The 229,215-nt window shown below is 47.8% G+C and overlaps 3 protein-coding genes across 14 annotated transcripts; all 3 read right to left on the reverse strand.

Annotated features, from left to right (window-relative positions):
* Nucleotides 1-7,549: 7,549 nt before the first annotated feature.
* On the reverse strand, nt 7,550-114,801 carry MAPK1 (mitogen-activated protein kinase 1). 2 transcript variants are annotated; one of them, XM_034948791.4, is made up of 9 exons: nt 114,462-114,801; nt 54,757-54,939; nt 52,942-53,131; nt 46,064-46,180; nt 36,274-36,388; nt 35,837-35,968; nt 20,108-20,217; nt 16,425-16,550; nt 7,550-11,474 (listed from the first exon to the last, which is right to left on the reverse strand). In XM_034948791.4, the coding sequence occupies exons 1-8, from the start codon at nt 114,578-114,580 to the stop codon at nt 16,434-16,436; spliced, it is 1,083 nt and encodes a 360-aa protein (XP_034804682.1). In that variant the 5' UTR covers nt 114,581-114,801; the 3' UTR covers nt 7,550-11,474; nt 16,425-16,433. The 2 variants fall into 2 exon arrangements, 1 of the variants encoding a protein (XP_034804682.1); XR_010111784.1 differs by lacking the exon at nt 7,550-11,474 and having other exon boundaries at nt 16,492-16,708; nt 18,886-20,217; nt 114,462-114,795.
* A 48,531-nt stretch (nt 114,802-163,332) lies between these two features.
* PPM1F (protein phosphatase, Mg2+/Mn2+ dependent 1F) lies at nt 163,333-196,464 on the reverse strand. The gene is made up of 8 exons (XM_003807739.5): nt 196,361-196,464; nt 189,442-189,707; nt 183,123-183,271; nt 177,624-177,826; nt 176,991-177,179; nt 174,742-174,885; nt 169,182-169,275; nt 163,333-167,390 (listed from the first exon to the last, which is right to left on the reverse strand). Exons 2-8 carry the CDS (start codon nt 189,645-189,647, stop codon nt 167,011-167,013), a joined length of 1,365 nt encoding a protein of 454 aa, XP_003807787.1. The 5' UTR covers nt 189,648-189,707; nt 196,361-196,464; the 3' UTR covers nt 163,333-167,010.
* A 4,124-nt stretch (nt 196,465-200,588) lies between these two features.
* TOP3B (DNA topoisomerase III beta) lies at nt 200,589-226,395 on the reverse strand. 11 transcript variants are annotated; one of them, XM_008959874.3, is made up of 18 exons: nt 226,295-226,391; nt 219,194-219,361; nt 217,909-218,040; nt 216,153-216,259; nt 215,415-215,489; nt 213,750-213,946; nt 212,166-212,322; nt 211,163-211,276; nt 208,847-208,937; nt 207,723-207,877; nt 207,485-207,590; nt 206,306-206,452; nt 205,988-206,161; nt 203,880-204,008; nt 203,146-203,295; nt 202,690-202,790; nt 202,050-202,251; nt 200,589-201,153 (listed from the first exon to the last, which is right to left on the reverse strand). In XM_008959874.3, exons 2-18 carry the CDS (start codon nt 219,261-219,263, stop codon nt 200,672-200,674), a joined length of 2,589 nt encoding a protein of 862 aa, XP_008958122.1. In that variant the 5' UTR covers nt 219,264-219,361; nt 226,295-226,391; the 3' UTR covers nt 200,589-200,671. The 11 variants fall into 11 exon arrangements, with proteins under 11 accessions (XP_008958122.1, XP_003807785.1, XP_063459312.1 ...); XM_003807737.4 differs by having other exon boundaries at nt 226,283-226,384; XM_063603242.1 differs by lacking the exon at nt 203,146-203,295 and having other exon boundaries at nt 226,283-226,384.
* Nucleotides 226,396-229,215: the final 2,820 nt, after the last annotated feature.

Raw genomic sequence — 229,215 nt, forward strand, 5'->3', positions numbered from 1 at the left:
AATGCAGTGCAAGGTCTACTTGTGCAGAGTGAACAGATGAAAGCATCAATGGCAGGAGGTAAAATGAAAGATTTCTGTGGACAGAAACGTCCTGCAGTTCTTGGCACCTGCATGTAGCCTCCCCACTCTGGCTGACATGGCATTTTTTCTTTTAAAGAGAGTGGGTCTTGCTCTGTTGCCCAGGAGGAGTGCAGTGGTGCGATCATAGCTCACTGCAGCCTTGAACCACTGGGTTCAAGTGATCCTCCTGCCTCAGCCTCTCCAGTAGCTGGGACCACAGGCATGCGCCACTATGCCTGGCTAATTTTTTTTTTAAATTATTTTTTGTAGAGGTAAATACAACCTGTGTTGTCCAGGCTGGCTTTGAACACCTAGTTTCAAGAGATCCTCTTACCTTGGCCTGTCAAAGCACAGGGATTACAGGTGTGAGCTACTGCACAGCACACAGCACTATTTTCGAGTTTTAATGATTCCTCTTCTCTGGTTGCCAAGGTAATACAAAGTATTAAACCTCCTGGTGTACCTGTCAAGAGGTGCTGCACCTTGGAAATTCTCCTGCACACCAGGAGTGTCCTGCTCTCTGCTGTGGCCCAGGGCTGTGTGGTCTTGGGCCTTTCCTCCATCCTCTGGAGTCAGATCTGGCAGGCACATGCTGTGCATTAAGCCTTGGGGCTGGCAGTGGAGGCCTGGCCAGGGCCCTTGGCTGGGGTCGAAGGGCTGATCCTGAAAGGGCACAGGACCAGCAGGCTGCAGCAGCAGCAGAGTGGTCTTCCATGGAAGGGGCTTCCCGGGGGAACTGTGTTACCTGATTCCCACCACGTGTGCCTGCTGCTTGTGGTGGGGTGCCGTGCAGGGGATCAGGACAGTGGGGGCTCCTTCGGGGGTCTGACATGGGCTCAGAGCCAGAAATGTACACCTGCCACCTCCTAGGAAAAGAAAGCACAAAGCAAAGACAAAGAGGGGAGGGGCGTGGCATGCAGCAGACCATGCTGTCACCCAGGTGGCCTTGCTATCTCTGACCTCAACCTTGGGCTGCACAGCTCATGGGAGCATCTAGTGGATGCTCCAACTAGATTGTGCCAAGGCGGGGCCGGGCCAACGTCTCAGCCACGAGGAATCCTCACAGAGCAGTCACCAGAGCCCTTGCTGCCGGGACACCTCCTCCAGTGCCCAGATGCGGCCAGCCTGGGTGGCTGGGTGTGTCTGTCTTCCCTTTGGAGCTCCTTTTGCCAGGGGAAACTCTGTGTTCTCTGATCTCAGGTGGTGCCTATTTTGATGACAGCACGTTCTTTTTTTTTTTTTTTTTTGAGACGGAGTCTCGCTCTGTCACCCAGGCTGGAGTGCAGTGGCGCAACCTCGGCTCACGCAACCTCCACCTCCTGGGTTCAAGCAATTCTCCTGCCTCAGCCTCCCGAGCAGCTGGGACCACAGGCACAAGCCACCATGCCTGGCTAATTTTTGTATTTTTAGTAGAAGTGGGGTTTCACCATATTGGCCAGGCTGGTCTCAAACTCCTGACCTTGTGATCCACCTGCCTCGGCCTCCCAAAGTGATGGGATTACAGGTGTGAGCCACCCCGCCCTGCCAATGATAGCACCTTCTTAAAACAGGGGAGCTTGTGTATACACTTAACCCTGAGTCGGTTTCGTGTCAATGTCAGATATGTCAGTGTTAGGCTGTTCTTGTGTTGGTATAAAAGAATACCTGAGACTGCATAATTTATAGAGAAAAGAGGTTTAATTGGCTCACGGTTCTGCAGGCTGCAGAGGAAGCATGGCACTAGCATCTGCTTGGCTTCTGGGAGGCCTCGGGGGCTTTTACTCCTGGCAGAGGGGGAAGTGGGAGCAGGCGCGGCACATGGCCAGAGCAGGGGTGAGAGCGTCAGTGTGGGGAGGTGCCACAGGCTTTTACACAACCTTATCTCACAAGGGTAGCACCTCCCATCAGGCCCCACCTCCAACACTGGGGACTACATCTTAGCAAGCTTTTTGGCGGGATCATCCAAACTTGTCATCAGCGAGCAACAAAGGGCTGCCAGAGGGGTGTGCATGCTGCCCCACCCAGGTTAGCACAGTCACGCTCACCCTGGGGGAGCACAGGCAGCCACTGTGACCCCACTATCACCCACCAACCAAACAGTGACTCTGGTGTCTACTTGGGAGTCTAATTCTCCTTATCTGAAAAAAAACCAATGCCTTCAGTCTGCCTTGTCCTTGCAGAACCGTCTTCGCTTCAGTCTATCCAAGGCTCTCTTCCCTTCAGAGAGGAGCCGGACACACTGTGGCTGGCTCCCTCCCCGGGGCCTGGCTGATGGTCCCCGGAGGGGCCGCAGCACTGGAGGCACATGTGCGGGCCACCTGCTCACCCTCTTTTCCACTTTCATCGCTTGTGAGAAAACAGAAATAAGAAACGGGCTGCGTCGTTAGCTGCCTCTCCTGCCTGCTGATTCCACTTGTGTTCTGTGCAGCCTGCATATCGTAGGCAGCAATAGCTCTCTCCTCAGAATTCACTTTGGCAGCCAAGCCCCCCTGCAGCTCCTCCTTGCCCTGTGCTCCCTTCTTTGGTAGATGCCCTTTAAACACTGTGCTCCCAGCCTTGGGGCCCTGTTTCCCAGCAACACTGAGTCCAGGGTGCTAATCCCCTGGCGCCTTCCGGCCACAGGCGGCCTTCACTGACAGTATGACTTTCTCCCGTTTGAAATCTGCATTGGCCCAGTCTTTCTCTCTTAACTGAGACATTGCAGACTTATGGAATTTTTTTTATTTTTATTTTTTGATACAGAGTTCTCACTCTGACGCCCAGGCTGGAGTGCAGTGGCGCCATCTCGGCTCACTGCAACCTCCGCCTCCTGGGTTCAAGCGATTCTCACGCCTCAGCCTCCAAGTAGCTGGGACTACAGGAGTCCGCCACCACACCGGGCCAAATTTATGGATTTTTGTTTCCAATCTAGCAGTGACAGTGCTTATTCTAAAACTGTGGCAGTCCATGCTGCTCTCATTCCTGCACTTATTCTTCATTAGGCACTTAGTGCATTTGTAATTTTAACTTCTTTATATTAAATGGTTAAACTAATGCCTGGCCTCCCTGCTGAGTTATGTGTTGGGAGAGCAGTCTCGTTTGTTTTGCTGACTGCAATACTCATCGCCTTACAAATTCATGTCTTATCAGCCATTGCCTGCCCCTCCCCTATTTGTATGACCTCTCCAATAGCCTTAATCATCCTTCCTGTACTTTTAAACTAGTCAGATGACTGTACTCAATTCCCTAGCGAGGCCTTCCTGCTGCCGACCAGACAGTGATGCCCATGCTGCTAGCTCTCTGTCCTTTCTTGGTCCACTGTGGAGGCGTTAACAGTCATCTGTGGTCTTGTTTTGTTTTCTCAATTGCTCGGTCTTTTGTGACATTTGCTCTCCTCTCAGTTCCCATCACCATTTTTTGGCTCCTCTATGGCAGGTACATTATGCTATCTGTGGGAGGTAGACAGGTTCCCACCCTTGCTTATTCAGAGCAGAGAAAGTTCTACTGATTTCATTTCATAAAAGGATACCGGTGATAAAAGTATTTGAAAACCACTGCTTTTTGGAATGTGTAATGCAGTAGACTTTCAAAAGCAATTTAGAAACCAAATTGTCACCCAGGCTGCAGTGCAGTGGCACAATCATGGTTCACTGGAGCCTTGACCTCCCAGGTTCAAGCGATCCTCCAGCCTCAGCCTCCTGAGTAGTTGAGACCACAGGCTCATGACACCACGCCTGGCTAATTTTTAATTTTTTTGCAGAGCCGGGGGTGGGGGGGTGGGGTGGGGTGTCCCATATGTTGCCCAGGCTGGTCTCGAACTCCTGGGTTCAAGCAATCCACCTGCCTCAGCCTCCCAAAGTGCTGCAATTACAGGTGTGAACCACTGCACCCAGCCACAAAGCAATTCTTGAAAAGCAACCAGGGTTGGCTTCCAAATGCTCAGCCCTGTCATGGGTCTCATCTGTAGTCTTAGTGCCTTCCTCCTCCTTGTGTAGATGGTTCCATCTCAGAAAACCTACATTTCCTAGCCTGTAAAGCCTAGCCAGCTCCCCATGGAATGGGAACAATTTAGTATTTTAAAGGAAGTATGAAGAAAGAGCACTCTCTGGGATTAAAGAGGAGGCAGGCTGAAGGAATTATGACATGGCCAATGGGTCACTGCCTGACTCTCCAAACTGGTCTCAGAACTGGCCCCTCTGCGCACGGACTGCTAACTCGAGGGCCCGCACTGCTGACTGGCAGCAGATCTTCCTCCAGTGCCTTGTTCCAGGTTTGAAACCTTTGCCCTAGTGTCCTAGTGTCCTAGGGCACCGCACACCCCCGCACCCCTTCTTCACACATTTGGCTTCCCTTGTCCAGGGTCCCACCATAGAGGAGCCTCCCCTGCTTCACCCACCACTTTCATAGCTGACAACTGGCTTCTGTTACTGTCTAGTCTTACTAAACAAAAGGGGCAGTGGCTCCTTCTGGCCACAAAATTCAAGGATTCCTCTCCAACTTCTACCCAATCAGGTGCTTCTCTTACCTAGTATTTTAATTTTGACGTGTCTTTCCCAAGCCTGTGTCTGGAGCATGGTGGTTCTGCATCGAGCTGAAACTGCTGGGATTCCTGTGCTTGGGACACAGCCCAGCACATCACAGGTGACAGTTCCAGAGCATGGAACCGGTGTCATGTTTCCAGTCGATTCAAGGGAGAGCATCTGTAGGCCCAATGTGTGGATGTGGGACATTATTATACGAAAAATTCAGACTCTAAACTTTGGTAAGAAGTTAGGAAACAAGATGGAAGGAAGAGGGAAACAAAATAATTTTTCCAGGCATTGGTGATTAAAGATGCCTTTCCTTTGAAAGTAGGCAGGCTGCTGTTTTCTGTGTGTGCCCGTAGTACTAGGGTGGCTCTGAGCACAGGAAGCGAGAATGGCCCAGAGGGTCCTTCTGATACCCAGATAAAGACAAAACTTGCCTTCAAATGGAAAACTGCTACTGTTCACATTCTTGCTGTAATCATCAGCTTTTACACACAAACATTTGTGGAACCCCACAGAAACATCACAGGCCGGGTACAGTGGCTCACACCTGTAATCCCAGCACTTTGGGAGGCTGAATCATCTGAGGTCAGGAGTTTGAGACCAGCCTGGCCGACATGGTGAAACCGTCTCTACTAAAAACACAAAAATTAGCTGGGTGTGGTGGCGTGTGCCTGTAATCCCAGCTACTCGGGAGGCTGAGGCAGAAGTGCTTGACCCCAGGAGGCGGAGGTTGCAGTGAGTGGAGATCACGCCACTGCACTCCAGCCTGAGCGACAGAGCAAGACTTTATCTCAAAAATAAATAAATAAAAATATATTTAAAAAATCACAAAGCTACTGGACATTGGCCTTCTTGGCCTGCGTACGGCTGAAAGATGTTTTCCTTTCTCTCAGGGACCAGCAGCTCCAGGCATTTCCTGAAAATGGGGACTGTCCTGCTGCAGACCCTGCTCCTGGCTTCTGGCGCTACAAAGTATTTGGCAGGAACTCAGTGACTACTGAATGGATCTGGAGCAGATAAGAAAGCCAGTGTGAAGTCCCAAGGAAACTCACAGGATTGGCACTGGCATCTTCCATTGGGTATTTTGTGACTAAAGCTGGACGGGGTCCTTCTTCCCTCTCTCCTTGCTCCTGCCACCACCGTAATGTCACCATCAGCGAGGGTGATATAGCTGGCCTCACAGTTCCCCAGGCAGCCCTAGAAAACTTTCTGCTCTCCATAGACAGTCTAGACTGGCGATGCTGAGACGCTCTATATCATTGTCCGGACATGGCGGGGTCTAGGACCACTGCCCACACCACATGCTCAGCCACAACACATGCCCAGCCACTCAGTCTCCGCCCGCGTGCCACAGCCCCTCCACTGGTCCTGTGGTTGCATCCCACATGGTCTCCCCACTGCACCTCTTCCCCTTGGTCTTCTACTTCGCCCAGCCCAGCTAACGTGACATGCAGGCAGAGGGTGTCCTAGCGTCACTGCAGGCCCTTCCAGCGGCGGGCAGTTCTCCTATTACAACTTTCACGGTGGCTCTGCCTCATCGTCAGCAGAGACCTTGTCTCCCACCTTCACCTGCAAAAGACACATCACAGGGCATGATCTCCCTCCACTCTCTGCTCTCCACCTGAAAATGATGTCGTCTTCAGCTGTCCTTGGCACCAGACTCAAGAGAACGAGCCCTGTGTCCATCTCGGCCCCATGGGGCCCAATGCCACCATCCCCTCCACTGTTTCTCCGCCTCACTGCTCCTTCTTCCTAGAGTCAGGAATGCTAAGCCTGTCCCTAGGAAAACCCATCCCTGCACTGCTTCTCTTTGGCCACTCCCAAACCCTGCCCCCTTGGCTTCAGGGCCGGGGGTGGGGGTCTGCACTTGCTTCCACAGCCTAGGGGTGTTTCCTGTTCCCCTCAGATGGTCCAGGCCAGCTCTGAACGTGTTGGTTCTAAGTACATACAGCGAACTGGCCAGCCTAGATGCTGGTCCAAACTGCCATCTGGAACTGCTGAGCTACCGCTGAGAGAAGCCCATCACAAAGTGGGGAAAATGGGACCAGGCTCCTCTGCTGAACAAGGAAGATGATTATTCTGATTGCCTTATACAGAATCTGGACAACAGGGAAGACTGTTAAGTCTCTCAGGGAGAGGGCCAGTGGAATACTCCCACGGTGCTTCAAATACCCCATTGCAAACTCCCAGTTTAGGTGTGATCAGCTCACTTCCCTGAAGGTTTCTGACAGGAGGGTTTCTTCTCTGATTAGTAAGAGGGTTTCCTCTCAGATTAGCAGTTACGTCTGTTTGCAGGCATTTTAGTGACACCTCACAACAAAATTTAGTGAAATAAAGCAGCATTTAAAAAGACTTGCTATTTACTGAGTACTTGCTTTGAAGTACTATGCTAAACAGTTGAAATGTATTTTTATAATCTTTACCATATACAAGGCAAGTAATATTGCTTCCACTTTACAGCTGACAGTCTGAAGCAGAGGAAGAAAGCAGAGACGCAGAATGACTGGCCCACAGCCAGCCGCAGTTATAAGCAGGGGGTAGTTCTGAACCCAGCTGGATGGGTCCAAGGCCTGTGCTCTTTCCATAACACCACATCCAAAACACTTTCCAGTATCTTTGTTTTGTAAATAAGTCATTACATAATGCCCAATATTGATAAGAACCAAATGTCCAAGAAATCCTATCTTTATGACTTCTTGCTCTGAAAAAAGGGGTTGCCCAGGATGTCTGCCCAGCAGTGGGGTTGCAGAAGTTCAGGAGGATGAGGAGATGGGCGTGGGCACCGCCTACCTCCCCCCACAGGTGAAGGTCTGAAGAACCACCTGTAGAACCCTAGGAGCACTGACATCCCCATTCAACTCGAGGAACAGCTCACAGCCCTAACACAAGTTACCACATGCAGAGCAAATCTGGAAGACATCTGGGGAACATAACAAAGGACTAGACAATTTCACGTTTTCACAGATGAAACTGCAATTAAACTATACATGCACGGTGCTGTGTTATTTTGGTAATACAGGGACACAATTTAATGATTCTAAGGATTTTTTTGAAGTTTTTTTTTTTTTACAAGTCAGGTGCCATAAACATTCAAATAATCCATCTTTTAAAAAGTACGTTTACAACATCAAAAGAATTAAGATGAAATATAAACCTTTCTACTTACAATTTTTATACAGATTAACCAAATCACAAATACCACAAATAAATGTTAATGTTAAATTGTAACAATATAATGAATAAACATTCAGATTCTTAATAAAATCTTCCTTTAACATTTTTTAACTTACCATTATACTAAATAATCTATGCAGAATTTTGGGGTACAATACCAAGAAGGCACCAACAGTACAAAGCAGATACAAAGCAGTTTCAGAACTTTCTTGAGTGCTCTACACGGATAAACAGCACAAGAAAAGGCAACAAGCTTTAGGTAAACCTGGTGCAACCCTGGAGGACTTGCTCTGGATTTCCATTTGTTTCTGACCCATCATGTCAAGGTGGATGACGTAAGAGAAACCACATATTCACTGTTATAGCTTCTCATCTGCACTACAGGAGTATCATGTTTCAAACAACCAGCATAACAATTTTAAAGCACAAATGCTTTAAAAATGTATAAGCAAAAGGATTGCTCAGATTTTCAAAACCATTACATTTACAAAAATATTTCCCTTAAACTTGGGATTGCTCCAAAACATTGATTTACAAATATAAAAGTATTATGGAAGGACCCAAAGCATGTGTGCATATGTATGTGTGTATTAACATACTGTTACCATACTATATAAAAGTTACCAATTTAAAAACCATATTAACATATAAGCAAATAAAGAGAAAACAGTTTCCTCTGAATGGCTGAAATATTACGTGGCATGCGGTGTGGGTAGTTTACCTTTGTGATTCCTTAGAGAAAACCACTGGTGAGCCACATGTAGCTTCTCAAAGCTACTGGTTACCTCTACACCCACTGCCTGTGCCCAAGAGCAGAAGGAATGAGTGTGCACACACCACACACTGTGCACTGCACACAGAATACAGTATTCTTCTACCCAGATGCCACAATGTCTGAGTATCTCTGCTAGCTTTGAGGACCTGTGTCAGGACAGAGTCCTCATGATTAGTTCTTTCAATTCCATCCCACTGGCTTGTTCAGTATTTCTTTTATACTAAATGAAAGGACTGGAATGTTTCAACAGGAATTTTTTGCTTACATTTTAGACACCAAAAAAGCTATTAGTCTGAAAGCTTATTTGAACATACAAATAGTGGAGGTGCTGTTCCGTGTCACTAATATGAATTAAGATGACCTAATCTGTACATTTTTACAAATGTAAGAAGAGCCAAAATGATGCATCTACTACACATGATAGCTAGCGCTTTTCATAGGTACCTTGGTTAGGACCATTCTCTGCCCAGTTACATTATGTTTGGCATGATTAATAAAAAGTACACAACTTATGGCTACAATGATTCTAGAATGAAGTTAGTGGTTTCATGCCAATCTGACTCCACAGTACCAGGAAGGGGAATGGGAAGGAGCTCACAGTCTCCAGATGTTAGTAGCCAAGGCTATGGTTTTCTATTTAGAAGAGGACTGCAAATTAACCTTATAATAGTAACTTTCCATTTAAAAAGAAACAAGAGTAATAAAACTGTCAATGCTTTTTTATAAATGAAAACTGACTTATCAGTGTTATCCGGTAACAGTCACATTTCTGTGTCCCGTCAATGCTGTGTGGACCTTCAGACGGCAGCTCTGAGCACGCAAGTGAAAAGCGCGTATTTCAGGGCAAGAATAGAGATGTGGGTCTGTTTTCCGAGGATGAGCCAGCTATCCTTCTTCAGCCACAGGAGTGGTGAGCGTGAGCACCCTGGGCTGGGTGGTGAGGACTGCGTACTGTGGGGCGGCCCTTCCCAACTCTTGGCTGTGCCCAGCAGCACCTCTGGGGCACAAGGGCAGGCCCTCTTTAGAGAGAACCAGGGAATCCAACCTGAGATGTCGGGGCTTCTTTGTTAGGGTTTGACAGATTATTTGAGACCTAAGATTGTGAATAAAGGAACATGACAGCATCGATTCTCTGCCGAGCAGAGGTAAAAAGGACCCTACAGAAGTACCTTTCTAACTCATCTTATGTAAATCCAAGTGCTGGGCCAGTGCCTGGGTGGCAAAGTGAGGCCTGTGAGCATTTCTGTGTTCAGCACAACCTGAACCTGACTGTCCATTCAGACACGCTGATCCAGAGGAAAGCAACACTGAATCTTAACATGAATGTGAAGATAGAAGATGTACATTTATTTTCATGAATTACAAATGCATTTCTGTTCATATTAGCAGGCAGTCTTTATATAACCCATTCTCCATTGCTGTCAAAAATCAAACAAGAAAAAAGGACAGCTGAGAAATGAAAAGCTAAAAATAGAATTATTTTTCCTAAATGATCTGCTGGATAGCATTTTCCGTGGAACACAACTCAGAGGTAACAATAGAGTTTTCATTTCAATCGTAGGCATGTGGCACTTGGACAGTCATCTCTGCACAGAAAGCTGTAACAGTCATGCGAGGGTACAGTAATTATTGAACAAGGCAAATTTCTCACCACAGAGAGCAGTGGGGAAGTCAAGAGGAGGCACCGCACTGGGACAGAACACCGAGTCAACTCCACAGTACACAGTGGCAGGAACAAATACTTAAAGAGATCAGTAAAATATGGATAGAGCTCCAAACACGAGTTAGTGCTAGCTTTTTCTGACAGTCTGACTCAGCAGTATCAGAAATATTTGAGTACTTGAGGACAGAACAGTGCTTCATGTCATGAGCTCCTGGAGGCTTTATTACAAATTGTTATACTGTAGGTTGAAAAATGAACTTGAGATGCTGACATGCTGTAGAAGGAAAAAGAATTGTATACTTTCTCATTTAAAGACGCAGTGTTCCTCTCTGCTAAATCCTCAGGCATGGAACGTGGTTACTGAAACACGCACATTTGAAGTAGCTCAAGGGCGTATATGCACCAGCATGTGGAGTTCCACCCTGGGACATCCCCAGAAACCGCCCACAGCTCAGCACTGCAACCTTTGTACTTCTCTCACCAAATGTCGAGTGAAGCTGCCACTTTAAATCTTTTTTTCTAAGTCTTACAAACATTAAGTACTGCACATAACGCTTCTTGACAAGTGTTACAACTCTATATGGTACAAGTGACCACAGTAACTACAGAGTGACACTGCTGGATGCAGTACTTCCTTTTTATTTAGAAAAATGACTGCATTTTCTAAAAGCTGGGCCAATAGCACATACCTTATATATGTTAGTGACTACCATGATATGAGAAAAGATGTGGACAAGTGCTCCCCAAGGATTCCGGAGACGGAAGCACTTGCTGCAGGCTGCAACATCAGCCAAGGTATTTCCACAAGCTCCTGCTCTGGGGAAACAGTTATGGTCAAAAGGTGAAGTGCAAATAAGGGGCTGTCACTGACTTAAAGTGCCCTAGGTAGTAGCCTTCCCTATCATAAAGTGAGATGCCAGTGACTAGAGCCAATTGGGGAAGAATCTCTCTCTGGTGCGGCTGCATGGTCAGCAGGGCATCATGTAGAAAAGGATTCAGGAGAGGGAGGAACCACTGCATCTTTCAAACCAGAAAGCAATTAGTGACTAAAGCAACAGTAAGCAGTAGGTGCACTGAAGTACATACTGCCGCAGGTCACCAATGGGTGACACACACAGGGCTGCCAGGAGGAATTCTCTGGACTGAAGAAATTCTTTGAAAGCATAAAAGCCACAACTACCAGAAACCGCCCCTCCAAACGGCTCAAAGGAGTCAAAGTGGATAAGCCAAGACGGGCTGGAGACAGGACCAGGGGTCAAGAACTGGGAAGAAGAACACCGATGTCTGAGCACGTCCAGTCCTCTGAGCCCTTGTCCTATAGAAACACAAACAGACCACTGAGTTAAGAGTGAGCCATGTGAAAACAGCATCATCATCAGCATCACAAAACACAAAAGTGACAACAGTGAACCACATTAAAACAGCAGCAGCAGCAATAGCATTATGAAAATAGAAAAGGGAAAAAAGACTCCTGCAAAATGGCCATTTCTTTGGACACACTTGGGCAAGGATAACACATGGCAGTTCTGAAGGGGCCAGGGTCAGCCCTCACTCCACAGGCACCTCCTCTCAGACAGTTCTGAGGTGGTTTCCACAACACTCATAGGAAAGACGCCACTCCCCCAGCCTACGCTGACAGCAGTGTTCCTAAGATGTCCTTTATTTACCGTAAGATATCCAACACTAGTGCATGAAAATCTAGCAGAGTATCACTTACTATTACACAGAGCACTTTCAGAGCTGTGGTTTCCATCTGCCACTCAGGAGTTGGGGCAAGAAGAATGGGCTAACTATAGCCAAACTGTGGACTTGGAGATGGGCTAAGAGGGAGAAGTGGTCTCTTTTATGTAGAGGTGAACTGCAGCCAAACCTATGGGTTGGCAGGAAGTTAAAGCTGCCCTAAAATGCTTTCATCTTCAATAAACCAAAGGGAAATGCAGTTCATGCCCCTAGTGATCAATCCACCTGAGAAAATTCACAATCAGGCAGATGAAGAAGGAATTTGAGCACTGACCTCTACCTTCACCCGCCTCACAGGGTAGGAGACTGAGGACATGGGCTGGGTAGGAATGAGGCTTGTCACAGGTAGTAGGCATGATCAGCTTTTAAACTTGCCCATGGAAACATTTCTAAAACTGACCCCCTTAAGCAAAATACAATGAATATAATTTGACCCTTTTTTAAGACCTTTCGGCCACCACTACAAATATCACTTCATTGCTTCCTCTACCAAAGGGGCCCCACAGCTGTGCTCTGTGGTCCTGGGGTGTATGTTTCTAAGCCTTTCCTGCTGCAGCCAAACGGTCAACCGTGCCCTCCCAGTGTTCCCATGTTTTATTACACCTTTACCTCCTGAGCTCTCCAATTCAGAGCTCCTGATCTCCAGTGTGTGGGCTGGGAACTCAGAGACAATGCTCCTTAGTACTGTGAATGAGTCCTGAGAACTTTCCCAGGGAGCAAGGCTAATCACAGGCAGTGTGCAGCCTGCCACTGTTTCATGCTGGCAAACATTTCAAGAAAATGACATTCTGGGTCCAAAATACCTGGATTCTCTGCCTAGTTTTGCCACTTGATGTACAATTTTGAGCAAAGTGCTCAAAGGCTCCTGTCTTCAGTTTCCTCAACTATAAACATGGATGCATGCTGACTTCCCAAAATTCTGTTGTGATCACCAAAATGAAATGTTTATGAAAGAACCTATCCCATAGTTTAATCAGCCAACCCAGCCCCAGCTTCCCCTGGATTCATGTGATATTCTAGATGATTAAATTGTAAGTCAGTCTAGACGTTGGCAACGTCCTTTGCAATGAATGGATAAAATGCGATGGGTTGATGGGTGGATAGAGGAACAGATGGACAGATCTATGAGAAAACAAGTAAGATGTTAATGTTAACTGTATAATCTAGGTGGTGGGAATATGGGTGTCTACTTTAAATTCCTTCAACTTTTCAGAATAGTTGAAAACTGTCACTAAAAGAATGTTGGGAAAAAAAATCATGCTATAAGCACATAGGGAGCATCTGTGTGTCTTCTGTGTCTGGAGCAAATGAACAACGCACAGAGGTGACTGTCCTTGCCACGCCGGGACTCTCAGAGTGGTGGTGGACCTGACAGGGATACTGGTCCCCCGCCTTGCAAAGCTGGCTTCAGGAGGCGTTCTGCCAGCAACTGCGCCCTGTGGCCTCAGGAGCAACCCTGCCTCTGTCTTGCCATCCTTGTGCCTGCGGTGCTGCCTGTCTCTTCAGTGGCCTGGCCAGTTTTCCCCCAAGTCCCTGCTCTCAGAGGTCCTCCTGCATCCTTACTGCCACCAGAGTCACCTGAGCCACTGCTTCAGGTCAGGCAGCTACCTGTGAGGGAGAGCTGGCCTCCTGGGAAGCAAGGGCCACAGCCTGGGCTGGCCTCTTTCTCTGCAGCCCCCCTCTTGCCCAGCTGTCTGGCATGCCCACCTTCCAGGTTCCACACAGCTGTGCCCCTCCCCAACCAGCAAAGAACCCAACTGTCAGGTTTCAGCTGCAGCACAACTGCCGCGAGTCGGCCACACTCTGTGAGGCTTTAATGTCTGCCTTACTCTCTGGGACCCACCATGCCTGTGTCCATCTCTGGGACTCTGTATACTCCTTGTTGTTTACATTTCCTGCTATGAGGCTGCTGGAAAGCAAAACCTGGGTTTTATTCATCTTTGTTCCTTTCCTAACTGGCGAAAGGAAGTGCTCAATGCTGATTAAATGATGAAAAACGAGTTATCACGTCAACCCCAGAAGCTCTTTTATACTAAAAATGTGCACAGTTGTGTGTGTGTGTGTCTTTCTCCCCTACTACATGGGCCCCTCTGAGGCTGTGTTTAGGTCCTGCTTGCTGCGTTTGCTCTTAGTGTCTAATGCAGACTAAGCAGGCAGCACTGCCGCCTGACCTGAAGCGACAGAGATGAGATGCTCACAGGCCACCACCTGGCTGAGGGAAAATGACTGTGAAAGGAACTGTGAAGGAAGAAAAGCAACAGAAGTTGCTCAGCTCAATATTCTAGGTTCTGTAAAGGGCAAGAGAGTGCTCTTCACAGAAGGGCAGGCCTCACAGGCCATCCAGGTCTGTTATGACTACCCCACGCCGCTGCTGTAGAGGAAAGGCAGCGGGCTGACCAAGGTCTAGTTAACCTGACCTTGTACAGACACTGGGAGTGTGTCCTGGAGCCTCACGGAGGGAGAGGGACGGACTCTTGAGAAACAGAGACAATTGCTCCACTGTGAGCACCTCACAGAGGAGCCAGGAAGGAAGTTCTGTGGGGACTGCAGGTGTGAAAATGGTTGGATCCTGGGGCCCAGCTTTCTGTCAGTGAGTGATTGTGCAAATCACTGTGGCTAACACCTCCTCCACTAGAGAGCCACATGTGTATGGGGCAACAGAAGACATGAACCAGCTCAGCCCCTGCTGATAACAGGCTTCTTTCTCAGTCACTCCGCAAGGCTTATGGCTAGCAGTCCACTGCACGTCCTGTTCGCGTGACTCCACAACACTTCCCTTGGGTTTGAGAGATCGTCTTTTGGTGTGCGTCTGGTGTTAACAGCAGGCTAAGTGAGGGCTTAACAGTGCCAGCAGCCCTGCCTCCCCCAAGTTGGTAGGTTTAGAAAACTTGGAGTCTTTCAGACTTTGCCTTTCCTCCTCCTCTTGAATTTGCCGCTTCTCACCACTTCATTTCTAGTCCAAGGCTACGGCCCCTTTGGTATGGAAGACCAGGCATTTGTTCTTAGCTGATCTCCTACCCAGTATTCCCTCATTTCAACCCCTCCTGCTTTGATGTCAGACTTTTGAAAACACCATTTTCTGGCCCCCAGACTACTAGTGTCTATTCCCTACCAATTCCTCATTCTGTTGCCCTGCCTGGCTTTCAGGGCTATCTGCTTGGAGGCTGAGTTGGTCATGTCAGTCCTCAGCTCATGTCTACTTGGTTCTTTGTTCTTACTGACGGGGAATGGACGCCTCTAACTGCAACACGGTTCTGTCCAAAGCATCTCCCCAGCAACTGCTTCTACCTTGGCTCACAATTCTTTTTTTTTTTTTTTTTTGAGACGGAGTCTTGCTCTGTCGCCCAGGCTGGAGTGCAGTGGCGCAATCTCGGCTTGCTGCAAGCTCCGCCTCCCGGGTTCACGCCATTCTCCTGCCTCAGCCTCCCGAGTAGCTGGGACTACAGGCGCCTGCCACTGTGCCCAGCTAATTTTTTGTATTTTTAGTAGAGACGGGGTTTCACCGTGGTCTCGATCTCCTGACCTCGTGATCCACCCGCCTCGGCCTCCCAAAGTGCTGGGATTACAGGTGTGAGCCACCGCACCTGGCCCACAATTCTTTATTCACTGCTTCTTTCTATAGAGTTCTAAACACAAGTCCAGTTCTCTCTCCTCTTGTCACATACTCTCTAAAATCAAGATTTGCATTCTTTTCCTGTATACTTTTCTTTTTTGACATAGAGTTCACCCAGGATGGAGTGCAGTGATACAATCATAGCTCATTGCAGCCTTGGACTCTGAGATTCAAGCGATCCTCTCCCCTCAGCCTCTCAAAGTGCTGGGATTATAGGCATGAGCCATTGTGTTGGGCCTGCTCAATTTTTAAAATCTACCAATATTGTCACATTGTTCACCTTCCCTTATGATCTAAGCACATGTAGCTTCTGTGCAGGCCCATGTAAATCCCCCTGACTGGCCAGCCCAGCCTCCATCTCCTGGATGAAGTTTCTCCAGCTCTCCAGCCTACACTGCTAGTCTGAACTGGTAACAGGGTCTGGGCCCCTTGCATGTGACATCAACTGTAGAACCAGGTCCCAGCTAGGAGTTTCTGAAGGGGCAGGCACAGAGGACTCTAATACTAAATTTATTTAACTGGTGGCTCTGCTTTCCATGGGAGGGAGTCCTGAGGCGAACCCTTTCCAGAGAGATGCTCATGTAACTGTGAAACTGCTCTGGACAGGCAGCAAGGAACGGATGAGAACCCAAAGATGAACAATCTAGAATATGAAAAAGTTGTTTCCAAATAATCACATTCACTACCCTTGAGAGTAAAGGAGGTACTTGGAGTTTCTAATAAACGAGAGAGAGATTCCTAAGAGAATATATGTAACTTTCTAAATAATTTTTAATTCTAAATTTAAAAAAATACCTTTCAATAAGGAGCTTGGAAAATAATACAAAATAATGGACCTTGAGGAACATAATATTCTAGAAACAAAAGGCAGCGCCTCCCTTGCTAGAGCTCACTGTATTAAACTCCAGGTACCTGACAAATTTAAGATCTGTATCCTGGCTGGAATCTAGCAGTCTCTTCAAAAATTAGTTCTTTGAGCTTTTCCTTAGGCAAGTCATCCAATTCCATGTCGAACTTGAATGGTGCTTCGGCGATGGGCTTTAAAAGAAAACAAAACATTTAACAGTCAAAGTTGTTATGGGTAAGGCAGTAATTTACTGATTCATAAAATGACCACTGCTCAGATTCTGAATTTACAACAGGACTGATGTCTCATAAAAACTTAAGAGTTGATGGCCGGGCGCGGTGGCTCACACCTGTAATCCCAGCATTTTGGGAGGCTGAGGCAGGCGGATCACTTGAGGTCAGGAGTTCGAGACCAGCCTGGTCCAACATGGTGAAACCCTGTCTCTACCAAAAATACAAAAAATTAGCCGAGTGTGGTGGTGCACGCCTATAATCTCAGCTACTCAGGAGGCTGAGGCAGGAGAATCGCTTGAACCCAGGAGGCAGAGGTTGCAGTGAGCTGAGATCGTGCCACTGCACTCCAGTCTGGGTGACAGAGAGAGACTGAGAGTTGTGCCCACACTCCTCAAGTTCTCATAAACACTTAGACTGGGAGCAACTGAATCTGTTTCAAGTGTTTTTCTGAACTTACCACAAATCCCAGAATAATTTTTAAATGTTTTAAGGCAGTGAATGTCGAAATAAGAGAAATGTGCTGCTGTGGGGGTGGTGGTACGTTTATCCAATCAACACCCATAATACTAAAATACATGCATTTCATTAAATAAATCATGGTATCTTTGTATGAAAAAACATCTTAGAGCTGTTAAAAATTAAGCTGCAAGGCCAGGCGCAGTGGCTCACATCTGTAATCCCAGCACGTTGGGAGGCCAAGGTGGCAGGATCATGAGACCAGCCTGACCAACATAGTGGAACTCCATCTCTACTAAAAATACACAAAAATTAGCTAGGCATGGTGGCAGGCCCCTGTCGTCCCAGCTACTCGGGAGGCTGAGGAAGGAGAATTGCTTGAATCCAGGAGGCGGAGGTTGCAGTGAGCCAAGATTGCGCCACTGCACTCTGGCCGAGGCAACAGAGCAAGATTCCATCTCAAAGAAAAATAAAAAAAACTGGCCAGGCACGGTGGCTCACACCTGTAATCCCAGCACTTTGGGAGACCGAGGCAGGTGGATCATGAGGTCAAGAGATCGAGACCATCCTGGCCAACATAGTGAAACTCCGTCTCTACTAAAAATACAAAAATTAGCTGGGTGTGGTGGTGTGTGCCTGTAGTCCCAGCTACTTGAGAGGCTGAGGCAGGAGAATTGCTTGAACCTGGGAGGTGGACGTTGAAGTGAGCTGAGATCACACCACGGTACTCCAGCCTGGCCTGGTGACAGAGCAAGACTCCATCTCAAAAAAGAAAACAAAATTAAGCTGCAAGGAAGATTAATAGGAAAATGCCTATGTTGTGTCAAGAGAATGAAAACTATTTTATTTTTAAAATTTAGATACAGAAATATAAGACTGAGAAGGAAATACTCCAAAATGTTAGTAACTGTAACAAGATTATAAAGCTACATCTTTGTAGTATGAAAAAAATCTCTCCTGTATTTTCTTACAAGTTTGCTTTTCTCTTTTTTTTTTGATACAAAACCTCGCTTTGTTGCCCAGGCTGGAGTGCAGTGGTACAATCCCGGCTCACTGCAACCTCTGCCTCCTGGATTCAAGCGATTCTCCTGCCTCAGCCTCCGGAGTAGCTGGGATTATAGGCGCCTGGCACCACACTTGGCTAATTTTTGTATTTTTAGTAGAGACAGGGTTTCACCATGTTGGCCAGGCTGGTCTTGAACTCCTAACCTCAGGTGATCCACCAACCTTGGCCTCCCAAAGTGCTGTGATTACAAGTGTGAGCCACCATACCTGGCCCCAATTTTTTTTTTGAGACTGAGTCTCATTCTATTGCCTAGGCTGGTGTGCACTGGCATGATCTTGGCTCGCTGCAACCTCCGCCTCCCGGGGTCAAGCAATTCTTATGCCTCAGCCTCCAGAGTAGCTGGGATTACAAACATGCACTACCACGCCCAGCTATTTTTGTATTTTTAGTAGAGACGGGGTTTCCCCATGTTGGCCAGGCTGGGCTCGAACTCCTGACCTCAAGTGATCCTCCTGCCTCGGCCTCCCAAAGTGCTGGGATTACAGGCGTGAGCCACTGCGCCCAGCCCCCATTTTAATTTTTAACCATACTCCAGAAAGCTATTTAAGTAAAATATAAACTGTCTATTTAGATCAAAGAACCCCATACACACTCAGTGACAAACAATGATTATTATTTTTTAGAGAAAGAGTTTTGCTCTGTCACCGAAGCTGGAGTGCAGTGGTGTGATCACAGCTCACTGAAACCTCGATCTCCTGGGCTCAAGAGATCTTTCCACCTCAGCCTTCTGAATAGCTGGGACTACAGGTGTGAGCCACCATGCCTGGCCACATTTTGATTTTTAAATGCCCGTGAACTAATGCAATGTTACAGAACTAAGCTGATGATAATACCAGCTGTCAATCAGTGAATACCTAGAATCTCACCTCTCACCCATGTAATCCTCACATGGGGCCTTTAGGGGGAGGAAGCACAGACCCCAAACTCTGCACTAAGCTTTGGCCATCTGAAAGGGGAGAAGGACTCATGTCCAGAAGAATAAATAGCTCAGCCCAAAGGAGGGGCTATGCATCTGGGATCACAGGAGGTGTCCTACACGCATCACCCACCACCCCAGCCAGCTGATTTGGACTCGGAAGCTTGGGAAATCTCCAGCCCACTAAGCTTGAAAGAGCCCCAAACCTGTATTCTCTCCTATTCTGTGTTACTGGCTACGTTGTAGGTATTTCACAAACTGCCTCACTTGTTGTTGGAGGTAGAGAGATGGATGTGGAAGGGAAAGCTGATTCTTTCAAAAATAGGAGGGTAAAGACTATTCTCTGTGCATATGAGCCTCAACTACAACAATCCAAACTTTTGGTTCATATTTCATTTTTCTTTGTTATCCTCCAGAGAATAAAGTTAAAATTGAATCCCAGAGAAACCAGAGAGCCAAGGCACTAGGACTGTCTTGGGGAGAACATGACATGCAGCATCTTCTACCTGAATGCCCTGCCTGCTCTGAAGAGCTGCCATATCCACTCTGGCCTCATCACTTCTTACAACAGGCTCTCGTGACCTTGTCTCTAGGGAATAGCACACCCGACATGGAGTCGCCAAGCCACAGTGGAAACTGTCCAAGTTGACTTCCCTCCCCACTCTGTGTGCTGTCCCTGTCAGCAGGCTGCCCACCTCCTCTCCACCCTGGCCATCCTCAGGGCCAGCACTTCACTTCAGGTGTCTCTTCCTGTCACACCATGACAATGGCCTCCAGTCTCAGACCCATGCCCTCTGTGCTCCATACTGGTGCAGCTGTCCCCTTTATACATGCGTTTACCCCGCCCCTACCTGTTGCAGGTGGCCTGGAGGAAGTCTTCTGAGATAGACAGAGAGTTACGGGGGGAGGGATTTCAAGCTGTGCCCCACAGCACTCGTCCTCAAGGCAAAGGTGGGCTTGTTGGAAGAACCGGGTATGGCAGCAGGTATATCTCAGGAAAATCTAAGCAAGATATGGTTGGTCCACTGCTGGCTGATCTATGTCCCTGAAGCAGCAGCCAGGAACATGAGCTCTTACCTCGTCACTCGGGTCGTAATACTGCTCCAGATATGGGTGGGCCAGAGCCTGTTCTACTTCAATCCTCTTGTGTGGGTTGAATGTCAACATTTTGTCCAATAAGTCCAGAGCTATAAAGAGAAAGGTTTTGCAGTAGTGAGAGCAGAAGTAGTCACAGAAATACTTCAATTTCCTGTTTAAGTAACTTACCCACAAAATAACTGAGCTAAGCATGACTACGGAGAGAGCAGCCAGCACAAAGGGTGCTGACTATATCTCCAAGCCTCCTGAGACTGTGAACATAGGGACCAACCATCTGACAATTGCAGACCGCAAACAAAAACAAAAACAAAACAAAAACACTGGCACTACTTAATGAAGCGTCTTTTCTGACAATGATCATTTCTTTTTTTTTTTTTTTTTTTGAGACGGAGTCTCGCTCTGTCGCCCAGGCTGGAGTGCAGTGGCGCGATCTCGGCTCACTGCAAGCTCCGCCTCCTGGGTTCATGCCATTCTCCTGCCTCAGCCTCCTGAGTAGCTGGGACTACAGGCGCCCGCCACCACACCCGGCTAATTTTTTGTATTTTTAGTAGAGATGGGGTTTCACCGTGTTAGCCAGGATGGTCTCAATCTCCTGACCTCGTGATCCGCCCACCTCAGCCTCCCAAAGTGCTGGGATTACAGGTGTGAGCCATCGCGCCCGGCCAGCAATGATCATTTCTTATTAGGTTATTTGTAGGTAAAGGTCAACTTCATCCATCTGCAAATTAGCACATACTATTAAGCCCTCAAAGTAGAATGATAAAATATCATTATTTCTTCTTAAAACATTTTAAAATTTAATTGTATGTCCCTTCTCACCATTCCTAGAATGATAAACAATCACGTAAAATTTGGTACAATTTAATACTCATGATCAGTTTAAGGAATCACTTCTAGCCACTACTTTCAAAAAGTAAGTTTTCACTATTTACTAAGAAAATGTTTCCTAACCCTTAAGAACAATCAGTAGACCTTCCGAAGGGATTGCTTGGGTGTTGGGGGGAGGTGGGAGGCATCTTGCTGCCTGAGGTCACTGAAGGGCTGTGGGTGTGTATTTGTGCTCAGCCCCGGCCCCCAATTTTGACCTCCCTTGTTGCAACCCCTGACCTTAAGACAACAGGAGATGATAAACATGGTAAACCACATGCTGGACATAATGAGAAATTCCGCATAGAAAACATTTAAAAGTTATGTATGTTTCTATCTATAATCTTTTCAATACATACAAGTGCACTTTAGGAAATTATGGAATAATGATATTTTGTTTTATAGCCTAGATAACTTTTCAGAGTAGAGAATCCAGACAGGTTTTGCTGTGACTGAAGGAGTGTCTGCGCAGTAGAAGAGGTGGTCATGCCTGCAGCTGTGACCCTGGGTCTGTGGGCACACAAACTGGCTAGGTTTAGGAAGTGGCCCTCTCAAGGGTCAGGACAAAGACGCATGATGGTCAAGAACCCAGGAATCTCTGGTTCAAATCCTACTTCCAAGGAACACTTGTAGATATGTGTACAAGACACACAACCCTTGCCAAATCTTAAGATTCCTGTGGTTGGCTGGGCGCGGGGGCTCACGCCTGTAATGCCAGCACTTTGGGAGGCCAAGGCCGGCGGATCACAAGGTCAGGAGATCGAGACCATCCTGGCTAACACGGTGAAACCCCGTCTCTACCAAAAATGCAAAAAAAATTAGCCGGGCATGGTGGCGGGCGCCTGTAGTCCCAGCTACTTGGGAGGCTGAGGCAGGAGAATGGCGTGAACCCGAGAGGCGGAGCTTGCAGTGAGCCAAGATTGCACCACTGCACTCCAGCCTGGGCGACAGAGCGAGACTCCGTCTCAAAAAAAAAAAAAAGATTCCTGTGGTCTATAATATAGGTAATAAATCCTACTTTGCTTCCTGCTCCCAACCAGCCCTCCCCACATAGAACTCACAGACATTTTCTCAAGGACTTTCTTGAAACTAGATTAAGTCATTTGGCTTTTCACCCAATTAGATACTGTCTGTGCTAAGAAAAGTCCAGAAGGCCTGGACCACAATGAGATTCTAACAGTATTACTTCTAAACCATTGGGGGCAGAAGGGTCCTACTCAAACTTGTTAGTATTAAGTAGACAGGCACTCCAAGCCAACTGGATGTTTTGCAGCTTAAGCATTTCTAAAATAGATCCATTAGTTCCTTAAAGTTAAATAAATTCTAGGCCCTTAAACCTCCAGGCATAAATTTCAAAGAAGACAGCTTTTTAAAAAAAGATTTGCTACTTGAAAAGTAGCTAGATCTCCAGCCTTCTGTTACTGCAAGTGCTATTTCTACATTATTCATAGCTACAGAAGGAGAAAAGGAGAGAACTGGGAAGCAGCTGGCAGGTGCGGATCCCACAGTCAAGAATGTCCAGACTCCCTCCTCCCACGCCACATGGGCATTCATTGGTAACACTCAGATGGTGTGAATCATGGCTGCCTGTGTGGATGCTTACTTGGATACAGGTTTTATTTCCCCTAAAAGACTGGAAGTCCCTTTGAGGCTAGTATTACACCTGACCACAAATCCTGGCTTTCCCTAGTGCCTTCCAGAATGCTACATTTTCTCTTTCTGTGTTTTTTAAAACAGAGTTTGGATTTTGTTCTATGGCCCAGGCTGGAGTGCAGTGGCATGATCATAGCTTACTGCAGCCTTGAACTCCTGGGCTCAAGCAATCCTCCTGCCTCAGCCTCTCGAGTAGCTGGTACTACAGGCACATGTTACCACACCCAGCTAATTTTTTTAAATTAATTTTTCTGTAGAGATGGGGAGTCACTATGTTGCCCAGGCTGGTCTTGAACTCCTGGGCTCAAGTGATCCTCCTGCCTAAGCCTCCCAAAGTGCTGAGATTACAGGTGTGAGCCACTGTGCCTGGCCCTTGTCTTTTTTTTTTGAAACGGGAGTCTCACTCTGTTGCCCAGGCTGGAGTGCAGTGGCGCTGTCTCGGCTCACTGCAACCTCCACCTCCTGGGTTCAAGCGATTCTCCTGCCTCAGCCTCCCGAGTAGCTGGGATTACAGGTGCCTGCCACCACGCCAGGCTAATTTTTTGTATTTTTAGTAGAGACGGGGGTTTCACCATGTTGGCCAGCGTGTTCTCAAACTCCTGGCCTCGTGATCCACCCGCCTTGGCCTCCCAAAGTGCTGGGATTACAGGTGTGAGCCACCGCGCCTGGCCAGCCTGGCCCTTCTCTTTAACTTCAAATAGTATGTAACAACCTGATTCCAACCCTTTCTTCTAATCCATCATCCTTTTTTCCTTCTTGCCCTGTCCTGGACCTGGGGAAAGCCTTGACTGGCTCTCCACAGTGCCTCTTCATGTCTATCTTGCCTGCCTCGTGAAACTCTGACCCTGAATCAATGCTGCAACCTGTCACTTCCATCCTCAACTCATGTTTCTGTGCGGGGCCAGAGAAAAGACTGAACTGTGCAAAGTGTGCCAGTGCAACAGTGCTTCTCAAACTTTCTGATCTCAGAACTCTTTATACTCATCAAAACTGAGGGACGATTTAAAAACCAGTTAATTCTGCTCATAGCTCAAATAGTTACGTAAGTGCTTTTCCCTGAGAAAATCACTGCATTCAGTATGCAGCAGAAATGCTATATGTGTTTGTCACACAGACATCGTGAAGACATGTATTAAGGATGGATTTAATATGGTGAGTACTTTTTACTGGCACTGGTTTTGAGCAGTGGGGGTGTGGCAGTGCAGAGCTCAGTAACCTCTCTAGTTCCACCGCCTTGACCTGGCTGTGGTGCTGGGGACTCTGCTCACCATTGCTCCTGTGCCACAAGTGCTGATGGCAACATAGAGAGCAGTGTGAGTAACTCTTTAAGAAGATTATTAAAACAGCTTTAACCTTGTGGGCACCCTGAAAGGATCCTGGGGATCTCAGGTGTTTAAGGCGCACACTATCAGTAACTACCCTGCTACAAAAACTCAAGATTTTCAGCCTCATCAAGGCCCTCAACAGCTTCTGGAAAGCCTTGGTCAGTCCCCTCCTCTACTCTCAGATTTCACCCAACTTGCACAGCTTGAATCATGACCTTCTTGCTAACTGACCCTCATTACTCTCAGCATATCTTCTTGAGGGTGCTACAGAGAAAACTGAGGCACCCAAGAGTGATCTTCGCGGAATTCCCTCCTAGCCAGATTCACACACATCCTTACTGACACTGCCAAGAAAGATATCCTCTCTCTACTCAAAGTCAATTCTCCCCAACTTGTGGCCTGGTCCACAACCCCTTCCCCTCATGTGGACCAGTCGTTTCTGTCTCCACTTTCCATTTCAAATTTCTCACTTCCATTCACTGTTTCAACTCCTCTTGCATGGTCACCAACAAGCCCCTCATTGGAAAATCAACCCACATTTTCCAATCTATATCTTGCTAGACCTCTCTGCTGCATGGACACTGTTGTGCATGCCTACTTTCTCAAAATGCCATCTTCTGCTTCTGTGATATCACATGGCACTAGTTTCTTTTCTTTGTCCCTATTCCATCACTGGCTGAAGGTTTGTGTTCTCCAACTTCTCACAATCTCACTCTTCTTCTTCTTCTTCTATTTTTTTTTTTTTTTTGAGACAGGGTCTCACTTTGTTGCCCAGGATGGAATCCAGTGGCCTGATCTCGGATCACTGCAATCTCTACCTCCTGGGTTCAAGCGATCCTCCTACTTCAGCCTCCCGAGTAGCTGGGATTACAGGTGTGTGTCACCACATCAGGCTTATTTTTGTATTTTTGGCAGAGACGGGGTTTTGCCATGTTGCTCAGGCTGGTGTCGAACTCCTGGGCTCAAGTGATCCACCTGCCTCGGCCTCCCAAAGTGCTGGGATTACAGGCATGAGTGACCGCACCCGGCCACAATCTCATTCTTCTATCTTTTCAATCTCTTGCAAGATTTAAAAGACCACAGGTTAAATACCTCCTAAAGCTATCTTGAGCTGAGGGTGACCAAGCTGTAGATCAATAAATCCAAGTCTGTGTAGGTAATAAAATATATAGCCTATGATTCCATTTACAATCAATGTATGTATCTATATGTGTAATAAAGTCGGCAAGGTTTTCAAACATTAGGTTATCTGAGAAATGGAGACAGACTTCTTATAGAAATTGCGTTTTTTAATTAAAAAAAAAAAGTGGGGGCCAGGAGTGGTGGCTCACGCCTGTAATCCCAGCACTTTGGGAGGCTGAGGCAGGCAGATCACGAGGTCAGGAGATCAAGACCATCCTGGCTAACACGGTGAAACCCCGTCTCTACTAAAAAATACAAAAAATTAGCTGGGCATAGTGGTGGGTGCCTGTAGTCCCAGCTACTCCAGAAGCTGAGGCAGGAGAATGGCGTGAACCTGGGAGGTAGAGCTTGCAGTGAGCCGAGATCTCGCCACTGCACTCCAGCCTGGGCGACAGAGTGAGATTCCATCTCAAAAAAAAAAAAAAAAAAAAAAAAGGGGGGCGGGGGGGGGGGTCCGGGTGTGGTAGTGGCAGGAGGATCCCTTGAGTCCAGGAGTTCAAGACAGGACTGGGAAACATAGTGAGACCCCATCTCTACAAAATTTATTTATTTAAATTAGCCAGGCATGGTGCTTGCCTGAGCCCAGGAGTTCGAGGCTGCAGTGAGCTGTGATTGTGCCACTGCACTCCAGCCTTCCAGCCTGGGCAACAGAGGGAGAACCCGGTCTCTTCAGGAAAAAAAAAAAGGCGGGGGTGGGGGTGGGGGGAGAAAATAGAATTCCTTATCTTCCTTCACTCTCGGGATCACCTGCTGGTTGTGCCCACCAGCATCCACTGCCCCTCTAATCCATCCAACCGTGTTTGCTATAGGGGAGCGCTCAGGCTTGCCCACGCTCCTGGGCTGTGCTGTCGGAATGGTGACACTCACTGGGCCATATTCACCTGAGTCCCCTTGGCCACAGTGACTGCTCAGGGATAGGCATGGCATCCAAGCTGAGCACAAAGAGGTGATGAGAGTCAGCCTAAGTCCTGGCTGCAGTGATCAGGTCAAGTGTCTTACTCTCATCATGAAAAGAGAGGCTGACTGACAGACAGCCCAGAGCAAGGCAAAACTGGATGATAAAGAAGTCCAGATTCTAGACACAGTGTCTGTGCCCATCAATCCACATGTGACTGAACTTTTCAGTTATCAGAGCCAATAAAGCTCTTTCTTGGGCCAGTAAGTTCTTGTTATGTGGAACTGTGGAACTGAAAAGACCTCAGACGGCTGACCCACCAAACCCGGCCTTCTGGTCTGTGTGAATGACTCACCCACATTCCCTTGCTCCCCAAGCACCATCATTCAATGGTAACCACTGCTTATCTTTTCACATATGTTGTTGAATTCTTTTCTATGCATTTTCTTGTAGAAGGCTGAAATCATATTACGTATGACAAATGCTGTTTTATTTTCCCTTAGTAAATACTGTTCATTAGCATTTTCCCCCACTATCAAAACTTTGTAAAAAAATCACTTTTAGCGGCCTTAAAATATTCCTTTAAGTAGATGTCTCATAATTTACTCAGCCATTTGATTAACATTTGGCACTTAGGTTGTTTCTAATGCCTAACAGGTGCCTTAAATTAAACAGACTAAACCAAATTCTCAACTGCTGTCACCCAAACTGCTCCTCCTATAGTTTTCCTCATCTCAGTATTTCCTGTAGACTGTGTGTTCTTGTCCTTTGCTCATTTATTTATACACTGTGGTCTTAGATTTGTCTCTGCTCTTTAGATACTAATAATATTAATAATGAATCTAAAGTTAACAATAATTCCTTAACTCTTTTAATTATCCTATGAGGTGGGAACTACAAATTGTCTCAATTTAGGGTTGAGGAAATCATGAAACAGCTTAAATAACTTGTCCAAAGTCAAAAATCCAAGTAGCAGAACCCTAGTTTGAACTCAGGAGGCGGACTCCAGAGCACCGGGTATAACCACTGTACTTTGCTGCCTTCTACAGAACAGTTAGGAGAAGGTCCAGTGTTACTCAATTTAGAACATTTTAGACCTATTGTCCACACCTAATCTAATTTTATTTAGCTTTTAAACTTTTATATGTCTCTCTTTCCTTGATGTTTGTTTTAAAACATAGGAAGTCTTTCTCCATGCAGAGATCAGAAAAATACTGAATACTCTACTGTTAGTTTCTCATGATATAAATTTTAAATAAGTATCAATTCTTTTAGAATTCATTTTGATGTGTAATGATTTAAATTGATTTTCCTCCAAATAGCTATTCAACTAGCCCAGTACCATCTGCTGAATAATAATTTCTTCTCCCTCACTGAAGTCATTTGAGAGAATCGTAAGCTAAGACTCCTTTAAAGAAAAATCTACAATACTGCCGGTTTAAGGGATACAGCAATCAAAAATTTCCAACAAACATGAAAAAATTTCAATCTCACTCTTAATTACAGAAAAACAAATTAAATGCCACTCCCCCATTTGGTTGGCAGACCTAAAAGTTCAATACCCAGAATTGCTGGAACAAAAGACATGTGACAGAATTGCCAGACTGTCCTCTACAGAGACTCAACCAGTTTACACTCCACCAGCTCTCTCTGAAAACACCCTTTTCCCCACAGCCTTGACCACACAGTAGGGTGTCAAACTTTGATGTCTGCTACTCTGTTGAGGAAGGCGTTAAAAAAAAAAAAGAATTACTGACTTTTCAATGTTTGTATCTTGTATAATGAGTAAACATGAGTACCTTTTATATATTTAAGAGCTGTTTCAACTTCCTTTTCTGTGAACTCTCATTAAAAATTCTAGCTTGTAAGTTTTTTAATCTCTTGAGTTCCCTGAGGTCTTCCATTCATTCCCTGACAAATCTAGACTATCAGTTCTGTAAGAAAGCTCTCTCTCTCTTTTTTTTTAATGAGTCCTCAGACTTCCCATCTCCAAACAGGTTCTTAATCCCTCTTATTGCTGGTACTATGTATGTCCAGGGCCTTAGAAGCCTTGATGGCACCAAACAGATACTCAAATCTATCCACTGAAAGAATGAATTTATGTATGTTTTCTTAAAAATATAAAAACAACTGGCTAGGCCGGGCGCGGTGGCTCACGCCTGTAATCCCAGCACTTTGGGAGGCCGAGGCGGGCGGATCACGAGGTCAGGAGATCGAGACCATCCTGGCTAACACGGTGAAACCCCGTCTCTACTAAAAATACAAAAAATTAGCCGGGCGTGGTAGCGGGCGCCTATAGTCCCAGCTACTCGGGAGGCTGAGGCAGGAGAAAGGCGTGAACCCGGGAGGCGGAGCTTGCAGTGAGCCGAGATCGCGCCACTGCACTCCAGCCTGGGCGACAGAGTGAGACTCCGTCTCAAAAAAAAAAAAAAAAAAAAAAAAAACAACTGGCTAGATGTGGTGGCTCATGCCTGTAATCCCAGCACTTTTGGAGGCCAAGGCGGGTGGATCCCGAGGTCATGGGATCAAGACCATCCTGGCCAACATGGCCAATATCTTGGCTAAAAATACAAAAAATTAGCCAGGTGTGGCGGTGCGCGCCTGTAGCCCCAGCTACTAGGGAGGCTGAGGCAGGAGAATTGCTTGAACCTGGGAGGCAGAGGCTGCAGTGAGCCGAGATTGCACCACTGCATTCCAGCCTGGGCGACAGAGTGAGACTCCCTCTCAAAAAAAAAAAAAAAAAGAAAAAAAAGAAAAGAAAAATAACAGTGCTGGGTGCGGTGCTCACGCCTGTAATCCCAGCACCTTGGGAGGCCAAGGTGGGCAGATCACGAGGTCAAGAGTTCGAGACCAGCCTGGCCAACATGGTGAAACCCCGTCTCTATTAAGAATACAAAAATTAGCTGGGCATGGTGACGTGTGCCTATAATCCCAGCTACTCGGGAGGCTGAAGCAGGAGAGTTGCTTGAACCTGGGAAGCAGAGGTTGCAGTGAGCCGAGATCGCGCCACTGCACTCCAGCCTATGTGACAGAGTAAGACTCTGTCTCGAAAATAAATAAATAAATAAATAAATACATACATACATAAAAAGCAAAAATTAGCCAGGTGTGGTGGCACGCACCTGTAATCCCAGCTATTCAGGAGGCTGAGGTGGGAGAATTGCTTGAACCTGGGAGGCAGAGGTTGCAGTGAGCCAACATCGTGCCACTGCACTCCAGCCTGGGAGACAGAGCAAGACGCTGTCTCAAAAAAAAAAAAAAAAAAAAAATTAGCCACGCATGGCGGCACGTACTTGTGGTCTCAGCTATTCAAGAGACTGAGGCAGAGGATTGCTTGAGCCCAGGCGGCGGAGGTTGCAGTGAGCCGAGACTGTGCCACCACACTCCAGCCTGAGTGGCAGAGTAAGACCTTGTCTCAAAACAACAACAAAAAAACATGGTACAACTGTTGAAGTGATGTTCTGAGATTTGGTTCCAAGAGACCTTGCAGCATAGGCTCTTGCTCTTTTGGAATATTTCTGCCATCATGAGAAGCCACCGAGTCTAGTCTACTTTAGGATAAAGAGGCAACTGTAGGAAGGACCAACTGTTAAGACGTTAAACCACCACAATTGAGGGATGGTGAAGGGAGCCAGCAGATGACTGCAGTGCATGGCTGAACCCAGGCGGGCTCAGCAGAACTACCCAGCTGTGCCAGCCCAATGGACTCATGAACAAATGCATGGCTGTTATTTCAAGCCTGAGTTTTGGAGTGTTTTTTTAATGCAGCAATAGGTAACTGATGTAAACTTTAATGTCCAATGTGAGTCTGGCTGAAGGACACTTATGGGTCATCCCTACAAGGGAACACTATGTAGTCACTCTTTAACAACTAGAGGCCGGGTGCAGTGACTCACACCTGTAATCCCAGCACTTTGGGAGGCCAAGGCAGGTGGATCAACTGAGGTCAGGAGTTCGTGACCAGCTTGACCAACATGATGAAACCCCGTCTCTACTAAAAATAAAAAAAAATTAGGCCGGGCTCAGTGGCTTATGCCTGTAATCCTAGCACTTTGGGAGGCCGAGGCAGGCAGATCAGGAGGTCAGGAGATCGAGACCATCCTGGCTAACATGGTGAAACCCCGTCTCTACTTTTAGATTGTGTTTTTGTTTGGTTTTCTTTTGAGATGGAGTCTTGCTCTGTCACCCAGGCTGGAGTGCAGTGGCATGATCATAGCTCACTGCAACCTCAAACTCCCAGGCTCAAGCAGTCCTCCTACTTCAGCCTCCTAAGTAGCTGGGACTATAGGCATGCACCACCACATCTGGCTAATTTTTGTATTTTTTGTAGAGATGGGTTCTCACTATGGTGCCTAGGCTGGTCTTGAACTCCTAGGCTCAAGCAGTCCTCCTGCCTCAGCCTCCCAAAGTGCTCGGATTATAGGCATGAGCCACTGCACCCAGTCAGTTTTCTTTTATAGACGATTGTTGATAGTACCTGCGTCACAGGATTGTGTGAATGTTCATACCACTGGCATTTGTAGGTCTAACATCTTTCCATATCTTGCTCTGTTGCCCAGGCTGGAGTGCAATGGTGCAATCTCGCCTCACTGCAACCTCCACCTCCCGGGTTCAAGCGATTCTCCCACTTCAGCCTCCTGCGTAGCTGGGATTACAGGCACCTGCCACCACACCCAGCTAATTTTTAAAAATTTTTATTTATTTATTTATTTATTTATTTATTTAATTAATTTATTTATTTAGAGACGGAGTCTCGCTCTGTCGGCCAGGCTGGAGTGCAGTGACACCATCTCGGCTCACTGCAAGCTCTCCCTCCTGGGTTCATGCCATTCTCCTGCCTCAGCCTCCTGAGTAGCTGGGACTACAGGCTCCCACCACCACGCCCGTCTAATTATTTTGTATTTTTAGTAGAGACGGGGTTTCACCATGGTCTCGATCTCCTGACCTCATGATCCGCCCGCCTCGGCCTCTGAAAGTGCTGGGATTATAGGCGTGAGCCACCATGCCCAGCCTGTAATCCCAATATTTTGGGAGGCCAAGGAGGGTAGATTGCTTGAGCCCAGGAATTCAAGACCAGTCTGGCAATGTGACGCAATACTGTCTCTATGAAAAATACAAAAAATTAGCTGGGCGTGGTGACATGCGCCTGTGGTCCCAGATACTCAGGAGGCTGAGGTGGGCAGATCGCTTGAGCCCAGGGAGGTCGAGGCTGAAGTGAGCCGTGATCACGCCATTGTACTCCAGCCTGGGCAACAGAGTAAGACCCCATCTCAAAAGAAACAAAGTAAGGCCAGGTGCGGTGGCTCATGCCTGTTAATCCCAGCACTTTGGGAGGCCGAGGAAGCAGATCACCTGAGGTCAGGAGATTGAGAACGGCCTGGCCACTGTGACGAAACCCCATCCCTACTAAAAATACAAAAAAATTAGCCAGGCATGGTGGCATATGCCTATAATCCCAGCTACTTGGGAGGTTGAGGCAGGAGAATCGCTTGAACCTGGGAGGTGGAGGTTGCAGTGAGAAAAGATCGCACCACTGCACTCCAGCCTGGGCAACAAGAGTGAAATTCTGTCTCAAAAAAAAGTAAAATAAAAACAAAAAAACAAAATGAAGGCCGGGCACTGTGGCTCACGCCTGTAATCCCAGCACTTTGAGAGGCTGAGGCAGGTGGATCACCTGAGATCAGGAGTTTGAGACCAGCCTGACCAACATGGTAAAACCCCATCTCTATTAAAAATACAAAATTAGCTGGGCGTGGTGGCGCATGCCTGTAATCCCAGCTACTTGGGAGGCTGAGGCAGGAGAATCACTTGAACTCGGGAGGCAGAGGTTGCAGTGAGCCAAGATCACGCCACTGCACTCCAGCCTGCTGGGCGATAGAAGTGAAACTTGAAAGAAAGAAAGGAAGAAAGAAAGGAGGAGAAGGGAGGGGAGAAAAAAGAAAATGAAAATAAGCAGCCAGGCACAGTGGCTCAGGCTGAGACGGGTGGATCATGAGGTCAGGAGTTCAAGACCAGCCTGGCCAAGATGGTGAAACCCTGCCTCTACTAAAAATACAAAAATTAGCCAGGCGTGGTGGCGGGCGCCTGTAATCCCAGCTACTCGGGAGGCTGAGGCAGAAAATTGCTTGAACCTGGGAGGCAGAGGTTGCAGTGAGCCAAGTTCACACCACTGCACTCTAGCCTGGGCGCCAGAGTGAGACGCCATCTCAGAAAAAAAAGAAAGAAAAAAAAAATGAAAATGAAAATAAGCATAAAAAAAGAATCAGAAATAGTTTGATGCAAATCATGATTAACTACAGACAAGAGTAAGGAAACAAACAGGAGAGGAACGTCTGGGAGTAGGCCTATTTATTACAGTTTTGTTTTTGTTTTTGTTTTTAAGAGATAAGAGTGTCACCGTCAGCGTGGAGTGCAATGATGCAATCACGGCTAACAGCAGCTTTGACCTCCTTGGGCTCATGCAATCCTCCCTCCTCAGTTCCTCAGGTAGTTCAGACTACAGGCAGGTACTACTACACTCGGCTGAATTTTAAGTTTTTAATCTTGTAGAGATGGGGTCTTACTATGTTGTCCAGGCAGGTCTCAAATTCCTGGCCTCAAGCGATCCTCCTGCGTTGACCTCCCAATGGGCTAGGATCACAGGCATGAGCCACATTACCAGGCCTAATGATGCAGCTTTGTTGCTTATGCAGCTCTTTAAAAAAGTGACTCAGGAAATAACATTTAGTAACATTTAGGTAACATGCTTAGGTGGTATAATATACAAGCAAATCTAATCAGTAACATGTATTATGCATGTGACATTCTAGCTAAAAATATCCTACCATCAAAATACATTACAGGCCGGGTGTGGTTGCTCACACCTGTAATCCTAACTCTTCAGAAGCCCAGGGTGAGCAGATAGCTTGAGCTCAAGACTTTGGGATCATCCTGGGCAACACGGCGAAACCCTGTCTCTACAAAGAATACAAAAATTAGCTGGGCATGGTGGCACAGGTAGTCCCAGCTACTCAGATGGCTGAGGTGGGACTACCTACCTGTAGTCCCAGCTACTCAGGTGGCTGAGGTGGGAGGATGGCTTGAGCCTGGGAGGTGGAGGCCACAGTAAGCCCAGATTGTGCCACTGTGCTCCAGCCTGGGTGATAGAGCCAAATCCGTCTCCAAAAAAAAAAAAAAAAACCCAACCCCCAAAAACCGGTCAGGCACGGTGGCTCATGCCTGTAATCCCAACACTTTGGGAGGCCAAGGTGGGCAGATCACAAGGTCAGGAGATCGAGACCATCCTGGCTATCATGGGGAAACCCCGTCTCTACTAAAAATACAAAAAATTAGCCAGGGGTGGTGGCGAGCGCCTGTAGTCCCAGCTACTTGGGAGGCTGAGGCAGGAGAATAGTGTGAACCCGGGAGGCGGAGCTTGCAGTGAGCCGAGATCACGCCACTGTATTCCAGCCTGGGCGACAGAGCGAGACTCTGTCTCAAAAAAAAAAAAAACACAAAAAACAAAGAAACAAAAAAAACCCACAAAACACCCCAAAACCAAAATACATTATATAATTACAACCACACAGAAGCTTGCACACATTAGTGCAAAAAAAGTGAAAGGTTACTGTGGGATCCTGGTGATCAGTATCTTACTCCCTTACCATTCCTCCCATACTTCTTAACTGTTTACAATGATGAAATTCTTCTACCTTTATATGAAAGATTAAAAGAAAATTTCTCCCATTTTCAAAAGAAATTCATTTCTAAACAACCAAGTATTTCTCAACCTTCACTCAGGTCAATACATAAAACCAATTCAACATTTAAGTAGACAGTTGTTAAATATACATATACACATATATTCATATGCACGTATAGATAAACACATACAGATAAAATAGGAAGTTAGAAATAGCTAAATTTCTAACAGAACACTGGATAAAAATGCTATAAAATCATTAACTATAACCTAGATCTATGCACTGACGTGGAAAAGATATTCAAGACACAATTCTATTAACCATGACATTTAGGGAATAATTATAAAAGAATTTACCTTCTTAAATATTTCTATAATTTCTGAATTTTTTAAAAAGTTAACCTTTATAATAATTATTTTTAAAAAATAAATTATAGAGAAAATATGCACATGTATGTAGATAAAGATATGGAAGGACAAGCACCCTATTCAGATTCCCTCCTCAACTTTTAAGGAACCCTGTTTTTATAAATGGGCCCACCTAGATAGACAATCCAGGATAACCTTCCTATCTTTAAAGTCAGCTGATGGGCCTATTCGGGGCATACCACACTGCCTGTGGATTAGCCCTGCTCTGTAGGGAGCAGTTTAAAAAAAAAATAAGGTCAGCTGATAAACAATCTTGATTGTATCTGCAACCATAATTCCTGTTTGCCAGGTAACCTAACACAGTTATAGGCTCTAGAAATTAGAATACAGCCATGGGGGTGGGTGGGGGGTCATTATTCGACCTATCATGGTTTTATAACAGCATGAAGTTTTAAAAACTAGCTGCCTAATATATTTAACAGGTACACGTTAAATGGGAATAAAGAATAATACAATTATTAAACGAAGCTAACCTAAAAAAAAAAAAGGATAAAAAAATCAAATGTATCACTTTTTTTTTTCATGGGTACTCTAAAAAATCTTTGCCTAACATAAGGTCATGAAGATTCTCTCCTGTTTTCTTCTTGAAGGTTAATAACTTTAGGCCTTATATTTAGGTTTATGCTCCATTTTGAGTTTTGTAAATTTTGCATATGGGTGTCTAATTGTTCCAGCACCATTTGCTGAAGAGACTGACACAAACAATGACATGGATTTTTATAAATCTCAAATGCATTATGCTGAATGGGAGAATCTAGACATAAAAAGGCTACATACTACATGATTCCATTAACATGACATGCCGGAAAAGGCAAAACTATAGGGATATAAATCAGATCAGTGATTGCCAGAGCTTGGGGTTGCAGAGGGATGACCGACTACAAACGGCACAAGGCAACTTTTGGGGATGATGGGAATATTCCACATCTCAATTGCGGTGGTTGTTACATGACAGTTTATGTTTGTTAAAACTCAGAGGCCCACACAACTAAAAAGTGTGAATTTTATTCTGTGTAAATTATTCTTCAATAAACCTGATTTTAAAAATTATCAAGTGACAAGATGAAAAGGTGTAATTTGTTTTGCAGGGTCCTAGACTTCCTGAGACCTAAAAATGTGACCTTAAGCTGAACGCTGTGGCTCACGCCTGTAATCCCAGTTTTGGGAGGCCAAGGTGGGCAGATCAAAAGGTCAGGAGTTCGAGACCAGCCTGGCCAGCATGGTGAAACCCTGTCTCTACTAAAAATACAAAAATGAGCCAGGCGTGGTGGTACGCGTCTGTAGTCCCAGTTACTTGGGAGGCTGAGGCAGAAGAATCGCTTGAACCCGGGAGGAGGAGGTTGCAGTGAGCCGAGATCGGGCCACTACACTCCAGCCTGGGCGACAGAGTGAGACACTGTCTCAAACAAAAACAAAAAAAAAGTGACCTTAATGCAAATTAAAATTAGCAAAGAAACCAAAAGGTGGAGAACTAGACCGTCATTACCAGGTTCCCTTACTGCACTGCCACTGTTTCCAAAAAAAAAAAAAAGGGGAAGACAACAATTCAGAGTGAGCACTAAAGAAAGCATTATCCAATAGCCATAGGCTCATTTTTCAGGCTAGTGACCTAACAATTTAACAAATAAACGCGAAGCTAAGCCTAAGAAAAAACTAATCAACGAAATAACATTTACCTTTGGAGTCAGCATTTGGGAACAGCCTGTTCCATGGCACCTTATTTTTGTGTGGAAGAGAAAGCAAATAGTTCCTAGCTTTTAAATTTATTATACAATTCAGGTCTTCCTGTGATGGGGATCCAAGAATACCTATCAGATAAAAAAATTAGCTATTAGTTATCAAGACCAAGGTAAATGACTACACACCATCAACTCTGAGTCGGAATGAACCCTGATAATTGATATGAGCCGTTGCTTATCACCACTCCTGATGTTTATCTTTCTTATGTTTTTACACAAAAGTCCTTAACATTTTAAATCAGAGAAGGTTAAAAATTCACACCTACCACAGGTCAAAGAGTATATTAGAACTCTTCTTAATTTAATGAAGTGACTTTGATGTAAGCTGTACAAACTTGAGTAAATCTAGCTCCTGAAGGGCTCGGGAACCTTACCCAAAATGTGGTTCAGCTGGTCAAGATAATGCTTCCCTGGAAAGATGGGCCTGTTAGAAAGCATTTCTGCCAGAATGCAGCCTACAGACCAAATATCAATGGACTTGGTGTAGCCCTGCAGGAGAAAGAGAGAAAAGACTGAAAATGGTATCTGGTGTTACAGGACATGATGAGATCTTCCTGTATGACAGGTGCATTGCTGATGGGACTCTGAACTTCTCCTTTGACTCTACAATTCAGAAATACAAGTAAACAACATGGAAAAGCAAAAAACAATTTGGCTTTCTTATGAGAGGCTGAACAGCCAAGATTATGTGATTTTATTTTTCTCTTCATAGTTGATTAACTTGGGCTGGGCACAGTGGCTAATGCCTGTAATCCCAGCACTTTGGGAGGCCGAGGCGGGCGGATCACTTGAGGCCAGGAGTTTGAGACTAGCCTGGCCAACATGGTAAAACCCCATCTCTACTAAAAATACAAAAAAATTAGCCAGGCATGGTAGTGGGTGCCCGTAATCCCAGCTACGTGGGAGGCTGAGGCAGGAGAATTGCTTGAACCCAGGAGGCAGAGGTTGCAGTGAGCCAAGATCGTGCCACTGCACTCCAGCCTGGGTGACAGAGCGAGACTCTGTCTCAAAACAACAACAAACCCACAAAGTTGATTAACTTATTAAATTAGAATTTCCAAAGTATACATCCGTCCTTTTTTGAAACAATGTGAGAGACAGATTTAGAATTGTCATAAATTGGAGCTGGAAAAAGAAAAAAGGTCTAAAAACCTTTTCTGGGTTTGGGGGAGTGTGTGCTAGCTCCATCATATTTTACCAATCTCTTCTAAAATATTCTCAGCTGGGCATGGTGGCTCACGTCTGTAATCCCAGCACTTTGGGATGCCGAGACGGGCGAATCACCTGATGCCAGGAGTTCAAGACCAGCCTGGCCAACATAGTGAAACCCTGTCTCTACTAAAACTACAAAAATTAGCCGGGCGTGGTGGTGGGCACCCATAGTTCCAGCTACTTGGGAGGCAGAGGCAGGAGAATTGCTTGAACCTAGGAGGCAGAGGTTGCAGTGAGCCGAGATTGCACCACTGCACTCCAGCCTGGGCAACACAGGGAGACTCCATCTCCAAAAATAACGTAACATAATGTAACGTAACGTAACGTAACGTAACATAACATAACACAAACATAACATAACATATAACATAACATAACAAAAATAAAATAAAATAAAAGAATTCTCATCTTCTTTTCCTATTCATTTTTCAGGAATATGTTTTCTTTTAAAGGAATCCTGTTAGAAGTCATGGGAGGATACTTTGGGAGGCTGAGGTGGGAGCACTGCTTGAGGCCAGGAGTTTGAGGCTGCAGTGAACTATGACTGCAGTTGCACTGTTACACTCCTAATAGCAGCATGTGAAAGAAAATGCATTTCCTCATGTCCTCAACAACACTGGGTATTAACTAATTATTATTATTATTATCATTATTATTATTATTTTGCCACACATGGTGGCTCACACCTGCAGTCCCAGCTACTCGGGAGGCTGAGGTGGGAGGATCACTTAAGCCCAGGGATTGGAGGCTGCAGTGAGCTGTGACTGAGCCAATGCATTCCAGCCTGGGTGACAGAGTGAGACCCTGTCTCTAAAAATTAAAAAAAAAAAAAATCATGGAAGGATTCTGTCTGAATCATAACAATGGTGCAAAAAAGATGTTTCTCCAAGGAATATAAGCTGACTCTTTTAAAATTAAGAGATGGTGTCATCACTCTGTCACTCAGGCTGAAGGGCAATGGTGTAATCATGCCTCACTGCAAATTCAACTTCCTTGTCTCAGGTGATCCTCTCACCTCAGCCTCCTGAGTAGCTGGCACTACTGAGTAGCTGGCACACAGTAGGTGGGCCACAGGCATACACCACGACACCTGGTTGATTTTTAAATTTTTTGTAGAGAAGGGGTCCCACTATTTGCCCAGGCTGGTTTCAAACTCCTGGGCTCAAATGATCCTCCTGCCTCAGCCTCCCAAAGAGCTGGGATTACGGCATGAGGCACCATACCTGGCTCCAGAAGTGCCTTCTAATACAACGAAGTGCTTTTCTGGTATTCATGTTAAAAATGCATGACCCAAAACTGAGGGGCATTCTACAAAATAGCTCATCTGCACTCTTAAAGGAGACTAAAGAAACACAGCAACCTGTCTCTATGAAAAGCACAAAAATAAATAAGTAAATCAGCCACGAGCAGTAGCACGTGCCTGTAGTCTCAGATACTTGGGAGGCTAAGGTGGGAGGATGGCCTTGAGCCCAGGAGGCGGAGGTTGCAGTGAGCCGAGATGGTGCCACGGTACCCCAGCCTGGGTGACAGAATGAGAACCCGTCCTTTTTTTTTTGAGACGGAGTCTTGCTTTGTCACCCAGGTTGGAGTGCAATGGCACGATCTCAGCTCATGCAACCTCCGCCTCCTGGATTCAAGCGATTCTCCTGCCTCAGCCTCCTGAGTAGCTGGGATCACAGGTGCCTGCCACTATGTCCAGCTAAATTTTTTGTATTTTTAGCAAAGACAGGGTTTCGCCATGTTGGCCAGGCTGATCTCGAACTCCTGACCCCATGTGATTCACCCGCCTTGGCCTCCCAAAGTGCTGGGATTACAGGTGTGAGCCACTGTGCCTGGCCTGAGAAACTGGTCTTAAAACAAGCAAGCAAGCAAGCAAACAAACAAAACCCATGACAGTACAACATGTGAACCTGTGCCCAGGTCGGGGGGTGGTTTGGGTGGGGTATAGTTCAAAGGTTATTGGGATAATATCTAAAATGTGAATATAAACTGTGCATTAGATACTGAATCAGTATTAAGTTTCCTGATTTTGAAAACTGTACTGTGGTCATGTTAGAGAATACTCTTAAGGCAGGGTTTTTCAACCTCGGTATGACTAACATTTTGGGCTGAGAAAGTTTCTGTTGGGAGGGCTGTTCTGTATATCGTAGGATTTTTAGCAGCATCTCTGGCCTCTTGATGCAGGGAGCACCCCTACCCCTCACTGTGACAACCTTGCCACATGTCCCCAGGGAACAACAGGACCATGGTTTGAAGTAAAGACATACTGAAACAAGGTAAAGGGGCGTATCTACAATTTACTCTCAAATGACTCAGAGTGCGTGGGAGTGCCCACACACATGCACACAAAGAATGATAAAGCAAATGGGGCAAAAGATAAAAAATCGGTGAGCCTGAATCTGGGGTAAAGGGTATTTAGGAGTTCTATTTGGCGGTTCTACAAGAGTGTTCCAGAGACTCCTATGGGTTCCCTCTAGAGGATCTGAGAGGTCACAGTACATTTATTATACTACTATGACATTTTCATCCTTTTCAGTCACGAGTGAAAAGGAGATTTTTCCAGATGCAATATGATGAGTGATGATGTGTACATGAAAATGTGACACTTGGAATATCTGTGTAACTCAGTGAACCAGTATTTTCCAAATACGTTAAAAAATCATGCATGAGTATGAGTGCAAGGTAGACTAATGGATTTTAACGAAATAGTATCAAGAGTTCACTGATATGATTTCAGATTCCACACTGCAATTAACCTTTAAGAAACCACCACTTGTTTAAACTGGGGGTAGGATCAAAGAATAGCCACAAGTGGCTGAAAAGACTACTAAAATTTCCCTCCTTTTTCCAGCTACATACCTGTGTGAAGAGTTTTCCTCATGAACTTAAACCAAAACAACATATTTGACAGACTGAATGCAGAACCAGATGAGAATCCAACTGTCTTCTACTAAGCCAGACATTAAAGAGACTTGCAAAAATGAAAACAATGCCACTCTTCTCACTAAAAGGTTGTTTTTCGTTTTGCTTTTTTTAAAGACAGGGTCTCACCCTGTTGCCCAGGCTGGAGTGCAGTGGCGTGATCACGGTACACTGCAGCCTCAATTTCCTGGGCTCAAGAAAATCTCCCATCTCAGCCTCTTGAGTGGCTGGAACTATAGGTGCACACCACCATGCCCAGCTGATTTTAAAATTTTTTGTACAGATGGCAGGGCACAGCAGCTCACACCTGTAATCCCAGCACTTTGGAAGGCTGAGGCAGGTGGACCACAAGGTCAGGAGATCGAGCCCATCCTGGCTAACATGGTTAAAACCCTGTCTCTACTAAAAATACAAAAAAATTAGCCGGGCGTGGTGTCGGGCGCCTGTAGTCCCAGCTACTCGGGAGGCTGAGGCAGGAGAATGGCGTGAACCTGGGAGGCGGACCTTGCAGTGAGCTGAGATCACACCACTGCACTCCAGCCTGGGTGACAGAGCACGACTCCGTCTCAAAAAAAAATAAAAAATAAAAAAATTTCTTTTTTGTACAGAGTCTCACTATGTCACCAGGGCTGGTTCCAAACTCCTGGTGATCCTCCTGCATTGGCCTCCCAAAGTGTTGGGATTATAGGTAAGAGCCATCATGCCTGGCCTCACTAAAACGTTTTTATTGTAGAAAATAAACTTATTCTTAAGAAAAACATGTAATTTATCTTAACATGTAGTGGGTTTACTATTTAAAAATTAATTGATACATTTTAAAGTTTCATATTGTAGGCCGGGTGTGGTGGCTCATGCCTATAATCCCAGCACTTTGGGAAGCCGAGGCGGGTGGATCACCTGAAGTCAGAAGTTCAAGAGCAGCCTGGCCAACATGGTGAAACCCCATCTGTACTAAAAAATACAAAAATTAGCCGGGCATGGTGGTACACGCTTGTAGTCTCAGCTACACGGGAGGCGAGGCCGGAGAATCATTTGAACCCGGGAGGCAGAGGTCGCAGTGAGCCAAGACTGAGCCATTGCACTCAAGCCTGGGGGACAAGCGCCAGACTTCTCTCCAAAAATAAAAAAAAAAAGTTTCATATTGTAAATAACATAGATATAACCTACATAACTAAAAAAATGTGTGTGGGTCCTTGACTTTTTTTTTTTTGAGACAGAGTCTCACTCTGTCACCCAGGCTGGAGTACTGTGGCACGATCTCGGCTCACTGCAACCTCCACCTCCCAGGTTCAAGCGATTCTCCTGCCTCAGCCTCCAAGTAGCTGGGATTACAGGTGTGTGCCACCATGCCCAGTGCATTTTTTGTATTTTTAGTAGAGACAGGGTTTCTCCATGTTGGCCAGGCTGGTCTCGAACTCCTGGGCTCAACTGATCCACCCGCCTCGGCCTCCCAAAATGCTAGGATTACAAGTGTGAGCCACCATGCCCAGCTGGTCCTTGATAATTTTTAACAAATGTAAAGGGATCTTGGCTGGGCGCAGTGGGTCATGCCTGCAATCCCAGCAATTTGGGAGGCTGAGGTGGGTGGATCAGTTGAGCCCAGGAGTTTGAGACCAGACTGGCCAACATGGCAAAACCCTGTCCCTACAAAAACATACAAAAATTAGCCAGGCATGGTGGTACACGCTTGTAGTCCCAGCTACACAGGAGGCAAGGCTGGAGGATCGCTTGAGGAGGGGGTGGCTACCAGCCTGGGTGACAGAGAGAAACCCGCCTCAAAAAAAAAAAAAAAGCCAGGCACGGTGGCTCATGCCTGTAATCCCAGCACTTTGGGAGGCTGAGGTGGGTGGATCATCTGAGGTCAGGAGTTCGAGACCAGCCAATGTGGTGAAACCCCATCTCTATTAAAAATACAAAAATTAGGCAGGCGTGGTGGCGGGTGCCTGTAATCCCAGCTACTTGGGAGGCTAAGGCAGGGAGAACTGCTTGAACCTAGGAGGCCGAGGTTGCAGTGAGCCGAGATGGTGCCGTTGCACTCCATCTGGGCGACAGAGCAAGACTGTCTCAAAAAAAAAGAGGCTGGGCGCAGTGGCTCACACCTGTAATCCCAGCACTTTGGGAGGCTGAGGGGGGTGGATCACTTGAGGTCAGGAGTTTGAGACCAGCCTGACCAACATGGTGAAACCCCGTCTCTACTAAAAATACAAAAATTAGCTGGGCTTGGTGGCATGCATCTGTAATCCCAGCTACTTGGGAGACTGAGGCATGAGAATCGCTTGAACCTGGGAAGCAGAGGTTGCAGTGAGCCGAGATCATACCACTGCACTCCAGCCTGGGTGACAGAGTGAGACTCGGTCTCAAAAAAAAAAAAACAAAGAACAAAAGAAAGAATGAACCAATGAAAGAAAGAAATGTAAAGGTATCCTGAGACAAGAAGGTTTGAGAATGGCTACCTTATACTTTTCTTGCAACTTTTATGTTTTTAGACAGAGTCTCACTCTGCCGCCCAGGCTGGAGTATAGTGGCGTGACCTTGCCTCACTGCAACCTCTGCCTCCCGGGTTCAAACGATTCTCATGCCTCAGCCTCCTGAGTAGCTGAGATTACAGGTGTCCACCATCATGCCTGGCTAATTTTTTGTATTTTTAGTAGAGATGGGGTTTCACCAAGTTGGCTAGGCTGGTATCGAACTCCTGGCGAGTAATCCACCCACCGCGGCCTCCCAAAGTGCTGGGATTACAAGTGTGAGCCACCGCACCCAGCAACTTTTCTTTAAAATCTTTTTTTTCTTTCCTAAACAAGCTAAAACAGCGCAAGTTTTCTGAAAGCTGAAATTCTATAAAATGTTACAAATATGTACACAGAGTGCTCTAGCTTCTCAAAACTGGGACAATATGAGTTTAAAAAAAAAAAGAAAGAAAGAAAATTAAAATGGAGAACACATAAAAAAAATCCTGGGTCTGTAATAGTGTTTTAAAAACAAAGGTAGGATACAGAGGAAGAGAAAGGGTAAATGGGAAAAATCTTCATAGGAGAATTCTAGCTAATACAAGTAAAAGGAAGAACAAATTTAGAAAATTACCATTTTATAACCTCCAGTATGATAACTGACAGAAGTAAGTGCTGAACCACTGGGGGAAGGCTGCTGGGAAACAAGGATGGCCATCCTGGCTAACATGGTAAAACCCTGTCTCTACTAAAAATACAAAAAAATTAGCCGGGCGTGGTGGCGGGCGCCTGTAGTCCCAGCTACTTCTGCACCGTCTTCAGGAATCTGTAGTGGTCGTGTCAGAAACGTGGAAGCTACATCTCATCAGGAAGAACTCACTGGAAGAATCCACAATGTGAACCACTCTGTGAAACAACTGATCTGTACATTGCAAAGTACTGAATGTCTTAAAGAAGAGAGGAAGGGCAAGACTGTTCTAGACTAAGAATAATGCATGAAACAATTAAATCATGTGTTGAAAACAGAGTTACCTAGACTTTTTTGGGAGGGTGGGATGTCATGGAATTAATGCTGATCATTTTATGAAAGGGTAAGGGTACTCTAGCTGTGGGAAGAACACCTTCCTTGTAAGGAGCATTAGTATGCCCCAAAGGGTCTAGGAGTGAAGTGTTATATGTTGGTGAAGTGTCACATGGTCTGACAAAAGAGAAGAGACAGAAGAAGAAAGAGAGAGAGAAAGGAAAGAGTAAGAGAGGGAAGGAGGGATAAGAAATATGACAAGATGTTAATAGCTGGAGAACCAAGGACAGGGGCATATGGGTATTCACTCTACTCTCAATTTTTCTATGGGTTTGATAATTTTCTACATTAATAAAAATAAACAAAATGAAGACAACTGCTAGAAGTAACATTCTCAGGCTATAGGTATTGCAAATAAGAAAAAAATGAACACTCAATTTTCACTTTGGTGACCCTGCAAGTAGAAGGAAAAGCTGGTCATCTTGAAGAACACCCTCTCTGGCTACTTCTCCCTGGAGGGTAATAGAGAAGTGGAGACAGTGGGGGCGTCTAAGTCAGAACGGAGACTGCAAGACCAAGAAGCCACACCAGGACAAAGGCACACCAACAGCTCCCTTTACAACTGGCACTGAACACTGGCATGCCAATGCTCCTTGTTTAGAATGGCTGTCACGTGGCCAGTCAGAGAAAGAACCTGTTGTGTGGGATTATTTGTGATATAGAATTACAGAGAATCAACATGGCATTTTCTTCTCTGAAACATCTGTTACACCAAATCCTTCTTTATAATGGAATTTATGTTAATGAGATTTTACTTTTATAACTAAACTGAACAAATGTAGGATATCAAGAAAAACTAAATGCTTTAAACAAATTCCATTTCCTTATGAAAAAATCTAATAGCTTATCTGTATTAGTAATAAAGGATGGAGGAAGAAAAAGAAGCCTATAAGCTAATTAGACCTGTTCTTTCATTTCCACTAAGCCTCTCAGGACTATTTCTGGTTCCTGGGCCCTAGATACAAGATCCAATGTCTATTTTTATTGCTTTTCTTCAAGTATCTTTACATGACAGCAGAGGGAACTGTGTTTAAGAATCTTATAATCCTGAGATACTAGATACAGGTAGTATGTCAGGCCTACTTAACTACTCAATTTTCACACCTTATTCATATATTATTTGCAAATAACAGAAAAATACTGAATCTCAATCTCCATAGCAGCCCTCAATTTTTGCCTCCTGGCTCATAAACCCAACAAAAAATGTCAGACTTCACTTTTCTGGGCATTTGTAAACTTATTCAACCATTTCTTATGACCAAGACACAGACCTTGCTAGTAGAGTGTGGATGAGACCTGGATGCACTCTCTATAGCCACTCACAGATGCAGAGGACAGCACTTCATTTGGAAGCAGGAAATCATGTAATTTCAAAAGAATCCACGGCAGTTCCTACTCTGTCCACATTTATGTTTTCTTCAAGTACAACAAATTACAATATAATTCTGCCGAAGAGACATTCTTCATTATCAGATAAATTTGACCTTTATAGAATAGCCCTGGCCCATGTTCACAGAAATAACACATTACTGAATAACCTCTACAACAAACCCAGCCTGCACCTAACAGTGACAGCGATAGGCAGGACTTCAGGACAGCTGTCCAAGGAGTGAAACACAGACCACTTATGGTAACAGTGACTGGAGAGGCACACCCCCTCCTACTCTACAACCGTCAGCACTATACCAGCTGAGGTAGAGAGGCTGAGCCCTAGGGCCCAGAAGTTCAATGCCGAACAAAATTTAGACAGCACCTTGGGGCCAGGTGTGGTGGCTCATCCCTGTAATCCCAGCACTTTGCGGGGGGCGGGGGGGGTGCCGAGGTGGGTGGATCCCTTAAGCTCAGGAGTTCAAGACCAGCCTGGGCAACATGCGACATAGGAAGACGCCCTACTTTTACAAAAAAAATTTAAAAATTAGCCAGATGTGGCCAGGCACAGTGGCTCACGCCTGTAATCCCAGCACTTTGGGAGGCTGAGGTGGGCGGATCATGAGGTCAGGAGATAGAGACCATCCTGGCTAACACGGTGAAACCCTGTCTCTACTAAAAAATACAAAAAATTAGCCGGGCATGGTGGCGGGAGCCTGTAGTCCCATCTACTTGGGAGGCCGAGGCAGGAGAATGGTGTGAACCCAGGAGGCGGAGCTTGCAGTGAGCTGAGATTGTGCTACTGCACTCTGCCTGGGCAACAGAGTGAGACTCCATCTCAAAAAAAAAAAAAAATTAGCCAGGTGTAGCAGTGCACTCTGTAGTCCCAGCAACTCCGGAGACTGAGGTGAGGAGGGTCACTTGAGCCCAGGAGGTTGAGACTGGTAAGCCGTGATGGTGCCACTGCACTCCAGCCTGGGTGACAGAGTAACACCCTGTCTCAAAAAAGACAGCACCTTGTCTCTGGCCAGATAGGCCAACTCTCAACGCAGAGGGAGACTTATGGCTTACTGCAATGCATTCAGAAAGTTCTCTTACTTACTGGATTTCTTTTTATGCAAACTTCATCCTTACCTTGGAATTCAACATAATTTCTGGAGCCCTGTACCAACGTGTGGCCACATATTCTGTCAGGAACCCTGTGTGATCATGGTCTGGATCTGCAACACGGGCCAGGCCAAAGTCACAGATCTAAGAGAGAAAAAAAACAGGATAACTTCTTAGAAATTCGAACATTTCATATCAAAACATCACAAAAGTAAAAAAGGCAATAGCAATAATAATGCTACTAAGTGGCAGATACTTTCTGGGCATTCTAGAAAATCATTATTTAATTTTCCCAACAACCTGAAAAGCAATCAACATGTTAGAGACCAGGACGCAGGCTGAAGAAGTCTTTACAGAGCACACTTTAAGAAGCATCCCTACCTTTCATTATCTGCTTAGCACAAAGCAATCTCATAGGTGAATTGACAAAAACTGTTCTGGGTAGTCACCAAAACCAACCAGCAAACTTTTCTCAGCCTGTCCTGCTGGAGCTCTCAGGACTGCTGTGAAGATCTGCACTGGCCTTCTATTTCTCAGACTCTACTTTCTGCTAGTCTTCTACTTAGTCTATAAATATAAGTATTTCCAAAGATTCTTCCCACTTCCTTCTTCTAGGTAGTCAAACCTACTCCCAAAGCTTTTTTTTTTTTAAAGTTTCATATACTTAAGAATATTTTATTTTTAAAAAATACATAGTTTCTCATTTTCTCCGGTCTCAAGCATCTACTGGCCTTTCATCATCCGGCCCTCCAATATCATGGTGTGGCTTATTTTCTATTTTTAGTAGAGATGGGGTTTCACCACGTTGGCCAGGCTGGTCTCGAACTCCTCACCTCAGGTGATTCAACCACCTCAGCCTCCCAAAGTGTTGGGATTACAGGTGTGAGCCACCATGCCCGGCCATGATTTTTTTTTAAGGTCTGTCAACACTATAAAATCAAAGACTAACTAAATTTACATGACACTAATCAATACAATGCCAAGGCTACAAAATAAAAAAGCAGTAGTACTCAGTATAATTCCATACAAAGGAAAATAAATAAGGATATGGTACAAGAAAATATACCTTTTGGGCTGTGTAAATTCAGATTTTCAAAAACAAAGGACACCCCAAAGACATGTTTCATTTGTATCTATCAGAGTCTTTCTTTCATAGGCATAGCCAGAATTTTCACATGTTGTGATCCCAGCATCTTGTGACTCCTACTGGGATTTCTGTGGGATCAGTCTAGTAAACAAGGGCACAGACTAGTATAGCTCACGTTCCCTGGTAGTTACACTAGAAATGTGCTAGCAGAGCCTCCAAATAGGGTCTGTAACCCTGGTGAGTTCCTGTGGTCCTGAAGAATAAAGTCTACAAGAGAGGATCCCGGAAGGGTCCTAAGATGTCAATGTCTGCTGGGTCTTAAGCTTCATAAAATAAGTGCAAAGCATGTTTATGGAAACCAAAAAGCAAGCTTATTTCTGTCGGCCTTGACTGATAACACAGCCAAAAGTTAAAGGTCTAAGACACTGATAATAGCTGATATCGATAAGGGTTCAAGATATTTTGGTAAGGGTTCAAGAGTAAAAAACACTGTAACATAGAAGTCATTGGATAAAGGTTGAAGAAATCTTCTTGAAAATCTGAAAGGACCTAAATAACAGGAGGTCAGTGACGCTGCAAGTTACAAACTTCCTAGGCCAAGGGGCCTGTGGGAATAGGCATCATGGTCACATGGCACTGAGGATGTGATAAATGTGCAGTGATCCCAGAGCTCCAGCAAACACAAGTCCTCTCCTCATGTGGTGTTCTCAACTGTCATGTGCACACTGAACTGCCACTGCCTCTTGCCCTGCTTTGACACGCTCACTGTAACAAAACAGTGACATACCATACTCATCTTTGAATGAGATTCTTCTCGCATTTACACCCATGAGAATGATGCACACACATTGCTGTATACTTTTTTTTTTCTGAGATGGAGTCTCACCCTGTTGCCCAGGCTGGAGTGCAGTGGTGCCATCTCAGCTCACTGCAACCTCTGCCTCCCACTGATTCTCGTGCCTCAGCCTCCCAAGTAGCTGGGATTACAGGTGTGTGCCACCACACCCAGCTAATTTGTTTGTATTTTCAGTAGAGACAGGGTTTCACCAAGTTGGTCAGACTGGACTTGAACTCCTGACCTCAGACGATCCGCCTGCCTCAGCCACTCAATGTGTTGGGATTACAGGCGTGAGCCATGGCACCTGACTGCTGTATACTTTTAAAATATTAGTAAAGGCCGGGTGCGGTGGCAAACGCCTGTAGAATCCCAGCACTTTGGGAGGTCAAGGCGGGCGGATCACGAGATCAGAAGTTCGAGACCAGCCTGGCCAATATGGTGAAACCCCGTATCTACTGAAAATACAAAAATTAGCCAGGCATGGTGGTGGGCACCTGTAATCTCAGCTAATCAGGAAGCTTCAGCAGGAGAATTGCTTGAACCCAGGAGGTGAAGGTTGCAGTGAGCTGAGATCATGCCACTGTACTCCTGGGCAACAGAGCAAGACTCTATCTCGAAAAAGTATAAAATAAAAATAAAAATAAAAATAAAAAATAAAAATAAATAAAATTAAAATAAAATAAAATAAAATAAAATGTTAGTCAATTGTACCACTTTAAATATCCAAAAAATACTGTTATGCTTCTGATTCTTTGTGTTAACTTGGGTTTTCAAGACGATGCCTAAATTATGCCACGGCCAACAACTCGTGTGTGTGAGTGTGAGTAGGTGAACAGAATGGCCTTAAAGACAAGTCCATAAACTGGGAAGAGACAACAGAGAAAGTAGTCTGGTTCTATTTGTTTTATTCTTAAAGATGAACACTTTCAAGCAAAAATAAGAGCCAATTCTTCCCAGAAATGTTATATGCTTAAAATATTGATTGAGAATGTCTCTCCAAAAACAAAAGCAATCTGCCATAACAGGGCTATGATGATAACCAAAAGAAAAAAAAAACACGAGGAGACATAAAAATATTCACTGCAAATTTTCAAGACAATCATTAAGTGCCAAAGAAGTAGTACAGCCATCCTAAACATAGCTTTATTCGTTTTGTGCCCACCTGACTCTTGGTTGCACTGATCCAGGTAAAGAAGCTGGTTCCATCCCATGTGGAAAAGACATAAAACCTGTATCAGAAGGATCCTAAGAGGGGACAGAGTCCAATCCACACAATATCTGATGAAGGAAGCTGTCCTTTACAACATCTCACAGGACATTGGCCACCGTGTTCACCCACCGTGACAAAACCCACCGCTTTTTACACACAGTTCTAGAAGGTTCCCCATGATCTACTTGCAACCAACCTTTTTAGCTTAGTGTCGATGACTCCCTATTACTCATCCAATGCTGCAGCCACAGGGAGGAAGACTCAGTGCTTTCGGTAGTAGTCCCTTCCTTCTTATTTTATTTCTGTACTCTCTGCCTACGATACCCTATGTCCAATAGAGCCACTGGCCTCCCGCAAGAAAAGCTACCCATCCTCGAGGGCCGGCACAGATACCACCTTCTTCCTGCTGCCTCCCAGTCCCAGCCAGAGCTAGCCCACCTCTCTCCTTTGCATTTGTACACCATCTTTTTCTCCATCTCAGTTACAGAACATCTCATTATAATCACCTACTGTCTACCAGATTTCTGATCTATCAGTTTTCAGATTTCAAGGGCAGACCCTCATCTCTCTTGTCTGGCGTATCTCAAAGGGCTTCTCATAGGAGTGTCTGTTGAACTGAAATCCAATAAATGATTATTGCTATACATATATATGTACTTAAGCAGCTTTATTAACCTATAATTCACACACCATACAATTTGCTCATTTAAAGTGTATAACTCAATGGTTTTAGTATTATAATGGTGGAATTAACCATTACCACCATCCAATTTGAAAATATTTTTATAACCTCAAAAAGAAATTCCAGTGAGTTAGTATTCCTTCCTTCTTTATTCTCCCAACTCCTCTAGCCCTAGGCAATCAGTAATCCACTAATTCTAATTTTTGTCTCTATGGATTTGCCTATTCTAGACATTTCATGTAAACAGAATCATACAATATGTGTCTTCTGTGGCTGCCTTCCTTCACAGACATGTTTCCAAGATTCATCCATGTTGTAGCATTATCAGTACTTCACTCCTTTCTCTTCTACTGTGTGGATCCACCACACTGTATTTATTCATCATCAGCTGGACATTTGGATTGTTTTTACTTACTGGCTATAGTGAACAATACCACTATGAAGATTTGTGTTCAAGTTTTTGTATAGATGCATGTTTTCATTTTCACTAAGGAGTGGAATCCTCACCAACACTTATTATATGACTTTTTAACTACAGCCATCCTAGTTAGCATGAAGTTGTTTCAATGTAATTTTGATTTGCATTTTTCTACTGACTAATGATGTCAAGCATCTACCATTCCATGTGCTTATTGCCATCTGTATATCTTCTTTAGAGAAATGTCTATTCAGATCCTTTGTCCATTTTTTAAACTAGGCTATTTATCTTTTCGTTATTGAGTTATAAGAGTTCTTCATATATTCTAGTTTTAAGTCCCTTATCAGATGTATGATTTGCAAATACCTTCTCTCATTCTGTGGCTTGCCTTTTCACTTTTTTGATGGTTTGCTTTGTAGCACAAGTTTCTAATCTTGATGGAATCCACTTACTTTTTTTCTTTTGTTGCTTGTGCTTTTGGTGTCATGTCTAAGAAGCTTTGCCTAACATAAGATTGCAAAGATTTACTTCTATGTTTTCTAAGAGTATTAAAGTTTTAGCTTTTAATTGAGTTCTTCAATCCATTTTGAATTTTTTTTTCCTTTTGAGACAAGGTCTCACTCTGTCATCCCAGATGGAGTGCAGTGGCGCAATCTCTGCTCACTGCAATTTCCACCTCCCAGGCTCAAGCAGTCCTCCCACTCAGCCTCCTGAGTAGCTGGGACCACAGGCACATGCCACCACGCCCAGATTAATTTTTTTGTATTTTCGGTAGAGATGAGGTTTTGCCATGTTGCCCAGGCTGGTCTTGCTCCGGAGCTCAGGCAATCCACAGGCCTTGGCCTCCCAAAGTGCTGGGATTACAGGCGCGAACCACTGCACCCAGCCATTTTGAGTTAATTTTTTCATCTTTTTGTATGTGGCTATTCAGTTGTCCCAGATTCATTTGCTGAAAAGACTATTCTTTCCCCAGTGAATGGTCCTGGCATCCTTGCCAAAAATCAGTTGACCATAGATACACGGGTTTATTTACTGACTCTCACTTCTATTCCACTGACCTATATGTCTATTCTTATGCCAGTAGCACACTGTCTTGATTACTGTGTTTTGCAGTAAGTTTTGAAATCAGGAAGCGTATCAGTTCTCCATATGAATTTTGGGATCAGCCTGTCAATTTCTACAGAAAAAAACAACTGGGGGCTTTGATAGGGATTGCACTAAATCTGCAAATCAATTTGGAGAATACTGCCATCTTAACAGTATTAAGTCTTATGATCCACAGACATGGGATGCCTTCCCATTTATTTAGGTCTTCTTGAATTCCTGTGCATTTTTTTAGACTGAATTGACATCGCTCCGTCACATCTAAGATATCCATAAATTTCCCTCGTTTACCTGTAACACCCATTAAAACAGAAATATGTAAATGCTGCATATTTTCAGAACTCTGAAGACTGTAAAGAATTTGGGGTTTTCTTATTTAGTTGGAATGCCTTATTAGGTATTAAAGTCAGTGACGTTAAGTTTTCTGCTGCTATCTTTTGAATAAAATTTATTGAAGAAAAATGTCACCAACAAAACAGATGATTTTAAAACTAACACATAAGGCCAGGCGCGGTGGCTCACGCCTGTAATACCAGCACTTTGGGAGGCCAAGGTGGGCGGATCACAAGGTCAGGAGATTGAGACCATCCTGGCTAACACGGTGAAACCCCATCTCTACAAAAATACAAAAACAAAGAAAAATTAGCCAGGCGTGGTGGCAGGTGCCTGTAGTCCCAGCTACTCGGGAGGCTGAGGCAGGAGAATGGCGGGAACCTGGGAAGCAGAGCTTGCAGTGAGCTGAGATCGCGCCACTGCACTCCAGCCTGGGTGACAGAGCGAGACTCCATCTCGAAAAACAAACAAACGAACAAAAAAACTAACACATAATGTACGTGGTCCTGTTTATCTATATAAAGTATAAAAATACACATGTATGCAAGAGCATAGAAAATACTTTGGGAGAAAATACACTTTGTTTTTTGGGGACAGAGTTTTGCTTTGTCACCCAGGCTGGCATGCAGTGGTGTGATCTCAGCTCACTGCAACCTCCGCCTCCCAGGTTCAAGCGGTTCTCCTACCTCAGCTCCCATGTAGCTGGGATTACAGGCGCATGCCACCACGCCCGGCTGATTTTTGTATTTTTAGTAGAGATGGGGTTTCGCCATGTTGGCCAGGCTGGTCTTGAACTCCTGACCTCAGGTGATATGCCCACCTTGGCCTCCCAAGGTGCTAGGATTACAGGCGTGAGCCACCGCAACTGGCCACCAATTTGTTATAGTAGTTAGTTATCACGGCCTGGTGCTGTGGCCCACATACATAATCCCAGCACTTTGGGAGGCCAAGAAAGGAGGACTGCTTGAGCCCAGGAGTTCCAGACCGGCCTGGGCAACATACTAAGACTCTGTCTTTAAGAAAAAAAAAAAAAAAAAGGTATCTCTGGGGAGAAAGGAGCAATGGGATAAGGAAGAAGAAGAGGACTACCACACTTTATTAGCATTTTTGCCATAAACATGTTTTTGGGTATTTCTGGTGTAATTTAAAATATGAATAATGACAAATATAACTATGCTTCAGTGAAAGGGTTTTTCAATATATATCACCTTAATAGTAAATAACCTGGCTGACCTTGAGATCACAGGTGGTGTTGAGCAGCAGGTTGGAAGGCTTGAGGTCACGGTGCAGAACGTTAGCTGAATGGATATATTTTAACCCTCTGAGGATCTGGTAGAGAAAATAGCAGATATGGTCATTGCTGAGGTGTTGTGTCTTCAAGAGCTTGTAAAGATCTGTTTCCATGAGGTCCTGTACTATATATCTGTTTGCACAGGTTAAGGTAAAACACCAATTAGCTGGTCACATTTAGCAAAGCATTGAAAACAAAAATGCATCCTCTCTTGACTCTCTTCCCAAACAGTCCATCATTACACCATGAAGCCCTTAAAGGAAAGAAGAAACTGAGGAAAACTTGGTTTCCTTCATGGAAGGAATCTGAAGTCGTTAACTCCTTTTAGGTCCTGTGAGATGGCAGGCATTACAGCATTACATCTGACTGATGCGGCTATGGGCCTAGACTGAGATCTGAAACAGGCTGTTAGGGAAATTCTGGTCAATCTTGAAGTCTCAACCTCTTTGCTCTCTAAATTGTCCACCATCAACGAACCCCCTCCAAGGTTTGCTGGAAACACTGGTAGCCTGTAAGTAGCAGATACTCCCTCCTCTGTTTGGTCCAGTAACCTGTAATGTCACTATTCTTTTTACTTCTTGTTGCCGCTCCCCTCCTCTCCCAAGCTCCTCAAAAGCCAAACATAAAACTTCCAGAAATACAGGTCTAGAAACATACTCTTATTAGTAAATCCAACCCTAAGTCTATTTTCTTGACTCTTCCATTACTGTTAAGATCTTAAATAAGTAAGACTATGGGCAAGTCGTTCTAAGAAGGGGTTTGTGCTAGTTTTCCTCCTCATGCTTTCTTGCCTGGTCATGTACTTAACTACCTAAAAGTTTAGCTATGGCTACTTTCTTTCTTACAGAAATTAAATTATTAAAGCATTTAGCCTTTAACTTCATCATAGTATTATTTCATTAGCAGTATTTCTACATTTCTTTTACTCACTTCTGTGTAAACACTAGTCTCTGTTTCTTACAGATTTATGCTATAGGAGGCGCAGCATGGGATTCAAAGGAAACATGATTTAAAAATCTGTCATCTGAGAGAGGCTTATTTTCATGGCAAAAAGTAAAGCAGGACCAACAGGTGGTAGTGGCAGGAGGCATTTCACTTCAAATATCACTACAACTTATTAACAGAGCTGTTTAAAAATGGAAAGGGCTGCCTAGAAACAGCGAGCTCCCGCACCCTGGAGGGGCGGAATACAAATTGGGTAAACTGGTAGGAGTGCTGTATAACCCTCTCCCTTCTGGCAGATCCTCTTCAGTATACTTAACCTCTCTATCTTTCAAATGGAGCCTTTACCCAGGCAGCATCCTCTAGATCTGTTCAGTCCAGATTTCTAAATGTTGGTCAGAGTTAAATCACATAATTTCAGACCTCAGTTGACCTTAAAGATCATGACGACCAGTTCCTTCATTTTAAAGGTGGGGAAACTGAGACCTAAAGTGGTAACCTGATTCTTAAGATCAGGACAGTCCTGATTTCACCAGGTAGATAGCCAGGGCACCCTCTTTCTTAGTCTACTACTGATCTTCCCTTTACCTTTTCATCATCACAACAAACCATCCCTTGGACAGAAAAAACAGGACTGCAAACGGAGTTAACCAAGATTTTCCATGACTAGACTTAGGGAGTAAATGGCAAACAGATTACGATTTTCCCTTTAGCATGTTTAATGCACTTTTCCTTTAAGTTCAGGAAATTTCAAGTTCTATTTACTCAACAAGGTTACCAAGCAGTGGAATTGGCCAATTGCCAAAAAAGGATACACATCTTTCATTTGCTCGATGGTTGGTGCTCGAATAATGTCATTGATTCCAATGATGTTCTCATGTCTGAAGCGCAGTAAGATTTTTATCTCCCTCAGGGTTCTCTGGCAGTAGGTCTGGTGCTCAAAGGGGCTGATTTTCTTGATAGCTACTCGAACTTTGTTGACATTATCATAAGCAGAGCTTAAAAAAGAGAGAGAGAGATGGCATTAAAAACAGCCCTCAGAATATTTGAAGAAGGCAAGTTGGTAAAGTATTATATTTTTAACACTGTGTAAACACCTGTTTCATACCCGTGAAGGCAGCATGTATATTATCCACAAAAAGGCCTCAAGCTAGGGAGGATGGATGCAACTGACATGAGAGAGCACACAGTGACTCTCAAAACTAACAGAGAACCTAGCCCTGTTAACTGGGTGAATGTCTTGCCTTTATAAACCCAGAAATACACAAACAAGCATTCTCCCATTGTCTTAAACAGCAACTGCATTCTGGTGAGAGTAATCACTTCTGTCTCTGAAACACCTTCTTACTGTTGTATCAAATTCCTCTGACACAGAAGAAACATTCAAATAACCTACAACTGTACATCTTTATCCCTAACAAAAATGGACCCAAGAGAACACCCTTGATTACTTCTATTAACTTTGTTTCTCTCACTTGCAAAACAACATGACCATTTCTTCCCCCAAGAAACTGAATCAAGATGTTTGGGTAGTTTTATAACAAAACCTAGAAAAGTATTCTTCAAAAAACACATTTGTGGCAATAACATGGGGCCCAGTTCTTTCCTAGTTGTCCTTAATGTCTGATAAACCAGAATTATAAGCAAAAGCAATAATAAAAATTATACCTTCAATTTTATGAATTTGAATCTTGAGTATTACTACTATCTTTATGATAAACATTCTATTACAATCTTGTGTATAAGAAATTTTCATATTAATAAATGTCAACATCTGGCCCACTGACCAAAGCAATCAAATAACATTGACAGGCAGTAAGACAACATTTCTTGTTTCCTTGGGGTAAGTGCTAGAATAGAAAGCAGTAAAATAACTTTATTCTGAAGTTTATGCTTCTAGGGCTGGGTGCAGTGGCTCACACCTGCAACCCCAGCACTTTGGGAAGCTGGGGCGGCTGGATCACTTGAGGACAGGAGTTTTGAGACCAGCCTGGACAACATGGTGAAACCCCGCCTCTACTAAAAATACAAAAAAATTAGCCAGGCATGGTGGCAAGTGCCTACAATCCCAGCTACTTGGGAGGCTGAGGCACAAGAATCACTTGAACCTGGGAGATGCAGGTGGCAGTGAGCCAAGATTGTACCACTGCACTCCAGCCTGGGCGACAGAGTGAGACTCCGTCTCTAAATTAAATAAAGTTTATGCTTCTATAATATTTATCAGTCTACTAATCCTAAGAATTATTGATACATTTGTCTGATTCTATGACAAGATAATGCTCTGGACGGGAACTTTGTCTTACTAGGATCCAATTATCCTACAACACCATTAACATATAGTACACAGGTGGCCCCAAATGCTTTGAAATGAAGTATATTTTCTTAAGTAAAATAACCACTACTCAAATCTTATTTTGCTTTGGTTTGGTACATGAGGCCCTAAGCCAGTGATTTTCAGTTAGGCAACAGCATATATAATAGTAATAATTTAACATAGTATTAAAAAGCATATATAATAAGCAAGCTTATTCAATATTGGGAATATTTTTAGAAAAAAATTCTATTTTGGTAATTCAAATCATAGAACAAGAGTTCAACAACAGCACGGATTAGTTATAAAATACTGGTTTAAACTCAACATTACAATTTTCTAGTGTTAATATTATAAATTTCTAGTGTTAACAGTCAAAAGTGGTCATAATTTGTTCTGCAAAATTATAATCCAACAAAATTTTTGGAGAGAGGAGTTTATGGTCAGTGTGCCCCTCTACTGTATCAACACTCAGTGACGAAATAACTGCCCTCCCCCCCGGCCTCTTTAAAATTTTTTTGTGGAAGCAGTCTCGCTCTGTCGCCCAGGCTGGAATGCAGTGGTGCGATCTTGGCTCACTGCAAGCTCCCCCTCCTGGGTTCAGGCCATTCTCCTGCCTCAGCCTCCCGAGTAGCTGGGACTACAGGCCCCGCCACCACGCCTGGCTAATTTTTTGTATCTTTAGTAGAGACAGTGTTTCACCGTGTTAGCCAGGATGGTCTCAATCTCCTGACCTCATGATAGGCCCCGCCTCAGCCTTGCAAAGGGCTGGGATTACAGGGTGAGCCACCATGCCCGGCCAACTGCCTCCTTTTAAGTAAGAAAACATGAGATCATCCTCATCTGGTCCCACTTGAAAAAAAGGAGTTTTGTCTGTTCTTGTCTGCTCCGCTTAACCATTCTGCTGCCTTTTTGGTTTATGCAATCTATCTTTCATAGAACTGATGACAAAGAGGGTTACACTCTTCCATAATGATTCCATACTTGCTAGTTTCTCCTCGGATTTCTCGGTTTTGTTTTACATATTTTATTGTTGATACTTGGTAAATAAGGCATACCATGAACTTTCAGGTGTCTATAAACATTTATGCTTTAAAATCACTTTGACATTACCAACTGTATCTTGTTTTGCTCAACCCCTTTTGTCCCTAACTACCACCACACTACAGGTTTTTGCTATAAGTGTGTCTCTTATCACAGGAATCCAAAGATGGTTCATTAAAAAGAAACATTAAAAAAGAAGGCCGGGTGCGGTGGCTCATGTCTGTAATCCCAGCACTTTGGGAGGCCAAGGCAGGCGGATCATGAGGTCAGGAGATTGAGACCATCCTGTCCAAAATGGTGAAACCCCATCTCTACTAAAAATACAAAAATTAGCTGGGTGGGGTGGTGCGCGCCCATAGTCCCAGCTACTTGGGAGGCTGATGCAGAAGAATGGCTTGAACCCAGGCGATGGAGGCTGCAGTGAGCCAAGATCGTGCCACTGCACTCCAGCCTGGTGACAGAGTGAGACTCAGTCTCAAAAAAAAAAAAAAAAAAAGTGGGGGTCAGTCCTAATGGGTGTGTGGTGATAGCTCATTGTGGTTTTGATTTGCATTTCTCTGATTCATGATGATGACCATTTTTTCTTATGTCTTCTTTTGAAACGTGTATTCAACGTTATGCCTTTTTTTTTTTTTTTTTTTGAGACGGAGTCTCGCTATGTCGCCAGGCTGGGGTGCAGTGGCTCAGTCTCGGCTTACTGCAACATCTGCCTCCTGGGTTTATGCAATTCTCCTGCCTCAGCCTGCTGAGTAGCTGGAATTACAGGATCTCCTGACCTGGTGACCCGCCTGCCTTGGCCTCCCAAAGTGCTGGAATTACAGGCGTGAGCCACCCACCACGACCAGCCAGGACTGCCACTATTTAAAAACAAACAAACAAACAAACAAACAGAAAACCGTAAGTGTGATGTGGATAAATTCGAACCTTCATACTCTATTGTTGAGTGTGCAAAATGGTGTAACCACTTGGAAATTCCTCAAAAAATTAAAAATAGAATTCCCATATGGTCCAGCAATCCCACTTCTGAGCATATATCCAAAACAATTCAAAGTAGAATCTCTAAGAGCTACTGGCAGGTTCATTGTGCAGCATTATGCACAATACCCAAGATGTGGAAGCAACCGAAATGTCCACTATGGATAAAGAAAATGTAGCATATACATAGAGTGGAATATTATTCAGTCTTTAAAAGAAAAAACACCACACACACACACACACAAAGAAATTCAATTCAGCATCCAAAAACCATGCCTAATTGTTTTTATTATTTATTTATTTATTTATTTGAGACAGAGTCTCGCTCTGTCGCCCAGGCTGGAGTGCAGTATCGCATCTTGGCTCACTGCAAGCTCCGCCTTCTGGGTTCTCGCCATTCTCCCGCCTCGGCCTCCCGAGTAGCTGGGACTACAGGGGCCCACCACCACGCCCGGCTAATTTCCTTTTTTTTTGTATTTTTGGTAGAGATGGGGTTTCACCATGTTAGCCAGGATGGTCTCGATCTCCTGACCTCGTGATCTGCCCACCTTGGCCTCTCAAAGTGCTGGGATTACAGGTGTGAGCCACCGCACCCGGCCAATTGTTTTTAATTTAAAAACTTTTTGGTAGATATGGGGTCTCACTATGTTATCCAGGCTGGTCTTGAACTCCTGGTCATAAGTGATCCTCCCACCTCAGCCTCCCAAAGTGCTGGGATTACAGGCATGAGCCACTGTGCCTGGACTGACTTAATATTCTTAAAGTGTCTACACTACTCAGTGTGGTCTGCAGAGTCAATGTAATCCCTATCAAAGTTCCAATGGCATTTTTCACAGAAACAGAAAATGTAACCTTTAAATTCATATATGGAACCACAAAAGATCCCATATAGCCAAAGCAATCCTGAGCAAGAACAAAGTGGTGGCTTCACATCACTTGATTTCAAAATACACTACAAAGCTATAGTAACCAAAACAGCACGACACTGCGGGGATAGGGTGAAATGTGCAGATAATTTGTTAGAGTATAAAGTTTCAGTTAACCAGGATGAATAAGTTCTAGAGCTCTATCCTACAGCATGGTGACTACAGTTAATAATAATGTATTATATACTTGCAAATTACTAAAAGATTAGATCTTAAACATTCTCACCACAAAAAGTATGTGAGATGACAGATATGTTAATTACCTTGCTTTAATCATTTCACAATATACACATATATCAAAACATCATGTTGTATATCATGAATATATACTAATTATTTTTCCAGCACTTCCACCTCAGTTTCATATACTAATTTGTATTTGTCAATTATACCTTAATAAAGCTGGGTGGGGGGCAGGGAATCAGCATGGTACTGGCATAAAAACAGACAAATAGACAAATGGAACAGAATAAAGAGTCCAAACATAAAGGATAGTCTCTTCAATAAATGGTGCTGGGAAAATTGGATATCTACTTGCTAAAGAATAAAATGGATACTTATTTCACACCCTATACAAAAATCAAATCAAGACAGATTAAAGACAAAAATTGTAAAACCTGAAATTATAAAAACTAGAAAAGGCTGGGCGCAATGGCTCACCCTGTAATCCCAGCACTTTGGGAGGCCAAGGCGGGTGGATCACGAGGTCAGGAGATCGAGACCATCCTGGCTAATACGGTGAAACCCTGTCTCTACTAAAAATACAAAAAAAAAAAAAAAAAAAAAATTAGCCGGGTGTGGTGGTAGGTGCCTGTAGTCCTAGCTACTCAGGAGGCTGAGGCAGGAGAATGGCGTGAACCTGGGAGGCAGAGCTTGCAGTGAGCTCAGATCGTGCCACTGCACTCCAGCCTGGATGACAGAGAGAGATTCCGTCTCAAAAAAAAAAAAAAAAAAAAAAAGCAAAAGCAAACAAATAAACAACAGACAAACAAACAAAAACTACTAGAAGAAAATACAGGGGGAAAGCTTCTTGACATTGGTCTGGGCAATTATTTTTTGGTTGTGACTCCCAAAGCACAGGCAACAAAAGCAAAAACAGACAAATGGAATTGAATCAAACTAAAAAGCTTCTGCACAGCACAAGCAACAAGCAACTATCAACAGAGTGAAGAGACAACCCAATGAATGGGAGAAAATATTTACAAACCACATATCTGATAAGGGGCTAATATTTAAATATATAAGAAATTCACACAATTCAACAGCAGGAAACAAACAAAATATTTAAAAATGGGCAAAGGCCAGGTGCAGTGGCACCTGCTTGTAGTCCTAGCTATTCAGGGGGCTGAGGTAGGAAGACTGCTTGAGACCAAGAGTTCAAGACCAGCCTGGGCAACATAGAGAGACCCTGTCTCAAAAACGGAAAAAAAGCAGGTGCGGGCGGTAGGGAGTGGGGGCAAAGAACCCGAATAGACATTACTCAAAATAAGACATACAAATGGCCAACAGGTATATGAAAAAAGGCTCAACATCACTAATCAGAAAAATGCCAATCAAAACCACAATGAGATATCACCTCACAGTTATTAGAATGGCTATTATCAGCCACCTACGGTGGCTCACGTCTGTAATCCCAGCACTTTGGGAGGCCAAGGCAGGCGGATCACCTGAGGTCAGGAGTTTGACACCAGCCTGGCCAACATGGTGAAACCCTGTCTCTACTAAAAATACCAAAGTTAGCCAGGCGTGGTGGTGCGCGTCTGTAGTCCCAGTTTCTTGGGAGGCTGAGTCAGGAGAATCACTTGAACCCAAGAGGCGGAGGTTGCAGTGAGCCAAGATGGCACCACTGCACTCCAGCCTGGGCAACAAGAGTGAAACTGTCTCCAAAGAAGAAAAAAAAAATGTTCTTGCCCCCACCACACACAAACGTTAACTATGTGAGTTGATGGGTATCTTAATTAGCTTTACTGTGGGGATCATTTCGCAAGGTATACACATATCAAAACATCACATTTAACACAGTAAATATATACAACTTTTATTTGTCAATTATGCCCCAATAAAGGTGGGGGAAAAACCAAAAAGGTCATTCTATCACATGCTATAACATGGATGAAGCTTGAGGACATTATATCAACAGAAATAAGTCACAAAAGACAAATACTGCATAATTTCACTTATATGAGGTATCCAAAATTAACAAACTCATAGAATCAGAAAGGAGAATGGTGGTTACAAATGGCTGAGGAGAGGGAGAAATGGGGAGATGTGTTCAAGAGTACAGGTTTTCAATTTTCCAAGATGAAAAAGTTCTAGATCTATTGTGCAACAATGTGAATATACTTAACTCTACTGAACTGTGTACTTTTTTTTTTTTTTTTTTTGAGACGGAGTCTCGCTGTCGCCCAGGTTGGAGTGCAGTGGCGCGATCTCGGCTCACTGCGGGCTCCGCCCCCCGGGGTTCACGCCATTCTCCTGCCTCAGCCTTCTGAGTAGCTGGGACTACAGGTGCCCGCCACCTCGCCCGGCTAATTTTTTTGTATTTTTAGTAGAGATAGGGTTTCACCGTGTTAGCCAGGATGGTCTCGATCTCCTGACCTCGTGATCCGCCCACCTCGGCCTCCCAAAGTGCTGGGATTACAGGCGTGAGCCACCGCGCCCAGCCGAACTGTGTACTTAAAAATGATTAAGATGGCAAATTGTATGCTTTTTACCAAAACATATAATTAACCAAAACAATTTTACTTCGTAAAGAGATGAAGTCTCGGCTGGGCACGGTGGCTCACGCCTGTAATCCCAGCACTTTGGGAAGCTGAGGTGGGTGGATCACGAGGTCAGGAGATCGAGACCAGCCTGGCTAACATGGTGAAACACTGTCTCTACTAAAAATACAAAAATTAGCAGGGTGTGGTGGCACATGCCTGTAATCCCAGCTACTCAGGAGGCTGAGGCAGGAGAATTGCTTGAATCCAGGAAGCAAAGGTTGAGTGAGCTGAGATCGCGCCACTGTACTCCAGCTCTGGGCGACACTGCAAGACTCCATCTCAGGGGGAAAAAAAGCAAGAGAGACAGAGAGAGACAGAGAGAGACAGAGAGAGACAGAGAGAGAGAGAGAGAGAGAGAGAGAGAGAGAGAGAGAGAGAGAGAGAGAGAGATGAAGTCTCACTATGCTGCCCAGGCCGGTCCTGAACTCCTGAGATCACTTCCTCAGGCTTCAGAGTAGTTGGGACTATACGCACATGCCATGGCACCTAGCTTAAAAAAATTTTTTTTAAGGGGGAAAGAAACATGTTAAAGAGGGAAAAAAATTAAGTATTAATTTTTTTTTTTTGATGGAGTCTCGCTCTGTTGCCCAGGTTGGAGTGCAGTGGTGCCATCTGGGCTCACTGCAACCTCCGCCTCCTGGGTTCAAGCGATTCTCCTGCCTCAGCCTCCTGAGTAGCTGGGACTACTGGTGCCCGTCACCACGCACAGCTAATTTTTTGTATTTTAGTAGAGATAGGGTTTCACCATGTTGGCCAGGATGGTCTCGATCTCCTGACCTCATGATCCTCGGCCTCGGCCTCCCAAAGTGCTGGGATTACAGGCGTGAGCCACTGCACCTGGCCCTTTTATTTCTTTTGAGATGGGCTACTCTGTCACCCATGCTAGAGTGTACTGGCACAATTATGGCTGACTGCAGCCCCAACCTCCCAAGTAGCATAGTGGGGACCACAGGTGAGCACCACCACACCTGGCTAATTAAAAAAAGTTTTTTTGTAGAGACAGGGTTCTACAATGTTGCCCAGGCTGATCTCGAACTCCTGAACTCAAGTGATCCTCTTGCCTTAGCCTCCCAAAGTGCTAGGATTATAGGCGTGAACCACCACACCTGGCCAATAAAGGGGGAAACTTTTATCCAGCTTTGGGTTAGTACCTTCTATATATCAAGAACTATTCTAACATTAGGACGCAAAAATTATAAATAATACTCTGGGCTGGGGGTGGTTTTCACATCTGTACTCCCAGCATTTTGGGAGGCCAAGGCAGGCGGGTCATGAGGTCAGGAGTTTGAGACCAGCCTGGCCAACATGGCGAAACCCCATCTCTACTAAAGATAAAAAAAAATTAGCTGGGCATGGTGGCATGTGCCTGTAGTCCCAGCTACTTGGGAGGCTGAGGCAGGAAAATCAGTTGAACCCGGGAGGCGGAGGCTGCAGTGAGCCGAGACTGCACCACTGTTCTCCAGCCTGGGCGACAGAGCTAGACTCCAACTCAAAAAAAAAAAAAAAAATTAATAATAATAATACTCTTCCCTTGAGGAACCCAAGATATTGAGAGTGTCTAGTCATCTTAAATGAACACAACCTCAAGTCCCAGATGAATTCTATCCTAAGACCCATAAATTATGGAGAATGGGAGGACATTAAGGTCTGAAGTGAGCACACCCATCTCAAGTCTCAAAACAGATAGATTCCTGCTATTTGATAATAAAAGGAAATGAGATTCCTGCTATTTGATAATAACAGGAAATGAACTATTGATATATGCAGCACAGATGAATCTCAAGTAATTATGGTGAGTGAAGCCAGACCAAAAGAAATGTATTTCCATCTATAGAAAATACAAAGTAATCCTGGGTTTACTTTGGATTTACCCCCAGGATTGCCTGGGAATGGGAGGAAGAAGATTGCAAATGGAAATGAGGTAACTTTTGGAGGCAATGAGTACGTTCCTTATCCTAATTGTGTTGATGGTTTCATAGGTGTATAATGTATTAAAACTTATCCAACTTTATACTTTAAATGTGTGCAATATTTTGTATATCAATTACTTCTTAGTAAAGCAGTTAAAAAAAAAAAAAAAAGAAAAAGAACCAGGGTTCTTTGGCCACATGATCCATTCCAGTGCTGGGGCAATTGGGATACAGATTCTAGAAGTGTACTGATCAATAAACGTAGAAGTCCATGAAATTCTGAAGTAGATTATTTAACAGATGTTTTGTGATTGCTTAGGGAAGGAAAGGGAACCAGCATGAGTCAATTATGAACAAGTCATGCTAAACTAGCTTTATTTCCTGTTTTGATAGGGTTACCACAACAACACGAAATGAAGACAGAGTTCTGGTGAATTCAAGCCACGCTTGTCAAGAACTTCCCATTTGTGAGGCTTCATGTTAGGACTGGTGGCAAAAACAAATAATGATCCTGCTCTTAAGAAACTTGCGAGACAGGAACAGAGAACATACTTTGCCTTTTATCACATTAAAGCACTTCTGAAACGCAAGGAGGAGCTGGGTTAACTTCAAATACTAAGGGAAGGATTAAAAGAAGATGAGGCCCGCAAAAGCCTTATCCTGAAGGATGAGTAGGCTTCTGACAGAAAAGCAAGACCGCAAAGAAAAGAAAGAGGAAACAGGAGGCGAGGTAAGAGACTGAGACATCTGTGGTCACTAGCCACTAACCCTCACCCAGACATGCCCATGCCCATGAGAGAAGGTTATTGGGGTCGGGGAAAATGCTCCTCAGGTGCCCGAGAATTCCCTGCATCTGGAAAAGTGTAGGTCTGTACCCAGCAGGTGCACTTGAGGTGGTGGTCAAAGGGGCAGCTGCTTGCTGGCGTGTATTGCGCCTACATTGTGCAGGCAGGAGGCCACACACGTGCTCAAGCTCACAAAACATGGACAGTGCTGTGGCTGGGAAGGGAAGAGGACTATGCTGAAGGTCTGCTCTGCCAGAACTACTGACATAGAATTCTAAGGAGCCTGAGTGTTTTCTATTTGAACCCAACCTTCCAGGTCATTAAGAAGGTATATTAGGCCTGGTGTGGGCATGGTGATGCACGCTTGTAATCCCAGCACTTTGGGAGGGTGAGGAGGGCAGATCACTTGAATCCAGGTGTTTGAGATCAGTGTGGACAACATGATGAAACCCTGTCTCTACAAAAAATACAAAAATTAGCTGGGCATGGTGGCACTCGCCTGTAGTCCCAGCTATTTGGGGGACTAGGCAAGAGGATCACTTGAGCCAGGGAGGTTGAGGCTGCAGTGAGCCATGATTGTGCCACTGCACTCCAGCCTGGGTGACAAAGTGAGACTCTATCTCAAAAAAAAAAAAAAAAAGGAAAAAAAGGCATATCTGTCATGGCAGGAGGAGAGAGCAAAGTCTGCTTAATGTTTCTTAGGTTGATTTTTTTTTTTTTTAATGGTATGTAGGGCTCCATTTGTATTCTTGACCTAGGCCTTATAAACGTGAGAGGTGGGCCTGGGTCTGGGAGGTACAAAAAGAAGGTGGAGGTAAGGGACAAAGATAGTTTTCAGCATCCTGATTTAAAAATCTAAGAATGCCTGTCAGTGATTCAGATGGAGGAGATGACGGTTCCATCCTTCCAGCAGCATCAGGAGAGAGATCAAGTTGGGAATTCTTAACAGAAGCCACAGTGATTAGCACTCCTGCAGAGAGAGAATTTCAAGAAAAGAAGTCGGAGGACAGAACTCAGGAGTAGCATGAGGATGAGGAATCAGTTAAAGAAAGTGGAAAGAAATGATAATGGAGTAAGAACCTTTAGGCCAGGCGCCGTGGCTCATGCCTGTAATCCCAGCACTCTGGGAGGCCGAGGCGGGTGGATCATGAGGTCAGGAGATCGAGACCATCCTGGCTAACACGGTGAAACTCTGTCTCTACTAAAAATACAAAAAAAATTAGCCGGGCATGGTGGCTGGCGCCTGTAGTCCCCGCTACTTGGGAGGCTGAGGCAGGAGAATGGGGTGAACCCAGGAGGCGGAACTTGCAGTGAGCCAAAATTGTGCCACTGCACTCCAGCCTGGATGAAAGAGTGAGACTCGTCTCAAAAAAAAAGAACTTTTGTTGTCCAACTCCAGAGGCCATGTAGTTCTGCTTAACCATGTAGCAGAACCAGAAAAGGGTGGTGTTTCCCAAGACAAAGAAGGAAGGCATTTCAAACAGGAGAGATTGAGAAAGGTAAGAACTGGAAAGCATTCACTGAATCTGCATGCAACCAGACGATGTGTGGTAACTTTGGTTCAAGTAAGGAAATGGAGAGGATGGGGAGAGGAGCAGAAAGAGTACAGCTGACTACTTTTTAAAGAGTGATCATAAGGCAAGGATAAGGAAAAAAACTTAAATCCAGGTGAAAAACTGAGAGGCACAGGATGTTATGAAAGCCATGGTCGGGGGCTGGGGGAGGGGAGGCTGAAGGCTGCAGGACCGGGTAGGGTGAAAGAGAAGGCTCCAATGGCTAACCAGGGGGAAGAGAAGGGAGAGTAAATTCCAGGCAGAGGAGATGTGGGGCAGTGGTGCAGAGGCCTGTGGGAACCTGGGGCGACAGAGTGCCTGCAGAGAGGCGGACACACAGGGACATGACAGTGGAAGCTGGAGGGTGAGCAAGAGCCAGGCCATATTTATATTTTCGTAATTTTATCCTGGGAAGCCACCAAAGGATGCTAAGCACAGACTTTAAGCATGGCAACATTTATATTTTTATAACTTTTCCTCAGGTAGCAGTTTGTTGAAAGAATGGAACGGGGAGGATGGTGCACTGGGTCACCCGGAGGCAAGGAGCCCTTTCAGCCAACTCAGAATGAAGGGGAGCCACAGCTCTGGATAAATGGGCAAAGAGCAGGCTCACAAGAAATGGGTGCTTATTTCACAAATCTCACATGTCCCAGCAGGGTCCTGTTCAAGCAGTCTCCATCCAATTAGATGAAATTCCTCAAGGACACAACTGCATGTTCTAAATAGCTCATGTCTTCTTTACTGCAGTTGTAACCAAATTTGCAGGGCAGGAAAAAAACAGTATCCTTATCTCATGCCTCTCAATGAAGATATGACAACAAAAATCCTACAGGTGGCCACAAATGCCATAAGGAACAAGCTGTTAGCCAGAAGTACTTTGGTCTTGACAACTCAGCTTCCACCTGTCCTAGCCCCAAGATACATGAAATACCAGTGGGCCCCAGGCTCAAGTGACCCAAGGATATTTCAAATGTCTTTTTCTTTTCTTTTTTTTTTAAAGACAGAATCTTGCTCTGTCATCCAGGTTGGAGTGCACTGGCGCGATCTCGGCTCACTGCAATCTCCCCATCCCGGGTTCAAGTGATTCTCCTGCCTCAGCCTCCCAAGTAGCTGGGACAACCTACAGGCACAAGCCACCAAGCCCAGCTAATTTTTTTTTTTTTTTTTAAGTAGAGACAGAGTTTCACCATGTTGGCCAGGCTGGTCTCAAACTCCAGACCTCATGTGATCCACCCACCTCGGCCTCCCAAAGTGCTGGGATTACAGGCATGAGCCACTGTGCCCAGCCTATTCTTTATTCTTAATACTTTATTCATGTGAAAGCTTTCCTTTTGTGGTAAGGTACAGTTCCTTTCACTGATGTTTATTTGTTCTATCATTTCTCATAACCCCCCCACCCCACATCCTGAAGGTACTTGCTTTCTTGTAGAAATACTTAGGTCTGTCCATGGCCCTGACCCTGTAAATAGGGCACTTGGCATTACTATTGTTCTCCAATGCCCACAGAAGGTCAGAAAGCAATGAACCAATCTGATCCTCACAGCTATACCACTTCCAATACGGCTACCACTTTTTTTTTTTTTGGAGACAGAGTCTCGCTTTCTTGCCCAGGCTGGAGTACAGTGGCGCCATCTTGGCTCACTGCGACCTCCGCCTCCCAGGTTCAAGCGACCCTCCTGCCTCAGCCTCCTGAGTAGCAGGCGTGTGCCACCATGCCCGGCTAATTTTTGTATTTTTAGTAGAGACGGGGTTTCACCATGTTCGTCAGGCTGGTCTTGAACTCCTGACCTTGTGATTCGCCCGCCTCAGCCTCCCAAAGTGCTGGGATTACAGGCATGAGCCACTGCGCCCGCCCGTCTCCTCCTTTCAACACCATATTTACTACTGTGTGAAAAGCAACAAATGTTAATATGGTTAATACAATACACAGTACTTTAAAGTCTTGTTTCTTCCTATGTGAAGACTTCTGTTTTTGGTGTATTTTATATGAGGCAGACATATACACTCATTAGCAATTTAAGTACATTAAAGGTATTAAAAAACAGAATTCTTAGGAGCTTCAGGATTCTGTTTCACAAAAAAAGACTGACAGTACTCGAAATCAATCTTATTATAGATTGGTGGGGTTTGTGATTAAGTATGAAGAATAAGAAATGTCCATGTCTGCCCATGAAATCATTTTCTCACTATGCTCTGATTAAAACTGACAAACATTCAAACTGAGATTAAAACTAAATTCTACACATTAATCATTTACGCATTCACTTTAAACTTGCTTACACTTACTGATAATACTGCTTTGTCTTAGTTTATAGATGTATATTACTCAAAATATTTACAGTTCATTTATTGGGAACCAGGTAATGATGGTATTGAAAAGAAGTTATGAACAATTCTCACTTAATAATACCTACAATTTATTGAGTGTTTATTATCTGTCAGGCTCTGCTCTATGTTAGTATCTGTGGACCTCTCTCTAAGAAGGTGGTATTTAATGGTGCCTTGAAAAGCAGGTAGGATTTTAATAGGCAGCACACGAAAAAGCACTTAAGGAAGAAGGAGCTACAGAAGCTGAAGCACGGAAGGCTGGGTACCAGGTGCTGGATAGTTCAATATGGCTGGAGTTTACACCTGTCCAGGGGAAGAACAAAAGGTGATGTTACTAAAAAGCTGAGAAATCTGTACTTTACTTCGATAATAGAAGATGAAGAGTCTGGATGTGGTGGCTCATGCCTGTAATCCCAGCACTTTGGGAGGCTGAGGCAGGTGGACCACCTGAGGTCAGGAGTTCAAGACCAGCCTGGCCAACATGGTGAAACCCTGTATCTACTAAAAACACAAAAATTAGGCATGGTTGTGCGTGCCTGTAATCCCAGCTACTTGGGAGGCTGAGGCAGGAGCATCACTTGAACCCAGGAGGCGGTGGCTGCAGTGAGCCAAGATCATGCCATTGCACTCCAGCCTGGGTGACAGAGTGAGACTCTGTCTCAGGGAAGGCAGGGGAGGGGAGGGGAGGGGAAGGGAATCAGAAACCCAGGTATAGAACTGACTGAAGTCCAGGCGTGGTGGCTCACGCCTGTAATCCCAGCACTCTGGGAGGCTGAGGCAGGTGGATCACCTGGAGTCAGGAGTTTAAGACCAGCATGACCAACATGGTGAAACCCTGTCTCTACCAAAAATACAAAAATTAGCCAGGCACGTAGTGGCAGGCTCCTGTAATTCTAGCTACCTGGGAGGCTGAGGCAGAAGAACTGCTTGAACCCAGGAGGTGGAGGGTGCAGTGAACCGAGATCGTGCCACTGCACTCCAGCCTGGGCGACAGAGCAAAACTTCATTTCAAAAAGAAAAAAAAAGAAAAAAAAAACTGACTAAAGAGGCTAAAACTAGACATAGGGAGACCAGTTATAATTCTTGAAATATCTATACCCATCAACACTTTGAAATTACAGTGCTTGTTAGACCTGCTGCCTGATCTTGCTATTTACGGCATTAGTAAAGAAGCATATATAAAGACTTCTTAAGTTTTCAAAAGTGGTATTTCAGCATAACTGATTCCCTTTGTAATCTCACATTTTATTTTATTCATTTAAAATATTAATCTGAAAAGGAGCCACAAGTTTCACCAACTGCCTAAAGGATTCACGTCATTAAAAAAAAAAAAAAAGATGAGAACTCTTGTTATAAGGGCAATTTATAGATTCAGTGGAAATGGCAGAGACAGGAAACTAGTACAGAAGTTTGTATTCAAGAGAAAAAAAACGTCAGTTTGGGATCGTAAAGGATGTGCATCAAATAACTTTAAAAACATTTGAATGTTAAAGTTAATTTTATTTATCAAATAATCACCTACTTTATGTTAAGCACTGTGGATAAAGCAGTAAAAATATAAAGCTCTCTGCCCTCATAAACTATATGAGAGGAGATAGACATAGAGGCTGGGCGCAGTGGCTCATGCCTGTAATCCCAGCACTTTGGGAGGCTGCGGCGGGTGGATCACCTGAGGTCAGGAGTTTGAGACCTGCCTGATCAATATGGTGAAACTCCATCTCTACTGAAAATACAAAAATTAGTTGGGCGTGGTGCCGTGCCATCTGTAGTCCCAGCTACTCGGGAGGCTGAGACAGGAGAATCGCTTGAACCCGGGAGGCAGAGGTTGCAGTGAGCTGAGATCGCACCACTGCACTCCAGCCTGGGTGACAGAGGGAGACTCCATCACAAAAAAAAAAATAAGAGAGAGAGACATAGGTATTAATAAACATATTTGTCATAAACATGACTATATTATAAATTATGATAATTGCGAAGGAAAATGCAAGTTATATAATTAATGTTATTAAGGATAACTAGAAAACTTAGTTTAAATTAGAAGCTTACGGAAGACTCTTCTTCTCTAAAGAAATTAGGGAAGGCATTTAAACAGAGAACTGAAGGATAAGCCGGAATTAGCCAGGTTGCTGGGTGGCAAAGGCAGCAAGTATTCTACAAGCAGGGAGAGGGTAGACCAGAAGAAGTAGACCAGAAGCCCTAAGAAGGCCACTGTGGCTACAGTGTACCAGAGAGAGCGTGGCTCACGATGAGGCAGAAGAAATGCGCAGTGACCCAGCAGTTATGCTAAGGATTTATCTTTTAAGTGTCCTTTCACTTTAAACTGGGGAATAAAAGTATCCAACTTATATTTTGTAAATGATCTTACCAAGTAAGAGAAAAACTGAACTGTAAAAAGGAAAAAGTGGCTGGGGGCAGTGGCTCATGCCTGTAATCCCAGTGCTTTAGGAGGCCAAGGCAGGTGGACTGCTTGAACCCAGAAGTTCGAGATCAGGTTGGGTAACATAGTGAGATCCTGTCTCTATTTTAAAAAAAGAAAATAAAAATAAAAAAAGGAAAAAGTTAAAAAAAAAAAAAAAGAAAGAAACCGTTCCAAGCACTGCCATAATACCAGCAAGAGGTGACTGACAGTGGCGTGGACTAAGCAACAAGGATGTAATTGGCATGTTAAGCAGGTAAGTTCAGTGTTCAGTGTGAAACCATACCACCCACTGCAGGACATCTAGCAACCCAGACCCAAGGTCACTATCAATCCAGCAGCACTCTCAAGTCAGTAAAATAATAATTAAAAAAAAAACAACAAAAAACACCCACCACATCTCTGAAGGGAGTAGTAAAGTCCTTGGAATGCGTAAGAGCAGTGACAGTGGAAATGGAAAGAGACAGCCAAGACTGAAAGGGAAAGGCTGCTGAGTGGGATCCACGAATGAGATGGTGAGCAGAGCAGGCCAGATAAGATCATCAGGGTCAAAAATGAATTGTGCAGAGAGGAGAAAAAATTTGCAATATGTAGGACTTGTATTTAGCATACATAAAGAACTCTTAAAACTTCAAAACAAGACTACAAACAACCCAATATTACAAACAGGCAAAAGAATAAACACTTCCTTTGTGACAACAAATATGAAAATATGACTGACGAGTCATAAAGGAAATGTAAATTAAAACCAAATACCCATTAGAATAGCTAAAATAACTGACCAATACCAAGTGTTGGTGAGGATGCAGCAAAGTTGAAACTCTCATATACAGATGTCTGTAGGAGCTTTATTCCTAACAGCCCTAAACTGTGTATGACCCAAATGTTAATTAACAAGCAAAGGGTAAACAAACTGTGGTACATCCATACAACAGGACAGTACTCAGCAATAAAAGGAATTACTACTAATCCATGCAACAAGGACAAATCTGAAAAACACTATGCTAAATGAAAGAAGCCAAACACAAAGAGAACAAACTTTTAAATCTCATTTATATGAGATTCTAGAAAAGCTGAAGCTAATCTATAGTGATAGGAAGCCGTGGCTGGGTGCAGTGGCTCACACCTGTAATCCTATGACTTTGGGAGGCTGAGGTGGGTGGATGACGAGGTCAGGAGTTTGAGACCAGCTTGGCCAACAAGGTGAAACCCCATCTCTAGTAAAAATACAAAAATTAGCTGGGCGTGGTGGTGTGCACCTGTAATCCCAGCTAGTCAGGAGGCTGAGGCAGGAGAATCGGTTGAACCTGAGAGACAGGAGGTTGCAATGAGCCGAGATCGCGCCATTGCACTCCAGCCTGGGTGACAGAGCTGGCCTCTGTCTCAAAAACAAAAGGAAAGAAAGCCGTGCTTGCCTGAGGCACAAACTGACTGCAAAGGTACCCAAGAAAGCTTTTTGAAGTGATGTAAATATTCTGTATCTTTATTGTGGTGGCAGTTACACAACTACATACATTTGTCAAGATTTCACTGAACAGTACACATAAAAAGATACATTTTATTGCATATAAATTATATCTCAAAAGGTGATTTTTTAAAAATTTAGCTGTGCTACAAAATTAAGGGGTTGATTCTCTTTCATGGTTCATAAGCTCATATTCAAGGAAATTCCAAGGGAAATGCTCCAAACAGGTTTTGAGTAATGACAGTATCATTAGAATAAATGCCCAGCCTTCCACAATCATTTCAAAGGCTTTGACATAAAATTTCTAATATTTTTAGGTTTTCTTCCCATCCTCTCCATCCCCTGTCATTATAGTCATGTCTCATAGCAGAGGCTCAATATTTGTGGATAATATATCCACCTTATTTAGACAAACGTTATCATCATGCACAAGCACCATATACTGTAGCAACTAAAATGCTACCTAACAACTGTGAATGGGTTATTTTTAGGGAAAGCTATTAAGCTGTTCTCTAAGCCACCCATTTTGGTGAACTTTAATTATCTGAACACGAAACTACAGCACTTTGTTTCACAGATAAAAATTATCTTGTCTTCAGATGCTAAGTAAGTTAGACTGAGCCAAACTAATGTTCCAAAAATAAATAGGTAGATAATACTAATGATTGCTTTAAAAGAAAATGTATTCCTTACTTTAGCTTGGTTCTCTGACAATTCACTAACCAAGAAAAACAGTGCAAAGGTTTTTTTTTGTTTTTTTCAGATGCTGCAAACCATTAAGTGAACAATTAAAAGCTAGCCTAAGGTTATTTAAGCAATAAAACCAGTAATAGCAAATGCTTAGCATTTATTCATAATTTTTTATTATTTTAAGAGCCAATGTTCCAATGTACTATAGGTACCATGGCTTAAAATCTAGTCATTAACAAGTATGCAACTTCTCTAGAAAAGGTGCTCTGGAGAGCCCAGAGCTTGAACAAGTTTTGTTTGTTACATATGCATTTGTCAATTTCTTCAGTAATAAAACAGGCTAAAAGACCCAGAAAAGGTTTCAGTTCTGGTCCTATCCCTCACTAGCTGAGAGACACTAGCTGAATTACTTAGTATCTCTGAGTAATCACTTGCTTGGCTAGAAAATGAGGAAAGCCCGGGGATTGTGAAGATTAGAAAAAGCAGATGCAGCCTAAAAGATAGTAGGCCTTCAAAAAAAAGTTGTATGGTCTTTTAAAAATTATTTTACTTGGCCGGGCGCGGTGGCTCACGCCTGTAATACCAGCACTTTAGGAGGCCGAGGCAGGCGGATCACGAGGTCAGGAGATCGAGACCATCCTGGCTGACACGGTGAAGCCCCGTCTCTACTAAAAATACAAAAAATTAGCTGGGCATGGTGGCAGGCGCCTGTGGTCCCAGCTATTTGGGAGGCTGAGGCAGGAGAATGGCATGAACCCGGGAGGTAGAGGTTGCAGTGAGCTGAGATCACGCTACTGAACTCCAGCCTGGGCGACAGAGCGAGACTCCGTCTAAAAAAAAAAAAAAATTATTTTACTTATTATTATTCATTACATTTATCATGTGATACCCTAAAAAGGAAGTAACATCAGAAAAGAACACTGGGCTTCAAATCAGGAGGTCTGAGTTTCAGTCCTAACTCAGCTATGCCCTACATATATGCTTTGATAATGCTGGCCAAGTTACAAAAAGAAGATTCCATTATTTCATGTTCAGGCTACATCCAAACATAAGCAGCACAAAATAAAAAATATGGATAAAGAGACACACTCAGTTATACAGGTGTATGCGCAGACACTGACATAGATGAAGACTTGTAGTGACTTATATTCAGAAAAGTTTCCACAAATTTTTGGTGAACTGTGGTACCCAAATTATTAAAGTATGAAAAACATTTCTCTCTTCATGAATAGGAAAAATGTCTATTTTACTTGATCTAAGATATACTACCAGGATTTAGTACTGCGACTATCCATCATCTTAAAAATCCATAACCAAGCAGCTCTGTTTTACTTAAAGCATGCTAGGGTAGCCCAAAGTGAGACTTGGTAACAGATACTATCTAATGCAAAGCAGTTACTGCTTAGAAGTGTTCTGAACTTGCCATGAGAAAGAAAGGGAGACCCTGATGAAACAGATGGAGTACCCACTTCTTGATCATTTCCCTACATTTCCTTTCTCCTCAATTATTTCCTCCCACTTTCACTGGAAAAGAACTTTACAATGGTCTGGGTGAGGCTGGCTGGCAGTGAGTTATGACAACAGCTAGAAGTAGTATCAACACAAACCAAGAGCATTAAGTGACCCCTGAGGTAGAGTGAGAAAATAAGGAAGGACTACATTTAATCATAATGATCATAGTCACTAGCACAGTGCTAAGAACTTAAGAAAAATCCTTATATATTATCTTCACCACAACCCTATGAAACATAACCCCTACTTTATAGATGAAGAAACTGAGGCAGAGTGGAGGGTCAACTAACGTGTCTATGATTACATACCTAGTAGTTAACAGAACTGAGATTCAAATCCAGGTGTGCTGACCCCCAAAACCCATGTTCTGAACCATGACACTTTATATAGGCCAATAGTCCTTGGCCACAGCCTCTTGTGGTGATCAACCAAGTTCAGGTTCATCATTGAGCCAGATTCAGACAGGTCAACTGAAAAGAAGCTGAAGAAGGCGGGCAGTAAGGACAAGAAAAATAATCATAATGATCATGATATAGAAAATGTACTGCTTCCCAAAGTAGCCTATCCATTTGGAAGGTTCGGGCTATTTAGATCTATTTCCTCAGGATAAGTCAAAACCTGTCTCTCCTGAAATAAGGTGAGTATGTGCTGTAAATGAGGTGTGGGAGTATGGGAGAGCAGGCTGGAAGGCAGAAGATGTGAAAGCAAACCAGGCACAGGGAAGGTGAGAAAGGGACCCGAACGGGGACAAGTTAAAAGAAGACGTTGAAGACTCAGCAGAAAGAATCCAGAGATGTTTAGTGCTGCCAATCATGACAATTAAGTGATTTTCACCAGTATGTATCAGCAGTCTGAGCAAGATCAGACAAAATAAACAGTAGGGTTCCTATAGAGTGGGAGTGGAGAGATCAGGAGAACTGAGAATCTGGTCAGAGTGGGGAGGTCAGCAGACAGAATCCAGAGCGAGGCCAGAGAGGACCAGCACACCGGGAAAACACAAAGGTGAGGGTCTCAAGCCAGGGGTCGTCAGGGAGAGAGGGCAGGATAGGGAGCCATGGTCTAGAAAAGAGGATGATCTACTTTGTCATGGTGACCCTGGCATGCTTTTGTAAGCTGTACCCCAACGAGTCAAGTCAAAGGAAGAGAGGCTCAGATGACCACCTCCGTCACTGAAATGTAAGAGTGAAGAAATGCAAATATTTTCTGAACTGCCTCACTTTTGGAAATATTAAACACCTGTCTCAGAAATGTGGAAAATGACTAAGATGGGGAAAATGTTTAAACTTGCAGTATCCAGTATTATTATCTAAACTGAAAAGAACTGCCTGCACAACTAAGCAGGTGGTGAGATGTTACATAACAGATGCTAAACTAGGTAAAGTGGAAAAATGTAATACATAATTATAACTTTAAAATGCCAGTAAGAAAATCTTCAGTCAGCTCTGGAAAACTAATTTTACTTCTTTTCATGAAAAAGTTGCAGTTAGTTTCTTTTGCAACCTGTCATGATAGAAGAGGAATTGCAGAAGGAAAGGAAGACCCTAAACAAAACTGATAATCATTCATCTGTATGTGTTTTAAAACATATGCAGGTAGTTTTCATATATGGCTGGTGGGAATGCAAACTGTACAACTCTTCTGGAGGGGAACTGGGCAATACCTAACAAAATTATATATGTGTACATCTTTTAACCCAGCAATCCTACTTCTAAGAATCTACTCTGAAGGTACACCTCCAATGATATGAAAAAACATATGTACAAGATTATCCACAGTAGCACTATTTGTAATTGCAAAATACTGGAAACAATCTAAATGCCCACACATTGGAGGAGACTGAAGACACTATGTTATATCCACATGGAGTACTATGCAGCAGTAAAAATGAATGAAAATCATTCTAAGATTTCTAAGAACAGACACAGAATGAATTCCAAGATATATTGTTAAGTGAAAAAACCAAAGTACAAGATTTAGACTATGCTATCCTTCATATAAGAAATGGGCAATAAGAACATATACATATATCTGCTTATTTGTACAAAAGAAATACAGGAAGGATAAACCAGAAACTAAAGAGATCAGCTACCTACAGGGGATAGGTGGGAAAGGGATAAAACGAAATGGGAATGGATGGTAGGGATAAGGAAGGAGTGATATTTCTCTGAGTATATTTTTGTGTATAGATGACTCAAAACCAGAGTAATGTAGCGCATACCAAAAAAATTAAAGAACCCAGAATACAAACAGTAACAAGTGAATCTAACTGCATTACAAAGGAATAACATAACCACACTGAAGGGCATGAGGAAGAAACTTTGAAAACCTATTTTGACTGGATATTGTAAAGCTAAAGCCATAAAGAACTATAACACAAACCCTGCTACCTAGTAAGTAAATTTGTTTCTCACAAAGATGTGAGTTAGCAATTCTGACACTAATTCATGTAGACAGTGGTACTGACTGAAAAAGTAAGTTTAAAAAAATGAAGGATAATGACAGCCAGGTTGGCAAAATAATTACAAATAAGAGGGAAGGCTAAAATAAACCACACAGTGTTGGATTAGAATGAGATACCAGTATGAACTCATAATTTCTAACATATACACAGACATACACAGAAATAAACATAGATACATGTGTAATATGTAGCTGAGTATACATAAGCCTATTTTCCTAGTTCTGTCTGCTGAGAAGACTTAGAAGCAGTGACACCCAGTAGCAATGAGCACACTTAAAAGCATATTGACAGCCAGGCTGTAATCCCACTTTGGGAGGCCGAGGTGGGTGGATCATTTGAGGTCAGGAGTTTGAGAACAGCCTGGCCAACATGGTGAAACTCCTCTTTTACTAAATAAATTCCTTTACTAAATTAGCCAGGCATGGTGGCGGGCATCTGTAATCCTAGCTACTCAGGAGGCTGAGGTTCAAGAATCACTTGAACCCGGGAGGTGGAGGTTCCAGTGAGCCAAGATTGCACCATTGCACTCCAGCAACAAGAGCGAAACTCCATTTCAAAAAAAAAAAAAAAAAATACAAAAGCATATTGAAAGGGCCTAGAGGCCAACCTGAAAGAGCAAACTAAAGTTGAAATTGTAACAATCTGAGCAACAAAAAAAATCACAGTATTAGACTAAATCCATAGAATAAAACATATATCCATGCATCCACACCTATATAAATAAGTGAATAAATGAGAGGGAGGATAGTTCTTCCTTACAGATGCACTCCAATTAATACAGAAGGAATGAAGGAAATTGGGGAAAAAAAATCAGAATTAGGCAAAAACCACAATAATAAGTTTCAGACAAGACCCATGGATGGATGCTAAAATCAGTGAGTAAAATTGATCACAGTCTCAGAGTACATCCCCTAAGATGTCTACGATAATAGTCGTAAAAGGATAAACAGGCAGATACCACCTTAACCAAATGATTAACATCTAAGACACAGCAACATCATGAATTCTCAGATATGATGTGCTGAGAAGAGCACAACACACTTAAAAATGCATAATCTCATTCTAATCATGAAAAAACTCAGACAAGTCCAGGCGCAGTGGCTCACGCCTGTAATCCCAGTGCTTTGGGAGGCTGAGGCGGATGGATCACCTGAGGTCAGGAGACCAGCCTGGCCAACATGATGAAACCCCATCTCTATTAAAAATACAAAAAACTAGCCGGGCACGATGGCGAGCGCCTGTAATCCCAGTTATTTGGGAGGCTGAGGCAGGAGAATCGCTTGAACCTGGGAGACAGAGGTTGCAGTGAGCCAAGATCGCGCCACTGTACTCCAGCATGGGCAACGGGCAAAACTCCATCTCAAGCAAACAAACAAACAAACAAAAACAAAAAAATCAGACGAGCCAAATGCAGTGGCTCACACCTGTAATCCCAGCTATTTGGGAGGCTAAGGCAGGAGGACTGCTTTAGCCCAGGAGTTTGAGGAAGACCCTGTCTCAAAACAACAACAAAAAACCCTAAGAATAACTGTCCTAGACTGTGTGTATATGTGTGTATGAATTGGGATTTTATTTTGTAAAGGACCCCAGGTGATTCTAAAGTTCAACTAAGATGGAGAGTCACTGCACCAACCCTTTTCTTCTCAGCTCACTTTGTCCTGGGCCCATATCTCATGGTTTTGGGTCTACTGTGGAAGTACCTTCTCTACAGAACAAAGACAAAGCAATAGAACCCAAATTCTTCCAATTCCCTTTGGGATCTATTCCCTTCTTCTCCTGCCTACCAGTATGAACTTCTATGGGATTATGCTGATGAGAAAAAATAAATTACATTTAAGTGACTGATACCAAAAACTGGAATTACTTCACAGATGAGAAACCTGGTCCCAGATACAGTGCACCTTCTGGACCTCAGTATCTTCAATTTTAAAATCATTGTTTTGAATCTGATTTCTAATTGTTAAGCTGAAGTGTTTCTTTAAATTTTTAAGTTGGTTAAAATATGTGTGTGTGTGTGTGTGTGTGTGTGTGTGTGTTTGTATGTGTGAAAGATCCTGCTCCCTCATCCTCACCAGCCTCATCAATCTCCACCCATTACCCATTTTTATTAGTTGCTTATCTTTCCATTATTTCCTCATGCAAACACAAATACATATTAATTTATTTACACGTATTAGAGTAAAGTGATTTCTAAATCTGAGGAGGCATCAGACTCATCCAGGGAGCTTTTTAAACACGTGGACACTTAGTTTCTATTTTATACCTATTGACGGAACAAAACCCCTGGAGAGTGGAGCCCAGAACTTTGACAAAGTTCTCCCAGGCAGTTTTCCGTGACAGACACCTCTCAGGGTACTTACCCCAGCCCACATCACCTTTACCCAATAGGGATCTGTCCCCTTTTGTCTGTGCTGTTGAGAGTATTGCTCCTGGCCACAGCTGATGAGGTACTACCCAGCCCAGACAAGAATCCATTCTAAGGTAGAGCTGGGCCAACTAGCTCCTCTTCTCAGACAGCCTGGAGCTGGAGCACAGAGACTCCAAGGGGCCGGGCTGGCTGGCAGAAGAGTATCTGGTTGCATAACTGGGAATGCTGGGATGGGCCACATGCACCCAGACTTCATTCTGCAGAGAGAGAGGAGCCAAGTAGTAGACAGATCTGGACTGCAGAAACAAGGCCTGCTGCTCCACAGAGAATGACAGAGGCACTGCCTTGGTTCTCAGTGACTTCCCAATTCTTCAATCTAGTCCTCCATTCCTCAGGTCTTCAGTAGGTTTTCTGGAGTGAGTGAAGGCAGCAGGAGTTTCAGCAGTCGTCCTGCAGATCATCTGTTACTCTGAATATGCAGTGGGTTAGTGTTGTGGGCGTGGCTGTTATCTGGGGGCAGGTTGAAAAGCTGCAACACTGCCACTGACTCTGGCAGTTATTTCTCTGTCTAGGTCTTTGCTTGTGTTTGGAACAGATGTATTTACTGCTCAAGAGTGCAAATCAGGAGACAATATGGGAAGAAAAGAAAAGAAATTTCAGAAATAAGATTTCCACTGTAACTTGAGAAATAAAAAATTTGAGTAATTTCACAAGAACTCATAATTCTGCTTAACTAGTATTCCGTAGGATGACAGTGGCAATGTGGCAGCTTTTCAACCTGCCCCCAGATAGCAGCCATGCCCACAACACTAACCCACGATACATTCAGAGTAACAGATGATCTCCAGGACGAATGTTCAAACTTGTGCCGTCTTCGCTCACTCCCGAAAACCTACTTAAGTGATAGAGTATATTTGAAGAAATAACCTTCAAACTATTCAACTTTTATTTTGGGTCAAGATACAAAGCCTTGGTCTTGGAAGTCCTGAAACCCGAATTCAAGTTCTTGTATTGTATCACAGCTCTGTGCTTGTAACCTCGGGCAATTATCTTAACCTCACTGAACCTCAGTATCTTCCTCTGTAAAATGTAAAAAATACTTATCTCACATATAAGGTTACTTGGATGAATAGGTACGTGAACTTGTTTCATAAATTCAATACAAACAGTGTCACTGCCATCTAGATTTTTATCACTTTCATCTCCAATCTCACTTTTTTCATTATTTTAATATAATTTTAAATAATTACCTTTTTTTGTTGAGATGGAGTCCCGCTCTGTCACCCAGGCTGGAGTGCAGTGGCGCAACCTCGGGTCACTGCAACCTCCGCCTCCCAGGTTCAAGCAATTCTCCTGTCTCAGCCACCCAAGTAGCTGGGATTACAGGCACCCCGCAATTTTTTCGTATTTTTAGTAGAGACAGGGTTTCACCATGTTGGGCAGGCTGGTCTGGAACTCCTCGCCTCAAGTGATCTGCCTGCCTTGGCCACCCAAAGTGCTGGGATTACAGGTGTGAGCCACCGCACCTGGCCCTTAAATAATTAAATTTAATAATCATTATCATTCTTATTCTTTTTGTTGATAACTGTAAACTCTGCATTAGTTTTCCTTATATTTCTTTTCCCTTTTTTTTTGGAGACAGAATCTCACCTTGGCTAGAGTGCAGTGGTGCAATCTTGGCTAACTGCAACCTCTGCCTCCTGGGTTCAAGTGATTTTCCCCCCTCAGCCTCCTGAGTAGCTGGGATTACAGGTGCCCGCCACCACACTCAGCTCATTTTTATATTTTTCAGTAGAGACAGAGTTTCACCACGTTGGTCAGGCTGGTCTCGAACCCCTGTCCTCAGGTGATCCACCTGCTTTGGCCTCCCAAAATGCTGGGATTACAGGCGTGAGCCACCAGCCCTGCCCAGTTTTCCTTATATTTCATTAGGCATAAAAATTATGAAGCTGGGTGCGGTGGCTCACACCTGTAATCCCAGCACTTTGGGAGGCCGAGGCGGGTGGATCACCTGAGGTCAGGAGTTCGAGACCCGCCTGACCAACATGGCGAAACCCCACCTCTACTAAAAATACAAAATTAGCCAGGCATGGTGCCGCATGCCTTTAATCCCAGTTACTTGGGAGGCTGAGGCAGGAGAATCACTTGAACCAGGGAGGCAGAGGCTGCAGTGAGCCAAGATCGCGCTACTGCACTCCAGCCTGGGCGACAGAGCGAGACTCTGTCTCAAAACAAAACAACAACAAAAACAAAAAACAGAAAAAAACTCTATCTATCTATCTGCGTGCTAATTTTTAGAACATAATAACTACATAGGACTTTAAAATAGTTAAAAGTCCTACCATAGAGTCGAGGTGACTTAGCCAGTCACCCAAAAACAGAGCTAGGATTAACCCTTATTCATTCTTCTGAATTCTATGTTCTTTCCATTATACAAGAATGTGCCCAGAAAATCCTACACAACAGAACTCTGGGAAGAGCTAAGCTGAGAAATGGTACAGAATGCTGCCTTCAAAACCCAAGAAAATAAACACATTATAAACAAAGAACAAAGATAAGACTCAACTGCAAGGAACACAGCAAGCAAATTTTAAAGGGCAGCCCAGGAAGGAGCTGAGAGTGTTAAGTACAAACCATCAAGGCTCAAGAGAAAAGGAGATGGCTTCACAGAATCAAAAATCCACAAGAAGTCAGGCATGATGGCTCGCACCTGTAATCCCAGCATTTGGGGAAGCTGAGGCAGGTGGATGGCTTGCCCCTACCAGTTTCAGACCAGCCTGGGCAACACAGAAAGCAGTCTCCATCAACACGAAACATTTTAAAAATTAGCTGGGTGTGATGGCTCCTGCCTGTAGTCCCAGCTACTCGGGAGGCTGAACTGAGGGAGGAAGGGACCCAGAATCACCCAGCTATGATCACTGCAGTCTAGCCTGTGCAACAGAGACCCTGTCTCTAAAACTAACTAAAGAAATAAATAGCAGGAAGAAGTAAAAAGAAAGATCTAGAATGCAGGAAGAGAATGAGAAGACACATACCCGGACCCAGCCAAAAAAATAAAAATCAACAATGATTACTCTCGAAATTGATGTTATGAAATCAATGCCAAACAGTAATACATAAATAAATAAATCCTGATACAAAATAGTAAAATGCATGCAGAAATGTAAGCAAACAAGAGTGCAAAAGAATACCTGCACACTCAGAGTCAAGTAGGGCTGGTTCTACATTGTTAAAGGACACAGAGGCTGGCTGCTACACGCTGGGGGAGGGAAGAAATGGAGAGTGACTGCTAATGGGAATGGGGTTGCTTTTTGAGGTAATAAAATGTTCTGGGATTAGACAGTGGTGGTGGTTCCAAAACTTTGTGAATATATACTGAAAACAACTAAATTATATTCTTTTTAAAGGTGAAGTTTTTCTTTTCTCTGGTAGGTAAATTATGTCAAAAAAAAAAAAAAAGGCATGGTCCCTTCAAACAAAAATCCCTTTTCTCAGATCATTATTTCAGGAGCTAACACTTAAAAGAGAGATCCCTTCACTCTGGAAAGCTGACAGTAATCAAAACAGGGCATGAAAGCCTGGAGCTGGGAGACAGATCAGCTCTGGGAGTTGGGATGGGGAAGAAGAGAGAAATGGCATCTTGATGATACTTTTTATCCTGGCCAACCCACTTCACCAGCGAAAAGCTGATAAGCACTCAAGACAGAGGCCTTACACTAAAGAATTTAAAAGTATACAGGCCGGGTGTAGCAATTTGTACCTGTAATCCCAGCACTTTGGGAGGCTGAGGCAGGCAGATCACTTGAGGTCAGGAGTTCGAGACCAGCCTGGCCAACACAGAAAAACCCAGTCTCTACTAAAAATACAAAAATTAGCCAGGTGTGGTGGTACATGCCTGTAGTCCCAGCTACCTGGGAGGCTGAGGCAGGATAATCACTTGAACCCAGGAGGCGGAGGTTGCAGTGAGCCAAGATTGTGCCACCACACTCCAGCCTGGGCGACAGAGTGAGACTCAAACAAACAAACAAACAAAAACAAAAACAGAACTTAAAAGTATACATCTGGGGGGAGAAAAAAAATGTAGGGGTGGACGTGGTGGCTCATGCCTGTAATCCCAGCACTTTGGGAAGCTGACGCTGTGGATCCCTTGAGCCCAGAAGTTCGAGATCAGCCCTGGGCAATATGGAGAAACCCAGTGTCTACAAAAAATACAAAAAAATTATCTGTAGCCGGGTGTGGTGGCACACGTCTGTAATCCCAGCTACTCAGGAGGCTAAGGCAGGAGAATCGCTTGAATCCAGGAGGCAGAGGTTGCAGTGCGCCGAGATCGTGCCACTGCACTCCTGCCTGGACGACAGAGCGAGACTCCGTCTCAAAAAAAAAAAATTATCTGGGGTGATGGTGTGCGCCTGTGGTCCCAGCCACTTGGGAGGCTGAGGTGGTAGAATCACCTGAGCCCAGGAGATCGAGGCTGCAGTGAGCCATGATCATGCCATTGCACTCTAGCCTGGGCAACAAAGTGAGGCTGTCTCTAAAAAGTTAAAAATAAATTAAAACTAAAATGAGGGCCAGGTGTGGTAGCTCACGCCTGCAATCCCAGCACTCTGGGAGGCCAAGGTGGGAGGATCGCTTGAGTCCAGGAGTTCGAGACCAGCCTTGGCAACATAGTGAGACCCTGTCTCTTGAAAATAAAATAATTAAAAAATTTTTAAAAACTGAAAAAATGAAGCAATATAAATGCCCAACAAATGGGGGCAATAGTTATATAAATAACCTGTTTTTAATAAAATTTAACGTTATGTTGACGTTACATGTTGGAGTCAGATACGTAGAAAAAGGAAAAAATAGGACACAATAGTATGGGATAATCATTACGTAGGTTTAAAAAAACAAAAGAATCCTTGCTGAGAACAGGTCTGGCAGAGCAAAGTGAGCTTTAGCCTGAAGTGGGAGGGAGAAAGTAAAACAGTGGGCAGGGCTCTGGAGGAAAGAAGGACGGTAGTGCTTCAAAGGGAAGCAGAAGTTTTGGCTTTGTTTTATTTTTAGGACAGAAGAGTGATCAGCCCCTAGGAATTTGGATGAGATCATCCAGAGAGAGTGTATGGAACACAGAGGGCCCAAGAACTAAGAACAAAGAGTCAAAGACTTGGGAAAACCAGAGGTGTCTCAGCAAAGTAGTAGATGTAACTTTTTAAAAAGAAAATGGCTTATAACATCAAGTGCTCCAGAAAAAATCAAAATCTTTTGATTTTCCAGGGAGAATGGCAAAAAAAAGGGGAAAAAGAATCTTTGGTGAGAAAGGCCTTCAGGAAAAAGCAACCAGTCCAGAAAGATCAAAATCAAGAAAGACTGTACATAGAGTGTGCACACCATCAGTTCAGAGTGCAAGAGTGGGGGTAGGGGGCTAAAGTCTGGCTCTCGTGGGCAGAAGAGGTGGGCACAGAAAGCAGAGCAAGCAGCACGAACCATTCCCGAGAGAGCCTGACTATGAAGGGGAGAGAACAAATGGCACTTGTCTCACAGACTCTGGGGCAGTGCCCAGGAAATTAAATTTAGGACTATATATCAATTTAAAAGTACTGGATAGAGTAACAAAAGTGATGTTTTCAGTAAGTGTTGTACAGCAGAAGGCTTGTTTTTGTTGATTTTAAAAATCTTTCATGGGAGATTGGAGAGATGCTGGTAAAAAAAATACAGCATTAAAATAAAATCTTTCACTATAAAACTAGCTAGTACGGCCGGGAGTGGTGGCTCACACCTGTAATCCCAGCACTTTGGGAGGCTGAGGCGGGTGGATCACCTGAGGTGAGGAGTTCGAGACCAGCCTGGCCAACATCGTGAAACCCTGTCTCTACTAAAAATACAAAAATTAGCCAGGCCGTGGTGGTTCATGCCTGTAATTCCAGCTACTTGGGAGGCGGAGACAGAATTGCTTGAACCCGGGAGGCGGAGGTTGCAGTGAGCTGAGATCGCACCACTGCACTCCAGCCCAGGCGACAGAGCAAGACTCGGTCTCAAAAAAATAAAATAATTAATTTTTTAAAATGCTAGTGTAACTTCAGAAAACTTAGAATATGATTTTAAATAAAAATAATAACTAAACTAAAAAAGCAAATCCTGTATAAGCCCTTAGTTACTTGGGAAGTCATTTAAAAGTTAAGCCCATATCATCTCAAATTCCAAAACTTATTGCAAGGTAAATAATCAAAAGGGTGGTGCTGGCACAAAGAAAAAAGATATAGATTGATGGGACAGAAATGAAAATCTAGAAATAAACCCATCTATGGTCAACTGATTTTTGACAAGGGTGCCAACACCACTCAGTGGGGAAAGGAAAAGACTATCCTTTCCCTTCAACAAATGATGCTGGTACAACTAGACAGCCATGTGCAAATGAATAAAGCTGGATCCTTACACTTCACAATATACAATGGCTCAAACACTTAAATGTAAGAGCTAGAACAATAAAACTCTACAAAGAAACATAGGGATAAATCTTCAGGGTAAACCCTGAAAATCTGGCAATGGATTCTTACATATATGACATGACAGGCATAAACAACAAAAGAAAAAAATAGATAAATTGGACTTGACCAAAATTTAACAACTTTGTGCTTCAAAGGACACTAGAAAGAAAATGAAAAGACAACTCACAGAATGAGAGAAAAATATTTGCATATCATGTATTTGATAAGGAATCTGTATCTAGAATGTATAAAGAACTTTTAAAACTCAATCATAGGAGCTGGGTGTGGTGGCTCACGCCTGTAATCTCAGCACTTTGTGAGGCTGAAGTGGGAGGATCACCTGAAGTCAGGAGTTTGAGACCAGCCTGGCCAACGTGGTGAAACCTCATCTCTACTAAAAATACAAAAATTAGCTGGGCGTGGTGGTGGGTGCCTGTAATCACGGCTACTCGCGAGGCTGAGGCAGGATAATCGCCTGAACCTGGGAAGCAGAGGTTGCGGTGAGCTGAGATCGCACCACTGCACTCCATCCTGGGCAACAGAGTGAGTGTGTCTCAAAAACAAAAACAAAACAAACAAACAAAAAAACTCAATAATAGGCCAGGCATGGTGGCTCATGCCTGTAATCCTAGCACTTTGAGAGACTGAGATGGGAGGACTGCTTGAGCCCAGGAATTTGAGACCAGTGTGGGCAACATGGCAAGTCCCTGTCGCTACAAAAAATTAAAAATTAGCCAGATATGGTGGTGCATGCCTGTGATCCCAGCTACTTGGGAGGCTAATGCAGGAGGACTGCTTGAGCCCAGGAGTTCAAGGCTGCAACAAGCCGTGATCACACCACTGCACTGCAGCCTGGATGACAGAGTGAGACCCTGTCTCTAACAAAACATAATTAAAAGATCAATACTTCAATTTATGTTCAAGTGGTTAAACACAGAATTACCATATGACCTGGCAAATGAAAACCATGACCACATAGAAACTTGTACACAAATGTTCGTAGCAGCATTATTCATAATAATCAAAAGGTGGAAACAAACCAAAGCTCCATCAACTGATAGACAAGCAAAAGGTGGTGTATCCACACAATGGAATATTATTCAGCCATAAAAATGGAATGAAGTACTGATAAATGCTACAACATGGATGAACCTTGAAACATTATGCTAAGTGAAAGAAGCCACACATGTGATGCCATTTATACAAAATGTCCAGATAGGCAAATCTATACAGATAGAAATTAGATTGGTAGTTACTTTACACTGAAAAAGAAGGGGAGAGAGAGAGAGAGAGTAAATAGCTAAAGGATACAGGATTGGTTTCTTTCTTTCTTTTTTGACACAGGGTCTCGCTTTGTTGCCCAGGATAGAGTGCAGTCGCGTGGTCACAGGTTACTATAGCCTTGACCTAGGCTCAAGCAATTCTCCTGCCTCAGCCTCCCAAGTAGCTGGAACCTCAGGGCCATGCCACAATTCCTGGCTAACTTTTAAATTTTTTGTAGAAACAGGGTTTCACTATTTTACCCAGGCTGGTCTCAAACTCCTAGGCTCAAGTGATACTCCTGCCTATACCTACCAAAGTGCTGAAATTACAGGTGTGAGCCACTGTATCCAGTCAAGGGTTTCTTGTTGAGGTGATTATTCTAAAAATTGACTTTGATGGTTATTAAACATATCTGTGTATATATTTTAAAAAGCTATCTTGGGAGGCCGAGGTGGGCAGATCACGAGGTCGAGATTGAGACCATCCTGGCCAACATGGTGAGACCCTGTCTCTACTAAAAACACAAGAATTAGCTGGGTGTGGTGGCGGGAGTCTGTAATCCCAGCTACTCAGGAGGCTGAGGCAGGAGAATTGCTTGAACCCGGGAGGCTGAGGCTGCGGTGAGCCGAGATCACGCCACTGCACTCCAGCCTGGCGAAAAAGTGAGACTCCATCTCAAGAAAAAACAAAACAAAACAAAAAAACACGCTGAATTGTACACTTTAAACGGGTGAAATGTTTGTAAATTATCTCTCTCTCTCTTTTTTTTTTTTTTTGAGACAGAGTCTCGTTCTGTCACCCAGACTGGAGTGCAGTGGCACGATCTTGGCTCACTGCAGCCTCTGCCTCCTGGGTTCACGCAATTCTCCTGCCTCAGCCTCCCGAGTAGCTGGGATTACAGGCACACACCACCATGCCCGGCTAATTTTTTTTTTTGTATTTTTAGTAGAGACGGGGTTTCACTATGTTGGCCAGACTGGTCTTGAACTCCTGACCTCGTGATCCGCCTGCCTCAGCCTCCCAAAGTGCTGGGATTACAGGCGTGAGCCACCGCGCCCAGCCATAAATTATATCTCAATAAAGCCTTGGTTCTTTTGAAGTTAAGTCCCTGGGGCAAGAAATATACTAGATGAACTTAGAACATATTGTAGTGCCAGGAAGTATGGAGCTAAACATTTTTTTACATGTAAATAATTAAGGTATGTCAAAGGGACACAGAAGCCAACTGAAAGAGCTCCCAATGCCCAAAGCTGGAAAAACATAAGCACCAAAATCGAAGTGCCATTGGGATTGTAACCCAAAATGTAAAATTAATATTCACAAGTCCATAGTGATATATACAAATGGGGAGAAGAGACAACCTCCCAAATAGAAGAATACCAAATAATTTATGTTGATACTACACCATCAAGGAGGTGGAAGATAACTCCCTACTCCTTCAGTGTGGGGTACACTTAATGACTTGCTTCCATTGAGTATATTATGCAAAAAGGAGAAAACAGTGAGACACCTGGCAAACACTTTAGCCAGGTGATCAAGGTCAACAACAAGAGTGTTCTGTTGACAGTATATGCCCTTGATGTGATGTGATGAGAATGGCACTATCTTTGTGGTCTTCCTCCCCTCCAAACCCACAACCCCACTTTAATCATGCGAAGAACATTAAGCAAAGCTGGGCATGGTGGATTGTGCCTGTAATCCCTGCTACTTGGGAGACTGAGGCAAGAAGATCACTTGAACATAGGAGCTTGAGGCTGCAGTGAGCTATGATTATGCCACTATACTCCAGCCTGGGCGACAGAGTAAGACCCTGTCTCTAAAATAAAATTTTTAAATAAAATAAAAAATTTATTTTAAAAAAGTTAAGCCCTTTTTAGTATTTAAATATATTGCTAACAAGTAAAAAAAAAATGCATGAATAATGATATGGTTTTAAATTTTTTTTTTTTTGAGATGGAGTCTTGCTCTGTTGCCCAGGCTGGCGTGCAATGGTGCGATCTCAGCTCACTGCAACCTCCGCCTCCAGGGTTCAAGCAATTCTCCTCCCTCAGCCTCCTGAGTAGCTGGGACTACAGGCATGTGCTGCCACGCCCAGCTAATTTTTGTATTTTTAGTAGAGATGGGGTTTCACCATGTTGGCCAGGATGGTCTCAATCTCTTGACCTCGTGATCCACCTGCCTCGGCCTCCCAAAGTGCTAGAATGACAGGCGTGAGCCACTGCGCCCAGCCGGTTTTAAAATTTTGACTGTTGGCCAGGTGTGGTGGCTCATGCCTATAATCCCAGCACTTTGGGAGACCGAGGTGGGTGGATCGCTTGAGTCCAGGAGTATCAGAGCAGCCTGGGCAACATGGTGAAACCTCGTCTCTACAAAAATTACAAAAATTAGCTGGCTGTGGCACACGTCTGTAGTCCCAGCTACTAAGGAGGCTGAGGTGGGAGAATCACTTGAACCTGTGAAGCAGAGGTTGCAGTGAGCCAAGATCGCGCCACTGTACTCCAGCCTGGGTGACAGAGTAAGACCCTGTCTCAAAAAAATAAAATAAAATTTTTACTGTTTTCAAAGACTGATTAGTGGTCTGGAAAATGATTATACTACTGTGTTGGATCAAAGATTCAGAATACCAAATGATATGATGTATATAACATGTAATCCCAATTTTACTAGGAAAAAAATGTGCCAGGATGTTGACAGCAGATATCCCTGGATAGCAGCATTACAGGTGAATGCTTTTTGCATAAATGTGCCTTTCTGTGTTTTCCAAATTTTCTCTAAAGAAAAAAAACTGAGATGATTATCAAACTATATTATTTGGGGATTACAAATTGTAGCAAGTTCAGGAGAAGCACAGATTCATTAGCCCTTGGAACAAAGCTGTTTCAGAATTCAGTATTTTTCAGATTTTGGAAAGGTAATACAGTGCATACATATGTGCATACATCCCTGGCGAGGTCTGGTGTGTACCAAGGAATCCAGCACTGATATTTCTGCAGCAAACATACAAATAATCACACTAGATGGGAAAAATACAGACTATGAATAGTCTCGTGGCAGTCCAGGTCAGGTTTTGCCCCAAATGAGCTTACAAAAGATACCCAGAAAGGTCTGAAACCCTGAGCTGCAAATAAAGCACTGTGGACCTGTGGAAGGATCCTGAATGAGGAATGAGTTTCAACCGTTAGAACCAATTCCAGTGGCGACGAGCCCCTCCCTATAGTTTTGCTGAAGTAAGAACACTTTTATTTGTGGTGTGAGGGGTACAGACCATATTTAGAGATGAGAAGACATCAGAGGCAGAAGAAGGGGTAAAGAGAACTCACTTCTTCAGCAAAGGGTAAGGCTGAGCTCTCCTGTCAGAGAGGAGAGTGCAGGGGTCACCAGACAGCACTCTGAGGATCACTATATCTCAACCAAGCCCATCAAGTTTGTACTTCTGATATGTCTGATAATTTACTTGAGTTATGTCATTTAACAGGTCGGCCAAGCCTTGGAGATCTAGTCAGAATGCCTGCATGCATATTTTTAAAATTTAGATGTATACATACTTATAATGGAGAGTAAAGATTCAAAACCCAAAGAATTACCAGAATATTTTTAAAGAACAGGTGAGATTTATTAGGAATAGACATAGTGATCAAATGGTTATAGAAGACAGGAACACAACATTAAGCTCCAGTGTACTTATCCCCTTTATAATGTTGATACTTATGATACAGTATGTAAATAAAATATTACCTACCCTTACATTGTAGCAATAGGCTTACCTTTTAACATGGCTTTGCTACAACCAACAAGGTGGTATCCACTCTAGGTAGTCCACATTCAGTTTCCAACCATCCCATTAAAATCCCTTCGTCTGTTTTGTGTTGCCATAACAGAATACCACAGACTGGGTAATTTATAGGAAAAGAAATGTATTTCTTATAGTTCCGTAAGCTGGGAAGTCCAAGGTCAAGAGGCCTGCATCTGGCAGAGGCCTTCTTGCTGTATCACCCCATGGCAGAAGGGCAAGCAGGCAGGAGCATAAGAGACAGAGAGGGCCCAACTCACTTTTATACCAACCCACTCTGTGATAATGACCTAAATCCATTCATGAGGGCAGAACCCCCATAGCCAAATCAGGTCTTTTCTTTTTTTTTTCTTTTTTTCTGAGATGGAGTCTCACTCTGTCACCCAGGCTGGAGTGCAGTGGCGCGATCTCGGCTCACTGCAATCTCTGCCTCCTGGGCAGTGTGTTGGCAAGGTTGTGGAGAAACTGGAATCCTTTTGCCCTGTTGGTGGGAATGTGAAACGGTGCAGCCACTTTGGAAACAGTATGGGAGGCTGAGTTGTGAGGATCACTTGAACTCAGGAGTTTGTGGTTCCTCAAAATTAAACACAGAATTACCATATGATCCAGTAGTGCCCTTCTGGGTTCCTACCCAAAAGAATCGAAAGCAGGGTCCCAAAGAGATAGTTGTACACTTATATTCATAGCAGCCTTATTCACAAGAGGCAAAAGCAACCCAAGTGTTCATCAACAGATGAGTGGTGTGTGTATTTACAATGGAGTATTGTTCCACCTTAAAAAGGAAATTGTGACACATGCTACAACATAGATGAGCCTTAAGGCCATTATAGTAAGTAAAATAAGCCAATCATAAAAAGACAAACACTGTATGATTCCACTTACATGAGGTACCTAGAGCAGTCAGATTTCATAGAGACAGAAAGTAGAATGGTGGCTGCTAGGGGCTTGGAAGAAGGGAAAATGGAGAGTTATTTAATTGCTATAGAGTTTCAGCATTGCATGATGTAAACAGCCCTGGAGGCCAGGTGTGGTGGCTCACGCCTGTAATCCCAGCACTTTGGGAGGCCAAGGCGGGTGGATCACGAGGCCAGCAGATGGAGACCATCCTAGCTAACAGGGTGAAATCCCGTCTCTACTAAAAACACAAAAAATTAGCCAGGCGTGGTGGCGGGCGCCTGTAGTCCCTGCTACTCAGGAGGCTGAGGCAGGAGAACGGCGTGCACCTGGGAGGCTGAGATTGCACCACGGCACTCCAGCCTGGGCGACAGAGCAAGACTCCGTCTCAAAAAAAAAAAAAAAAAAAAAAAAAAAAAAAAAGAGCTCTGGAAATTGGTTGCACAATGTGAATCTACTTAATGCTACAGAACAGTACACCTAAAAATAGTTAAGATGGTAATTTTTTTTTTTTTTTGAGATGGAGTTTTGCTCTTGTTGCCCAGGCTGGAGTGCAATGGTGCAATCTTGGCTCACCGCAACCTCTGCCAGCCAGCTTCAAGTGATTCTCCTGGCTCAGCCTCCTGAGTAGCTGGGATTACAGGCATGCACCACCACGCCCGGCTAATTTTGTATTTTCAGTAGGGACAGGGTTTCTCCATGTTGGTCAGGCTGGTCTCGAACTCCCGACCTCAGGTGATCCACCCGCCTCGGCCTCCCAAAGTGCTGGGATTACAGGCGTGAGCACCCGGCCAAGATGATAAATTTTGTTATGTGTATATTACCATAATTTTTAAAAAAGGCTCCATGAAATTATCTATGTACATAGGTATCTAGCCTATATCCCACAGTCATTCACTCCAATACTTTATTCTCTACCCCATTCTGGGATGCATAAAGATTGCTCTTAGGATTACATAGTGATTTAGTTAATACAGTCATTTCAACACTCAAAAGACATGATCCTTGCTTCACCAGAGTAAAATGAGACTCTGAGAAGTTACAGGACATGCTCTAAGTCACCCAGCCATAAGTGTCAGAGCTGAATTTTCAAAAGCAGTTACTAATTTGATAAATGAGATATGTTACCTTGCTGTTCTTAAAAAGGCTTGTAACTTCAGTGAGGAACTTATTCCTGTCTTCATTCATGTATTCAACTAATATAGAGAAATGAATGGGAAAGTGAAGAGAAGATGAAGACTATTACGGAGATGGCACAGGGTTAGCCAGCCTTATTTATGTTATGCAGATGGGGAAACAGACCTAGGCAGGAATCTGCCTGATTCAACAAATATTTACTGAGTACCTACTACGTGCAATGTGTATACTAGGTGCTGGGGATACAGCAGAGAACAAAGTCCCCACTTTCAATGAAAGGGGCCAGTCTTTTTATTCATCTTTAGTTAATTTTAAGCACACAACAGCTATCTCAAACTTTCTTCACACTTTCCAAGCCCCTGATCCCTCATGCACTCTTGGCAGATGCCCCACCTTATCTCTTACCAGAACCTAAGGCCACCTAGCATAAAATCCCTTGAGCACACTTAGATTGGCATGCTTTTACTGTGACATCTGTTCCTACAGCACCCTTACTTTCTTCTCTTGAGCTGAGGGTGAAGATCTCTTTCTTTCCCATCTGTAATCTCACAATATGCACAACTACACCAGAGACAATGGAGGCACAATACAGGCCAGAGGTCTGTTCCTCATTCCTTCTGCGGGGCCTTCCTCCAGTGAATATCTCTTCTAACACTGTCAATCATATCCAACAGAAAGAGAGATCTCTCCATTGGTACAAAAACCTACAGCTCCTAAGAAGATTTTGACTCTCACTGCTCAACTTCTCAAATAAAAATTCCTCCACTTTAGTTCTAATTATCACTCAAATGCTGTTAGACCTGTGGGCAGGTCACTATATCCCTGCCTAGGTCTGTTTCCCCATCTGCGTAACAGAGAAATAATTGTGCTTTATCTGTCCTACAGAAGTGTGAAGAGGTTTGATGTGACAGCAGTGAAAGCAATTTAAAAAGTACAAAGTGCTGTATAAAAGAAGACGTTTTCATAATTATTCTGTTTTCACATGCTATCTTTATTCCAATGATCTCAAAGTACCTACCCAAGCACAGTTCTAACTCTAGTATATGTAAGCAAACGTGCAAGTCTGTCACCTTCCACACAAAGAGTCCCCCCACCCCCGCCAAACACACTACACCCTCTCCCTCTCCTTCTCCCTCTCCCTCTCTCCTTCTCCCGCTTTCCACGGTCTCCCTCTGTTGCCGAAGCTGGACTGTACCGCCATGATCTCCGCTAGCTGCAACCTCCCTGTTTCTCCTGCCTCAGCCTGCCGAGTGCCTGGGATTGCAGGCGCGCGCCGCCACGCCTGACTGGTTTTTGTATTTTTTGGTGGAGACGGGGTTTCGCCATGTTGGATCGGCTGGTCTCCAGCTCCTAACCGCGAGTGATCTGCCCGCCTCAGCCCCCCGAGGTGCCGGGATTGCAGACGGAGTCTCGCTCACTCAGTGCTCAATGTTGCTCAGGCTGGAGTGCAGTGGCGTGATCTCGGCTCGCTACAACCTCCACCTCCCAGCCACCTGCCTTGGCCTCCTAAAGTGCCGAGATTGCAGCCTCTGCCCAGCTGCCACCCCGTCTGGGAAGTGAGGAGCGTCTCTGCCTGGCCGCCCATTGTCTGGGATGTGAAGAGCCCCTCTGCCTGGCCGCCCAGTCTGGGAAGTGAGGAGCGTCTCTGCCCAGCCGCCCATCGTCTGGGATGTGGGGAGCGCCTCTGCCCCGCCGCCCCGTCTGGGATGTGAGGAGCGCCGCGACCCCGTCTGGGAACTGAGGAGTGTCTCTGCCCGGCCGCCACCCCATCTGGGAGGTGAGGAGCGTCTCTGCCCGGCCGCCCCATCTGAGAAGTAAGGAGCCCCTCCGCCCGCCGGCAGCCGCCCCGTCTGGGAAGTGAGGAGCGTCTCCGCCCGGCAGCCAGCCCGTCTGGGAGGTGGGAGGCAGCCCCCGCCCAGCCAGCCGCTCCATCCTGGAGGTGGCGGGCAGCCCCCGCCCGGCCAGCCGCCCCGTCCAGGAGGTGGGGGGCAGCCCCCGCCCGGCCAGCCGCCCCGTCCGGGAGGTGGGGGGCACCCCCCGCCCGGCAGCTGCCCCGTCGGTGGGGGGGGTGGGGGGCGCCTCCGCCCGGCCGCCGCCCCCACTGGGAGGTGGGGGGCGCCTCTGCCCGGCCGCCCCGTCTGGGAAGTGAGGAGCCCCTCTGCCGGGCCGCCACCCCGTCTGGGAGGTGTGCCCGGCGGCTCATTGAGAGCGGGCCATGATGACAATGGCGGTTTTGTCGAATAGAGGGGGGAAATGTGGGGAGAGGAGAGAGAGATCAGATTGTTACTGTGTCTGTGTGGAGGGAGGTGGACATGGGAGACTCCATTTTGTTCTGTACTGGGAAAAATTCTTCTGCCTTGGGATGCTGTTGATCTATGACCTTACCCCCAACCCCGTGCTCTCTGAAACATGTGCTGTGTCCACTCAGGGTTAAATGGATTAAGGGCGGTGCAAGATGTGCTTTGTTAAACAGATGCTTGAAGGCAGCATGCTAGTTAAGAGTCATCACCACTCCCTAATATCAAGTACCCAGGGACACAAACACTGAGGAAGGCCGCAGGGTCCTCCTCTGCCTAGGAAAACCAGAAACCTTTGTTCACATGTTTATCTGCTGACCTTCCCTCCCCTATTGTCCTATGACCCTGCCAAATCCCCCTCTCCGAGAAACACCCAAGAATGATCAATAAATACTAAAAAAAAAAAAAAAAAAAGGAATATTTTCACATGCAAATGAAAAAGCCCTAAACAAATCTTAAAATATATAAAGTGGTTCAAAAAATGTTTATTGTTATTATTTTAATAGAGGCCTATACATGGGGCATTTATTTGGGAAAGTTTTAAATGAATGTTTTCCCCTGTTTTGGTTGTTATCAATCTACACTTTACCAATTTTCAATAATGATCATGCCTAATTAATTCAAATTAAAAGGTGTGTAATACAAAAAAAAAAAAAAAACTGCAACCAACCCTCGAATCAGCTCAATCTCTCACTGAATTATGGTTATCTGTCACCACTGTATCTGCCTATCAGTGAGTAGGGAGAGCTCTCTCTGGAGAAAAATGTCATCAACAATTTTCATACACAGTATCCAGCATTCACTTGAACGTTACCAAGCATACAAGGAAACAGAAACGAGAAAAAAGAGACAACATATCCACATATCCACAGTGACCCAGTTACTAGTTACTGAAGATGATCTTTAAAATAGCTGTAATTCGGCTGGGCGCAGTGGCTCACGCCTGTAATCCCAGCACTTTGGGAGGCCGAGGCTGAGGTCAGGAGTTCGAGACCAGCCTAGCCAACATGGTGAAATCCCGTCTCTAAAAATACAAAAATTAGCTGGGCATGGTGGGGCGTGCCTGTAATCCCAGCTACTTGGGAGGCTGAGGCAGGAGAATCACTTGAACCTAGGAAGCAGAGGTTGCAGTGAGCCGAGATCGCACCATTGCACTCCAGCCTGGGCGACAAATTGCGACTGTCTCAAAAAAAAAAAAAAAAGAGGTAACTCTCGGAAAGGAGAAAATATTTGCAGCACATGAATCTAAAAAAAGGCTCATCAAAATCTACAAAGAACTCCTATAATTTAATGAAACAAAAATCTCCACAGAAAAATTTGCAAAATAACCCTTAAATACTTCACGAGATAGCCGAATGTCATAAACATAGAAAAAAGAGTTAACCACCAAGAAAGAGCTAAAATATCAGAGAAATGCAAACAAAACCCACAATGCATACCACTTCATACCCACTAGAGAGGCTAAAAATGATACCAAGTGTTGTTGAGAATATGCACTGGTCTGAACTCTAATACACTGCTAATGGAAATATTTTACCACTTTGGAAAACAGTTTGGCACATCTACTAAAATGGAATCTATGCACAGACTGACACAGTCATTCTGCTACTAAATATATACCCAGCAGGACAATGTGGCTCACGTCTATAATCAGCCCAGGCTGGTCTTGAACTCCTGAGCTCAAGTGATCCTCTCACCTTGGCCTCCTAAAGTGTTGGGATTACAGGCATGAGCCACCACATCTGGCCACTTTTCTTTATGTATATTATACATCAGTAAAAGTAAAGAATAAAAAGGGAGAAGAGTCTGAAAAGAACAATTATCACAAAATTAAGGAACGTACTCAACTCTTAAAGATTTGAGAAGGCGTTTCTAAGGTACTAGCAATGTTCCATTTTGCAATCTGCACAGTGATGACAAGTATTTAACTTATTCTGTAAACAGTACCTTTTTTTTTTTTTTTTTTTGAGACAGAGTCTTGCTCTGTCGCCCAGGATAGAGCACAGTGGCGCGATCTCAGCTCACTGCAGCCTCTGCCTCCTGGGGTGACGTGATTCTCATGCCTCAGCCTCTGGAGTAGCTAGGATTACAGGCAGGCGCCACCACGCCCAGCTAATTTTTGTATTTTTAGTAGAGACAAGATTTTGCCACGTTGGCCAGGCTGGTCTTGAACTCCTGACCTCAAGTGATCTGCCCGCCTTGGCCTTCCAAAGTGCTAGGATTACAGGCACGAGCCACTGTGCCCAGCCACAAACAGTACTTATATCTTACGTATGTTTAAATGGATATTCAAAATAAGATTAAAAGAGGTAAGAAAATACAATACTCTAGTAAATGTAAAAATAAGTGAGAAGAATAAATGCCAAGAAAAATATAATTACCAAGAAGAAATTCAAAGTAGGAACAGTCGTATAACCATTTTTAAAATAATTTTCAATCAGCTTAACATGTTTTCAACAAAAAACCAAACACATACCAAAACCAAAAAACCACCCAGGTCCAGACTTGTACAGGCAATTTCTACCAAACTTTGAAGGAATCATTCTAATTTTACAGAAACAAAAACAGAAGAATAGGAAAAGAAACACTTCCCAATTCATTTTGTAAGGGTAGTCTAATTTTCATACCAAACCACATGAGAAAAACCCTACGATTTATTAACAAGCCAAATCCAGCAATATATAATAATAATACATCATGACCAAGTTGGGTTTAATCCCAGGAATGCAAAATTGATTCAATATTAGAAAATCTATTAGGGTAACATGAAACTTAAAGAAAAAAAAACAAGAAAATTTCTATACATGCAATTAAAAAGCATCTGTAGAAATTCAATCATTCAGGATTCTTTTTTTCTTTAAGTTTAAAAAAACTTGACAAAGAAAGCTTTATGAAGCCAGGTGCTGTGGCATGTGCCTGTAATCCCAGCTATTCAGGAGGGTAAAGTGGGATGATCACTTGAGCCCAGGAGTTTGAGACCAGTCTGAGCAACATAGCAAGACCCTGTTTCCGGGGAGGGGGTGGGTGGGAAGTAAGCCTTATGAAAAACCAGTAGCCCCTATCACTCAATAAAAGCTTTCCTTTTAACATCAGAACAAGTCAGGGATGCCCCCTGTATCACCACTGCTCTTCAACTTTGTAATGGAGAGTCCGGCCAGCACAGTTAAGACAAGATAAAATATATCTAAGTCATGAAAAGAAACAAAATATCATGATTTTCAGATGATATGTTTGTCCTTAAAAAATTTAAAGAGGGATTACTGGAATAAGAGTTTGTTGGACAATCTTTTTATTCCAGTAATTCATCAGTTTACAAAAGTCAAATGCATTTCTATAAACCATCTACAGATATCTCTTAGAATATAGCCGGGCATGGTGGTGGGCGCCTGTAATCCCAGCTACTAGGGAGGCTGAGGCAGGAGAATGGCGTGAACCCAGGAGGCAGAGCTTGCAATGAGCTGAGATCGCCACTGCACTCCAGCCTGGGCCACAGAGGGAGACTCCGTCTCAAAAAAAAAAAAAAAAGATATCACTTAGAATAGCAACAACAAACATAAAGTATCAAGGAATCAATTAAACACATGATGTGCAAGAATAATAACACAAAACTTTACTGGGAAAACAACTTAGGAAAACAATGTGGAATACCCAGTGAATGTACATATGCCCTACCATCCAGCAATTCCACTACTGGGGAATCTGTCTAAAGATCTGTGAAACTCTTGTGTATCAGGAGAAATGTACAAGGTTACTTGCAGGAACACTGTAATAACAACAAACCTAATGTCCATTAATACTAGAATGGATAAATTGTGGTATATTTATACAATGGTATATAAAGCAGTGAAAACAAGTAACTATACTATACTCAAAAACATAATGATGAATGAAAAAAGCTAGTTGAAGAATACACACAGTATGATTTCACTTATATGAAATTCAAAACCAGGAAATACTAAGTACTGTATTGTTTAATAGAAAGATAATAGTCCAGCCCGGGTGTGGCGGCTCAAGCCTGTAATCCCAGCACTTTGGGAGGCTGAGGCGGGCGGATCACCTGAGGTCAGGAGTTCGAGACCAGCCTGACCAACATGGAGAAACCCCATCTCTACTAAAAATACAAAACTACCTGGGCGTAGTGGCACATGCCTGTAATTCCAGCTACTTGGGAGGCTGAGGCAGGAGAATCGCTTGAATCTGGGAGGTGGAGGTTGCAGTGAGTCAAGATTGCACCATTGCACTCCAGCCTGGGCAACAAGGGCGAAACTTCATCTCAAAAAAACAAAAAAAACAACAACAGAAAAACAAGAAAAAAACAAGAATAAACACATCGAGCCGTGATCATGCCACTGCACTCAAGCCTGAGTGAGAGAGTGACACCCTGTCTCAAAGAAAACAAAAGACAAAAATACATAACAGGCTGGGCTCAGTGGCTCACACCTATAATCCCAGGACTTTGGGAGGTAGAGGTGGGTGGATCACTTGAGGTCAGGAGTTAGAGACCACCCTGGCCAAGGTGATGAAACCCTGTCTCTACTAAAAATACAAAAATTAGCCAGGTGTGGTAGTGCACACCTGTAATCCCAGCTACTTGGGAGGCTGAGGCTGGAGAACTGCTTGAACCCGGGAGGTGGAGGTTGGATTCAAGTGACAGCTGACAGCGCCACTGCAGTCCAGCCTGGGCGACAGTGAGACTTTGTATCAAAACAACAAAACACATAACAGTCATTAATTACCACACATAAAGGTGCTTAATGGATAGTAAGTGCTCAAGGAAATGGCAGTCATGGTGGTGGCTGCAGAGAACAACTGGAGGGGATTAAGAGTGGTGGTAGAAACCAAGCAGAAACCAGTCTAAGAAAACCAAAAAAATACCAGGCAAATAGTTTCAAAGGAAAATTCTACCATTTTAAGATAAGGTAGACTGGTGGCTGGCGCCTGTAATCCCAGCACTTTGGGAGGCCGAGGTGGGTAGATCACCTGAGGTCAGGAGTTTGAGACCAGTCTGGCCAACATAGTGAAACCCCATCTCTACTAAAAATATAAAAATTAGTTACACGTGGTGGTGTGCACCTGTAGTCCCAACTTCTTGGGAGGCTGAGGCAGGAGAATCACTTGAACCTGGGAGGAAGAGGTTGCAGTCAGCCGAGATCATGCCACTGCATTCCAGCCTGGGTGACAGAGCAAGACTGTGTGTCAAAAAAAAAAAAAAAAAAAAAGACAAAGTAGTCCTAATGCTATTTCAGAACACAGAAAAGGAAAGAAAACTTCCACACTCATTTTATGAAGCAAGTGTAATGGTAACCCCAACCTGACAAAGACTGCACAAAAGATACTACAGTTGAATACTACTTACGAATATCAACACAAAATCTCTGAATATTAGCAAACAGAATCCAATGGCACATTATAAAAAGGAATACAAATAAACAAGCACAGTTTATTCCAGGTATGAGAGAGATTCCATATAAGGAAATCTATTGACATGATCTTCACATTAACAATGTTAAATGTGATGAAATCATATCACCTTCACGGAGGCAGTAAAGACATCTGACAGCTGGGTGCGGTGGCTCATGCCTGTAATCCCAGCACTTTGGGAGGCCAAGGCAGGTGGATTGCCTGAGCTCAGGAGTTCACGACCAGCATGGGCAACAGGGTGAAACCCTGTCTCTACTAAAATACAAAAAATTACCTGGGGGTGGCAATACGCGCTTGTAGTCCCAGCTACTTGAGAGGCTGAGGCAGGAGAATTGCTTGAAACCAGGAGGTGGAGGTTGCAGTGAGCTGAGATGGCACCACTGCACTCCAGCCTGAGAGACAGAGCAAGACTCCATCTCAAAAAACAAACAAACAAAAAGAAACAAAAAACTAAAATAGGAAGTGATGGATACTGCCTTAAGTAAACAAAATACACCTCAGTCCAAAGCCAGCATCTGACTTCATGTGAAAACATTAGAGACTTCCCTGCTAACATCACACACCACATAAGGCTAAAATATTTTCCAATTTACATTTTTAGAGGTAAGCATTAAATTCTATGATGCCAGACAAACATTTACCAGATTTTTTTTTTTGAGATAGAGTTTCACTCTTGTTGCTCAGGCTGGAGTGTTAATGGCGCACAATCTCGGCTCGCCACAAGCTCCGCCTCCCGGGTTCAAGCGACTCTCCTGCCTCGGCCTCCCGAGTAGCTGGGATTACAGGCATGTGCCACCACACCCAGCTAATTTTGTATTTTTTGTAGAGACGGGGTTTCTCCATGTTGGTCAGGCTGGTCTCGAACTCCTGACCTCAGGTGATCCGCCTGCCTCGGCCTCCCAAAGTGCTGGGATTACAGGTGTGAGCCACCGCGTCTGGCCAAAATTTACCAGTTCTTGAATGCTGAATCCTGCTGGGATAACTGGAAACACTCCTAATGTTACTATAAACTCTCACACTGCCTTGTTGGCAATAATTAAATAGCTCTTTCTAGCAGTTGTGTTCAAGTGGACAGATAATCACAAATGTCTTTTCTTTCTAGCTCCCTTTGGACGAAAGAAAGAAAGAATTTACAACACGTCTAAAGATTGTCACTTTTATCATCCCTTTGAATGATAAGTGATCAGGGCTGTCCCAAAAGAATGCCTGAAAATATTACAAAATGTTATCATAAGCAGAATGGCTCACTAAGGGGATGAACATTCTGGCAAGTCTTAATCTAGCATCACTACCAACTGTTTTTTCACTGGTCTAAAACATAACATCTAATATTTTTATTTGCCTATATAGCCCTGCAGTAACAATTAACTTGTGAAAGGTCTACACTGATTTTTTTCTTTATAAAGTATTTGCTTCAACCATGGAACAGAAACAAAGTTGATTTAATGGGAAAAAATGTAAATTTATTTGAGGATAGGTTCAGCACTGCTAAATTGAAAAGGGAAAGAAAATTTCAAACAAACCCCAAAAAGAAACATTTTCACATCTGTAGTGAAAAAGCTAAATAGCAGTACACTAAACTTGGTTACTGACAAAATAAATCCTTGTGGCCAAGGTGAGGCAAAGATATTACTCTCTACTTTGCTAGCCTACCTTGTGTTCAGTGAATTCAAACATTAATTGGGGCAATGTATTGTTTTTGCTTCATTTTCTTTAGCTGTGCAGTAAAGTCTTTGCTTTCATAGAAAGATTGTACCAAGCTCTTTCTTTTTCAGAATTGCTTTTAAATCAGTTCTATTTAAGTATTTCTCTATCTCTCAAACTTGACATTTTTCATTACACCTTTTTTTTCCAATGCCAAAATAGCAGCATTAACATTCATTCCAGTCACTAGGTAAAAACTCTCTTCAGTCACACACACATGAATAATCTAATTCGTGAGGTAAACGACTACTGTCATACAGTATTACGAAGTTCCAACCTTACTTGCAGAGCAAAAAATAAAAAATAAAAATAGTCATTTTCCTCAAGGGTTTAATTGTGGGCTTTTAATGTTGAAGTAAATCAATTTACTAGTTTTTAACCTCAAGTTTTTTCCTATTTCATTATATCTCAATAATGATTATCCAGAGATTTCTGAGGTAAATTAAAGAGCGCTAGTAACTGGGAAACAATCCACACATGAATCTTAATATATTGCATATATGCTAATTTCATGTAATGTTCCTGAGGGCGGTGACAATATTAGAGCTGTACGAGACCCTAGAGACCATCCCAATCCCTTAACTCCACAGATGAGAAACACAAAAACTTGCAGAAGCAGAGTGACGAGCACATGCCCATGTGACATGTCATCAGAAGCAGGGACCAAGACTCAGGTCTCTTGCCTTCCAGGCCAGTCCTCTTTTGGTAGATTAAAAGCTGCCTTTCACAGCTTCCCACAAATTTCAACACATCCTCACTCAAGTACGTTTCTGAAAGGGACTCACCGACAACTCTTTAGAGAAAAGGAACTATATCTCAAACCATAGAAAAAGTTCTATATCTAGCTTATCAAACTTTTAGTCTCTGAAGCATGTGAGAGTAAGTTTGCCAGTATTTCTTTCTCATTATCCAATACTTTAGTGACTATTTCCGACAAACAAAACTAGACTATTCTCCCATACAAACAAAATGCTACCATCAAAATCGTCAACGCTCATCTGTCAGATTATGACCAAAGGCCTCTAAGTCAGAATCCCGCCCAGGCAAAATGACATGGCAGCCAACTGTGGAGCCTTGGTTGGCCTCGGATAGCTGGTCCCCCCTTCATTCACACCACATATCTGAGGACCAGATATGGAAAGCCTCTCATGCTGGAAAACTTGGCACAGTAGAAAGGCGGCCACACTTTCGCCCGTCACACAATGCACATTCACGGGGGACCTGTGCTAAACCATTCACAGACAACCTGTTTCTGGGTCAGTGTTTCGTATACAGCAGAGCAGTCAGCTATCGACACAAGGGTTTGTAACAAAAAACAAAAAAACAAAAAAAAAGGAAGGACAAACCAAAACAAAAAAAAGAAGAGTTAAAAAAAGAAGATAAAAATAAAATCATTAACACAGATACACGACTACAATCTAATCTTCAGACATTCTAGTTTTGCCAATCATGCCGATTCAGAATCATGAACCACATGGAGTTGCCATGTTTCTGCACACTTCTTTAGTGTGGAACAATTCCTCAGTGTTTTCTTGGTTCCATGATCTTGACTTAATTTTGAGGTTTACAGGCCAGTTATTTTGCAGAATATCCCTAAACTCGGGTTACCTTGATGTTGCCTCCTGAAGATTTGGATTATGCATGAAACACTTGACTGTCCCTATTCTAACTATATAAAGATGTTCCTTGACTTACTATGGACTTACATCCCAATAAACCCATCATAAATGGAAAACCTCATAAGGTGAAATGCTTGTTTTTTTTGGGAAAGTTTCTTGCTCTGTTGCCAGGTGGGAATGCGGTGACACGACGACGGCTCACTGTAGCCTTGACCACTCAGGTTCAAGCGATCCTCAGCCCCAGGCTCCCAAGTAGCTGGGACTATAGGCACGTACCACCACACCTGGCTAATTTTTTTTTTTTTTTTTTTTAGTACCTTTAGTACAGAAAAGGCCTCACTATGTTGCCTAGATTGGTCTCAAACTCCTAAGCTCAAGGAATCCTCATGCCTCGGTCTCCCAAAGTCCTGGGATTATAGGCATGAGTCCTGCACCCAGCCTAGCTGAAAATACATTTAATACACCTAACTTACCAAACATCACAGCTTAGCTTAGCCTACCTTAAACATGTTCAGAACACTTACATTAGCCTACAGTTGGGCAAAATCATCTAACGCAAAGCCCATTTTATAATAAAAGTGTTGAGTAACTCATATGATGTATGAAATACTATACTGAAAATGAAAAACAGAACAGTTGCGTGGGTACTCGGAAGTAAGGTTTCTACTGCATGTGTATCACTTCCATACCATTGTAAAGTCATCTGACCACCAAGCCAAATATTTGTACTTCTGCACATGCTGCTTTACATAGAGACTGAGACAAAGGGGGATTCACATCTTGTCAACCCTGTTTACTTCAAAGGAATGACAGAGCATTAACTAGGTACCAAGTGCTCAGGACTTCAACTATACTGTTTTATTTAATACTCATGACAATCCTTTGACCCCTTACTTGTGACTGGCAAGTTACCCAACTTTTGTTTCATTTTCCTCATCTGTAAAAACCGGAGAGTGATACACACTCCCTGGAGAATGACAGGGAAAAGAGTACCAAGAACTTTAACCTAACAAGTCAGAAATCAATGAGAGACCCCTTTTGACAATTCCCACCTTGCCCTTCAGACATTCCAAGATATGCAGCTTTATTTAATAAATGACCCCACCTTGGGCCTCAGCTGACTAGACCAGAGGCAGACACTCTCCCAGGCTGGAAAGGCCAGGTGGAGTGAGCTGTTCTGTGCAGAATGATCTCCCTAACAGGGTTTTTACACATTCTGTTCCACTTGGAATTGGATTCAGAGTGTTCTCAGCCTCTGGTCATCAAAAAACCCAAAGACACACACCTTCAGGGAGCTAGGGTCAGCTCTCCTCTGCTGAGTGCATGGGGAAGTGACAAAAGAGAAAAGAGGGGAAAAAAATCCAGCTGCTGAGAGATGTAGGGTACAAGAAGCTTTTGTAACTGTAAAGAGGGAGGGAGGTAGCTACGTTGGTCTATTTTCCAGTTCCTGGTTCCAACTATACCTAAAGCTTTAACTGCACTTTCTATCCTTGCAGTAATATGACAAAGGCCCCCAGATCTTAATCATAAACTTTTCATTTTCTATAATGCAGTCTCTACAAAGTAGTGCCTAAAACATTCCAGCACTCTACCCTACCTTTTACCCAGCTAGCTCTAAGTCTTCCTTCAGGTCCCAGCTTAAACACCACTTCCTCCCGGAAACCCTTCATGACTACTCAGAATATCTTATATCATCCAGTGGCACTCCACACCTCACCATACTCAGTAAATGTTATTACTGCCCTGTTGGACTGTAAACACCAAAGAGTAAGAACAACTTTTGTTCACTACTTTGTTCCTACTGCCTAGCACATAATCCGGTACGTGTTTAATAATATTAAATGAATGAAAATCAAGAAACTGGTAGAGGTAACTAGAAGGAATGGGAAGAAATCAATACTGCTTCCTGATAAAAATTAAGTTGCTAGATGACAGATCCTTTGGAGATAAAGAAAAAACAAAAACAAAAAACAAAGTTACTTTAACTCTAATCCTTTCTAGCCTCTTCTTCAGGTCTGTCTGCAATGGCATAATCATTTTATACTTTAGGGCTAATCCATTCAGGAACCCAGGCTGTAGGAAGTACGTTTCTAGGTAACTCGGTATAACAGAGAAAAGCCTATAGTAGTTAAAAGAAAAAAGGTCACAGGATTTGGGGTCTGCATAAATCTCAATTTACATCTCAGTTCTGCAATATACTTACTGGCTGTGAACCCTGAACGAGTTACCTGACACCCAGTTCCCTTATGTGTAAAGTGCAAAATATAATACCTCAAAGACAAGGATGACGGTCAGGCGCGGTGGCTCACACCTGTAATCCCAGCACTTTGGGAGGCCGAGGCGATTGGATCACGAGGTCAGGAGTTCAAGACCAGCCTGGGCAACAGGGTGAAAGCCCATCTCTACTAAAAACTACAAAAAAAAAAAAAACTTAGCCAGGCACAATGGCAGGCACCTGTAATCCTAGCTACTCAGGAGGCTGAGACAGGAGAACTGCTTGAACCTGGGGACAGAGGTTGCAGTGAGCCAAGATTGCGCCACTGCACTCCAGCCTGGGCGACAGAGTGAGACTCTGTCTCAAAAAAAAAAAAAAAAAGACAAGAATGAGAATGAAGCTTAAACCAGCAAGGCAGGCTTGCAACTAACATTAGTCAGTTGATCATGGCATATTATCCATGCAGACACCTGCTATCCAGCTCCTACTGGCCATAGGTTCAAACCCCAGGGCCTGCCTTGAGTCTGAGAATCTGGGAGGGACCTTGGAGACCATCTATCCTGTGGGTTGCCCAACATCATTTTCAAAGCAATCAAATCCTTTTTCCAAATGGAATCTTACCCTGCTAACCCTAATAGTTACTACCTATGTGAACTGAAGATGATAATGACTAAAAGGCAATTAAGAAAAAGAAAAAAGACTAAGGGTAGAGGAAGAAGGGAAACGGGAGGGGAAGGAGGTAGATAAGAGAAGAGCAAAGAATAGAAAAAACAGGGATTAGGGGAGAGAATGCTGTATGTGAAGTTTCCCTATTTGGGGTGAGGCCTGAAGCCCCTAAGAGAGGAGGAGATTTGAAAGCCACAGACAGAGCCCAATCCTTTCATTTTATAGCAGGGGAAATAGAAACACATAAATTTTGTTCAGCTGCCTATAGCTTTCTCCTCCTGTGGTTCTGCTCAGTTTCCAGAAAGCCTGGGTAACGTCTGAATCCTCCTGGAATCTCTCTTCTTCCTTCTGGTACGGTGTGGGCCATTTCAAAGCTCAGGCAGGTGGCCTTTCCTAGAGGTAGCAGAGACAGCGCAGCTACTGGATGAGCTCCTAGGCACCTTTCAGTGTGGGAGCCTCAAGAAGTGAAAGAAAAAAAGCAAATCTAAAGGGGAGCAAAATAGCATCTCAGGATTAGGCAAGAGGGTGGGTGGAGTAGGCCGGAGGCAAGGAGCTCTAGATGTTTGTTGGGGAATGAGGTGTTTTTCAATTAATAGGTATATATATTGTGAGCAAGGTGAGGAATAAATTACATACAGTTTTGGGGAAAAGTCAACTTGAATTTACACAAATCAAATTATGGGAATGGTGTAATGGTTATAGCTAACTACCAGGAATACATCATTAGGGATGCTATTAATATAAAAATTAATTTTGTTTTGACTTATCCTTTTACTCTAAACTCTGCTCAGAAACACTAGATTCTTCTGTTACTCATGTAAGCTGCTGTCCTTGCATCTTTGAGCTCCAAAAGTGTAGAGGAGACTTCTTGATTAAAAAAGTTAAGTAAACAATGAGCAAGCAAAATTAAGAATCTCAATATCTCTGTCTCCAGGTCTAGAGTTTTTATATATGATATATGTTATTGCTGTTCCTGCCTTTCAAACAGGTAGTACAAACACCCAGCAGAGATCCATGAAGAGAGCGCATTAACAGGAAGCAATAGGGCAAAGTTCATAGAGATGAGCTTTAGAGAAAAGCGGGACTTAAATAGAGCCTGATGTTTCTTGGGGGAGGCTGGGGTGCTGTACTATGGGCATCTTGGCAGGATGATTCTCCAGTGGAGGGAGTGTACCGTGCAATTCAGACCATTTAGCTTGTCTGCCCTTGACATGCCTACTGACGGCCAATAACACCCCCTAATCAACGTGACAACACAACAAAAAGCCGCCCCCCTATACATTTCCAAATGCCTCTGTAGCAGGGAGGTAAAATCACCCCCACTGAGTACCACGAGATAAAGTAGGCACAATGCGGCCAGGTGCAATGGCTCACGCCTGTAATCCCAGCACTTTGGGAGGCCGAGGCGGGTGGATCACCTGAGGTCAGGAGTTTGAGACCAGCCTGGACGACATGGCGAAATCCTGTCTCTACTAAAAATACAAAAATTAGCCAGGCATGGTAGCACACACCTGTAATCCCAGCCACTCAGGAGGCTGAGGCAGAACTGCTTGAACCCAGGAGGCGAGGTTGCAGTGAGCCTCCAAGCAAAACTCCATCTCAAAAAAAAACTAAGTAAGTAGGCAAAATGGGCAGAAAGCATAAGAGACAAAGTGGGAGCGGAACTGGCAGACAGAAACAGGGCCATCCTTTAATCACTCCGTCACCCACAAGATCAAGTCCAAAGTCCTTACCAAATAATGCCCTTCAGGATTTGGCCCTGCCTACCCCCAGCTGTCTCAACTCCCACCTTCTTACTAAGGCACCCTACACTCCAGCCTTCCCAAGTAATTTATGGTTTTCCTGACCTGATGCACTGTGTTCATGGTCTGTGCCTTTACAAGCACACTTCGCTTTGCCTAGAAGGCATTTCTCAAGGCAAACTCCTACTCACACATCAACACCTAGCTCAGAAGTCTGGGAAGCCAAAGAAAGACAGCCCCAAGTCACTCAGCTCTTCTCTTCCTCTCAGCACTTCACAAACTCCTGGGTAACACTGGTATCTTCTCTGTACTATTCCCCAATTCCATCCCATTATTTGGATGAAGAGTTCAATAAACATTTTCTGAGTAAATAACTCTACACGAAAGGTTTTAAAGGCTAAAAAGTGATACAAGCAAAAGCAGACAACAGATATTTCTTGTTACTGAAATAATCTATTTTCTCAACTCTGATCTTTGGTGGAGCACTACTTAGGAACCAGAAAAAGTGGGGTTGCTTCATCACTTCCTAGCTGTGTGTCATTGGGCAAGTTAACTAACCTCTGTGTGCCTCAAGTTTCTTCACTTGTGGGGTAAAAAACAAACAGAAGTTACCACTTTTGCTGTACAGTTATATGGCTTAGCATTAATGTATATAAAATACAAAACAAGAGTGCTGAAAAAGTGGTAGTTCTACTAGTCTGCTATAATCACAATAACCTTAACAAGACAGGGCATTGTACCATCAGGAATGTGATCACAATGAAATTTTAGTTGAAACCATCCCCCTCTTTTTTCTTTTATTCATTCAGCTTTCCCAAGTTGAACATCCCCGCTTTAAAAAAAAAAAAAAAAAGAGGCCAGGCACAGAGGTTCACACTGTAATCCTAGCACTTTGGGAGGCTGAAGCAGGGGGATCACCTGAGGTCAGGAGTTTGAGACCAGCCTGGCCAACATGGCAATACCCCGTCTCTACTAAAAATAAAAAAATTAGCCGGGTGTGGTGGCACACACCTGTAATCCTAGCTACTCGGGAGGCTGAGGCAAGAGAATCACTTGAACCCAGGAGGCGGAGGTTGCAGTGAGCCGAGATTGTGCAATTGCACTCCAGCCTGGGCGACAGAACAAGACTCTGTCTCAAAAAAAAAAAAGAGCTGAAAGTCAACAAATATAATGGCTTGTCAGCTGCATTCTGTTTCCCTTCTATAGTACTCAATACCAATCCCTTAATGAGTACCATCTCCCTTGGCTCCTTTGATAACGTGCACTCCCAGTTCTTTGGTCTCTCTGGCCACATTTCCTCTGTCCTCTTCCATAACTTGACCTTTATTGACACAGTAAAGGCAGGCACTCCTTTGGCTTAGTTCTCAGAGATCTTATCCACTCTTAAGGCTTCAATTAATATCTCTATGAAGATGACCCCATGAGCTCTCTTGTCGCATTCAGAAACAGCATTTCAAACTCAATTTAACCAAAATAGACACTTGCTATCTTAGTCTAAGATGACCAAGCATACTAAGAGTGTTTCAATCTCTCCTCCTCTCCCTCCTCCCCGTCTACACTGTTCCCTTATACATCTGACCAGTCATCAGTTTCCTCTTCTTTGCCAGAGTTACCTGGTTGGTCCTCTGTTCTACTTCAGTGGTTCTTAATGTTTCCGGGATAATGGACTCATTTGAAAATCTATCAAATGCTATGTATTTTTTAACCAAAAAGATAAATATAGAAAACATATGATTGCAATTTCTTTCTTTTTTTTTTTTTGAGACCCAGTCTTGCTCTGTCACCCAGGCTGGAGTACAGTGGCACGATCTTGGCTCACTGCAAGCTCTGCCTCCCGGGTTCACGCCATTCTCCTGCCTCAGCCTCCCCAGCAGCTGAGACTACAGGCGCACACCGCCACGGCCGGCTACTTTTTTTTTTTTGTATTTTTAGTAGAGATAGGGTTTCACCATGTTAGTCAGGATGGTCTCGATCTCCTAACCTCGTGATCCGCCCACCTGGGCCTCCCAAAGTGCTGGGATTATAGGCGTGAGCCACCGCGCCTGGCCATGATTGCAATTTCACCTAACCAATGACCCAGATAAGAATCTGTGCTCATCCACTCAAGATTTTAACTACCATTTACACAAATTTTCATCTCCAGCTCCTGCTCCCCTCTTACAAATTTTAAGATGGTTTCTGGATATAGCCTGAATGGCCTACAGGCATTACAAACTTAAGTTCAAACCAGAACTATTTCCCCTGACAAATCTGCTCTAACAGTATTCCTTTACTTGGATAATGGCACCACCATCTCCCAGGCTCCCAACCTAGAAGCCTCAGAATGAACAACCGCCCATAGCCAATCAACCAGCAAGCCTTGTTCTATCTCAGAAATCCCTCCAAATCCAAATCCCACCTCTCTTGGTCTCTTACCCTTTAAGGTCTCCTAATCCTTTGATTCCACTCAGACTTGCCATGATTAAAAGTCTTTTTACCACTCTTCCCACAAGGGTCCCTGTTACTATTTCTGTCAATACAAAACTCCTCACCTCCATCTGCTACCTTCCGCTGCCACTTTATTACTGCACCTCTAGGTGGTTAGGCTTTCCTAATTTTTCCTCCACTCCAGTTCTTCTTCCTTCATTCCCACTAGTGTTGATTTGTCTTCCCAAAAAATTTCAAAATTGACCATGTATGACTGCCTCTTTCAAAAAAAGGCCGGGCACGGTGACTAAAGCCTGTAATCACAGCACTTTGGGAGGCTGAAGTCAGGGGGACCACCTGAGGTCAGGAGTTTGAGACCATCTTGGCCAACATGGCAAAACCCCGTCTCTACAAAAATACAAAAAAAAATTAGCTGAGCATGGTGGCACGCGCCTGTAGTCCCAGCTACTCAGGAGGCTGAGGCAGGAGAATCGCTTGAACCTAGGAGGCAGAGGTTGCAGTGAGCCGAGGTCATGCCACTGCACTACAGCCTAGGCAACAAGAGTGAGACTCCACCTCAAAAAAATAAATAAAAAAATAAATAAATAAATAAATAAATAAATAAAAAGATGCTTCCTCCACTGAACAAATATACAGTCAAACTTAGTTTTGCCTTTGGAGTCCTCTACAGTTTGCCACCTAAGTACATTTCCAAGATTAGATTCCACAGCTCAAGCTGTCACTTGTTCCTATTATCTGCATATCAAAATCACACCCACTCTTAAAGGCCCAACTCAAATCCCACTCTTCATCTTTACATCCTCTACATAATCATTAGGAAAGGACTCTAAACAAAATAGTCACAATTCCTAACGAACTGATAAGGAAACAGAAGGGGGTAAATCTAAAAAATGGCTAGAAATCCATAAATCCTTTTGGAAGCATTTTTTAAAAGATCACCATTCAAATATTAGTGAATATTTCAAGGAGCCCTCCATAAATCCAGCACTGTTAGCCAATATTTATTAAATGCTAATAATGTGCAATGGAGAAGATTAACAGCAGGGTATTTCATCAACCTGATAAAAGGCTATAATCTGGATCTTGGATTCAAATTCCAATTACATTTGTATTTCACTTAGGAAACGACAATCACAAAAAGAGGACTTAGCATTTCAAATGGAGAGTCAGAAGGTCAAACAAGCCTACAGCAGTGACAGAAGTAGTTCCCATATCTAAACAACTTCAGACTAGTAAAAACCTTATCAGACAGGAGAAATCTTATCAGATGGGGGTACCTTTTCAATTGACATGTCCTAAACGTAAAACACTTTTTTCAGTCCACATTTTAGATAAGCTAATCTTGTTAAAAGGGCCAAAGGATGTGATGGGAAATTCTGAGCCTCTCATAATGAGACATGTTCACTGGCACACTTCCCAGTGAGTGCAACAGCAATGCGATGTGTGGTGGAGAAATGATGCTACTGGCAATACTTTCTCTCCATTACTTTTTAGGGCCTTATTTCTTTCAGGCTCGACCTAATTTAAATTCTGTCTTGGCTCCTAAGCCTGTGAGTTCATATTAATTTTCACAGTTGTATTCAGCATTTTGCTCCTAAACAAAGTGAAAACATTAAAGATTCAATTAAAATCTCTTTAAAAAGAATTTTAACTAATCTTTCTATCTAGCTACAATACTTGGTAAAACATGCCTTCTATGGCATTTCTAAAATTATGATTGAAATTTGAATACATTTCCGAAACAGACTTATATTTACTTTATAACAGTAAGATACAGAAAATTCTGCAAGTATTAATTACACTAAGGAACGCAGTGTTTTCCTAAAAACAGCTGAAAAGAGCTATAGTGTGTCTAGTAGAATCTCAGTCTACAACCTTAATAACTCTAGTTCTATGACCTCAAGAATTGGCTTCACCTCGAAATACTTTCTCACCTGAAAAAAGGAATAACACCATCTTTTCCTCCCTCAATGTGGCTGCTCAAATAAAATGAAATAATATATGTAGCACAGTACCTGCCACGAAGGGTTCAATAAATTATTAGTTTACTTTCTTCAGTCAACACAAAAGACACATTCACAAGATTCAGATTTAAGGAAATCTATTTCCACAAGTCCTCACCAGCACAAAATGCTATCGCTAGTTTGCTCTAATAAAAACTACCATCAGCCGGGCGCGGTGGCTCACGCCTGTAATCCCAGCACTTTGGGAGGCCGAAGCGGGCGGATCACGAGATCAATACATCGATACCATCCTGGCCAACATGGTGAAACCCTGTCTCTACTAAAAAATACAAAAATGGGCCGGGCGTGGTGTCGCGCGCCTGTAGTCCCAGCTACTCGGGAAGCTGAGGAAGAAGAATCGCTTGAACCCAGGAGGCGGAGGTTGAAGTGAACCGAGGTCACGCCACTGCACTTCAGCCTGGAGACAGAGCGAGACCCCGTCTCGGGGGGGAAAAAAAACCGTCACTATCATTTCACTTTTCTAAGGGACCTGAATCAAGATGAGGGAGTCTACGTGTGATTCTGCAAGAACTCCATTAAGGCTGCATACATAATGAGCACTAAATCATTAACAGGAGTCCATAGCAATTGGGCTAAAACATCTGGGAGCATTTATGCTGGTAAAAGAGCTCACTTGGGGGCTAAAAAAAAAGTCAAATTAGGCCCAACTCTAAACGGATCTTTAATAAATCAAGAGAGTAATGTTAGTTTATCCTTCCTGAAACGCCAGCAGTACGATATTAAAATCCACTTAAAAGTAAAAACTTCAAGACGGAAATATTCCACCAACACTGGCGTCAGTAATCCATTTTAGAAAGCCTGCGCGGAGACCACCATTAGCACCGCTGAGGATATTTAATGAAAGCCGTTGGCTGCAAACAGAGGCGAAGAGAGAAAAACGATTATTTCGGTGTTCTGCACACACGCGGAGGCGAAACGCTTTCAGGACCTCAGCAGCCACCGCCGCCAACACCGACAAGCATCTGATGGAATTCACAGTTTTACAATCGAAAGTCCAAAAGAAGGCCATGATACTAGCAAATTGAGGAGTGGGGACCCTTCCGTTGCCTTCCCGAGGGTCCAGACTTTAAAGGCCGCGCTGCGCCCGGGGCCAAGGGTCCACTAGTCCCGGCCTACGCCCCCCGCGCCCCTTCCCGAGCGACCGAAGGCCCGGGAACCGCGAGCAACAACACCTAAACCTCAACCGGCCCGGGGCCGCGCCCGAGCCCTGGCGCGCGGACCGCGGTGAAGTCCGGGTTCGAGGTCGCCGCGGCGCCTGAGGCCGAGGCGCGGGCGAGGCCGAGGCTGCGTCCGCTGCGGCCCCGGGCGGTGGGGGGGCCGGGCGTGGCCGGTCGCGGACACTCACCACACCATGCCGTAGGCGCCCTCGCCGATGTACGAGAGGTTGGTGTAGCGCGGCCCCACGTCGAACACCTGCCCGCGGACCATCTCCGGGCCCGCGCCCGCCGCCGCCGCCGCCGCCATGTTGGCTGCCGGGCCGCCGCCGCCTCCGCCGCGCTGAGCTCGACGCTCGGCGGCCGCCGCTCAGCTCTTGTCGCCCCTCCCGCAGGGACTGCGCCGCCGCCGGTGCAGCCGCCGACGCTGACCGGGAGGAGGAAGGAAGACGCCGAGCGGGAGAGCTGAAGAGCCGACAGCCACTCGGACCGATTGCCTGCCTGCCTGCCAGACTGACGGGCGGGCCGGCGGGCGGGCGGAGGGAGGGGCGCGCGCCGAGGAGGGTGCCGGGGCGGGGACAAGCAGTGTGCATGCGGATTGGTTCCTCGCGGCTGGGGGCGGGGCCGCGCGGGCCGGCGGAAGCGGCGGGCTTCGGGAGGGGCACTGCGGCGGCGTTGACTGAGGGGGCGCCACCAGGCGCCGTCACGTGCATTCGCGGGGGCGTCGGCGCGGGTCGCGTCTCTTAAGACACCCAGGGAGACAGACGTGGGGCAGAACTCATGGGCTGAAGTGAGAGATGGCTGGGGCCCAGGCGAGCGACCGAGCAGGGTCCGAACAGAGCCAGCGAGGGACCCCGGGCTGTGCTTGAGGCCCGACGACGCGCCATAGCCCGGCAGCGCCGCAGCTCAGGCCTCTGCGAATCTGTGGTCCACACGCTGATAAACTTAGAGGCCTCTGCACTGGGGCAGAAACCGAAAGGCATGACCCAGACCGAGAAAGATATTTGCATACTGAGAAAGTGTGAAACACAATTGTCGAGACTAAAAGGAGACACTGAGAGGATACGCCAATCAGGTTAGTTCAGATGTTTGTTGAGCACACTCCATGTTCCTGGGGATCCACCCTTATAGAAGTTACCTTTTAGAGAGAGGAGACAGACAAATACGTGTAATGCTCAAGTTGTGATAAGTACGATGAAGAAGTACAAAGCAGAAGGGAGGGCGCGGTGTCTCACGCCTATCATCCCAGCACTTTGGGAGGCCGAGGCGGGCGGATCACTTGAGGTCAGGAGTTTGAGACCAGGTCTCTACTAAAAATACAAAAATTAAGTCCGGGCGAGGTGGCTCACGCCTGTAATCCCAGCACTTTGGGGGGCCGAGGTGGGCGGATCACGAGGTCAGGAGTTCAAGACCAGCCTGGCCAACATGGCGAAACCCTGTCTCTACTAAAAATACAAAAATTAGCCGGGCGCGGTGGTGGGCGCCTGTCATCCCAGCTACTTGGGAGGCTGAGGCAGGAGGATTGCTTGAACCCGGGAGGCGGAGGTTGCAGTGAGCCGAGATCGCCCCACTGCACTCCAGCCTGGGCGACAGAGCAAGACTCCGTCTCGAAAAATAATAATAATACAAAAATTAGCTAGGCGTGGTGGCGGGCACCTGTAATCCCAGCTACACGGGAGGCTGAGGCAGGAGAATCGCTTGAACCGGGGAGGAGGAGGTTGCAGTGAGCCGCGCCACTGCACTCCAGCCTGGGTAACAGAGCAAGACTCCGTTTCCAAAAAAAAAAAAAAAAAAAGAAAAAGAAAAGAAGAACTACAAAGCAGAGAGTAAGGGATTAGGGGGTGGTGGGTCGAAACACATGAGAGATACATTTGCGTTCAGAGACAGACCGAGATTGGTACAGATAGGCAGAAATGCTGACAGAGCAGGTAATGAAATAGAAATGCAAAGATAGAGTCACTAAAACCAAAACATCGAGGTTTAGAGAAAAAGAGACACACCAGGTTAAGAAACAGTCACAAACAACAGAGGTTGAAAAAATAAAAATTAGAGTCCTGAAGCAGGTGGATACCAAGGAAAGCTAAGACAACGAGACGGACAATGACCCAGGCACTGCTTCTGAACCTTTTCCCCTGCCATGTTTGGAGGGAGAAGGAAGAGCGGCAGACCCTATATCCTCTTTGTTCAACTCTTCCAAGTTTAAAACCATCAACTCTTGACTTCTAGACATCAACAAAGATTAATTAGTCAATCTCAAAGGAGAATAAACAAAGTTTTTTGTTTGTTTGTTTGTTTAACTCTCTGGTGGAAGCTGGTGTGGTGGCTCACGCCTGTAATCCCAACTTGGGCCCGAGAATTCAAGACTAGCCTGGGCAACACAGCAATACCCTGTCTCTAAAACAGAGAAACAAACAAACAAAAAATCCTGTGGGGGAAAAAGGATGTGACACATGAGAAAATGAATAAACTGCTCCAGCCAAAATTTACTCCTTCAAAATATATTTAGCCCATGAAGCAGGACCCAATTTTAGAAAATACCTAATTCTTGAGTTAATGGGTGCAGCACACCAGCATGGCACATGTATACATATGTAACTAACCAGCACATTGTGCACATGTACCCTAAAACTTAAAGTATAATAATAATAATAAAAAGAAAATACCTAATTCTTATTCTCAAAAGAGGACATTGCATATTTTTTTAAAAAACAGGCCAAGATAAATGGAGAACCATGAAATTAAAACCACAATAACCGGCCGGGCGCGGTGGCTCACGCCTGTAATCCCAGCACTTTGGGAGGCGGAGGAGGGCAGATTGCCCAAGCTCAGAAACTGGGGACCAGCCTGGGCAACATGGTGAAACCCTGTCTCTACTAAGACACAAAAAATTAGCTGAGCCTGCCGGTGTGCCTGTAGTCCCAGCTACTCGGGAGGCTGAGGCAGGAGAATTGCTTGAACTCGGGAGGCAGAGGTTACAGTGAGCTGAGATCGCGCCACTGCACTCCAGCCTGGGCCACAGAGTGAGACTCCGTCTCAAAAAAAAAAAAAAAAAAAAAAAAAAAGGCCGGGTGCGGTGGCTCACGCCTGTAATCCCAGCACTTTGGGAGGCCGAGATGGGCGGATCACAAGGTCAGGAGATCGAGACCATCCTGGCTAACATGGTGAAACCTCGTCTCTACTAAAAATACAAAAAAAAAAAAAAAAAAAAAAAAATTAGCCGGGCGTGGTGGGAGTGCCTGTAGTCCCACCTACTCCGGAGGCTGAGACAGGAGAATGGCGTCAACCCGGGAGGCGGAGCTTGCAGTGAGCCGAGGTCACGCCACTGCACTCCAACCTGGGTGACAGAGCAAGACTCCGTCTCAAAAAAAAAAAAAAAGACTTGATGCAGAAGAGTACATCAGCAATATAGAAGATAAACATGAGAAAATTTTCAAGAATATAGAACAAAGTGATGGAATCCTGTAAAAGAAGATAATGGGGATGGACAGCATCTAGGGATTCTAACTCTAGGCATCCCCACAGGAAGACAGAGCAAATCGGTTAGAGCGAATAATCAAAATTACAATTGGAGAAAAGTTTCCTTAGGTTGCAAAAAGGTCTGAGGTGGAGGTGGGAAATAGAGTGGGTTCACTGAGATTGAGAAAAATTAAGAAGAAACCAACAACAACACATAATCTGGGAAAATCATTAAGTTTCAGGGATAAAGAACAGACACTAATAGACCCAATTAGGGAAAAAATGTTATTTATAAAAAAGCTGGCCAGCAGGCACGGTGGCTCGTGCCTGTAATCCCAGCACTTTGGGAGGCCGAGGCGGGCGGATCATGAGGTCAGGAGTTCTAGACCAGCCTGGCCAACATGGCGAAACCCCGTCTCTTCTAAAAATACAAAAATTAGCTGGGTGTGGTGGTGTGTGCCTGTAATTCCAGCTTCTTGGGAGGCTGAGGCAGGAGAATTGCTTGAATCCAGGAGGTGGAGGTTGCAGTGAGCCGAGATCGTGCCACTGCACTCCAGTCTGGGCAATAGAGTGAGACTCCGTCTCCGGGGGAAAAAAAAGATGGCTGGGCGAGGTGGCTCACACCTGTAATCCCAGCACTTTGGGAGGCTGAGGCGGGTGGATCACCTGAGGTCAGGAGTTCGAGACCAGCCTGGCCAACGTGGTAAAACCTTGTCTCTACTGAAAATACAAAAATTAGCCGAGCATGATGGCTGGCACCTGTAATCCTAGCTACTTGGGAGGCTAAGGCAGGAGAATCGCTTGAACCCGGAAGGCATAGGTTGCAGTGAGCCGAGATTGCACCATTGCACTCCAGTCTGGGTGATAAGAACGAGACTCCATTTAAAAAAAAAAAAAGCTAAAAACTGGCTTTATTCAGATTTTTCCTCTGCAACACTTAAAAGCCAAAGGAAAATAGAACAAGATTGACAACACTTTGAAGGGGTAGGTTTCGACCCTTCATAGATTCATAGATGGTGGCAAGAACGAGACTCCATCTCAAAAAAAAAGCTAAAAACTGGCTTTCTTCAGATTTCTCCTCTGCAACACTTAAAAGACAAAGGAAAATAGAACAAGACTGACAACACTTTGAAGGGGTAGATTTTGACCCTTCATAGATGATTTCATTCACTCCAGTGCCTTAATTCCTCCTAGATCTTTTTTTTTTTTTTTTTTTTTTGGAAAATTATATATAAAAGGAGACGGGTGCCAGGCGCGGTGGCCCACGCACTTTGGGAGGCCGAGGTGGGCGGATCACCTGAGGTCAGGAGTTTGAGATAAGCCTGGCCAACATGACGAAACCCTGTCTCTACTAAAAATACAGAAAAATTAGTTAGGCATGGTGGCTCATACCTGTAATCCCAGCTACTTGGGAGGCTGAGGCGGGAAGGTCTCTTGAACTCAGGAGGTGGAGGTTGCAGTGAGCAGAGATCACACCACTGCACTCTAGCCTGAGTAACAGAGTGAGACTCCATCTCAAAAAAAAAAAAAATAGAGAGAGACGGGGTCTCACTTGTTGCCCAGGCTGGTTTTGAACTCCTGGCCTCAAACCATTCTCCTACTTCAGCCTCCCAAGTAACTGGGACTATTGGTATGCACCTCCTTCCTCCCAGATCTTTTTTTTTTTTTTGAGACAGAGTCTCACTCTGTTGCCCAGGCTGGAGTGTGGTAGGGCGATCTCGGCTCACTGCAACCTCCACCTCCCAGGTTCAAGCAATTTTTCTGCCTCAGCCTCCCGAGTAGCTGGGATTACAGGCATGCACCACCACGCCCAGCTAATTTATTTTTTGTACTTTTAGTAGAGGCGGGGTTTCACCATATTGGCCAGGCTGGTCTCAAACTCCTGACCTCGTGATCTGCCCACCTCGGCCTCCCAAAGTGCTAAGAATACAGGTGTGAGCCACCGTGCCCCTCATTTCCCAGATCTTTATTGCTCAGAAGATCTCTCCTGAATTCCAGGTCAGCATGTCCACCTGCACACAGGACAGCTCCATGTGACATCCCACAGGTGTTTCAGTGCCACAAATTTAAACCACCATTGGTTAACTGCATGAGTTCTGTGCTGAGACTGTTTGAATCTTGGCTGCTCTGCTTACCAGCTGTGTGACCTTGTCCTCATTTTCCTCAGACTTAAAATGGGATCACAATAATGCCTACCTCACATAAGTCTGTTGGACAGAGTACATAAGACAACATATGTGAAGAGCCTGACACATATTATGTTATGTACCCACTAAATGTTATCTGTTACCTACCTCACCTAAACCTGTTGTTTATCTTGTATCTGTGGATAGCATCACCTTCACCCAGACACTTAAGTTGGAGAGTTCACTATAATCTTTAACAACACATTTTACCTCAAGCCTCACCCTGTACCCCATCCAATCAATTATGAACTATAAATTCTGTTTCTTTAATAGTTCAGAAATCTTTACTACCTAAAGTGTGATCTCCAGGCCAGGTGTGGTAGCTCATGTGTGTAATCCCAGCACTTTGGGAGGCTGAGGCAGGAGGATTGTTTGAGCTCAGGAGTTTGAGACTGGGCAACATAGGGAGACCCCATCTCTACATAAAATTTTACAACTAGCCAGGTGTGGCCGGGTGTGGTGGCTCACATCTATAATCCCAGCACTTTGGGAGGCCGAGGTGGGGTGGATCGCTTGAGGTCAGGAGTTCAAGACCAGCCTGGCCAACATGTTGAAACCCTGCCTGTACTAAAAATACAAAAATTAGCTGGGTATGCGCCTGTAATTCCAGCTACTCAGGAGGCTGAGGCAGGAGAATCACTTGAACCCGAGAGGCGGAGGTTGCGGTGAGCCAAGATCACGCCATTGCACCCCAGCCTGGGTGACAAGAGCAAAACTCCATCTCAAAAAAAAAAAAAAATACAAATACACCTGTAATCCCAGCACTTTGGGAGACCGAGACAGGCGGATCACGAGGTCAGGAGATCAAGACCATCCTGGCTAACACGGTGAAACCCCGTCTCTGCTAAAAATACAAAAAATTAGCTGGGTGTGGTGGCGGGCACCTGTAGTCCCAGCTACTAGGGAGGCTGAGGCAGGAGAATGGCGTGAACCTGGGAGGTGGAGCTTGCAGTGAGCCGAGATAGTGCCACTGCAGTCCAGCCTGGGTGACAGAGCGAGACTCCTCAAAAAAAAAAAAAAAAAAAAAATACAAATACAAAAATTAGTCAGGCATGGTGGCAGACCCCTGTAATCCCAGCTACTTAGGAGGCTGAGGCACAAGAATTGATTGAACCCAGGAGGGGCGGAGGTTGCAATGAGCCAAGATCGTGCCACTGCACTCCAGCCTAGGCAACAGAGCAAAACTCCATCTCAAAAAAACAAACAAACAAAAAACTAGCCAGTGTAGTGGCACCCATGGCCCCAGCTACTCAGGAGGCTGAGATGGGAGGATCAGCTTAGCTGGGAGGTCGAGGTTGCAATGAACCGTGATTGCACCACTGCATTCCAGCCTTGGAGACAGAGCAAGACATCGACAAACATAAAAAAAAAGTATGTCTCGAAAAACAATAAAAGTGGTATCCAGACCAGCAGCATCAGCATTATTCACAAGTTTGTTAGAAATGCAGCATCTCAGACCCAACCTGAATAAAATCAGGATTTTAATAAGATACCCAGGTGATTGATATGCATGTTAAACTTTGAGAAGCACTGTTTTTATTTATTTTACTTTTTTTTTGAGATGAAGTTCTGCTCTGTCACCCAAGCTGGAGTGCAGTGGCACAATCTCAACTCACTACAACCTTTGCTTCCCTGGTTCAAGCAATTCTCCTGCCTCAGCCTCCTGAGTAGCTAGGATTACAGGTGCCCACCACCACACCCAGCTAATTTTTGTATTTTTGGTAGAGACAGGGTTTTGCCATGTTGGCCAGGCTGATCTTGCACTCCTGACCTGAGGTGATCCGCCCACCTCGGCCTCCCAAAGTGCTGGGATTACAGGCATGAGCCACCGTGCCTGGCTGAGAAGCACTGTTTTAAATGTCACCACTTCATCCCCGGTGCCACTCTGCTGCTTCATGTGTTGTGTCAACTCTCTAACCAAGGCTACCACAATATCCTTAATTAAGTTTTCTGCTTTCAGTGTGCCCTGGTCCAATTGTTTCTTTCTCTTTTTTTTTTTTTTTTTTTTTTTGAGATGGAGTCTCGCTCTGTCGCCCAGGCTAGAGTGCAGTGGCGCGATCTCGGCTCACTGCAAGCTCTGCCTCCCGGGTTCATGCCATTCTCCTGCCTCAGCCTCCCAAGTAGCTGGGACTACAGGCACCTGCCACCACGTCCGGCTAATTTTTGGTATTTTTAGTAGAGACAGGGTTTCACCGTGTTAGCCAGGATGGTCTTGATCTCCTGACCTCATGAGCCGCCCGCCTCGGCCTCCCAAAGTGCTGGGATTACAGGCATGAGCCACCACGCCCGGCCATTTCTTTCTCCTAAACCCAGATCAATCTTTCCACAACAAATCTGACTGTCCCTCCTCCTCTTCTTCTTCTTCTTCTTTTTTTTTTTTTAAATTTTTTAGGAGACAGGGTGTTGCTCTGTTGTCCAGGCTGGAGTGCAGTGGTATAATCATAGCTCACTGCAGCCTTGAACTCCTGGGCTGAAGCCATCCTGCTGCCATAGCCTCCCAAGTAGCCAGGACTACAGGCACGTACCACCATGCCTGGCTAATTTTTGAAAGTTTTTGTAGAGACAAGATCTCACCGTGTTACCCAGGCTGGTTTCAAACTCCTAGCCTCAAATGATCCTCCCATTTTGGCCTCCCAAAGTTCTAGGCTTACAGGCATAAGCCACCACGCCTGGCTGTCCCTCCCGTTCTTTTTTTTTTTTTTTTTTTTTGAGGTGGAGTCTTGTTCTGTTGCCCAAGCTAGAGTGCAGGGGCACAATCTTGGCTCACTGTAACCTCTGCCTCCCAGGTTCAAGCAATTCTCCTGCCTCAACCTCCCAAGTAGTTGGGACTTCAGGTGCATGCCGCCACGCTCAGCTAATTTTTTGTATTTTAGTAGAGACAGGTGTTGCCCAGGCTGGTCTTGCACTCCTGAGCTCAGGCAATCCACCGCCTCGGCCTCCCAAAGTACTAGGATTACAGGCGTGAGCCACTGCACCCAGCCTGTCCCTCCCCTTCTTAAGTGGCTCCCCATCACACTCAGAGTGAGAGCTTTGCTGGCTACCTCTCCACCGTAATCTCCTCTTCTCTCCCTGACCCTTGCTTTCCATGCACCAGCCATGCTAATCTACCCTCAGTACTCTCGTGTCTTTTGGTTTTAGCATGTATCAGTCTCCCTCCCTGTAACATGTTGTCTCTGCACTATTCCAGCATTGGTGGACATTTAAAACTACCACACTGTTATGGGATGATGCGTCTGACTGTTAATTTTCTCCAGAGAGCGCCTCTTGCCTAGTTCCATGGGCACTAAGCAACCTTATGATTAGAGTTTGGGTTCACTTGTGGTTTTCTGATGGGGAAAGTTCCCTGACCAGAGGACAACCCCATTTGGGTCCTATGGCAATGACTGTTCATTCTAAGATGGGGTTTAGTCTCATCGGTCTCTACTGAGTCAGGTTAGCATGAGCCAGGCCCAGAGGGAACAATCATCTAGCTCCGACAACAACAAGTTTCTGGAAACACAGTGGAGAACTAGCCTCTGGAACATGGTAAGACAATAACTAAGCTACCATCTAAGCATAAGGCCGACTACCTGAATGTCTTTCTTACTGATTCAATACGGTGGCAATAATTCACAGATCTGCAGAATCTTAGAAAACAATGGACATCTACCCAGCATTGACTCCTCCTTCTGGTAGCAGCAACCTAGATTTTTTTTTTTTGAGATGGAGTCTTGCTCTTGTCATCCACGCTGGAGTGCAATGGCACAATCTTGGCTCACTGCAACCTCCGCCTCTGGGGTTCAAGTGATTCTCCAGCCTCAGCCTCCAAAGTAGGTGGGATTACAGGCACTCACCACCATGCCCAGCTAATTTTTGTATTTTTAGTAGAGATGGGGTTTCACCACGTTGGCCAGGCTGGTCTCGAACTTCTGACCTCAGTTGAGCTGCCCACCTCGGCCTCCCAAAGTGCTGGGATTACAGGCATGAGCCACCATGCCTGGCCAACCCAGTTTTTATTTGGTGACCTGTCCCTTCTGCACTCATGTAGTTTGAAGGGCTGGCCTCATCCCCAAGTTCAAGAGAACCATGTGACCCAGGGCTCCCTAATCAGAATCACAGACATTGGTTCAAAGGATGAGCATGTGACCTGATTCAAGCCAATGATATTCAGCTCAGACTTTTGCAGAAACTATTAGGAAAAAGGTGTTCCCTTTTTGCTGGGGTGGTGGGAAGTGAATGTGAGTCTGTGGCCAGACATGCCACGATGCAAGAAACACCCTCCGAGAGGAAGACAGAGATGAAGACAATTCCTTCGTGCTGCAGTTTGAGGCTGTATATAGCTAAGCCTGAACTTTAGGTTTCTGTCACTTAAAGCCATAAGAGTTCTGACTAATGCACTACCCAATTAACTCATTTTTCTGCAGAAATTTCTCAGAACTGTGCAATAAATTGTGAGACATGAATCAGAAACTCATGAATGATGAAATGAGAGAAAAGAACTGGCAATGAGCCTTGAAACTAGCTAAAGATAGAGAGATAACGGAATAAAAACACCACTCAGTAGAGACTGATACTGATAAGTTGAAATAATTGTTGCTATGGTAACAAACAAAATGCAAAATAAAAAGTTGAGAACGAAGATCTTTAAAAATAGGGTTTTAAACCTGAGATTATGCAGTGGAAACCAGGGGAGAAGAAAGAGGATAGAAAAGCCAGAGACTATGTCTTTGTTTTATGTAACATGAGGATAAAAGTTATTTAAAAAAAATATAAGTTCATATAATTTTTCAGTGTAAAAAGCCTTATGTATACCTTATAATTCATTACATGAGACAAAAGGAACAACGTAATTCATACAGCAAAAATCAAGAGTCTTAGGAAGTATACTAGATACTTTCCTCACATTTGTAAATTAAAAAAAGAAATGGCAAGAAATTATAAACAAGAATATCAAAACACCAGAAAATTAGAAAATTAGATGAGCAAAGGTTAGATTACGTATAACAAGCCAAATGTAAACAAGTAAAAATGTAAACTTCTAAAATTACTATTTAAAATATTAAAACTTCAGATCACATCAAAAAGCAAACTGAATATATACTGTTGTTTAAAAAGATATGCCTATTTATGTGTGTGTATATATATAGTATGTATATGCATATATATACACATTAGTAGTATGTATACTAATAATATATATAATATAAAAAGGCTTTGTTACTGGACATGGTGGCTCACACCTGTAATCCCACTGCTTTGAGAGGCTGAGGTGGGAGGATTACTTGAGGCCAGGAGTTCAAGACCAGCCAGGTCAACATAGCAAGACTCTGTCTCTACAAAAATAAAAATTAAAAAATTAACTGAGCGTGGTGGTACACACTTGTAGTTCCAGCTATCCAGGAGGCTGAGGCAGGAGAATCCCTTAAGCTCAGGAGTTAGAGGCTGCGGTAAGCTATGATCACATCACTGCACTCCAGCCTGGCCAACAGAGCAAAATCCTGTCTCAAAAAAAAAAAAAAGGCATTGTGAAACTAAAGGCACCAAATAACATAACAACACAAAACAAGAAGCAGAGCCAGGTGTGGTGGCACATACCTATCGTCCCAGCTACTCAGGAGACAGAGGCTGGAGGATCACTTAAGACTATTAAGACTGGAAGTTTGAAGCTATAGTGCCATATGATCATGCTTGTGAATACGCACTGCATTCCAGCCTGGGCAACATAACAAGATCTTGTCTCTTTAAAAAAAAAAAAAGTCTATAGGAACACAGCTAATAGAAACACAGTTATAGGCTGGGCTCAGAGGCTCACACCTGTAATCCCAGTGCTTTGGGAGGCCAAAGCAGGAGGATTTCTTGAGGCCAGGAGTTACAGATCATCCTGGGCAATGTAGCAAAGCCCCTCTCTAAAAAAAAAAAAGTTTTAAAAATCAGTCACGTGTGGTGGCATGCATCTGCAGTCCTATCTACTTGGGAGACTGACATGGAAGGATGGCTTGAGCTCAGGAGTTTGAGGCTGCAGTGAACTATAATTATAGTAAAATATGATATACCATTATCAGACTGTGACATATAAACAAAAATAAAGATGAGCTAAACAGCAGAATTAGTAAGGTATAAAAACTTATGCTGTGTCCTCCACCTACATAAAATACATCACCACCACTCCCAGTATCTCTGGAACATTGACAACAACTTATCCTTTACTGGACCACAAAATTTGTTTTTTGTTTTTTGTTTTTTGTTTTTTTGAGATGTAGTTTCGCTCTGTCACCCAGGCTGGAGTGCAGTGGCACGGTCTCAGCTCACTGCAACCTCCATCTCCCTGGTTCAAGCAATTCTCCTGCCTCAGCTTCCCAAGTAGCTGTGATCACAGGCACCCACTGCCACGCCCTAAGTTTTGTATTTTTAGTAGAGACTGGGTTTCACCATGTTTGCCAGGCTGGTCTCCAACTCCAGCCCTCAGGTGATCTGCCCACCTCGGCCTCCCAAAGTGCTGGGATTACAGGCATGAGCTACCACACCTGGCCCACAAAATTTTTTAATAAATCCAAATAAGCAAAAATTGTTGAGGTCAAATCCTCTGATCACAGCACAGTTTAACAAATGAACAATCATACGAAGTTTAAAATTAACAAACATCCTACTAAGTGCTTTATTAGAACATTAGCAGACATTCTACTGACTAAGATTTCAGTCAGATGGCCGGACGCGGTGGCTTACACCTGTAATCCCAGCACTTTGGGAGGCCGAGGAGGGCGGATCAACTGAAGTCAGGAGTTGGAGACCAGCCTGGCCAACATGGTGAAACCCTGTCTCTACTAAAAATACAAAAATTAGCTGGGCGTGGTGGTGCATGCCTGTAATCCCAGCTACTTGGAGGAGGCTGAGCGAGGAGAATCACTGAACCTGGGAGGCAGAGGTTGCAGTGAGCCGAAATCACGTCATTGCTCTCCAGCCTGGGCGACGAGTGAGACTCCATTTAAAAAAAAAAAAAGGTTTCAGTCGGGAAGCCAGGTGCAGTGGCTAACACCTATAATCCCAGCACTTTGGGAGGCTGAGGCAGGTGGATCACTTGAGGTCAGCAGTTCAAGACCAGCCTGGCCAACATGGTGAAACCCAAATTAGCCAGGCGTGGTGGCAGGTGCCTGTAATCCCAGCTACTTGGAAGGCTGAGGCAGGAGAATCACTTGAGCCCAGGAGGCAAAGGTTGCAGTGAGCCGAAATTGGGCCGTTGCACTCCATCTTGGGCGAGTGAGACTCTGTCTCTCAAAAAAAAAAAAAAGGTTTCAACCAGAAAGGAAATAATACAGTAACAGGCCAGGAGCATGATGGCTAACACCTGCAATCTCAGCCCTTTAGGAAGCAGAGGTGGGAAGATTGCCTGAGGCCGGGAGTTTGAGACCAGCCTGGGCAACATAGTGAGACCCTGTCTCTAAAAAAATTCAAAAAATAGGCCGGGCACGGTGACTCATGCCTGTAATCCCAGCACTTTGGGAGGCTGTGGTGGGCGGATCACGAGGTCAAGAGATCGAGACCATCCTGGCCAACATGGCGAAACCCCATCTCTACTCTAAATACAAAAATTAGCTGGGCATAGTGGCGTGCGCCTGTAGTCCCAGCTATTCAGGAGGCTGAGGCAGAAGAATTGCTTGAAACCAGGAGGCGGAGGTTGCAGTGAGCCGAGATCATGCCACTGCACTCCAGCCTGGCAACAGAGAGAGACACCATCTCAAAAAGAAAAAAAACAGAAAAAATTAAAAAAAAAAATTAACTGAGTGTGGTGGTGCATGCCTATAGTCCCAGCTGCTCGGGAGGCTGAGGGTGGAGGATCCCTGGAGCCTGGGAGTTCCAAGTTACAGTGAGCTATGATTGAGGCTCACTGCAGCCTCAACCTCCTGGGCTCAAGCCATCCTCCTACCTCAGTCTCCCAAGTAGCTGGGACTACAGGTGTGTGCCACCATGCCCAGCTCATTTTTTTATTGTTTGTAGAGACAAGATCTTGGTATGTTGCCCAGGCTGGTCTCAAACTCCTAGGCTCAAGCAATCCTGCCTTGGTCTCCCAAAGTGCTGGGATTATAGGTGTGAGTCACTGTTCCCAGCCGAGACCCTGTCTCATAAAAAGAAAAGAAAAGAAAAAAAAAAAGGCTGGGTGCAGTGGTTCACACCTGTAATCCCAGCACTTTGGGAGGCAGAGGCAGGCAGATCACCTGAGGTCAGGAGTTCGAGACCAGCCTGACCAACATGGCAAAACGCTGTCCCTACTAAAAACACTAAAAATTAGCTGGGCGTGGTGGCAGGCACCTGTAATCCCAGCTACTTGGGAGGCTGAGGCAGGGAGAATTGCCTGCACCTGGGAGGCAGAGGTTGCAGTGAGCTGAGATCATGCCACTGCACTCCAGCCTGGGCAACAGAGCAAGACTTTAAAAAAAAAAAAAAGAAGAAGAAGAAAGAAGGGGAGATAGAGAAAAGCAAAGAGGAGAAGAGAAAAGAAAGAAAAGAAAAGAGAGAGGCTGGGCATGGTGGCTCATGCCAGTAACCACAGCACTTTGGGAGGCCAAGGTGGGCGGATCACGAGGTCAGGAGATCAAGACCATCCTGGCTAACATGGTGAAACCTTGTCTCTACTTAAAATACAAAAACATTAGCCGGGCGTGGTGGCGGGCGCCTGTAGTCCCAGCTACTTAGGAGGCTGAGGCAGGAGAATGGCATGAACCCAGGAGGAGGAGCATGCAGTGAGCCGAGATCGTGCCACTGTACTCCAGCCTGGGTGACAGAGCGAGACTCCGTCTCAAAAGAGAGAGAGAGAGAGGGAGGGAGGGAGAGAGAGAGAGAAAAAAAAAAGAGAGATGCAGTAACGCTCTTTGGAAAATCATGAAAATAATACAACTACTACTACAAACTTGGAAGACAATTCCTTTAATATTAGGCTGGGGTGGCCCCTGGCATTGATATTATATAACATTGCTTTGGCCCAAATAAGAGCAGCTGCCTTTTATCTCCTTTTCGGGGTTCCTCTTATCTGCCCATTCCTTAAATTCTAGTGTGTCCTCCCCTTACCAGTTAGAATCTTTCAGCTGTAAGCCCAAAAAGCCCTAAGTCAAACACAAACAGGACCAGGGTGAGCTGAGTGAGGCACCTGGGGTGTACATTTAAGGAGATGCTCACTCTCAGGGTTGGCAAGTGTAGCATCAGCATCCGAGAGTGAGCACCTCCTTCAATATTCTGTCCTAGGTGCTCAACTAGGACACAACTTTGGTTCTGGCCAAACTCAGTTGGTACAAACAGTAAAGGCACATGCTTTCTCATCTAACACAGGTAGGGCTCTGACTCCTCTTCTCTGCTCTTTTTGAGGCACTGCCCCCCTCTCTGTGTTGGCATTATCCTCAAGCAAGTCGGGAGGTGGCTGTAGTGGATCCAGACAGCACGTGGTACCACACTATTCAAAGGCAGAAAGGGACTGTCCCTCTGGGAGCCTCCTCAGGAGTAAGAAGCCCCCCAGCAGCAGCAGTCTTCCCCTCATGCTTCACTGGCATGCTAGGTTGCATGCCCACCCTATCTAATCACCATTTCTACTTATAGTATTTTCTAGTTTTTTTTGTTTTTTGTTTTTTTTGAGACGGAGTCTTGCACTGTCACCCAGGCTGGAGTGCAATGGCGTGATCTCAGCTCACTGCAACCTCTGCCTCCCAGGTTCAAGCAATTATCCTGCCTCAGCCTCCTGAGTAGCTGGGATTACAGGTGCCTGTCACCATGTCTGGCTAATTTTTGTACTTTTAGTAGAGTCAAGGTTTCGCCATGTTGGCCACGCTGTTCTTGAACTCCTGACCTCAGGTGATCCACCTGCCTCAGCCTCCCAAGTATTGGGATTACAGGCATGAGCCACCGTGCCCGGTCGAGAACTGTTCTTAATTTAAAAAAATGAATTAACTTACAGTAAAACTGACTTTTAAAATGTACACAGTAGTAGTTCTATTAGTCTTTTGGTTTTTGGTTTGTGTTTTTTTTGAGGCAGAGTCTCACTCTGTTGCCCAAGCTGGAGTGCAGTGGCATGATCATGGCTCACTTCAGCCTTGACCTCCTAGGCTCAAGGGATTCTCTCACCTCAGCCTCCCTAGTAGCTAGGACTACAGGCATGTAACACCATGTCCAGCTAATTTTTGTATTTTTTTGCAGAGACCGGATTCCACCATGTTGCCCAGGCTGACCTCAAACTCCTGGTCTCAAGTGATCCACCTGCCTTGCCTTGGCCTCCCAAAGTGCTAGGATTAAGTTCTGAGTCTTAACACATGTATAGAGTTAGTAACTATCCCTACAATAAAGCTATACAAGACTTCATCACCATCCTCCACCCAAAAAACTCCCTTGTGTTGTCCCTTTATAGTCATATTCTCCCCTACCCTGAAACCCTAGCAACCAACCCATTGGTCTGTTTGCTATCACTATAGTTTTGTATTTTCAAGAATGTAATATATATATATGGAATTATAAAGTGTCTTAGTTTGGGCTGCTGTCACAAAATACTATACGCTGGTGGCTGAGACAGCAAGCATTGATTTCTCATGGTTCTGGAGGCTGGGAAGTACAAGCTCAAGGCACTGGATGACCTGGTATCTCTTAAGAGCCCACTTCCTGGCTTGCAGACAGCTGCCCTTTCACATATACTCACATGGTCAAGAGACAGCTGATCTCTCTTGTATCTCCTCTTTAAGAGCACTACTCCTTTTCTTTTTTTCTTTCTTTTTTCTCTTTCTTTTTTTCTTTTTTTTCTTTCTTTTTTCTTTTTTTGAGACAGAGTCTCACTCTGTCACCCAGGCTGGAGTGCAGTGGCATGATCTCGGCTCTGCAACCTCCACCTCCCAGGTTCAAGCAGTTCCCTTGCCTCAGCCTCCCGAGTAGCTGGGACTACAGGTGTGTGCCACCACATCCAGCTAATTTTTGTATTTTTTAGTAGAGACGGGGTTTCACCATGTTGGCCAGGATGGTCTTGATCTCCTGACCTCGTGATCTGCCCACCTTGGACTCCTAAAGTGCTGGGATTACAGGCATGGACCACCGCGCCCAGCCACACAATTTGTGTATCCTTTCAGCAATGGAAAGACATTGGTTGTTTTCCAGTTTGGGGCGGTTATGAATACAGCTGCTCTAAACATTTATGTATAGGTTTTTATATGATCATAAGTTTCATTTCTCTAGAGTAAACACTCAGGAGTGGGATTGCTGGATGATATGGTAACTTTATTGAAAAAAAAAAAAAGGCCCAGCGCGGTGGCTCACGCCTGTAATCCCAGCACTTTGCGAGGCTGAGGCGGGCGGATCACGAGGTCAGGAGATCGAGACCATCCTGGCTAACACAGTGAAACCCCATCTCTACTAAAAATACAAAAAAATTAGCCGGGCGTGATGGCAGGCGCCTGTAGTCCCAGCTACTTGGGAGGCTGAGGCAGAAGAATGGCATGAACCTGGGAGGCGGAGCTTGCAGTGAGCCAAAATCACGCCACTGCACTCTAGCCTCGGCGACAAAGCGAGACTCCGTCTCAAAACAAAACAAAACAAAACAAAACAAAAACTTGGTCGGGCACGGTGGCTCAGGCCTGTAATCCCAGTACTTTGGGAGGCTGAGGTGGGTGGATCATGAGGTCAGAAGTTGGAGACCAGCCTGGCCAATGTGGTGAAGTCCCATCTCTACTAAAAATACAAAAATTAACTGGGCATGGTGGCAGTTGCTTGTAATCCCAGGAGGCTCTGGCAGGAGAATCACTTGAACCTGGGAGGTGGAGGTTGCAGTGAGCCGAGATCGTGCGATTGCACTGCAGCTTGGATGACAAGAGTGAAACTCCGTCTCAAAACAACAAAACAAACAAAAAAAACTTGCCAAACTTTTTCAGAGTGATGGTGTATTTTATATTCCCCACTTATGGCATTGTCAATATTTTTTATTTTAGCTATTCTAGTAGATGTGTGTAGTGGTATCTCCTATGTTTTCTTTCTTTCTTTTCCTTTTTTTTTTATTTTTGAGACAAGGTCTCACTCCATCACCCAGGCTGGAGTGCAGTGGCACAATCATGGCTCACTGTAGCTTTGACCTCCTGGGTTCAAGGGAATCCTCCCCTCTCAGTCTGTTGAATAGCTGGGACTACAGGTGTACACCACCATGCCTGGCTAATTTTTGTATATTTTGTAGAAATGAGGTCTCACTGTGTTCCCCAGGCTGGTCTTAAACTCCTGGACTCAAGCAATCCTCCAATCTTGGCCTCCCAGAGTTCTAGGATTACAGGCATGTGCCACCATGCCCGGTCTATGTCTTATTATGAAGGTTTTACAGTTTTACATTTTACATATAGGTCTCTGATCCATTTTGAGTTAAGTTTTGCATAAGATGTGAGGCTTTGGATTGAGGATCATTTCTCTGCCTGTGGAGGTCCAATTGTTCCAATACCATATGTTGAAAAGACTAGTCCATCGAATTGCCTTTGCAGCTTTGTAAAATAAATCAATGGACAGAAGATGACATCAGGGAACATGGTAGAGTAGGGATCTATGGGAATCTTTCTGCCCATGGAAACAATAATTGGAGGAGCAGAAACTGCCTGAAGTAACTATTAGGTTGGTGCAAAAGTAATTGCGGTTTTTGCTATTACCGCAATTACTTTTCCACCTACCTGTATTTTGGAATTCTGTGATGTAGTAGAATACTTGCATCGACCAGGAGAAAGTTTGATGAACAGGCGGGTAATTTTTTTTTTTTTTTTTTTTGAGACAGAGTCTCACTCTGTGACCCAGGCTGGAGTGCAATGGCACGATCTCTGCTCACTGCAACCTCTGCCTCTGGGGTTCAAGTAATTATCCTGCCTCAGCAATCCCAAGTAGCTGGGATTACAGGCACCCGCCACTATGCCTGGCTAATTTTTTGTATTTTTAGCAGAGACAGGTTTCACCATGTTGGTCAGGCTGGTCTCGAACTCCTGACCTCATGTGATCCGCCCGCCTCAGCCTCCCAAAGTGCTGGGATTACAGGCATGAGCCACCGTGCCTGGCCTGTCTTAGTCACCATACCAGGCTAATTTTTGTAGTTTTAGTAGAGACTGGGTTTTTCGCCACGTTGGCCAGGTTGGTCTTGAACTCTTGGCTTCAAGTGATCTGCCTGCCTGAGCCTCCAAAGTGGTGGGATTACAGGGGTTAGCCACTGCGTCGGCGAGGCGGGTAAATTTTTTTTTTTTTTTGAGACAGAGTTTCACTCTGTTGCCGGGCTGGAGTGCAGTGGAGCAATCTTGGCTCACTGCAACCTCCGCCTCCTGGGTTCAAGCAATTCTTCTGCCTCAGCCTCCCAAGTAGCTGAGACTACAGGCACGCACCACTACGCCCGGCTAATTTTTACATTTTTAATAGAGACGGGTTTCACCATGTTGGCCAGGATGGTCTTGATCTCTTGACCTCGTGATCCACCTGCCTTGGCCTCCCAAAGTGCTGGGATTACAGGCCTGAGCCACCGCACCTGGCAGAGGCGGGTAAATTTTGATTTTACTTTTTCACATAGCAGGGGCTGCCATCTCTTATCCCCCAACCCCATGACAGGCAGCTGTGGGGACTGCAGTTCCCCATTCCTGGTGCAGCTTGCTGGACCTGGGGTGAGCAATAAGGACCTTGTCTTCCAAAAGTCAGAGTTGTGGGTTCTGATTATTGATTGTTGTTTTTGATTGCTGAGAGGCCAGCACAGAAGTTGGCCGTTGTTTATATATCCACAGGCTGAAGCAACTTACCAAACATGAGGGGATTTAAAGAAACAGGACCTAGGTACTTTTTCCCTCTTGAGAGCCAGACATTTAAAGAAATCTCTCATCAGGTCACTGGCTGACCCCAGAGACAATGGAAGAAAAATTTCAGTGAAAACACACAAGGAATACTTGCTTTACAAAAATAGCTTAGAAAAGTCACAAAAGGATGGTTCCAGCCATCAACAAGCAAAACCCAGCAATTCCTGAGGAGTGAGAGAATTAAGACTGCAGAACTACCACAACATAAGGCTCAGAATGTCCAGTTCACAGTAAAAAAAAACTACAGAATAGGCCAGGCGCGGTGGTCATGCCTGTAATCCAGCACTTTGGGAGGCCGAGACGGGTGGATCACGAGGTCAGGAGATCGAGACCATTCTGGCTAACACTGTGAAACCCTATCTCTACTAAAAATACAAAAAAATTAGCCAGGCGTGGTGGCGGGCGCCCAGCTACTCAGGAGGCTGAGGCAGGAGAATGGCATGAACCCGGGGGGCGGAGCTCGCAGTGAACGGAGATCGCGCCACTGCACTCCAGCCTGGGCAACAGAGTGAGACTCCTTCTCAAAAAAAAAGAAAAAAACCAAGAACTACAGAATATACAAAGAAACATGAAAGTATGGCCCATTGAAAGGAAAAAAAATTTGATGGAAACCATCCCTGAGAAAGCCTAGACATCAAAATTATTAGTGAAATACATCAAACCAACTGTCTTTAGTATGTTCAGTGAGCTAAAGGAAGACATGGAAAAGAACCAAAGTAAAAAAAACTGTTGTCTGAACAAAATGAGAATATCAATAAAGAGATAGAAATTAGCAAAAGTAACCAAAAAGATATTGTGAAATGAAAAGTGTGAAAACTGAAGTGAAAAACTCACTGGAGAGATATAACAGCAGATTTGAGCAGGCAGAAGAAAGAAACGGTGAATGTGAAGACATTTGAAATTATCTAATCAGAGGAACAGAAAGAAGAAAAAAGAATTAAAAAGACTAAATAGGCCTAGGGAACTGTGGGACATCATTAAGTGGGTAAACATATGCTTTATAAGCATCCCAGGAGGAGAAGAGAAAGAGAAAAAGGGGCAGAAAAAATATTTTGGGGAAATAATGGCTAAAAACTTCCATAATCTGATGACAGACATGAAGATACACACCCAAGAAGCACAAAGATTTTCAAGCAGGCTATCTCAAGAGAAATCCACACTGAAACATTATGTTCAAATTGTGGAAACTGAAGGCCAAAGAGAATTTTGAAAGCAAGAGAGAAGCAACTCATCATGTACAAGTGATCCTCAATAAAATAAACAGCTGATTTCTTGTTAAAGGCATGGAGGCCAGAAGGCAGGGAATGGCATAAAGTCCTGAAAAAAAAATGTCAACCAAGAATTCGATTTCCAGTAGAATTATTATTATTATTATTTTTGAGATGGAGTCTCGCTCTGTCGCCCAGGGTGGAGTGCAGTGGCACAATCGGCTCACTGCAAGATCCACCTCCTGGGTTTCCTCCATTCTCCTGCCTCAGCCTCCCAAGTAGCTGGGACTATAGGCGCCCGCCACCAGGCCCGGCTAATTTTTTGTATTTTTGGTAGAGATGGGGTTTCACTGTGTTAGCCAGAATGGTCTTGATCTCCTGACCTCACGATCTGCCCACCTCAGCCTCCCAAAGTGCTGGGATTATAGGAGTGAGCCACCGCGCCCGGCCCCAGCACAATTATTTTTAAGGAATGAGGGAGAAATTAAGATGTTTCAAGATAAACAGAAGTTGAGAGAATTTATTACCGGTAGACCTGCCCTACAAGAAATGCTAATGGTAGTTCTTCGTGCTAAAATAAAAAGATTCTAGGCCTGGCGCGGTGGCTCACACCTGTAATCTCAGCACTTTGGGAGGCTGAGGCAGGTGGATCACTTGAGGTTAGAAGTTCAAGACCAGCCTGGCCAACATGGCAAAACCCTGCCTCTACTAAAACAACTACAAAAATTAGCCAGGTTTGTTAGCATGTGCCTGTAATAATCCCAGCTACTCAGGAGGCTGAGGCAAGAGAATCGCTTGAACCCCGGAGGTGGAGGTTGCAGTGAGCCAAGATTGTGCCACTGCACTACAACCTGGGAAACAGAGCTAGACTCTGTCTCAAAAAATAATAATAATAAAATAATAGATAAAAAATAACTGCTGGGCACAGTGGCTCACGCCTGTAATCCCAGCACTTTGGGAGGCCGAGGCAGGCAGATCACAAGGTCAAGAGATCGAGACCATCCTGGCCCCTGTGAAACCATCCTGGTTTCACACGGTGAAACCCCATCTCTACTAAAAAAAATACAAAAAATTAGCCGGGCATGGTGGTGGGCACCTGTAGTCCCAGCTACTTGGGAGGCTGAAGCAGGAGAATGGCGTGAACCTGTGAGGTGGAGCTTGTAGTGAGCCAAGATCGTGCCACTGCACTCCAGCCTGGGTGACAGTGAGACTCTGTCTCAAAAAAAAAAGAAAAAAGAAAAAAAGAAAGAAAAGAAATAAAAATAAATAAAAAGATGGCCGGGCGCAGTGGCTCACACCTTTAATCCCAGCACTTTGGGAGGCCGAGGTGGGTGGATGATCTGAGGTCACGAGTTCGAGACCAGCCTGGCCAACATGGTGAAACCACATCTCTACTAAAAATACGAAAAGTAGCCAGGCGTGGTGGTGCATGCCTGTAGTCCCAGCTACTTGGGAGGCTGAGGCAGGAGAATCACTTGAACCTGGGGGCTGGAGGTTGCAGTGAGCTGAGATCACACCACTGCACTCCAACCTGGGGGACAGAGTGAGACTGTCTCCAAATAAATAAATACATAAATATAAATAAAAAGATGTTAAATAGTTACTTGAAGACATAAGAAAAAAAGGACACTAGTAAAGTTAATTTCCTATGCAAATACAAGTGCCAATATTGGCCGGGCATGGTGACTCATGCCTGTAACCCCAGCACTTTGGGAGGCTGAGGCGGATCACGAGGTCAGGAGATCGAGACCATCCTGGCTAACGTGGTGAAACCCCGTCTCTACTAAAAATACAAAAAAAGTAGCCAGGCGTGGTGGCGGGCACTTGTAGTCCCAGCTACTCGGGAGGCTGAGGCAGGAGAATGGCGTGAACCCGGGAGGCAGCGCTTGTAGTGAGCCGAGATCGCACCACTGCACTCGAGGCTGGGCGACAGAGTGAGACTCCATCTCTAAATAAATAAATGCCAATATTACTGTACTTTTGGTTTGGTTTTTAACCTCTCTCTTTTTCTCATATGATTTAAAAGGTAAATGCAGGCCAGGCATGGTGTAATGCCAGCACTTTGGGAGGCCAAGGTGGGCAGACCGCTTGAGCCCAGGAGTTTGAGACTAGTCTGCGCAACATGGTGAAACCTCGTCTCCAAAAAAAAAAAAAAAAAATTAGCCAGGTGTGGTGGCCCATGCCTATAATCCCGGCTACACTGGGGGCTGAGGTGGGAGAATTGCTTGACCCTGGGAGGCAGAGGTTGCAGGGAGCTGTGATCCCACCACTGCACACCAGCCTGGGTGACAGAACAAGACTTTGAGATGGAGTTTCACTCTTGTTGCCCAGGCTGGAGTGCAATGGTGCAATCTCAGCCCACTGCAACCTCTGCCTCCCGGGTTCAAGTGATTCTCCTGCCTCAGCCTCCTGAGTAGCTGGGATTACAGGCATGTGCCACCACGCCCGACTAATTTTGTATTTTTAGTAGAGATGAGGTTTCTCCATGTTGGTCAGCCTAGTCTCGAACTCCTGACCTCAGGTAATCCACCCGCTCGGCCTCCCAAAGTTTTGGGATTACAGGCATGAGCCACTGTGCCTGGCCTAAAAAACTTTTTCTATACGGGGTTTTGCTGTTTCCCAGGCTAGTCTTGAACTCCTGGCCTCAAGTGAGCCTCCCACCTCGGCTTCCCAAAGTACTGAGCCTGTAATCAGGCTTGAGCCACTGCACTGGCCCTGATTTTAAAACTTACTGTAAGGCCGGGCACGGTGGCTCACACCTGTAATCCCAGCCCTGACTAACATGGAGACTCATGTCTACTAAAAATACAAAAAAATTAGCCGGGCGTGGTGGCGCATGCCTGTAATCCCAGCTACTTGGGATCCTGAAGCAGGCGAATCACTCGAACCCGGGAGGCGGAGGTTGCAGTGTGCTGAGATTGCGCCATTGCACTCCAGCCTGGGCAACAAGAGCGAAACTCCATCTCGAAGAAAAAAAAAGACCAGGCGTGGGGGCCCACGCCTGTAATCCCTACACTTTGGGAGACCAAGGCGGGTGGATCGCAAAGTCAGGAGATGGAGACCATCTCTACTAAAAATACAAAAATTAGCTCGCTGTGGTGGCCTGCACCTGTAATCCCAGCTACTCAGGAGGCTGAGGCAGGAGAATTGCTTCAACCTGGGAGGCGGAGATTGCAGTGAGCCGAGATCACACCACTGCACTCCAGCCTGGCAACAGAGTGAAACTCCATCTCAGAAAACAAACAAACAAACAAAAACTTACTGCAAAACAACAGTAATCAAAACCGTGGGTACTGGCATGAAGGCAGACATAGACAAATGGAATTGAATAGAGAGCCTAGAAATAAACTCTGTCATACATGATCAAATGATTTTTGACAAAGATGACAAGACCATTCAGTGGAAAGGACAGTCTCTATAACAAATGTCACTGGGAAAACTGGATAGCCATAATCAAAAGAATGAGATTGGACCCCTACCTCACAGCGTGTACAAATATTAGCTCAAAATGAATTAAAAACCTGAATATAAGAGTTAGAACTATAAAACTTTTAGGAGAAAGCATAGAAGAGAGGCTTCGTGACACACCAAAAGCATAAGCAACAAAATAAATAAATAAATAGATCAGACTTGAGCAAAATTAGAATCCTTTGTGTATCAAAGGATACTATTAAGATAGTAAAAAGGCAACCCACAGAATGGGAGAAAATGTTTGCAAATCATATATCTGAAAAGGGGTTAATGTCCAGAATATATAGAGAGAATTCCTACAACTGAACGACAACAAAACAAACAACCCAATTTAAAAATGGACAAAAAATTTTCCCAGCGTGGTGGCGCGCACCTGTAGTCCCAGCTACTCAGGAGGCTGAGGCACGAGAATCGCTTGAACTGGGTAGGCAGAGATTGCAGTAAGCCGAGATCATGCTACTGCACTCCAGCCTGGGCAGCAGAGCGAGATTCTGTATCAAAATAAAAAAACAAGCAAAAAAATGGACAAAAGACTTGAGTAGGTATTTCTCCAAAGAAGACATATGAATGGCAAATAAACACATAAAATTATGTGGAGATATATTGGAACCCTGATACATTGCTGGTGGGAATACAAAATTATTCAGCCACTGTGGAGAACAGTTTAATGGTTCCTTAAAAAGTTAAACGTAGAATTACCATATGGCTCAGCAATTTCACTCCTATTTGTATACCCCAAATATTTGATAAAAGGGACTCAATGTTCATAGCATACTATTCATAATAGCCAAAAGATGCAAACAACCCAAATGCTGATCAACAGATGAATGGATAAACAAAATGTGCATACAGATACAGTGGAATATTATTCATCTAGAAAAGGAATGAATTGTCATAATTTTTTTTTTTTTTTGAGACGGAGTCTTGCACTGTCCCCCAGGCTGGAGTGCAGTGGCTTGATCTCGGCTCACTGCAAGCTCCGCCTCCTGGGTTCATGCCATTCTCCTGCCTCAGCCTCCGAGTAGCTGGGACAACAGGCGCCCACCACCACGTCCAGCTAATTTTTCGTATTTTTAGTAGAAATGGGGTTTCACCGTGTTAGCCAGGATGGTCTCGATCTCCTGACTTCGTGATCCGCCCACCTCGGCCTCCCAAAGTGCTGGGATTACAGGCGTGAGCCACCGCGCCCGGCCGAATTGTTATAATATTATGGTAAGTGAAATAAGCCAGTCACAGGCCAGGCACGGTGGCTCACGCCTGTAATCCCAGCACTTTGGGAGGCCGAGGTGGGCCAATTGCTTGAGCTCAGGAGTTGGAGACCAGCATGGGCAACGAAATACAAAATACAAAAAAATTAGCCAGGCGTGGTGGTGCATGCCTGTAGTCCCAGCTCCTCAGGAGGCTGAGATGGGAGAATTGCAGCGAGCCATGATCATACCACTGCACTCCAGCCTGGGCGACAGAGCGATACTCTGTCTCAAAATAAGTAAATTAATTAATTAATTACAAAAATTGACAACCAGTTGGTCTCTATCTTCAAAAAATTCTGCTGGGATTCTAATTGGAATTGTGTTACAGTTGTAGGTTAATCTGGGGATAATTGACATATTTGAGTATTCCAATCCATGAAAACAATATGTCTATCCATCTATTTAAGTCTTCTTTAATTTATTAATTTATTTCAACAAGATTTTATAGGTTTTTTTTTTTTTTTTTTTGAGACAGCATCTAACTGTACAGCCCAGGCTGGGGTGCAGTGGTGCGATCTCGGCTCACTGCAGCTTTGACCTCCCAGGCTCAAGTGATCCTCCCACCTCAGCCCTTTAAGTGGCTGGGACTACAGGCACGAACCACCATCCAGGGCTAATTTTTGTAATTTTCGTAGAGACAGGGTTTCTTTCTTTCTTTCTTTCTTTTTTTTTTTTTTTGAGACGGAGTCTTGCTGTGTTGCCCAGGCTGGAGTGCAGTGGCGCAATCTCAGCTGACTGCAACCTCTGCCTCCCAGGTTCAAGGGATTCTCCTGACTCAGCCTCCCAAGTACCTGTGACTACAGGCATGACTACAGGCATGCCTGGCTATTTTTTGTATTTTTTGTAGACATGGGGTTTCACCATGTTGGCCAGGCCTGTTCATATTTTGTTAGATTTATATGTTTCATGTGTTTTGGAGTTATTGTAAATGGTATTTAAAACATCTTTTGTTTCCAATTTTCAGTATATAGAAACACTGTGAATTTTCCTATATCAGTCCTGTATTCTGCAACCTTGGTAAACTCATTGGTTAGTTTTTTTGTTTGTTTTTTAGAGATGGGGTCTCTCTATGTTACTCTAGCCTGTGCAACAGGGAAATCTCAGCTCTAAAATTCACAGGCACAATCATAGTGCACTGCAGTGTTGATCTCCTGGGCTCAAGTGATCCTCCTGGCTCCACCTCACATGCCATGGCACCTGGCTAGCTCACAGAGTTTTGGAGTTTTTAGCAATCATGTCATCTGCAAATAGAGAGAAATTTATTTCTTCCTGTCCAATCTGTATTTCTTTATTTCTTTTTCTTGCCTTATTGCACTAACTAGGACTTCCATTACAATGTTTGTTTGTTTGTTTTTAGAGACAGGGTCTCGCTCTGTTGTCCAGGCTGAAGTGCAGTGGCCTGATTATAGCTCACTGCAGCCTCAAACTCCTGGGCTCAAGCAATCCTCAACCTCAGCCTCTCAGAGTAGCTGGGACTATAGGAGTGCACCACCACGTCCAGCTAATATTTTTAAATTTTTTGTAGAGACAGGGTCTTGCTATGTTGCCCAGGCTGGTTTCAAACTCCTGGGCTCAAGCAGTCCTCCTGCCTCAGTCTCTCAAAGCACCTGAATATAGGTGTGAGCCACCGCACACTGCCTTACAATGTTGAATAGGACCCATAAGAGTGTATATCCCTTGCTTGTTCTCAAACTTAGGGGGAAAGTATTTCGTCTTTCGCTATTAATTTTAATGTTGAGAAAGTTCCCTTCTGTCCATAGCTTGTGGAGAGGTTTTTCTCATGAATGGATGTTGAATTTTGTCAAATTTTTTTTCTGTATCAATGGATATGATCATGTGTATTTTTTCTTTAGGCTTTTAATATGGTAAATTACATTAATTTTTGAATAATAAACAAACCTTGCATTCCTAGGATAAACTCCACTTAGTAGCAGTAGTATATTATTCTTTTTACATATTGCTGGATTTGATTTTCTAATATTTTGCTGGGGGGTTTTGTATCTATCTTCATGACGGATATAGTTTTGTAGTTTTCTTGTACTGTTTTTGACTGGATTTGGCATTAGAGTAATGCTGGTCTCATTTAATGAGTTGTGGAGTGTTCCTGCCTATTTGTTTTCTGAAAGTGATTGTGTAGAATTGGAGCTATTTTTTACTTTTTTTTCGAGACTGAGTCTCACTCTGTCACCCAGGCTGGAGTGCAGTGGCACGATCTTGGCTCACTGCAACCTCCATCTCCTAGATTCAAGCGATTCTCCTGCCTCAGCCTCCTGAATAGCTGGGATTACAGGCATGCGCCACCACGCCTGGCTAATTTTTGTATTTTAGTAGAGATGGGGTTTCACCATGTTGGCCAGGCTGGTCTTGAACTCCTGACCTCAGGTGATCGGTCCGCCTTGGCCTCCCAAAGTGCTGGGATTACAGACGTGAGCCACCGCACCCGGCCTCTATCAAACATTTAAAGAAAAAATAGTACCTAGTTTGATAGAATTCTCCAGTGAAACCACTGGGGCCTGGAGATTTCTTTTTCAGGAAGGTTTAAACTGTTAATTTCTTTAATAGCTCTAGAACTACTCAGATTATCTATTTCATCTTGGGTGAGTTTGGTACTTTGTGGGCCTTGGGGAATTGAACCATTTAATTTAACTTGTTGAATTATTTGTGTGTGTGGAGTTGTTTGTGGTATTCCTTTATTATCCTTTTAATATCTTTAAGGTTTGTGATTATATCTTCTCTTTCATTCCTCATATTGGAAATTGGTAATTTTGTGTCTTTTTTTTTTTTTTTTTTTTTTGGTTCGTCTCATTGGAGGTACCATTCATTGATTTCCTCAAAGAAACAGTTTCTGCTTTCATTGATTTTTCTCTATTGTTTTTCTGTTTTCAGTTTCATTGATTTTTGGATTTATTTTTATTTCATACATCTTGCTTGCTTTCAGCTTATTTTGCTCTTCTTTTGTCATTTCTTGAAGTAGGAACTTAGATTATTGATTTGAGACTTTTCCTTTTTTCTAATGTAAGATTTAGTGCTATAATTTTTTTAGCACTCTTTAGCTCCCATACATTTTGATATGCTGTACTTTTTTATTGTTTGATATATTTATTTCGTTTGAGACTCCCTCTTTGACTACTCATGGATTATTTAATAATAAGTATAAGCTGGGCATGGTGGTGCACACCTGTAGTACCAGCTACCTGGGAGGCTGAAGTGAGAGGATCACTTGAGCCTGGGAAGTTGAGGCTGCAGTGAGCTGGGATCACACCACTGCACTCCAGTCTAGGCGATATATTGTTTAATTTCTAATAGTCTGGAAGGTTTTTTGTTCTATTTCTCTTATTGATATCAAGACTAATTTTATCATGATCAGGAAACATACTTTGTATAATTTCTATTCATATTTATTAAGGCTTTTTTTTTTTTTTTTTTTTACAAAGTCTCGTTCTGTTGCCCAGGCTGGAGTGGAGTGGCACAGTCTCAGCTCACTGCTACCTCCGCCTCCTGGGTTTTAAGCGATTCTCCTGCCTCAGCCTCCCGAGTAGCTGGGATTACAGGCACCTGCCACCATGCCTGGCTAATATTTGTATTTTTAGTAGAGACAGGGTTTTAACATGTTGGCCAAGCTGGTCTTGAACTCCTGTTCTCAGGTGATCCACCCGCCTCAGCCTCCCAAAGTGCTGGGATTACAGGTGTGAGTCACCACGCTCAGCCGCAAACATTCCCTTTTTTTTATTTTTATTTTTGAGATGAAGTTTCACTCTTGTTGCCCAGGCTGAAGTGCAATGGCACGATCTCGGCTCACTGCAACCTCCGCCTCCAGGGTTCAATTGATTCTTCTGCGTCAGCCTCCCAGGTAGCTGGGATTATAGGCATGTGCCACCACAGCCAGCTAATTTTATATTTTTAGTAGAGATGGGGTTTCTCCATGTTGGTCAGGCTGGTCTTGAACTCCCAACCTCAGGTGATCCGCGCCCCCCTTGGCCTCCCAAAGTGCTGGGATTACAGGAGTGAGCCACCGTGCCTGGCCGCAAAAATTCTTAATTTCACTTTCATTCCTTAAGGGTATTTTCACTGCATATAGAATTCTGGGTTAATAATTTTTTCTTTCTTTCAGCATTTAGTAACTATTGTTGCACTTCTGATAAGAAATCTGCTGTCTCTTGAATTGCTCTCATTTAAGTAATTCTTTTTTTTTTATTGCTGTTTTCAAGATTTCTTTGTCTTTAGTTTTCAAGTTTGATTATTATGTGTCTGGTCATAAGTTTATTTGAAATTATTCTATTTTTGGTTCACTGAGCTTTTTTAATTTCTAGGCTTATATCTTTTACCAAATTCAGGAAGTTTTTTTTTTTTTTTTTGAGATGGAGTCTCGCTGTCTGGAGTACAGTGGTGCAACTTCGGCTCACTGCAACCTCTGCCTCCCGGATTCAAGTGATTCTCCTGCCTCAGCCTTCTGAGTAGCTGGGATTACAGGTGCGTGCCACCCTGCCTGGCTAATTTTTGTATTGTTAGCAGAGACTGGGTTTCACTTTGTTGGCCAGGCTCGTCGCAAACTCCCGACCTCAGGTGATCTGTTGGCCTTGGCCTCCCAAAGTCCTGGAATTACAGGTGTGAGCCACCGTGCCTGGCAAAATTCAGGAAGTTTTCAACTGGTATTTTTTAAATTCTTTTTTCTGCACTACATGCTTTCTCTTCTCGTTCTGTAATTTAGGTAACACAAATACTAGACTTTTCAGCTTTGAACATATCCCTGACACTGTTTTTTTTTTCAGTTTATTTTTCTCTCTGTTTTTCTGATTGTATAATTTCTTTTTGTCTATCCTGAAGTTCACTGGCTGTTTCCCTGTCATCTCCATTCTATTACTGAGATCATTCAGTGAGGTTCTTTTTTTCAGTTATTGTATTTTTTCAGTTCTAGTTTTCACTTGCTTCTTCATTATATCTTCTATTTCTTTGCTGAAACATCTTTCCAGTTGTTTCAGTAATGTTTGCCCTTACTTACTGGAGCATTTTAAAAAATAGCAGCCGCTTTAAAGCCTTTGTCAGATAATTCCATTGTCTGTGTCATGTCAGCACTGACATCTGTTGATTTTCTTTTCCCAGGCAAGTTGAGATTTTCCTGGCCTTTTGTAAACTAAAGAATATGTTCTCGGCCTGGCACGGTGGCTCACGCCTGTAATCCCAGCACTTTGGGAGGCCGAGGCGGGTGGATCACCTGAGGTCAGGAGTTTGAGACCAGCCTGGACAACATGGTGAAACCCCGTCTCTACTAAAAAATACAAAATTAGCCAGTCTTGGTGGCGCATGCCTGTAATCCCAGCTACTCGGGAGGCTGAGGCAGGAGAATCGCTTGAACCCAGGAGGCAGAGGTTGCGGTGAGCCGATCTTGCACCACTGCATTCCAGCCTGTACAACAAGAGCGAAACTCCATCTCCAAAAAAAAAAAAGAATACGTTCTCATTGTTACACATGTATTGGATTATGTCTTGTTCTGTTTGGGCTGTTGTAACAAAAATATCATAGGCTGGGTGGCTTATAAACAACAGAAAGTTATTTCTCACAGTTTGGAGGTTGTAAGTCCAAGATCAAGGTGCTGGAAGCTTTAGTGTCTGATGCATGCCTGTTTCCTGGTTTGTAGACGGCTGTCTTCTTGCTGTGTCCTCACATAGTAGGAATTGTGAGGTAGTTCTCTGGGGTGTCTTTTTTATATTTATTTATTTATTTATTTATTTATTTATTTATTTATTGAGACAGAGTCTTGCTCTGTCGCCCAGGCTGGACAGCAGTGGTACAATCTCAGCTCACTGCAACCTCCGCCGCCCGGGTTCAAGCAATTCTGCCTCAGCCTCCCGAGTAGCTGGGACTATAGGTGCATGCCACCATGCCCAGCTAATTTTTTGTATTTTTAGTAGATTCAGGGTTACACTATGTTGGCTAGGCTGGTCTCAAACTCCTGACCTCCGGTGATCCACCCACCTCAGCCTCCCAAAGTGCAAGGATTACAGGCATGAACCACTGTGCCCGGCTGGGGTGTCTTTTATAAGAGCACTAATCCCATTCATGAGGGATCTATCTTCATGATCTAATCACTTCCCAAAGGCTCCACCTCCATGCCCTCACACTGTAGATTAGGTTTCAGCATATACATTTTTTTTTTTTTTTTGAGACAGAGTCTTGCTCTGTCACCCAGGCTGGGGTGCAGTGGTGCAATCTCAGCTCACTGCAAGTTCCGCCTCCTGGGTTCACGCCATTCTCCTGCCTCAGCCTCCCAAGTAGCTGGGACTACAGGTGCCTGCCACCACACCCGGCTAATTTTTTGTATTTTAATAGAGACGAGGTTTCACCGTGTTAGCCAGGATGGTCTCAATCTCCTGACTTTGTGATCCGCCCGCCTCGGCCTCCCAAAGTGCTGGGATTACAGGCGTGAGCCACCGCGCCCGGCCTAACATATGAATTTTGAGGGGACACAAACAGTCTATAGCAGATTTCATCCTGGACACTTAAAATATTATATCATGGGATTCTGGGTTCTGTTTAAATCCTATGAGAATGTGGAAATTTTTGTTTAAGCAGGCAATTGACTGGGTTGGTTTCACGCTGCAAGATTTGACCACTCCTCTGTGGGTTATGGTTTCAATATCAGTTGTGTTTTCAAAGCCTTTGTTGTGCTATTCAGCTCTATCCCCTGGGGCACCACCCAGGGGTCAGTCCCATACTTCAGTTCTCAAAGCCTATGGTATACTGTTTATTTGAGACGGTGTCTCACTCTGTCACCCGGGCTGGAGTGCAGTGGCGCAATCTCAGATCACTGCAACCTCTGCCTCCCGGGCTCAAGCGATCCTCCCACCTTCACCTCCCGAGTAGCTGGAACTACAGGCACGTGCATCATGCTCAGCTAAGTTTTTTGTTTTTTGTAGAGACGGGGTTTCACCATGTTGCCCAGGCTGGTCTGGAACTCCTGACCTCAAGCAATCTGCTCATCTCGGCCTCCCAAAGTGCTGCGATTACAGGAGTGAGCCTCTGTGCCCAGCCTGGTTTAGAGTCAGCTCCATACATACACATCTTTGGGGTGAGTCTAGGAATTCATAAACAACTTTCAATCCTCCTAGTCCTTTCCAGTTTGTTGGGGTTCCCTCTTCCAGTCCTCTGTCCAGAAAGGTGTGGCTTTATTTCCTCAATTTCGCCACATACTTCCCATGACTAGATCCATACTGGGAGCCAAGCAGTGGAGGGCAGAGAAAAAAGCCCTGTCCTATTGGGAATCACATCTCTTCTGATCAAAGATGAGGTTTCCTTCTTTCAGAAGTTTAGGCTCCCGAACTCCCCCAGTGCCACTGCTATCACTGTGGCTGCCACCAACACAAAGTTGCCTACAGGATGGTACAAGAAATACTGGGGGGGGAAAGGAAAAAAGACAAATGGGCTATTTCCCTATTTGCTCTGCATGTTAGGAGGCTCCTTCCTCACCCCTCTAGCCAGAGCTAGTGGGTTTCTCCTGAAGCTCTCTTGGTCCACAGAGATACATACTTCGGGTTCCAGGCTGCATTAAGTCTGGACTGAAGGAAAAAAGTTGGGGGGAACTCACTACCAGGTCAGTAGCACTTGGAATTCAGTATTCTTCCTCACTGTGCCCATATCATTTGCCGTTTCAAGTTCTTAGCGGGATGCCCTTGCAGCTGTCCAGGTTTTCTAGCTGCATTCAAAGGGAGAGACACAGAGAAGTGTGCTGACTCCACCTTCCCTGGCATATTTTATTCTGCAGGATGTCCCCAACCCAGGGATGCATTATGGCTGTAGGCTGTATGCATTTTTGCACTTTTCAGTCCCTTCTTTCACACATACATACACACACGAAAAAAAGAAAAAATTTCAATACGTTTCATATTGCATTGGTATGAAGATAAATATAATCAAGGTTGGATTCATTATTGTTATGCTTTTTTTTCTGATTTCAAAATAAATTAAAACCAAAGCAGCCGGGCGCAGTGGCTTATGCCTGTAATCCCAGCCCTTTGGGAGGCCGAGGTGGGTGGATCACTTGAGGTTAGGAGTTTGAAACCAGCCTGGCCAATATGGTGAAACCCCATCTCTACTAAAAATACAAAAATTAGCTGGGCATGGTGGCACATGCCTGTAATCCCAGCTACTTGGGAGGCTGAGGCAGGAGAATTACTTGAACCCCAGAGGCGGAGATTGCAGTGAGCTGAGATCGCGCCACTGCACTCCAGCCTGGGTGACACAATGAGACTCCATCTCAAAAAAAAAAAAAAAAAAAAAAATCCCAAACCAAAAACAACTAAAGCATTTTTTGTGTGCCTGTAAAAATCTCCTGGATGAGTCGGCCCTGTCTCAGTCTGGGTCTGTTCAGTGTATCCTCATGACTCGCCCCGGCCCCGCGTTGTTGGTTGTAATCCTGCAGAAACAATGCCATGTTTCCCCATTGATTCGTGTCAGGAGGCACACGACGATGACTTGGGCATCATGGTGACTTTGGTTACACAGCGAAGTCGGTGTCCACCAGGTCTCTCCACCATGCAGCTCTCCTTGTCTCCTTTGCATTGGATAAGTATTTTGTGGAGAGATATTGGAGACTATACCAATACTCCAGTTGCCTATTTTTGCCTAATTAACTACTCCCAAATTTAGCAACATTACCAAAACCATTTTATTGTGCCTGTGAGCTCTGTGGGCTAGGACTTCAGGCAGGACACAGCAGGTCCAGCTTCTCTCTGCTCCATGATGCCTGGCCCTCCACTGAAGTGACTTCAACTGCCAGAAGCGGCTCCCATGGCTGGTGGATGGGGCATCCATTTCCCTGATGGCTCCTGGGTGGGGTGGCGGAAGGAAAGGCTCAGCAGGGATTATTTGCTGGAGCCACCATCATGTGGCCTCTCCTTGTGGCTTGGGATTTGCACAGCATGGTGGCAGGGCTCTGAGAGGGAACCTGTCAAGAGAGAAGAGCTCCAAGAGACAAAGGCCAAAGCTGCAGGGTCTGCTGACCTGGCCTTGAAGTCACACAGTGTCACTCCTGCCATGCTGTATTGGTTATGGCCAAGTCCTTGCTGTCTGCTCAGATTCAAGGTGAGGGAAACTAGACTGTCCTCCTGATGGGGGTGTGGCAGGAGACCTGTGTGTGGTGGGAGATTTTTTTTTTTTTTTTGAGACAGAGTCTCACTCTGTTGCCAGGCTGGAGTGCAGTGGCGCGATCTCGGCTCACCGCAACCTCTGACTCCCTGGTTCAAGCGATTCTCCTGCCTCAGCCTCCCGAGTAGCTGGGATTACAGGCACGCGCCACCATGCCCAGCTAATTTTTGTATTTTTAGTAGAGATGGGGTTTCACCATGTTGGCCAGGATGGTCTCCATCTCCTGCCCTCGCGATCAACCCATCTCAGCCTCCCAAAGTGCTGGGATTTACAGGAGTGAGCCATTGCGCCCGGCTGGGAGATTTTTTTTTTTTTCCTTTTTTTTTTGAGACGGAGTCTCGCTCTTGTCACCCAGGCTGGAGTGCGGTGGCACGATCTCGGCTCACTGCAACCTCTGCCTTCCGGGTTCAAGCGATTCTCCTAACTCAGCCTACCAAGTAGCTGGGATTACAGGCAACTATCACCACACCTGGCTAATTTTTGTGTTTTTAGTAGAGACGGGGTTTTACCATGTTGGCCAGACTGATCTCGAACTCCTAACCTCAAGTGATTCGCCCACCTCGGCCTCCCAAAGTGCTGAGATTACAGGCCTGAGCCACACTGTGCCCAGCCATATTTTGCAATATTCTGTACCTCATCCACTCTCCACCCACCAGCCTTAGCCTCCCTAGGTCTGTAACCCTCCTGCTTGAATCAGCCTATCAGAATGATACTTACCAAGTGGTGCTTTCTCTATTTTCATCACCCCTCTCCATTCATGGGTTGGCACTGTCCTGTAAGGAAGAGCCTTCCCTTCTCTTCAGTCAGCACAGACTCATGGACGCCTATATTATGCAGTAGTTTGTAGTCTCTCTCTCTTTTTTTTTTGTTTTTTGAGACAGAGTCTTGCTCTATTGCAACCTCTATCTCCTGGGGTCTGGTGATTTTCGTGCCTCAGCCTCCTGAGTAACTGGGACTACAAGCACATGCCACCAAACCCCGTCTAATTTTTTTAAAAGTATTTCTTGTAGAGACAGGATATCCCTATGTTGCCCAGGCTGGTCTTGAACTCCTGGCTCAAGCGATCCTCCTGTCTTGGCCTCCCAAAGTACTGGGAGCACAGGTGTGGGCCACTGCACCTGGCCATCTGGTCATTTTTATTTGGATGCTCCAATTGTCCCAGACTTGGCCAATGGGAGCCCCTTCAGGCTGGCTCCCACATCTTTATATACACACGTATGAAGAGCCCACACTGACATCTCCAATGCCTCGGGGCTCTTTTCAGCCTTTCCTCTTTCCATATTTGTAATTCTCATCTCCAGCAGTGAGAAACCTGGCTCCCATTATCCTCAATATATTTGCTTGATTTTTTATCCACACCAGCTGCCTCCTCGGCTTCCAGCCACGTTGCCATCTCCAAGGAAAGGGAAGAGGGAGGAAGAGAGGAGAGAAATGTGGAGGAAGAGAGGAGAGAAATGTGGAGGAAGAGGGTCTTTTTTTTTTTTGAGACAGTGTCTTGCTCTCTCACCCAGGCTGAAGTGCAGTGGCACAATCTTGGCTCACTGCAACCTCCACCTCCTGGGTTCAAGCAATCTCCCTGCCTCAGCCTCCGTAGTAGCTGGGATTACAGGTGGCTGCCACCATGCCAGTTAATTTTTTTGAGACGGAGTCTCACTCTGTTCCCCAGGCTGGAGTGCAGTGGTGCGATCTCGGCTCACTGCAAGCTCCACCTCCCAGGTTCACGCCATTCTCCTGCCTCAGCCTCCCAAGTAGCTGGGACTACAGGCGCCCGCCACCATGCCCGGCTAATTTTTTGTATTTTGGGTAGAGACAGGTTTCATCATGTTAGCCAGGATGGTCTCGATCTCCTGACCTCGTGATCTGCCTGCCTCGGCCTCCCAAAGTGCTAGGATTACAGGCGTGAGCCACCGCGCCTGGCCACTAATTTTTGTATTTTTTAGTAGAGACAGGGTTTTACCATGTTGGCCAGGCTGGTCTTGAACTCCTGATCTCAGGTGATCCGCCCACCTCGGCCTTCCAAAGTGCTGGGATTACAGGTTTGAGCCACGGTGCTGGGCAAGGAGGGTCTTAAACACTTAGCAACCCAGCCCTCCACTCTGTCCCCACTTATTCTGCCCTGACTGCTGCTCGTCTGGCCTCTCTGTGGCAAGTAGCCTTCAGCCTCTTCCTCAGCTCATTGTCTCCATCTGGTTTCCAAGAAGGTTTCTTTTCTTTCTACTTTACAATTTTTTTTAACTACAAAAACATTTCATGCTCATTTTTACAAATTCAGTAATGCACATAAAGCACATAAAGTAAGGCACACAAAGCACAGCATGAACGTCCTCAGCCACCCTCTCCATGCCACCTCCAAGAGCCAACCAGACTTCTTCCCTGTGTGCCCAAGAATGCCCCTATTGCTTGTACCTAGGATTTGGAGGCTGCACTGAGCTGAGTGGGTCACTGCACTCCAGCCTGGGAAACAGAGAGAGAGCCTGTCTCAAAAAAAAAAAAAAAAAAAAAAAAAAAAGAATATGCATAAATGCTTACTTTATTTATTTATTTATTGAGACAGGGCCTCGCTCTGTCGCCCAGGCTGAAATGCAGTGGTGCGATTTTGGCTCACTTCAACCTCCGCCTCCCAGGTTCAAGTATTTCTCCCACCTCAGCTTCCCCAGTGGACTACGGGTGTTCGCCACCATGTCCAGCTAATTTTTCTATTTTTTGGTAGAGACGGGGTTTCACCATGTTGGCCAGGCTGGTCTCAAACTCCTGACCTCAGATGATCCACCTGCTATTATATAATCACCACCTGGGATTATAGGCATGAGCTTCCACAACCGGCCCTGAAATACTTATATAATGCTTTTTGTTTTGTTTTGAGTCACGGTCTTGTAAACATAGTTTACTGCAGCCTCAGCCTCCTGGGCTCACATGATCCTCCTGCCTTGGCCTCCCAAAGTGCTGAGATTATGGGTGGTGAGCCACCACACCCGGCCTTATCCATGTGATTTTCAAGGGACATTGTCCAGGAGGCAGCTGGAGACGTGGTCCTCGCCCACCGAACATCACTGGGGCTGGCAAGCCCTGGCTCTTGCTTTATGAGGGTCGCTCAGCAGCACAGTTGAAGTATCAAGTATCTCAGCAATGCCTGTGTTAGGGCATTGGTGAGTTAGGGAAAAGGGGAAGGAACATTGCAATTTCTCATCATTTGTCATGTTCGTGTCCCTGAGCTTATCACACACAGGTCTCAGATACTCAACCTTGAAATACAATGTGTCGTGCAAATTGTATCTTAGTTAAAAAAAAAAAAAAAAAAGAAAAAAGTGGGGAAGAATATGTGGACCATCTCAGCCAGAGCTCTAGCATGGTGGGATTTACCTTTTCTTCCTGTGACCCCTCCCACCAGGCAGCTCTGTGGTCCATTGGTGGGGATTTGTTGGGGGTCACCCTGTCTTGTTGAGAAAGACAAGACCTGGGGCTCAGAGAGAGGTGTGGCCCCCCAAGGTTGGGCCTGTGCAATGCACCTGAGAACTTCAGAGGTTAAGTGTGAGGACTAAACTCTGATTTTTTATCTTGCCCAAATTCCTATCTAAGGGGTCTGGGGAGCCAAGCCCTACAAACCATAAATTCTCTTCAGAGGGGTTTTATTTAACCCTATTGTATCATGACTTATTTCCAGCCTGACTCTGGCATAGGATTATGAGACAAGGAAGAAAATAAAAATATTTTACCCCAAAACATGTTTCTTTGCCATATTTTGAAATGGCCCTGCAAAGCTGTTCTTTGTGGTAGAAAATTTGTCTCTGTAAAGAATCTCTGTCTGGCGTGGTGGCTCACACCTGTAATCCCAGCACTTTGGGAGGCCGAGGCGAGTGGATCACCTGAGGTCAGGAGTTCCAGACCTGCCTGACCAACATGGTGAAACCCCATCTCTACTAAAAATACAAAAATTAGACAGGCATGGTGCTGCATGCCTCTAATCCCAGCTACTCGGGAGGCTGAGGCAGGAGAATTGCTTGAACCCAGGAGGCAGAGGTTGCAGTGAGCCGAGATCACGCCACTGCACTCCAACCTGGGGAACAAGAGCGAAATTCTGTCTCAAAAACAAACAAACAAGCAACAACAAAAAACTCTATTAATATAGCTAGATCTTTTTCTTCTAGACCCTCACAATCCTAAAGAGATTAACTAAGAACTAAGATCTGAAGCTGGGCGTGGTGGCTCACGCCTGTAATCTCAGCACTTTGGGAGGCTGAGGCGGGTGGATCACCTGAGGTCAGGAGTTTCAGACCAGCCTGGCCAACATGGTGAAACCCCGTCTTTACTTAAAATACAAAAAAATTAGCCGGGTGTGGTGGTACACACCTGTAATCCCAGCTACTCGGGAGGCTGAGGCAGGAGAATCGCTTGAACAGGGGAGGCAGAGGTTGCAGTGAGCCGAGATCGTGCCACTGCACTCCAGCCTGGGGGACAACAGTGAGACTTCGTCTCGAAAAATAAATAAATAAATAAAGAGATTAACTAAGATCTGAATAGGAAATATTTGTCATTTATTGTCTCTAAGGGCAGCCACTATAAGTCTTCAAAAGAACTTTGGTCTCCACAATCTTTATCTTAACCAGAACCTTCCCTTTCTATGAATCCCAGGTTTTTAGACAAACTCAACCAATTGTCAACCAGAAAATTTTTTAATTCACCTATTGCCTGGAAGTGCCCCCCCACCTTTGAGTTGTCCCACCTTTCTGGACCAAACCAATGTATTTCTTAAATGTATTTGATTGATGTCTCATGCCTCTCTAAAATAGATAAAACCAAGCTGCGCCCCGACACCTTGGGCGCATGTTCTCAGAACCTCCTGAGGGCTGTGTCACGGGCCAAGGTCACTCATATTTGGCTCACAATAAATCTCTTCAAATATTTTGCAGAGTTCAACTCTTTTCATCGACAAGTCGAAAGAACAGCCACCACGTCTGCATCTATTCGATGTCAGCATCCCCACCTGCAGATGAGGGGAAGGTCCCTTGCCCAAGGTTGCCAAAGTTGGCAGTGCTGAGCTTTGAGCCAGGTCTTTCCTTTCTACCCCTCTGCCTGCCCTGCCTTCCACATGGGAGCTTCCTCCCCATCCTGCCTTTGTTGATGCTGACAGATCAACTTGGTGAATTACATCCTTCATTCAATAGACACAACAGAGTCATGTAGACATCATCTCTGGGACCCAGCCCTGTGCTAAAGATACCAAAGATGATGAGAACATGGCCCCTGACCTGAAGAGGTTATAATCCAATGGTAAACAGGTACATAAAGAAATAAAAAAAACAAGGCCAAGGCAGGAGGATCGCCTTGGGTAACTGTCCAAGGGGTTCACCTTGCCCACTGCCTAGACAGAGCCGATTCATCAAGACAGGGGAATTGCAATAGAGAAAGGGTAATTCATGCAGGGCTGGCTGTGCAGGAGACTGGAGTTTTATTATAACTCAAATCAGCCTCCCTGAGCATTCGGGGAGCAGAGTTTTTAAGGATAACTTGGTGGGTGGGTGGAAGCCAGTGAGCCCGGAGCGCTGATTGGTCAGAGATGAAATCATAGGGAGTTGAAGCTGTCTTGCACTGAGTCAGTTCCTGGGTGGGGGCCCCAAGATCAGATGAGCCAGTTTATTGATCTGGGTGGTACTAGCTAATTCATCAAATGCACGGTCTGCAAAATATCTCAAGCACTGATTTTGGGAGCAGTTTAGGGAGAGTCAGAATCTTGCAACCTCAGCTGCATGACTCCTAAACCATAATTTCTAATCTGTGGCTAATGTGAGTCCTACAAAGGCAATCTAGTCCCCAGGCAAGAAGGAGGTCTGCTTTGGGAAAGGGCTGTTACTGTCTTTACCATCTTTTTTTAAATTATAAACCATAAACTAAGTTTCTCCCAAAGTTAGTTCAGCCTACACCCAGGAATGATCAAGGACAGCCTGGAGGTTAGAAGCAAGGTGGAGTCGATTAAGTTAGATCTATCTCACTGTCTCAGTCATAATTTTGTAAAGGCGATTTCATCAGGAATTCGAGACCAGCCTGGGCAACATGGCAAAAAATATTTATTAAAAAAAAAGTATTTTTTTAATAGATCTATTTTTTTTTAAAAAAGATCTATTTTTAAAAAGTATCTATTAAAAAAATACAAAAAATTAGCTGGGTGTGGTGATGTGTGCCTGTACTCTCAGCTACCTGGGAGGTTGAGGTGGGAGGATCACCTAAGCCCAGAAGGTCGAGGCTGCAGTGAACCATGATCGAACCACTGCACTCCAGCCTGGGTGACAGATAATTTAAGATTAAGTTTGAGACTCTGTCTCAAAAAAAGACGAAGAAGGAAAGAGAGAGAGAAAGAGACAGAGAGAGAAAGAAAACGGCATATCTCTATTGTTCAGATGAGAAAAATGAGGCCCCAGGAGGAAGGTGACCCACCCATACCCATGTGGTTTTTTAGGGGCAAGAACAGACCTAGAGACAACTCTGTCCTCTGGTCTTAAAAAATAAGTCAGGGCCAGGCATGATGGCTCACACCTGTAATCCCAGCACTTCGGGAGGCTGAGGCGAGCGGATCACCAGGTCAGGAGATCAAGACCACCCTGGCTAACACGGTGAAACCCTGTCTCTACTAAAAATACAAAAAATTAGCCGGGCGTGGTGGCATGTGCCTATAATCCTAGCTACTTGGGAGGCTGAGGCAGGAGAATGGCGTGAACCCGGGAGGCAGGGGTTGCAGTGAGCCAAGACGGCGCCACCGCACTCCAGCCTGGGTGACAGAGTGAGACTCTGTCTCAAAAAAAGAAAAAAAAGTCAGGCTGAGGCAGGTGGTTTGCTTGAGTCCGGGGATTTAAGACCAGTCTAGACAACAGTGTGAAAACCCATCTCTATTTAAAAATAATAAAAATATAAAAATTTTTAAAAAGGCCAGGTGTGGCGGCTCACGTAATCCCAGCACTTTGGGAGGCCAATACAGGAAGATCACTTGAGTTCAGGAGTTTAAGACCAGCCTGGCCAACATGGTGAAACCCCGTCTCTATTAAAAATACAAAAACTAGCCAGGCGAGGTGGTAGGCACCTGCAATCCCAGCTACTTGGGAGGCCAAGGCAGGAGAATCACTTCATCTCGGGAGGCAGAGGTTGCAGTGAGCCAAGATCTCACCACTGCGCTCCACCCTGGGCAACAGAGCAAGACTCCGTCTCAAGGAAGAAAAAAAAAAAAAAGTCAGCTGGATGTGGTGGCTCACGCCTGTAATCCCAGCACTTTGGAGTCTAAGGTGAGAGGACTGCTTGAGCTCAGGAGTTTGAGGCCAGCCTGAGTAACAAATAAGACCTCATCATTACTTAAAAAGAAAAAGAAGAAGCCACCACAGTCAACACACTCACCAACTGCTCACCCTCTTGGGTAACCAAGGAAGTGCAAATTGAAATCACAACACGATGCTATTTTACATTCATTACATTGACAAAAATTTTACAAGTAGGATGGTCCCAAGTGGTGGTGAGGATGAGAAATGAGGTGGTGAGGACAAGAAACAACAGAAATGCTGTGAGCACTGACATTGGGTACAAGCTGATGCATGACCTAGACAGGTGGGCATGAAGACTCAGTGCAGACTGGCCTTGTGGCTGCACACCTGTGTGGTCCCATGGGGCCTGCACCTGGTTTAATGTGATGCTGCTGCTGTACAGAAATCCCTGATATTTTATCAAGGAACTCTTTTTTTTTTTTTTTTTTTTTTGGAGACGGAGTCTTGCTCTGTCGCCCAGGCTGGAGTGCAGTGGCGTGATCTCGGCTCACTGCAACCTCTGCCTCCTGGGTTCAAGCAACTCTCCTGCCTCAGCCTCCTGTGTAGCTGGGACTACAGGCGCACGCTGCCACGCCCGGCTAATTTTTTGTATTTTAGAAGAGATGGGGTTTCACCGTGTTGCCCAGGCTGGTTTTGAACTCCTCAGCTCAGGCAATCCGCCTTCCTCGGCCTCCCAAAGTGCTAGGATTATAGATGTGAGCCATCATGCCCAGTGAGCTCATATATATATATATATATAGCTCATATATATATAGCTCATATATATATATATAGCTCATATATATAGCTCATATATATATATATAGCTCATATATATATATATATATATATACATATATATAGTGTGTGTGTGTGTGTGTTTTGAGATGGAGTCTTGCTCTGTTGCCCAGGATGGAGTGCAATGGCACGATCTTGGCTCCCTGCAATCTCCGCCTCCTGGGTTCAAGCAATTCTCTGCCTCAGCCTCCGGAGTAGCTGGAATTACAGGTGCTCGCTACCACGCCCAGCTATTTTTTTTTGTATTTTTAGTAGAGATGGGTTCATCATCTTGGCCAGGCTGGTCTTGAACTCCTGACCTGGTGATCTACCCGCCTTGGCCTTCCAAAGTGCTTGGATTACAGGCATGAGCCATTGTGCCCAGACGAGCTCATATTTTAATTTGTACATTAATTTTAACTATTTTGTTTTATTTTATTTGAGACAGAGTCTCATTCTGTCACCCAGGCTGGAGTGCAGTGGCGTGATCTTGGCTCACTGCAGCCTCCATCTCCTGGGTTCAAGCAATTCTCCTGCCTCAGCCTCCTGAGTAGCTGGGATTACAGGCACGTGCCCACTACCTCGCCTGGCTAGTTTTTGTATTTTTAGTAGAGACGGGGTCTTGCCATGTTGGCCAGGCTAGTCTCAAACTCCTGACCTCGTGATCTGCCCACCTCAGCCTCCCAAAGTGCTGGGATTATAGGCGTGAGCCACTGCACCCAGCCCTAAACATTTAAATTTAAAATTGTTAAAATTGGCCTGGGTGGGCCAGTTGTGGTGGCTCATGCCTGTAATCCCAGCATTTTGGGAGGCCTGGGCAGGCAGATCATGAGGTCAGGAGTTCAAGACCAGCCTGGCCAACATAGTGAAACCCCGTCTCTACTAAAAATACAAAAAATTATCAGGGTGTGGTGGCGGGCGCCTGTAATCCCAGCTACTCGGGAGGCTGAGGCAGGAGAATCGCTTGAACCTGGGAGACGTAGCTGAGATGGCACCATTGCACTCTAGCCTGGGAGACAGCGAGACTATGTCTCAAAATAAATAAATAAATAAATTTAAAAAATGTTTAGGTCAGGTGCAGTGGCTCTCATGCCTGTAATCCCAACACTTTGGGAGGCTGAGGCAGGCGGATCACTTGAGGCCAGGAGTTCAAGACTACCTTGGGCAACATGGTGAAACCTCATCTCTACAAAAAAGTAAAAAAATTAGCCATGCATAGTGGTGTGCACCTGTAGTCCCAGTTACTTGGGTGGCTTAGGTGGGAGGCCAGATTGAACCCAGGAGGTCGAGGCTCCAGCGAGCCAACTGGACTCCAACCTGGGCAAGAGAGTGAGATCCCACTTGTAAAACAAAAAACAAACAAAAGACCAGGTGCAGTGGCTCATGCCTATAATCCCAGCACTTTGGGAGGCTGAGGCAGATGGATCACTTGAGGTCAGGAGTTTGAGACCAGCCTGGCCAACGTGGTAAAATGCCATCTCTACTAAAAACACAAAAATTAGTGGGGCATGGTGGCAGGCGCCTGTAATCCCAGCTACTTGGGAGGCTGAGGCAAGAGGATCTCTTGAATCCAGGAGGCAGAGGTTGCAGTAAACTGAGAACGTGCCATTGCACTCCAGCCTGGGAGACAGAGTGAGACACCATCTCGAAAAAACAAACAAACAAAAAAACGAACAACAAAAAAAAGGAAAAATTAGAATAAAAATGTAAAATTTAATTAATTTAATTTTAATGCAATTAATTTAATTGTAATTTACAAATTGCATAGCCTGCTCTGCCCAGCATTTTCACTTCTTGGTGTATACCCTAGAGAAACTCCTGTGCATGGAAACCAGGAGACCCGACAAGAATGTTTATGGCAGCTCTGTTTCTGCAAAGATCCAGAAACCCACACAGCATGGATGAATTCAAGAAACATATGCTAAGTGACACAAACATGAAGTATAAGAAAGCAGACAGTAAAATGTCATTTTCAGAAAGTTAAAAGATAAGCAAAACTATACAGCAGTGTGTAGGGATATAGACATAGTGGTAAATCTATGAGGATGATTCTAACATTTAGGATACTGGTTAGAGGGTGAGTGGTGGGGGCGGCCGAGGGCGAAGTCTAGAAGGATCTTCTTATTATGGGCAAAGTTGTTTTGATGTTGGCTGGTGGGTCTGTTTCACTGTTAGGCTTTGGAGCTGATCTGTGACATCAATTCTCAAGGTGTTGATGTCAAAGGCTTTGTGTTTTAAAAATGGAAGAAAGCCAGGCGTGGTGGCTCACGCCTGTAATCCCAGCACGTTGGGAGGCCGAGGTGGGCGGACTGCCTGAGCTCAGGAGTGAGTTTGAGACCAGCTTAAGCAACATGGTGAAACCCCATCTCTACTAAAGTACAAAAAATTAGCCAGGCATGGTGGTCCACGCCTGTAGTCCCAGCTACTTGGGAGGCTGAGGCGAGAGAATCGCTTGAACCTCGGAGGCAGAGGTTGCAGTGAGCTGAGACCGCGCCACTGCACTCCAGCCTGGGTGACAGAGCGAGACTCTCTCTCTCAAAAAAAAAAAAAAAAAAAAAAAAGGAAGATTTTTGTCTTCCATTTACTGAAATAAAACAGCACCTGATGAACTGTTCATATAGGATTGTCAGGGCTTGATATCTGTGTCCTTATAGACACATATGGTGTAAGAAACTTCCACTATTTTTTTCTAAATGTCTGCCTACAAACTTTTCTTGGTGCAAAAATCTTTCACTTACTGAAAGAAAACAGACCATGATAAGCTGTTCAGAAAAGTCTGCTACATTGTTGGGATCAGGCATTGAGATGGCAGGGAGGGAGTGGGCCCCAGAGGCAGGCCTTTGAGCCTCCTGGGGCTGGGCAGTGAGTGAGGAAGAGGTCCCCTGACTATGGCCACAGTGACTGCCTAGGACAGTGGTCCAAGGAGAGGCCTGCCTGTGATGGGGCTTTGGTGCCACCATGGCTCCCTGTGCTGCTCCTGGAGCTAACACATCTGGCCAGGACCCTCTATGGGGGTAGGACAAATCCTCAGGGCTGGCTCTCGAGGGCTTGTGCCCACTTCTTGGCTGTGGGAGGCCCAGATGTCCAGAACGCCGATGTCCAAGTCCCAGGAAGCAGATCCAAGACAGCTTTGTGTATGGAGCCCCCGAGCTGAGGTCCCGTCGTCAACTGGTTCAGAGCCTGGCTCCACCCAAGACCAGCCACCTGTTCTCAAGACCAGGTGAGAACAGGAGGGATCTGCAGGACCACAAGGCAGCTGGGATCCAGGGACCTTCTGAGGGAAATCTGGGGCAGGCCAGTCATCAGCCCTCCCAGCCAGGATTCTTGCCTCTGTTTCCCTGGCTCTGCCTCACGTCACCTCTTGCCTGGGGGACCTTGGTTTTGGGCTCCCTTCCACCAGCTGAAGCCTCCATTTGGTGGGTGTGAGGCCCAGTCCTAACCCCCCAGCTCCCCACCCCTTCCCCAGGCAGACTCTGGCCTCAGCTGTCTGTGCTGGACTTAGCTCCAAGTTTGGCCCCCTCCTGACTGAGGGGTTGGCTCACACCCCTTTCACCTCCACCCCCACCCGCCACACTGTGGCCTGCTCCCATGGGTGAACCCCCTGTAGGTGCCAGGCAGCTCCAGCCCGTCTGCCTGCCTGTGCACCCTCAGTCCCTTGGGCCTCCCCTCCCCGACCCAGAGGTCCTGAGAGAGGGTGCTCTCCGGGATCAGCTCTGTGAAAGTGAGGGGCAGACAGAGAGCACTGAGCCACTATCTGGCTGTAAAGATGAGTTTCAGACACATAAGCCAGTTCACCAGAGAACAGTCAAGACAGCAGATACTTAGGAAGGAAATCCTGCTGGGAGCTTCAGAGGAGCAGGGGTGTGGGGAGGAGGACATGGATGCTTGAGTAGGTGTGGTGGGCGGCCCAGGGCCTGGTCCCAGCTCTTGCATCCGGGGCTAGTTCCCCTGCTTCCCTAAGGATGCCCCCTCTGTGACACAGTGGACACAGATAAAGCTGTCTTTTGGCTGGGCGCGGTTGCTCACGCCTGTAATCCCAGTACTTTGGGAGGCTGAGGCGGGTGGATCACAAGGTCAAGAAATCAAGACCATCCTGGCCAACACGGTGAAACCCTATCTCTACACAAAAATTAGCTGGGCGTGGTGGTGTGCACCCGTAGTCCCAGCTACTCAGAAGGCTAAGGCAGGGGAATCGCTTGAACCCGGGAGGTGGACGTTGTAGTGAGCCAAGATCGCACCACTGCACTCCAGCCTGGAGACAGAACAAGACTTCTCTCAAGAAAAAAAAAAAAAAAAAAAGCTGCCTTTCTGGCGCTGGTCCTGGAGAGTTGGAGGCTGCAGCCCTGGGCAGCAGGCACTGCCGGGAGCCGGGGGAGGGGACTGAGAGCTCTCTCAGGTGGCTTGGGAAGGACCAGGAGAAAATGCACAGACAAGGCTACAGACAGGAGAGAGGAGGCCTGCAGGCAAAGCGGGAGTGGGGAAGGCACCGGGTTCAGGCAGCCCTAGGACAGCTGCTCCCATGCGCCCACAAGCATGAGGGCCTCCCTGACATTCTACGGAGAAGTTCAGGGCAGCACTTTTGGCCGTGGCTGGGCAGTGTCTGTGGGGAGGCATTTCTGATGTTTGTGTGCCCTTGAAGCCTGAGCTCAGCCAGGAGCACAAGGGCGAGTTTCCCGGCCCCTGCTGCCTTGCTTTCTCTTGATTGAGAAAGGAACCAAAGATCAAAAGGCAGTGAAGAATTGGGGACTCTGAGAAGGGTGACTTTCCAAGGCTTGGACCCCTTAGCAGCTTTGCGGCCTAGGGGCACTTGACCCCTGTGTGATAAGCCGAATCCTCTTTGTCTTAGGTGGGGAATTGGTAGCTGGCTCATCCCTTGCCCCAGCACCTGCAGCAGCGTGGCAAACACTTGGCCAACATGCGCTGAAGGACTGGTCGACAGAGTCCCACGACTGGCTGCTTCAATACTGACCCCCTGAGGGCACTGAGAAGGCTCTGAAGCCGTCTCCAAGAGCAGTTTCATGTGTGCTAGGAGCTGCAGCCACATGGGACTGGGCCCGTGCGTGCTATCCTGGGGCTTCAGGGGGAACCAGCCCTCCAGCCTGCTAAGCGACCAGCAGCAACGCTCGGGCCAAGGCCCTGCATTTTGCTGCTGGCCGTCCTTGGGTGGGTGAGGCTACAGAGGTCTGGACTGGAGGTTGTGGTTGGGGGCCACGGGTCTAGAGCAAAGGGAGGCAGGTGGGCGGGCCTTGTGGGGGGTTCCCTAAAATCCATCAGGTGTGGTGGTCCTGAGGTGAGTTTCTGGTATCTGTCCAAGCAGCCATCAGGGGCCAGTCCCTTCCACCAGGAACAGTGAGGCTTGCCCACCACCGAAGCGCTGCTCCCCACCCCCTCAGCCTCGCTCCCCCACCTAGTGCAGCCACCACCGCCATTCCTAGTTCTCTACCAGGACCCCAGGGCTTAGCACTGCCCACCCCTGCTGCTGGTGGATCTCTCCAGGTCTTCTGTTAAGGCATTTTTATCTTTTTTTTTTCCTTAAAATTCCCATGACAGATTACATAAAAGCATTTTTAAAGCATGTTCACCGTACTAAAAAAAATTAGGATTTAGAAGAAAACCTAAAGGGGGGAGGAAAAAACCCCCTGTAACCCTGCCCCTCAGGGAGCACCAGCAGTGAACCTGCAGTGGATTCACTTCTGGGCGGCAGCCAAGCTCCCATGTGGGACAAGTGCCATGCAGGCTTCAAGGATGGCGGAGCGGGGTAGCGGGAGCAGGGGGCAGAAGAAAGGCTCAGTGCTTTGTTCTTTTTTTGAGACAAGGTCTTGCTCTGTCACCCAGGATGGAGTGCAGTGGCGCAATCCTAGCTCACTGCAGCCTCAAGCTCCTCAAACTTAAGCGATCCTCCTGCCTCAGCCTCCTAAGTAGCTGGGACTACAGGCTTGTGCCATCACACTGGGGCTAATTTTTTGATTATCTGTAGAGATGGGGGTCTCCCTATGTTGCCCAGGCTGGTCTCAAACTCCTGAGCACAAGAGATCCTCCCACCTCAGCCTCCCAAAGTGCTGGGATTACAGGTGTGCGCCACCACATCTGGCCTCAGGAGGTGCCAGGAGGGTACAAATGGTGGGCCTCAAGAGCGTCATGTCAGAGGGTCTCCATCCTCAGGATGGAACCTCCTGGGGCACATCAGGCTCCTGGATAAAATGAGGGGTCCTCAATGCTCCTGTGGCTCCCCAATGTCATGTGAGGTCCCAGGGGCTTAATCCCTTTCCTGTCACCTTCCTGCTGCTGGTGGGGGTGGGCTCAGAGCCCCTCAGGGAGGAAAATCAGGTTGCTGGCTAGACCAGGAGGGTGTAGGCCACCAGGGCTCTCTCCAGAATTTGTCTGCTCGCTTCGCAAGATTTGCAGATGGTCCCCAATATTAAAGCAGCTTCCAAACACATCTGGACATCAAAGGGGACAAGATGCTCAGAAGTCAGGAAGAAGGCAGGACTCGGGCGACAGAGTTCAGAACTTGTGGTTTATTGACACTTCTGCACGGTGGGTCCTTGGGAGACTGCCCTTCTGGCATCTTGGGACTTGTCCCTAAGAATAGGGAAGACAGTCATCCTGTCCTGGAGCAAAGCTCCCCCTTGCACAGGAACACAACTCCCATGCAGGAGAAGCCCACCGAGACGAACGCAGATAAACCCTTCGCAAGGCCTGCACTGCACCGGAATGGCAGAGCTCCGTGCATTTGGCAAAGCTATGGAGCCTTGGCAGAATGCACAGGACTCTGGGGGCTGCCCCCCTTGAGCTACAGAGGCAGAATCGAACCAAAAACACTGCTTCCTTTAACACAGCCCAACTGGCTTACATTTAGCTTGGGACGAGGCTAGGCCTAAGAAGGGCCAGAGCTGTCCTCCTAGCCCTGGGAACACGGCTGAGACGGCCCAGTGCCCACGCTGGGCTCACCATGGGAGAGAAGAGGAGAGGGAGGGGGCCGCATACTGGCCCTGCCGTCTGCACCCCGTCCCTTTCCCCACTAAACACACCCATTTCCTATCCTGGGTTCTGAGGCTGGGACTGCCTCTGGGATTCTGAGGGACTGCCCTCCACCCCTGCAGGCCTGGGCTCAGAGTCAGCCACACCTGTAAGGCAGGCCCTGCTTCCCCAGCTTTTGTATTCCATATACGGTGCTGGCATCTGGAGTTCCATTCTTCTCCAGCCCACTTAATTTTAAGAATAGACACTAATAAGACTTAACCACCCCAACCTGCTGGCAGCGGGAGGGCCCCTGTGTGCTGGCAGCATCTCCCCAGGACACGCCGGCTCACCTGCACCCACAGCGTTCTAGGAGGTCGCGGCCTCTGCAGACTCAGTGCAACCCCTGGGCCTTACAAAAGGGACACTCAGAGGTGCACTGCCTGCTCAGCTCACACAAGGAACAAGTGGAGAGCTGGACTGGAGAAAGGATTACAATTTACAGACCAGTGTCCCTGGCTAGGGGCCCTCATGGGACTGTGGCTGGAAGAGAAGGTCGCCCCGGAGGCTGGAGGCTGAAGACACCTGGTGCTTCTCGGTGCAGTCCTGGTCAAGATGGAAGAGCGCTCCTCTGTGCCCAGCTGCTGTGCAGGGGTGGACGAGGGCTCCCTCGGCCCCAAGGCAAGGGCGGAGCAGCTCCCAGTGCTGGCACCAGACCTCTGCCAGGCATGGGGCATGGCCATCCTCTGGGGTCCTGGCTCAGGGGTGGGGAGCGGCAGTGCTGGGACAAGCCTGGGGAAAGGGTTTCCCATACACTGAGGCTGCGAGATCTTCCAGTGGAGCCTCAGGCTAGGGTATGTATGAATCAGACCACCAGGTGATAGGAGCCAAACCTCCACAGGGTGAAACTTCACTCTCGGCAGCCAGGAACAGAATTATTAGCAAAGAAAAGAGAAAAGCAGATGCCAATCATTCTCTCTCTTCATCAAGGTTATGCCCACGGGCAGGGTGGGCTAGTGGTGAGGGTGGAGCTGCGTCCCTGACCCCCAGAAGGAGACAGCAGGCCTTCAAGTTAAGCCAAGCAATACTTGGTCATTGTTTGTGGCCAACCATTCTCTGAATGTCTGAATGACAGAGACTATGTTTAAGGTTTTTTTTTGTAAATAAGAGACCTTAAGCAATGCATTGACTGCATGGTCTCAACCTCATCTGTGCTGTGAGAATGAGGGGTAAGGCTGGGCATGCAGGTAGGGCCCCAGCAAAGCTGGCTCCCCGCTCCCTGTGGGACAGAGGGCTCCCACCGGGAAGGCGGCTCTAGCGTGCCTCCTCGGCGAGCTGAGAGGAGGCCAAGGTGCTTGGGGCACAGCTGTGCAAACCTTCCTGGGGCTCTCGCTGTCTGCAGGTGGACTCTGAATGCCTTCATGGGGACCACACAGCCCAGCTTCCTCCCTTTCTCCTCTCCTCCCCCTGCACTGCTCTGACCTGCCTGGAGCAGCCCTGCCCACCTCCAGCTCAGCCCTTCCTGTGGCTTGGCCCTGCAGATGGCCTCTGAGTCCTCCCCTAGCCCCCTGCCCTCTTCCCTCTACCCGACACCCTCCCCCAGCCTTGCCACTTTCAACTTTGCACGCCCTCAGTGAGCTCCCTGAGGCACCCAGGATCGGTCACTTGTGAGCCCCCTCTCAGGGTGCACTAGGGGACGTGGAGCTCTCATGCCTGTTCAGGGCATGGGGCAGAGCAAGGCAGGCGTGCTGCCAGCCACGGCGGCAAGGTGAGGGGCTGTGGCCTGTGCCATGGACTCCCAGCAGCATCCCTGGTGCCTCCAGACTGAGACAGAGACCCACAGGCTGCCTCTGTGCTTGCCTGAGCCTCTTAATTAAGAGTCTTTCCCAATGAGACCAATTTGATTACAAATTCACAAGATATTTGGGAATGTTCCAATCACACAGCAGCAAGGTCCCTCTGCCTGGGATCCAGCCAGGCCCAAGGGGGTGGGAATGCAGGCAGATGGGCCAAGGTCACCCGGGATGCCCAGAGCCCCGCTGTGGGGCCCAGGCACCACTACATGGCAGTCGTAGCTCCTGCCAGTCACCTGGGCAGCGGGGGGAGGGGAGAACCTTGGGGGTGTTCAGCATCACAAAGAGGCGGAAAACTCTTCCAGAAAGATCTCACCAAAATCATGCCTCCCTAACAAAACAAATCCTGCTTTTCTAAAAACCTCAATGGGCCTATCCGAGCCCACTGCAGTCCTAGTTTCTTCAAAGCTGTGTAAGGCACTTGAATGGCTTATTAACACCACCTGGAAAAGTTCCTGTTTCAATCCTGATTTAGAAAATAAATTCAATAATACTGCAAAAAAAGGTTCCTTGAAAAATAGCTTTAAAAAAGTAAATACTTAAGTTTTCTAAAGAATAAAATAAATGCTAAGCTCTGCTTAAATTATATGACACAACAGGTCATCTTGGCACTGATAAAACAAAGAGAAAACCTGGAATACTGCTTCTGAATTAGACCTCCCTGGAAAAAAACAAACAAACACACCAACAAAAGACACATGTGCATCGCCGGTTCCGGGCTCAGGGAAGAGAGCAGCCCGGAAGGCCCTGGTGGGCCCAAGCACATCATGGCTGCCCTGGAGCGGGGGCAGGGGGGTGGCTGCTACAGAACAGACCCCTGGCTCTGCTGCGCTCTCCTCTTTGGGACACTGGTGTGGCCGACCAGGACTGGCTGGGCATATCTGTAAATATGAACCCACCTGGCCCTGGCCGCAGAGAGGAGCAATGGGAAACTGGGGCTGGCCACTCCGCTGCTGGGCCTGACCCAGGGGGTGCTTCAAGAGTTTGGCTCCTGGGTCCGCCCCAGGGTCCCACGTGCACAACCGTGCTGCCCCATGCACACCAGTGTCTTTGGTTTGGCTGCCGTTGGGCACCTATGACCTCTGGTCCCACCCCGGGCCTAATAGGAGCTGGGAGCAAGAGCCGGTCCATCTTCTCTTTGGTGAGGTCTCCTAAGCTGCCTTCCACCATCTGCCCGCCACCCAGTGCCGTTCCACAGCCACCAGGACGGGCTGCGGGGGGTGTCCCGACTGGCTCTGGGGTGCTGGGGAAAGCACTGTGGGGCGGGCACCCTGTCCACTGCCTGCCACCTGTTGGGTCCTGAGGCTTCTGAGGGAGAGAAGGACAAGGATGGGAGGAAGGGGAGGGCAGGGGCCTGGAAACCACCTAGCTTCTTGGTGGAGCCTGGGTCTCAGGTTCTGGAAGGCTGGAGGGCAAGTCCTGCCTCCTCCCTTCTGCCTGGGGGTCCCCTTCTCCCTGGTTCCCGCCCTCCAGCAGCTCTTGGGGGTCCCTGAGGAAGACCACCATGACCGTGATGTTGTCGTGGGAGCCCCGCTCCCGGGCCGCAGCCACCAGCTCCTCGGCGACACGGAGCCCGCTGCCCTGCTGCCTGGTCAAGTGGCTCTGGACCAGGCCAACAACTTCCTGGTGGGGTATGACGTCAAAGAAGCCATCACAGGCAAGCAGCAGGTAGTCCTCGGAGCCCGTCAGCGCCCGGGAAGCTGCATCGGCCTCCCCAGACACGTAGGGCTTCTGGAAGACATCCCCTGGACAGGCGGAGAAGAGCCCGGGTCAGAGGACCACGGTGTCCACAGCTTCCTCCCCACCTACCCAGGCCTAGACCTCACATCCTGCAGGGACAGAGACCAACCTGCTCTCATGGGGTCTGGGGTCTGTTGCTCCCTTATGCAAACTGCCCAGTACTTCCCACTTGCCTGGGAACGGAAACCTGACCTTGGCCTGTGAGCTCCCCCTTTTTTTCTTTTTTCTTTTTTGAGATGGAGTTTTGCTCTGTCGCCAGGCTGCAGTGGCACGATCTCAGCTCACTGCAACCTCTGCCTCCTGGGTTCAAGCGATTCCCCTGCCTCAGCCTCCCGAGTAGCTGGGATTACAGGCTTGCGCCACCATGCCCAGCTAATTGTTTTTTTTTTTTTTGTATTTTAGTAGAGATGGGGTTTCACCATGTTGGCCAGGATGGTCTCGATCTCCTGACCTTGTGATCTGCCCACCTCAGCCTCCCAAAGTGCTGGGATTACAGGCATGAGCCACCACACCAGGCCGAGCTCCCTCTTTCTCTGCCCTAGCCGTCCCATCCTGGCCTCACTTCCTGGAGTGTCCGGAGACACAAGGAAAGACACAGCCTGAGGATGGGCTGTCAAGAAGGTGCCACATCTGCCAAAAAGGACAGAATGTTTCAGAGGGGTAGGTGCCAAATCCCTGGTAATCAGCTGGGGAGGGAGAGATTTTCTAAGTACCAGGAAGGAGGTGTGGTCACAGTGCCCACAGCCTGAGACCCGGCACTGACCGCATGCTGAGACAATGAGATGCAGGCTGGACCCACTTTTTTTTTTTTTTTGAGATGGAGTTTCGCTCTTGTCACCCAGGCTGGAGTGCAATGGTGCAATCTTGGCTCACTGCAACCTCCGCCTCCAGGGTTCAAGTGATCCTGCTGCCTCAGCATCCCAAGTAGCTGCGATTACAGGCAGGCACCACCACACCCGGCTAATGTTTTTTGTATTTTTAGTAGAGATGGGGTTTCACCATGTTGGCCAGGCTGGTCTCGAACTCCCGATCTCAGGTGATCCGCCCACCTTGGCCTCCCAAAGTGCTGGGATTACAGGCGTGAGCCAGCATGCCCAGCCAGACCCATTACTTTTTAAAATTTTTATTTTTATTATTATTTTTTGAGACAGAGTTTTCCTCGTTATCCAGGCTGGAGTGGAGTGGCGCGATCTCAGCTCACTGCAACCTCCGCCTTCTGGGTTCAAGTGATTCTCCTGCCTCAGCCTTCTGAATAGCTGGAATTACAGGGGCTCGCTACCATGCCTGGCTAATTTTTTGTATTTTTTTTTTAGTAGACATGGGGTTTCATCAGGCTGGTCTCGAACTCCTGACCTCAGGTGATCCACCCACCTCGGCCTCCCAAAGTGCTGGGATTACAGGCGTGAGCCACCGCGCCCAGCAAACCCACTTTTTTCCCAAAAGAGAAAAAAGGATTGTCAGCGTGAACGCGGGAGGAGGATAAACCTCATTTCCGGAATATTGGAAGCTCTACTTCCAGCCCATAGGGTAGTGAGCCACAGGTTTCTATGAGATTTGTAGGAGCTGTTTTAGATGAGATAATAACATACAGTGTAACTTACACTCAGACACTGGTGCTGCAGTCTCTGAATCTGCCCTGTTCCCTTCACACTACGAGGGTATCACCCCAGTGCATGACAAATCCCCCTCGGCCCATCACACTGCCTCCCTGAACCCCTGGTGAGCCGCGGGCCACACTCGAGGCCTGGGCTTCCGAGAGACCTTCTCCCACTTGGGTCGGCCTCTTTGGCTCTCACCGATGGCTCTGGAGACGGCCAGGGTCCCGTTGACTCTCCAGCAGTCCATGTGAGACACAAAGCCACCCAATGCTTCAATGCGCGCCTTCTCATCCTGCAGAAACACAGCCAGAGTTGGGGGCAGGGCCGGGGGGATGGGGCGTGAAGCCCCCTGCTGCTACCTGAGCAGAGGCACAGCTGCTTCTAAGACAGCAGCATTCAAAGCCGCAGCACTGGAACAAAGCCAGGAGGCTCAGAGATGCACCCAAACGAGGCTCATCAAAAACAGTGAGAAATTATACACAACCCACAAGTCCTTTAGTTGCAGGAATGGTGAAATGAACGGACCACCTGAGGCCGCCTGGCGGTGCCTGCACCCCTGGGCAGCATTCTGGGTCAGGGAGGCACTCACGAGGCTTGCGAGCCCGACACAGACAGCAGATCCCTCTGCTTCCCTGTCTCTAGCTCGGGGACACCGTCTCTGCCCTGAAAGCTGCTGGGCCAAGATGGAGCATGTGACGTGAGTGGTCACACAGCAGGGAAGCCTGAGCGAGGCCCTGACAGCAGCCTGTGCCCCCCCAGTTCTTTTTTTTTTTTTTGAGACAGAGTCTTGCTCTGTCACCTGGCTGGAGTGAAGTGGCACGATCTTGGCTCACTGCAACCTCTGCCTCCTGGGTTCAAGTGATTCTCCTGCCTCAGCCTCCTGAGTAGCTGTGACTACAGGGGCGTGCCACCATGCCCAGCTAATTTTTTTGTGTTTTTAATGGAGACAGGGTTTCTCCAAGTTGGCCAGACTGGTCTCGATCTCCTGACCTCATGATCCACCCTCCTCGGCTTCCCAAAGTGCTGGGATTACAGGTGTGAGCCACCGCGCCTGGCCTAGTTCTTGTCCTCCTCTACCCAAGCTCAGCACAGGCACAGTCTCCACTCACCTGGGGACCACAACACCCCAGGCCTGGGTTCCTCCAGGGACAGGACAGAGGCTTGGTCCAGCCACAAGTCCTCTAGAAACCTCTTTAGTCCTATCAGCCTCTGCCCAAAGGAGAGGCTGCCCCGATGAGAGCCTGCTGACTGAAGCCTGCACAACAGCATCCCTGACAGAGTGACAGAGGCACCCTGGGAGTGAGGCACCTCCCAAGTCTACTGGGGAAAGAGGGCATCCCTTACCGGTTTATCAGGTAAACCTCCTGACCCCACGCAGCACCAGCCCTTCTAGTCCCCAGGCACAGCATCAGCTGGGCATGAGAACTCTGATGCCCCAGGTGATGGTGTCCCCTAGACAGATTGGGATATCAGCCAATTCCCTCCCCAGAGCAGACGGACATGCACTGCGGGAGGCCTGGGGGAGGGAGCCCTCTCCAGATGCCTGCACCAAGGACCAGGCCTCTTTATGTGGCTCCCCTGCAGAGGGCATTGTGGTGGGAATGACATGGGTTTGCAGGAGTCCCGGCCTTCTTGGGCACTGCAGCCATGAGCCTGTGTGGCAACTGGACCAGTGCCTGGTAGGCTGGGTGCTTCTGTCCCAGCTGAGGTGGAGAATCAAGCCATGAAGGGGGCAGGAACAGGGACCTCAAGGCTCTCTCTGGGTCTAAGATCTGCCACCTCCGGGGTCTGAGCAGGGCAAGGGAAAGGCAAGGAGGACCAGGAAGGAGGGAAGAGCAGGAGACAGCCAAGAAGAGGGCAGGAGAAAGGGCACAGGGAGAGGTAGGTGACGAACACAGAGTACGCACGAATGTTCACACATACATGTGCCCACACACACGCGTGAAGGCGCCTGCAGACGGCGAGGAGCTGCAGAGGAAGCAGCGCCTCCTCCCCTGTGCCTCAGAGGCGTTCCCTGGGGAGGGGCTGTGAGCGTGGGAGGCTCCAGGGAGAATGAGGAGCCTTTCTCTGCTTCTGTCTCCCACACACCCCAGCCCACTCCAGCCCCTCAATGTCCCAGAGGCAGGAATGTGGGCAGGTGATGGAGAATGAACGGCAATCTGCTTCCCATGCCCTCTGGAGGTGGCTCTCCCCCACAGGGGGCCATGCAGGCTAAGCTTAGAACCTTCCTACCTGAAGCCCCTCCCCACCACCAGGGATGGCTGTGGGACAGGGTGGAGCCAAAGGGCAGGAGGGCACAGGGGCTGCGCTGCTCCCCTGCAGCCTGTGACCCCCTCTCCTGCCATTCTGCACCCCCTGTGCTGGACAGGCTGCGCCGGCTCCCTGGGCTCGCCCCTCTAACCCTGGCCCTGAACCTGGGTCCTTCTCCCCTCCAGTGGCTCCCACCTCCGTCACACACTGGCCAGGCTCAGTCTGGTCCGGGACTAACATATCCCCAGGCTAAGGGGTCTTGTCCCATTCCCCCTGAGTCTCCTAGTCACTGATTCTTGATTCTGTTTTTTTTTTTTTTTTTTTTTTTTTGGAGACAGGGTCTTGCTTTGTTGCCAAGACTGGAGTGCAGTGTCATGAACATAGCTCACTGCAGCCTCGACCTCTAGGGCTCAAGCCATCTCCTGCCTTCGCCTCCTGACTGCCCAGCGCCCACCCCCTCAGCAGCTCTTCTCTCTGCTCCTCAAACCTCATCCTCTCCACCTGCCTGAAACAGCTTCCCAGGTCAAAGCTGGAGCCGGTGGCCTGTGGGTTCCTGTGAACAGCCATTTCCTGCTTCCTAGGAGTGCAGTGCTCCACACGGCCAGGCCGCAGCAGCGTCACCTATGGCACTGCCATCCTCCTGGATGCCCAAGGCCCTCTGCGACGTCTCCACCTGCAGAGCCGGGACTCCTATCTCTCCCAGGCTGCCTGCCAGGCGTGCCAGCGTGACCTGTGACCTTGAGTGACTCTCACTGCCCTCCTGGACTCACTTTTGTGACCCAGCCCTCAACTTGTCCTCCAGTGGCCTGATCACTTCAGAAGCTTCTAGTGAGTCCTTACAGAGTTCCTCCCAGCCTGGGGCAGTCCAGCTTTTCCAGCTGAAGGAGCAGCAGGTGGGTGGTCTTCTCCCCTGCCCCGAGTCTTCTACCCACTGATTCTGGGGCTTGTTTTTGTTTTTTGAAGACAGGGTCTCACTCTGTTGCCAAGGCTGGAGTGCAGTGTCATGAACATAGCTCACTGCAGCCTCAACCTCTAGGGCTCAAGCCATCCTCCTGTCTCCTGAGGCTTGAGAGGTGGGAGGATCACTTGGGGCACACCTCCACACCTGGCCCTGATTCTGGCATAACCTGCCCTTTCCTCCTGGTCTCTCCCCTGGCCTGCAGGAATTGCAACTGCCTGAGATGCGGCTCCATTCCATTCATCTCTCTGCCTCATCCTGCCCAGGTCCTTGCCCTCCTCCTGCTCCCCCATTAGACTTAGAGGCAGGAAGTGGGTCCTGTGTTATCTCACTGCCTCAACAAAGTATCTTGTGCAGAGTGGGCACTCAGTGTTTGGAGGCTGAACTGAGTGCAGAGGCAGGAGACTGTTCAGACAGCCGCAGAACAAGGCAGAGCACCACGCACTCCCCCCCACGTACTCCTGGAAGCTGCTCTGGGCCGCTGCTGGACCCCCGTTGAAGCTCGCCAAGTTGAGGCCAGTTTCTTGCTCTTGTAACCGACATGATGCTTGTTTTTGTGGGAGAACCTTGGCCTGGATCTGTGATTAATTCTCTAGGGTGGAAGGCTGTGATCAGGATCACAGCAGGAGGGGCCAAGCCTACAGAGCATGGCGGCAGGAAAGGGGAGGTGGGAGGCACTGGATCTGAACTCCTTGGCCCATGCGGGCTGCAGCCAAGAACACAGACACCTGTGTGTGCTTCTCTTGTGCAAGCTCTGATCTCTGTGCTCCACATGCACTGGGACACTCAATCCTTACCCCAAACCTCCAGGGACCCCTGTGTGATGGACTTGAAAGCGGTGGAGCCGGGACCAGGCAAGGCCATCTGTCCATGCTTTGCCACGATGCCATACTGCAGGGCTCAGGCAGTGTTTGAACAGAGCCCCCACTGGGCTTTAATGGGGTGCTGAATGCTGAGCCTGTAGGTGTGCAGGCAGCAGGTGGGAGTGGGCCCAGCACGAATCCTGACTTGGCCACATTTCATCTGACTGCATATCCTGGGGAGGAGAGCCCACTAGGGAGCAGGTGCCAAATTCCCCCACGGTGGTGGAGGCAGGGGAGTGGCAGAGACTATCTGTGACTTTGGCGGTGTGCTCTGGGCAAGTGACTGAGCCTCAGTTTTCCCCTCTGTACAATGGGGAGAGGACGTACAGGGGGCCCATACCAGACCGTGAGCCGCAGTGAAAGGCCAAGGAATGTAGCTGCCCCTGACTGTTACAATCATCAAGTCCTGGTGTCTCTATGTGCTTTCCAAACCCAGAAGCCACAAAAAGACTACTCAACTACAGAAAAACACAAAGCCTCCATGTGGCAAAAGCCCATAAACAAAAATAAAAGATGCATGGAAAAATATTTGCAAATCATCACAGACAAGGAACCAACCTCCTTCACATATACAAGGAACCTATAAACTGATCAGAAAAACAGGCAAAGGAAAAAAACAGTGTTTGCAGGAAAGGCTGTGTAAATGATCTTCAGCTTTTGAAAACACGCTCAAACTCACTCTGTAACAGAAAAGCAAACTTAACAATTGCCCCAAGACAGGCTTCTTACCTGACAGGAAGAATCCTGCAGCCTGGTGAGACTGTGGGGAAATGGACCTTCTTGGGAATGTAGTGCCAGCCCAGGCTGGCATGGCCTGAGGTGGGAAGCTTGGCAAATCTACCCAGACTGTACGTGCATCAGTTCCAACCTAGCCATCCCACTTCTGGGGATGTGTCCTACAGATATAGGCACACTTGACTCTGAGCAATTAATGCTGCACAAAGTAGGTAGAGATGCATTGTTTTTAAGCACCGAAAGACTGAAAAGATCTTCATGCTCACCCACAAGGGACTGCATGATGAATGCAATGTCCGCAGCCCCAAGAAAGGATGGGTGCTCCTATGTGCTGACGTAGAATTATCCACCATGTGCATGGTTAATCAAACATAGCTGGTGGAGAACAGCACGTGGGAAAAGTGGGGTTTGAGGGATAAACAGTCATTCCATGATATCTGAATGCTCGCAATCCAACCTCAGGAGACACATGGATGAGACAGTCTTCTGAGAAGAGGTCTGAGTGGGACTGTCATCCTCATGTCCAGGTGATGACCTGAGTGCCAGGGTCCCAGGCAGCCTCTACTCAGTACAGCCCCAAGCCAGGTTCCCTCCAGCCCCGGGGCAGCATCACCTGAGGCCTTCCTCACCCACAGCCTGTGGCCTCCTTGTCCGTGTGTATGATGGGCTCTGGTCTGCACTGGGCTGCACTGACTGCACTGGGATGCCTGTCAGTGCAGAGGGCTCTGCTCTCCCCCGGAGCTCTGGGCTCCATATAGCCGTGACCCACAGAGCTCTCAGGAAGGGCTCACGTGGGACCCCCTGGCCACTCAAATCAGGCAGGGAGCCCTCCCTCTTGAAAGGTGCCAGGATTAATACTACCTGAAGTTCCCAGGCTGGGTGGGGTTCCCCTGTGGGCCCAGCATGATGGAGGCCAGGAATATCCTGGGCCTGGGTGCAGGGATCCCCTTACCTGCCGTTCTGGTCTGTGTGGCTCCATCAGCTTCACCACCTGTCCCTGCTGTACCAAAATGACCTGGGAGTCCCCGAGCCAGGCGACGTGCAGGGTCGCTCCTGCAATGAGCGCACACACACCTGTGGTGCCGCTCTGCAGCCGCTGCAGGGAGAGAGGGCCCATGAGAGTTGAGAGGAGGTAGGGAAGGGCAGAGGATGACACGGGGCAGGATGAAGCTTCCGGGGGTGATGAATACTCCCGTTACTGTGGTGAGGAATCCACAGGTGTATATGTGTATAAGCCAAAACTTGCCAAATTGTGGACTTCAAATATGCACCACTTACTACCTGTCAATTGTATCTCAATAAAGATGTTTGTTTGTTTATTTATTTATTTATTTATTTAGAGACAGAGTCTTGCTCTGTCATTCAGGCTGGGCTGCAGTGGCACAATCTCAGCTCAGTGCAAACTCCGCCTCCCGGGTTCAAGCGATTCTCCTGCCTCAGCCTCCCAAGTAGCTAAGATTACAGGCGTACAGCACCACGCCTGGCTAATTTTTTGTGTTTTTAGTAGAGACAGGGTTTTGCCATGTTTCTTTCCCAGGCTGGTCTTGAACTCCTGAGCTCAGGCAATCTGCCTGCCTTGGCCTCCCAAAGTGCTAGGATTACAGGCGTGAGTCACTGCACCTGGCTATTTATTTATTTAGAGGCAAAATCTTGCTCTGTCACACCCAGGCTGGAGTGCAGTGGCACAGTCTCAGCTCACTGCAACTTCCATCTCCTGGGCTCAAGTGATTCTCATGCCTCAGCCTCCCAAGTAGCTGGGACTACAGGCGCGTGCCACCATACCTGGCTAATTTTTTTTTTTAATTTTTAGTAGAGGCAGGGTTTCACCATGTTGGCCAGGCTGGTCTCAAACTCCTGACCTCAAGTGATCCGCCCACTTCAGCCTCCCAAAGTGCTGGGATTACAGGCATGAGCCACCGCGCCTGGCCAATTTTTGTATTTTTAGTAGAGACGAGGTTTCACCATGTTGGCCAGGCTGGTCTCGAATTCCTAACCTGAAGTGATCCGCCGGCCTCTGCCTCCCAAAGTGCCGGGATTACAGGCGTGAGCCACTGTGCCCAGCCTCAATAAAGCGGTTACGCCTGCTTCAGAGAATCCCTTTTCCACTCTGAGGCAGCCTTGAGCTCAGAGGCCTTTGTCACTTCCTGGGGCTGAGGTGAGAGGCCAGGAGTGAAGGCTTGCCTGCTTTTCACTGGGGTCCTTGCAGCTGCAGAGATTGCATGGTTTTCTATTGAGATGCAAAGCCCAGCTATGCTAATTTCCATGAAGGTCTGTGCTCAGAGCATGTGACAAAAGTGCACCTTTCCCCTGGTGTCTTCTCACTGGGGTGGGTCTTTTAAGCAACCTGAGCCTCAGTTTCCCAATGTCTAAAATGGGTACAATATTAGTATTCACCTCACAGGGCTACAAGGAGGACCTAGTGAAATTCTGCGGGTGAGGTTCAGAGTGGCTAAGTTCACAGAGGAGGGGCCTGATGCATTTGTATTCTTTCTTCTTTCAGAAACAAATGCCTCATCCCTGCACGTGGCTATAACTCCCGAGGAAGGATTGTTCCCAGAGGATGTCGGTAGCCTGCTGAGACCCTGCCTAGAGGAGGAAGGGGAGGAAGGCAGTAGATTAATCAGGTTTTACATATTCCGCCTTTTATGATGCTTTGACATCTTGGGGCCTTGCTGGTCCTGGAGGGGCTGCCCCTTCCCAGGCCAGCTGATTCCTCGAGACAGCAAACACCTGGGGAGGATGCAGAGACGGCTCTGGCCCAGCTTCCCTCTCTTCTCTCTGCGCCCCGACTACCTCAGTGCTTTCCATGCATGGCTCTGTGAGGTGTGGCCCCTCCTCTCAAGAACTGTGAGTAGTAGACTCTTTGTTAAGGTCCTGGTCTGTGTCTGTCACCTTGCCATATCTCATTAAAACAAAATCCCAGGAACGCTTGACCACAGCTGCCTTCCCCGAGGCCAGCAGACCCTCTGCGCCAGGCAGGTCTGTGTGGCTGAGAGGCCCACCATGCTGGGTCGGGGCAGGCTTTGTGCTGCTTCCGTTCAAGTGAAAACCAAGCCCCTTTAGAAAAAATGGCAGGACCACCAGCAGTGTTTAGTGAGGACCTTCCAGCACCACCAGCCCCTTTGGCGTTTTTCCCGCTGCAGAGGCTGGGACTCTCACAGGCCTCCAAACTGCACCTGAGGCCCAGCGGCCAGTCCTCACCTCTCGCTTGGCTTTCCTGAGAAACATCTGGTCGGTGCGCCGGAAGGCTTCTCTGAGGGCTCCCGCAGGGTCTGTGGGCAGCTCTGGCTGGCGCGCAGCGTTGGTGTGCACGTGGACAGCGGCGTACCTCGCAGCATCCACGCCTCCGTGACCATCAAACACAGCAAAGTAGGCGCGGTTCACAGGGTCCTGGTGGGGATGCGGTGGGAGTCACAGACCCGCGGGACCCAGGGTGCTCCCAGGGGGGCGTGGCGCCAGGCACTGATGGGGTAGAGTCTGGGAGAATCAGTATGGCCTTCGCCCGGCTTATGTGCGTATGAGGGGGTAGGTTTGGAAAAGGACAGCTCGCGGGAGCCTCGGTTTCACCATCTGTTAGGAGTTGCTACAAGCATAAAATGAGGGGCTGCCCCAGGTGGCTCCTGGTGCAGGAGTCAGGGGAACATGGCATCCAGGCCTCCCTCATAACAGACTCACACTGTTGCCCTTCTTAGTCTCTTGCTGGGCAAGTACAGGGGCTGACGGGTGTCTCTCCTGTCTCAGCCTTGGCAGGCAGCTCTTCTCGGTACCTGGGGGGCCCCCACCCTCGCCCCGGTCCTTCGAAGCTGTCCCCAGGGTCTGGACGGGAGCACTCACAAACAAGCCGAAGAGCTGGTTGAAGGAAGGGAGGGACACGTGCCGGTCCTCCATCTTGCGGCGAGTGTTCCGGATGGCGTGGATGGAGACCAGCCACTGCCGCTGTGAGGCCCGGGCAGCCAATGGCACCTGCTTCTGCCACTGGCCGGCGACTTCCCAAAGGCGGTTAAAGAAACTCCGTGCCAGGCTTTGGGCATCCAGCACTGATGGGCACAATGGAGGGATTGTCAGGGAAGTGCCAACCAAGCCAGCTGAGGCCTCGCTGGCTCCCTGACAGCTCCCACAGGGGCCTGCAAAGCCCCCATCACCTCCCGGGGCATTGTGAGCACATCAACTCAATAACGCGCACATGGCAGCCTGTTACCAGAATTAGAAATGTCTAGTTTGGCAACTTGCCCCTTGAAGTCTCCCATCCCACCATGGAGCAACTCTACTCATGGGAACCCACCCTAAAGAAATCATCAGAAACACAAAAATAATTTTAAAGACAAAGTACAGAATCACTTATAATTGCCCATTAATTAGAAATACTATATATCCAATGACAAAGGAATAATACTTAAATTATGATCTAGTCTCGGCCAGGCGCAGTGGCTCACGCCTGTAATCCCAGCACTTTGGGAGGCCGAGGTGGGCGGATCACCCGAGGTCAGGAGTTCGAGACCAGCCTAGCCAACACGGTGAAACCCCGTCTTTACTAAAAATACACAAATTAGCCGGGCATGGTGGCGGGCGCCTGTAATCCCAGCCACTCGGGAGGCTGAGGCAGGAGAATCGCTTGAACCTGGGAGGCGGAGGTTGCAGTGAGCCGAGATCATGCCATTGTGCTCCAGCCTGGGCGACAGAGCAAGACTCTGTCTCAAAAAAAAAAAAAAAAGATCTAGTCTCTTGATGAAGAATTAAGCTGCTATTAAATATGATTTTCATAACGAAATATGCAACTCCCATACGACCCCACCGTGGCACTCCTGTGGACTTATCCCAGAACAATGAAGACTGTTCACATAAAAGCTTGAACACATGAACACAAATGTTCATAGCAGCTTTATCTGGAACAGCCAAAATCTGGAGTCAGCCTAGATGTCCTTCAACGTGGAAATGGTTAAACAAACCGTGGTCGACCCATACCTTTGAATACCACTCAAGAATGGCAAAGAATGAACTCCTGATGCGTCAAACAACCTGGGCTAATCTCCAGAGAATTAAACCAGTCCCCTAAAGTTACACATCATATGCTTCCATTTATATGTGTTCTTGAAATAATAAAATGGTAGAAGCCGAGAAGATTAGTAGTTGCCAGTGGTTAGGGATGGGGTCTGTAGGGGTGGGGGTATAAGGGTGGCCTTAAAAGGGTGACAGGAGGGATCCTGGTGATGGAACTGCTCTGTATTTTGACCATGTTAGGATCCTGGTGGTGATATTTTATTATAGTTTTGCAAAATGTTACCATTGGAGGAAACTGGGTAAAGTGTACATGGAATCTCTTTGTATTATTTATTACAACTGCATGTGCAGCTATGATTATCTCAAAACAAAAAGTTTAATTAAAAAAAACTAGCCCAGGCATAGTGGCTCATGCCTGTAATCCCAGCACTTTGAGAGGCTGAGGTGGGAGGACTGCTTGAGGTCAGGAGTTCAAGACCAGCCTGGATAACATAAACAGACCTTGTCTCTTAAAAACAAACAGGCTGGGCGCCATGGCTCATGCCTGTAGTCCCAGCGCTTTGAGAGGTAAAGGCAGGCAGATCACTTGAGGTCCGGAGTTCGAGACCACCCTGACCAACAAAGTGAAACCCCGTCTCTACTAAAAATACAAAAATTAGCTGGGCGTGCTGGCATGCACATGTAGTCCCAGCTACTTGGGAGGCTGAGGCAGGAAAATTGCTTGAATCCGGGAGGCAGAGGTTGCAGTGAGCCAAGATTGAGCCACTACACTCCAGCCTGGACAACAGAGCGAAACTCAGTCACAAACAAACAACACCAAACCAAAAAAAATTAGCTGCGTGTGGTGGTATATCTAATCCCAGCTATTCGGGAGGCTGGGGCAGGAGGATCCCTTGAGCCAAGGACGTCGAGGTTACGGCAATCTCCGATTACACCACTGCATTCCAGTCTGGGTGACAGAGGGAGACCTGGTCTCTTAAAACAGAAAACTAAAAAATGGATTTTAATAGAGTTTATAAGCATGTAAAATGCTTATGTCATGATACTAAGTGAAAAAAGAAGGAAAATTACATATGCAGTTTAACTACAAGTCCATGAAAAACCACCAGGGCCAGAAAAAAAAAGGCGGGAACAGCACACAACCAAGGTGTCAGAGTGGGCCTGCATGTGGCAGTTCCACGGACAGCTTTTTCCTGAAGTACACTTTCTTAATACTTCCCCAGTTTTTCATTACAAGTGTTAGTCTCGTGTGACAGTGGCTTTAAAGCATGTCCACAAATTCTTTGACTTCCCCTTTTGCGAGGTGGAGCTCACTTCCCACTGCTGAGTGTGGGAGCTGGCTGCTTCTGATGAAGAGAGTGGCAGTGACTGCGTGTGCTTCAGGTGTTACGAAACAAAGAGGCCCTGCGCCTCCCGCCTTGTGTATTCTCACTCTCTTCCTCCCTCCCTCTCATCGCTCAATCTGAGCTGTGAGGATGCTCAAGCAGCACCACGGAGAGTCCACATGGGACGGGACCAGGGCCTCCTGTCAGTGGCCGTGTGTTGAAACCACCGCGGAAGCAGGCCCTCCAGCCCAGCCAGCAACCATGTCACCACAACCCAGTAAGAGACCCTGGACCAGAACCAGCTAAGCTGCTCCCAGATTCCAGACCCACAGAAACTGGGAGAATAAATGTCTGTTGTTTTAAGCCACTACATTTGGGGCAATTTGCTATGTAGCAACAAATAATATAAGCCACAATACTCATTTGAAAAGAAAAAATACCCAAATCCTACCTAAGCTTGGCTTCTCAAGAAAAGATCAACCAGTAACAGGCCCAAAGGAAACCATGGGGGCTCTGGCTTCAGGGACTCATGTCACTTCAATGCACAAACTCTCCTGGAACTCCTGCCAGCCCAGGTGCACGTGGCAAGCATGGTGAATCAGGGCCAGTCAGCCGAGGGCAGGAGTTGAGTGTCACAGGCCACACCCAAAGGACATGGGGAACTGAGAGGAGGAAAGAGCTCCTGCCTAAAGGCGGAGGCTGTGGAAGAAAAGGAGAAGGGCTGAGGCCAGAGGGGGCCACCAAGGAAGAACCATGAACGCGAGGGCTTATGCACGCAGGAGGTCACAGAAAGACAGGTTCTTGGGAATCCATGCATCAAGGCAGGTGTGGGGGCATCCAGAGCCGGCTGCTGCCGCCATGGCCAACACAGGGGCCTATTCAAGCATTTGGCAAGAACTGGGGACTGGCAAGGCTATGGGTGAAGGAGGGGCCTGAGAACTCATTCAGGCAGGCCCAGCTCAGGGAAGGCAGCTCCACACAAGTTTGGCCAGTGGATCCCCTGCAAACCAGCAGGAAACCCCCCTCGTCCTGCCAGTCCTTGTAGCGCTGCCTCCTCTTCCTCTCGTCTGAGGGCCACTGTGCCCAGAAAACTGCCCCTAAATGCCATGGACTCCTCACTCCCTCTGGAAACTGTGGGCTCCTGGTGCTTACCAGGCCTGAGCTCGGGCTGGGGGAGACTCCGGCCGCCGCTGTGGCTCACGGTCTCGCCCCGGGTGCTACTGCTATTTCCAACAGCCGCTTAGCCTAGACTCTGCTCAGGAAAGGCCAGCGGCTGAGGCAGTGCTGCCCAGCCCACGGACTCCCCATGCCAAGGGCTGCAGCCCCGCAACCTCGCTTCTGGATTCTTCGCTGATCCAGTCACCGGGGAGGGGCTGACTGGCAGCCACACAGAGGTTTCAGCCACTCGCTGCTCTTCAGTGGCAATTCTTATAATACAATCCCCACTCTGATGCAATTTTGTAAGAATGGCTTGGAGTCCAAAAACTTGACTACATTCTACTTCCGTGACAGGGAGAGCATGATCAAGGCCGCTAGGCAGGCCTGCTGCGAGGCACTCTGACAGACAGGGAAGCAAGGGCAGGCGAGACTTCCTTCTAGCTGCGCCCTCCCTCCTTCCCAGGCCTGCAGGAGCCCCGAGCTTAGGACTGGGCTGGTGCCGGCGCGGCAACGCTCCTTCTCACCGGCAGGTGGCGCTGTCTCCCGCGTGGACGGACAGAGACCCATCAGGCGGGGAGGGCCTGGGCGGTGGCGGCGCCCCCTTGGTGGGGCCGCAGAGCGGAGGAGCAGCAGCTGCCACCGGCCGGAAGCCTGCTGGCTCGGCCGAGAACAATGGCCGCCTGTCACTGTGGACAGCTGTCTCCTAGGCTAAGGCAAGGCTGCGCTCCCAGGGAATGCGGGCAGGGAGCCAGGGCGGAGGGCAGAGGACGAGAGCGAGGAGGAGAGCGCGGGCACCCACTGATGCTGGCGGCCTCCGGTATTCGCTTTCTCTCTCTTCTCCCACCTTGTTCCTTTTCCCCGGATGCACGCATGCACTAGTAATGCCGAACTTAGAACAACAGGGAAAGGAAAGGAAATGGCAAAGGAAGGGAAAGGAAATGGCAGACAGGAAATGGCAAGGAAGGGAAAATCCACTGCAACTCTGCTGCCTGTTGGCCTGTCCAGGGACAACTATTCAGCTGGGTGGGACGTTGCTACCCCCTTGTGGCACCCCTGCTGCAGCCTGCGATTCTTACGCCCTGTATTTCTGGTCTAACATCAACCAACACTTTGGCGAAATATAATAAAATGAAATTACTAGGAGAATGAAAGAAAGTCACATGAAATAAAAGCCCTGCTTTTTAATGATTATATTCTCTGTGAAATGGCTCTGCAGCCCTCTCCATTTCTGGGTTCCCCTGGCCACACCATGCTTATGGCTGTCCCAGGAGCAGGCTGACAGACAAGCTTCCACCAGCATCTAACCATGGGGCTCATGGACACCGTAGAGCGTCTCCACCCAACAGAATCCTGACTTGGGGGCAGCTGAGGCAGGGGGCCCGAGCGTTGAGGGGACCACGCTGCTGCCCCAAGACCTGCTGGCATGCCACCTGGCCAACCCTGACTTCGCCTGCCCGGGCGCATGTTAACTGAGTTACAACACTGAGGGCACTTGAACCTGGCTGCATGACCAGAGATCGATCACCTGTGAGATCCTCTGTGAAACGGGATAAGCATCTTTAATTTCCTGGGCTGTTCTGGAACTTCAGTCAGACAGGACACAGGAGGGTGTCTGCACCACCCACCCCTGCCTCGTGGGCTGACTGGGAACTATATGACCTGTGGAGGGCTGTGACTGCCACCCTCCACCTCGCTGGGGTCCCAAGCCTTCTCTGCTCCTTGATTCTGCTGCCGTTGTGAGCGAGGGCCCCAGCACCCTTAGGGACCCCAATCAATGGGCTTCCCACAATGTCGTCACCCTTTGTTGCCTGCTAAGCAGCCCTGGGGCCACCTCAGAAGAAACAGAACTCACAGGTCACAGGGGCCTTTTCCTCCTCGTCATCGTCCTCCTCCTCTTCTTCCTCCTCCCTGGGCAACTTCCTGAATTCGGAAAGGTCTGTCTGTAGCAGCTGTGAAACTGCTTCGTGGGCCAGAGCAGCAGCAAGTGGTGGCGGGGCCTTCCTAGGGATGAGGAGGGGGAAGTGAGGGGCAGCCCCCAGCAGGAGACCACACCTAGCACCCCTTCCCCAACTGTCAGCCCACATGCTGAGGGGTCACGGCCAGCAGGGCGGCCCCTGTCCCCAGGGAGCTGGGACAGGAAGGTCACACGACAGCAAAGGCAGACGCACAACCATCTGGTGGGGAGCTGGACCACACTTGAGCCTGGGGCTAGTGGGGAGGGGGCTGTTGATGGGCAAGTAAACTGCCTGACATCCATGCTGATGACGGCTCCTGGCCACAGGAGGGCAGAGGAATCACCCATGCCAGCTGGGGACCCTGGGGGGTGGGGAGTGTTCTGGGTTGAATTGTGTCCCCCCTAAATTCATACACTGAGGCCCTAACCCCCAGTACCTCCGAATGGAGCTCATTTGGAAACAGGGTCATTACAGATGGAATTAGTTAAGATGACGTCATGCTGGAGCAGGCTGGGCCCCTACTCCAATGACTGATGTCTCTATGAAAAAGGGGGAATTTGGGCCGGGTGCGGTGGCTCACATCTGTAATCCCAGTACTTTGGGAGGCCAAGGCGGGTAGATCACGAGGTCAGGAGTTTGAGACCAGCCTGGCCAACATAGTAAAACCTCATCTCTACTAAAAATACAAAAATTAGCCGGGTGTGGTGGCGCATGCCTGTAGTTCCAGCTACTCAGGAGGCTGAGGCAGAAGAATTGCTTGAACCCGGGAGGTGGAGGTTGCAGTGAGCCAAGATTGTGCCACTGCACTCCAGCCTGGGCGACAGAGCGAGATGCTGTCTCCAAAAAAAAAAAAAAAAAACAGGTTGGGGGAGGAATTTGGACACAGACACACACACAGACAGAATGCCATGGGAACATGAGGCAGAGACCTGGGGGATGAACCTACAAGCCAGGGAATGCCAAGGGTTGCCCACAAACCACCAGAAGGAGCCAGTTCTGTCAATATCCTGATCTCAGATGACAGCCTCCAGCACCATGAAGCACACTTCTGTTGTTTAAGCTGCTGGGTCTGTGGTCATTTGTACAGCAGCTCCAGGAAGCTGATCCTGGGGTGTGGGACCCATGGGCACACTCAGCAGAGGAAGTGGCTGTGCGTGGTCCACAAGGTCCCTGGGCGGATGGGGCCATAGGAGCTGCCGGGGTGAGGGGCTGTGGGAACAGGGCAGGCCAAGCTTTATGCTAACAGGGAAGCACTGCCATTGGTCTGTGTTTCATTTATTTATTTTTAGAGACAGGGTCTTGCTCTGTCTCCCAGGCTGGAGCACAGCTGTGCAATCATGGCTCGCTGCAGCCTCAAACCCCTGGGCTCAAGAGATCCTCTCACCTCAGACTCCAGAGTAGTTAGGGCTACAGGTAGTAGTTAGGGCTACAGACATCACCATGTCCAGTTAATCTGTAAATTTTTTGTACAGGTGGGGTTTTGCTATGTTGTCCAGGCTGGTCTTGAACTCCTGCCCTCAAGTGATCCTCCCATCTCAGCCTCCCAAAGCCCTGGGATAATGGCATGAGCCGCCACACCTGGCCGCCTTTGGTCTGTTTGAAGAGGGACATGGCATGATCAGATGGGGCTTTTAGGCCTCTCTGACCCTGGTGTGGAGGGTGGGCTGGCAAGAAGGGGACGACTGTCTAGAGGAGAGAGTCCAAGACCTGGGCTGGGCAGGGCCATGGTGACAAACAGGAGCAGACAGAGTCGGGCAGTATAAATGGAGGGGCAGGGACAGTGTTGAAGTTTCTATTCTGAGCAACTAGAAGGCTCGTGGTACAGTTAATTACCCTGATGGGGATGGAAGAGTCAGGCAGGGGATGGGCAATGGGCTCTGTTTCCACAGCGACTTGTGTTCCACGGAGGTCAAGAGGCCTGAGGGCCTGCAAGAACATGGTCTGGGCAGGAGATGGAGCTGCGGAATGAATGAGGATAGGGGGCTGAGTCCCACAGGACCAGAGCATGGCTAGCAAAGTGGGGATGACTCCAGGAGTGGCCTTCTGGGTGCCACGAAGGAAATGTTTTAAGAAGTGAGACTGGGTCACTGCTTTCAATGTCATAGAACAGAGCTGAGCAGTCAAGGAGGCGTAGTGGGTAGAAAGGGAGGTCGCAGCAGGCTGAAAGCAAACCGACAGGAGGGTTAGCGTCTTTTAGCAGGTAGGCAGGGCAGAAGAGAGCCACGGGGCAGATCAGGGAAAGAAACACTGAAGCCATCTGTGGCTGAGAAGGAGAGCAGTGGGGAGGAGTGTCTAAAATTCTGAGCCATCCCTGGCTTTTCTGGGCAGAAGGGGTCGCTCCCTCAGTGGCCCTATGGCCTCTAACATGCATTTTGACCCCTGGAATCTGCCTTCTCACCCAGTGGGGGCCCTGGAAGCTGGACAACACACATTCACCCCTGTGTGCCTGTCCCTGAGAGTGGGGGTCAGGGGAGCATGCCTGGGGTGGCGAGGTGATTCTGCACTGGGCCGACACTCCCGGCTTTAACTGGAAGGCGAGGACCTTCCAACAGCACAGGCTGACAGGTCTTGTTCCATGGGGGCTGGGCACCCAAGGTATCTACTGATGGTCTGAGGAATCTACCGGGATGGATTCCTGATTTTTTTTTTTTTTTTTTTTCTGAGACGGAGTTTCGCTCTAGTTGCCCAGGCTGGAGTGCAATGGCGTGATCTCAGCTCACCACAACCTCCACCTCTCGGGTTCAAGTGATTCTCCTGCCTCAGCCTCCTGAGTAGCTGGGATTACAGGCATGAGCCACCATGCTCAGCGGATTCCTGATTTTTAAAATGAAAGGGTGACTCATGGGAGAAGCCTCTGGAACTGCCTTTGAAAAACAACCAGCCAAGACATGAGAAATTAGTTCCTCTGCCATTTGGGGGTTTCCTGCCAACTGCTGGGTTTTCCTTTTGCACAGCAGGGAGGAAGGACGCCTGTTTCCCTTGGTCCCGGTGAGGCCAGGCCTCAGCTTCCTGCCCACCCGCCACTGCTGCTGGGGCAGGGAGGCAGTTTCCGGCTGTGGGGACCCAGACAATGCCTGGCCAAGGGCCACCATCGTCCTCTTCCTGGACACAGCTCCTGCCTCATCCCAGGGTCTGGCCTGGGACACGCCCTAGAGGCCCTCAGCCCTGAGTCACTGCACCATGCAGATCCACCCTGATTCTGGTCCCTGCAGAGCAGGCTCCTACACAAGGCAAGAAGATGCTCCAGGGACAAGCCAAGGTGTATGCAAGGCCCAGGTGCCTGAGAAACACGTCTCACCGACCTTGGGGCAGGGGCTGTTACAAGGGGCTTATAGTCTAGTGGCAGAGACAAAAACCACACTCAAATCATTAGTGTACGGTATGCACTGCTCAGAGACTCAAATATGTGACAGGAGGCTCCAAACAAGAGCGGAGACAAGGCGTAAATAGCCCCCTGTGGACTGGATGTTCTGACTCCTGGATGGCCTCCAGAAGGATGCCTTTTACGGTCTGTGAAAGAGCTCAGGGACCAAGATGCTCAAAGCCCTTCATGCCCAAGAGCCCCTCCTCAGGCTGGGACACGGGAAGCAGAGCTCGGAGGTGGAACTCGTGACTGTGTATGGGCACATGTGAATGCGTGTGTGTGGACAGCCAGGCTTAGTGTAGACAACGTGTGAGGCTCAGACCCCAAGTGCTGACTACACCTATGCACATCCACACCTGCGTGTGAAAGAAGATGCTAGAAAAGAACAAAAATAACTTAAAAAATAAATCCAATAAGATGGCTGGAACATATAACAACTTCAAATACTCCATTTTAGTTCACCATGTAAGGTGGGTTCCTGGGGGCTGAGGAGACTCGGGAGTTCTGCACCCCTCCTGCTCGCACCCATCACTAGGTGGCTCACACAGCAGCCGCTCAACAAGTCTGGCTGCTCTCGCATCAAAACCAAAACCCATTGCCCTCCCCTGCGCCCCCAGCACTGACCCCAACTTTGGTTCGGGGCCCTCCTGGGCAGGTCACCTGCACTGCCTACTCACTCCTCAGCCCTCCAGGACCTCCCACCTTGGATCCTTCCCTGGGACCCTGCTCTGCGCCCTTCTCCCCCTGCCCAGGAACTGAAGGCTGATGTTGTCACCCGGGTGCTGCGGCCTGTCCGTCTTCAGCACCTGTGCCCCACGCAGGCCCAGCAAACCCCTGGGCTCTGTCGTTCCCCGGGATGGCTTTTCCATCTGATCCCCAGCTTGGGGCTGGCACCGCTTGGCTTTGCCCGGTCACCTCATGCTTGGGCCAAAGTGCACCAACCCTTCTGTCCCGGGCCTGGCTTTTTGCCTCAAGGCAGCAATGGTCCCATGCCACCTCCACGAAGACCCAGTGGCTGCAGAACTCCCTGGTCTGGACTCCCCTGCTCCCTGCAGAGTGCCACCTGCTCCTCTCAAGAAGGCAGAACGTGAGGCCTTCCCTCACCTCCCGTGCGTGGCACCCCTGCTGGGCCCACTCTGCTCCACCACTGGGGGCTGATTCACTTTGTGCCACATATCTAAAATATTTCCTCAAAACAAGCCAATAACACCCTTTGCGCATGCCACGACCTCATGGAGCGTGGTCACCAGACATTTCCTCCTGAGCTCTAGGCAGCTGTGGGGGATGCTGGGTGGCATGGCCCTTGCATGTGGCTGACACTTAGCAATGTTTGTGCCCATGTTGCACAGGGAGAGCACAAGTCACTGACTCTGCTAGGGCCTGGGGTCAAGGAAAATAGGTCCTTGGTGGGTGTCAGGAACAGAGTTGATTCGCTGCAAGGGGCAAAGGAAGTGCACACTTGGGGGATACTGAGGCAGCCACCGAGGATGGAGGCTCTGTCAGAGGGAGCTATGGCTGAGAGCCTGTCATGGCTTCAGGTGATATTTCAGGTGATTTGGGTGATGCTGGGACTGGGGACCATGCGCACATCCCCTCAGCAAGGGACTAGGTTCACAGAAACAGCACGTGGCCCACCAGCCTGCTCACCTCTATGAGCTGTCCCCTGTGCCAGACAGACAGCCTAACTCCAAGACCCTGTCTGAGCAGAGAGGGTTCGAGAAAAGACCTTGTCCTTCACCATCTTTCATGGGACAAATACTTCCAGAATGAATGAATAAATGAAGAAGGGGAGGGCAAGGGTCTTCCAAGGAAAGGCCCTCTGAGTTCAGCCTAGGAGACAGCTACACACTGTCTGCTGGTGGACACCCAACTCTCTATCTTCCCCGAAATCTGCTAAGCTAGTTGTGCTACCTCTCTGTGCCTCAGCTTCCTCACCTTTGGAAGGGGGACAGTGCCAGCTATCTCTCAGATCGTGGTGGCTGGGGTGCCATGTGGCTCTGCCACTCCTTGACTGTAAGGCCTCAGGCCAGCCTCTTCATCTACCCACCTCTGCCTCCTCGTCCATCACACGGATCGGAAACAGGACGTACTGCTTATCAGCTGCTATGCATTAAATTGTGTTCCCTAAAAGGTATGTTGAAGCCCCAGCCCCCTGTGGCTCAGAATATGATCTTATTTGGAGTTAAAGTCTTTGCAAATGTAATTAGTTATGTTCACATGAGGTCACACTGGCTGGAGTGGCTCATGCCTGTGATCCCAGCATTTAGGGAGGCAAAAACATGAGGATCCATGGAGCCCAGAAATTCGAGACCAGCCTGGGCAACATAGCGAGACCCCATTCTCCACAAAAAGAAAGGTGAGATCACACTGTAGGAGGGCAGCCCCTGGTCCAAAATGCCCATGTCCTTATAAGAGGAGGAGTCACAGACACACAGCAGGCAGGGTGGGGAGGTGTGAAGGCACAGACACACACATGGGGAGATGCCATGTGCAACAAGGCCAGCTAGGAGGAATGAGTCTACAAGCCAAGGACCTCCAGGAAGTCAAGGCCAGGCGCTAACAGAAAGGCAGACTCTTCCCTGCGGCCTTTGAGAGAGCATGGCGCAGCTGCCACCTTGATCTTGGACTCTGGCCTCCAGCCCTGTGAAAGAATGAGCTTTGGCTGTGTTGAGTGCCCAGTGTGTGGTGCTTTGCCACAGCAGCCACGGGAGTTCCACATGGTGCTGCATAGGGATCCGGGGCTGCAGATCCCCGTGTGGGGCTGGACGTGTAGGGGAGCAGCAGCCACATCCCTTGTCGGCCCTGGTGCCGTGCCCTTACTCCCCGTCCCCTTTGGGGGTGCACAGGCCTACCTGCTGCCCAGAAAGCCCATGGCCAGCTCAGCCAGCTCGCCCTCCACCTCCTCCTGGCTGAGCACCGTCCCTGGGGCCTTCCATGGCAGAGGGTCCTCTGGGTTCAGCAGGGCTGGGAAGTCTTGCAGGAGCGTGTCCAGGAAGCCTGGGGTCTCCTCAGTTCCACTGGCCATTGGGCTGCTCTTCTGTGGGGCTCCAGAGGACATGCCCAGAGCATCCCGGGGGTCTGCAGCTGGGCCAGGGCAAGAGGGTCTCCAGGCTTCACCCTGGGGAGAAATGTCAGAGTCAGCAGAATCAGGGGGCCACGGCACCAGCAATGCAGGTGCCCACCTGCAAGCACCATGTGGCAGGTGCATGGCCTCATGGTTCAGGGCCACTAGAGGGTGGAGGGACAACCCTGGCCGCTGTTTTGACATGAGTCCAGGTGGGGACTTGTGGGCATCCAGAGATCCAGTCTCAGGAGATGGTGCCAGGAGCAGCAGCTGGGTGGACATTGTCAAGAAGTGACAGAGGAGGAAGACTGTTCCTGGCAGATGGTGGCCAGCGTGGCCAGAGACGAGCAGGACAGGGATGCCGAGGCCAGGCACTGAGGTAGGTGAGGGGGTTCAACCTGATCACGGGTCCCGAGCAGCCAGGAGGGCTCTGAGGTGAGGGAGTGAAGCCACCAGGTCTGTGAGCCTGGACGTGGTGACCAGATGGCAGGAGGGACACCTGTTGGGGCTCTAGCGGTGTTCAGGGGAGGAAAGAGAAGGGCCAAGATGCAGGAGGCCGGCCCAGGGCTGTTTTGGAGATAGGCCAGAGTGGGAGCAGGAAGGGATCCCCAGAGGCTGCTGGGGCCACCCAAGGGGTGTCAGGAGAGAAGCAGAGGTTTAATCTGGGACAGACAGGAGGTGCTGTGGGACACCATCGAGCCTATTCAATGCTCTCTAATAGGAGGAGGGAATTGTGAGCCTAGAATGGCTCAGGCCTGCTAAGCCCTGGCTGGAAGAGGGGCACTGTGGACAGTTCCAGGCGCTGACCCCACTGTGGGGCATGTGGGCTCTTCCTCCCTAAGTCCTTAGGAATGACCAGAGCTGACCAGCCCTGTGAGTTGCCCCTAACACCCCAGGAGCCAGGACAAGCCCCCATTTCACAGATGAGAATCCCAAGGTTTGGAGAGGGTTAGTCCCTCGCCTGAGGTGTCAGAAGGAAGACAGGGCCAAAGAGGGATCGCAAAGCCTGTGCCTTCACTCCCTCACCGGCTTCTCTCTCACTGGAAAGAGGCACATGGTGCCTCACAGCCTCCTCCCAGGGTGGCTCTGGCTCCTCTTCTCTCCTAACTCCGAATCTCCATAGTCGCCTCCCCAGCCTGCCTGCCTTGCCTATACCCAAACAGCTCTCCAGCGCCCCCCTTCCATGTTCTTTGCATCACCCCAGGGATTCACCTCCAGGCCCCACACCTGGGCCTCCCTGCCAGCACCCACTCAGCATGGACCCTTCTCTCTCCTGCCCCCTTCCTCTCGGGTGCCTGACCCCTCCAAACCCTCCCCACAGCGGGGACTCCACCTTGGGCTTTGTCTAACACTCAGGCTGGGAAACTTTCTTCAGCGAGTCCTACGCAGTAGTGGATGAGATTGGATCCAGAAAAAAATAAAAAAGAAATCCTACACAGTTACTAAGCCAGGGAGAAAAACTGCGTTCTTTTATGGTGACAAACGGACATGAGACTCTGAGGAACACCCCGAGTTCTAGGGTGGAGAATTAGGGGAACAGTTTCACAGCCCATCACCTTCATGAGGACTTCCAGTTTCTGAAAACTGAACGAAGAAGGCAAGGAGAATCTTCTAGAATCATCAGTCTTAGAATAGCCACAGACTCTGCCTACAAACTTTACTAAAAGGGCGGCTGCGGCAGAGGCCTGAGGTGCAGGATGAAGAGAGTGGGAAGTAAGAGATGCAGGGAGCTCACAGCCCACAAGAGGGCTGTCCTTATCAGGAATTGCTAACTTGGAACAAGCCTTCTGGAAGCCTAAAGATAAAAAACACAAAAGAGAATGGGGTGGGCAGAGGGAAAGGTCCCAGCACCAAGTTAAATGTCTGATCAGTGAGGGATTTGGAATGCAAGGGGTGAAGGGTGGTAAATTAACAAAACACAAAACCCTTCTCTTCTTTTAGAGGCAGAATTGAAAGTTAATTTATTTAAAGTGGACACGTACAAATAACGTAGGAATAGGGGTACTTGCTACTGAAGGTTCTGGAGATAGACTAAATTTATTGCTATGGTTCACATTTACTCACAAGTAGGAGTAAATTTAATGCAACCCAGGTTACAGAAGGCAAGCAGGTAAAAGGATAAAGAACATAAAACAACTGGCAAGGTGCTGTGGCTCAGGTCTATATCTCAGCGCTTGGGGAGGGTGAGGCAGGAGGAGTGCTTGAGGCCAGGAGTTCAAGACCAGCCTGGGCAGTGAGATCGCCACCCCCCCCCCACCCCCCATCTCTACCAAAAAAGAAAAAAAAAAGAACATAAAGCAAAAAAGGAAAAATCACTCTGAGAGCAGGAGGGACACTGACATTCAAACGACAAAGGGAAGACTGTGAGCTGGAGAAATGAGCAGAGGCTGGGAGCCCTAGTAGGTCAATGAGGAGGCGGCACGTCCTGCCAGCCATGCCCCAGCAGAGCTGTAAGGCATTCGAAGATGGCGTGAATTTCCCAGCAAGCTTGGCTGCCCTCAAGCAGTGCAAGCGGCCAAGGGCCCCTCTTCTGCCTGGGACTGCCCTGGCCCCTGGAGCTTCTGGGAGAATGTGAACGATGCAGAGCTGCCCCCAGCAACTGCCAGTGCCTGGGGCCTCCTCCCACTCCCTTGCAATTCCAAGTGATCTGGAGGCTCTACCGTCTCACCACAAAATGTGCTCATGTGAATTTATGATTAGGATCCAAGTGAGAGGACAGCATGCTCCCCGCTAGAGCACACAGAGGGCCCCCCTGGAGAAACCCCTGCCCACAGTGTAAAGCCCCACTGTCAAGGGCAGAATTCAAGACCCTTCACTTCCACCCCATTTGCTGGTGACGTCTGCTGGACCTTTTGGGATGCAGGTGCCTCCTTCTTGCCTCCTGACCTTGGGGTACTCTTTCCTGTGCCGTGAGCCCCTCCCCACAATCGGCCTGTTCCCTCAGGGAGGGTGGCTCCTCCTGTCTGCACTGCAGACCCTGATTCACTGTGGCCACCTGCCTGCTCTCTCTGTGCCTTGTGCCCACTATCTGCACATGCCTCAATGGTGTCTGTGCCATGTGTACTAAGTGAGGTCTGGGGGGTGTGATGATGTCTGTGTGTGAAGCTCTGTCTGCATCTGTAGAGGGGACAGGCTGGCTTACTCTCAGGGCCTGTGCCAACTGCCTGCTCTTGTTACAAAGGCAGGGTGCCCAGGGCCATCTTACTTGCTGGGGACCAAGCACCCTTGTTTCTGCATCACCAACCTAAGGCAAGGGGTGAGGAGAGAAACCAGGACACAGCTTTCTCTCCCTGGAGCCCAGACGTCGAAAGGGACAGGAATCATTTCCTTCCTTTCCCCAATAAGCTCCTGAATCTGATGTACACCATGGCACACCCGGCAGGAAGGAGAAATTCCTCACCAAGGGAAACCAGAGGCAGCCCTGGGAGTGCCTGGAGGGGCAGGGGACAGTGCTGTGGTTCTTTGAGGGATCAACTGGAAGAGACAGCATCAGGAATGGCATGGAGGCCAGAGGCAAGCCGCAGGGAGTAGGCAGAGCTGGGAGAGCACCAGAGGCGGCGGAGCCTGGTGCTGGGCTTTCCTGAGCAGGGCACACCAGTGAAAAACTCCGAATAAGAGGGACGTGTGCATGAGCCTGTGCAAATCACCAAGAGCCCGGGGTAGGCATGGGAGGGACATTGGACTCCTGCATCCCAGCACCGCCTGCCTGGACCAGTCTGGCCAAATGCGACTGGCAGCTGGTTCCTCCTGGATCAGGGCCCCACTGCACACCAAATGGGTGCTCACCCTCCTAGAACCTATTTAAGGTCCCACATAGGTGAGAAATGGCAAAGCAAACTCATCGGGGGGCAGCTGCAGGGGTGTGGCTGACGGTGCTGCCAGCTGCCATCCGCCCCTACTCTTGAGCACTCTTCCTGGGATGGCTTTTAGCCTCCCAACAACCTCTTGTGGTTATCCCCACTTCACAGGGCAGGCTGTAGCAGAAGAGCTAAGGAACTTGCCCAAAGTCCCAGGGTGGGGTTCATGCTGGGGAACCTGGGCCTTAACTGTGATGACACCTGGGAAGTCATTCTGACTCCTTCTATCCCTGACCTGTCCCTCATTGGCCACCAGCTCTGGGCTTTGGCTCTCTCATGGCTCCTCCTTCCATTTCTGTGTACCCCCAACCCTAGGGCAGCCCCTCCCCTCCTTGTTTTGTGGTGCCCTCCTTCCATTTTGCCTCCCGAGATCTCTCAGATCCTTCCAGGCTTTGCTGAAATCTCCCCATCTTTGGATCCAGCATGCTCTCTTTCATGTCTCTATGGCACTTTTGCTCACATCTGACTTGTAAAAAGTTTTTTTTTTTAATTTAAAATATTTATTTTCCTCTAGTGCATTAGTTTTGACTCCTAAGCTTAACGAATGCAGGGTTTAACAACTGCAGTTTTTTAGGGGACATAGAAAAAATACTTGTTGAGTCTTGCTTAACTGCAGAACCAGGGTAATGAAAAAAACCCAGCAATCCTTAGAAAAGGAAACTGCACCACTATAGTGTAACAAAAGCATCATTCATGTTAAGTGTTTTTGTTTTTGTTTTTTTTGAGACAGAGTCTTGCTCTGTCACCCAGGCCGGAGTGCAGTGGCGCAATCTCGGCTCACTGCAACCTCCGCCTCTCAGGTTCAAGTGATTCTCCTGCCTAAGCCTCCCTAGTAGCTGGGATTACAGGCACCCACAACCACGCCTGGCTAATTTTTTTGTATTTTTAGTAGAGATGGGGTTTCATCATGTTGGCCAAGCTGGTCTCGAACTCCTGACCTCAGGTGATCTGCCCGCCTCAGCCTCCCAAAGTGCTGTGATTACAGGTATGAGACACCACGCCTGGCCAACCTTTTTCTACCAAAGGAGATTCTTATTTCTTTATTCATAACTACTAATAGTTAGATGTAAATCCTAGATTTTTTTTCTACATATATAAATTTTTTGTATTGTTGTAAAATATACACACTATGTATCCTTTTAACCATTTCTAAGCGTACAGTTCCATGGCATTAAGCATAGTCACACTGCTGTGCAATGACCATTTCTTTCTACAGGCCTGACTTTCTTGATAGACTGTAAGCTCCCTGTAGTCAGGGAGCCCACGATGGCCCTTTGTGTACAGCAGGTGGTAAGTGTGATGGCAGAGGGAAGAGTGACTGGCGGGTGGCGTGGGCTGAGGAAGCTACACCACTCTGAAGGGTGCAGCGGGCAGCAGCGCCAGGTCTTAAAAGACTCGGTTGGCTTCAGGTGGTATCCTTTTTTTTTTTTTGAGAGAGAGTTTCGCTCTTGTTGCCCAGGCTGGAGTGCAATGGTGGGATCTCAGCTCACTGCAACCTTCGCCTCCCAGGTTCAAGCAATTCTCCTGCCTCAGCCTCCTGAGTAGCTAGGATTACAGGCACCTGCCACCACGCGCGGCTAATTTTTGTATTTTTAGTAGAGATGGGGTTTTGCCATGCTGGTCTGGAACTCTTGACCTCAGGTGATATGCCTGCCTCGGCCTCCCAAAGTGCTGGGATTACAGGTATGAGCCACCGCGCCCGGCCTTCAGGCGGTATCTTAAAGGAATTCCACAAATGAACTTGTGTAGAGGTTCATGGCTTTCAGAAATGCATTCGTTTTGTTTACCTCTCACAACTACGCTGAGAAGTACATACTGTCAGGCTACACTGCAGATGAAGAAATAGGTTATAGGAGGGCAAGCACCCATTTAAGGTCTCACACAGGTGAAAGGGCAAAGCGAACTCAATCAAGGTCTCTGGATGCCCAGTGCCTTTGGTACTTCCACCTCGCGTGCAGGAGGAAAAGAGCGAAATTTGACAACAGAAGAGACTGGAGATGGCCTCAGAGTGCTGGCCGGCCCCACTTTCTATCCCCCGTGGTGAGAGCTCAGCTGGGCCCAGAGAACTTGTCCCGGGGAATGCCACCACGACATGTGTGACTCTGTCCCGCAGGGTGGAAGGCTTCGAAGGAGCCCGCCACCATGCAGTGGGCCTCACTGTGTGTCAAGCGCTGTGCCGAAATCCCTGCAGCCGGAGCCAGTTCTTCCTGTTGCACAGACAGGTTCAGGGGCTTGCCTGACCGAACCCAGCGGCAATGTGCCCGGCCTCCGCGCCTGAGGCTCTGGCTCACAGACCTGTGGCTGAAGCAGCTGCAGCCCGAGCACTTGTGCAGCTGACGCTCGCTTCACGGACGCTTGGGAGGCCGCGGAGCCGGGGGCCATCAGGCAGACTGGGCCCCTGAAGGTGCAGGGACTTGGGGGATATGGGGCAACGTGCCGGCCCAGAGGCTCCTGGGGGGTGGGGAGAGGCCAGATCTCGGAAAATGGGGCGCGTCCCCCTCAGCACCCGATTCTGCCTCATAGCCCTCGGTCCCTACCAGGCCCTCGGCTCGGCCACACCCCCTCCTGCCCCCCAGTTCTGCCCCCTTGGCTCCCCAGCCCCCCAACTCCCAGCCTCGGGTTCCTCAGGTCCGCAGCGGCCCCTCTTGCTCCTCGGCCCCCCGCACTGCACCCCCGCACCCTTTCGGTGCACCCATGTGAGCCTCGTCTCGGCCTCCTTGCCTCCCCAGCCCTCTGATTCCACCCCTCCGGTTCCTCGGTCCCATTTCACCCCTGTGCGCCTTGGGCGCTCGCCTGACCCTCGTCCCAGCCCCGTCAGCCCTCTAATCCCGTCCCCCCCGGCCTCCTCACCCCTGGTCTCCGCGGGCCTCAGCTGTCTCCTCGCGGCTCCGTGTCCCGCAAGCTGCTGCCGGTCGGCCCCGCCCACTTCCCGTCCCTGGCCGCCGCGGGCGCCGCGCAGGCGCAGTCGGGCCTCCAGGCTGGCGGGGCCGGACCTCTGCTGCCCCCTGGCGGCTACGTGGACGGTGACTGCGGCCCTTTAGTGGTAGGCGAACTGCGGCTCCACCTGGGCTCCGGAGCCGCCCGTCACCAGCCTCTTGCTTCTCTTCTGCAGCTTTGGGTGGGCGGCTGGATGGGGAAAGCAATCCCTAGGTCACAGCGCCCAGAAATTAAGCAACTTCTGCCGTCAACAGCTGGTACGTGACAGAGCGGGGATGCAAACCCAGACTGCCCAGGCAGGCTCATCCGTCGGGGAAGGAGGCACAGTCCCAGGCTCATTATGAGTTGTTTGTTTCCACAAACGTTGAGGCTTTTGTTATCTTTCCGTTCTGGAGGTCAGAAGTCCACTTAGCCTCAGTGGGTGAAGATCCAGGGATCGCCAGAATGCGTTCCTTTCTGAGGATTCTAGGGGAGAAACTGTTCCCCTGCCTTTTCCAGCTCCTAAGGGCTCCCTGCATACCTTGGCTCGTGGCCCCTTCCTACAGCCTCGAAGCCAGCAATGGCCAGTTGAGCCTTTCTCACACTGCCACCTCTGATTCCCTCCTCTGCTTCCTTCTGCTACTTCTAAAGACCCTCCTGATGCCATTGGGCCCACCCAGATAGTCCAGCATCATCTCTCTAAATCAGTTGATTAGCAACCTTAATTCCCCTTTGCCCCTTATTATTATTATTATTTTTTTGACACGGAGTCTCACCCTGTCACCCAGGCTGTACTGCAGTGGCATGACCTCGACTCACTGCAACCTCTGCCTCCCTGGTTCAAGCGATTTTCCTGCCTCAGCCTCCCGAGTAGCTGGGACTGCAGGCACGCACCACCATGCCCGGCTAATTTTTTTTGTATTTTTAGTAGAGATGGGGTTTCACCATGTTGGTCAGGCTGGTCTCAAACTCCTGACCTCAAATGATCTGCCTGCCTCGGCCTCCCAAAGTGCTGGGATTACAGTACAGGCGTGAGCCACTATGCCGGGTCTGCCATGTAATCTAACACAGGCACAGGTATAGGACATGAACATCTCTGAAGGGCCATTTTTCTGCCAACACGGAGGCTCATGAAAATATTCTTTTTCTCTCTTTTTAGAGACAAGCTCCTTCTCTGGTGCCCACACTGGAGTGCAGTGGCATAATCACAGCTCACTGCAGCCTCAAACTCCTGGGCTCAAGTGACCCTCCCCTCCTGCCTCAGCCTTCCTAGTGTCTGGGAACACAGGCAAGCACCACCACGCCCAGCTGATTAAAAAAAATTTGTAGAGACAGGGTCTCTATGTTGCCCAGGCTGGTCTTGAACTCCTGGGCTCAAGTGATCCTCCTGCCTCAGCCTTCCCAAGTGCTGGGATTATAGGTGTGAACCATTACACCTGGCCAAAATATTTTATTTTAAAGGCAGAAGAAAGAAACCTTTATGTCAAAGAAAATGTTTTAATATATGATATTAATATATTCACCTTTATACCAATGCAGTTGGAAAGTATAATTTTTTAAATGGAGGATGGGGCACCAGATCTTATGTGGCTCTGCCCACCTGGCCTTCAGGTCCACAGGCCTGTGTCCTTGCCAGGAATGAATGTCTCTGGGATGCTTCTCCAACAGGAGGAACCTGGAGTGAGACCAGGAACCTGGAGAACTAGCAGCTGGGTGACTGGAAAGGAAACCATCTGGGGTGGGGTTGGGTCTGCAAGGCAGGAGGTGTCTGGGCAGAGAAAGCAGGGCTGGAGCGGAGGGTCCTGCCTCATCCCATTCTCCTGCTCACTCCTTCCTAGATCCCTGTCAGGGCAGTAACCATGAGCAAGGCTTGAGGCTACTTCTTATAAACAGTGGCCCTGGGCACATTCCTTAGCTCACCTGAGCCTCAGTTTCTTGATGAGAAAAAATCGGGACAATAGCAACCAACCTATCTCAGAGGGCTGCTGTGAGACCCTGAGCCACTGTTTCTCAAACTGCCCCTGAGATCACCTACAACAGAATGGCTGTAGGGTGAAGTTTGAGAACCGCAGTACAGGTGAGGTGGTGCGTGGGGCAGGCCCTCCCACACTGTAAAGTGCAGTGTGGTGCGGTAAAAGCTGATATTCCCACAGGCATCCTCAGAGGGGGCCCAGTTAGACTCTTGAGCACTGATTCCATTCAAGGTCTGCGGCTTAGAGAGGATGGCAAAGTGAGGCACCACCAGGAGCTTGTCCCTATGGGCTCCAGGCCAAGGACCTGCCTGGAGATGACTCCTGCCTTGTGGCGCTGTCACTGCCTTACTGTCCACATTCCATCACGCCTCAGATCCTGGCTTCCGCCCTGGTGAAAGGAATCTTTCAATATCACCCACCCAGCCACAGACGCTTCTCTGCTTCTCTGGCAAGGCTGCACCCCTGGCTAGGTGGGCAGGGCCAGGGGCTCCTTGAGACAGTCTGCAGCCACTGACCTCTCCAGCCTCCAGGGCAGAGGTACAGTCCCATGGAGCGTGGCTGATCTGAAGGCAGTTCTGGCCTAAAAGGGGTCTTGTCCCTTCCTTGTCCTCATTGCTCCCAAGGCCAGGTCCGCAGCAGTAGCAGCGGGGTTGGATGCTGTTGGATGGGAGAAGGTGAATGGACTCGGAGTGCAGAATCAAGCTGCGGAAGCCAAGGGCCTTGAAGGAGGGTCACACACAAGGGACAATTGCAGAGGAAAATAAAGGAACACTTTGTGATTATCCCTGCCTGTGGCTGAAAGCGCAGTGCAGAAGCATAGTAAGGAAGGACTGGGTGGTCTGGGTTTAAGACCTAGGAACCGTCTCTGCTCCTCCAAGCCTGAATTAGCCCTATAACCTAAGGGTCCTGGAGGTCTTGAAACCTTCTGCGGAGAAGGCTCCAGGTCCACTGGGCCCTGTGGGTGGAAGAGCAGAGTCACAGCCCTGCACTGGGGACCTAACAGGTGTGGCCTTGCTAGGGCCCCAGAATGGGACCAGAGTGGGTGGGAGGGGGCAGAAGCTCTGAGAGCACCCCCTCCTTCCTGAAGCCTGTGCTTCTGAGACACATCCCAGGACCCTCTATGTGGTTCCCCATGTCTCTGTGTATTTTCATTCAGCTTCGAGTAGCTCTCCAAACTGTGTTCCAGGGAACCCCTGTGTTAACCTGTGAGGGCCTCCAGGAAGGGGGTCCAGGTGGGGTATGCTTGGTGGGCTCTGGGTTTCCTTACAGGAGCTCTCATATAAGTCCTGGTGCAGCCTGGGAATCTACTACTGAGTTGGGGCGGGGGCAGGTCTGAGTCTGAAACATTCCTGACCTGCCCCTTAAAGAAAGGTCCCACTGAACAGTCTGGAAAGCTGTTTTGCTGAGCTCCCGTCATCACTCAGTGAGGCACGGGTGGAGTGTGGAGGGAGTTTCCAACACACAGTGGATCCCGCACAGGTGTCTCTCCTCGGGTGGCTGGGGAGGGGAGCACAAGAAGGCACTGAGGTCAGAGGGCAGCTGCCACCAGCACCTGGCACCACAGGGCAGTCTGGCCTACAGGGTATTTTCTAAACCTGGCATGTGAATGGGTTCCATGGGGCACCCAGCTGCCTCTAAGACCATAAGGGCTTGTTGTGAGAATAGGAATCGCAGCAGGCCCTGGGAAGCTGCCAGACGCGCACAGGCACCATGTACAGGGCTTCTCAGAGATGGGAGCAGGGAGCAGGGGACGGAGAAGCGTGGGGTCAAGAGGGTGGCCCTGAGCAGGGGGCTGCAGCGAAGACCAAGGGGATTCATAAGCCAGATCCAGGGAGGGGGTCTCCTAGCCCCACCTGCTCCACTAGACTCCTCTCCTGCCGGAGCCACAGCTGTCAAGGCCACCTTCCTTAAGGCATCAGGGCCACTGCTTGTGCACACAGCTACCATCAGCAGCACGGATTGAGATGGGGTGTGAGTGCAAACTGGGTCTATTCCCCAGGGCTTCAGGGTTGGGGCATCCCTGCCCGTACTGCCAGGGTGTAGGGATAGCAGGGAGCACTCTGGGCACGTGTATGCAGGCTGAAGGGAGACGTATTGGGTTTCGGAGAGGGAAAGAGGGCCCCACAGGTGCCCAGGGACACGGTAACGCTCTGACATCGCTGCACCAGCAAAGGGGCCCCAGCTCTGGATAAGGTAAAATGCATTTTAATAGTTTGAAGTGCCATGAGGTGTCTGCATGGCACTGCAGCCTGGGTGAGGGAGGACAGGGTCATCATACAAAGTAGGCGGCCAGGGCTGACATCTTGTCCTTGGGCCGTCTGGGGTTGGGCTTCCCAGGGGGCCTCCTGGCCCGGCCCCGCCCTCGACCCTGCCTTCTCCCTGGTCCACCGCGGTGCATGGGGTGGCAGGAGGCCGCATGCTTCAGCTCCACCAGCTCCTGGAAGACGGGGTCACAAAAGACGCAGCCCATGTGCTGCGTCTCATCGCCCGGGAGTGGGGACTTGGCCTTGTTGAAGTCCACATCAAGCAAGGCGGCCTCACAGACACTGCAGGTGTCGGCGGACACCCGCACGCGGTGGGCGTTCTCGAAGCAGTGCGCTACCACATTGCACTTGTTGCAGGCCACCTTCCACTTGGGGCCCGAGGTGGGGTCCAGCACCAGCACCCCGCTCTCACATTCCACGCACTGGCCGATGCCCAGCATGCTCAGCGAGTGCTGGCAGGAGGGGTGCGTACACTCGTTGCAGCCCATGCCTGGCGGGAGAAGGGAGCCCTGTAAAGGCACGCCCACTGTGCCCACCTGCCCTCTGCTGCCTGCTCCCAATGCCTCAAGCTCCTGGATCCCTCGTCCCAGCAGAAGGAACTCTTCTTGGCCTTGCTCTTGGGGACAGCCTTGCTCATGTTTTGGCTCCTGGCTGCCATTACCCCTGTTTTCTGCTTACCTGAAACCTCCTCAACTTTCAAGGCCCCTCGCTGGCGCCATCCCAGTGGGTTTCAGCTGACTCCATCCCCCCTTTGCTTTGCTGCCAGCTTGTTACTGGTAATGCCACATGACCCTCATGTCACTGGGCCACATGGAACCACCCTGTCAGCTACTCTGGCGGCAGCAGGAGGGCAGGGATGGGGTCTCACTCCCGGGGCAGCCTGGGTGCAGACTGAGGCCCGAGGGGGCTTTCTGCAGAGCACACGGTGAATGTGGGCAGATGCCTCACTCCCGCTGATTCCTGGTCTGGCTCGGTGCTCTGTCCTGCCTGCCTGGACATGCGCTCCCTCCTCCAGTAATGAGGACGAGGATGAGGATGGAGGACAGTGGTGGACGCTGACTGGGGGTGCCCGCTCACCGGGTGGGTCCCCTGACTGCTGCATCCTCTTGCTCACTCAGCTCCAGAGGGAGCACTGCACACCTGTGCCCAGGTCCTGAGGGTGGACTAGGGTTGCCTGCTCGATTCTGACACAGAGAGAGGGTGGCACCACTGGCTGAGGCCTAAGCAGTGCCCCAGCTACATCCAGGGTCTCTCGTCTCAGTGCCAATGAGTGCAGGAAAGGCCAGGGTGAGGGGTCCCCTCAGAGTCCAGCCTGGTGCAAGGCAGGGGTTGGCACTGAAAAGAGACTGCAGCTACCTGTGGACAGGAGGGAGCGGCTGCACTCACCTTTCTTCATGTCTCGGAAGGGTGGGTGGTTGTAGCAGTAGGGGCACAGCGGGTAGCTCTTGCCCCGAGAGCCTGATGACCACAGGACCAGCTCGAAGTCATCCAGAGGGCAGCGGAGCTCCTTGTAGAGCTTGATGGTGCCGTTCTGGGGGAGCGTGTAGGTCTCATCGCAGTGGGAGCAGTGCAGGCGGCTTGGCTTGGCCTGCGGCAATGCCAGGCAGGCAGCGTGAGGGTCACTGGGGCCACCGACTTGGCACCCACCCCCACTCCTCTCATAATACAAAGTATGTAATCTGTCATGCAGAACCTGTGACACACTGCCAGGCAAGGAGCATGAGTCTCTGGCTCTTGCTCCACGCGTGCAGAAAAGGCAGTTCTAAAATCTCTGTGCGTACATTAATGCCCATGATGGCAAGTGGCATGGTGTTAGGGAAAAATGCACCATGTGTGTTTGCGTGGCCTAATGGCTGTGTGTTCTAGGAGACATGGGGACACTGGGTATTTTTTGGCAAGGCTTCTTTATGCTCAATCATTCTTTTGTGACAACCAGGACAAAGAACATGATTCCTGCTGATCAACGATAAAGCTGAGGCCTACAGGGGTGAGGCAGCTTGCCTGAGCTAGTGTTCCCTGCACCTACCTGGATGTACTTCATGAAGCGGTGGCACTTCCCACAGCGTGAGAGGGGCTTGCCTGTGGCCGCCAGGGGCGAGAAAGACACCTCCATCAACTCATCCATGCCTGCGGGCAAGCAGAGTGCAGGAGTCATCTCCCTCCCAGTCCCCAGCAAAACGCTCCGCAACATGTGGTCAAGGGTCTGAGTGTGAAAGGGTCCCTATAGGCGGTGGTTTCTACTGTCCCTGGCAGCACGGCAGGGCAGCAGCCCTGTGCGTCAGAGGCACGTGTTCCTGGCCATGTGTGGTGTTAATGCACCTGCTCTTTCAACCCAGCCAGGACGTGTCACTGCCCTGGCCTACGGAGGCCTGAAGCCCAGATCTGGGAGCTGGTCCCACGTGGGGACCTAGGTCCCCAGGTACTGGCCTTGCTGACAGAGAGACACCCCTCTGGTGAGGGGCAGGCCAGAGGCAGACTCTACCAGCAATGGAGTCGACAAAGTAGTGGAACTTCCTCTTGAACACGTCCAGGGTGTGGCCAAGGACCTGGCGGTAGTCGGCCTTGCCCTGGGCGATCAGGTTCAGCTGCTTCTCCACTGCACTGCGGATGGTGGGGAGCACCAGCTCTGCATCTGCAAGTGGGCAGGGGGCAGATATTGCCCTGAGCACTCGCACCCAGGGCCATGCCACCCCTTCCCAGGCAGGGATACTGCCCTGTTCACCCCTCCCGCTCTGGCCCGTCCTCCTGGCCTCTGCCCTACCCACCAGTCCACAGCCTCAGATGGTACCAGGCTGGCTCTTATGACCCCAGACCTTTCCTGATTTCCCACCTGGAAATGTCAGGCAGAGTGGCCAGGGATGTCCTGTGGCTAGAACCACATCACAGATGAGCTCCAGGCCGCCCTTGGGCCAGTTTTGTGCTCCTCCCTCTCCCCTTTGCCCCTGGGGAACCTCCAGGGAACAGGGCTGAGGCAACTTCGCCTCCCCTTTTGGTTCCCTCACACATCTGTTCAGCCTTCAAACACACTGAGCTCCTGCTCTGGGCAGGTCCTGGGGGTCCTGGGGCAGCACCCCTTCAGCGGGTGTTGAGGGAGTGTGTGTGGGGCTGGGGGATCACTGTAGGGCAGGGGCCTGTCTGCAGCGGGCAGCAGAGCCAACATCCAGGGAGAAGCCAGGGAGCCTCGGTGGGCCCTGGGGGCAGGACTGAGGAACTCACCAATCTTATAGTAGCCGTGCACCAGGACAATGCCGAGGTTGGTGGGCTTGAGCCGGCGCCCGCTCTCCACCGTGACATAGTTGCGCTGGCAGATGTTGTTGATATGCACAGGGATGCTGGCATCTGTGCCTGCAATGTACAAGGCCCCAGGGTTCTTGGCCTGCCTTGGACATACCCCACTGAACCATGTGCTGTATCACCTGTCACGGGGCCCCTGGTGCTCAGGCCCTCTCACTGCTCCCGGTCACAGGAGGGAGGGCTGTGCCCTGAGCTCCCCCTGCACTGTGCTGGGCACCAACTGCATGCATTTCATGTTCTGCCTTGAGAACGCAAGGGCAGCCCTCCCTGTACGGGGCGCCTACTCCTGCTTTATGGCAGAGACAACAGGCTCGGAGGTTAAGGAACTCTCCAAGGTCACAGTGCTTATTCTGCGCCTGGAAAATGTGACTTCTATGGCTTCTCCTGCCTGGGTCCTGTGGCACCCACCTGCTCCCGGAGCCAGAGCCCCACTCCACCAGAACACGGAGGTGCTTACAAGCTCACTGCAGAGCTGCCCTCCCCTAAACCTGGACAATTCTGTCCACTTCCTGTCTCCCACCTCCTCCCTCTCTGCAAGGCCCGTCACGATCCCCAGGGGAGGCTCCCAGTCCCCAGGATTCCACTCTCCCACCCAGAGGAGGTTTCCTGGCAGAGGGGCGCAGCGGAGGCTGAGGCGTTTTGACTATGGCGGGTGCCAGTCAGAGGGGCAGAAAGGAGGCTGGGGCTCCCTGCATGCTCACCAGCATGGACAGGTGACACACACCTTCCCAAAGTAGCTCGGAGAGAATCTCACATGGGAAGAAACTGGCCTCTGGGGGCTAAGGAGCCTGCCGAGGGCCCATGGCTCTTGGCACGAGGCCAGCTCTGCACCCGGTGTGGCAGGCTGTGGGTGGCGTGTGCCACTACCACCCCGAGTCTGCCGGGCGCCATGACGCGTGGTGTGGGCTCCTCTGTGGTGGCTCTGGTCAGGCCCTTCTTACACACTCCTGGGGGCTCAGTCACAGGGCCACCCTGACCACTCTCCTGTTCAGAAGGTAACACCAGAGCCCTCTTCACTGTCACAAACTTGTATTGATGACTGGGTCTGGCTCACTGGCTAGCATAGGGCTGCCAGGAGCCAGTGTCCCATCAATGCGAGAGGGCAGAGGACACGGGGGAGCAGAGCCCACACTCCACAGTGGGCTGAGGGCTATTTCAGGACCCTGGCAGGTGCCCTGGACCCCTGAGAGGAGCAAGCCCAGAGCTCTGCTCTCCTGCCAAGATCGCCATGGTCACCAGGACCCCAGCCTGGGAAGAGACACTCCCTGAGAGTCCACCTATATGACCACTGCTGGAGCAGAGCCTGGACACAGTGGCTGTGACATCCCACAGGTCTCCAGAGCCTGTCAGCCAGGGGTAGTGCCCCAGGGAACAGGCAGTGCCCAGCGGCGCGAGTGCCACCTGGGGAGAAGGCTCCGGCAGTGAGGCTGGCCCCCAACATGTGAGACATCTCACAGCTCCAGGCCTGGGGACTTGTGAGGCCACCACTCCTGTGAGGAGTGTGCACTGGTGACTACACTTTTGCTTTGATAAACTCCCTGGGCTGCCCGTTTTTGCGTGGAAACTTCCTGGTCACCCTTTGGGGAGCCCTGTGCCTGGGACAGGCATTTCTGTTCTCTCCCAGGGAAGCAGCTCCTGTGAGATCTCATTTCCCTGTCACCTGATTTCAGGACAGCCCAGGCTGGCTGTGTGGACTCAGGGGACTGCCAATATGATTTCTATGAGTCACCTGGCATCTGGGCCAATCTTCAGCCTTGTGGGCGTTAGTCGGTGTGTGCACACCCCACAGTGCACGAGGGCACATCTGGGCCCTCACAGGGAAGGCCAGGTCCTGAATGGAGGCCTCAGGAGGGGATGCCCGCTGTGGACCTGCCTGGCTGGCCACACACTGGGTCACCAGTTTCCAGATACCAGCCCATGGAGGGGTGCTGGGCTGGGCACACAGGGCTGGCGGGGCAGCTTTGTGAGTAGACTCGAAGCCTGAGTACTGGAGACGGAGCCGGCTCTGGGGCCTGGGCAGGCGCACCCACCGATGCCATGCTTCTCCATGAGCGTGATGAGCTCGGCCTCCGTCAGGTAGTCGGGTGGGTTCGTCTGCTTCTCCAGCATCTTCACCTCGCCCACAGGGAAGGCGTCACCCCGCTGGCAAGTGGGCAGGCTCTCCTCCAGGGGCACGCTCTGCCAGGGCATGACCTCCGTGAAGCCTGGAGAGATATGCGCCGCCACTCAGGGTTCCCAGCCTGGGTGGCTGGGGCCTCAGACCCTGGGCCTCCCATCCCCAGACACGATGTAGAATGTTTGTCTGCCCATGAAGGCACAGAGGAGGAAGGCTGGGCCCGTGGTGTGACCTGGTGAGAGGACGGTCTTCCCGGAGCAGGTGAAGAGCTCGGGCCCAATTCTGAAGGAGATGGTGCTCTGCAGGTACTTGCAGTCATGGCTGACCGTGGCGATGAAGTGTCTGGTGATGTACTCATAGAGCCGCCACGCGTCACCCCCTGCAACAGGCCAGGGCTAGTCAGTTGGGAGCCAGCTGGGGGCTCTGGCCGTGAGGAGCCCCCAGTACTCTCGCTCGAGCAGCAAGGTCCTGCTTACAGAGCCGCTGTGCAGGACACACTGCAAATCCTGGGGAAGGAGGAAAGAAAATGTGCAGGAAGGCCGGGCGTGGTGGCTCATGCCTGTAATCCCAGCACTCTGGGAGGCTAAGGTGGATGGATCACTTGAGGTCAGGAGTTTGAGACCAGCCTGGCCAACATGGTGAAACCCCGTCTCTACTAAAAATACAAAGAAATTAGCTGGGTGTGGTGGTGGGAGCCTGTAATCCCAGCTACTCGGGGGGCTGAGGCAGGGTGAACTGCTTGAACCTGGGAGGCAGAGGTTGCAGTGAGCCGAGATCGGGCCACTGCACTCCAGCCTGGGTGACAGAACAAGACTCTGTCTCAAAAAAAGAAAAAAAAAAAAAAGCAAATGCGGAGGAAGGGAACACAAGCCTCCATGCCTCAGTGGTTCCTTTCTGGCTGCGGCTCCCACCATCCTGCACAACCTCCTGTCCCTGCTTCTGGCGGGACTGCTCTTCAGGCATTGGCCTGTCTTTCCACTGTCTCGTGACATGACACCATTGCTTCAAACTCAGACTGTCCACAGGTGGCTCCTGTCTCTACCTGCACTGCTCTCCCTTCCTCATTTGCCTTCTCCTGGCACTCGGACCACTGGTACCACCTTAGGCCAGCTGGGAGGTAGGAGGTGTGCTGCCCCCTCCCCCACACCGCCACTCTCTACCCTGGTTTCATTCATGTCCCCCGTGGCGTCTGCCCCCTTGCCTCCCTGCAACAGCACCTGCTGCTACCTCTTCACTCCTGTCCTGGTCCCATAGCAATGGAGCTCATCTTCCAGGTGGCCCCCCATCCCCACAGCCAGGGCAGGCAGAGGCTGAAGGAGCCCCCACATTGCCAACAGGGCCTGCAACCTTCACTGTCGCAGCTCGCCCTTCCCTCCCTGGAAGCACACCGGGTATGGGATGAGAGCGGTACCTAATTCGGCCTCTGTGGCAGACTTCATGGGGGTGATGGGGGGATGGTCGCCGGCGTCATGGCCTTTCCGCGGGCGGTTGATACCTTCTGCTAACAACCGTTTCACCTGAGGGAGAGAAGACAGAGCAGAGTCTGTGGCTGGGCTCGGCTGCCTGCCTGGGTTTGGCTGATGTACCAGACCTGGTCCCAAGGCCTCAGTGACACACACACATGCTGAGGCCGGCCCGGCTCCACTCACCGTGTCGGCCCAGTAGGGGTGGTTGGCCTGCTGCCGCAGAGAGCCCTTCAGGTCAAAGTTCTCAGGGTAGTGGGTGGTCTCTGTCCGTGGGTAGCTGATGTAGCCTTGCGTGTAGAGCCGCTCAGCCGTCTGCATGGCGTGCTGCGGCCCCATGCCTGCGAGAGACAGGAGGTCCTCAGAGGGCCAGGTACGTGGGGATGGCCAGCTGCCTGCCCTGGCCTATGCACTCAGGCTCCCCCATTGTGGCCGGCCCCTCCTGGAGGGTGACGGTGGCTCTGAGCAGGCACAGCTGGAGTGCAAAGCTGCTGGCCGGGTGGGCACCTATGCCACACAGTCTTGTATGAGGCTGAATCCTGCACCCGTAAGGCTGAATCCTACACCCAGGATGGGCCTGATGGGAAACGCCGCTCACTCTACCCCACGGTGCATCCTCATGGGGCTCATGGCCATGGGGATGAGACATGGCCTTCAGAGCACCACTCCCCATGCATTGTCCATGGAGCCATAACCATACCTCGGGGTTGGCTGACGACAGAGTTAGCACGCAGCCCCATTTTGAGCCCTTGGGTGTTTCTGTCCTCACAGCACTTTGGGGCCACTCAGGGGGGCTCGTCCTGCTACTCCCTGACCAGCAGAGGCAGGCGCTTAGCTAGCAACCACTCCCAGCATTGCTGCCCTCTGAGGACGTTGGAGCCACCACTCAGTGTCCACTGAGAGGACACTGCCCATAGTTCCCTGCGGGGGTGGGGGGCACCAATGCCTAGGGGCTGACAGCTGCCAGAGACCACCAGCTCTCCAGCCCAACCCCCTCCTCGTTACTAAGGAGAAAAGGCTGAGGAGATGAGGCTGAGGGGCGACGTTCACACTGGTTCCCTGAAGGTGACATCTGGCTGGGGCCTCTCCCCTCACCAGGGATAGCTGCTCAGGGACTCTAACATCAGGAGGTCCCCTCAGGTGGTGACCAACTTTACCACCTTTACAACCTAAGGATAAGTGAAATCCTTCTGAGGCTCAGATCCCCTTGAAGCCTTGGGCACCATCCTGCAACCCTGGGCACTCGCTGCTCCAGGCTGAACCTGCCTCAGGAAGCCTTCTGGTGACTTGAGAGAAATGTCCCTACATACCCAGAGAAGAGCTGGCCACACGCAGCATCTCCACAGTGTTCAGGGCCAGGGGCCTCTGCTTGGCCTTTTCTTTCCTGCTTGTGGCCTCCACCTGGAAGACAGGACAGTCAATGATTTGGGGAAGGAGGAAGACACTACCACAGAGGGAATCAAGATGTGTGGACGAAGGGTCTGGTTTCATTCATCTGGTCTCCCTGTTTCTCCAATTCATTCTTCCCAACAGTCTAAAGACTTGATTTAATATTTATTCAGGACCAGGAAAGGAAAAAGAATGAAAATTCTTTTTTTAAAAAAAATTTTGGCTGGGTGTGGTAGCTCACGCCTGTAATCCCAGTACTTTGGGAGGCTGAGGCGGGTGGATCACCTGAGGTCAGGAGTTCGAGACCAGCTTGACCAAGATGGTGAAACCCCGTCTCTACTAAAAATACAAACATTAGCTGGGCATGGTGGAACGTGCCTGTAATCCAAGCTACTCGTGACGCTGAGGCAGAATTGCTTGAACCTGGGAGGTGAAGGTTGCAGTGAGCTGAGACCACGCCATTGTAATCCAGCCTGGGTGACAGAGCAAGACTCCATCTCAAAACAAACAAACAAACAAACAAAAAACCAAATTTTGTTTTTTTTAAGAGACAGGGTCCTGCTCTGTCGCCCAGGCTGGAGTGCAGTGGCACCATCAGAGCTTACTGTAGCCTTGAACTCCTGGGACAAGTGATCCTCCTGCCTCAGCCTCCTGTGTAGCTGAAACCACAGGCACACACCATCATGTCTGACCAATTTTTTTTTTCAATTTCTTGTACAGACAGGGTCTTGCTATGTTGCCCAGGCTAGTCTTAAATGAACTCCTGGCCTCAAGTAATCCTCTCGCCTCAGCTTCTCAAAGTGCTAGGATTACAGGCACATGCCACCATGCCCGTCTACTTTTTAAATTATTTTTTTCAGAGACAGGGTCTCCCTGTGTTGTCCAGGCTGGTCTCAAACTCCTGGCCTCAAGTGATTGAATATTCTTTTCTGGAGAATTTTCTAGGGAAAGAGAAAACCTGGAAGATTGAGGAGGAGTCAGAAGGGCTGCAGATGGAAATCCTACAGAAGCCAGCATCAGCCAAGCTACAGGGATGGCAAGTGGGGCCCGTCCCAGGGGAAGTACCACTCCTTGTTGTGGGGAGGGCTGCTGCCTGCACCTGCTAGTATTGCTACCTCTTCTGATTTTTCAAGAGAAGCTAGAAGGCAGAATTTTAGTATGAAATCTCATAATTTTTAAGTGCTGGTAACTATTCTGGAATTTGTGTAAACACCATGCAGGTTAGTGGAGTGCATCTGTGAGCTGTGCTTTGTTGGGGTCCTGCCACTCTCTGCCTCTGCTGAATACTTGTCGGAAGAGACAACTCTTTGTTTTGCCTATGGCAAAAACAATCCAAACAACTCAACCCCAGGCCCTGGCCCTTGCCAATCCCACGTAGGCTGGTCAGGGCAGTGCCTTCTGCATTCCAGACAGACAGATGTGGGTGCTAACAGAGGCCAGTTGTTATGTGAAGCTGGGCTCCCCAGTGTGAGACCTGGAGGTGGCAACAGTGTCTCTGCAGGAATGTGATCAATGCTGACAGCCTGGAGCAGCTTTAGAAGTTTCAGATGCCTGAGACGATGGCATGGCGGGCAACAGGGCACTCAAGGAAGGCCAGAGAAGGACAAGGAGAAGGCGGCTAAGGAGGCCAGGCTGTGTCTCGACGGATCTGGTAGCTGTCATGCCTGTAGCATGTTTACTTCAATAGCCACAGATGTGTCCCCAACCCGTGCAGCCAGGTCACCTCACCCTTTTCCTAACAGCCAAGCAGCATGTCCTTTCAATTCATAGAAGCCGAGTAAGAAACATAATCCCATAAAAGCACGCAAGCTGATTGCAATTGGAATCTCAAGCCTTTCCCCTGCTAGCTGTGACCTTGGGCAAGTTCATCAGTGTGCACCAAGGTCCCTCTACAGTTGTTAGTTTGAATCTCTGTGTGAAATGGAGTCCTGCCACACGGAGGTAATGCCTAGCGGGTCACGTGGAAAGGGAAGAGTGGAAGGGGTCCGACAAGGTCACAGGTGTGGACAGTGCCTGGTATGGAGCGGGCATGCAGTACACTGTGGCTATTGCACTGGGCAGAAATATCTTAGGAGTATCTGAGGGAGTAACCACTCAGCTTTCCAAAAAGATGTCTGTGTTTCAGAAAGGGGGAGAAAGACGTGGACTAGGATCACAGGCTGTTCCTCCAGCGGGAGGCATCCAAGGGCCACCCTCACCCAAGGCAACTGTGATAGATGTGGGTGGGGCAGGCACACCTGGGCTTCCTTCTCCAGCTTTGTCATGTTTAAAAACATCTGTGCGATCTCCCGGTCGAACACTCTTACTCGGTCCCAGTCCAAAAGGAGAGACCTGTCTTTGTCAGTGTTAACCTGCAGGAAAAAGGATAAAGGGTGAACGCACAAGAAAAAGTCTCCAGGTGAGCCCAACGCCAGGAAGAACCAGGACAGATGAAGCTGGTCCTTGTCTGGGAGCAAAATAGCCCTGGCTGTAATGGCTCACAGCTGTACCTGTTCAGGTGGGCAGATACGCAAGCTGACATCTGGCCCTCTCCACCCCTTGCCCCAAAACCAGGCAGCCAGTCTCAGGAAGGTGGCCCAAAGCTGAGGCCGATGTGTCCCTAAGAAGCACCTGAGCCCCTACTTCTCACACCACCCCTGCCTATCCCCAGTGCCTGGCCAGTGGTAGGTATGGCCACCGCCAGGGTCCCAAGCCCCGTGTCAGCCACAGCGTCTCACTGTGTTGCTAGGCTGGAGTGCAGTGGCACGATCGTAGCTCACTGTAGCCTTGGACTCCTGGCCTCAAGCAATCCTCTTGCCTCAGCCTCCCAGGCTGTTGGGATTACAGACATCAGTCACTGTGCCTTAGCTGTATTAAGTCTTACAGTGAGCTTCTGTGGAGGCTTTTATTTGAAGAAAGGGTTCTAGGAATTTTAAAAAGTTTGAAAGCCAATGGTCTCAGTCCAGTGCTTGGACCTGACCACTGAAGCCACTGATTCCTGTGGGGTGACCTCACCCTGCACTGCCAGAGCTGAACTCATTCCCACTTATCCAGATTCAGCATATACAGGCCCAGTCTCTTCCCACTGCCCCCATGAAGGCTGGGGTCCCTCAGCCCTAGGCACCACAGACCACTTCCAGGTGCAGCCGTCCACACTTCTGCCCTCAGCCCGGGGCCTGCCGGCTGATGATGATGGAAGACTCTCAGAATCCATGCCCCAAACCCAGAAAGCCCCAGCATGAATAGAGAAAGGCAAGGAACCTTGGCCTGCAGCACCCAGTAGGTCTCTGGTTTGAAGGACTGGATTTTATCATGTCTCTCCACACAGAATCCCAGGGTTGGAGTCTGACATGGCCCAAAGGAGATGAGAGAGCTGTCTAAATCACCGTATTTCCCCTGGAAATATTTAGTCTGAAACCTGGAGGGAGTGGAAAGATATTTTGGTCACTGATTCACTCAAGACACTATTATGGCCACCCATGTGAGTCCAGCCCAAGGCCAGGGGTGGTGCATGAAGGAGGTGGCATCAGGTGGTGTCCCCACTTAGAAGCCAGTGGGAGCAGAGTGGGCATAGCCTTAGGGAGGATTCATGTGTGTACATGGGTGACAGAGCCAGTGAGAGAGTAGACAGAGGTTTCTACTGTCTCAGGCCAGGGAGCCTTCTATTCTATTCCATCTACTGCACACTCTCCTCAGGACCCCCAGAGCACAGACAAACACACTTTATCAAGCAGGGCATATGTGATCTCTGTCAGCTAAATAAACAATTTTCTTTAGGTCTCTTTTGTTTTTGTAGAGACAGGGTCTTGCTGTATTGCCCAGCAGGAGTGCATTAATGGGGATTCACAGATCATTGCAGCCTTGAACTCCTGGGCTCAAGTGATCCTCCCACCTCAGCCTCCCAAGTAACTGGGACTACAGGCTCACACCACCACACCCAGCTAATTAAAACAAAATGTTTGGACAGGCACAGTGGCTCATACCTGTAATCCCAGCATTTTGGGAGGCTGAGGTGGGCGGATCACCTGAGGTCAGGAGTTCGAGACCAGCCTGGCCAACATGGTGAAACCCCGTCTCTACTAAAAGTATAAAAATTAGCCGGGAGTGGTGGCAGGAGCCTGTAATCCCAGCTAGTTGGGAGGCTGAGGCATGAGAATCACCTGAACCCAGGAGGCAGAGGTTGCAGTGAGCTGAGATTGTGCCACTGCACTCCAGCCTGGATGACAGAGTAAGACTGTCTCAAAAAACAAACAAAAAAATAAATAAATTTTTGTTTAGCCTGGGCGCAGTGGCTCACATGTGTAATCCCAGCACTTTGGGAGGCCAAGGTGGGCAGATTGCTTGAGCTCAGGAGTTTGAGACCAGCCTGGGCAATACAGTAAAACCCTGTCTCTACAAAATGCATAAAAATTAGCCAGGCATAGTGGTGCACACCTGTAGCACCTGTAGTGGAAGGCTCAGGTAGGAGGATCTCTTGAGCCTGGGAGGCAGAGGTTGCAGTGAGCTGAGATTGTACTACTGCATTCCAGCCTAGGCAACAGAACAAGACTCTGTCTCAAAAAAATAATTTTTTTTTTTTTTTTTTTGTAGAGATGGGGTCTTGTTATGCTGCCCAGGCTGGTCTCAAACTGCCAACCTCAAGCAATCCTCCCATCCTGGTCTCCCAAAGTGCAGGGATTACAGGTGTTAGCCACTGTGCCCGGCCTTCTTCAGGGTTGGTGAAATCCCCTGTTGCTCATCCTGGCTCGAGGAGGCCTAGGGGCCCCCGAGGGGGACCAGTAGAGGCAGGTCTCTGGCTGAGGGAGAGTGAGGGTGTGCCCAGGACTCTGCGGGTGTGGCCAGCACCTGGTGAACGCACAGCCGATTCGCAGGTCCAGCTCCTGGCGAGCATCCACTGAGAGCGCCTCGTTGTGGTCAGGCTCGCCCAGGCAGGCCATGGCATTACAGATGTCTGTGTCCGTGATGGAGCTAAACCTGGCCCGAAACACGGTCTTCTCGCCACCATGGGCCTTGTTCATGACGGGCAGAACAACATCAAGAACCTGGGGGTGGGGAGTGGCCAGCTGTGACCCACCTCCCAGATCCCTGCCACAGCTCCCCACCCCACTGTGAAGCCTGGTTCCTTCCAGGAAAGAACACGTGTGCTCGGCTCCCTCTCCTGCCCCTGCCAGACCCTCCTCTATCCCCTTTCCTGCACCTGCCAGACCCTCCTCTATCCCCCTGCCTTTCCAGAAGCCCTGAGCACTCCACAACACCCCACCACATGGCTTCCTTTACTCCCATCTAGAAACATACTCGAACACTCCCTTCTTACTCCCGCCCTCTCTTCTAATCCTCTGCTTTCATCCCCACCAAATCAGGAAATGCTACTGCCAAGTACATGAGGGACCTCTTAGTCCCCAAACCCATCCCATGTGACACGATTCCCTGCCTTCTAGGAGGGAGGGTTTGGAGGGGTGGGTGGAAATTTTAAGAGGCTGAAGAAAAGACAGGGAAGGAAAAAAGAATGAAGGGGAAAGGAAATGGGCAAGAGCAGGAAGGCCACGGGTGGTCCTAGCTTGTGGTGGGGGCAGCTCGGGCTAAAGCACAGCAGGGGTCCTGGAGCCGAGACTCACTAGGAAGGCCGTGCAGTGGGACTAGGGTCGCCGCCGGAGCCTGGCCACGCAGCTTCCTTACTGGGAATAAGTGGCTTCATTTCTGAAGGGAGAAAGCCCCATGAGCTGCCCCCATTCTCCACTCCCAGATGCAAAGGCCCCCAGGGAGGAGCCGCCCTGCAGGGGAGGAGAGGGTATCTGGGAAGAGACAGAGTGTGATCGCATTTGCTGAGGGTGCTGTACTGCAACGCCAGGTGCCTCAGCTCTGTCTCTCTGACCAGCTCTTGAGCCACGGGTGAGAGCTGGGGGTACAGGAGCACAGGGGCGACCCATAGGGAACAACAGTCTGAAGGGCACCAAGTGAGACCAGCAGTCATGGCCACTGTGAGGGCACCATGGCCGGGGCAAGCATGGGGCATGGGGTGTGCACAGGGAGCTGCCACCTGCTTCTCTGCAGGGCTCCCAGGGTTGGCTGGAGGCAGGAGGCATCCTGGGTGAGGCAGGAGATGAGCAGAGCGAGGCCTGCAAAAGGAGCTCAGTGCTGAGGTCGGGAATCAACCGGCATCAACCTAAGGTCCCTGAGAAGTCACGCTGGGCACAAGATGCTGAACACCAAGCTGCCCCAAGACAGTCCCATTCTGAAACCTGCATCCACCCAGACAATTTGGCCCCTCCTATGTTCACTCATACCGTGAGGCCTCAGCAAGCGGAGGAACAACTGACCACCTTTAATAGAGCCTATGCAGTTAAAAGTATCTGTGGAGTTTCAGAATAAAGGGAGGGGAGAGGTGTTTTTAAACCGGTACAGTTTACTCCCTCCTTTGGCCCCAGGAGTGATGTGACTGACTGCTGGTGTCAGTTTGGGGCTGGCGTCAGAAAGGCCAAAAGTGAGGACCAAAGTGAGCCTCACACTCACCTCAAAGCAGATGTTCTCCCCCTCCTTGTCGCAGTCCAGCCACAGCACGATGTAGTCGCAGCCTCTGCCCTCCACCTGCCACACAGCACAGGTTCACACGTACCTGCTGCAGACCCGGTCCGTGCCACCCGCCCCCAGTGCTCCCATCCAGGACAGGGCTTGGTCCCAGGCCCTGAACCTCAGTTAGGAGGACTGGTACCTGGGCTGGGTAAGGAGCTGGCTGTGTTGAGGCTGGCTCAGCCAACAGAAAAGAATTGAGTTTATAGTTGATGTTTTTTGGACCAAAAAAAAAAAAAGTATAAATGCAACATGATCTTACACCCCAAAACTGCCCAGAAGAAGGGTTAAAATGAAATAACCCTAAATGATAACAGCAGTTGTCTTGGGTAATATGATTATGCATAATTTTTTTGTCTTTCTACTTATCTGCACTTTCTAATTTTCCATAATCTGTATGCATTTGTTTTAAAATTAAGGAGAAAACCCCCCCGACCAAACAAGCTATTTTAAAAGCAGAAGGCCTGCTCTCCAGGACTGAGGGTTGGCAATGGCAACTGCCTTGTGTGTTGGGGGTGCCTGCAGGTGCCTCGTGGGCCAGCAGGGGGCACTCACAGAAAAAGCTAGCAAAGGCCCCCCTGTCCAAGGGGGATTAGGACTCAAGCAAGGGTGGGCAAGGACATGGCAGCTGTGGAGGGTGGGGAGCCCCGGTGTGCTCATGCCCAGGCCAGCCACACGCACCTGCAGGAACTTCACCATGTTCAGCTTGGGGTTAGCTTCTTTCTTCTCCGTGGGAGCTTGGCTGAACAGTTCTGCGGGGTCCACTTTGTCCCATTTGTTGTATTTTCCTACAAACCAGTCACAGTGACATTGAGTCACACCTCACAGTTCACAGGAGCTCAGCCTCCGAGACCATCATAACCCCAGGAGGATGTTGGTCTCATCCCACAAATGAGGAGGGGAAAGCTTGGAGAACAATTCGCCCAGGGTCATCCTGATGATCAGAGGCAGAGCCAGGATGTGGGTTCAGGCCTTTGGTAACCCCCTCCCATCCAGCCTCCTTTCTGCTCGGCTGCTGAGCGGACCCACCACACCCCGGCCAACCACAGGAGCCAAGCAAGCTCTCGGGGGGCTGCCACTCTGGCCTCACTTCCGGGACTTTCCCTGTGGCTGGGAGCACCATTCCTGGGCTGGGTCTCTTTGCCTGAGCACTGGACCCCACAATGGTGCCTTCATTGACACTTCCAACCTGAGTTTCTGGAACTTTGTCCTTCCACCCAGCACTCTGTGGGGGCACGCATGTGCGCAGTCGTTCCTGTTAAAGGACCATCTTTTTGAGCCTCATGCCCAGCACATTCACCTACTCATCTACAGAGACCCGGTTCTTGCATGCTCAGCTGTCCGGCTTTCTTTTAGGCCCCATTTCTTTTTTTTTCTGAGACAGGGGTCTCGCTCTATCACAGGATGAAGTACAGTGATACGATCACGGCTAACTGCAGTCTCGACCTCCCAGCCTCAATCCATCTTCCCACCTCAGCCTCCCAAGACTACAGGTGCGCACCACCACGCCGGCTGATTTAAAAAGAATTTTGTTGTTTTTTTTTTGTAGAGACAGGGGTCTCACTATGTTGTCCAGACTAGTCTTGAACTCCTGGGCTCAAGCGATCCTCCCCAGGCCCCATTTCTTGCAACCTGGGAGAATGGGGTCAGACAGAGCCAAATTCAAATCCCAGCTCCCCACCTGCCAGTTGGAGATAAAACTTGGGGTCCAAATGCTCAGCCACACAACTCAGTCACCATCATTGTCATCACTGTCATCAATGAGCAGCAAGAACAAGGGCTGAGGCTTTGCTGTGTGTCGGGCCCTGTGCTGAGTGCTTTGCCCTCACTGTCACACTGAATCCTTAGCCTTGGGAAGTAGATAGCATTGCTGTGAGACCCATTTCACTATGAGAAGTGTAAACTCAGAAGCCGTCATTGCCCACATCCCCAGCCAGCAAGCCGGCAGAGCAGGGGGAAAAGCCTGGATCAGACTCTTGCCAACCACATGGCCCCACACCTACACCCAGCAGGTCACTAATACCGGCGCTTCCAAGGTAATTGATAACAGTTAACAATATAGGAATGACAACGACAGCCACCAAATGACCGACAGATGACAGTCAACTTGGCAACAGCAGCAGCCTTCTCTTAAATGCCTGCACAGGTCAAGCCCTTCCTAAGATAGGTGCTGCCACTTTGTCTACATAGGAAGGCACACAGGGAATGCAGTGACTAAGGGGTGCCGCTATGATGGGGACCCAGGGCTGAGTTCCAGAGCCTGGGTTCTGGGCACCGCACCAGGGACCCTCTCATCACCACTTCATGATCTGCTGGCCTTATGACTCATGGAGTTGGGACAAACTTCCCTGCCTAGAGGCATCTCCTGGCTTCAACTGGACCCTGGCCAGTGCCATGCAGAACTCCCTTCAGTAGGATGGAGGGTAGAGGGGCTTACCCAGGAAATCCAGGGTCATCACGTGACCACAGACAGACGTCATCTTGAAGCGCACTGGCTGGCCAGCAAAGGTCCCAGTGTACTCGTGGACTGAGCAGGCCCCGTTCAGCCCTTTGTGTGAGGACAGGCTCCCTGGGGATGAGGAAGCACAAAGTGACTGGCTGCTTCAGCTGAGCTGAAGACCCTGTGGAGACCCCAGCCCGGATGCCACCTCCCAGAGGGCCAGAGTCCTCCTTCCCCAGAGTGGTGAGTGACGACATTCCGCAGACTGGTGCGGGTAGTTGGGCACTGAGAGATGGGACGGCGCTCAGGGAAAACAGCATCTGCCAACAACCTAGCACAGAGCACTCTCGATGCAGAGCCCCAGGCTGCCGGGAGCCAGGAGCAGGCAGGGGTGGGCTCTTTCTCTGTATTTATGTTTTCACTCTTCAATTCCATTTTTGCCTCACTTCATTGAAACGTTATTCATCGTTTACTAAAACAGACTCCAGATCTACTCTCGGTTACCAGGGACCTTCTAATTATCGAATTCTCACCCTCTCCACTGACCATACTCAGCTGTACTTTCTCAGCTTCTGGGCACCGGGCACCACTTTTGGGGCCCCCTGTCCCCTGCGGACCATGTCTTCTCAGCTGAACGAGGGTCTCTTCCCCTCTCAACTGCTGGACCAAGGGGAGGCCAGGTAGGTGCCTGTCATTTCTGGGTACCCAGCATCTAAAACTCTTCCTATTTGGAGGGAATTCAAAGATAGGGGGAAACAGCACCCTACCAACCACCCCAGTGGCCAGAGTTGGGGGTGAGTGGCAGACATTCCCTCTCCAGCTCCCTGGTGTCTCAGTAGTGCCTGTGGCCATAGCTCAGTCCATTGGCTACTCTGGAGTGACGTGAGGTCCACAGGACAGTGGGAGTATCCAGGGGTGACAATGCCTGGGGCATAGCCTCATCAGACCTTGACTGGGGTGTGGTCCTGGCTGTGTCTCCTTCCTTCCAGGGCTGGTTTCTACTACCTGTACCTAATAGCCCCACCAGGCCCAGCATATGGATAATGACTGTCCTTCAATTTCATCGTAAATTGTGCCTTGTGCCTTCTGGGAACCCCAGCTTTGGCACATTGCCAGGAGTGGAAGCAAATGCACCCCACTGTGACATACCGAGATGCTTCATTACCACCTGCCGACCCGAACCAAATCTACCTCAGCCAGGGTGGAATCACATTAGGAAAAAATGTCCTGTAACACATAAACGACCGTGCTTACAGACCAAAGCAGGGCTGGTCTCTCCTACCTCTAGAGAGGATTTTGGCAATTGACTGTGCCAAGGACGGCTTTTCAGCAACCATGAGCACGGTCTTCATCTTGTCTCGGTCCTTCACACTCCAGTTTCGGGGCACTGGCAATGAAAAAGTTTAGACTCCACTCTTCCGCAGCACAGCACTATTACCAATGCTGACTCCTAAAGAGAAGAAAAGACACTCAGGATAGCAATGCTGTCAATAGAACCTACACCACTACAGGGAAAATCACTTTAACAAAGAAAAAACAAGACCAACCTGAGGCAAGAAGAAGAAAAATTAGGGAATTAGGGAAACTTGAAGACATCTGAGATTAAAAACAAGAAAAAACTACCAGGTCAGCTGAAGTGGCTGAGATGATCCTGGGAATGTGGCTCCATTTGGGGGAAGGTGAAGTGGCCCCAATGATCTCAGGTCAATTTTATTCCTAAATCCATGCTAGGAAGATGCTGGGGCCTGGGGATCTGGAGTGAGGGGTCAGGCCAGGTGGATGCCTGGCCCTCCTCTCTGGACTGGCTCTTCCACCTACAGGTGGACTCACCTGGAAAGAGGAACTATCGTGGCCGAGAGCAGCACCTCCCGCTCAGCGAAGCACTTGGATGCCCCAGGACACTTTACAAAATGCAGATGCCCAGGCTGGGCCCCCCAGGTCCTTCTGATCCATGATGGGCCTGAGACCCTCTGGCTAGTCGGTCCAGCCCCAAGCAGACATCAGGACTCTGTCACATCTATCTCCCACCTATTCCACTCCACCTTTTGCTTTGCAGGTCATGCTCTGGCCAAATTAAATCAAATATCATCATCCAAGCAAACATGCACTTGAAGCCTCTGTGCCTGCGCTCCCCTGCCTGAGAGAAAGCTCCGCCAGGCCTGGAGGATGCAGCTGGATGGCCCACAGGCCCAGCTCAAGTCTCCCAACACCACTGGCAGGATAAGTCAGCCCTCCTGTGCCCACAGCTCTTGGGCTAGGTCTCCATTCCAACCCACTCACATCATGCCATCATCAGCGACTACCTCACCCCCAAAATAGGACACGATGGGCTTTGTGTCTGAATCACTGTTGGTCTTTGCAACAGCTTTCTGTGCCTGACACATGACATTCAATACCTGCTAGCCAAGTAAAAGAAAACCACATGAACCCTTTTTCTTTTTTCAGTCATTATAAATGTAGCACTGATGTTTATAAACATAGCACCGTATTAAAAAAAGAAAAAAAAGACTTGTATTGAGACAACTGGGAAACCTGCTGTGAAAAAAAATAAAGTTAGACTCCTGCTTCCTAAATCCCACTAAAACCGATTCCAGATCTAGCAAAGGTTTGAGTAGAAACGATGAAACCAGAAAAATATTAGGAAAAACATGTGCTTTTAAAATAAATCTCACGAGCCGGGTGTGGTAGCACATGCCTATAGTGTCAGCCACTCAGGAGGCTGAGGCAAGAGGATCGCTTGCTTGAGGCCAGGAATTCAAGGCTGTTGTGTGCCATGACTGCACCTGTGGATAGAACAGCCACTTCACTCCAGCCTAGGTGACAGCAAGACCCTGTCTCAAAAAAAGTAAAAGCAAAATAAAATAATCTCAGCATAAAGAAAAACTACCACCTAGATGGGCACAGTGGCTCACGCCTGTATCCCAGCACTTTGGGAGGCCGAGGTGGGTGGACCACTTGAGGTCAGGAGTTCAAGACCAGCCTGGCCAACATGGCAAAACCCCATCTCTAATAAAAATACAAAAATTAGCTGGGTGTGGTGGTGGGTGCCTATAATCCCAGCTACTTGGGAGGCTGAGGCATGAGAATCGCTTGAACTCAGGAAGTGGAGGTTGCAGTGAGCCGAGATCATGCTATTGCACTCCAGCTTGTACAATAGAGCAAGACTCCATCTCAAACAAAAAAAAAAAAAAAAAAAAAAGGGAAAACAACCACGTAAGTACCTCTGTGGTATCACATCATGTCCAACAACACTCACAGAAGAAACTCAGAACTACAGTGAGCTTGTGCTTATCACATAGGGAGAGACTCAAAGTCGTTGCACACACAGCAGATGAGGGCATGGGGAAGTTAAATGGGAACAACCTCTATGTGCAGCAATTCAGGGATCCCTCTCAAAAAGTCCGAGTGCACATCCCAGCAATTCCACTCCTTGGAATGAACTTAATAGTCCAGTTATTTATTGAGTACCTACTGCATGCTTGGCCTAGTCCAGGATGCAGGGAATACAGCACAAAGCAACACCAGGTCCTGCCCTCCCGGAACTCATGCTGTAGTGTGGGAGCTGTAGTGTGGGAGGGACAGGGCAGGGCTGGGTGACACCTGGGAGAAGAGTCCAGGCAGAAGGAGCAGGGAAGGTGAGGTCCTTGGGGAGGATATGGCTGGGCAGGGGGGCTCATGGGGCTGAGGGAAGGAGCAGGGGTGTAGAATGTGGGTCTGCTCTAGGGGTGCTGGGAGGCAGCAGAGGGTTTGCATAGGTGTGGGATAATCTGACTTCAAGTGTTAAAGGGACCTCTCTGGCTGCCACATAGAAGAGGATGAATGGGCCCTGGGTAGCAGTGGTGGAGGATGCGAGGGAAGTCAGAGTCCAGGCAGACCTGGGATGGCGGGACATGGGAGGGGGAGGGGAAGGTGAGTCAAGAATGACCTGAGGCAGAGCTGGGCATGGGCTCACACCTGCCATGGGCTCACACCTATAATCCTAGTGCTTTGGGAGGCCAAGGCAAGAGGACCACTTGAGGCCAGGAGTTTGAGAAGAGCCTGATTAACACAATGAGACCTCGTCTTTACAAAAAAGCAAAAGGAACAACCCATGGCTTTGGCTTAGGCATGACAGGAAGGGACTGGCAGTCTGATGTGGGACTTCAGGTGTGTTAAACGGGACCTGCCCATTGGACAGCCTGGGTGGCCTGGAGGAGGTGGCAGCAATGTGGAAGGAGCCCAGGCTGGGGGTCGGGAGATGAGGAGCTAGCAGGGTGAGCCAGGAGGGGTAAGGTCCTGAAAGCCACAGGAAAGAGCACTTCAGGGCAGTTATCACCATGTGGGGGACACTGACAGGCCAGGCGAGATGGCAGCTGAGACCTGACCATAGGGTCTGGCAAACAGAGCCCTGGGTAATCCTGATGGGGCCATGTGGTGAGTGACAGATGAAAGCTGCATGGGGTGAGCTCAACAAAACCTGGGAGATGGGAGAAGGCTGGTGCACTGTCCCCTCTTGTTTTAGGATGGTGGCTGTGCCAGCATGTTCTCCGCTGATGGGACTGCTCTGGCGAGAAGGAAAAGAGAAGCTGCGTGCCGGAGGGGAAGGAACTGCTGCAGTGATGGCCTTGGGAGGGTGAGGGGCAAGAGAGGCAGCCGGTCAGCATCCAGGCGATGCAGAGCTGCCACAAGGCTGCACTTCTCTTGGTGGAGGAGGAGGCATGGTATGGCTGTCCACTGAGGGAGGACAGGTGGTGATGCTGCGGGCAGGCCCACAGCAGAGGAAGCACTGGATTTAGTTAGATGGGAGAGTCCAGGTGAGTAGGAGGGAGAGGGAGTGGGTCAGGGTTCGAGGGGAGAGATTACAAGGACAGAACCTGACTCTGAGTTGGGTGAAGAGGGAGGTGAGGGTTGGGGAGGGTCCATAGAGGGTGTGCTCTGTGGGGTCCAGGAAGCGAGGCACAAGAGCAGGAAGTGGGAGTCAAAGAAGCAACTCCCAGAGGGTGGGAGGCTCAAACAGGAATTACAGAGGGGCCTGGGTGGTGGCATGCTGACCCAGGGAGGGCAAGGGCTGTGAGAAAGGTAGAGAGTGAAGTCACCTGGGGAGACTCACAGGAGTCAGTGGTGGGCCCTGACAAGACTGTCCATGTGGACTCTGAGTCCCCAGGAGGCAGGACAGGGCAGCGCTGGAGTGGCCTCAGGCTGGGCACGGTGGTGCCTGTGATGAACCACATCACTGGGGAGTTCTCTGCAGCATTATCAATCATGATAAAAGGTTAGAAACAAGCTGGTGTCTGTCAACAGGGAGGTGGTTAAATAAAAGCATGGCATTCTCTGGCCGGGCGCGGTGGCTCACGCCTGTAATCCCAGCACTTTGGGAGGCCAAGGTGGGCAGATCACGAGGTCAGGAGATCAAGACCATCCTGACTAACGTGGTGAAACCCCGTCTCTACTAAAAATACAAAAAATTAGCTGGGCATGGTGGCAGGCGCCTGTAGTCCCAGCTACTCGGGAGGCTGAGGCAGGAGAATGGTGTGAACCCAGGAGGCGGAGCTTGCAGTGAGCCGAGATTGCGCCACTGCACTCCAGCCTGGGCGACAGAGTGAGACTCCGTCTCAAAAAAAAAAAGCATGGCATTCTCTACAGTAGAGCACCTGGCAGCATTACAAAGGAAAGCATCTGCTTGGTACATACTAACGTGGATCAGATCACTGAAATAAATCATGCTAAGAAAGCTGGGCATGTAACGGTGTGTAGAGAGCACTGCCATCTGTGATCACACATATGTGTGCACACGTGTGCACTTGATTATGAAGAGGCGATATGTCTGGATGGAACGCAAAACGAACAGTCCAAGCAGTCACCTGGAGTGGGTGTTAGGGCCTGGAGGTCAGGGCTGGGGGTGCCTCCTCACCACATTCCCTTTTGCACCTTTTACATTTAGCACCTGGACACAGGTGACTGAGGGACAAGAACTAAGACAAGGGACTTTACAATAAAACCAGAAAAATAAAGAAGGGTTGTAAAGGGCATTGTTCAGAAAGGATGCCAAAGGAACCCCTTCACTAAAGGGGCTTCTGCTGCTCATCATGCTGTGCAGGGGAAGAGGTCCAAGGTCGGCCTTGGGCTGTCAACCTTGTTCCCCACTTAAGAGATCACAGGACTACAGTTAAATCTGTAATCTTGACCAGAAAGCTGTCCCAAATAAAATGACAATTTGCTTTTTTCCTCAAAATAAGTAAGTGGATGTTCCCCTTAAATGTACAACCATCCCACAGTGAAAGAGCCGAGGCCTTGTGGAATGACGACACTGTCTGCAGATGAGCTCTCTGGCCCATGACAGCTCCAGCTGCATCTCCCAAGGCTCTGCTGCGCACCCACCTTTCCTCCCCGTGCGCCGGCAGGCTTCAGCCTAGGCCACTTTTCCCCCTTAGTCTACTTGCTCTGACCCCTGCCCCTCCCCTCCTGAAGACTGTATCTGGCGTCAGCAGTCTGTCTCTCCCACAATTGTCAGGTTCATTGCCATATTTCTGGCACCCAGCATGCACTAAATGCCTGCTGAGGGAATGAATGAACAACCAAGGTGATTATGACTGGCCTCTGCTCTCCGTTCTGGGGAAGTTTTGATTCTACCAAAATCAGAGGCCCAGAAGTGAGGTTTAAAAGAGATCTAGGGACTCCCCTTCTCTCACCCTGGGAAGCCAGAGGCCAAAAGGGAAAACTCGCAGCAGAGGGGCATTGTTCTGTGAGGGTCTGAGTTTCCCATCTCTTCCAAAGTAGGAAGTTTTGTCCTAAAATGTTTCCTCAGATTTTCTCATGTCTATGCCACAGAGTAGTCAGCAATTATGTATGACATAATGAGGACACACCAGGGACCAGGCAGTCCTGCCAGCATCCTAGGCAGGGATGCTAATAGGTGCTGCCATTTTATTGGCCTAGACTGGGACTGTGGGGTCAGAGAGACCAGAGCTCCAGTGGCTGGACTTGGTTGTTCTAGAACCCGTGCCCCAAGCCTGATCCTGCCCTGCCTCTGTGAGCACTCTGATGGAACAGCAGCCCAGCTTTGCTTTCTTGTAGCACTCATCACTACACTTGGTACAGCTTCCATCTACTTATTCAGCTCTTGTCTTACAGCTCCTAGAAAGTAAGTAAGCAGCAGGAGAACACGGGTTTTGCTTTGTGCATTCTCACGGTAAATAGACAGTGAGCAAATACTTTGCCAGGCTGAGGCAGGTGGATCACCCGAGGTCAGCAGTTCAAGACCAGCCTGGCCAACATGGTGAAGCCTGGTCTCTACTAAAAATACAAAAATTAGCTGGGCGTGGTGGCGCGTGCCTGTAATCCCAGCTACTCAGGAGGCTGAAGCAGGAGAATCACTTGAACCCGGGGGTGGAGGTTGCAGTGAGCTGAGATCGCGCCACTGCACTCCAGCCTGGGTGACAGAGTGAGACTCTGTCTGCAACAAAACAAACAAAAAAAGAAACAAGCAGATGTGGCTTGGGAGTAGGCCTAGCAGTGGTCTGAATAGCATTAAAATTCCTAGGATTTACCACCTCAGTAACTTTACCAAATGCTTCTAGAATCAGGAAAAGAGGGAAACAACCATTTCTTAAGCTCCTCCTTTGTAGTAGGCACACCATAGCTATCAACACTATTCAATCTCGCCAGCAACCCCCCATAAGGCAGGTGTTGTAATTTTTTAAAACTGTGAGTAAATGGAGGTTCAGAACAAGTCACACTAGTGTCAGGTGACCTTGGCAAAAGAATCCCAGGACTGGCTAGCCATCAAGCCCAAGTTAGGCTGGCCTCTCAGGTCCTGTTTCGAAAGGTGAGAAGATAAAAAGGCAAGACTAGGAACATCTTACCTTTCACTTCTGCGAGAAATTATTGCCCCTGGATTCCAGCTAATTTGTTCACAAAAGTACCCTACTTCATTTACAGATAACAGGTCAGAGAACCTGGGTGCCCTCAAAACCCAGCCAGGGCCTAAGGGGCGGCGAGTGGAAGTTGCCTGGGTGTGTACCGCACCGATCTGGGCCCCGGTGGCTGCACAGCTTCCCTGAGCCTCAGTTTCCCTACCTGTGAGACTGGGACAGCAGATCTCACCCTAAAGAGCTGTGGGAGGGTTCGAAGAAGAAAAGTATTAACCACAGCGCCTGCTCCCTGCAGTCACATGGCGGGCCCATCTCCACCTCCCTGAACCCCCACAGCAAGCCCCGCGGGAGAGTATCACCCCCGCCAGGGAAGAGGCAACAAGAATGCAGAGCCCGGCCCGGGCCCTCTCCCGAGCTCGCGGGTCCTCCGCCGGCCAACGTTCAGGAAACAAGCCAGAAAAATGCGTGCGCTTCCCGCCTTTCTGAGCCGCCCGGCGAGGGTCCCGCAGCCCGCCGCTCACCCACAGCCTCACCGCGGATCCAGCTCCGGTCCTTGTTCCCGGGGCGGCTACCGACAACCCCTATTTCCGGGTCCAGCCGCTTCTGGCGTCCCCGCGTCCGGTGTGCCAGCGTCTGCCCTCCGGCTCCGGCGGGTCGGCGTTCTTAGGTTCCGTGGCTCGCGGATTCCGGGAGCACCCCAGGGAGTGGCACTTGCACGCCGCGGACCGCAGGGATCCCCAAGCCCGGCACCCAGATTCTTCCCCGCCACGGAGAGACAATCATGACAATTATCATTACAATGATTATGAAAACTGGCATGAAAACATTTGTGCTGTTAATAATTAAAATAATAAAAATGTACCGATGTGTGTATAGCAGGCTTCTTTTCGATGCTGTAACAAAATCTGTGGAATGAATGAATGATCTGTGTAAAATATATCTGGAAGATGAATTCTAAAATTAAGTTATTTATTTATTTATTTTGAGACAGAGTTTTACTCTTGTCGCCCAGGCTGGAGTGCAGTGGTGTGATCTCGGCTCACTGAAACCTCCGCCTCCCAGGTTCAAGCAATTCGCCTGCCTCAGCCTCCTAAATAGCTGGGATTACAGGCGTGCGCCACCACGCCCAGCTAATTTATATGTGTATGTATATATATGTGTGTGTATACATATATAATATATATAATATATATATATATATATTTTTTGAGGCGGAGTCTCACTCTGTTGCCCAGGCTGAAGTGCAGTGGCGCAATCTCGGCTCACTGCAACCTCCGCCTCCCGGGTTCAAGCGATGATCTCGCCTCAGCTTCCCAAGTAGCTGGGACTATAGGCGCGTGCCACCACGCGGGCTAATTTTTTGTATTTTTTTAGTAGAGACGGGGCTTCACCGTGTTAGCCAGGATGGTCTCGATCTCCTGACCTCGTGATCCGCCCGCCTTGGCCTCCCAAAGATTTCTATATTTTTAGTAGAGATGGGGTTTCACCATGTTAACCAGGCTAGTCTTGAACTCCTGACCTTAGGTGGTCCACCTCCCTCGGCCTCCCAAAATACTGGGATTACAGGTGTGACTCTTCACGCTCGGCCAACTAATTTATTTGTTAGAGCATTAGGATTATGGAAGGTTTAAAATACGTTTTATGATCTTATTTTAAATAACATACACACATTGCCCTTGTTCCTTGTAGATTTTCCCAACCTGCTGTTTTTTTTTTTTTGTTTTTTTTGTTTTTTAAGACAGGGTTTCACTCTGTCACCCAGGCTGGAGCACAGTAGCGAGATCACAGCTCACTGCAGCCTCGACCTCCTGGCGTCAGGCGATGCTCTCACCTCAGCCTGCCCAGTAGCTGGGACCACAGGTGCCAGCCACCAAGCCCAGCCAATTAATTTTTTTCTTTTTGGTAGAGATGGGGTCTAGGGGGAGGGTCTCACTATGTTGCCCAGATTGGTCTCAAACTCCTGGCCTCAAGTGATCCTCCTGCCTCGGCCTCCCAAAGTGCTGGGATTACAGGGGTGAGCCACTGTCCCGGGCCCCAACCTGCCTTTATTGGAATGATCTGTGTAAAGTATATCTGGAAGATGAATTTTAAAATTAAGTTATTTATTTATTTAATTTATTTTGATAAATAATAAGTAGCCTGGATAGAGGCTCTGGAAAAAGAAAAGTTCTATAGGCAAATTAAGGTTTGGAAATGTCACAAATTATGAGTCACGGTGAGACTTCACTTTCAAAGCAGAACTCCTGATTCCAAACCCACACCTTGGTAGGTTCTTCGTCTCCAAAATGGCAACTCCATCTTCCTGGTTGCTCAGGGACAGAGCCTGGGAGCATCCTGGACCACTCACAAATCCTGCCATTATTGTCTTTACAATACAGATGCTCCTCAACTTCAGATGGAACTACATCCACATAAACCCATCTTAAGTTGAAAATATTGTGACTCGAAAGTATGTTTTTGACTTATGCTATTTTCAATTTACTGTGGGCTGACCCAGATGTAGCCCCATCATGAGTCAAGAAGCGTGCAGAATGCATACTGGTTTTGTAGTTGAAAAATCCTGTAGGTGGAAATTGTCCTAAATCGAAGACTGTATATCGGAGATCCCCTCAAGTCTCCCTGCCTCCCTGCCACCACCCTGATCCGAGCTCCTCCTCTCCCTCCAGGTCTCCACCTTGCCGCCCTGCAGTGTGTTCTCCACATACCATCCAGGGCTAAGATTGGCTCTGTTGGGTGCTACCAGTTGGCTGAAAGAGAAACCCAGAGGCCCTCAGCTCATTCCATCAATCCAGTTCCAGGGTTCATTGTATGGAGCCCAAGGAAGGACCTGAGGCCTGGGCCAGCAGGAGGCGCTGAGTGGTCAGCTCTGAAGGCCAGGGCGTCGGGAAGTGTTCTTGGTCAGAGCAGAGAAACTACAGTTGCCTTGTGCTTTCTTCCCGGAGAGCCCTGCAGCTGACCCTCTGCCAGAGCTTTGGGTCAGGCTTTCTGACTGACCCTTAGGTTGACAAATGACCCAGATTCAGAGGAACCCTTCAACTTGGAGGTGTCTCCCTATTGGGACTCCACCCAACCCCAGCTCCACTCTGACCAGGGAGATGGTGGCCTAGGATCGACTCAGCGAGAGGGGCCGTTCTTCTTTCCCCATGGCTGGGGAGAAACTGACTCTCCTAAAGAGTAGCAGCAGACTTGCATGCAGAGGCCTCCTCTAAGGAGTCCAGTGGAGAGGCCATGAGAGAAACTCGGGTGCCCAGACACCGCCATGCGACTTCAGGAAGCAGAGCCCTGGGGTGTTTCCACCATGGTCTTGACTTTTCTCCTCTTCCTTACCCTCCTCACTTACTGGGCAGGTGCCTGGTTATGGTGGATGGGATAACTGAGGGCTCCTGGGCCTCTCTTCTCTCTGGTTCGGCATAGGCTGGTCCATGATTTTGATAATACTGTTAGTAGTTAACAT

The sequence above is a fragment of the Pan paniscus genome, chromosome 23 (genome assembly GCF_029289425.2).
Source record: "Pan paniscus chromosome 23, NHGRI_mPanPan1-v2.0_pri, whole genome shotgun sequence".
NCBI classification, from domain to species: domain Eukaryota; kingdom Metazoa; phylum Chordata; class Mammalia; order Primates; family Hominidae; genus Pan; species Pan paniscus.

Bases quoted from the DNA above. Each gene is read 5' to 3' on its own strand.
- TOP3B (XM_008959874.3), bottom strand. From the start codon at position 219,263: ATGAAGACCGTGCTCATGGTTGCTGAAAAGCCGTCCTTGGCACAGTCA. The intron at 203,296-203,879 runs GTGAGTTCCTCA...GCCCACTTGCAG, and splicing joins GCACGGCTACTATAAGATTG to ATGCAGAGCTGGTGCTCCCC. The intron at 201,154-202,049 runs GTGAGTGCAGCC...TTCTCCCGCCAG, and splicing joins CTTCCGAGACATGAAGAAAG to GCATGGGCTGCAACGAGTGT.
- PPM1F (XM_003807739.5), bottom strand. From the start codon at position 189,647: ATGTCCTCTGGAGCCCCACAGAAGAGCAGCCCAATGGCCAGTGGAACT. The intron at 183,272-189,441 runs GTAGGCCTGTGC...CCTCATCCCTAG, and splicing joins ATGGGCTTTCTGGGCAGCAG to GAAGGCCCCGCCACCACTTG. The intron at 177,180-177,623 runs GTGAGTGCTCCC...CATCCCCACCAG, and splicing joins ACCAGCTCTTCGGCTTGTTT to GACCCTGTGAACCGCGCCTA.
- MAPK1 (XM_034948791.4), bottom strand. From the start codon at position 114,580: ATGGCGGCGGCGGCGGCGGCGGGCGCGGGCCCGGAGATGGTCCGCGGG. The intron at 53,132-54,756 runs GTATCCTTTTTT...CTGTGCAAACAG, and splicing joins ATCGAGCAAATGAAAGATGT to ATATATAGTACAGGACCTCA. The intron at 36,389-46,063 runs GTAAGGATGAAG...TTTCTCCTGCAG, and splicing joins AAATTATGTTGAATTCCAAG to GGCTACACCAAGTCCATTGA.